The sequence below is a fragment of the Pseudorca crassidens genome, chromosome 19 (genome assembly GCF_039906515.1).
Source record: "Pseudorca crassidens isolate mPseCra1 chromosome 19, mPseCra1.hap1, whole genome shotgun sequence".
Lineage (NCBI taxonomy): Eukaryota > Metazoa > Chordata > Mammalia > Artiodactyla > Delphinidae > Pseudorca > Pseudorca crassidens.
In genome coordinates, this window is record NC_090314.1 from 62,241,249 (window position 1) to 62,528,242 (window position 286,994).

The 286,994-nt window shown below is 47.6% G+C and overlaps 5 protein-coding genes, 2 long non-coding RNA genes and 1 pseudogene across 32 annotated transcripts in view; 5 read left to right on the forward strand and 3 right to left on the reverse strand.

Moving 5' to 3' along the window:
* The first annotated feature begins 461 nt into the window (after window positions 1-461).
* LOC137212960 (ATP-binding cassette sub-family A member 10-like) lies at window positions 462-8,935 on the forward strand. Its single transcript, XM_067717199.1, is given in 5 exon segments — window positions 462-714; window positions 6,187-6,351; window positions 6,701-6,804; window positions 8,773-8,909; window positions 8,911-8,935. Coding segments are annotated over 5 exon segments (561 nt in total). The 5' UTR covers window positions 462-584.
* On the reverse strand, window positions 8,546-129,436 carry LOC137212961 (uncharacterized). Of its 5 annotated transcripts, none has more exons than XR_010937730.1 (7): window positions 128,918-129,436; window positions 97,057-97,219; window positions 39,318-39,399; window positions 14,520-14,619; window positions 13,853-13,981; window positions 13,674-13,772; window positions 8,546-13,186 (listed from the first exon to the last, which is right to left on the reverse strand). It is a non-coding gene; the product is annotated as an uncharacterized lncRNA (long non-coding RNA). The 5 variants fall into 5 exon arrangements; XR_010937733.1 differs by adding an exon at window positions 99,319-99,447 and having other exon boundaries at window positions 8,546-13,772; XR_010937731.1 differs by lacking the exon at window positions 128,918-129,436 and adding exons at window positions 99,319-99,447; window positions 112,454-113,345 and having other exon boundaries at window positions 8,546-13,772.
* Window positions 127,867-177,857, forward strand: FAM20A (FAM20A golgi associated secretory pathway pseudokinase). 12 transcript variants are annotated; one of them, XM_067717191.1, is made up of 12 exons: window positions 127,879-128,649; window positions 158,318-158,502; window positions 159,176-159,226; window positions 160,798-160,876; window positions 164,959-165,132; window positions 165,234-165,326; window positions 166,642-166,757; window positions 167,271-167,451; window positions 168,368-168,477; window positions 168,960-169,041; window positions 169,548-169,607; window positions 174,346-177,857. In XM_067717191.1, exons 1-12 carry the CDS (start codon window positions 128,294-128,296, stop codon window positions 174,353-174,355), a joined length of 1,497 nt encoding a protein of 498 aa, XP_067573292.1. In that variant the 5' UTR covers window positions 127,879-128,293; the 3' UTR covers window positions 174,356-177,857. The 12 variants fall into 12 exon arrangements, with proteins under 12 accessions (XP_067573287.1, XP_067573297.1, XP_067573285.1 ...); XM_067717192.1 differs by lacking the exon at window positions 174,346-177,857 and adding an exon at window positions 170,417-170,766; XM_067717194.1 differs by lacking the exon at window positions 174,346-177,857 and adding an exon at window positions 169,790-169,923.
* LOC137212963 (uncharacterized) lies at window positions 138,627-153,842 on the forward strand. The gene is made up of 2 exons (XR_010937734.1): window positions 138,627-150,867; window positions 150,908-153,842. It is a non-coding gene; the product is annotated as an uncharacterized lncRNA (long non-coding RNA).
* PRKAR1A (protein kinase cAMP-dependent type I regulatory subunit alpha) lies at window positions 175,368-194,021 on the reverse strand. Of its 2 annotated transcripts, none has more exons than XM_067717197.1 (11): window positions 193,777-194,021; window positions 190,441-190,620; window positions 184,992-185,162; window positions 184,097-184,188; window positions 183,825-183,886; window positions 182,956-183,002; window positions 182,120-182,278; window positions 180,654-180,714; window positions 179,441-179,562; window positions 178,434-178,515; window positions 175,368-177,856 (listed from the first exon to the last, which is right to left on the reverse strand). In XM_067717197.1, exons 2-11 carry the CDS (start codon window positions 190,612-190,614, stop codon window positions 177,684-177,686), a joined length of 1,143 nt encoding a protein of 380 aa, XP_067573298.1. In that variant the 5' UTR covers window positions 190,615-190,620; window positions 193,777-194,021; the 3' UTR covers window positions 175,368-177,683. The 2 variants fall into 2 exon arrangements, with proteins under 2 accessions (XP_067573298.1, XP_067573299.1); XM_067717198.1 differs by lacking the exon at window positions 193,777-194,021 and adding an exon at window positions 193,370-193,525.
* Window positions 194,022-204,047: 10,026 nt separating this feature from the next.
* LOC137212547 (AMSH-like protease pseudogene) lies at window positions 204,048-204,844 on the forward strand (annotated as a pseudogene).
* An 8,813-nt stretch (window positions 204,845-213,657) lies between these two features.
* WIPI1 (WD repeat domain, phosphoinositide interacting 1) lies at window positions 213,658-252,549 on the forward strand. Of its 4 annotated transcripts, XM_067717684.1 has the most exons (14): window positions 213,658-213,818; window positions 218,181-218,263; window positions 219,614-219,783; window positions 223,216-223,312; window positions 229,634-229,731; window positions 230,383-230,475; window positions 231,154-231,224; window positions 232,349-232,456; window positions 237,922-238,086; window positions 238,880-238,987; window positions 239,575-239,693; window positions 240,118-240,218; window positions 241,857-242,032; window positions 242,904-243,405. In XM_067717684.1, exons 1-14 carry the CDS (start codon window positions 213,739-213,741, stop codon window positions 242,905-242,907), a joined length of 1,473 nt encoding a protein of 490 aa, XP_067573785.1. In that variant the 5' UTR covers window positions 213,658-213,738; the 3' UTR covers window positions 242,908-243,405. The 4 variants fall into 4 exon arrangements, with proteins under 4 accessions (XP_067573785.1, XP_067573787.1, XP_067573786.1 ...); XM_067717686.1 differs by lacking the exons at window positions 241,857-242,032; window positions 242,904-243,405 and adding an exon at window positions 250,370-252,549; XM_067717685.1 differs by lacking the exon at window positions 241,857-242,032.
* ARSG (arylsulfatase G) overlaps window positions 242,348-286,994 on the reverse strand; it is a 120,348-nt gene continuing 75,701 nt past the window's right edge. For all 7 annotated transcript variants that reach the window (XM_067717677.1, XM_067717679.1, XM_067717681.1 and 4 more), the window contains 9 exons: window positions 286,714-286,761; window positions 285,541-285,652; window positions 282,523-282,660; window positions 275,139-275,335; window positions 273,595-273,675; window positions 264,166-264,274; window positions 257,377-257,497; window positions 251,848-251,938; window positions 242,348-244,377 (listed from right to left, as the gene is read on the reverse strand). In XM_067717677.1, coding sequence (XP_067573778.1) covers window positions 244,103-244,377; window positions 251,848-251,938; window positions 257,377-257,497; window positions 264,166-264,274; window positions 273,595-273,675; window positions 275,139-275,335; window positions 282,523-282,660; window positions 285,541-285,652; window positions 286,714-286,761 — 1,172 coding nt within the window. In that variant the 3' untranslated portion in view covers window positions 242,348-244,102. The remainder of the gene's footprint in view (window positions 244,378-251,847; window positions 251,939-257,376; window positions 257,498-264,165; window positions 264,275-273,594; window positions 273,676-275,138; window positions 275,336-282,522; window positions 282,661-285,540; window positions 285,653-286,713; window positions 286,762-286,994) is intronic.

Here is a 286,994-nt window from a genome sequence, read left to right on the forward strand (position 1 = left end):
CTCTATTTGAGCATCTGCAAATTACTTCGACTTTCAGTCTTGCATTTCGAATCTGTGAACTGTGTACAAATATAGTACCAACTTCACAGCTTTGCTTTGAGGGTAAATAAAATAATTCATTTTAAACCCTTAGCATACCTTCTAGCACATAGGAATCAGCCAATACAAAGAACCACTTCACTGAAGTGCAGTGAAGTCTTCGGTAAAGTTTTCTCGTGTAAATTACTGTGATTTCTGAGATCCTCACTTTCTTTCTCTGTTCAACGTCCTTTCCTTTGAATCTGCTCTTTCTTGTCGTGGCTGTTGAATTTTTAATCATTCAAAGTTAATACAGACTTACTCAGAACTGGGGGTTTTGTTTCTCCCTTTTTGAATCTGATCACTTTTTTGCATATGCCAGAAAGGTAGAGTAATAAACAAATGCCACGTGACACACACTTAGGGACCAAGCCACAGCTGCACCCTTCCTGTGGCACAATTGGACTAGAAGAAAGACCTGGGAAGAAAACAACTTACCAAGTAAAGAATGCGTTTGGCAGGCTTGTTACACACAGACCATGGCCTGTTTTCAGAAGCCAAACTGAATGCAAACAGCTTTAAAAGAGGCAAGCATTTGTGAAAAAGTCCTTGAAGGATTCTTAACTGTTCTTCTGCACAAAAAGAAACCAGTGAATCAAAGGTGCTTCTCAGGTCCTCACTCCGATTTTCCTGACAGTAAGTCAAACTTGTTTTTACCTTTTACTCTGTATAAGGTAATTAAGGCGCAAAGGACATAGCCAGTGCCAAGCATCTTGACTGATGTTGTTAAATTATCAGATTGTTCTGATACTTCTCAATTATTCTGTATTTTATATTGTAGACCTAATGAGTGATTTAGTTTTTTAAACTCAGTAAAATCGTATTTTAGCATGAGAGTAAAATGGAAGATAGACTCAGAAGTGTGTGTAAATATACTTAACATTGTTGAGTGCCAGATTTACACTTCTCAGGTTGGCCGTCTGAGAATTTGCAGAGTTTAACTTCTTGGGAATGGGTTTGCGTTAGGACGAGTTGCTTCTCCCTGTGGGTTCTTTTTCATGAAGATGGGTGTTTTTCCTTAGACACTTTCTCACGTTAGAATTTAGAGGTGATTTTGGTATTTGGTAGCTTTAGCTTTTTATCAAAAAAAAAAAAAAAGGAAATCCAGCAAGTTCTCTAAACATTGTAATTTGCATATAACATAAACATTTATTCGAATGCGTTTAAGTCACCAGAGCTGTGATACCAAATGATCATCTCCGGAATTTTAAATTGAAAACACAGAAGGATTCCCTGTTACCCATCATGATTCTACGCGTATCGTATACTCCAATCATACTAGCTAACCAATGTTTCTGGTTTTCATCTGTATGTATCTGACATACTTACTTCTTAAAGGGAGACCCATGAGTTTAAAGAGGAGAAATGAGTTCTTTGGGATTCTAAGGATGACTGTAAAGTGATTCAGCTTTCCTTTACTTCTGTTATAACTTTAAAAAAAAAAACTAAGTCAAGGGCAAAGTCTGTTTTGGATTCTAAACATTACTAACATCTTATTCTCTGATTTACTTTATTTATTTATTTATTTAGAAATTTTTACTGGAGTATAGCTGCTTTACGATGTTGTGTTAGTTATTTACTCTAGGTTGTTGTTATGTCAAGATGTGGCAGAAAACTTTACTTTTGAGACAAGACACACCCTAGCCCTCATCTAGCTCATAACCAAAGCCTGGAGAGAAAGGCCCACAGGCAGGATATTTTACATTCATTAATATTTTATACTCTTTAAAAACTAGTGAATGTGTGTTACTGTAATGTCAAATAAGGCATTCATCGAGGGCATCCGGGAGTATGTTTTCAAAGTGTTCAGAAGCTATTTTGGGTAACTGGATTTATTTTTTATTTTTAGTTTTTGCTCTTTTTCTTGCCCGGTTGTTGCTGTGTGATATTTACTGTCTCTTCTCTTGATGAACAGGACAAAATGATTAAAAAAGAGAGGCACGTGTGTCAACAAACTCAGGCCCTTCTGTCTAAGAATTTTCTTAAAAAATGGAGAATGAAAAAAGAGAGCTTATTGTTATGGTTCACAATATATATTTTACCATATTTAGTGAATGAAAATCCATCATTTCATAGTATGCCATTTTTATTGCTTTTTGATATTCACGCATTCTATGGGCTAGTTGATTTGGGGTTGTAAACATAATATTTTGCAAATGTTGCAGAATAGGATAATATTTATGTCAAAAGGTAAAATTAACTAATGGGCTCATATGTCAGTTCCTGAAAAACAAAGTAAGTAACATTTTATTGAATAGAGCTAGCCATTCTCCAAATAAGTAATCCACTTGAATCTGTGGAGTGATTCAGACTTACCCTGGGCAAACTTCAGTAGTAGGAAAAAAAGAAATTTAAAAAAGCCAGGCAAAATGAAATAGATTTTAATGGTTGAATCATAGCACTCGACTGGGGACGTTTTGATAAGATTCTGTTAATTGGTGGGGCTGGGGGAAAAAATTATGAGCAACAGTAGAGAACTTTGGGGGGATCTGTTTTGAAGACTATACTTTTACACACATAAGAGTGGTTTCAGGATCCAGATCACTGACTGTCAGCATCTCTGTGCTCTCTTTAGTTTCTAGTATAAGGACGTGCACATCAGCACAAAGAGGTTTGCTGTATGTTCCCATGAGGTCTATCTGGGGCCACCTTGGCCACAAAGAGGCTGTGTTCTGTTGAAAAAGAGCCAATAACATTTCTTTTTTCTATTAAAAAAAATTTTTTATTTAAAAAAAATTTTTTTTTAAATTTTATACTGAAGTATAGTTGATTTACAATGTTGTGTCAGTTTCAAGTGTACAGCAAAGTGATTCAGTTATACGTAGACATATATTTATTCTTTTTCAAATTCTTTTCCCATTTAGGTTGCCAATAACATTTGGATGGGAGCTAGCAGAGTTCACGCCATCCTTAGCTCCTAAAGCAATTCACTTCTAATATTTTAGTGGCTGTGTTGATAAAGGGTACACTTACAGGGATCACCCAACGTAACCTTTAAAAAAACTTATTAATAATGTTTAAAATCTCAAAATGCAGAAATGCTAGTCCAATGAACTCACATCCTATCCTGTTCACCCACCTGCTAACATCCTGCCATGTTGGCTTCCTCTCCCCATCTCCCCTCAACTCCCCTCTTAAACTATATGACACTGGACTGCTAAAGCCTTCAGCTGGCATCTATGAAAATTAAGGGCATATTCTCCTTCATGACCGCTAGTACACTTTATAAAGTTAGCAGTAATTGCATAGCATCATCGAATTCCGTGTCCAAATTCAGTTTCCTAAAATTGCCCCCAAACGTCTCTTAAAGTTGGTTTGTTCAAGCGAGGCACCAACCAGACCCAAGCTGTTCTCTTGTTGAATACCCACGTTCTGTATTTACCTGATGGCTTCTGCATTCTGTGATTTAACTCATTCCTTTCCCATCTACGTTTCTTTTTTATTTATTTTTTATTAAAGCAATTTTTTAAATTGAAGTATAGTTGATTTACAACCACCTACATTTCTTGCAAACAGAATTTAGATCAAAAAATTGGATTTTGGCTTCAGGTTAAACCCTTTGGACAAGAATATCTCCTATGGGATGCTATGTAATTATATTACATCAATATGAGGGCATACAATCAGCAGTGGTTCTACTATTAGGGGAGCTGTATTTCTAGATTAAGATCAATAGACATTTTTGATATTATCTCAAAGTTGTATGTTTTTTGAAATGGTGTTTTCTTTAAAGGATAGACAGTAACTGGGAAAGGAAGAAAGTTGGAGGGTGAAATGACGCCATGCTCAGTGACAATACTTTCTGTCTTAAAATGTGTTTGACTGTTTCTCTCTGCTCTGGACCACATGATAACCTGGCTCATTTTTCTTCTTTCGTGTGCTGGAGGAGTGGACCACAGCGCTGCTTCTGGGGCTCTCTTTGTGCTTCTTTTCGGTGCTCTTCAAAGCTACTCATTTTCATGCACAGCCTCTTCAAGTCCTGGGACGCGTGGATAAGTTTAATGCCTTTGATCTGGTGGTGGTGGCCTACATGGAGGCTAATGGATAAGATGGCTTTGGCTTCGTTTATGAAAGGCGTGTTGTTCAGTGACCCGCGTTTCACTATCATGCAACGTATTCATGTTTAAACTGAAGTTTGTTTTGCAAATTGAGTTTATTTACCCAGCCTGTGGGTTAGTGGTTTTCAACTGGTGCAGGATCCTCATTTCATACGTGGTGGAGGGGTTGCTGTGGACCTACAGGTAAGGGCGCCTCTCGAAGGGAAATAGATTTAACGGGGGGCTTTTTAAAGAGCATCCACACCTTCCACCCTCTCGTCCTGGAAATCTGTGGTGTTGTGAGTCATTATTATTGTGCGTATGTTGCATGCCCCGAAAAGTAAGGTTGGAGCAGGAAAACAAGGTTGGACCCTATGCTGGATGACTGCACACTTTACCCCTGGCCACTTTGCCCCGTTCTTTTTTTCTTCATTGCAGCTTCTGGAACCCTGACTTCAGCACGCCTCGCTTACCCACGCTGGGCACGGGCTCTCCTGCCCAATGTGGATTCTGCCCAGACCTGGCGCTCCGTGCATTCTCCATGTGGTCCCTGACCTCATCTCTTTGTAACTCCAGAAGCATTTACACGAGCCTCGGGGACTAGTCTCTGCTGCACGCAGCAAGCCGGCTGCTGCTTCCAGCCCCCAGTCTCAGGGCTCATCGGACTCTCTCCTTTTCTTATAGAAACACCCAATGCCAGCTACCAGGCCAGCCCGGTCACAGCGCCTCTTTCACCGTCTCGGTCTGTATCCTTCTAACTCTTGCTGTTCTGACCTTGACAGGATTTGTATAACCTCTAGAGAAAAATCAGTGAAATTTGCATTGGCCTCATAAAAGTTCCACGGCCTTTTACTCTATGTTGGGAAGGCTGAGTAGTTTTGAAAGATGCAGCCGCCCTATGGAAATGAGTATCTGTTTCTTCTTCACGTAGACATCAGCCTGCATGGGATTTAAACACTGTGCTAAAAGGGATAAAAGTGTTAGGACGTAAAACATGCAAATATAAAAAAGTACTAAAAGGAGGCCATAAATTGGACTTCGTAAAGTATTAGCAGACTTATTAACCACCTGTTGGGCGGATTGCTTCTGCAGATTGTAAACTCATTCATTATAAATGTTGTGTGAGCTTAATTCTTAAGTTAGTGTCCTTGACTCCAAAAACTCTCTGTGGGTTCTAACTTTACTTCTGATTTTTGTACTCTGGTTCTTTGCATGCAATTTATTTCTACTGGCATACTATTTTCACATGAGAGAAATCAGTTTCTAATCTTGGCAGGGAAAAACCCCACCAAATTCTCAAGTATTTTTATTGGTTATTCAAAATACTTTTTCTAATTTTAAAATTATTTTAATTACCAAAGTAATAGCCAGCCTAAAAAGGTTAAGCAATATAAACTTGTATGAAGCAAACAATGAGAGCTTTTGCCCTCATCCTAGCCACCATTTCCTTCCCTATAAATTTGTGTGTATCTTTTCTGGATAGTAGACACACAAGCATACACATGGTCACATATATAGACGTATATTACTCTATGCACATAGGCACACAAACTCAGTTTTTATTTACTTAAATGGGGATTACGATTACACTAAAAAATATGCTGCCAGTTGGTTTTTTAAAAACAATACAGTTGACCCTTGAACAACAGGGGGTTTAGGGGAGCCCACCCTCCAGGAAGTCGAAAATCCAAGCAATTTATAGTCGGCCCCCTGTATCTGTGTTTCCTCAGCATCTGAGGTTCCTCCACCCACCTTTCTGCCTCCTCAGATTCAACCGGTTCCTGGGTAGTGTAGTAATGCAGTTACTTTTGGAAAAAATGCATATGTAAGGGGACCCGTGCAGTTGAAACCTCCACTGTTGAGGGTCAATGGTGTATCACTCACATCTTCTCACGTATTCACACTGAACTTAAAACAATAGGAAAGACTTTCAGCCCTTAACTTAGAGGCACCTCTTTGGGGTAGTATATAACACCAATAATTTTATGGGAACCCTAAACAGTTGCAACTTGGTTTTGTGTCCTCTAGTAATAAGTTTATATGATTAATTATATTTTTTTACACATGGCAGGAAGAACAATCGTTGGGACTCCTGATGAAGAAACCATGGACATAGTACTTGCAAAAAACTACTCGGAAATGGTGGGAATTGTGTTTAATGATACTCACTCATATTGGCTGAAGTTTAGCTGGGGACATAGAATCCCAGTTATGAGAGAACACTTTGAATACTCAGGTAACTACATGAGAATTGATTCCAATCTTTTTTGCTACTTCATCGAATCCCCCATTGGGAATGACTGATAGAAAAATTAATAAAATCAAGAAAGGAAGTAATACACTTTTTGCTCCTGAACTTAATGGTAAGTTTTTGTTACAGAATGAGTCTCACTACCGTGGCACGCACTTAATAATATTCTTCTTTCTTCCAGCTCTGCAGGGTGCCTTAGAAATGCTCTAGATTGTGTAACCGTGGATTCGGAGCAGACATTTGGATGTTTCACTTCAGAGCCAAAGTTAGTGTTTTAATTCCATTAATTGATTCCAGTGCATAATGATGGGAATGTTTTTCTTCCTCTTTAAAGAACATTGCTGGGCTATGCGTGATGAAATTTTTTGTTCCTTGACAACATACTGGCAAAGAGGGTTTGTGGCTTTTCAAACCACAATTAATGCTGCAATTATAGAAGTAACTGCCTATTTTAAATCTTCTGTATCCTTTCCCTCACTTGTAGTCTCTCCCTCCTCTTCCACCCTCTACCCCTACACTCTTAGGAGATGATGCTTTGCCTCTCATTCTCAGAGGAAATAGAACCTGTAGGATGGGAACACTCCCCAACTTCCCAACACAAACCCTGACAAACTATGGCCGTACTCCTCTCTACACCCACCCTTTTCCTCAGTTCAAAGGCTGGAAACATTATCCCTTTAACACTATCAGGAAAGCTGCACAACGGATTTTCCCTTCTGTGTCATCTTTCTTCAACTTCCCCCTTTCAACTAGATACTTCTCTTCAGTATTTAAAATGATCAGTTTCTTCCCTTATTACCAAAACCTTCTCTCATCCATGTTTCCTCCTCAAGCAAATACTCTCCTTTCCTGTAACATCTCCACTTCTTGGAAGGATTGTCTTCACTTAAGGCTCGACTCAACTCATTATAATTTCTATTCCCACCACACCACCAAAATGAATTTTTCTGAGGTCAGTAACAGCTCTCATGTCAATCAACAATTTTCCTTCCTTGTCTTACTTGATCTTTTAACTAAATAGCAGCATTCGCCTGGCTTTCTTTCACTTTTCTAGCCATTCCTTCTCAGTCTTCTTGCAATCTTATCCATCATTACACTCCCACCTCTTTCAGTCTGTAGTTCCACAAGGTTCTATCCAACGCATATTTCTCCACCCTATAAACTTTCTCTACACAGTGTCATCCATTTACATAAATTTAATTACAGTTTACATGCTGGTAACTCCAAGAACCCTGCTTCAACTTGTCGACCAGCAGACTTTTCCTGTAAAGGACCAGATAGCAAATATTCTAGGCTCTGGGGGCCAGACGGTCTCTGTTGCAAATACTCAGCTCTGCTGTTGTAATGTGAAAGCAGTCATAAAGCAATGTGCGTGACTGGTTCCAATAAAACTTTATTTGCAAACACGGGTGGCGGACGAGGTTTGTTCTACTGTAGTCCCAAGTAGCTGACTGTTTACTTTGATGCCCCATAGGCAATTCAAACCAGTATGTTCCAAACTGAATGTGGGTGTTTTTCTCTAAATGTGACTGAGTCTTTAAAATTTTTTTCTCTATCTCAGTGAATGCCAGAGCCATGCACTTAACTGGGGAATTATCAGAGATCACTTCCTCTGCTTCACCCATCACATCCCGTCTCTCATCCAGCCCTGTTAATTCTAAGCTCAAATCTCCGTACTTCTCTTCAGCTCTGCCACCAGCACTTGTCCAAGACATTAGCATCTCTTGCCTGAACTGTGAGAGTGGTTTATTCCTCCAGCCTCATCTATCTATCTATCTAACACATCATACTTTAAAAATTTTTTTAAACATTTAAAATTAATTTTTTATTGGAGTATAGTTACTTTACAATGTTGTGTTACTTTCTGCTATACAGCAAAGTGAATCAGTTATATGTATACATATATTCCCTCTTTTGTGGATTTCCTTCCCATTTAGGGAAGCACTGAGCACTGAGTAGAGTTCCCTGTGCTATACAGTAGGTTCTCGTTAGTTATCTATTTTATATATAGTAGTGGATATATGTCAGTCCCAAGCTCCCAATTTGTCCCACCTCTCCTTCCCCCCTTGGTAACGATAAGTTTGTTCTCTACATCTGTGACTCTATTTCTGCTTTGCAAATAAGTTCATCTGTACCATTTTTCTAGATTCCACATGTAAGCAATATTATATGATATTTGTTTTTCTTTCTGACTTACTTCACTGTGTATGACTATCTCTAGGTCCATCCACATCTCTGCAAATGTCACCATCTCATTCCTTTTTATGAATCTCACCATATTTTTAAAAAGCTGATAGAAATATGTAAATGCTTCTATATGAAAATGGAAAGAAACAAAATGTGGTTTTCTTGTGTATTTCTTCTACAGTTAACATAATGCATTTGTTTGTTAACAACCCAATTTAGGTCACAACAAATCGTTCTGTGATGGAAGAGTTGACATCAGTTATTGGAATAAACATGAGGACACCCCCTTTCATTTCTAAGGAAGAAACTACAAATGAATGGTTTATTTGTGTAGTTTATTTCTCCCCTTTTGTATACATCATTAAACATTACAAAGGAATGAAAAAAATTTAAGATGACAGTGACGGGTCTCCCAGAGTCGGCCTTCTGGTAAGTTACCTGTGTATTACACATTAATACATGGGGAAACTCATTAGGTTATAAAGAAATGAGATGCATTCACGAGTTGTTTTTGCATGTGTTCAATTTAATGACCTCACTTGTTTACGATTTTTTTTTTAATTAATTAATTTATTTGTTTATTTTGGCTGCACTGCGTGGCACGTGGGATCTTAGATCCCTGACCAGGGGTCGAACCTATGCCCCCTGCAGTGGAGGCATGGAGTCGAAACCACCGGACTGCCGGGGAAGACCCCTGTATTAGATTTCAATAGCAGTAGAAAATAAGTAAGGATTGTGCTTATGCTTCCCTGAGTTGAAGAAAAAAAAAATGTGATGCATGTATCAGTTAGCAGCATAAAGTTTTCCTGATACAGAACTGTCCAAGGTAGCAGGGTTTGCACTGGCTAGAGATTTTTAATATTCAATTAATATTGCATTAGTTACTGGGGAGGGTGTTTGCCATAAATATGCGCTTTACCCCTCTTTCTCTTCAAAGACAAGAAATAGAGATTTTAAAAATAAGCAATATTGGGGCTTCCCTGGTGGCGCAGTGGTTGGGAGTCCGCCTGCCGATGCAGGGGACGCGGGTTCGTGGCCCGGTCCGGGAAGATCCCACGTGCTGCGGAGCGGCCGGGCCTGTGAGCCATGGCCGCTGAGCCTGTGTGTCTGGAGCCTGTGCTCCGCAACAGGAGAGGCCACAACAGTGAGAGGCCCGCGTACCGCAAAAAAAAATTCCCAGAATGTACATAAACTTCAAGATAAGTTATCCCATCACCTAAAAGTATTCCTTCCAATGGAACAATAATTATTGCCACCATTTTCTAAATTATTTTTATTGAAGTATAGTTGGTTTACAATATTGTGCTAATTTCTGCTGTACAGCAAAGTGACTCAGTTAGACACATATGTACATTATTTTTAAAGATTCTTTCCCATTATGGTTTATCCCAGGAGATTGGACGTAGTTCCCTGTGTTATATAGTAGGACCTTGTTCTCCATTCTAAATGTAATAGTTTGCATCTACCGACCCCAAACTCCCAGTCCATCCCTCTCCCTCCCGCCTCCCCCTTGGCAACTGTCTGTTCTCTATGTCTGTGGGTCTGTTTCTGTTTCATAGATAAGTTCATTTGTGTCATATTTTAAAGCATATTTTATTTTACTTATTATTTTTAAATTTTATTTATTTATTTTTAGCCGTGTCAGGTCTTAGTTGTGACACACGGGCTCTTCATTGCAGCGCACGGGCTTCTCTCTAGTTGTGGCGTGCAGGCTCAGTAGGTGCGGCGTGCGGGCTTAGTTGCTCTGTGGCATATGGGATCTTAGTTCCCAGACCAGGGATCGAACCTGTGTCCCCTGCATTGGAAGGCGGATTCTCTACCACTGGACCACCAGGGAAGTCCCTGTGTCATATTTTAGATTCCACATATAAGTGATATCAAATGGTATTTGTCTTTCTCTGAGTTACTTCACTTAGTATGATAATCTCTAGGTCCATTCATGTTGCTGCAGATGGCATTATTTCATTCTTGTTACGTCTGAGTAATATGCCATTGTATGTATGTACCACACCCCCCTTATCCAGTCCTCTGTCAGTGGACATTTAGGTTGCTTCCATGTCTTGACTGCCATCATTTTTAAATTATTTCAGGCAATCAATTAAATAAGCATCATAAGTAAAGGATACCTTAGGTGGTGATAAGTATGAAGAGAAAACAGGAGGCAGAGAAAGGGGGATTGAGAATGAGGAGTGAAGAGAGGGTGAATCGCCCTTTTAAATAGAGTGGTTAGAGCACCAAGTGAGATCTGGGCCAAGACTTGAAGATGGTGAGGAAATTAACCGCAAGCAGGACTCTTCCAGGCAGGAGAAGCAAGAGTGGGGGAAGGATGTTGTCATGGGACCATGCCGGGCATATGCAAGGAACAAAAGACACAGCTGGGGGGCTGCAATGGACGGAGCAATGGAGAGAAGCAGGAGCCATGGTCAGGGACGATGCAGGAGGAGGGGTGGCTGTAAGGGCTTAGACTTGGGCTTGGAGAGGGGAGGGGTGGAGAGTCACAGGAGAGTTTGAGCCCTAACTCAAGCTAGCACATGTTTTGAAAGGGACCCTCTCACTGTGGTGTGAGCAGTAAACTGTAAGTCTCAAGGGTGGAAAACTGGACTCCTTTGATATCCGAGCAAAAATAGTTTGAAACAGACAGTAACCAGAGACTCGGAAATTGCCTGATATTGATGGGAGAGAAGAAAAGTATTCCCCACCCTATTCCCCGGCAAATTCTATCTTTACAGTCAACCTGTGGCAACATATGGACGTGTACTGACCTCATCATCCTACTCTGACCTTCCCACCTTGAGCCAGATGAGCGCCCTTGAGAACTTCTTGCCTGTATGCCAGGGTCCAGGCAACTTATAAAATCTATAAAGTGTTCCTACATCCAGACGACCTCTCCAAGCTCTGTCTTCCACTCTTGACTTTGGACTCTGTCTTTTATTTCTCAGCTGCATTTCCCTTCTCATCCTTGTCCTTTGGGATCAATGACCAAGTTGGACTACCTGCCCCGCTTTCTATTTTGGTTTCTTCATAAGATACCCTGTTCCCTTCCCTTTCAACACACATACTGTGAGCCATCACAAACAACGCTTTGCTCCCTGGCAACAAACAAAGGTAGGTATTTGGGTGAAAGGGACGTGGATTTATTTGGAGAAGGAATAATAATGAAACTAAGATTCTCTTTCCCAATGTGCTGGTAGTAGACCAAGCAAAGCCAGAGGGATTCCTGGAGCAGAGAAGGATATCTGAAGACAATAAACTGAGAGGGTAGGTTCCCAAAATTTGGGAACAACATATTACTTTTTAAAATTTTCTCCTGGGTCCCGGAAAAATGGTCGGTGAGGCGGAGTGCCCTAAGAGATGAAACTCCGTCATCAGAAATCAAGTCAACGGAGAGCACCGTTAAGGCTAGGAATATGGAAATGTGGAAGAGAGAAAACCTCTTCCAATGTTCTATAGCAGCAACCCCAGTAAATGTTAAATTCTGTGTTCCTGTGTTTGGGACTTATCGTATTTTCCAGATATGGATGCAAAATATGAACACCCTCTGAGTCAGAGCAAAAGAAATTTCTGTGTGTTAACAGCTTCTAAACATGGCAGGATTTTAACTGAGTTCTTATACTGGCCAGTCTTGGTTCCTGATTCGAAGAAGTAATTAACCTTAATGCTAGGTATTGATGCTAGAAAGTCAATTACCCCTACATGTACCATTAGTACAAGAAGTCTCAGGGCTGACAGCTTTATTTCACTTCCCGCCTCTGTAGCTAGTAGCTATTCCTCCCTAGTAAAGAGAGAATGAAAAGAAAGGTGCCTCTGACTCCATGCTGTTATTTATACCAACAGAAACATCTCCTTTGAAACTTTCTTTAGAACACTGAAATGTCTGCAACTTTCCCAGAAAGCACATGAGATTCTGTTACCAATCTTTTCAAAACCGAAAACAAGTTAACAAGAAAACTCCCTCAAAGCATCATTAAGACGTCATTTCAGGTCATTAATAAAGTGCTGTTCTTTTCCCAGCTTGCATTACGTTTTGGAACTGATGGAGCGCCTGTCTGTATTTTTTCCTTTTATTTGCCAAGCTAAGTTTTCAAAGGATGCCACCTTCTGGTTTGAGTTGTTAAATATCCGTGGACTTCCACTTTGGGATGCTTCTAGAAGTTTCCTATGCATGGTCCCTGCACTAATAGAGAAATGTTTGCTTTCTACTTCCCGCCATCTGGGTGGCATCAAATGTCTCAAATCTTCTGAGAACCTGACCCAAGCTTCTTGACGAGCGCGTGCGGGAAACGCGTTCCTGCAGGATGAGCATTGCAGAAGTGTAATGCTTGCAGATTTGAAGGCGCTTTTAAGCGTCAACATTATGTCCTACAAATACAGTTAGTCTCCACACCAGGGACACTGTGCTGCCCTGTAGTGCTGTTTCCTCTCAAAGGAACGAAGAGTCCACACACCGTGTATTTTCCAGCTCTCGTACATATTCAAAATGGCATCAACCCTGGAATCTGAAGCTTATTCCAACACAATATACTGTAATTTCTCTTATTTATTTGAGTCACTAAATCATTTATCATGTCAAATTTTCTTTTGCAGCTTTTTTTAATTGAAGAACAGTTGATTCACAATGTTGTGTTCATTTCTGCTGTACAGCAAAGTGATTCAGTTATACATGTATTTATACATTCTTTTTAAAATATTTTCTTCCATTACGGTTTATCACAGGATACTGAATATAGTTCTCTGTGCTCTACAGTAGGACCTTGGTGTTTATCCATTCCGCGTATAATAGCTCACATCTGCTAACCCAGCCTTCCACTCCATCCCTCCCCCAACCCCTCCTCCGTATCACGTCAAGTTTTAAAGTCCTGTCTTACTCTTCTGAGGGCAATGTACACTTAAATCCAAACGAAAGTGTGCCAGACCCACCCTGACAAAATAGTTTTATGTCAGAGTGACCCTCCTGATGACATAACCGTTACAAAACTTGAGGGAAATTATTCAAAAGCAATGGAGAACAACCCAAGCGTGCAAAACCTGGATAGAATATAATCCTTAAAAAAAGGGACACACGCTAGGCAAGCTCCATTATGCACCCAGCTTTTCTCCTAAGGGGAATTTCCAGTACTTACCAATTCCGGGAATAGAACCTAAGTGGAAGGTAGCAGTCATACTGAATTCAGGAGACAGAGCCCAGAGTTCATGGCTTTCATAGCGGCTGGAAATTAATCCTAGAAAGGAGGAAACCACAAAATGTGAGCCCCAAGTTCTACACACACGTTTCCCTAGAATATTAATAGTTGGTGTATACCTGAACCGCTTCAGTGTAGGCTGGAACTCCAAGAAATCTAGTGGAAGGGAGCAGAAGGGGGTGAAATTGCTCACAGAGATTTCAGAAGCTGCCTTATACTTGCAAAGTCTGCCAAGTTAGAGGGCTTTTCTGTTGAAAAACAGAAAGGCAAAACTTAAGTAGACAAGCCCTTACACAGCTCATGGTCAAGGGGGCACTGCTGGGTCTCTGCTGCCAAAAAAAACTTAACCCATCTGGAAGGAAAACCAGAGCCCCTATAACTTATCATTCAGCCAATGATAAAAAGGGAGTCAGTTGACTATCAGCTAAGAAAGACAGCCAACAAGAGAACTGGAACCTCAAGAGTTTCAGATACTGAAGTTGGCAGGTGAGGACCTTAATGTCCACCCTGAACCGAAAAAGAAAAGAAAGAATAGACAAGCAAGAGGAATGGATAAAGAAGATGTGGTGTATATGTAATGGAATATTACTCAGCCATAAAAAAGAATGCAATAATGCCATTTGAAGCAACATGGCTGGACCTAGAGATTGTCATACTGAGTGAAGTAAGTCAGAGAAAGACAAATATCATATGATATCACTTATATGCAGAAACCAAAAAAAAATTGTACAAATGAACTTATTTACAAAACAGAAATAGAGTCACAGATGTAGAAAACAAACTTACGGGGATTTCCCTCGTGGTGCAGTGGTTAAGGCTCCGCACTCCCAATGCAGGTGGCCTGGGCTCGATCCCTGGTCAGGGAACTAGATCCCGCATGCTGCAACTAAATAAATAAATAAATATTAAAAGGAAAACAATCTTATGGTTACCGGGGGGAAGGGGGGAGGGGTAAATTGGGAGATTGGGATTGACATATACACACTACTATATATAAAATAGATAACTAATAACGACCTACCGTATAGCACAGAGAATTCTACTCAGTACTCTGTAATGACCTATATGGGAAAAGAATCTAAAAAAGAGGGGCTATATGTATATGTATAACTGATTCACTGTGCTGTACAGCAGAAACTAACACAACATTGTAAATCAACTCTACTCCAATAAAAATTAAAAAAAAGAACAGATAAACAAATAGCAATTTATATAGAGAACTAGAATTTTTTGATCAAATGAATATTTTATAAATAAAAATATAATATCTGAAATTAGTAACTCATTGCATAGGCTTGTGAAAGGAAAATCAAAACAGAGTCTGTATTGCAAAAAGAGCTCTCTGAACGGAGCCCAGAGGCTCTGGAGGTAGTGAGACTCATGCGTGTCTCAGCCCAGATGGAATCTGAATTATGACCATTTATTGTCTTAACGTAGGACCCAGAACATCTGCATAATGTTCCAGAAACTCAAGATACTTATTGGACCCTTACCCTAAATAACTCATGGTCGCCTGTCCCTTAAGGATAAATATTTCCTTTCTTGTGTCAGAGTCGATCACACTTCTCACCAGACAGTTTTAAATGCATTGTGACTTTTACCTTTATAAGCCACTTTGTCTTTCCTGAAATCCTCTTTCAGTTTTACCTGAGTCTGTGTCTCTCGAATTGCAATTCCTAAGACCCTAAATAAAGTTCTTTGTTCTTTGCAACCTTGATACTGATTATTATTCAGCAGGCTTAACAACAGATGAGACATAGCAGAAAACAGGATTAGTCAACTCACAGACGAGTCATCAGAAAATATCCAAACTAAAGCACAAAGAGAAAAAAAGAAAGGAAAGCTGGGACAGAGCACAAGAAATACGTGTGATGTAGTCAAAAGGTTTAACATACATGCAGTTGGAATTCCCAGAAGGCAAGGACAGACTGAATGGGGCAGAAGCTGTATCAGAAAAAAGACAAGCAGAGAACTTTCCCAAACTGATGAAAGTATCAAACTACATTTCCAAGACCCTCCGGAAGCGAAAGCAGCATAAATATGATGTAAACACATCTACGTAGTGATAGACATTTAAATGAAGTTCTACTTTTTATTACGACAAAAATAACTGTTACGAACATTCTCTTACACATATTTCTGCACAAACAGGAGTAATTCGTTTGTGGAGGAGAGAATGATTAATAAATGGTACAGGAAAAATGGAAAGCGTTCCATTTCAAAGATTTGGGGGAAAGGAAATATTGATCTTTACCTCACATGTTTCAGAAATGAAAGCCCTAAATTGATTACAAACCTATCCACAAAAACCCCACGAATTATTAAAATATTTAGGAGAAAACCTAACATTTTGATCATGTTCCAGACAGAGCTCCACCACCACCTTCCACCTTAAAGTCACACTGGCCTTAAAGTCTCTGGCACATTTCGAGCCCTAGAAAATGTCACACGGGGAGTGGGAAACCTACCTCTGGCGGGGGTCACTCCAGGGAAGCTGACAGAGTGGGTGATCAACCAGCCAGGACTGCCCCAAACCGGATGTTCCCAGGACTTAGGACGTCACGTTTTGAAAGTGGAAAAGTCCCAGGCACACAGGACAAATCTGTCCTGACGCAGTCAACGGGGAGTGTCCCAGTGTCCCAGTGTCCCAGGGTCCCATTTCCGGTCATTCTCTCATCCTTGTCAAACATATTTCCACCTTTGAATATGAATTCTGCTAGTCATTTACCCTTTCCTTCCGCAAGCGTTAAAATCCTCCGACCCGAACACAGGACTGAACTAGGATTCTGACTGAGATGGGTGGGGATGAGTGTCTCTACTTAACCAGCTGCTGTGTAGACCTCATTCCGTCAAGTGTGGACGAAGCATCTCTTGCCAACGTTGTTGGCCCTCGTTGCTGTCTGAGAGGCAGCTTTTGAAAAGCTGGCTGTCGACCTGCGTTCCAGAGGGCCGACCCCATGGTTCAGTTCCCTCACATAAGAGGCATAACTTTCCATCTCAATTCTGCCGTGAGCAGTGCAGCCTGCAGCCTCGACCTGCCGGTAAGCCCGCATCCTGAAGGCAAGCTTTTGGGCACCAAGATGGCGCCGGCCCAGCTTCCTTCCTTGGTGCCCCGGCACATGACCCACAGAAACAGCATATTTGACACAAAAGGGATGCGAGTGCAGCTGCCCCCCATCGCTCGTCTTTACTAAAGATTCTCTCTTGAGGACCCTCTTTCATTCTCGGCTTTAATGCGGGGAGGGGACAAGAGCAGCTCCTCTCCACAAACCCTACATTTCTCACCTGGCCGATGACAGCATCCTTCCTCGTCTCCTTGAGAGAGGGGGTTCAGTGGTAGGGCTGGTTCTGCTGTCTGTTTGGACTCTTGGGGGCAGTTTAGGGTATTTATGGGTTCACTTTTTTTTTTTTTTTTTTTTGCGGTACGCGGACCTCTCACTGCTGTGGCCCCTCCCGTTGCGGAGCACAGGCTCCGGACGCACAGGCCCAGTGGCCACGGCTCACGGGCCCAGCCGCTCCGCGGCATGCGGGATCCTCCCGGACCGGGGCACGAACCCGTGTCCCCTGCATCGGCAGGCGGACCCCCAACCACTGCGCTACCAGGGAAGCCCCCTGTTCTGTTCTTTGAAGCCTTACTGAGGAGGGTGAGTCATTGCACATTTTGCAAATAAGGAAACTAAAGGTCAAAGAGGGAAAGTCGTTAGCTCATGAGTGCGTGAGCTTGAGATGAAGAGACGGCTGGCTGGCTCCAAAGTCTGGGATCCTTCGACTATGTGTTTTGAAAAAATAAAGGGGAGGGAAGGAAGGAAGGAAGGGAGGGAGAGAGGGAGGGAGGGAGGGAAGGAAGGAAAGGAAAAGAAAGAAAAGAAAAGAAAAAGCAAAGTGTATATGCCTGCGTATTTTGCCCTGGCTTGGCTGATATAAGAATCCCAAAAGAACGTGGACTGGGCAAGGACCGTCACCCGCTGGCCACACGCACTCTGCAGGAGGTGGTGGTAGATCTCCATCCCCGGGCAGGGCTGTGGAGGTCTCTGCCTCACGCACTGACATTCATGGCCCAGGACGCATGAGAGCCATGAGACGGGTACCAGTGTCCCCTCTAGACACCTGGACAACCTTCCAAACACGGAGACGAAGCTTAACCAGCCTAGCCTGCCCGCTCAGTCCTTCAGACGACTTTTAAGTTCCACAGGACCGTGCTCACAAGCCGAGGTGGCCTTCACCTTCTCCAGCTTCCGTCCGGCTTGGTCTCCTGCCATCCGGGCACAGACAGCTGCTGAATGTTGTCAGGGAACTCTGCGCTTTTCCAGGGTGCTGCAGGGGAGCAGACGCGGGGCTGGGTCATCACCCGAGTCCTGCACAGATGAAGCTCAACTGGTAGACAGTTCGTGGCTTATTGGAACAATTCCTTTTCTGTAGTTGTTTGATTGGTAAATACTTAATGGGGTTTCTGGTCACCAGTATTTGCTTACACAAGGCCAAACATCGTCCTTTGTCAAGGGCAGAATAAAAGAAGAGAGCACTTTATAAACGAGAGAGTAAGTTGAATACCTAAGGAATTAGTGCTTAAGAGGTCAGGCCCTCACTTCAGACTCCCTGGCCCACTCATTTCCTCCCTGGGCAATTGGGTCAAGTTCCCGTGGCGGCCCAGCCTCAGTTTCCTTGTGAGTCACAGATGATGAGTCCCTGCCTTCTAACTCAGTCACAGTGATTCAGTGAGATAAGGGCCAGAAAGCCTGTTGTTAAGCATGTATTTGGCCCCCAGTAAGCACTCAGTAAACGTCTCCAGAAGCCACCTTCACTACCCACTGGAAGAAGAATTCATGGCAATTCAGACAATTGAAGCTTTTCCCCTGGAAACATCATTATCACGGACATACCGCAAAGACGTCACTGCTCACCAACTGCCTCGGAGGTATTTTTTTCGTTGTCAGGTGCTTTTATTTCGTTTTGATTTCATTGAATAAATCTATTAGAGTTAAATGGAGGAAAATAGAGTCCGAAAAAGGGAGGAAAGCATTTCAAGCTGTATTTCATCAGGTGGACAAATTATAAACATTAAACTTGGCTGCATGTGTCTTGAGAGCAGTGAATTGTAGCACAGGATCTAAAACTCCAAAGCATAAAAGAAACTTATATGAAGATAACCTGACTACCTGTGACTGATGTATTTTAAAAAAAGTGATAGTTGGGGTCAAAGATCTAATCTGATCTGCATAGAACAGATCTTGGGCTTTGTTTTTCAAACAGGCTGGAAAGGGGACTTGGGCACTACAAGTGCTCCAGGGGGAACGAAATGCTGGTTGGTAAGACGGAAATTCAGATTCGCTTCCTCTCGGTGATAGTCCGGGTCTCTGTTTACATTTTTATCTATGAGCGTCCTATTTCTAAATAATGTGCTCCATGCTCAGAGCACGCTTCTTCTTCAGTAACCTCACCTGTTGGAAGAGGGTTAGGGGGTGAATGTGCATTTTAGCCCAAAGTGCTACTGTGTTGATCCTCCACTGGAGAAGACTGGAACTGTTATTCCTGCTGCTTTACGCCTCAATGGCAGGGGCGACCTCTCGCCTCCATGTTGGCATCCAGGACCAGAGGCTGTCTTACAGTACCTCGAATAAAGATAATGAATAACTTGAAAAAGAATAGATACGTGTATATGTATAACTGAATCACTTTGCTGTACACCTGAAACTTACACGACACTATAAATCAACTACAGTCCAATATAAAATTTTAAAATTATTAAAAGAGATAACGAACACTTATTCCACAGCGGTGGTTTCCTGAAGCTGCAATTCTGAGTTTTCTACCAGGAACCCAGAACTGTGATCAGAATAAATCCCACTCCGATGTTTGTTGTCTTTCAACCCCTTGCAGTGAACAAACAAGTGAGTGGGATAAACAGGGCGGAAAAAAGTCCCCGCGCCAAACGGACAAGTTCTCAGAGTGACAGGGGCTTCCTTTGCTTTATCTGAAAAACATCTCTGGCCCCTCATTCTATTGCATCCTTTCCATCCAGTGTTTCAAGCCAGTGTGCTCACGGGCTGCTCACGAGAGGCTGGCCGCAGGTGTCCTGGACGCTGTCCTACGGTGATACGTTTGCTCGAGTGCCACTGGACACTGGCACATGAGGCCACACAAACACAGCCTCGGCTTTCTCCACACCAAGGGAACAAGCCGTCCCTTCTCGGAGGAGGTTACATCCTTAGGACCGGCATTGGGTGACAGACGGGCAGTCTTCATTACATGGAAACCCAACTCCTGTCACCCCGACGGGTGACACAACATTCCATTTCAGCCTGTCGACATGGGCCGGGACAATCCACACTTGTTTCATACGAAACACAGTGACTCCAAGCAACAAATAACCCCTTAACCTAATTCAAAGGATCTGTCTGTGTGGGACTTTTTGGCCCAAACCTCAGGGTCAAGGGGGTTTCACATTTTAAATGTTCTCCAATGGCAATTCTTTTGCCAAGAGAGATGAAGGGAGCCTGTTGCAATTATTGATCCTAATTAAACCTTTGGACACTTAATATTCATCAAATCTAAAAGCGGAGAGATGGGTCCAAAAAGGAGGGACCTCGTGAAAGCGCTACAGAACCTGGCTTTTCATTAGGGGGTGAAAAAAAAAAAGTGTATCCATTGCCCAGTAGGAATAAAAACTCTCCACGCTTCTCATTTTAATCTTTGAATCACCTTTGTGGAGAGCATGGAATTTTTAGCATATCAGGGGGTCTGGTTTGTCTCATATATTTGAGTCTATGGCATACAGGGAAAAAAAGAGAAACGCTCTCTAAAGGAAATTGGACCTCCCTGAAACAGGCCCTGAACTGACCCTGTCATCACATTATCCATTTTCAGACCCAGAACTCAATGTTGCAAGATCCCTGGAAGCAAAATTCCATTAACCAAGTGCTGTTACAGCCAAATTCTCCTTCTGCCTAAAAGCTGTCTCCACCTTAGTCAATGCCCCCCCGCCAAAGGGACATAATCTGAAGCCTCAGAACTTTATATAGAAGAGCTATATGGTCATTTAAGAGTCTCTCGGGGTTTGTTAGAATGCGATTCTCTCCCTAACAGCTGGCATTCGAATCACGGCTCCAGCTACACATAATCGCAACTGGAATTAAGTAGTCAGTTTCCTGATTTGGAAACTGTATAATTGCCAAGACTTTACTGGGCCTTTTCCAACCTGAAAGTATAAGACGAGAGTACATTCTATGATATTCACATGCAAAAGAATGAAACTGAACCCCTACCTCATACCATATACAAAAATTAACTCAAAATGGATCCAAAAAGTAAATGTAAGAGTGAAAACTATAAAACTCTTTAAAAGGAACATAGACGCACTTCTTAGTGACCTCGAATTAGGCAACAATTTCTTAGATATTACACCAAAACACAAGCAAACAAGGAAAAATGGATAAATTGGACTTCAAAATTAAAAATATTTGTTGTCAAAAGACACTATCAAGAAAGGAAAACGATAACCCACAGAGTAGGAGAAAATTTCTGCAAATCAAACATGGCCAGGATCAGTACACAAAACAGATATTTTAAAAATCTTGCACTCAACCTAAAAAGATAAATAACTCCATTTAAAAATAGGAAAAGATTTGAATAGACATTTCTCTAAACAAGATAAACAGATGGCTTACAAGCACATAAAAAGATGCTCGACATTATTAGGTATTAGGGAAATGCAAATTAAAACCACAACGAGGTACCACTTTATACCCACTAGGACGTCTGCAATTAAAAAGGAAAAAAAAGAGGAAAGAAAAACACAAAATAACAAGTTGGTGATGATGTGGAGATACTGGAACCCTCATACATTCCTGGTCAGAAAGCAAAATGGTTTAGCGTTATGAGAGTTTGTTATTTCCTCAAAAATGTTACACATACCATAGGACCCAGTAATTCCACTCACAGGAGTAGAGATTTGAAAATGTATGTTCAAACCAAACCTCGAACACAAATGTGCATAATAGCATTATTTATAATAGCCAAAAAGTGCGAAAAAGCAAACGTCCATCAACTGGATAAACAAAATGTGGCATGTCTATGAAATGGAATACTTTTTAGCCATAAAAAGGAATGAAGTATTGATACATGCTATAACATGGATGATTCTTGAACACATTATGCTAAGTGAAAGAATCCATTTATAATCATTTATAAATGGTTCCATTTATAAGACATGTTCAGAATAGGCAAGCCCCTAGAGGCAGAAAGTAGACTAGTGGTTGCCGGGAAAAGGTGGGGGAAGAGACGAAGGTAGACTTAAAAGTGACGGCTAGGGCTTCCCTGGTGGCGCAGTGGTTTGGAGTCCGCCTGCCGATGCAGGGGACATGGGTTCGTGCCCCGGTCTGGGAAGATTCCACATGCCGCGGAGCGGCTGGGCCCGTGAGCCATGGCCACTGGGCCTGCGCGTCCGGAGCCTGTGCTCCACAACGGGAGAGGCCACAGGAGTGAGAGGCCCGCGTACCGCAAAAAAAAAAAAACAAAAAAAAAAGTGACGTCTAACAGGTACAGGGTTTCCTTCGGGGGTGACGGAAATGTTCTGGAATTACACAGTGATAATGGTACATTTTGAATTTACTAAACCCCACTGAAATGTGCACTTAAAAATGGTGACTGTGGCATTACATGAATTATATCTTAATTCTTTTAATTGCAAAAAATGTTTTAAAACACATAGAACAGTAGTGATGAATAACTCTCCAGACCAGGGGGCACCAACTGCAATGGCGCATAAATAGACAGCAACAGGAAGCACCAGAAAATCCAGAACCAGACCAGGGGAAGAGGAGGATTTTTTACAGGATATGATGCCATTTCAGGTCAGTAAGGAAAATACAGATTATTCAATAATTAGTGGATCATTCAATAATTAGTGTTGGGGCAAAGTTTAGCCATCCGGAAAAAAATAACAATAAGGCTAATTCACGCCCCATGTCTTATACCAAAATCAGTTACATTAAAGATTTCAATGTAAATAACAAAATTTCTTAAAAATAGAGCATTCCATAAATGACTACTTCTATTTTATTTTATTTTTTTACAGACAATATTGTGTTTAGGTATGTTTTTAATTTTTTATTTATTTAGTTTTACATTTTTTGGCCAGGTGGCATGCAGGATCTTAGTTCCCCAGCCAGGGATCAAACCCGTGCCCCCTGCAGTGGAAGCGCAGAGTCTTAACCACTGGACCGCCAGGGAAGTCCCTACCTCTCTTTTGTAATTCTAGGATCAATTCACACGATCACATATTTTTTTAATTCTCACTCAATATTTACTTTTATTGTTATTATTAAACATTTCGTTTCCTTCGTAACACAGGTTCTTATGCTGATATGCGATCGAGTGTTTTTTAGTATCGTGGCAGTTAAAGGACAAACAAAAAACGATGACAAACTACAGTGTTGCTTAGAAGCAAATGATCAGCTGAATATACCGTCGTGCCTTCGAGTTGTTTGGGTTTCAGCAATCTGTTTCTGCTCTAATGAAGTGGTTCGCAACTGGGAGGGATTTTGTCCCCTGGGGAACATTTGGAAATGTCCGGAAATATTTTTTCTTATCACCACTTGGGGAAGGGCGGTGCTGCTGGCATCTAGTATATAGAGGCCAGTGACACCCCTAAACAGAATAGCCACCACACCGAAGAATTAGCCAAGTCAGAACAGCAATACGTCCACTGTGGAGGAGCGCTGCTCTAATGATAGGATGACACTCAATGTTCTTGACAGGAAACCTGTTTCCAGGGAGCTCAGACCCCAGGCATTAGAATTCAGGGTGCCACTATCTCTTTCTTTGATGCGTCCTCTCTTTTTATTTATTGAGAACCTGTTTTGTGTTAGGTACTGTGCTAAAGTGTAATATTGAATTTAATCTTCAAAGTGACCCTATCCTATAGACCACCCTATTGTATGAGTTTGCTGTTTTGTGTTCATAATGAGGACATCCAAGCTTGGGAAGCCTAGGTGACTTACAGAGGTCACTGACTATAGAGCGTCAGAGGTGGGACCGGAAGGAAAGCCGTCTGGTCCCAGGGTCCATGTAATAACCTCCATGCTTTACCATCTCGTAAAGTCCTGAGTGTGCTCCGTGGGTCCAACTGCATGTCACTGTCTTCTCGGGTGAAAGATCAGGCAAGATCGTGGTCAAGTAACTGAGGCTGTTTAGGAAAGACTCAGGGACCAGGCTGCCCAATTTTGAGGGGGGGCACCTGGAAGCTCCTCTCTACTAAGTGGAGTGTTAAGTTCGAGATTAGACTCAGGAACTCAGTAGGGTTCCTGGCATAGAGCCCCCGACCGTGGTTTAGGAGCAGGGAGACCTGGGGCCAGCACCGTGTGAATGCTCAAGAAATAAACCTTTCATATCAGCAGATGGGCAGAACTGGCCTCTGGTCCTGGAAGGGTCAGGGACTGAGTCTGTGGTCTCGGGACTAGGACACGGTAGGCAGGGGTGAAGCCCTGGGAAACTGAGAGATCCGCCCTAAATGGACTAAGTCTCCCGAAGTGCATTGCTCCAGCTGCCTCTTATTCCTGTAAGACAGATCACAGGACTACAAGATCCTGCCTGGTGGGATCCCTGAAGGGAGAAGCAGAGTAAAACAACAGATTTCGCCACAGCAAAGCTGATGCAGGCTGGAACGGAAACTCCACTTATCCTTTGGCATGACTCTGGGTCAGGTGCGTGAGTTAAAAATGTCATGAGTTTTGGGGAGTGTGGGATCCCCAGGGCTTGGAGCTTGGGTGGTCACAGCCCCACCTTCTGCAGAGGGACCAAAGCAGAGTTTCTGGGGTGGAAGGAACACTTCCCTCAGCTCAGGTGGCTTCCCCCAAAGAGGTGGCTTCCTTGACTAAGTTGGCCAGACTTAAAGGACAGAGCCTCCATGGCTGGGCGAGAACTCCGTGAATGTGCTTTACGTATCTGAGGCACTGAAAATCTTCAGAGAGGGGGCAAGGCTTATATTGACCTTTATGATTATTGTTGTAATAGAAAACCCTGAGGCCTCATTTAATATCTGCCTCTCAGACACAGATTACAAGAAGGAAAGAGACATTTTTAGCCTCTTTCATTTTTGCTGAAGAATTTTGCAAATAGCATATGTCTAAGAATGAAGTCAAGGTTGGAAACCAATGTACGCACAGCAAAGAAACCATAAACAAAATGCACAGACAGCCTATATAATGGGAGAAAAGATTTGCAAATGATGCCACCGACAAGGGAATAATTTCCAAAATATACAAACAGCTCGATATCAAAAAGCCAACAAGCCAATCCAAAAATGGGCAGAAGAGCTAAATAGACATTTCTCCAAAGAAGACATACAGATGGCCGACAGGCACATGAAAAACTGCTCAACATCATTAATTATTAGAGAAATGCAAATCAAGACGACGAGGTACCACCTCAAGACAGACGGAACAGCCATCATTGAAAAGTCTATAAATAACAAATGCTGGAGAGGGTGTGGAGAAAAGGGAGCCCTCCTGCACTGCTGGTGGGAACGTAAATTGGTGCAGCCACTACAGAAAACAGTATGGAGTGTTCTCAAAAAACTAAAAACAGAGTTGCCGTATGATCCAGCAATCCCACTCCTGGGCATATATCCAGAAAAAATGAAAACTCGAATTCGAAAAGATACATACACCCCAATGTTCATAGCAGCACTATTTACAGTAGCCAAGATATGGAAGCAACCTAAGTGTCCATCAACGGATGAATGGATGAAGAAGATGTGGTACCTACACACAATGGAATATTACTCAGCCGTAAAAAAGAATGAAATACTGCCATTGGCAGCAACATGGATGGACCTAGAGATTGTCATACTGCGTGAAGCAAGTCAGAAAGAGAAAGACAGATACCATATCCTATCACTTACATGTAGAATCTTTAAAAAAATGATACAAATGAACTGATTTACAAAACAGAAACAGAGTCACAGACTTAGAAAACAAACTTATGGTTACCAGAGGGGAAAGAGGGGGGAGGGATAAATTAGGAGTTTGGGCTTAACCTACACACACTACAATGTATAAAATAGATCATCAACAAGGACCTACTGTATAGCACAGGGAACTAGAGTCAATATCTTGTAATAACCTATAATGGAAAAGAATCTGAAAAAGAATATGTATATATAACTGAATATATATATATATATATAACTGAATCACTTTGCTGTACACCTGAAACTAACATAACATTGTAAATCAACTATACTTCATTTTAAAAAAATAAAATTAAAAGCAAAAAAAGATTGGAAAACAGTGGGTTGAACAATGTTGTATTGGCTTCTTGACAGTACATTACAAATCTCCCGGAAGCGCATATAACAGACAAGTCTTTTGTGGAGAATCTAATTTGATAAAGTTCCGTGGAACACATTTGTAGGGAACATTAGTTAAGTTGAAAACAATACCAGCATCATCAGCATCAATTTCTCTTAAAGTCTTTACTTTCTAGGCTCCTTTCAGCCTAAAATGGACAAACTCCTCTAGGGACTGATTCCCTTCAATCATGATAAAAAATGTTCCCTGGTGTAATGAAAGCACTTTAAGCCACACTTTCTTCTTCTTCATTGGTAGAAACAGAGTAGAACACGTCAACGCCTTCCTGTATTTGAAACAGGCTCTACAGCCTTTTCCACCCACGTGATTTTTCCAGCAAACAAAAAACAAACACATGGCTTTCATGCATCTAAGGTAAGGAGAAACCCAACCAATCCACTGCATGTGTAATAAAAGTAATATGTTGAGACTGTACACATGTCAGTGATACAAGTAGATGGGACCATAGAAAAAGTGCCAAGATTAGGATCCAGGAAAGTAGCGTGACTTGAAGAGAGAAGAATTTGCTGAGCTTATAAATAGGACCTGAAACTAAAGTACGTTATCTGAGCACATCGTAGACGCTTAATAAGTAAAATAAATAAGGAAGGAATGACCAACTGTAGACATTCAGGAATAAACTTCCGGGGAGGCTTGCATTCCACACACGTCAGCAGCAGGACTTCTTTAAGAAGCATACGTTCTTGGTAATGGTAGCAGCAACATTTTTAGCAGGACAGAGCAATTTGACATGCATTTTTTCATTTGTTTGCTCAACCATCCAGTAAAGGAGGAAAAGAAGGTATCATTATTCCCATGTGGTTGATTCATTATTTTACCAATTAAACAGCTACCCTGTGCCGGGACCTGAGCAAGCCCTAGGGGTTCAGTGGTGAACAGAGCGGCCCTGGCCTCTGTCCCCACAGAGCACTGTCTAATGCGGACGGCAGACGTCCCGCAAATGAAGAATAACACGCCTCAGAACGGTTACAACGGGTACAAAAGAGGCCTACAAGTCAGAAAACCGAATCCCAAAGGGATTAAACGGTTTAAGGGGTCAAATGATAGCTGGTTTGATTGTGGGAATGTAACGCAGAACCCATATCCTCTCACCCTGGACAGAACCCTAGACTGATCAAGGAAAGCAATCACACCCACTGTTCTCTAGCCTGGTCGCACCACGGTGGGCACCTTGTTTAAAGAGGAACTTTGACAAAAGATGACCTTAAGAGAGAGTCAACAGGATAGAGGTCGCAAGCCATGTCTTTTAGGGAACAGTTAGAACACTGGGTCTGTTTAGCCTTAAGAAATGCCAGGACATGCTCTTAACACTCAAATATTTGAAGAGTTCTCATGTGGAAGAGTGAGGAGATGGAGAGCACAGGATGGACCCAGGAGCCCTGGAAGGCACATGTGTCTGTAGACGTTCAAAGAAGACGCTCAGATGGCAAAGCGAGAAGACAGGAGCCCTGAGGAGTCACTACGTGCACTTTGAGAGATGCGAGAGCATGGTAGTTCGGGGTATGAACTCGTTTAGGCAGACTCAGTTGTGAGTAAGTCCCCTGCCATGAACACCTCCACTTACTAGCTTTGTTTCCTTGGACAAGTTATTTAATCTTTCTGGGTGTCAGCTCCCTTCCCCACAATGGGAGATGCTAACGGCATCTGTCTCAGGTGCTAGGTGTACGGTTCAGTAAGGTAAGCCGTATATACCACCTGTTTCATTCAGTGCCTGGCACATGAAGCCATGGGTAAGTACCAATTAAATAAATGAACATTCATTTAATAAGTGGACTGTGAATGAGAAAATTACTCAATAAGCAGTCCTAGGAGGAGTAGTCATGGCAACAGCCCAACTGAGACAACAACCTCACCAGTGGGTCCAAGGGTGAACCGGAAACATGAGTGAATGTACTAGCCACCTTCGTGAGGTCTGCATATAGACGGAGTTTCTACTGTCTACTAAAGAGAGCGATTGCTGTGCTGGGTAAAGCTTGGACAAAATGTTCTCAAAACTCCTTTCCAATTCTTAAATTCCGTGAGAATAAGAATTGTCAAATGGTCTGATTGTAGAAGCCAGGAAGTTTCTATTCCTTCGGGGCAGCAAGAAAGGTCATGGAACTGGAATCATGAAGCTCATTCTAAAAGAGGAATGAAAAGTTTCTTCTTCCCATCTGTACCCCAACTTGTTCTTTACAACATAAAAATGCTTTGTTTCTGTACCTTTCTCTAAAAGAACATGGGAAATTGTCTTTAAAATTCCCAGAATGGGCTTCCCTGGTGGCGCAGTGGTTGAGAGTCCGCCTGCTGGTTCGTGCCCCGGTCCGGGAAGATCCCACATGCCGCAGAGCGGCTGCGCCTGTGAGCCATGGCCGCTGAGCCTGCGCGTCCGGAGCCTGTGCTCCGCAACGGGAGAGGCCACAACAGTGAGAGGCCCGCGTACCGCAAAAAAAAAATTCCCAGAATGTACATATGAGATTTCTTTTGTCTGCTTTTTTCCCCCAAGCCCTCCCAAAGAAACATCCAAGGACAGCAAGAATCTTCAGGATATGAATTATGGCCTTTTACGATATTTGGTCTTCTTCCAATTCTGCTTTGTATCTTTGACCTCAATGTGAACAACAGAAACGCGTTGCTTCTACTGAAATGAGGAAATAGGCTTTCGGATTATGCCATCTTCTGGTCAAATGTGGACACCAACTTGGCAGGTGCCTTACTTGCTTTAAGCGTGGCAACGAGTCCATGCCATCAGGGTAGCAGGACAGGAAAGGTCCATTTCCCCAGAATTTAAACGGGGCCTCTTGGGAGGGGGCAGCTTGAACTACATTCACATTAAACCATGGGACAGTTTGCAAAGTTCAATGTTTATTTCTTTGGAAGCACCTCTCTCCACGGAAGAGCAATTACTCATTATGCTGTCCTGTAGGTTTACTCTCGGGAAAGGGGGCTCGAACCAGGGCCTTTCTAAAATGCTCTTAGCTGCCAGCATCATCAGATGTATAAGCCACTTGGTTCTTACTTGTCTGAACACACTTAAAACTACTTCTGTGACTCTGATGAACAGAGATTGAGAGAAAGAGGGAGAGAGGGAACCAGGATTTCAAATCCCCCATCTGCTTATGGTTCACTGAAGGTTCACCGAGGCTACATGTGAAGGAGTCACTGGAGAGAAACCTCATTGTTTATCAACACAGGCTTTGGGTCCAAGCGCCTGTGTGGACCACTTTCTACATATAAGCCCCCAGGACTCCATTTATGCCTCTGCCCTGAGCCCAAAAGACAGAACATGGAACGACCTCCCTGACTCAAATCTTTTGTTTTAATAAATTTATTTATTTAGTTTTGGTTGCGCTGGGTCTTCGTTGCTACACGCAGGCTTTCTCTAGTTGCGGCGAGCGGGGGCTACTCTTCATTGCAGTGCGTGGGCTTCTCATTGCGGTGGCTTCTCTTGTTGCAGAGCACAGGCTCTAGGCATGCAGGCTCAGTAGTTGTGGCTCACGGGCTCTAGAGCACATGGGCTCAGTAGTTGTGGCGCACGGGCTTAGTTGCTACGTTGTGGCGCACGGGCTTAGTTGCTCCGCGGCATGTGGGATCTTCCCAGACCAGGGCTCGAACCCGTGTCCCCTGCATTGGCAGGCGGATTCTTAGCCACTGCGCCACCAGGGAAGCCCTCACATCTTAATCTAAGCCAAAATCTGGGTGAAAAGAGGCAAGAAAAAATCAACCCAGGTTCAAAAGTCACCAAAATAACAAACTTTCTTCCTGGAGCTCAAAAAAATCTGGATGAAACCATCCATTCCAGCCTTCCCAGGGTGGAACAGAGCAGGAAGAAGGCCGGTGTACACAGGACGGAGACACGCCCACATCCGCCAGGTTCTCAAGCTTCGTGGGAGACGAAAATCTTCGGGAGCTGAGCCTGAGACTCTTGAGTCCTAAGACGCCGTATGAAGGGCTCCAATCCTTCAGCAGCAGCCTCAGTGTAGCTTTGGATGCTGGGATGCCCTGAAAACTCCTGTTCAGCAACTCTCTGGATAAAAGAGGAAAGGAGAACAGAACCCCTGAATATTCTTCATTCTTAAGGGACCAGCAGCCTTTACCAGAACAATATTCATCAGCACTTTGGGAATCTGAAATAGGTTGGACTTGTCATGCACACTTACAGCTGCACTGAAACGTGATGTCTTTCAGGTAACTGAAACATCCCATCTGGTGGTTTCCGTTCTAGACACAGAAAGCTGATATGAAAGACACGCTTCCAGGGACTTCCCTGGTGGCGCAGTGGTTAAGAATCCGCCTGCCAATGCAGGGGACATGGGTTCGATCCCTTGTCCAGAAAGGTCCCACATGCCGCGGAGCAACTAAGCCCATGCGCCACAACTACTGAGCCTGTGCTCCACAACAAGGGAAGCCACCGCAACGAGAAGTCACCACAATGAGAAGCCCGCGCACTGCAACAAAGAGTAGCCCCTGCTCGCCACAACTAGAGAAAGTCTGTACACAGCAACAAAGACCCAGCACAGCCAAAAAAAAAATTATAAAAAAAAAAGAAAGACATGTTTCCATACGTGACTAGGATTTTTTGAGAAAAACATCAGTATTTCAAATAACGACAGGAAAATAGCAGTATGAATTAGTTATTCTAGATGAAACACATCAAGTTAGTTTTTAAACTAAAAATAGAGTTGCTGTATGATCCTGCAATCCCACTCCTGGGCATATATCTGGAGAAAACCATAATTGGAAAAGGTACATGCACCCCAATATTTATTGCAGCACTATTTACAATAGCCAAGACATGGAAGCAACCTAAATGTCCATTGACCAATGAATGGATAAAGAATGTGTGGTACATATATACAATGGAATATTATTCAGCCATAAAAAAGAATGAAATAATACCATTTACAGCAACATGGATGGACCTAGAGGTTATCATACTAAGTGAAGTAAGTCAGAAAGAGAAAGACAAATATCATATGATTATCACTTATATGTGGAATCTAAAATATGACACAAATGAACTTATTTACAAAACACAAACAGACTCACAGACATAGAGAACAGACTTGTGGCTGCCAAGGGGGAGGAGGGATGGGGGAGGGAAGGAGTGGGAGTTTGGGGTTAGCAGATGCAAACTATTATATACAGGATGGATAAACAACAAGGTCCTACTGTGTAGCACAGGGAACTATATTCAGTATCCTGTGATAAACCATAATGGAAAAGAAAATGAAAAAGAATGTGTATATGTATAACTGAATCACTTTGCTGTACAGTAGAAATGAGCACAACATTGTAAATCAACTATACTTCAATAAAATAAATATATTTAAAAAATGTTTTAAAAAATAAAATACAAGGGCTTCCCTGGTGGCACAGTGGCTGAACGTCCGCCTGCCGATGCAGGGGACATGGGTTCGTGCCCTGGTCCGGGAGGATCCCACGTGCCGCAGAGCAGCTGGGCCCGTGAACCATGGCTGCTGAGCCTGCGCGTCCGGAGCCTGTGCTCCGCAACGGGAGAGGCCACAGCAGTGAGAGGCCCGCGTACCGCAAAAAAAAAAATAAATAAATAAAATAAAATAAAATACAAGATTTAAAGGAAACAAAAAAATAGATGGTTTTTAAAGGAGCATGACATCAAGACACATTCATACATAAGCTTAAATATGTACCTGATTTGTCACAAGGTAAATCCTTGAACTTTGTCTGTTTGCTGTTTAACAAAATTTTATATGAAAACCTCATTTTGAGCTGTTTTTTTTCAGGAATAGATAGCTACCAGGAGAACTTGGTCTTAAGGTACAGCCTGAAGTAATACAGCCTTTCCCAAAGTATGTTCCTTGGGACACCCGTCCTTCAAGACACCTGGCAAAAAAGGTGTCTGTACTCCAACAAGTTGGGGAAATACTCTGTTTTATATTTGCCTTCTACGAGCTTATGAAGGATCTGAGACATTTGGAAGTAAATAAAGATTTCAGCAGATTCATTTTGCTTCACATCAAAAGTTTCACACTTCATGGGCCAAAGAATATTTACGTAGAGGACCATCTAACAAGGAACCCTTAGGAACTAGCATTCTGAAGAACACAACACAGAAAACATTGCTCATAAAGTAGGTATGTGAGGGTTTTGTTGCTGTCGATGATAACTTCCCAGAACCAGGATGGGCCTTAACCCGGACCCAGTGCATGGTTGCTATGTGACAACGTAAACAACTCCATGACTTGAGAGCAGAGAGGGGAGACTGAATCAGTAGGTCCTTGAGGTGCTGAGGACCCATCCTTACCATCCTACTAAGCTTTGCCCATAATCAGTATCTGAGTTCCAGGAAATGAGAGCACAATTGTAGCTATGACAACAACAAAATCAGCTTCCCCATAAACCATTTAGGAAGTGAATCAACCCACTGGTATCAGAAGAGCTGGATTCTAACCTGAGTATTTTAATATTCTGTCTCCACTGAACCTGGTAGAATTCTTGCTGTATCGATCACTCCTCCCCCCAGAACTGGATCTTTATTTCTTCTCTGTACAGTGAGAATGCATGGGCTCTTTCAGCCTTAAAAATTCGTAGCGGAAACAGTAAAAAAGAAATTCATCATGTTCTCCTGTTTGATGCCTTCCTAGAACTTTAAATTTGAAAAGAACTTCTTTGTATGTTTTCCATACTAAACATAACTACTTTAAATATTTCTCGGTCACTGTTGTGGGATATTGCGTTTCCTGGTTTGGAAAAGAGGGAAAGGGAGAATTATGTGCCGTAATCATCGTCTGGGGATTTGCAGATGGGTTTCTCTGGCTGAATTCTGCGGAGGGTTAAGCAGATCTTGGAGAAATGCAATTTGCTTTGCCCTCAAGAGTAGTAAATTATAAACTAGCTACATTTCCCTTTCCACTTGACCTTCATCTTCCACAGAGAATTCTTCTGCAAGGATTTGGTTCCCTTTATTTTGCTACTTTAAGCAAAAAAAAAAAAAGGGGGGGGATTAAGCACCATGCCCCAGAAACCTACTCTCCTCCTTCTGGGTTTTTTAAGCACTTACAATTCCACTAAAAGTCATCACAGACCCTTGCGGAGACTTACTTGTCATATGCTGTCGGGAGCGGAGATACCATCCCCTCTCTCCAGAGCAGCTCAATCTAAAGTGTTGTCTAGGGACTTCCCTGGTGGTCCAGTGGGTAAGACTCCATGCTCCCAATGCAGGGGGCCCGGGTTCGATCCCTGGTCAGGGAACTAGATCCCACATGCCGCAACTAAGAGTTCACGTGTGGTAACTAAGACCCCGGGCAACCAAATAAATAAATAAATAACTATTCAAGGGTCGTCTACCAGATGCAAGTGCCCATTTCAATACAAGTCAGAGAGAAATTTCACTTCAGGTTTCACGCAAGCATGCTGGACCTGGTCTTGCCGATCCGTTTCCACTCTGCTGTGGGAAAATCTATCCGCAATGAAGGAGATGTCCATGGTTGCTTCTGCCCATGCTGACCAAAAGGGCAGGTGATTTCTGGTCATCAGTTGCTACTAGCCTGCAGTGTGACAAAGTCAGAAATTTGAGGGGTGGAAGTGAAAAGGCCAAGTTGAAATTCAATGACCTTATCTTGGACTCCCTACAAAGAAGACCCATTGCCACCTCCAACTCAGTAAGCCTTGTCATGCTGTGTATTTAAGGTACTTTTAGACTTTCCCAAAGAAGTTGCTGCCGGTCTGATCGCGTCCCCACCTGTGTCCAGGAACTTGGGCAACTCCAAATATCTTACAGGGTAGATACGCTCATTGAACCTATGACAGCTTTGCTGGCCTATTTCTTCATCTAGCTATGACTACAGTGAAAAGAAAAGTCTCAGGCGACTTAGACCCAGGGTGTTTGGAGTGCTCAGAAGTACTGTTTGCTTTTCTCTTTAGGATTCTGAAAATAAAACACCCAGGATCTGAAAGTTGAATGGGCTCTGGAACAACGTTCCCCCAAGTAAATTTTCCACCTTATTCCCCCTAAAATGTCTGCTCTCCAAGAGCTCCAAAAGGGTCCGTCTCAGCTACCAGGCTCTAAGTACTGGGACCACCAGAGTTCCTTCTCAGGAAGGTCTTCTCCTTCGGACTTGAAATCTAAGCCTTTGCTGGCTTCAGGTATGAGGCAGGCATCTCACAGAGGGTGAAAGAATTCTCATCCAGGAATGGGCCAGCACACTTCTTTACCTGAAATGGAGATTGTGGTAGTCGCTTGGCCTTATGAGAATTTGAATTCCCAACTCTCACTATGAAAATCCCCCTGCTGCTTCCTACAGGTTACTTTCTTTTCCCACCACACCCCTGCTCTCACGCCGTCTCCATCTTTTCTTAATGTACCACCCTCAACTCTAGCCCAGGGAAGCTAAAGAAACCAATTCTAGCAATACTCAAGTTATCACCGATGGGTTCTCCTTTCCAGCGGACGTTTGTGGTCAATACAGAGCGCTAAGGTTTTCCTAGTTTCTGCCCTCCATAGATGGAGCTACGTTGCCTAATTAACACGTGTGAAATGTTGAAAACATTTTAGGCAAGGAGAAATACTGGGGGAAATGAATCTCAGCGTTTAATAGGTGATGATTGACAAGCAAAGAACATCTTTTTTAAAGGAAGTGCTCATTCTTTTTCTCCTTTGACATTGAGGTTAATATAGCCGGTGGGCAATCTTGTTTCTACCATTTCATTCAATCCTCAAACAATCTTGTAAGGAAACCAACGTATGCATTTAAGGAACTTGCCCAGGGCCTCCTGGCCCATCAGCTGCCAAGGACAATGCCGTGTGACTCCAAGTCCTGCTTTTCTCAGTTTCACTTCACCTCCCAAACAGGTCGCTACATAGAGCCACGTGTAAGGCACAATGCGAACAGCGGCAGCTGTGCTTTTGCAGTCCTGCTTCTAAGTTAGGTCATATAATTTGCAGTTGATAAAAATAGCTCTACAACAAGTCTTTTTACCTCTACTCTCCTTCAAGACATTGATATAACCCCTTTCAAATTAATCTTACTACAGCATAAGTCCGTGCTTCCCGCAAGCCATCAGATTAAGGCCAAACCACTTGACCTCAAACCATGAAGCCCTCTGCATCCTGGCATAACCTTATCATTCCTGGCATTGCTTTGCAAACCCCCCACTAAGGCACATGGGAATATTCTCATTCCCTAAGCATGTGGTTATGCCCTTTCCAGCTTTGAGCAAATGCCCTACACTGACAGAAGTAGCCTCTTCTTTTCCCTCTTCCCAATGTTCACTGCAGCACTATTTACAGTAGCCAAGACATGGAAACAACCTAAATGTCCACTGACAGATGAATGGATAAAGAAGAGGTGGTACATATATACAATGGAATATTACTCAGCCATAAAAAAGAACGAAATAATGCCATTTGCAGCAACATGGATGCAACTAGAGATGATCACACAAAGAGAAGTAAGTCAGACAGAGAAAGACAAATACCAAATGATATCACTTATACGTGGAATCTAAAATATGACACAAATGAACTATCTAAGAAACAGACACAGAGAATAGACTCGTGGTTGCCAAGCAGAAGGGAGTGGGAGTTTGGGGGTTAGTAGATGCAAACTATTATATATAGAATAGATAAACAACAAGGTCCTACTGTGTAGCACAGGGAACTATACTCAACGTCCTGTGATAAATCATAATGGAAAAGAATATAAAAAAGAATGTATATATATGTATAACTGAATCACTTTGTTGTCCAGCAGAAAGTAACACAGCATTGTAAATCAACTATACTTCAATAAAATTCTTTAAAAAAAAGAATGACTTCAAATGCCAAGGGTCCACCCTTGTGATTCCCAGGATCCTGGAGTCAGACTCCATTCACCCCAGCTCTGCCACTTCCTAGCTGGGTGACCTTGGACAAGTCACTTAACCTCTCTGTGTTTCATTGTCCTCAACTATAACATAAACATAATATTAATACCTTCCTCGAAGAGTTGATGTGAGAATTAAGTTAATATGACACTTAAAACAGTATCTGACAAATAGTAAATGCTCTCTAAAGTGAACTGTTATCAAAAGTTTCATCATCATCAAAAAAAACGTTTCACCATCTGTATCATCATCACTTCTTGCTCAAAATTTCTTTAGATCTTTTAGTATATTTGCTGAAAATATATCTATTATATAGTGTGGGGTTTTCTTTAAATATTTTATGTTTTTGTCCTATGTCTCATAGCAAATGTTGTATCTGTTTTTTCTATAACCTACAGAAGTTCAAAGAGAATAAGCCAGGCTAAGGCAGAATCTACGAACAGAACCATTTTCTTGGTTTCTCCCACTATGGGCAGCAGAATCTTGACTCAAATGATGCTGTAAACTCTTCTATTGAGCTGACATTTCTCAGCACATATTTCGTGCTGGGAACTGTGCTAAAGACCCTACTTATACCTTCTTATTCAATGACTACAATAACCTTATGAGTTATTATACTTAGACCCATTTTACAGATAAGAAAACTGAGTCTCAGGGAAGTAGGCTGCAGTCAGACAAAAAAGCATCACCGACAATTAAGGCACCTACGTAAGTTCCCTTGCGGTTATAGGCACGAATAGTACCATTGACGCTGACAGGCCATCCTTGAGTTCTCCCGTGAACTCCTGACTCACTAGCGACTAGGGAGACCCCTTACCCGAGAACCTCTGTTCTAGAATCTTCTTTTCCTTATGTTGCCTCTCCTTATACTCATTCCCTTGGTAATTTTACCTAAGCTCATGGTTTTAAATGTCATAGATATACTGACATCTCCCCAATTTTTATCTCCAAATCAGGCCTTTTCTCCCAAACTCCAGACGTACATAGCAAACTGCCTTCTCGAGATCTCCGACTCACAGGTAAAAAGCTGAACTTCTGAGTTTGCTCCCTCAAACTTGCTCCAAACACACTCTTGCCCATTTCCACTAAAGGAAGCTCCATCCTTCAGGACCTTTGTCTCAAGATCCTCGTACTCAGCTCTGCTTTGTCTCTCATCCCCCATATTCAGTGTTTCAGAGACACAGGTGGCTTCCCCTTCGACGGCTCCCCATCTCCCTCGGGGTAAAAGGCAAAGTTCCCCTTACAACGGTCTATAGACCCTATACAGTCAGACCCTAATACCTCCTTGGCCTTAAACCCTACAAATTTCTCCCCATCCCTAATCACTCAGTTCCTCCATTCCAGCCTCCCTGGTGTCACATCAGGCACTGTCTTACCTCAGGGCCTTTGCACACACTGTTCTCTGCACCTGGAAAACTCTTCCCCGAATGTCTCATGGTTTGTCGTCTCACCTCCTCAGGTCTTTGCCCAAATGCCGTCTTCTTAAAGAGTCCTGCCCTGTCCACCCTACTGAGCATTGCAACCTTATCCCTCCCCCTGACCTGTGCTATTTTCCCCACAGACCTCATCACCTTGTCATACAATAATTTTCTTACTTATAATGCTCACGGTTGGCCTCCTCCTGCTATAACATAAGTTCCACGAGGGCAGGGATTTTTTTCTTTTCTGTTAGCTGGTAAGTCCTCAACACAAAGAACAGACCCTGACACGAGGCAGGTGCTCACTTAATACTGAATGAATCAACTAGTAGAGCTGAGATTCAATCCGGGCCTTCTGAGTTCCCTTCCACCAGAGGAGAGCTACACAGCCCCTCTGATGCAAGCTTAGGCTAAAAATGAATATCCAGTAGCTAATATTCCTGGGTACCACCATCACCCATCCACTGACTGTCTTTGCTGAGAACATCACAACTTACTGATTTCTCGCCCGGGATGACCTGGCTCGTACTAGGGTATATTCGGTAGAGAACGTAAACAGGCAAACATTTGTTTGCCTCATGGTAACATGAGCAGAGTCAGAGGCTGGAGAGAAGGCAAGAGGCCAGACAGGGACAAGCCCCCGGGACAGCCCAGCTTGCTAGAAGCCCCACGAAAGAGCACTTCAAACGTGGGTCCGGCTTGATTCAGCCTGTTCTTTGCTGTCGAGAACTGGTTCGGGGATCTGATCAGTTTTTGTATTAGGGTAAATCCAAGTCGCGAGAGCGGACGTCGGTAACCAGGAGCCCCAAACTGTTGATGGAAATCAAAATGGCAATTTCGAATTGAAGATTTCCAATGGGTGCTGAGACTTCCAAGGGCCTCGGGTAATCAGCCTGCTGGGCTCCATCTCCGAACTGCTTTCCAGTAGGGGCTGCAGTACTCACGTACCACTCAGGGTGGCGCTCTTGCTCTACTCAAAAGAGCCACGCTTCCCTGTGGCAGGCCCGGCCTCATGGGCTTTTCAAGTCAGACCGCCCGACAGCCCAGTGACTCAGCACTGGGAGACAGGAAGCATACAGTCTGGACACCGGATACTGCTACACGCCCAACGTACACAAGCTTGCTATCACCACCAACACAAAAAATTACTTTTGGATGTACCCTGTCTTGGGAGTCCCGTGTCTTTGGTATAGGATTTAGGGGTCTCCAAGCAGATACCACTTGGGCACTCCCATAAAAGCCCTAGGCTAATAGAAAAGGACGGTGTCATATTGGTTGAAGGTTGGCTGGGCCATTTTGCCTTGTTTCCGGCTGCAACAGGAGACAGGCCACCTGCTCATTGTTCTAGGTTTTCTTTCTTTTCCAGTTTTCAGGGCTGTCTCTGGGGGAGGTAAGCCACTACAGCCCCAGCACACAGGGTGGGACTCACCCTGACCCCAGGGCGCCAGCTGCCCGCACTTCTGGCGGAACTGACTCCGTGCCTGCTGGGCAAACCCCTCAGTTAATCCTGCTGGCGGTGAGGACCACACCCTGTTATTAGCCCGTGTACTCGACCACAGGGCTCAAAACATTTTAACAGCGTGGGCTTGTTTAATCCTTGTGATTTTTCGTAAGTCTGTAAAGCCCTTAGTTTTCAAATTTCTGCTTTGTGTATGGGGAAACGACCAGATAGGCCAAGTGACCCTGCAAAGGTCATCCAGGGATTCAGAATTAGAATCATGGACCCTTGACCTTCAATTAGGGGTGCTGACTTTTCTAAGTCTCTGCCACAAAGAACCTCTTTCTCCCCCCGACCCCAGCCTCATCCCCATACCCCACCAATAATCCTATCCTTGTATACAAGGCATTGGTTTGGTTCTTTCCTCGAGTTCACACAAGTACACAAATCCATGCCTGCTTCTGCAGCTTTAAGCCATGTGCCAATGATATTCTGTTACTGGTATAACCCAAAAGTAAGGAGAAGTGTCACCCACCTTTTACGTTGAAACCTGACTCTTGAAATGTATACAATCTCCCTCTTAGACATACACAGCTCAGGATAGCAGATGAAAAGCCCTGAGAAATCATGTAGAAAAGAAATGGTTTAACTCATTTAACCACATATTTTCCAAACTTCCTTAAACACAGATGATTTTTCCCCACAGTACCCCTCTGTTGACATCATGGCGATCATATTCCTTGAAATACCCTTTTGGAAATGCTGTATAAAATTATAATCTCTTTGTAGCCTAGGGCTGGGTGTGTAGGCAATGACCTCCACTCATAGTCTACTTTGCTATGCTGGGGAATTCCAGAGTTCACAGAATTAGTCTTCTTAGAGACAGTGAGATTTTTGTGGCATCCCACAGCATCCTGATGGTTGACCAAAGCCAAGTACCATGGAAGTTCTCCAATCTTGAGATTATGGAACAGAGAGCAGATCAAGGCCACTCTCTCCTCCTTCTGACGGGCCCCATCCCGTCCCTTCCAAAGCACCAGACATCTCCACTCAAGGCCACCCTGAGCTCCCTCCTGCTGTCCCACTGTTGGCATCAGTGGGGACCTCCCATTTCCAGCCCTTTGGAAGTGTGTCCTTCAGTCCCTTGAAAGCTTGATGACCAGGGTGGTCCTAAAACACCACTCAGTTCTTCATCTCTCTCCAAAACAAAGCCATAACCCCGAGGCAGTAATTCTTTTTTCTACAATGATAAAAGCTTCCACTTTCTTCTAGGAACATACTTCTCATCCCTTTTATTTGTCCAGAAGAGCGGGTAGCTTTGCCCTATAACTGAAGTTCCTACACACCCCTGGTAGCTTTTCCTAGTCAGAGGAGCTAAGAAAAAGCACATACTTAGTCTGAAGTCTTTGGGGGAACAAAGACCTTACGGCAATGACCCTATGTGCCGCCATTTGTTGTTGAATGTAATGTTAGTTTTCCAACTCTGTAGAAGTGTCCTGGATCATCTCAGAAAAATATACTGACCTAGAAGGAATTGAAATGCTGGGCTAGGGTGATCAGCCCATGCCGGGCCGTTCTCTCTAACTTCCTCCTGAGCTTTGGGACCAACGAAAAGATTTGTCTTCACTTTATGGCTTTTGCAGACATTGGTATCAGGATAATCTTAGTTCTTCTTTAAACAATTACAAGCGCTAAGCTTAGAAGGGCAAGGAAACCTGATAGAATCAGCCCCTTTCTGTGGATCAGATATATTCTTTTAAGAGCCAACCAATCCCCCAAACTCACACACACCCCCACGGGGAAAAAAGAAAAAGTCATATCACTTACAGGACTAGTAACTTCTACGTCTAGAGACATTCAGGATAACTGCCTGAGTGTGACACCTACATTAACCAGATGAATTCCCTCAGTGTTGCATTGGTGGCTGGCAATGCTGTTCCTTTACATATTTAAGTCAAGCCTTGCAAAGGGCACATTCCTGTTTTAACAAGTATTTTTAAGCCGCAGTTATATATCATCACCCAAACTCATACCAGGCACCGTGTCAGGTGTTTGTGACCAAAGAAAGTTGATAATTTATGGCAAATGGATGGACAGAGGGACGATGTTTCTAACTTCGACATCTTGTCAGGAAGGAGGGGAGGAAGGACGGAAGGAAGGAAGGAGGGAAGGAGGGTTTTTTTGTTTGTTTTTTAAAACATCTTTATTGGAGTATAATTGCTTCACAATGGTGTGTTAGTTTCTGCTGTGTAACAAAGTGAATCAGTCTGACCATACTCTTTCAGCCAGCCCGTGACACCCTTCTACTGCAAAGGCAACCCAAGAAGTGTAGAGATTATGGGGGTGTTTTTCTTCTCTTCAAGGTTTGCTAAAACTTGACTTTACCCAGATATAGTTTTTGTTGTTGTTTTTTGTTTTGTGTGTGTGCGTGTTGTTTTTTTTTAAGAAATGAAAAGGGTCCAAAAACTTACCATATGCCCTTTGTAACCTGCTAAACCCCACTAAAACCCTGGCATGGTCACGATTTTCATCGGGGATGATCACTGCACCCTCTCAAAGAGTTTTTGAGAGGATGTGACGAGAAAATCCACGTGAGGTGCTTTGTACAGTGCCCAGAACCCAGCAAAAACTTGATCAATGATAAACGATTATGGAGGTTTCTTTTAAAAAATCTTTATCAGTTAGTTGTGATTCTTCGATCCTGTGCCCTTCGCTGTCTTCAAAACGTCCTATTGGCTTGATCTCATTTTCAGACCTTTTTACTTCTCTTTAAGGGCATTTGGGTATAGAACATGGTTAAGAAATGGAACCAGGATCTCTTCTGCCCTGGAGCCATGTTCCAATTAACTGTCTGACTGCGCTGGTGTTAGGAGGGTGAGTCAGGGTGATGAGCAATGGACCTGGGAATCCTGGCACTAGCTCTGTCCAGGGTCTGCTGCTGTTTGTATAAATAGCTATGGTCTCCAGGTGATGCGCTAAGGCACTACACCCTAAAATATGGAGTTGCAGGGTTTTCTCTGTGAAGGGAAAACAGCCAAAAGAAAACATCTTACTCTCTCTTCACTGCGGGAAGAACACCAGGCATATTCCATGGACAGCCAGAGCCGGTGAAAGCAAAGCCTTCTCACTGCATCCCTGGAATAGCTGAGAATCTGCCCTTGAATTTCATAGATGGTGATTCCCAGAATGTCTGTGCAACGTCCCTGGAGAACGGCTGCTGGGTGACTGACCAAGCTGTCCAGGGCCATCAGTCCCTCCCAGAGAAGCTCAGCTTCTCCCCTTGGAGAGTAAAGCACAGTAACACAAGGATATGTGGATGGACAACTGGCCTTTTTTTTTTCTTTCTTTCTTTTTGCGGTACCCGGGCCTCTCACTGTTGTGGTCTCTCCCGTTGCGGAGCACAGGCTCCGGACGCACAGGCTCAGCGGCCATGGCTCACGGGCCCAGCCGCTCCACGGCATGTGGGATCCTCCCGGACCGGGGCACGAACCCGTGTCCCCTGCATCGGCAGGCGGACTCTCAACCACTGCGCCACCAGGGAAGCCCTTGTTATTTTAAATGTGGTTCTCTTTAAGATAGTAAAGCACCTTCTTTGTTTCATTTCATGCTCTTCGCCATGACTTTAACGTTGTCTGACACCAAGATGAAGAGTCAGACTTTAACTTATATTTGCCTGCCATGACCTTTCCCACTCTTTAAGTTCAACCTCTGTGAGTCACTTTGTTTTAAGTGTGTCTCTTTTCTCACTTATAGTTGGGCTTTGCTTCGTAATCCCGTCATATTGTGGAAATGATGGTACTCAGCCCCCTTACAGTTACTGACCTGCTAACCTTAACTTGCTTCCTCTGTGATGAACGTCTGGGCTTTTACACATGTCTTCTGGGGGCAGATATGCAACTACAGAACAGACACTCCAGCAAAGACTTAGAAAAGCTTGTGGTCAAGATGACCACATTGATAGCACTTCATATGTTTAATCCTCCTTGGGATGTATAACTTTTGATACACTCACTACTTAAAAGATCATCCTCATTTTATTTACAGTTACAAAGATTTCCTTGAGAGAAAACCTTTGAAGAAAACAAGGCATGCTTCCCTTTCTGCATTCTCTTTGCAGTGCTCAAAGGAGCATAAAGCCAGTTAGGCTGGTGGAGTTTTATACTTCCCAGCCCCCTCCTTCCACAGCTGCCAGCTGTCCAACAGCTGGCCCTAATTTCAAGAAGTGGAGGGGCTTCCCTGGTGGCGCAGTGGTTGAGAGTCCGCCTGCCAATGCAGGGGACACAGGTTCGAGCCCTGGTCCGGGAGGATCCCGCGTGCCGCGGAGCAACTAAGCCCGTGCGCCGCAACTACTGAGCCTGCGCTCTAGAGCCCGCGAGCCACAACTACTGAGCCCGAGTGCCACAACTACTGAAGCCCGTGTGCCACAACTACTGAAGCCCACGTGCCTAGAGCCCGTGCTCCGCAGCAAGAGAAGCCACCGCAGTGAGAAGCCCGCACACCACAGTGAAGAGTAGTCCCCCCTCGCCGCAACTAGAGAAAGCCCACACGCAGCAACAAGACCCAACACAGCCAAAAATAAACTTAAAAAATAAATAAAAATTAAAAAAAAAAAAATATATATATATATATGAAGTGGAGAGCTCAGGCCTGTGACATTGAGAGCTCAGTCTGCTGCCCAAAGCAATTGGAAAAACCTGCTCTGGTTTTGCAATCCTGCAACTGGAGCTTCCAAAGATCAGAAAGGAAGCATGAGAAAATTCCCTCCTTATCACAGGCCTTCTGCTTCTCGGTTCTAAACAGGGAAGATGAATACGGGAGACGTGGGTCATACCTGGGTCGGAGGTCCTCTCCTATCCCTTGAACCTGAATTCGCGTCCTTCCTCCCTGTGCTTTCCAAACCCCACGTTTAGACTGAGAGAGGCAGGAGTAAAGGGGGCGGCAGCTGCCAGGAAATGTTGAGAAGGAACAGAACGGCAGGGCATCCCTTTGGCAGGCTGTTGATGGGATAACGGACTCCTCAGCTGCACTTCCAGGCACCTGGGATGGAAACGGCACCTCCCCTTCCACTGAAACGGAAGGGCTCAGAGGGAAGGACCCACGGCTGTGATTTCTCAGCCTTGAAGACCAGCTGCTCTCAGACAGCACCACACAGTGAGGCAGCCAGCCCAGTTACTTGGGTCTCCAGTAGGTCCCCTATTAGACTCTCCACAGACAGGAAGCCAGGGATTCCAGTTTAAGTTTCTCAAAAGCCCTTCCCTGGACCCTAAGAAGCGAATGATGAGCAGAGTAGGAGATTGGAAGTCAGACTTAGACTTGGACACTGTCTCTGCCACTGAGCCTCTATGAGACCTGGAATTGTGCTCCTAAGAACGAACTGAGATATGCACAGAATACCTATTACACCGCTGTATTAGTCAGTGTTCTCCAGAGAGAGAGAGAGAGAGAGAGAGAGACTGATTTATTTGAAGCAATTGGAGGCACTTATGGAGGCTTGCAAGTCCGAAATCTGATGGGGGAGGGCAGCAGGCTAGAGACTCAGGAAAGAGGTGCAGTTCAAGTCCACAGGCAGCGTGCTGGCAGAAATCCGTCTTCTCCAGGGATGTCAGCCTTTTGTTCTCATAAGGTCTTCAGCTGATTAGATGAGGCCCACCCACACCATGCAGAGCAATCTGCTGTATTCACACTCCCCCAGTTTAAATGTAAATCTCACCCCCAGCAACAGCCTCGCAGGAACACCCAGAATAAGGTTTGATGAAATATCTTGGCACCGTAGCCCAGCCAAGTTGCTACGTAAGATTAACCATCACACACTAGAGATCCAATCAACACAGTTCCCTCCCCCTCATTTCCCTGATTCCTGAGCCACTAACTCCTGTTCCTCCCACCTCTCTTACCCTTTTTCTCTGCCCTGGGCCCTTTGGTCACTGCTGAGTGAAGATCCTCTCCCAGAATGCTTGTCATGGGATCTTCTGCGTGTGTTTCCCGTTACCATCTGCCACTCTCCAGGCGGTCCTTCACCGCCAGCCTGGGCGCCCAGCAAATGCTGACCACACTTCAGGCCACCCATCTGACATCACCTGCGGCCCCTCCCTCCACGGTGTTTATCTCCTTCAAAGGAAATTAGGGTGAATGCAAGAAAGAATAGTCGTGAGCAAGGAACAGCAAAGACTGCATTGAACATCTTCTAGACAGTCCCCCTTTTCACATATCTCCGAGCTCCATTTCTCTTCTATTTGGCTTCCTGGTGCTTTTGCTACTGAGAAAACGGAACACACAACCCTCCCTCCTGGTCTCTTCTCCTCTGCTCCTCTCCTCTCTTTTGGCCAAGTCAGTGGAGCTTCTTTTGCAGAGCTCTTCAGGCAGTTTTTCGAAACAGCTGTGGAGTGAATGGAGGTTTGCTCTATGCCATAAGTGGCCCACTGACCAATTAACAACAACAAAAAAAGGATTTGGTCGAAGGAAAAAATGTTTCTCAAAACTAGAAAACGTGCAAAGATTTGTACGTGCAGATTAATAGATCTCTAAGAGATAAATATGATGGCCATATTTATAATTTGTAGAACCGGAGAAGCATGCCTTCTTGAAAGCACGATGATACAGAGCCCTACATTGGGAAGGTCCTAAAGATAATGAAGGCCTGAGAAGCATAGACACACACGCAATGGAGCTCGAGAACATTTAGGAAACACCTTAAAATACCAAACGATGCATAAATGAAAGAACGCAGAGTGAGAAGCATGACCAGATTGGGTCAACACCCTGAAAGAGGACAGAAGCACCGCCCCCCTTCTCCAGATACCTAATTCCCACCCAAACTGACATCGCCAGGTCAAATTCCTCCTCAGCTCTCCAAGACTTCCCAGAGGTCTCCAACCTGCACGGCATCGCTTCCTTCTCCAAACTCTTAGAGAAACGTGTTGTCATAACCTTCGTCTGGCCCTGGGTTGTGCGATCCAGTGAATCGGTACCACTTTGCTTTGCTGTGGATTCACTCTTCCACACTTGTATGTCTGTGTTTATCATGGGATGCCGCATCCTGGAGGGCTGTGTACACGACTTACTGCTCAGAGAACACAACACAGCGACTGAAATCACTCCGCTAATACGACTTGATTCATTAAGATGTGTCATATTTCACCCACATCATCAACAGACAACCACAGGCCACCCACTTCATCACTCAGCCCAGATCCTAATAAAAATCATCCCATTAGCAGTTGTCAGCGACTGAGTGCTTGTTCTGAGCAAAGTTATATTTTAACCCACTTCATACTTAGCACTTAATGCATTTAATGTTTAGAAACAGCTCCATGACGTAAGCACTTTTATTATCCCCATTTTGCAGGTGGAGAAACTGAGGCACAGTGAACCCAGGTCTATAGCCAACAAGCGACAGAGCCAGTTTTTGAATCCAGATTAATCGTCTCCAGAGTCAGGACCCTTACCTGCTATGTTATATTTAGAACAATGTCTTCGGGAACTCTTCCAGAACTATTCTATGCACCTGGCACATAGAAATATACAAATCAGTGTGCATATTGGGATAACTTGGTTCCGCACTCTATACAGAATGAGGTCTGAACACCTCCATCTTCTATCCAGAGCTTTCAGTATTTTTCCCAACTTAGCGTGGAGCCCTCCCAGCACCATTCTTCCCACACTGGACAACTCATAGGACCCCGTACACTTTCAACGCTTTCCTCCTTCTGCCACTTTGCCCAGATCTTTTCACTGCTGGGTGACCCGTGCACACCACAGTTCTCGGTCCAAGTTGTGCCTGCCTTTCAAGACCCAGCTTAGATCTGTCCTAGCCAACAACTTTAGCCATTCTTTCTTTCCTCATCAGAATGCATTTCCCTCTCCCCGTAAAAGATGGTATCTGTGATCATGTCACCATGAATGATGTGCATTCAGAGAAGCTTCCTTGCGTTGGCGAGAAAGGCATGGGGTCAGAGCCGGTAAGCTGGTTGACACACATACGCTGCCTCCCAGCTTCCTTACGGCTCAGCTGAAATGAAGCAACCACGTCTTGTACGGGCCCTCGGGGGGGTGTGAGGCATGTGCACCAGAAGGGGAAAAAAAGTTGAAAACTACAAAGTTTCACACTTATAAATAATGCTAGAAACATGATGAGGGGGTACTATAAAATAACTCTGAATCCACTCAAACTTATTTTTATTTATTTATTTTTAAGTCTTTAGCACTTCACTTTATTTATTTATTTATTTATGTTTGGCTGTGCTGGGTCTTCATTGCTGCGTGCGGGCTTTCTCTAGTTGCAGCAAGCGGGGGCTACTCTTCGTTGCAGTGCACGGTCTTCTCCTTGCGGTGGCTTCTCTTGTGGAGCACGGGCTCGAGGCACGTGGACTTCAGTAGTTGTGGCTCGCGGGCTCAGTAGTTGTGGCTCGTGGGTTCTAGAGCGCAGGCTCAGTAGCTGTGGCGCTCGGGCTTAGTTGCTCTGCAGCATGTGGGATCTTCCCAGACCAGGGCTCGAACCCATGTCCCCTGCATTGGCAGGTGGATTCTTAACCACTGGGCCAGCAGGGAAGTCCCAAACTTATTTTTAAAAAATAAGTCATCCTCACTCAGTACTTTATTAGTAGTAACAAATTACTGATGACACATTTCACGACTAATGGTACCCAACAGAGAGTGTTAACAGCAAGGCTGGAAATGCTCCTCTCATGCCTCCTCTGACTCGAAAGGCTCTGGAAGACCCAGGCTGCATCTCAGTCACTTAAAGAGCCTAGCTCTGTGTTACGAGCATAGGAGGAACTTATTATCCGTGAATGGCATTGACCTGGACTGCCTTGACCAGACGTCATCGAAGGTTTGGTCAGGCCAGCTCCCAGAGCAGAAGGCAGGACATACAGAGAAACTGGATGGTGGGTAAAGAAGCATTTCCCACACCCCCTTGGGGCACGATGACCTGTTAGCAGACACTCAGGATAACAGATGCTGGAGAGGAGACCCATCCCCAGCCTTCAAAGAGGGCGCACAGGAGGCAAGACCAACATATACGTAATCAGCATAAACACGAAGAGAAAAATACAGTGATTCCAAGAGTATGTTGACGGGGGACAATTAATGGGTTACGGTGGGAGAAATGAACCACAAGATCACTGGTGAGAGCAGACACTGGCTGTTGTGTGTCTGATTCACCCAGTCATTAGTACCCAGAGCAGAAAGCAGTCTGGATACGGCATCCCAGCGCACGTCCTCCACAGGGCGGGGTGGGGGGATTGGGGGGGCCATGGCTGGGAGCTCAGAGTCCTGCTTCAGGCTTCCCAGAGCTCATTTTGGAGGGTGGGGCTGTCAGAATCCCCCCGTCCACTCTGCAAGGGTAACCTACCACCTCTGGGCACTCAGACTAGTGTCTTCCTCTGTGGTTCTTTCCAGAACATTCGGGGGGTTGCTGACTACTCTGGGAAAGGGGGACGGCTCCACACAAAATACGTCTTCGCTGTGGATGACTCTCCTCTTGATCTCCTTGCTACCCCCAGCTTTGGTGGTGAAGTCACCGTGTGGACAGCGGAGACCCAGCTGGCCTGTTGCTACTTAAAAAGTCCGTGTATGTCCCCCTCAAAGACACTAAATGACCAAGGAAGGTTACGGGCGCCACCCTGGCTTCCCTCCAAGTTACATTAGCTGGTGATTAGGTGAAAAAGGAAACTTTCTGCAAATAGGCTGCCTTTTTATAGCAGAGTAATATTCCATTGTATATATTACTCAGCCATAAAAAGAAATGAAATTGAGTTATTTGTAGTGAGGTGGATGGACTTAGAGTCTGTCATACAGAGTGAAGTAAGTCAGAAAGAGGAAAACAAATACCATATGCTAACACATATATATGGAATCTAAGGAAAAAAAATGTCATGAAGAACCTAATGGCAGGACGGGAATAAAGACACAGACCTACTAGAGAATAGACTTGAGGATATGGGGAGGGGGAAGGGTAAGCTGTGACAAAGTGAGAGAGTGGCATGGACATATATGCACTACCAAACGTGAAATGGATAGCTAGTGGGAAGCAGCCACATAGCACAGGGAGATCAGCTTGGTGCTTTGTGACCACCTAGAGGGGTGGGATAGGGAGGGTGGGAGGGAGGGAGACGCAAGAGGGAAGAGATATGGGAACATATGTATATGTATAACTGATTCACTTTGTTATAAAGCAGAAACTAACACACCATTGTAAAGCAATTGTACTCCAATAAAGATGTAAAAAAAAAAAAAACAAAACAAAAGGAAAAAGAAATAGGCTGTCTTCATCATAATCCTTTATATTCACTCTTTTTACATAAATCTCCGGAAATGCCATTTTATATGAAAGATATTCTGATTAAATTCTCCCTGCAGTGTCATCTGAATGGACTGGGTAGATCAGTGGGCTTCTCCTCCTATATTTGATAATCCCAAGAATTCTCAGATGACACAACTTGGCCATGTTTCAGTGAGGCCCCAAAACCTTGAAAATCTGTCCTTAAAGAATGAAATCATTCCATAGCGGCTTTGCAAAGAGTTGCCTATCTATCTGCCTGGAAAAAAACATAATTAACAAGCTTGTAGAAAAATCTGGCATGTATATTATTCCCTAAGGATCTAGGATTGCTGTTTTACAAATAATTTCATGAGCTAAATTTTTTTTTTTGGCATTTATTTGGAAGTTCATATTTTCAGTATCGTGCAACATCTGTTTTTATGAACATCAGTGCTATAGAATTTGCATCCTCCCGCCCCAAATTCACATTTTATATCCTAACGCCCAGTGTGACCGTATTTGGAGGTGGGGCCTTTGGGAGGCGATTAGGTCATGAGGGTGGAGCCGCCATGAATGGTATTAGTGCCCTTATAACAGAGACCCCAGAGAACTTTCCTGCTCCTTCCAACATGTGAGGACATGGCAAAAAGACAGCAGTCTATGAACCAAGAGACAGACCCTCACCAGGCACTAAATCTGCCGGTGCCTTGACTTTGGACCTCCAGCCTCCAGAACTGTGAGAAACCCACATATGGTATTCTGTTACAGCAGCCCAAATGGACCAGGGTAATCAGTCTTTCCCACCAGAGGTTCACTACTTTTTGGTCAGTGGTCCAAAAGTCTCAAACTCTCCCCAGACTCCAGTTTCTCCCAATTCTAGAAAGGAGATGATAACTATAGTTTCCCACACAGAATTGTGGAAGAGGTCAAATGGGCCCAACGTGCAAAATAATGGCAGTAAATCTGAAGGAGGATTCAAGCTTCCGGAGTTTGGGCGGGTAGGCTAAGAGAATCCAGGTTAGCACCTATGCTCTGAATGCACTCATATGTGTAAAGCTCTTTGAACAGTTTCTGGAACGTCACATCCGTAGCAGCTTTTGCGCCATCTCTGTGGAGTAAGAGGCCCAATAACAGTCTGCAAAGAATTCCTCAGGCCCCACCTCTGCCCCCAGGGAATTCTGACCTCCTTCAAAGCCCTTCCAGAAAGGTCTGGGGTCACAAGAGAGGGTCTCCCATTGCACCCCTACTTAGTACTTGCTCCTTGGGCCTCCTGCAAACAGACCCGCCCAGCAACCCTCCTGACCTCCAAAATGCCCTTAAACACAAGGGTGAATATGGTATCATTTGCCAAATTACGACTTGGCTGAATTGTAGAAACTCTCCCACGGGACACCGCGCTGGCCTTTAGAGCCAAGCTTTTAGAGTCACAGCCTGAGCCAGAATCAAACCCAGGCAAAGCCACTTACTAACTCCGTGACCTTGAGGAAGTCGTTTGACTTTTTTGAGCCTCATGTTCCTTGTAAATAATAGTACCTATTCAGAACCCGAAAGATTTTTATTTTACCAAACGCTTATACATAATTTACTAAGTGCTTGTCAAATATGAAGTTCTTTAATTCTCTGAACAAGCCTACGATATAGGCGCTATGATTAACCTCATCTTATAGACAAGGCCATTAAGGCACAAATACCTTGCTGAAGGTCACACAGCAAGTGTGACAGCACACTAGCAGAAGCAAGATTCGAACCCTGGCCTTCTAGCTCCTGAGTCCTTGTTCATAAGCACCAACCTACCTAATGTTAACAGTCAAACAACCGTTTTTCATATTTTTGTTCAGATGAAAAATTTCAAACACGCAAAAGCAATGAGGATCCCTGGTACTCAGCACTCAGCCTGAACAATCATCAACATTCCACTGTTCTAAACAAAGACGTTGTTCATTTTATTTTCCTTAAGTTGAAATAATAAGTATTTTTGTCATTCTGTTTGATCTTTGCCTAAGTCAATGGCTACATTTTGGTAATTTCCTTTGGTTTCCTTGCACAATCGTAAAATTAAGACATCTGGTCCCTACGTTTATAAAGTACATTTACAATACTATTTTTGTACATCACTTCGTATAGCTTACTGAGCACTTTGACTTGATTATTTCATTGAATTTTCCAGCAACCTTTGACGACAGGCGGTGAGATTTCTGTGATTCCCCTTTTCAAAATGGTCAAATGAAGCCCAGAGAAAAAAAATGTGCCCAAGTTCACACAATTTGATTTTTAAAGTTTTCAATGATTTGTTCTCTGGACATCAATATAGAGTGGAAAAAACAGTGGGCTCTGGAATTCAGCAGCATTCAATTGTACAATATATGATGTAAAGGGCTTCCCTGGTGGCGCAGTGGTTGGGAGTCTGCCTGCCGATGCAGGGGACGAGGGTTCGTGCCCCGGTCCGGGAGGATCCCACATGCCATGGGGCGGCTGGGCCCGTGAGCCATGGCCGCCGGGCCTGCGCGTCCGGAGCCTGTGCTCCGCAACGGGAGAGGCCACAGCGGTGAGAGGCCCGCGTACCGCAAAAAATATATATGATGTAAAAATTGTACTATAAATATATGTAGATAATGCGTGTGATCAAATGTATATGCATGTAGTCCACATATACGCATGTTGTGTGTGTGTGATCCGATGCCATGACTATCCCACTGAACATACTTTCCCTTTTCCCCGTCTAGATACGATCATGCAGAAGAAGCAGCCCCCCGATTACGCAGTGGCTGCCTGCAATACTTCCAAATCTCCCCAGACGTTTCCAGCATTTATTCACCAAAGGCCCTGGGTGCTTCCATTTCCCCCCAAATTGTTGACTCCTCTGGTTCTCAGCTGCCCCGTCACACTGAGGTCGTTCCGGTTTTGTCAATGACATACTTCACCTCTTTGGAAGATCCAAGCAAAACCTCCGTTATTTTATGTGGACCTGTTTCCTTTTGAGGGCTATGTTGGAGATTTTATGATACACTTTTATAAAAAGAACCATTTGGGTATGATCCCTAAAAAAGAAAGAACGTGCCACGAAGAAGGCCCCCCACAAAGCCTTTTCTAAGTAAAATAAACACATTCCTTGTTTACCAATAGAGTGTATTAAGAGCATCATAGATAATTCATTTTTAGTTCCAATCTATTAGAATTCAACAGGGAAGGAAAATTTGTCTTTTGTGACTGGTAACGTCATCTAAACCACGTTTCTGTCCTCACGTGTCTGCATTTAAACTCATCTACGGTTTCAGCGGAAACCATAAAGTGACTTTTAAAGAAGTTTCTGGAACATCTTTTCACGTGTCCCACTACATAATGAAATGCCCCAACTTTGGACTGGGTGGCACAATGCCCAGGGCAGGGTTGGCATGGGATATATTTTTGTTGAATAATCAATGAATGAATGAGATCATCTAAGCATCTGGTGAAGTATATGAATTATTACATTTTCAAGACATTTTTTATGACTCTTTTCCATGCATATATGAAGTAATTTCAATTAGAGCTAACAGGTTTTTCAAGTAGTAATACCTCGGAAACATGTTTTAATGAATAAAGAATAATAACATTGAATGAAGAGACTGATCATCTTATACAAACAGATATTTTTTTCAGTAGAAGAAGATTTGCTATTGTAGTTTGTCTCTTCCATTCTCTCTCTCTTTTCTCTCTCTTTTTAGAAACAGTTAAGGTAAGCATCAGCTTTTCTCCATCTACATCATTATAGCTTCTCAGGCTGATGAATTTTATAAAGTTGTATTGAGTCTAATCTTAATACTTGACATTTAACCTGGAATCCATTTTCATACTGAGGTGTAAGGAACAAAATGACCACCAGCTTCATCATGTAGGACCAAGCCCTGGGCAGGGCGCAGAACAAATACCTGAACCCGTATAGATCCAGCTCTCAGCTGCTTCTCTAGTGGAGTAATTACCGTTCCTTAACCCTCTTCTCGGGGGGCCTCTTTTAGTCTCTTTTAACTGACAGTGTCCGTGGAAAAGCGGTCATTCCTCCATCATCCCAGCTCCCTTCTACCCACTCCTCCTGAAGGAAGGCTGCAGTTTAACTAAGCTCCGATTCCAGGTCTCTCCAAAGATGGCGTATCTTCGGGAGACAAAGGAGACACCATGGCCTCAAGGCACCAGCGTGCACGGCTTAGGGTGGCTACCACGGTGGCCTCTGTAGCTGGAATGGTGAATCTGGAATCCAGACCCAGAATTCTAGGTCCATTTACATCATTCGCTGAAATCTTCCTCTTCTGTATTTTAAAAAAGAAAGAAAATTCTTCAAACCTCACAGTTTTAATGACCTCAAATATCGTCCAGTCTGACCCAAAGGGAATCACCGCTTCCTAGTGCAATAGGCTTAGGTTTCTCGAAATCTCCTGCTAGCCTCTCAGTGTTCTGGCGTCCGGCTCGTGAAGACACTCCTTTCGGAATCCTTTTCAGACCTTGCACCCCAGGATTGACGGCTCTGACTACTCTCTCTCTTCCGCCTCTCCCACGCCCTGTATGTGGAACGCTGTACTTGTTTACATCATGTTCTCTCCCTCCTCTAAGTTCCCTGAAGGCAGGAGCGGTCTTACTTATCTTTTTAAGTATCTCAGTGCTTTGCACAGTTCCTGGCTCTCAATAAATACTGACTCCATAAAAGAACTGCTCCACTGCTCGGAGGCTCAATGCCCTGCGTCACACGGACACATCCTGACTTAGCTTCTCTCTGAAATATTTGGGTTCTTTTTTTTAGTTTTGGCTGCGTTGGGTCTTCGTTGCAGTGTGCGGGCTTCTCACCGCAGTGGTTTCTCTTGTTGCAGAGCACACTCTAGGTGCGCAGGCTTCAGTAGTTGTGACTCGCGGGCTCTAGAGCGCAGGCTCAGTAGTTGTGGCGCACGGGCTTAGTTGCTCCGTGGCATGTGGGATCTTCCCAGACCAGGGCTCGAACCTGTGTCCCCTGCATTGGCAGGCGGATTCTTAACCACTGCGCCACGAGGGAAGTCCCAATATTTGGGTTCTTGATGGGACGTTTTCTTCCCTCTCTCATGATTTCTGATTCTGATTCCAGAGACAACCAGCATCAGCAACATAGCCTCAAAATATTACATTGAACCACATAAAATTTTAAATATTCGGTTGACCCACAAAAGCGGTAATTTCATAGAGAGTAAAGGTCAATAGAATTGTGAAATACTGAATTTCTTAAATTATGATTTTAACATTCGTCTGTTATGAAGTGATCAAAAATTAATAATGATGCTGAACAGCATGATTAAGACCCTTATAAAATTCACATATTTAGAACTTTATCTCAACTCTTAGATAATCTGCATTCTTTTCAAGTCTTCGAGGAATATTTCTAAAAATTGAGCACACACTAGACCGTAAAGGACATCTCAATAAATATCAAGGAAGTGAGAGAGTGGCATTGACATATATACACTACCAAATGTAAAATAAATAGCTAGTGGGAAGCAGCTGCATAGCACAGGGAGATCAGCTCGGTGCTTTGTGACCACCTAGAGGGGTGGGATAGGGAGGGTGGGAGGGAGACGCAAGAGGGAGGGGATATGGGGATATATATATATGTATAGCTGATTCACTTTGTTATACAGCAGAAACGAACTCACCATTGTAAAGCAATTATACTCCAATAAAGATGTTAAAAAAAATCAAAGAATCAGTAAAACACATGTACTATATTCTCTGCCACAATACAATACAGTGAGAACTCAATTCCCCCCGCAAAAAAAGCCAAAAATACTCTTGTATATTTGGAAACTAAAAATGGTTCTTTTGATCCATTATGTATGCATGGGTCAAAGAGGAAATCATGATAGAAATAACACCAAGCTGGTTTGTCATGATCTGATTTTTCCCATTTTATTCAGTCAGTGTGATTTAACATCTGATAACGTCAGCAAAGCTAGTACAGCAGGCCTCAGGAACGAAAAAAAAAAAAAAGCCTGGTTTTTCATGGGAAAAACTATAAAGTCTCAATTAAATGGCTTATTTATTTCACCCATTTGTCCATACATTTTGTGTCTAGATTTTATTCAGGATTTCCTCCATTTGACTCCCCAGGGCTGATATAAGAAGAGCCTCTGCCGTCAGAGTTGAAAAGCCAGTCCACAGGAGCATGATTGCCGGTACTGAGAACTTCCTGTGTGGCCCCAAGGTGGCCATGAGCCAAGGCTCTTCTGGAAGAACATGCAAACTGTGGACGGCAGAGGGAACACCCCTGGGAATATTTGGAGAGAACACCAAATGGCATCTCAAAACACCAGCGGCTTGCCTTTACCACAGTAGGGTCCTAGACCCATAATCTCACATCTAGATGAAGCTGGGAGGCAATCCTGTTGAAATAGGCATCTCCCCTACTCCTGGATGTGGGCAGATCTGATCGCATCTCTTTCCAGTTCCAAGTCAATGGAAGCACAAGAATAAGCCATCGTTTGGAACAACCTATGCTTCCCAATCAGGGCAATACACCCAAGAGCAGGGGGATATATTTTGCTTCACTGCTCATTCCCCTGTCCAAGGAAAACACTCCCCCAATGTCATGTGCATTAGAGCACAAAGGAGAAAAAACCGTGCCGAGGTCAGCAAGAGCTAAGATCTCGTCTTTAGGACTCCAGCTCAAAAAGGCTTAGGAATTCCATCGGCAGCATCATAACGTCCAGAGAATTCCAAATAAGTCCAGAGTCCCAGAACCAGGGTCTAGGATGCCAGAGAAAGGATGGAGAGGAATTCCCGTGAAGCCTGGGATTTTGTATGAGGGCAAAGGCTAAGAAGTAGGAAGCAAAGAGTGAAATCCTGTCCACACTGTGGAATCTGAACACCGTCCGAAGAATGTCCCATTTCACTAACTGGAAGGTCTCCCAAGTGAGCAGAAGCCCGATGCCATATGACAAGGTCAGGTAATCAGCTCAAATCTCTCTTCCTTTATGTCATTGGGGACCGTCTCTGAGTGTTGGTAGCAGAGCCTTCCTTAAGCAGAGGGTTTAACCAACATGTCAGCTAGGATTTTAGCAACATGGATGAGAAAACCACTTTTTTTAAAGTGGATGTCTTTGTGGTATGGTAGAGGGGATATGCACATTTTTCTTTCTTTCTTTAATAAGAAAGAAATAAAAAGAAAGAAATAATAATATAATAACTTTAGAGTTACTATAGTAAAAATAATTTAATAAGTAAAAGGCATTGTATTAGACGGAATAGATTCACCACCTTTAGTTTGACTCAATGTGGCTCAAAAGACAAGGGTCCAGTGTAAAGGACCCATCTTGTAAGAAAGTCGAGGAGACGGCATTGAAATGTACACAGAGCACAGGGGTGTGGGAAAAATGAAGCTAGAGGAGGTTTATCACTAGTCTGTGACGCTGGAGTTTCCATTCCTCCTGATGGCCAAGAAAAATAAAAATTGCCAATTAAGGGTAACTTATTCTGTTCTCTGAGACATTTCACTTTGACATTAACTCAGCCTCGTTTGGGTAAATCAAGAGTCAGCTCACAGGCTGTTCCTTCCCTCCATCAAGGGGTCGTTTCTCCCACTCCTTCCCAGCAGGGACCGGGTGCAGAGGGAGGTGACAGGCGTCCTCGGAGTCCTTGGCTATGGGCCTGTCTTGTCTCTAAATGTCCTGGGCTGCTGATGACTCAGGGGTGGCAGATCTTGCTGCCCCTCGTGGTGTCCTGCTGTCATCTGCTGCTGCAGCCCATGGTCCCTGGGGTCCCTCAAATCACCAGGTCCCTATGCGTTGTGGCCTCCTGCTTCCTTGCCCTGAACACAGGTCTGTGCCAGGACTGCCGCTCTCAACACCTCGGCCACCTGTCACCGGGGCCACGAGGAGCCCAGCGTCCTGGCTGTTCCGCCACCTCCAAACCCTGGCAGACACACTGGGAGCGCATGGGGGACTCTCCCCCACACCTCCCGGGGTTTCTGTGAGGGCTTCCCACCCCCTAATTTTGCTTAAACCAGGTTGGGGCCAGGGGGCGCCGAGGGAGGAGACAGTCACTTCTCGGTGGCCGAGCTGCGGTCAGCATCCTAGCTTTCCGCTCAGGATCGCCCTCCTGTGGCCACGGTCTTCACATCCTTTTCCCGTCCTGTGGACACTTCCCCGAAGGCATTTCCTCTGCCTGCTCTGCACTATGGCTTTGACCCTCCTTGGTCTAGCCTGGCTCTTTATGCGTTAAAGGAAGCCTTTTGGAATTTAGAAAACCCTTTCTCTCTGCACAAAGCCTGGCTTCTACCTCGCTGTGGATTCGAAATGCCAGGATCTTAAAATTGACTTCATTTTCTTTGCTTTCTGCTTTAATAATCCTAATTTTCTCCAGGACAGTGGAATGTCCTGATGACACAGGATAAATCAAAGTGGCTTTACAAAGTTATGGGAGAGGTATAGGGGAAAAGCAAGAAATAGCATGTTGCCTGGGACTAGTAATGATGTAATCATTACCACCTATAGGTCCAAGACCTGAGAGTCTGAGGGAAGTGTTCTCCAAACCCAGATGGAGACAGTGTGTAAAAAGAACCAGTATCCTTGGGTTGGGATCTTCGCAGGCTCAAGGCAACTTCTCAGGGAAGGAACCGGACAGGAATAAATACTGACATGATTATCCTCCCTTCTTTTGATTCCCCTCCCCCTCACTGGAGCATCCCATTGGCCAAACCTAACTGGACACCAGAGGCTGGGGTTCCACTGATAGAACCCAACTGGTCAGCTCCAAGATGGAGAAGAGTAGAGAGTGGATGTGATGGACGAGATCCAGCCTAAAAGCTTCTCCCTGGAAGGGGAGTGGGGATTGGATCAAGTACAAGGGTGTACAAAAAAGAAAACAGTATTGGTATTTTTTCAAAAATATGATATGTCTATAACATATGTCTGTCTTAGCCACAGTTCAACTTCTATCAGTGTCCGTCTAAGTATGTATTACAATCAGATGGCTATTAATTTGCAAAGTGCTCTGATGGCGACAACAGCAGCTAGCCCTGAGTGCTTTCTGTATGCCAAGCACTGTGGAAAAACTTGTTGTCGATGTTCTTTCATCCTCAAAAGAAACTTCTGGGGTTAGCTTTATTATTAACGTCTCCATTTTACAGATGGGGGAACCAAGGCTAAAAGAGTAGAAGAATTTGCCCAAGGTCATACAAGCTAGCCAAGGGCGCATATAAAATATAAGACCAGGCTCTCTAAGAGGGGCAGGGAGCAGGGAAGGACACATGGTACCTTACCATCAGCTTCTAAGTCACAGCTGATGGTTGCCATCTGGAATGGTGGGGGGCCCATGTCACCAGATGGTTCTTCGAGAGAAGTTTGTAATCCACATTGCATAGAAAAGGTTCCCATTTTTTAACTTACTTGTTCAATTTACAGTTTTCATTCAAACTGAAAAAATGGCTGATTTTAATTATACAATCAGGACGTGCAGCGTGCAACTTCTGTTAGACTGGAATGGAGAACCCTACCCCAGCACCCCTGCACACACGGCTGTGATGCTTGTCAACAGCCTTTACAGAGCTACAAACCAGGGACGTTTGTTTCCTGTCCAATTGACAACCATTGAGTTTGTAAGTCTAATAATAATATTTGTGGTAACCAGTATGAATTAAGTCTCATGCTAAGAACTTCACATATGTCATCTCATCTCATCTTTACCACTCCTCTGCAATTTACATATATCTCATTACCCACATCTTCCAGATGAAAACACAGGGTTCAAAAATGTTGTCAGAAATACTGTATGATACCACTTATATGTGGAATCTAAAAAATACAACAAACTAGTGAATATGATAAAAAAAGAAGCAGGGCTTCCCTGGTGGCGCAGTGGTTGAGAGTCCACCTGCCGATGCAGGGGACGTGGGTTCGTGCCCCGGTCCGGGAAGATCCCACATGCCACGGAGCGGCTGGGCCGCTGAGCCTGTGCGTCCAGAGCCTGTGCTCCACAACGGGAGAGGCCACAACAGTGAGAGGCCCACGTACCGCAAAAACAAACAAACAAAAAAAGAAGCAGACTCAGAGATACAGAGAACAAACTAGTGGTTATTAGTGGGGAGGGGGAAGGAGGGAGGGGCAATATAGGGGTAGGAGATTAAGAGGTACGAATTATTAGGTATAAAATAAGCTACAAGGATATATTGTACAACAAAGGGAATATAGCCAATATTTTATAATAACTATAAATGGAGTATAACCTTTAAAAATTGTGAATCACTATTTAGGACTCCTGTGACTTATATAGTATTGTACAGCAACTGTACTTCAATTTTTAAAAACTTTAAGTCACAAGCTAGAAGACAGTAGAGCTAAGAACTCAACCCAAGCCTCTCTGACCCCCAAATTAAGCTTTTTCTACCAAAACTAGAAGACTTTCCCCTGCACGACTCTGAGATCCTAGGCACACAAACCAGAAACCCACTGGGAAAAGCTTTTCTTCCAAGTCAGCTACCTGTGATAACCTCAGGTTAACATTTTGCAGTACAGGCTGGTCAACAAGCATCCAAACGCTATGCTTCCTAAAAGCACCACGGACGCCTTTAGAGCAGCAAACAGGAAAAGAGACAAGCAAAGCAAAGAAAAGCATGGGACTGCCTGTACTCGGAAGTGGGCAGGCTGGTGGGAAAACAGAGTCTGCTGAAAATCAATAGGAAGGCAGAGACTCCGCTGAAGAAACGTTCAGAGGTGCCTCCGTTCCCCCTTTTTTTTCTTCAATACCTGATGTACAGAGAAAATGTCATTTTTAAAGAGTAGCTTAAGAAGATGGGTTCCCCTTGCTGGAACTGAAAGGATGACATTAGATAAGCAGATTGTACCCCTCCCTAGGCACGCTTTCCAAGCCCTGAGTATTAACACTTGCTTCTCTGCACCGTAATTCACCTCGGCCTTTCTGGATGTTTCAGCCATCCCTCTCGGCACAAACAGCTCTCAGACTCCCTGCACACACACCTCATCCAGCACTTTTATTCCAATATAGGAATAAAGTCCAACGAGACTTTGCAAAGGAGAAAATCTGCGGTTATGTGTTTCCATACGCGATGTTCGTCGCTAGATTTATTGCCAGCCCTTGAATCATCTCCGATTCCCCCGTCTCAAGCTCCGTCACACGTTCCTCCAAATGTTTCCATCATTACTTCTAAAGTTATAACGATAAATTACAAAGTGTGTCCTTTCAGGAGACTTAGAGCTAAGAGACCTTTCTACACGGAGCTTAGTAACAGAACTGCCCACTCAATATGTTTGGAACGGACTTCTGTTCCCCGCCTTCCCACGAAACAGCCCTGCCCCTGGATTTCTCCTTTTTGTAAATAGCACCCTCAACTGCCCCGTTGCTAAGGTCAAAACACCACCAGATCCCTTGAGTTCTAGAGTCTTCCTCTCCCCCCCGCCCCCCCCCGCTCTGGCTGATGCATCAGCAGGTCCTGTCAAGTCTAACCTCCAGAACCTCTGAATCCCACCCTTTGACCTCCGTCTCCAAGGATGCCACGCCAAAGTGTGCTGCGTCACCACTACCTGGACTGATACAAGCCCCTCCCACCTGGCGCCTCCGCGGCATCCCTCCCCTCTCCAATCTGTCCTTCTCAATTTTGCCCACCTAATCCTCGAAAGAGGCGAACCCAAGCCTGGCATTTTCTCCTGCCGTTCTGTGGCTTCTAGAATAAAATCTAAAATCCTGAGCGTTCCCCAGGAGGCCCTGCCTGCCCCGGCCCTGCTCCAGCCTCATCCCTCCCCACTTTCCCTTTCTCCGTCTATTCCAACCACCCTGGCTTGTTTTCTCTTCCTCAAATGTTGCAAACCCTTGACTGTCTCAAGGCCTTTACACAGCTGTTTCCTCTGCCTGGAATACTCATCTCCCAGGTTCTATCTGAATGGCTTGTTCTGACCCTTCAGGCCTCAGATCCAAATCCTCTAGCCCAGAGAGCCAGCCCACCCAGTTCAGAAGGTGGTCCTTGACAATGACACTCTCCCTGTCCCTTGCTTATGTCCCTTCTAGCACTTTCACGAAGGACAATTACTTTATGTATTTAGTCACTGACGCTCTTGTCTCCACTCTACCCCTAACACCCAGCATAGAGTCTGGGGCGTCACAGGGAACAAAAAACGAGTGTTGAACAAATAGAGCCCCAGGCACCGTCCAACAGCTGCCACGGAGGACACGCCAGAGTCACGGTGAAAGAAGCCATGTCATTGCCTTGTGTGTGAAAGCAAAGAGCCAGTTCAACTTATTAAAAAATATGCTTTCAGTTAACATCACAGAAGACATTTTCTAACCGATTACAATGAGCTGGGGAGCGAGATGCAAAGAAAATAAACACATTTAATTTAAAACAGATGGGAAGTGGTCCGTTCCCCCACGGGTGACTTGATGTGGGGCCCCTTAGAAGGTCTCCTCTTCTTTCCAACATTTTATGAGCGTAATTTTTACATACCAGAATGTGCTCGGGGTGGGGGCCGCATCCCCGCCCCTCGGCAGCCACTCGATGGCCCATTTCAGCTTGACGAGGAAAGGCTTAGCTGAGTCCTGTGGGCCACACTCATTTGCCTATCTGCCTGGGTCCTATAAATGGTACCACGCAGCTACAACTTCATAAACAAGCATTCCTGGCGGAGGGGAACCCTCCTCCATCCTTGAATAGGGCCCTAGAGACACGTACAATAGCATCTTTATTGAGTGTACATTTCCTTAATGTGCCAAGATATGCCTTGGGTGATCGGTTCAAATGTTACAACTTGCTAGCGAAGTTGGAGGTTTCTGATGATCAGACACAGAGCAGATGTTCTTCTCAGTTCAAGAATGTTGTTTTTCTTAAGAAACTGCCCGGCTACTCACAACCGTGCCGCACACAAGCCGCTGAAGTTGCATCTTTCGAGAAGGGGCAGAAGAACCACCATAAGTGAATAGAGGCTTCAGAGACCACAACTCCAGAAACCAAGTTCAAGCTCATCAGAGAAAAACCATACACTTTTGTTTTTATATGGTATGGAGAAAATTCCAGGTTCCTGTCCAAGCTCAGTGAGGACAGTTCCATACGTGGTGTTAACGCAAGGCTCCCAGAGGGACACTGTTATTTCTAAACCTTAACGTTTTCTTCTAATGATTCACCTCCAGGAGCCTGGGTTTCAGATTAAGTTTCTCTGGCTTTCAGGGAAGAACTTAAGCTCAGCAGAGATGTTACCACTTAGTGCTTCTTCAGATGTGCTAACCACGAAAGGCAAAGGCAAAACCATGTCCTGTTTTCTGGGCACTTAGCGCAGCTGGACACTCTTGACAAATCCCAGAGACAACATTGGTACAAACACGACCTTGACCTTCAGCCCCTGACTGACCCTGGGTACCACTGTGGGTCTGCAGTGGAGTGATCACACCCGCGTCTCTCCCTTCCACGTAGTTAATTTTTTTTTTTTTTTTTGCGGTACGCAGGCCTCTCACTGTTGTGGCCTCTCCCGTTGCGGAGCACAGGCTCCGGACGTGCAGGCTCAGCGGCCATGGCTCACGGGCCCAGCCGCTCCACGGCATGTGGGATCTTCCCGGACTGGGGCACGAACCCGTGTCCCCTGCATCGGCAGGCGGACTCCCAACCACTGCGCCACCAGGGAAGCCCACGTAGTTAATATTTTTAATCTACTGTCTTTTATTCCCTTCTCCCTATACCCAATACTTTGTCCTCTACCCATCCACCCTTCCATGCATCAATATGAACTGAGCGACTACCTCTTGCCAGATACAGTGCCACATGCTCGAAGACACTGGTGAACAGACAGAGGCTAGGACCTCATGGAACGTAAAATCTAACAGTGGAGACAGACATGAAGATGGATCATTGACTGCACGCTTGGTCAGTACTAGAATGGAGGTGCTTGAAAGGGGCTGGGGACCGGAGGGAGGGCAGGTCTACATCGATGGCTGGGACAATTCGCGGACGTGGCAATGAGGAGTCCCCAGTAGGGTGGGAGTACAACGGAGGGAAAGGGGGAAAGGGTTACACTCCCAGCAGAGTGAGAAACGCAAGCTGGGTCACGCAAGCCTGAGGGCCCTGGGCTGTTCCAGCACTCGGGGGAGCGGGGAGGGGATGAAGTGAGGAGGGGTCAAATCAGGAAGAACCTTTGTGGATCCCGCCAAGAGGGATGACTTGGAGGTTTGAGAATCACTGAAGAACTGTGTTCAATACTCCCCCAAATACTCTCTTTTTAACTGATATAATGGGAAATGGGGAAAACTGAAAGAGAGAACACAGTTGGACGTGCAGTATATTAATCCTACCCCATAAAAATGAAATGCTAGACCTTAGCTGTAGCCTGACCTCCTGTGTTTCATCCCTGTAAGAACTATTTTCTTTCATTCATTCCTTCATATGCATACACACACACACACACACACGCACACACATACACCTGTTCTCCAATCGTCCTGCTACTTGGGGGATACTGTCACCCTTCTCTCATTCTACTATATTGCAAGAATAAGCTAACGGCATCAATTCAGTTTCTTTCCAGATTACATAACCTTTTTAAAGTTGTGTTTGATGGGGACCATTTTTAAAGTCTTTATTGAATTTGTTACAATATTGCTTCTGTTTTATGTTTTTTGGTTTTTTGGCCGCGAGGCATCTTAGCTCCCCGACCAGGGCAGGTGAAGCCCTAACCACTGGACCACCGGGGAGGTCCCATACATAATTTTTCATGAAGTTAAGTGTTCCGGTTCACCTCCTTCCTCTTAATGACCACACGTCAGGCCACTTATTTAGGGGCAGTTGAATCCCTCAAAAGCGTCGCAGCTGATGGTGGCGTTTATGTGTAGAGCTCTCCGTGGGAGAAGGAAGGAGAACAAGAAGGAAGATCTGCCTGAAGCCCAGACCTCGCCTTACAGTCAGATGCTGCAGGAGGGGCAAGGGGCCCAGACCACGGACGACAAGACAAAGGAAACAGGGGGTGACAAGGCTGCTGAGGAAGGCCCTTCTCCTGGCAAAACAGAACCACGAAAAGATGCCAAGGGTAAGGCCAGCTCAGGGCTGCAGACCCGGCCCAGCCTGGCGCATCTACAGGCATCCTTCCGTTTTGGGAAACGGGGCTCTGGGCCTGGAGGCTTCTGGGGCAAGGGCGGAGTTGATGTGATGGGACACAGCGAACAGGGCGGGAAATTAGGTTGTCAGACGCAAGTCTGCAGAGCTACTACTCGTCATGACTTAATGTCTGGCTCCCAAACTCTCATTTCCGTACTTAGGTAATAGCCAGGGTTGGACCGAAGACGGCTGTGCCCGGTGAAACCGAAGGCCACACAGGCCAATTAGCTCAATAGCCACAGACTGTGTCCTGAGTCCCAGAGGGTCAGCCTCACCTTTTCAGGGAGAGAAATCGATTCTGGCCCAGGACCCAGCATCCCTTACCCCATTCGTTGCGTTTACTTCTGCAGAGTTGCGCTCTTCCACAGGGGCTCCGTCTCTAAGCCCACAGAGCACATACCTGAGCCCCGGGCACACCCCATCCGATAGAGAGCGGCCACCAGCCAATGAGGCGTCTCTTCAAGAATGGGGAACAATCACTTAGTGCCAACGGTAGATGTCAGAGGAGGGGCAGCAGTGACTAAGCTGCAGCACAGGATGGCACCTGAGCTGACGGGAAGCAGGTCTCCTTCCTTCTCCTTTCGTAACGTCTCTCTCCTGTTCCCTCTCCCTCTCTGCCTCACCTCTTACCCAAGGACTGACTTTTCTCTGCCTGTGGCTCTCGAAGTCCTGATGTACCAACACAGGCTTAACACAGGGAGGGGCCTGCACTCTCTGTGCCCAGAGCCGGGTAAGTCATCTTTGCATGTCCATCTCCTCTAGCCAAAGAAATCACACCTTTGGTAAAGACATCCACAAAATGTTTCTGCTCTGAGTGTGCCTCATTGATAGAGGAGAGGAGAACAAGAGTGTATTTTTTAAGGTACAAAGTTATCTTCTGGCTTCATTGACTAACTGGAAGATGCCACCCTTTCTGACCATTAACATGGAGCTATCACTGACTCCAAGTGCTAAACCAAGTGACAAATTCCAGTTGCCAGAGCAGGGGTTACAGAAATTCTCTTAATTACCCCCAGAGCCCTATTCACACAGAGTCAGAAAGGGTTCTTAGTTATGCAGACACTGCTCACGTTTTGCAAATCACTTTCTATTCCCTAAGTCTTCTTGGTTTCAGTCACATTGAGGCCAATGAAAACTGTGAAGACATGAACCAGATAAGGCAGAGCTCAGAAAATGGGTCTTTTGCAAAACCTGGTCCTACTCCACAGGACTGAAACTAGTACTTAAGAAGCACTGTGGGGAAGGCGAAGAGGAGAGAAGAAACGCAGCAGAAGTAGAAGGAGAGAAAGAGGAGATTCTTTATCTCGAAGCAAAGCAAGTGCAAATGCTAACAGAGTTCAGAATGAGCTGTCAACTTCAAAGGCACCAGAGACAGACGTCTGGCCTTCTCCTGTCTCCCAGCTCAGACGCCTTCTGAGGGTCTGCACATGAGCCCATAGCTTTCCCAGACACCTCCACACTGCTGTGTTGATTTTATCCTACTCTTCCAACCTGCCTAATTTATATTCCCCTCCAGCTCTGCTTAGAGATCAAAGCCTCCTTTGCTTTTTCACCTTCGTTTCATGCATCAACCGTGGGTACAAAGTCAGCTAAGTGACAAGGAATTTAGGGAGTGCGTAGGATACAAAAAGGGGCTCGTTCTTTCATTCACTGAGTCTTTTTTGAGCACCCATTCTGCTCCAGGCACTGTCGCAGGTGCTGAAAATACCTGGGTGAACGAAACCAATAAAGATTATCCGAAACACTAAGGTAGAGAGTATGTAGCTACGGACCCCATTCCATCTTCCAGCTCAGCTCCAGCCTCACAGAGCAGTGTGGGGAGAGGGCGGATTTGAACACCACTCCCATCCACTGATGGCCCCAACTGGGCCAAATAAAGGACCTCAGGAGAAGATCAGGGCTTGGTCCCTAAGCGACCAGTGTTTTGGAAGCTTTGGAAACTATCGTGGGAGCCTGCACCCACGTGAGCCTGTCTGTTTCTTATTTTCCTCCCACTTGAAAGTGATTAGGATTTTCTTCCATTTGGGGGGTTTTTACCCACTTCTGACCCTGAAAGCCTCGGGAAATTACAAAGCAAGTTTTCCAACAGATGCTTTTTCAGCGTCCGGCACTCCTACACAGCTGCTAATTTGCCCTCCCTACATCTTGCAAGCCTGCCGCATACAGAAGAAGAGAGGCTGGATCCGGATGGCCCTCCTTGCCTGTGGAATGCCCAGCTCCAAAGCCAGGTTGGTTTTCGCTGCCTGGTTAGGTGCCCCTAAACCAATGGGGGTTCTGCCAGGAAAGAGGTCCCGGCAGGAGATACCCGAAGACGGAAGACGTAAAGATCCGGCACGGTGGAGTGGTGGGGAGAGAGGCTGGGAGATTGAGAAATGGCTAAAAAGCAATGGGCTTTTGCTTGGAAATGTGCGAATCTCGGTGCAGAGAATAGCAGGGGTGACTGTATCTGAAGAATCCGCAGCCGCTCCCCAACCGGCGAGTCACGTGTTGTATGAAATCTTGAACCACAGCCCTTGCGTATAACCTGTCTCTGCTCGAGGGTATCTGGGGAGACTTGGAAGATTGCAGATCAAAGGGAGAGTTTGCTCCAGTTTCTCGGAGTCGGGGAAACATCTTTCAGACCAATAGTGCACCTTCTGCCTAAACGTGCTCAAGACTACATGGCTTAGCAGAGCATGATTTGGTTTTCTCGGAAAAGAACAGACGATTGAACGAGAAAGGAGAGCGGAGAGAGCGAAAGCTCAGAGAGGATGGAGGGTCCACCCCTTGCATGCTGTCTGGCTTTGTGCAACTCTTGCCAGATCTCAGTGCCATAGTTTTTCTTGGGCAAAATGGAGCTCATCGTCCTCAGATCCTCAAAGAATCACCAAGTTCGGAGAGATCTTAAAGGTCTGACCACTAAGAGCCTGACGCATAGTAGGGGCTGAAAAACTCTTTGATTCATCGCTGGAGACATAGAGGAAAGGAAACGGCATGTGAACATGTGCCGGGATCCTGTACCGCATCCCTGCAAACGTAGATGGTGGTTCCACCTACGCTTCCATGTCACCAGCGGTGGGACCATCTACTGAGATGGGCCACTCCGTCTTTGGCGGCTGTGGCTGTTAGCATTGTGTCCAAACCCCAATCCAAACCTGCCTGCCTGTAGCTTCCTTCATTGGTTCTAGTTCCACCCACTGGGGCTGGTCCGATGAGTCTGCTCCCTCTTCTACATGGCAGCCTTCAGATATTTGAAAGTAACAGCCATGACCCCCATTGGATTAATTCTTCTTCAGTCTAATTATGCCCACCTCTTCCAGTCATGCCCCAAAGAACAAAGAGAGTTTTAGGGTTTTCGTTTTCCACACCATACTCATCACTCTCCTCTGAGTGAGCTACAGTTTGTCCAGGTGGCCTTGAGCTGAATTCAAGGATTCAGCTGTGATGGGACCAGGAAGGGAAAAGTGGGTCCAGCTCCTGTGTCTACTGATGCCGGGGGTGGCCTTGCTGGCATGTATGCTGGCTACACTCCACTCATCTAACCCCAGACCTGCATATATTTTTTAGACAGACACTCAGATAAGGGGGCTCAGAGGCAGAGAGCAACTCCTTCTTGGGTCTTCTCTGCCTCGGACAAAATTAGACACATCAGGCCCAACGGGTGATTTGCTATCCTGGTTAAATCTGTTTAGGACACCTTATTCCCCATCCCACGCCATGATCCCAACTTCCCATGAGTCAGTACTGAGGAAGAGGGGCATCCCCGTCCTTCCCCTTCTTACCAATTGCATCAGTATTAAGAGATCCTGAAATTATAACAAAGACATTGAATTTTTCTGTGCACGTGCTAACGCTGGTCAGTTTGCCAAGTATTCTCCAATACCTAGGGATAAACCTCATGAAGTAGGTGTGTATATCAGACAGAACAGCATTTGACCTGAAGAAATGAGAAGAAAAATGTCCACCAACACAAAGAAGAGTGTATTTTCCCCAAATGACAAGATGCCCAGAGGAAGGCCAGGAGGGCTAGTAGGTGGCCCCACGGTAGCGTCAGAGACCCAAGGCCATCATCACTGTCTGCCTGTCCTCATCCTCCCGAGATGGCTCTCTCCTTTGCTGGCTTTAAAAGTCAAAGGAGATGCTGCATATAACAGCAGGTGTCCAGCGAGCAGCAGCTGCTCTAATTCGTTTAGAATTATTGAGCATCTTCTACATGGCAGGCCCCATGTTAGGAGCTGGGGATTCAGAAAATAAGAACACAAACCTTGTTCTGAAAGAAATGCTAGCATTTCTCTAACACTAAAAATGCTCCCTCCACCCCCAGTTCAAAAGTTGTCAAATAGGGCTTCCCTGGTGGCGCAAGTGGTTGGGAGTCCGCCTGCCGATGCAGGGGACACGGGTTCGTGCCCCGATCCGGGAAGATCCCACGTGCCGCGGAGCGGCTGGGCCCGTGAGCCATGGCCGCTGAGCCTGCGCATCCGGAGCCTGTGCTCCGCAACGGGAGAGGCCACAGCAGTGAGAGGCCCGCGTACCGCAAGAAAAAAAAAAAAAAAGTTGTCGAATAGCGATAAAGCTTTAATCCAATGAAATCTGACGTTTTGATATAAAGACTCAGAGTTTTCTTGGCTCAGAGAAGCCATGTCAAAAATAAGAAGTGCTGACTCCACGCAAGTGCTGTAATCCACAGCATTCTCATTTCCACCCTTAAAAGCCCCCTTGTTTGCTGCTAAATTATAGTCAGAGCAGCAAACTTAACTTTGGCTGTACATGTCTGAATCATCTGTAGGGCTTGTCCAGGGTCCCACCTGCCAAAACGCAGATGGATACGGCCTGGGGTGCACACTTGCCTTGGAAGTTTTTAAAGTCCCCAGGAGTTCCCAACACCCCCCCCCCACCCCGCAGGGATGAGAACCGCTGCTGTTGCCAAAGCTTGATCTTGTCCCAATGGTGTGAACGCGAAATTCCCCTTTAAGAGATGGGCAAAGACCTAAATAGACATTTCTCCAAAGAAGACATACAGATTGCCAGCAAACACATGAAAGGATGCTCAACATCACTAATTGTTAGAGAAATGCACATCAAAGCTACCATGAGGAATCACCTCACACCAGTCAGAATGGCCATCATCAAAAAGTCTACAAACAGGGCTTCCCTGGTGGCGCAGTGGTTGGGAGTCCGCCTGCCGATGCAGGGGACGTGGGTTTGTGCCCCGGTCCGGGAGGGTCCCGCATGCCGCGGAGCGGCTGGGCATGTGGGCCATGGCCGCCGAGCCTGTGCGTCCGGAGCCTGTGCTCCATGGCGGGAGAGGCCACAGCGGTGAGAGGCCCGCGTACCACAGGAAAAAAAAAAAAAAGTCTACAAACAATAAATGCTGGAGAAGGTGTGGAGAAAAGGGAAGCCTCCTGCCCTGTTGGTGGGAATGTAAATTGATACAGCCACTATGGAGAACAGTATGGAAGTTCCTTAAAAAACTAAAAATAGAACTACCATAGGACCCAGCAACCCCACTACTGGGCATATACCCTGAGAAAACCATAATTCAACAAGAGACATGGACCCCAATGTTCATTGCAGCACTATTTACAATAGCCAGGACACGGAAGCAACCTAAATGCCCATCGACAGATGAATGGATAAAGAAGATGTGGCACATATATACAATGGAATATTACTCAGCCACAACAAGGAATGAAATTGAGTTATTTGTAGTGAGGTGGATGGACCTAGAGTCTGTCATACAGAGTGAAGTAAGTCAGAAAGAGAAAAATCCCATGTGCTAACATATACATGGAATCTAGAAAAATGGTTCTGAAGAACTTAGGGGCAGGACAGGAATAAAGATGCAGAGGTAGAGGATGGACTTGAGGACACAGGGAGGGGGAAGGGTAAGCTGGGACGAAGTGAGAGAGTGGCATGGACATATATACACTACCAAATGTAAGGTAGATAGCTAGTGGGAAGCAGCCGCATAGCACAGGGAGATCAGCTCGGTGCTTTGTGACTGCCTGGAGGGGTGGGATAGGGAGGGTGGGAGGGAGACGCAAGAGGGAGGAGATATGGGGATACATGTATATGTATAGCTGACTCACTTTGTTGTACAGCAGAAACTAACACACCATTGTAAAGCAATTATACTCCAATAAAGATGTTAAAAAAATAATAAAGCCTCCAACAAAGTGAAAAAAAAAAAACAAGGCGAGAGAGAGAAACTCCTGAAGACATAAGCCAAAGAGACACGGCCAGCGACAAAGCATTTTTCCATCTACTTTCAGCGAAGAGATTGAAATTCAACACATTTCACACCTTTTCAAGCCACCCCCCCAGGTCTGGACGGCGGCTACTTTTAGTAGGCAACCCGCCTCTGGCTGGGGAGTAGCGGGGGTAGTACTGAGACAAGATTAAGTTGCCCACGTATCCAGGAAGGCTGTTTTCTCATGTGGCTCGTTCAACATTTACTCTGCCACCTGCAGGTATCGAGCAACTACTATATGCCAAGTTTCATGCCAGGTGCTGGGTTTTCAAAGATCAGTACAACCCAGCCTCTGCCTTAAAGAGCCCAGAATCGAACGCCAAGATGCAAAGCTGCCCTTTCTGTACAAGAGAAGTGCTTTCAGGATTGAGGGCATGGAGCTAGTTTTGAGGTGATAAAGAATCATCTCTGAAATTTGCTCAGTCTTCTATGAATATCTGTGTCTCTGTCCAGGGTTTAATCACTTCCGGAGAGCAGCCTCTTTCTAATTTCCCCCTCTGGTCCCCCAGCCACCATTCCCCTGCCCCCTCAGAAAATTACTACCACGGAGAGGTCCTAAAAATTGCCAGGGTGCCACAATTTTTCACAAGGAGAAAGAGCCACGTGAAGCCGCAGGCTCCCCTTCCCTAACCCCTTCTCATCCTCCGGGTCCTTCTCCCACACGAAGGGCGCACCCCACACCCCGGAATGCGTCCTGTCCTCTTCTGCCTGCGGAATATTCCCTGATTGCAAATGCGGCAGGAATCCGATCCTCACTGGCTGAGGAGGCTTTGGCAAAGCCCAGGGAAGCTGGGTTCCTCTTTTTAAGATAACCACCCAGCCAGCGGCAGCCCTTTGACACAGAGAGCGACGTGAACCCTGGTTTTGTAAAATTAAGGCTGGATTTGGTTTGCCTGGGTCCAAACAGGAACTTTGCCCCCCATAACATCACAGGCTTCTACAAAGACCTGAAACGCAACCTGAGAGGCAGTGCAGCTAGAAGGAAACCCTCACCCCCTTTTATTTGTTTTACAGACATCTGCGGAGAGTCCACTATGGGGGAGATGCCAGGCTTTGCTAATCACCCACCACTGCATTCCCACCCACTAAAGACATCAGAATCCCACTAACTTTTCAGTGTTTTTTGGCAGACTCCAGAGAGGATCGTTCTGAGTCGTTGGTTTTTTTTTAATACCGACTCTGGCATCCTGGAGAAGATGCTGTGTCACGCTTACTGCATGCTTTTATCTTCATTCTGGTAGAAGAGCAATGCCTCCCCTCGGCCGCCGGAAGGATGCAGGAACCATGTCAGCAGACACCTCTCTTCACAACATCAGCTCCTAAAATCTGGGGCAAAGCCAGTGAGGAACACCAAGGTCACGGCTGGCCCAGCAGAGCAAAGCGTTGAAGAAATGCTTTCTTCAACGTGTAGAGGCGTAGTCTTGCCGTGATCGACCCCCTCAGTGCCTACGTGTGGGAGGATAAATAACTGCCCAGCAGCATTAGGAAGTTAGATTCCACTCAGGCAGGGTTGCATCGCGCCTGTGAAAGTTCGCCAGCGTGGACACAAGTGACGGATGAACACAATGAGATCACTGACTCTAGGAGCTGGGTTCTTTTTTCTCTTCTCTCCTCTTCTCTTCTTTTTCCTCTCCTTTCCTTTCCTCTTCTCTTGTAGAAGGGAGCCTTGTATCTCCAAGCTGCTTCAAGTGCAGTCACACGTAAAGTCTAGAACAGGGACTGGATGACTTCTAGGTGCGTCGGGACCCTAGATTTTGTAATTGAATTTGCAGCCAGCCTGGGCTTGATTCCTTGAAGGCTCTGAACTTTTGAACATACTAAACAACGCGCACCCCCCCCAAAACAAAAACAAGACCTTGTCCTTCTTTACTTCTAATCCTTAACCTTTTTCGCTGATTCACAGAAGGCTTAATTTTTTAACATCAGCCTGTTTATTTCTGAGCTGTAGGAAAGGCACAGACACCACGGTCCCCTCCTTTCTGGCACATGTCCTCTTTCAATCTAGGGTACACAGCTCCCTTTGCAGCTATGCTGATTAATTCAATTGTCTACTTGCTTTTCATCCTATTGCCATGATTCACGATGACACAGGGAGAATTTTATATTTTAGCGTTTCCCATCTCTCTTAAAGCAGGGATTCCCACACTACAGCTCTTGGGCCAAACCCGACCCTCCTGGTTTAAGTACATCAAGTTCTATGAGGATGCAGACACACCCTCTCGTTTGCACATTTTCTACTGCGGCTCTGGGGCTACAACAGCAGCGTCGACTAAGTTAGTTACAACAGAGACTCCATGGCCCGAAAAGCTGGAAATATTCACTATCTGGCCCTTTGCAGAGAAAGCTGCCTGCTCTTTCTTAAGCCAAATTCCCCTTCACGATTTCTGACTAAGGAATTCTACCTATCTCCACTTTACAAAATTTTCCTTGAAGTCCAAAGTCCATGACTATGTCCATTGACCAGCAAAGGAAGTCAGGAAGGTATCCAGGTCTCACATCCAGACCTCGGTGCACGTGTGTGGGGGTGTCATGAATTCAGGAAAATTCCTGCGACACTCCCTCTCACCATCCGGGGAGCCGCACCTTTCTGTCTGATGCGTACCTTTCTCCTGAAAGTAAAGAAATTCTCCTCCTGCCCTGAAGGGCAGCGGGCCCCTTCTTGCCGCCAGGTGTGCCAGCCTACCCGGGAGCCCTTGGGATGTGCAAAGGCTGGGACCCCCGCCCGGTGGAGGAGAGCACAGGCAGCTGACTGTTTACAACGGGGAAGCGAGACTGAAGCCCAAAGAAACGGGGTTGGTCCCATTTTTACGGAGTTTCAGGGGTGCCTTTTATTTGTGGCTCTAGAAATGGATTTTCTTACTGTGTGTTAAACTTCCCCATCTGCTTTGCCATTGTGACTGTGGATAGGTCCCTGGATAAAGATAAGAGTCCTCAGAAGCCCTCCCAACCCCAAGGTGGCAGGAAGGACAGGAGACCCGTGATGCTGATTGGTCTGGGCTGGGAGAGACTCGTCCTGGCGGGAAGCTGCACAGCCACTAACCCAGAGACAGGGCACTTCCCGCCCCCTGGGCGCCTGCAGGGGATTTGGGTCCTGAGGGTGACAGGTAAAGGAGGGAGGCAGGGTCATTGGGGAATGAGGGGGAGTGAAGAAGGGGACTCCTGCCCTCTGCCCCTGCATTCATGTCCCGAGCATCTCCCACATGCCAGGCTCGTACCGGGGCCTGGGCATAAACTGCGGGTGGGACGATGTCCCTGCTTGCATGGGGTCCTCAGTCCACTCTCCCCATCGCCCTGCTCAGTCCACTGCCCACGCCCTCACCAGCCGGCTCTGTGGTCCTCTGACCCCTTCCACCTGCCCTGCTGCAGCGCCTGTCCTGACCGTGGCACCTGCCCCCATGGCTTGGCCTGAGGCAGTCTCTACTCTGTCCACTCAGGGTGGTGGCTGTGAAGGCGGGGAACTCTGAGATGGTGTCATGGCGGCTGGCAGGTGTCTGTCCCCCAGGCTCCGTCATTCATTCGGCAAATGTCTCCGTGAGTCTCTACGATGTACCAGCGGGAGCAACTGGGTGGGTGGTGGTACCTACCGCTTGCTGGAATAGGGTCAGCCATCCAGGCTGACCTGAGGACCCATACACCACTGTCTCCAGTTCCAAGACACAGATCTAGCAACAAACTGCTGAAACAGAGCTCATGCAAAAATAGCAAGTAACAAGCTCCTACTATCTAGTACAGGGAACGAAAGTCAGTATCTTGTGATAACCTAGAATGGAAAAGAATCTGAAAAAGAATAGGTATACATGTATATCTATATACATATATATATAACTGAACCACCTTGCTGTACACTTGAAACTATCACATTGTAAATTAACTCTACTTCAATTAAAGAAGTGAACTGAAGACAAAAACAAAAAGCAGCACGTAGCCCGTCCGTCTATGATGGTGTTACATCAGGGAATTTCAAACAATCTAACCCTTTAGAAGCGCGCCTGGGTCTCACATTATCCACATCCCCAAGAAACCAAAGAAAGCAGAAAAAAAAGAAAAATCCAAAGACTTGCTCACAGTTTTGTTTTGTTTTGTTCCTATTTCTTGCTGACTGGAACTAAATGTTGCCACATGCTCAGAAAACGTCCAACATTTGCATGTTGGGTTTTTTTTTTTTTCTTATTTAGTTTTATCTGGTCAACTCACAGAGCCTTCAGCTATGAAACCCTATAATCTGCACTTCGTGACTGGCCGTATAATTGAGCGATTGCAGTCACGGCTGAGGGCTGCTGTGTGGACGGTAGTCTCTGGGGTTTTTTCCAAATGTTTTTCTGAATGCCGGGAAAGGGAACACGTGAGTGGAATCTCGGGGCCCCTGGTCCTGGAATCTGCGGACCTTCTTCCAGGAGTAATGAAGGTGAAGAAGCAGCCTTGGAAAGCACGGTGAATCCAGCTTGGAAGCATTTCCCAGAGTGATCTTCTGTGGTTTGTTTTTTTTAAATTAGAATCTTGGGAAAAGCTAAATCTGCCCAGAGCCTACTTGAGGGCTTAGAAGCGTCTCTTTAGAGCTCTGTGCCACAGACACCCCTGCTTGCAGAGGGCCGTCCATGCCTCAGGGCCTCAACACCAGCCCACTGTCTGCTATCTCAGCACAGAGCTGGGGAGTAGCATCCTCCGCTTTTCAGGCGTGCGAGCAGGCTGGCTGCGGGTCAGCTTGTTGTACATCAGGCTGTACGTAACTTACGGTGACAGCTCTTGAACCCAAGCCCACGTGATGCTCAAGAAGATAAAGTCTCCCATTGCACCCTAAACTTGTTGACCTGTGAGTCGAGTGCAGAGACGTTCCACAGCACGGCACCGTCTGTCCTTTCGTCCCTCTTCCCAGGGTTCTAGAACTGTCTGGGTGTCTCTAAGTCCAACATGTCCCAAACTCCAAACATCACACCCCCTCCAAAGTCTTTATTCCTTCCTCCTATATTCCCCGTCTCACTTAATAAAGCTGCCGTCTACTGTTATTAGAAAAGGAAATCTTGGGGAAGTCTTAACATCTCTCTCCCTCCTCTGTGTGTGTGTGTGTGTGTGTGTGTGTGTGTGTGTGTGTGTGTGTGTGTGACCCACTTCTCTTCCCTTCTAAGCATCTTTCGAATTAACTACATCCCTCATCTCCATCCTCTCTCCACTATCTTAGCTTTAACCCTCTCCATCTCTCCTCTACATTTGCAAGAGCCCCATAGCAACTCTCCTTGTCAGAACTATTTTTCTGAAACACAAGTGTGATTGTGGGTCCCCACTCCTCAAATTGCTCCCCTTTGCCTCTAAACAGTAGGAGCCAACATCCTTGGCGAGTCACACAGGGCCCTTCTTCATCCGCTCCAGCCTCATCTCCTGCTTCTTCCCACCCAGCTTCTTCGATTCCACCCCCTCACATCCACCCTGCTCCGTGCACACTGACCCCTCTGCACCACCAAATGTCCTGGATGCCCACGCTCTTCTCTACGTTTACACAGAATCATCCTTCTGCCAGGACTGTCCTTCCTCTCCTTATCTTCTGGGGAACTCCAGCGTATCCTCAGGACTTAGCTGGAAAGTCACCTTCTCTGCGAAGCCTCCTCCCGACTCACAAGCAGGAACCGTGCCTCTATTTTCTCCGCTGTTACGATCTTTATCGCAATGAGTCGTGGTTCTCCGTTGTCTGTCTTGAGGACTCTGATTTCCCAAAGAGCATCAGTGATGTATTAACTGCCCCCGTGTCCTCCTACGCCCGGCCCCACGCCTGGTACTCAGTGGCTACTCATTCAATGTCTGGCAAAGAAGAGGATGAATGAGAAAAAGAAAAACATGGCCCCCAGGCTTTGGAAAATCAGGTGTGGTTTTGCACTAAGGGGATAGCTGTTACCAGGCACTGGAGAAGATGCTGATGAAAGCACAAGGAGACTCAGAGGTCAATGTGCCCGTGACGGAGGGGGTGCACGTGGGGGTGTTTGAAAGCTCCAAGAGCTACAACTGGACGTCAGCAGGCTCCCCTGCAACCGGCCGGCAGCTTCCTTAAGCAGCATCGTGTGTTTTGTGTAACTGAGGCAGTTCTACCCATCTTGTAAATCAGAGTCTGAAAATGGCCACGTTGCGGCAATCTTGCAAGGAAACAGGAGGAAGGCTTTGTTGGGAGGCCTTCCGCTGTCAGGCTGGGCAAATCGTTTCCCAGGTCCCATTTCATTTCAGCATGAATATATTGCACACCTGTTGGCGACCTGGCCTTTTGCTCTCCACTCTGATGAAAGTTTTTAAGTAGTAGATATTCTCTCTCCACTCAGGAGACCTCAGTCTGCTTGGAAAAGCCAGCATATATCCCTGGAATTATTAGAAGTCCCAAGACCGTATCAGATCAGTGGAAGACCGTATAAAATGAGTTGGGAGTAAAGAGGCACCTAGAGAATGGACAGATGGATGGACGGGTGGATGGATGGATGGGTGAATGGATAGATGGTTGGGTGGGTACATCGATGAATGGGTAGACGGATGGACAACTGAATATTCTCTGGACCGAGAATTGCTTTAAGTTCATCAGATACGTGAGAAAATTTTAGTGCTTCAAGGTGCCAGTCTTTCAACACTCCAAGTAACACAACGATTTAGCCCAATTTAAAATAGTCTATATTACTTTAAGGAGTGACACTGATGAGTGTGAGATGTGAGCATTTTTGGCAAGTTGCAGGTATGGACGTTTTTTTGGTCCCCAAATGACACCTACTTTGTCTGCAGAAAATGCTAGTCCTGGCAGGAAGTCCCAGAAGCTCATCACCACTTAGGAATGAAAATAAGCAACAAACAGGAAACCACGATTATTTTTTACTGCAAGTCAGCCAAACTCCCACACCTGTGCTTTGCATGTCCTCTGTTGGGTGTCTTCAAGGGCAGCAAGAAGATGACACTTGCCTGCTCCCTTTCTCCCGAGAAGCTGTCTTACCATCGCCCTGCTGGGTTCAGAGAGTGTGAGGGAATGCAGGGGAGCACAGCTGGGGACAGTACGGGGGAGAATGCTCCATCCTCCAGCCACGATTCCTCAAGAGAGTCATTTTGCAACTCTCCCTCCCAGGGAGGCGTGTAGCTCCTTAGCAACGGCTATGCTGCTGAGTACGAGGTGGCATTTGATAAACCGGCCCCTCCCACCGACAACATGAAAATTATTCTGGAATGAAATGATTTGGAAGAAAACGATCGGCCCTGACAGCCACGGGCTGTGCTCCATGTTTCTTGCTCACCAGGACAGGGAACATTTGCCTTCGAACGATTACCTTGCCCACGATTCCTTCAGTCAATGTACTTTATCCCAGGAAGTCTCTTCCTGAGAGCGATTGAAACATGAATACCTTTTCTAAGCTAGACTGCTCTTTCAACTCCATTTAAATTACTGTTTTCGTGCCTCGTCTTCCATAATGATGCACCTCGGGTGGCCAAACTGTCTCTGAGGTGCAGGACTTTAATGAGGATCTTCATCCAAGAGATATAATTTGACCCGACGGCTGCACAGCAGTCACCAGCTCAGCTGGGTCTTGTCCCCCCTTGCACTGAACTTCTCTTGCCCTCTTAAGAGGTCTTCTGCTTGGCTCTCTCCTGTCTTCTCATGGCCTGGGCCCCTGAGGTGTCTTTCTGCTTCGATCTGCCTGTGCAGTCTTCATATAGCAATAGCATCATATCTGAACCCTGACAGACAGATTGGAGAAATATCCTTCTTCATAGTCACAGGAGTAAAAAAATCATCATCAGGTTGTTCAGCTGAGAACAAAGTTGCTTTCTTTTCCTAATTTTAATTTTTTTATTGAAGTGGAGTTGATTTACAATGTTGTATTCGTTTCTGGTGTACAGCAACGTGTTCAGTTACACATATACATACACATGTGTATATTCCTTTTCATTATGGTTTATTACAGGATATTGAATATGGTTCCCCGTGCTATACAGCAGGGCCTTGTTGTTTTTCTATTTTATATATAGTACTCTGTATCTGCTAATCCCAAACTCCTCATTTATCCCTCCCGCCTCTACCCCTCTGGTAACCGTAAGTTTGTTCTCTATGTCTGTGAGTCGTTTTCTCTTCATCAATAAGTTCATTTGTATCATTTTTTTTTAGATTCCACATGGTAAATGGATATCATATGATATTTGTCTTTCTCTGTCTGACTTACTGCACTTAGTATGATAATCTCTAGGTCCATCCATGTTGCTGCAAATGGCATTATTTCATTTTTTTATGGCTGAGTAGTATTCCATTGTATATATGCACCACATCTTCTTTATCATCCATCTGTCGATGGACATTTAGGTGGCTTCCATGTCTTGGCTATTGTGAAATAGGACTGCTACGAACATAGGTGTGCATATATCTTTTCGATTAGAGTTTTGTCCGGATATATGCCCAGGAGTGGGATTGCTGGATCATATGGTAGCTCTATGTCTAGTTTTTCAAGGAACCTCTATACTGTCCTCCATAGTGGCTGTATCAACTTACATTCCTACCGACAGTGTAGGAGGGTTCCCTTTTCTCAGCACCCTCTCCAGAATGTGTTATTTGTAGACTTTTTAATGATGGCCATTCTGACTGGTGTGAGATGGTACATCATTATAGCTCCAATTTGCATTTCTCTAATAATTAACGACATTGAGCATCTTTTCCTGTGCCTACTGGCCATCTGTATGTCTTCTTTGGACACATGTCTATTTAGGTCTTCTGCCCTTACAACAGAGTTGTTTTCAAATGTAGTCGCTCTCTACCTCACACCCATTAGGATGGCTACTATTTTTTAAAAAAAACACCAAAAACAGAAGATAACAAATGTTGGCAAAGATGTGGAGAAACTGGAACCTTTGTGCACTTTTAGTGGGACAGTAAAATGGTACAGTGACTGTGAAAAATAGTATGGCAGTTCCTCAAAGAATTAAAAACAGAATTACCATATCATTCAGCAATTCCACTTCTGGGTATGTACCCCCAAAGAATTGAAAGCAGGGTCTTAGATGTTTGTACACCCATTTTCATAGTAGCATTACTCACCATAGCTAAAATGGGGAAGTGAGCAAGTGTCCATCAGTGGATGGATGGATAAGCAAAATGTAGTCTATAAATACAGTGGAATATTATTTAGTCTTAAAAAAGAAAGAAATTCTGACATATGCTATCACATGGACGAACCTTGAGGAAATTATGTTCATGAAATAAGCCAGTCAAAAACAGACAAATACTATATGAGTTCACTTATATGATGGACCCAGATTAGTAAAAATCAGAGACAGAAAGTGACTGGTGGTAGCCAGGGGCTGGCGGGGGGAGGAATGGGGAGTCAGTGTTTAATGGCTTTAGGGTTTCAGCTTTTCAAGACGGAGATAATTCCGGAGACGGATGGTAGCGATGGTTACGCAACAGGGTAAATGTATTTAATACTACTGAGCTGTACGCTTATAATGGTTAATGCAGTAGATGTTGTGTGTATTTTATCACACTTAAAATTTTTTTAAATTCTTTATACAACGTGTGCCTGAGGTTATGCACATATTGACGAATCTAGACCATTCTGACATTTCCCCAGGTACAAAAGAGTCTGAAAACTCTTCTAAGAGTTTCAGGAAAGCAAACTGGCGTTGCTTTCAGCGTAGGAAGGATCTTGTCCTGAACTTAAGCTGTGTTTCCCTGAGGACTCAGGTATGAGCAGGAATCACTGGAGGCCTCGATCATTGGGAAGCAAGAGGCCACTTCTGGCCCTGCAGGGGGATCTGTCACTCAGAACAACCCCTCGTGGACTTAGGACTGAGTCCCGGGAAGAAAGGGGCTACAAGTAAAACGATGGAAATATTATGGAATCGTGGGGGCCATGACAGTGATGGCCTGGTACCGAGACACGGTAACACCTCATAGCCACCAGCCCATTAGCAGAGTCCAAGGCTCCAGCGCTGGCAGTCTGAGCCCCCAGAACCCATAGCTAATTGGGAAGCAGGAAGAAGCAATGGCGACTCTGGACCAAAGTCAGTGCCCTCAGTGGAGATGCCAGTATTTTTAATCATGGGCCCCTCCCACAGCAGTGCTGTGGCCAAGTCCTTGGGTACAGCTCCACGGGCAGAAAATATCATCAAAGGAGCCAAGGCAGAAGGAAAAGAACGTGGCAGAGGCCAGGTGAAGCACAAAGATCTACTTATGGGCACATATGAGGACACCCTGAGGACAGCCAGGAATAACGGGTGGGGATATAGAAGGGAGCCCTTCATCCTTCAACGACAAGCAAGGCACATCCAAAGTCAGCATCCGTTATTACTATTATTAATGTGAACCCATTCTGACTCCTGGGCAGGCTGGAGATACCATGAGTTGCGTTAAGATTCTTAAATACATTTGCTAAGTGAAAAATTCTCACCAGGCTATGTGTATAGACGGGCATGTGGACATTTGGAGTATGAACTGCCTGTCCTAGGATAGGAGCCCTAGGACACAACGCCGAGGTGGAGATACCTGTGATGAAGGCTCGCTGGTGAGTGCCCTTAGGAGCCGTACTTGTAAAGGAGTGAGGGACATGGGACGGGGAGAGGGAGGCTCGAGCTTGGAGGCAGTTGCAACTGCAGCCTCAGTTCCCACCCTGGGGGGTCCTGAAGCAGAGATGGTCCTTCTTTCTAGAAAGCTGAGTCTTTGGACTTCTGCATCAACCAGTCACTGGACGGGGCTACCGCGCGGGAGGACGTGCTTTGAGTAAGGATGCCCTGTTCAGTGAGGGGGGTGCTGGGGGCTCAACGCGAGCCAGGCAACCCTCGGGACATCTGTAGGAACAGCCTCTGGTCCTGAAGTGGGATCTCAGTGGCATATTTCATCATCCACTACACTCCATTTCACGTAACTTCTTTTTACTGCCGTGCACCCCTAATCCTGAGTTGTTCTGAGAAGTAGAACACAAAGACCCAGCTGAGCCTTCCAGCCTCCCTCCCCCAAACTCACTTGAACTAGAAGAGGGAAATAACGGGGTAGAGGAGGGGGTATTAAGCAGAGACCTAACTTGTTGAGATTAGACTCTGGGAAGGAAAGGAGCCGGCACCAGCAACCCTTAGAGACCATCACAGCGTCTGCCTTTGGTGCCATCTGACCTGCCTTTCTTCATTCTTCCCCTCTTCTTCCTCTCTTCCCTGCTCATTCATGACTGAAGTCCTTCTCTTGTACGGATGGGCAAGACCCCAGTCTTCATGGAACTTCCCGTCTAGTCGGAGACACAGGTAAATAATTCCAGTAGGGTAATGAGAGGTTACTGCTCTTGCAGCACAGAAGGGTGCAGGGGAGGGGAATCCAGCACCAACATCAGGCAGGCCTGGAGCTGGGACGAGGTCAGGAAACACGGGGTGAGCGTGCAGAAGGGGAGAGCTGGAGGGCTACTCACAAGCAGAAAGGACAGAGGCGCAAAGACGTCAGCTCACACCATTTATGAGCCCTCTACCTGAAGATTAGTGGGATGCTGTGGGCTGCCGTCTGATGAAACAACACGATAAACATGTTTTAGCTGTCGTGGTCTCTGTTGTTGTTTATTACATCATTCAGACTTCCATCTAACAGCCTCCCCACCCCAGCCCTGCCTTTCAACTTCAATTTTTTCTTTTTTCTCAATCGAAACTCCCATTCCAGGAGTGTTGCTGCCTGTAACTACGTGTGGAGTTGACGGCCAGGTTACAGCAATCAATACGAAGATGTACCAGTGTTCACAGCAAGCAGCACTGTTTACAGTATCCAGGACATGGAGGCAACCTAAGTGTCCATCGACAGAGGAATGGATAGAGAAGATGTGGTATATATATATACGATGGAATATTACTCAGCCATAAAAAGGCATGAAATAATGCCATTTGCAGGAACATGGATACACCTAGAGATTATCATACTAAGTGAGGTAAGTCAGAAAGAGAAGGACAAATACCATGCGATATCTCTTATTTGTGGAATCTAAAAAAAATGATACAAATGAACTTATTTATAAAACAGACTCACAGACGTGGAAAACAAAAACTTACGGTTACTGAAGGGGAAAGGTGAGGGGGAGGAAGAAATTAGGAGGAGGTTGGTATTAACATATACACACTGCTAGATATAAAATAGATAACTAATGCACTTCCCTGGTGGCACAGTGGTTAAGAATCTGCCTGCCAATGCAGGGGACACGGGTTTGAGCCCTGGTCCGGGAAGATCCCACATGTCGCGGAGCAACTAGGCCACTGCGCCACAACGACTGAGCCTGCGCTCTAGAGCCCGCGAGCCACAACTACTGAGCCTGCATGCCACAACTACTGAAGCCCACGCGCCTAGAGCCCGTGCTCCGCAACAAGAGAAGCCACCGCAATGAGAAGCCCGCGCACCACGACAAAGATTAGCCCCTGCTCGCTGCAACTAGAGAAAGCCCACACGCAGCAATGAAAACCCAATGCAGCCAAAAATTAATTAATTAATTATAACAGATCGGTCCACTGTGATGACTGAATAAGAAATAAAGCCGTTTGCCTTGAAGGGAGTGACATCAGTGTGGAATGGGTTTAGTAACAGTGAAGCCCAAATGCAGGGACGGGTGAGTGGAAGGTCTATCCTCCCTTCATTTAATCACCTCCCATCCTTACCACTGTCCTGAGATTAAAATACACAAACATCTGTTTAGTCGAGATGACGTTCACCCAGAAACAAAATCTCTCACCTCTTGGTCCCCTAGATACTGACCTCATAACCAAACCAAAGGAAATGCAGGATGAGAAGACAAAGACAAGGCAGGGTTTGGACCATAATGGCCGTTTCCTCTCACCAGATGGGTCTGTCCTTAATTTCACGGTCCTGCTAATTGGTAGGTCTCTGCTGTTATGGACTTGCTGGCATTTGGGGCCGGTCTGGTCCTGATTTAAGAGAAGGAAATAAGTCACAAATCTTTGTGGACAAAGATATTTGCCATGGGCCACGCGTTTCCCAACCAGAGTCTTTTCCTCATTGCCACTGGATCCACAAGGACTCCATCTCGCCAGCCTCAGCCACAGTTATTCCCCCAGAGTGGGCGTCCGGGTCCCGGCCCTCATGGCTTTTAATGTAGCCATCGGCTAGTCATTGAATTTCTCCTCTTCCACCCTCTGCTACCCATCTCCCGAGGCTTAAGAGAAGTTTCCTTGAGAGCAACAACTCTCAATTGTCCAGAGAAAGGCTTTTGTACTTGTCCATTTGCAGTCTAACTGTTCGATTCATAAGTTGATGAACGAAATGGTCTATTATCTCTCCGTCTACATATTCTGTGAACTGGCCTAAGGGTCGTGCATAACTTGTAAGCTGCTTAGGGAGATCATGGCAGCTGCTAAAGAAGTTTAGGGTGGGGAAGGTTTAGCTATTCTCTTACAACCTTCCTGCCAGGGCGTAAGGAAAGAAAATCTCAGACCAGTCTTCCAACCACATGGACATTTACTCAACAAACGTTTCTTGGCAAGCAGACACAAAACAGTTCACGCAATCAGTTCTGCAGACTCAAATGAAGTCCCAACTCTCTGTCTCTTGGGAGCTTTGAACAGTTCCTTTATTAGAAAGGTTTGCTCAAGACAGACACAACAACTCCAGAAGCAGGATTCAATTCTCTCAGTTGGATTCAGGCCACTGGAAATGTTCCAGGGTCACAAGCTGGACACAAGACTACTCACTCTAAGAGTACCGGCTACAGGCTTGCAAGATCTTCACACCCTGGGGTTGGAAGGTACAGGTGTCTCCAAAACACTTTAGCCAACACCCCAAACCTGAATACTTCCTTTTCTCCGATGAAAGCTGATTCTAACAATCATCGTTCTAGTTAACAAGGTACTATTTTCACCAATAAAAGTCATTCTAATATTACTCTGTTTCCCAGCAATGTCTGCTGTTTTCAGCCACCAGCCTGTAGTATTTGCTACAGTGAGAGAGAGTGCAGGACAGAACAATGAAGAAGACCAATCCTCCGGGTCAGAGGAAGAGTGGTCTGCAAAGCACAAGGACTTTGGAAAAGTAACAAGAGAGGAATGCATGGTCTTCAGTGTGTTGGACAAAGCTCCAGGAAGGAGTCGACTTTTGGAGAACTTGCAAGGTGGAAATGAGAAATTGGATGAGGATGAATTTTCGACACTGGTGAAATCAGGGTAGGAGCTGTGACTGGGAAGATCAAAAAAACGAATTAAGAGAATAAGATCAGGGCCTGGGTGTGATGGGGGGAGACAACAAGATGACACAGAGGATGCAGAGAGTGCAGGGGCAAGGATGCTGCAAGTGACACACTGAGAAGACCGGTTGACAATCGAACAGCAGAGAAGCACCCTCTCAGGATGTGCGCAATCACAGCGAGCCTACATCTGATTGGCTCGTGAAGAACCAATCAGAGCAAGCCTGGGGCCTCCAGCGTAGTCATTCTTTTGCCAGAGTAGACCTTAAACTCACGGGGGATGAATGATGCCCTCGAATTAAAACTATGTAAGGACTTGCAGGAAAGGCCCCTAACTCGGATTTCCCCTCACTTCTTTTCAAAACAGAATTCCTTTGACTTGACTGAATCTGATTCACCAGTCATTTGTATGAACAAGCCCACACAGATCTGGGAGTTTTGCTTTATTCTAGGACAGCGTATAAAATGCTGATGAACACAGTCTCCTAGCTACTGTTGAAAAAAAAATAGAAAAGAAAAAATTCTGCTGCAAACAATCCTCCTTGAATTTTGACGCTGCTCCTACAACTTTCCCGCTGGTAGCCAAAGGTAATTGCACTCAGTTGGGGCAAACAAATCTTTGTTTTCTCGTTACAGAACAGATGTTTTACAGAAGCCATTACCCCTATGCCACCCGTAAAAAATAATCTAACAAGTTGATCTTTGATTTAGAAAATAGCTGTGTGATTCTGCCAGCAAAAAAAAAAAAAAAAATCTTATTAGGAAAAAAAATGAGTTGTCATTTATATGGACCAGATGTAGTTCAGAGCAGGTTTCCTTGATTTCCCAGGATTCTGAGAGTCCAGGAAATGGGGACAAGTGCCTGTCACTGCTGGTTCCGTGGAAGTAGGTAAGGGGGGTGGAGGTTAGGGGGAGGGAGTACAACACAATTTACTTTGGCAGAAGAGGTGTTTCTTCTGTTGGCTCTCAGGACCGAGGTCAATCTCAAGTGATATCTGCTCTGTAAAGGTAACTTTCAACAGGTCATTGCGACCCATCATTCACGTAATATTCAACTTTACGGAGCAACTACAGTCTCAGGCAGGTACCACTGCCCTGCTCAAGAACTTCCAGTGGTCCCCCTGTTGCCTACTAAACTAGGCATGAGCGCTTCTCCTGGAAGCTGGAGACCCACCGTGGATACTCCTAACATCCTTCTCCAGCCCCAGTTTCCTCTCCTCTGTGCTCCCACCAAGCTAGACCACTCGCCTTTTCACCAATCCCCCTCAGCTTTCCCACCCATCCCAGCTGGACCTTCCCAGCTGGAGGTGGGTCCCATTGTATGCAAGGAATGTGTTTCTTCGATTCACACATCTTAGGACAAATTAACCTGCAGCAACATATATAAAGTTTGGAGTATATATTCTCTGACCAGCCAAAGCTACAAGCAAATTTGTTCTTACAGATGTGTAGCCGTCAGTTTTTCCAATTTCCAAAGCTATAAACTATTTTAGGACTTTTGTTAGCCACAGGTATATTTTATAAAGCGACCATTTGAAACTGTATACTTCTAATATTACCCTTTTCTTTTAAACGTTTGTGAAAATGACCGTGTATGTTGTCCAGTAGCCTCCTTCCTTTGCTTGTTTCCTTATCCACAAATACAGAGCCACCTTTTCATTGTTAACAGTTAGCATTTCAGTGAATGCATACACCACAATTTATTTAACTTTTTTGGGGGGGGGCAGTCTTGCCAAATCATTTCTTTGGGTGTAGCCTGGAAATGTAACTATGTAATCTGGAAGGGAATTGTGGGCCAAATTTTATTACCAGATTTCCATTCATCCATTCTTTCAACAAATGTTTACTGAGCACAGACTACGGATGAAACCTTGTTTAAGTACTGGAGATACGGTGGTGAGGACGGCGGGCACCGACTTTGCCTTCTGGGAGCAACCATTTCAGTAGGAAAAGACATAAATGTATAGACAAGTAAATATATAAATAAGCAAGGTAATTTTAGATGGAATCCAGTGCTTCGGAGGAAATAAATGGGGTTTTGTGATAAAGAGCAACTGGTAGGTGGGGGAAGAGGGATGTGTCCTTCAGGGTCAATCAGAGAAGAGGACCAGTACAGATACATATCATGAGATCTATTGCAAGAAACCGGCTTACACAGTGGTGGGCCCTGGCTACGCAAGTCCAAAACCCATAGGGCAGCCTGTTGGGAAGAGCAGGCTGACACTTTGGACGTGGACTTAAATGGCTAAGCACAGGTGAGATTTCTTTTTCTTTTCTTTTTTTTTTTAAATTAATTAATTTATTTTTGGCTGCGTTCTGTGCGAGGGCTTTCTCCAGTTGCCAGGAGCGGGGGCCACTCTTCATTGTGGTCCGCAGGCCTCTCACTATTGCGTCCTCTCCCGTTGTGGAGCACAGGCTCCAGACGTGCACGCTCAGTAGTTGTGGCTCACGGGCCCAGCCGCTCCGCGGCATGTGGGATCCTCCCAGACCAGGGCTCGAACCCATGTCCGCTGCATTGGCAGGCAGATTCCCAACCACTGCACCACCAGGGAAGCCCTCTTTTTCTTTATGGAAGCCTCAGCTCTGCTTTTGAGGCCTTTCAAATGGTTGAATCAGGTTCCCCCAGATTATCTAGGAAAATCTCCCTGTGTTCACATCAACCGACTATGGACTTCAATCACATCCACAAAATACTTTCACAGCAGTGCCCAGGTTTGTGTTTGGCTCTAGAACTAAAGACTGTAGCCTAGCTAAATTGACACATCAAAAAGACCATCGCAGTGTCCTGGATGGGATGGTCCCAGAGAGTGACATTTGGACAAAAACTTGTGGAAAGAGAGAAGCCGAGCTGGAGAAACAATTACCCAGGTCCTAACACTGGAAAGATCACAGTGGGTTTAAAGTACTGCCAGGAGGCCAGTGTGCCTGGCCTGTTATAAGCCAGGAGGAAGAAAGAGCAAAATTAAACGGAGGATACCCAATTACGTGGGCCTTTTAGGTCACAGAAAAATGTGTGCATTTTATTCTAACTCAAATAGGAAGTCATAAAAAGTTTTAACCAGCAAAGTGATCCAAATTCACACCGTTTTAAAGAGATTACAAGGGAATACCCTGACGGTCCAGTGGTTAGGACTCCGAGCTTTCACTGTCGAAGGCCTGGGTTCGATCCCTGGTCGGGGAACTAAGATCCCACAAGCCACGAGGCACGGACCAAAAGAAAAAAAAAAAAAGAAAGAAAGAAATGTGAAGCCGTTTAAAAAAATAAACTAAAAACTACAAAATAAATAAAAATAAAAAGATAACCAGTCACTGTGCAGGGAGATCGGTTAGAAGGGGACGCAGGTGAGAGTGGATCGTGGTACCACTGGGCTGCTGCAGGTGAGACGCAGGAAAGCACAGAGGTTTGGGAAATTTTTTGGAGGAACCCCAAGACAGACACTGCTACTTAACTCTCAGGATCCATACTCCCCTTTTCACTTACGAGTCTCACCTTTGTTCGAGGCAGGACTATTGTAAGCTTATTGTCCTCAGCTATGTCTACTGCTGGAGTTGTCCGCGGACCTGTGTGAAGGATTCTAGGAGAGATTTTCTTAAGGACAGACTCAACTGGCTTGATTTTTGCCCTTCCACCTTCTTCCTGCCTAAATAAGAATGCAATTTTAGGTATAGAGGCTATCTTGCAACGATGAATACAAAAGCCACACTCTTAGGGGTGTGCATCTGTGCGTATATCTGTATGGAGACAAGGGTGCTTATTTGCATATACATTAAGAAATAGAACCCTTGGGGCTTCCCCGGTGGCGCAGTGGTTGAGAGTCCGCCTGCCGATGCAGGGGACACGGGTTCGTGCCCCGGTCCGGAAAGATGCCACATGCCGCGGAGCGGCTGGGCCTGTGAGCCATGGCCGCTGAGCCTGCGCGTCCGGAGCCTGTGCTCCGCAACGGGAGAGGCCACGACAGTGAGAGGCCCGCGTACCGCAAAAAAAAAAAAAGAAAGAAAAAAGAAATGGAACCCTTTATAAATGAACTAACTTGTTGAATCTGGACTTGAGTTATCGGAGGTAAAAGTTCTAAGAAGTCTCTTCTCTTGTCTTGACAAACAGAGCACCCGTTTGTCTTTTCCTAGCAAGACCCAATTAGGCCTTGATGTAGAGATGGCAGGTTGAAACACTATGATTCCACCCATCATATTCACAACTGATGCACTTGCATCTCTAAGGAACCAGATCAGAATAAACAAACTCCTGGCATTTTCTTAAATTTTGGTCTCTGTCATTTATCTCTTAATAATTTCCAGAAAAGGCGGTGGAAAAAGAAGCAATGGTTCAGCCGGGGCCAGCTTCCAAGCAACTGACTGATGTTAGCACTGGAATCTTTCTTCAGTGACATCTTCAGAAGAGAGAGGAGTGTGGAGGCATAATGCGTAATCCCCACGTATGCTGAAAGGACGCAAGACACTCAACAGAGATGCTTACAATCTAGTGCTTTTGGATTTCTTTCTTTTTTTGGCTTTGCTGGTTACTTTTGTTAGAAAGATACCTCCATCTTGTTTCACTAAAGTAAATGTCAAAGTGGCCTTTGGAATAATAGGACCCAAGAGTTTATTTGTAGCATCTCTTGTTAGGAAACTAGAAGAGCGACCCTAGAGAATCATTTGCTGCACCAGATGTTTTGTTCTCACAGCTCTGGTTGCCCAATTGTCATCTTATTTACAAACGAGAGATTAGCCTGCAGAAAGAGCAAAGGCCTAGCTTTGTAACGGTGCAGATTCTAGGGCTAAACCTCAAACCAATAAACTTCAGGGGTGAGACCTGGGAATCTGTATGTGGTCCTGATAACCTATGACTCTTCCCCACTCCTAAGATTCCAGCATATGGTGATTTCTCCTGGAAGCAAACAAGAACAAGGTTGAAAGAAAAATCCAGAGGCAAAGTCTGTTGAAAGTGGCTAAATTCAGAGCTGGGGAATATGCAGGGGAAAAAGCTACCAGGCTCGCCACCATTTCTTGGGGAAATTAAGCCTGTTCACAAGGTCAAATGTTTCAGGAGTAACACAAAGTACCACACCAACAAAAGAAAGAAAACCAGCCATACATGCTAAAGGTACGAGTGGTAAAAGAAAAATCAGAGGTGGAAGGGGACTGTTTCTTGCAAGAAAATTAGTTTGTTTTGATATTGGGGAAACGGCACATCTGCATAAGCAATACTGATTTGGTGACAGTTCTATATTAGAATTAATTATTTTCAGCCCAGAAACAAAAGCATGACTGTGTGGGCATATAGTACAGGATGTAGCATTTTCCAAGTGGAGGGGAAAAGAAACACTGTTTAACAATTGTGTTGAGATATTCCATTTTGCAAAAGGAGTTAGATCCCTCCCTCATACACAAAAATGAATTCCAGATGGATTAACTACCCAGAGATAAACCACAAGCTACAAAAACATTAGAAAAAATAGAGAAATTTTTTATAATTTTAAGCCTAAGAAAGACTTCCTAAGCAAGACATAAAACTGAGGTCTAATTGAAAAGATTTGACAACACAAAAAATGGAAAATCTGCACTACAAAAGATACCATAAATAGAGTTAAAATCAAACAAACCAATAACGGCCTGAAAGAAAATATGCTCAGCAAATAAAATATAAAGAAATAATAACCAGGGCTTCCCTGGTGGCGCAGTGGTTGAGAGTCCGCCTGCCGATGCAGGGGACACGGGTTCGTGCCCCGGTCCGGGAAGATCCCACATGCCGCGGAGCAGCTGGGCCCGTGAGCCATGGCCGCTGAGCCTGCGCATCCGGAGCCTGTGCTCCGCAACGGGAGAGGCCACAACAGTGAGAGGCCCGCGTACCGCAAAAAAAAAATAATAATATCCAGAATGTAGAGTTATTGCAAATCAACGAGAAATGGGGAAACAGCACAACAGAAGACCAACAAACAAATGAGACCAGGTGAACGGTAAAAACAGACAACAGGAAAGGAACCCAAATCATGAGCAAACATGAAAAAAATGCTGAACCTCATTGAAACTCTAGGGGGATAAAAATTATTACAGGAAATACTTTCATGATATTGATAACATCCACTGTTAGCAAAAAGGCAAGATCAAAGACACTGTCGTACACTCTTGGTACGACTGTAAACGCACAAATATTAATTCGTTAATGCCCATGTCCCTGGAATCTGAAATTCCATTTCTAAGAGTGTATCCTCAGAAAATACCAGTGCCAGTACTACAAAGGTGCATGTAGAAAACAAAAAAGTTCACTTCAAAACAAAAAGATGTGGCATACAGACATACACACACACAATGGAATACTACTCAGTCATCAAAAAGGACAAAACTTTGCTGTTTGCAGCAATATGGATGGACTTGGAGGGCATTATGCTAAGTGAAATAAGTCAGATAGAGAAAGACAAATACTGTAATGATATCACTTATATGTGGAGTCTAATAAACACAACAAGCTAGTGAATATAACAAAAAAGAAGCAGACCCACAGATACAGGGAACAAACTGGTGGGTACCAGTGGCGGTGATGCGGGCCGGGGGGAGCCGCAGTACAGGGGTGGGGGAGTGAGAGGTACAGACCACTGGGCGTAAGACAGGCTCAAGGATGTAGTGTACAACACGGGAACTATAACCAATATTTTGTAATAACTGTAAATGGAGTGTAACCTTTTAAAACTGTACAAAAATTAAAAATTATAAAATTAAAAAATAAGTTAAACATTAGAAACGCCTGCAAATAGAATTCTTGATCAAGGGGTAAGAAGATTTTTAAGTTCTCTATTTTTTTTGTAAATTTACTTATTTATTTTTGGTTGCATTGGGTCTTCGTTGCTGCGCGTGGGCTTTCTCTACTTGCGGCGAGCGGGGGCTACTCTTCGTTGCGGTGCGCGGGTTTCTCATTGCAATGGCTTCTCATGTTACGGAGCACAGGCTCTAGGTGCACGGGCTTCAGTAGTTGTGGCTCATGGGCTCTACAGCGCAGGCTCAGTAGTTGTGGCTCGCGGGCTCTAGAGCGCAGGCTCAGTAGTTGTGGCGCACAGGCTTAGTTGCTCCGCGGCATGTGGGATCTTCCCGGACCAGGGCTCGAACCCGTGTCCCCTGTATTGGCAGGAGGATTCTTAACCACTGCACCACCAGGGGCACCAAGTTCTCTATTTTTAAGAGGCATATTTCAAAATACGCTGTATATTTTCTACACAGGACTCAGGATAAAAATAATTAAACTGCCCTATAATTATTTGTTCAGCAATATTACAGCCCTGCCGCTGTAAGCTACCCGAGGGCAGAGACCATGCCCAGCCTGCCTCATGGTCATTATGGAATGAGCGCAACTTTCCAAGCCTTGATCAAACACCAAATTCTAACTAAATAAACAACTTCAGCTATTTATGAGAGTGTGAGACTCTTAAAAGGACCCCGCTTTGTCTAATGAAGATGGCATGAAACTAGGAATTGGATGACTTAAGTCAAATCACCTAACGCAAGCCATTTCACCTCCCTGATCTCCAATTAACATGTTTGCAAAAGAAGGATAATAACTGTCCTTCTAAAGGATTCCTGTGAGGATTCATGAAATAACCTAGGAGGTCAAGCTCAATGTAGATCTGGAGTTTTATCAAGACTGAGTATTTTGTGCAATAAAATGAAAATTGAAAGATACTTATGACGGGTAATTGCTTCCTTCAGGAAATGGTTTCTTCAGGGAATGGTTTCTTAGAAATACCAATGATTTACCCCATCCCGGCATTGGTGTATCAGCAGAGCCAAGAGGAAGCAGAATGGACAACTCATCCTGAGCTCTCAGAAAACAGGGTTTTGCTTCAAGAAAAGAAACAAAAGCTTGTTGTTTTGTTTCAGTCTCAAACTGGGGTTTTGACATACATCTAATCTTCACATCACTTCCTGAGCTTGTGTGGTGGATACTTGGAAGAGGATAGGTCCAGCACCCTATGACATGTCATTGTGTCCCTTTGCAAAGTCGTGAACCCCTGGAATCCATTCTGTACACGGTGACCTCAGCCCCTGGTCACAGATGATTAGTCTAGAAAGGGGTGGCTGCCCAAGCTGGTCCAATCAGAGTATCTCTTCTAGAAACTTGCAAAAGGCCAGCCTCTCTGTTGACCAAAGCTGTTAACTTTAACCCTGAAATGGTATGGCAACCTTTCTCTTTACAGTTATTAAAAGTGGGATTTTTGCACTCCACTGACTAACCTCGGAGAATTTATCAGTAGAGGTAAGACTGAAATCACAACCTGTTATGTATTTTTGGCTTTGATCTCTCTGTCTCTCTCCTCCCTCTCTCCCTCCTTCTCTCTCTCTGGTCATGCACACGCACAGGGCGAGGGGGGCGGGTAGGGAAATTCACAAAACATTAGTACTTGTCATGTAGTTCCCCCCCGCATGGTGCAAGTTTAAAGAACAGTAACAATAGTAGGCTTCCTCATCCACAGCCCCACTCTCCTCCAGCTGTTGATTTTATAAGCCAACAAGACCAGCTTGTGGCTGGATGAAACAGCACAGAAAACAGACGAAGCGCTTCCTAGGCCACAGCTCCCTTGGATGCATCGGAGAACGCGGTGTGGCTTTTCCTGTGCACCGAGGCAGGCTTTTTGCGGCCACTAATACATGCAGCAGAAGCCACGTGACCCGGAGCACACCACTCAATACGAGAAACAACTTTGAAGAAGACCTGTGTCACCAATATGGAAAGGCCCCAATCGAGTATTTTAAAATAATGACTTCCACAGCCAAGTTTATACAGATATCCTCCCAAACTCCCCCTCCCCCCATAAGTAGTTTAGAAGCTGGTCTGGAGGGTGGGATGGGAGAATGAAAAAATCGGCAAGGGAAAAGTAGAAAAGAAAAAAGAAATTCTTTTTCCCGGAGTTCCAGTGGCTTTCCTACTCCTGATTCCTTTTTTTTTCGTAAGTTACATGAGCTAGATACAGAAGCAGCCTTAAGATAAATTGCTGAAGTTGTCTTGGGTGAGGTTCCAATGTCTGTAACAAAACAAGTCTAAATTTTACTGATAGATGTTACTATCCCCCTTTCTCAGTGAGGAACCTGAGGGTTAATGAAGGCAAGTGAGTTGGCCAAGGTCAAACGGTTCTCACCCCAGGTTTATCTAACTCCCAAGCGCACGGTCTTCCCATTGAGCTGATGCGGACAGGATGTGTCCCAGCCGATAGCAGCCTGAATTATCCTGAATTATCCGGCTACACCGCCTTGTTGATTTCCTTCTTGGCTCTAGGAAACAAGTTATCTAATGAGAGAATCTCATTCATTCCTTGTTCCTCTGCTTCCTATTCTCCAGGTCAGGACTAGAATTCCATTCCCACCCACAGCCCTTGAAATCTCTAGGTCATAGCAGGTCAGGGAGAGAGGAATCTGGGAATCCTCCCAGACCCGAAGCTGGAAAGGGTGGCTACTGTCTACCCTTGTATCATTTGACTGTGCTCTTAAAAATTAAAAGGCAAGAGGTAAATCTAAGTCCTTCCAAAGGTCAGCTCACTCAGTCTTCCCTCCCAGCTTGCCTTTACACACAGGTATTTCTGAAGGAAGTGGGCCCTACAGTTGAACAGAATTGCTGCCTTTGAATTTTCTTTATTTGGGTAAAAATTAGAGGGACAGAAACATGGATCACCCAGAATCTTACCATCCTAGCAGTACCAGTGTTAAGGGATTTGGTACATCTTTCCCATCCTTTTTCTTATGCATCTGTTTCAAATAAAGTTGTTATGAAGGGGTCCGATTTTGTAACATGTTCTTTTTTAATAAGCATTTTCCCTGTTGCTGCCTGTTCTTTGCAACCATAAATTTAAGGATAGACAAATTTTAAGGATATAGCATAATTAAGATGGACATTTACAGGGGGTTCTCTGCAGGGAACCGAATCATTGTAAAATAAACTTTACTTCAATTAAAAAAAAACTAAAAAGGTAAATAAGCATTAGGGATGTAATGCACAACGGGATGACAACAGCTACCACGGCTGCACGATACATCGGAAAGTTGTTCAGATCCTGAGAGCTTTCATCACAAGGAGAAAATTTGCTTTCTTTTTTCTTTCTTTTCTTTTTATTGTCTCTACACGAGATGATAGATGTTAGCTAAACCTGTGGTGATTTCATGTATTTCGCCATATGTGTACATACACTGCAGGCCTTAAATTTATCCAGTGATGTGTGTCAATTATTTCTCAATAAAACTGGGAAATATATATATACAGTTCGTGAGTTTTGAAAAACACACACATCTGTGTAACCACCACCACAGTTAAGATGTGGAACTTTGTCTTCATTCCAAAAAGTCCGGGCTTCCCTGGTGGCGCAGTGGTTGGGAGTCCGCCTGCCGATGCAGGGGACACGGGTTCGTGCCCCGGTCCGGGAAGATCCCACATGCCGCGGAGCGGCTGGGGCCGTGAGCCATGGCCGCTGAGCCTGCGCGTCCGGAGCCTGTGCTCCGCAGCGGGAGAGGCCACGGCAGTGAGAGGTCCGCGTACCGCAAAAAAAAAAAAAAAAGGCAGAAAGTCCTCCATGTCTACCTTCAGCCCCAGGCAACCACTGAACGGTCACTCTAGACTGGTTTTGTCGGCTGTAGAATTTCATGGATACCATTTACTCTGTTTCCTTCCACACGTCCTAATGTTTTTGAGATACAGCCATGCTGATGCACGTATAAATTAGTTTTTGTTTCTTTTTATTGCTTTATATCCACCGAATGGATATATCACAATTTCTTTATCCATTCACTATCTGGTGAACGTCTGGGCTGCTTCCAGGGTTTTTTTTTGTTGTTGTTATTATAAATAAAACTGCAATAAACATTTCTGTATAATTCTTTTTGTGGATGTATGTTTTCGTTTCTTTTACGTGCACACCTAGGAGTGAAATTTCTGGATCGTCTGGTAAGTGTATAAACTTTATGAGAAACTGTCAAGACTTTTTCCTAAAGTGTTTCTACAGCTTTACATTCCCAGCAGTCATGAAGTCGGTTCTCATTTCCCCACATCCTCACGGGCACTGCTGTGGTCAGCCTTTTTAATTTGAAATGGGTGGAGGCAGGACCAAAATTCCAAACTCTTTCTCTGGAAAGAGGTAAAGTATTATACTACTGTGCCGCACAGCCATGCAGCTTGTGCCTTACCAGATGATACTGGTTAATTTCTGTGATGTTTGTTTTGGTGGAGAGCAGGCTAGAAAGAAAAAAGCAAAGGGGGAGGTAAGGAGGGGGGGAATATTAAAGAAGTGAAGGAGAGTGTGTAGGTGGGCAGCGGGGCTCCAAGGACACATCCCAAAAGGATTAGCTGGAACTCAGAGGTTGGCAGATGTCTGTCATTCCCAAGCTTAGGTTCCTGGATAGAAGGAGTCCATGAGATTGGCGCAGGAGCCCAGAAATCACACTCGTGGCAGCAGACGGAGACTCCTGCCTATGTATGAACTCTCCGATGATAAGACTCAGCTTATCGCTCTGTGAATTTTATCAGTCCTTGCTCACGGGCTTGTGAACACCTGTCTAGAGTTTTGCAACTTGTGAATATCCAGCCTCAATTACTGAAATGAACCGTGTGTTTAGGGTGAAAATACCCTTTCCTTTGCCAACTCCAAAGCATGTGTCTTGCTTCTTGGACATGACCAGTCATGATGTCAACAGGTACAGCCTAACCTAGTCTTCCCACCGCAAGCATCTGCGAATATGTTACAAGAGGCCATGCTTCAGATCTTGTATATTAAAACCAGGGTCTTAGGTTTGCTAAATCAACATGCTCAAAATAAAACGTTAGAGCCATAATTCCCATGGTGAAAAAGGCAATGGCTAGTGCACATCAGAGGCTTTGCCTGCTTTCAGACTCATGCACAGTTAAATAAAGGTCTTTGTGCCTCTTGGGTTTTTCCATCTTCATAAACAAGGACCAAACAATGGACCTCCTTGATGCTAACTAAAAAGGGGAAATTTTCAGAAAACCAACCCTATCTGTATGATGATTATCATAAATTAACATTTATTCTGTGCTTGCCAAAGGCCAGGCGTTCATTGCACTAAGCTCTTAACAGGCATCTGAGTGACTCATTCAAACATTTAAACAGCCCCATCCCATACAGTCGTCTCTTGACATCCCTGGGTGATGGGTCCCAGGAGCCCCTGCCGATACCCAAATTTGCAGATGCTCAACACCCTCATATAAAATGCTGTCCTAAGCGAGTACAGTCGACCATATCCGCGGGGTTTTGCATCCGAGGACTCAACCAACCGCAGATCGTAATTTCGCGATTGGAAGTCCTCCATGGGTTGAATCTGCGGATATGAAACCCGCGGATACGGAGGGCAGGTGCTGTACTCCTCTTATCCCCATTTTAAAAACTGGCGAGGTGGAGTAGCTTGCCCAAGGCCAACAATGTGAAAAGCGTCAGAACCAGGAATCGAGCACACGCTTTCTCACTCCAAAGCTGATGTCCTTAACTACCACCCAGTTACAGCACACAGTAAAATGAACGTGCCACCAGTACTATCTCAATGACTGGAATTGAGTTAATTAGTTTATCTCACCTTGCTACAAACGCACATAGGTTGGGCCATTAGTATAAGCCACGTTTTCCAAAGCGTAACCCAGCAAAGTTTCCAGGAGGGTTCTCTTATTCTCCTTCCTTCTCCAGCTGCGGAGCTCCCACCTCTCCAGACGCCACGCGTTTTTAGCAGACATCGGGTGAACCTTAAGAAAGAAGGCCAAACAGGAAGAGTGGCTTCTAGGAGAATTATAGCATCATCAAAATGCCTACGGGGTGGAAAAAATCAAAACACACCCGGATCTACACAAATTACACGGCAGCCCACCTGGGGCACTAGATTTGTAGCAATGTAACGCATTTCAGATACTATTAACTTTTGTCCTCTCCCTTTGGGCCCTTCTTCTGGTTTTAACAGCAAAGATATTTCATGCTTATTGGTTCAGGGGATGAGGTAAAGAAGGAAGCAAAGGGAAAAAATAATACTTTCCAGACTGTGATGTTTCAAAAGCCCAGGATGTTAGCGCCCTGGAAAGGACTCTCAGCTTAGACAAAATATTTCTTGGAAAACATCCTGAGTAAGAGTAAAGCCAGGTAGGAACCATGCAACAGGAACAAGGAAGTCCCTACGGGGACACGCTTGGGCCAATGAAGGAAGACCAAGTTGGGTGGCAGTTGTCTCATCCAATGCCCTTGTAACCTCATTAAAGAGCAGATAAGCCCGTGGGACATTTGGTTCCCCCAAATTTAAATACAATCCCAGAGCAGAAAAAGAAAAAAAAAACAGTTAACCGAGATTAAATGTTTTCCACTCTGGTGAAATAAGGGTTTGAAATAGAAGTTAGATTGAATTTCAAAAATACATTGTAAGTTGTTTTTCTTGTACACTCAGGCTCCTGGGCTAACATTCACACCTATGACCATTTATACAATTGAATGCAAAGCAGGCGAGCATTCCTGGCAGGCTCCTGTCTCAAAGGGTATCTCAGGGAAGGATGGAAAGGAAGACTTCACAGGCCACAAGTTTGGGATATTTCTGGACAGCAAAAGGGACAGGCCATGCTTTACTGCCAAGTCATCTCGTATTAAAGGACAATTTGTTTCTTTATAGACATCCCAGAGCAGGGACGTCAAACAATTTCGAAACACTTCTTCTTAGGGAAAGCGCCAAAATGTTACATAAAGTTAAACACCAACGTGCTGCCCAAGGCCCAAGACGAACAGCGAACCTCTCCAAACGTACTAGGAACCCTGTTTCCCTGGAAGGGGCAGCCTCCGCCTTTGTGCTCTGTGGACTTGATGCCCCTGTTTGCTTTTCTCTTTGAGAGGAGCTAGACAGGCTACATTTTTAGCCAACACATAAAGGATGGGAGAAATCCACAGAAAAACAGGTGCTGCATCTGGTTCCCCTCTGATGGCCGAATATCCTGAGTGTGGATCCAATTTCATGCACACGTTTAACTCAGTTGCTGCTTTACAGACAAGACAGGTACAGAAATGACAAGAGAGGTGCTTCCTGCAGTCACAAAGGATTCTGGGTCTTTATATGCAAAGTGTGGTCCAAGGACCCACAGGAATAGCATCACCTGGGAGCTTGTTACAAACGGCTCCTCTGTGCTGCACTCTTGGGCCCCACCCAACAGTGGAGCACACAGCACCTTTAGGGCCGTGAAAATACTCTGTATGGCATCATCACGATAGGTAAACGTCATTATACAACTGTCCAAACCCACAGAATATACACCACCAAGAGTGAACCCAAAGGTACACGACGCGTTTCAGGCGATGAGTTAATGTAAGTTCATCCATTGTAACACACGTCCGGCTCTGGTGAGGGATGTGGATCACGGGGAGGCTGTGTGGGGGGAGGGGGCAGGGGGTATATGGGACATCTCTGTGTCTTCCTCTCAATTTTGTCTTAAACCTAAACTTCCCTAAAAAATATATAAAGTCTTTTTTAAAAAAGGAGACCCCCAACTGCTCCAGCTCACGGTGGGAGCTGTGTGAAACCCTATAATAAGCACACAGAGGCGTACAGGCCTGGAGGGAGTCTGCCTGAGATCGAACCCTGCCCTCTTTACCATCAGCTTGACAGCTTTCAGCAAAGCGCTCTCTGGGCCTCAGTTTCCTAATCTGTAAAATGGGGACAATGATGATAGTAATGGAATTTAGCTTCCAGGATTGTCGAAAGGATTAGATGGAACAAAATACATTAAAAACATTTAGGACGACACCTGGCACAGTGAGCTCTCAGGAAACGTCAGCTTTTAGTGTTTGTAAGAGGAGGTGTTTTGTATGTCGATACCTCACAAAGGAGTTGAGACCATCTTGGAGATTTCTTCCCTGCTCTTCCTTTTCAGCGGCAGAAGACACAGTATATGGTTTTAACTGCTTCTGTCGGGTCCACGCCAAATGGTGGGCAGTGTAGTCAACTCTAGGGAAGAATGGCTTACATCACTGTTTCTCAAACTAGTCATTCTAGAAACGTCTTCATTTTTTTCAACCATTTCCATATACAACCCTTATACATTATTTTTACATAAATCAATTTACAATGAATCTGGATTTTTTAGAAGCCACATCCTAGGCAATAAATAAGACCTATGAAATCAGTAGTTTGATGTGCTAAGTTGTATTTTTTTTCTAATCCATGTGAAAGGGAAACCATAACTATGGAAATAAAAACATTCACATATGCATAAAAGTGTGACTGAGAACTTGAGGAAGTCTCTTCATTCCTACGTGAGCATTTTATTAGCTCCCAGCGGCACTTCTAAATGTTTTGACGTTAAATCTCTCCACCCAAGTGACTTGAGCAAAACCTTCTGGCTTCCAGCTCGTCCAGCTCAGCCAGGGATCAGAATCGCCAGTCGATTTGCCCAACATTTACACGGCCGGTGCAGGGAGGAAGAGACCACAGCTTTTCTGAAACACAGAAGGGGTGAGCATCCTTCTTTGCCCCGACAGCACTGAGACCGCAGCTGTGTCTCCAGCCCTATTCCAAGCCTCCCCACTTGGTGACTTTGTGTCTCATTCCTGCGATCGTTTAGAACGCCTTCCTTTCACATCAGGATGATTGGTGCGTTCATACTGCAGAGCTAGAAGTAATTATTTCTAAATGTCATGGCTTTCATGTTGCAGTTTCCCAACGTCCGAGGGGCCCAATTTCTTCCAGAGTCAGTCATCAAAGTTTTTTTCACAGAACCAACGCAATGGCTTGGTGTTCCTGCCATCCTGCTTGTCACAAAGCATATTTCAAAGGCTGCGTCTCCTGGGCCTCAGATTCCATTCTTCTTAAACATGTAAAAAAAAAAAAAAAAAGCTACTCCAAAAGGAATGTGTGAGCAAACTCCCATGAGTGACAGCCTCCAGCCCAGTTATTTCTTTTCCACATTTTTTCCTCTGTGAATTGCCTAGCAATAGTCTAGTGATCCTTGACAACACTAATTGAGGTATGAGGAAGGAGGACAAGTTAGTAGTGTCTCTCTGCTCTGCCTTAGAACAAGCGTGATAACATCCTTGGACATGGTTACCATCAACATTCAGTTCAATTGAGTAACATTTTTTGAGGGTTCCAGGCAAGCCACAAGCGCTAAGTGCTTCCCGGTGACAGGACTTCCATGTGACATCCTGCGGTCATCACAAACGAGGGATGTGTCTTTTCCACCCAACAAAAAATGTTTTCAGCTTGTGTTTATCTAAATCATGCATTCTCGCTGGGAGGAAAATCGGTTCTTAGAGGTGAAAAGGCCTTGGCCGTGAGAACAGGGCGCGGCCCTCCAACGCTCAACTCTACCCCACAGAATCTTATTTCCTAGAAGTTAATTTCTCTCATCAGAGACACATTTAATTTGAATTAATTGAAGTATTTAATTGCATTTAATAATTTAATTTTTTTCTCAGGGGCAGCGATAATGGGGGAAGAAAAGGTCGAGAAACACTGAAAATGAAATGAAACTGTACTTCAAATGGACTTCTCCTTTGACCTAGAAATTCCGCTTCTCTTATCCTCCTAGAGAAAAGGTTCCCAAAAGAAGCACGTATACAAGGTTGCTGACAGCACCATCTTTTTTAATAGTGCAAAAACCTACATGTCCATTAGTTGAAATGGTTAAGTAAACCAAACTCTGTATTATGAGAGACTATGTACCAGTTAAAAGGAGTAAGGTAAGTCTGGATACAGACAGTGAACCATGTCATATTACTGGGTAGAAAAAGCAATCTGCAGAATACATATGCGTGATCGCATTTATATTAGAACAAAAACACAAGATCTACATGGTTTTATATGCACATGTCATATATGTAAATACAAAAGAAAGCGCATGGTAGGAGACACACAAAAGTAATAAACCCAGGTTACCTCTGGGGAGAGGAATGGATGTGATGGTCGAGGGGTGGTGGAAGAGGTCCCTGGGCTGTTTATTTATCTCTTGCTTTGTGCTTTGTTTTTGCATTTTTTTCACAAGAAAGAGTCGTGAACAACTTGTAGAAATGAGAATAATAATAAATATTTACACAAAAGTAAACCCTACCTCAACCACCTGACTACTGCCCTGAAGAAAAAGTTAGTCACTTTATTTCTAATAAAACTGGGAATCAAAAGCCTGCAAGCTTCAGTTGGGTTAAAGTTGTATCTGTTTAAAAACTCGAATTATAGAAAAAAATGACAAGAAGATATGCCAAGGCTTTGAAAAGAAAACGTCTACCAAGGTTTGAATAGAAGAAATCAAACAGTAAAGAGATCGGGCTTCCCTGGTGGCGCAGTGGCAGAGAATCTGCCTGCTAATGCAGGGGACACGGGTTCGAGCCCTGGTCTGGGAGGATCCCACATGCCGCGGAGCAACTAGGCCCGTGCGCCACAACTACTGAGCCTGCGCGTCTGGAGCCTGTGCTCCTCAACAAGAGAGGCCGCGATAGTGAGAGGCCCCCGCACCGCGATGAAGAGTGGCCCCCCGTTTGCCACAACTAGAGAAAGCCCTCGCACGGAAACTCAGACCCAACGCAGCAAAAGTAAATAAATAAATTAATAAACTCCTACCCCCAACATCTAAAAAAAAAAAAAAAGTAAAGAGATCGATTTTACTACATAAAAATGAAACAACAGTGAGCAAGATTTCTCCAGGGCAGCTTGGGAATACGTATCCAGGTGTAAACCAGCACACCTTTAACCAGCAGTCATAATTCTAGGAATTACACAAGGATGTTTACCGCTGCATGCTTTACTATGCAATAGAGAAAGATTAGAAAGCACTTACAAGTCCATTACTAGAGGATCGATTAAGCAAAATATGGCAGATACGTGCAAAGAAACACTCTGCATTCATTCCCAATGATGGTCTATTATTTACTGACATGGAAAGAAATTTCCAAGACATTACTGTATTTTTTCTAAGTTGCATCCACCAAGGAGATTTCATGTTGATTTGCAGATACAATACAAATAAGGCTTTCACTAACTTGCCAGAGAGGAAAATTCTAATTGTTTAAAAAAAAAAAATGTATTGATGGGCAATCAAAGAAATTTGGTGGCCCTCTTTCAGGTGTAATGATGACCCACTTGCAAGGTCAAACAAACAAACAGATGTATTATTCCCACCTATCAAGTTATCAAATATAAAACATACATATAATGTACAAAAATATATTAAGAAATAATATACACATAGGAAAGGACAAAATCTTCAATGTAACAGGCAATGAATTTTGACCCCGATGTGCATACACACACAGTGAAACAAGACTTTACTGTATTTTATTTTATTTTTTTATTGCGGTACGCGGGCCTCTCACTGTTGGGGCCCCTCCCGCTGCGGAGCACAGGCTTCGGACGCGCAGGCTCAGCGGCCATGGCTCATGGGTCCAGCCGCTCCGCGGCATGTGGGATCTTCCCGGACCGGGGCACGAACCCGCGTCCCCTGCATCGGCAGGCGGACCCCCAACCACTGCGCCACCACGGAAGCCCTGTGTGTGTCTTAATGAGAAAGAAAATATAAGACATTTTAAATGTTGAGTCTGAACGTTCTAAACCGTTTTTCAATCTGTCATCAACGTCCACATTTTTCCACACAAAATTCAGGCGACCAATGATTCTCCTCCGGGATTTTCTTCTAACACTGACACCTGTTCTGCAGCTTTCGATGTTGGTGCTTTCTTGATCATACTACAATCAATCACAACAACCTCTCATTGCTTTGAAATTTCTTCCATCTAGTCTGTGGAACTTCACAATTTCTCCTGCCTTCAGTCACATAGCTTAGCGAGGGATAAAAAAAATCCTTCTGTGTGTATTTCCAAAATAAATAAATAAATAACGCAGCTTTCTCTACTCATCTATATCGAATGAGTCGATATCGACTCACTTTATCAAATCCCTCCCTTAGGGTCTCATGAAACCGTCAGTTTTGCAAGAACAAAACATGGAACTGTGGTCATTTCTCCACTGATGAATACTTGCTTCACAAATATCCAATTCATGTGCCACCTGTCTGGCAATAATTGTAAGATGCATCCTTGACTTCAGAGATGTTAAACTATGGACAATATACAGCCTAGAATTGATGACATATAGTGTCCTATTTGAACCTCCCAACAGCCCTGTGAAATAGTTAATGTTTTTACAGATGAATATGCAGAAATGTAACTAGAGAAAAGAACTTGTCCAAGGCCGCACAATCAGTGAGACAGAACAGATACTCAACTCCAGGAACTTCTGATGCTATAACCCGAGCATATGACCTCCACACTCTGCTACTTCACGAGTCAGTAGAGTCACCTTCGTCCCTAGCATCGTGGTCGACATTGTCATCGCCATGACTCTGTCGTGGTCATCATCATCACTGTCATAGTGAGACAGGCTGGGACCTGGGACCCTTTGCTGCAGGGCTTGCACCTGGACAAACGTCTCCTCAAGCAACAAAATACACAGAAACTACATGGGACTAAAAATAACTGCGTGCGTGCCCAGTTGGGGCAAATTCTGGACAACAAGATACAAAAAGGCCCAAAGAACCCAGCTGCCACTTCCGAGGAGCCGGGAGCGACAGCAGGGTGCTGCGCAGGGCCCCTGCACTCGACACCACCAAGGGGTGGGCAGAACACGTCAGCCACCACTCCCGCCCGACCCCCGGACGCACCCCTACCCTCACCCCACGTAAGGAGCCAGCTGCCCCCCGCCTCAGCCAGCCAGCAAGGGGACCTGTTGTTTGTTCTCAGTCCCCCTGCTGCAGCAGCAGCCCCAGTAAAGCCTTGCCTGAATCTCTTGTCTGGTCTCTGATCAATTTCTGTTGCTCAAGGAGGCCAAGAACCCCAGTCAGTAACGACAGTGATCACCAGCATTGTGGTCATCAACACAACTAATATTTACTGAGCATGTATTTACCTTGTGCTAAGCTCTGTGCTAAGGTTTGCCTCATAACTACCAACAGATAGGGTTTCTTATAACCTCATTCCACAAGCACTGATGGTAAGATGGTAAGATTCAACAGGATCAAGTAACTGGTTCAAAATTATTCATCTGACACCCGAATTCAAACCCTGGCCATCTGACTATAGATACCACACTCTTAACTACTACAGGATTAAGTACAGGACGCAGCAAACTGTAGGCGCTCGATCAATGACATGCATACTGTGCCTATCCCAGGGCCTGGTGCGCAGGAAATGAACAATTCTAACAACAAGAAGAGCAGCTAGCATTTACCGAGCAATTATGACACATCAGGCATTAGGCCAACGGCTTCATATAGTTTATTTCTTTTTGTCTTCATATGAGCCCTAGGAGGCAGGCACTGTCTTACCCTCATTTTACAGGTGAGGAAATTGAGAACTGGAGAAATTAAGAACATGTCCAAGGTTATACAACCAGTGAGTAACCAGCACTAAGTCAAGCCCAAGAAGCCTGATTCAAAAGCCCATGTTCTCAAGCACCACACAATATGGCCTCCTACAAAGAGCATCACGAGTGAATTTGTTTCCACTGACTCACTCCACAAATATCTCCAGGGCTGTGTGTTGTGCTGAGTGCAACGGATACAGTAAAGAATAAGAGAAAGATCGACTCTGCCTCCATGGAAATTAACAGTCTGGATGAAACACCAATCAAAATGAGAACACTGAAGACCGAATAGAAAGGTGGTGCTAGAACACTCACATTTACACCCTACCCTTCCCAAAACTCTGCTAAGAAGATAATGAGATTCTAATGATGATAACTAAAATGTATCATGATGTGTCAGACATTGATATGAATGTTTTACAGGTATTATAACCTTAAACTGTCACAGGAAAGAACAAAGCTGACTCCATATCGGATCTGTTTCTTTTACTTTAACCTTTGTACTCTATTGCTTTTGCTGTAAGTTAATCACTAAACGGAAGTTGCTTATAGCCTCAAATATACAGGATAGCCCATTCTCAAGGCCCTGACCTTTATAAGTATAACACTTTCCCGTTCACTCATAGAGAAAAAGTTGCAGAACAGAGAATAACATTTGTCTGGTTGGAGGTTTACAGGACCATCATGACCTGACCTATGGGGACAGATGCAAGAACAAAGGATGCTGACACCAAGAAGTCTGCAACAACCAACCACACCCCCTCCCGTTTTAGTATAAAAGGAACCTGAATTCTAACTCGGGGAAGAGGATTCTTTGGGACCCTAGTCCACCAGCTTCTCGGTCTGCTGGCTTTCCAAATAAAGTCACGATTCCTTGCCCCAATAACTAGTTTTTCGATTTATTGTCCTTTCACGTGGCAAACAGTATGAGCTTGGACTTAGTAAAAAAAAAAAAAAAAAAAAAAAGCCTTATAACAACCTGTTTTACAGATGAAAAAAATCTAAGGCTTGGAGCAGTCAAGGAATTTGTCCAAAGCCATACAATTAGTTTGTGGCAAAGCAAGTGTAAGAATCCAGAGCTTGCGCTTTAATGCACCTCTTTACACAGTAAAGGAACAGAAATATAAATTCTCAAGGACGGAGGCTTCAGGAGAAGGGATATCCTCGAATGGATCAATAGAAGCTTAAAGAATGGAAAGCAGGGCAGGAGGAGCGGCTTATTTCGCCGGGCAGAGAACATCATGAATAAAAGAAGAGGACTGAGAAAAGAACTGCTTCTCCCCACTGCTGGACTTCCCAGACACACATAAATTGGGGATATCTGATGTCACAGAGTGTGGGAGGGGGTCACAGGAAGTCACCCTAGAGTATGCGGTGGAAGCCGATACTCATCACCATCAACACCTTCACCTACTCCTGTGCAGGCAAGGACCCTCCCCGCAAGCAGACGCCAGCAGGGAAACGTACCAGCTTCCGGTGTCTCCTTCTGCATGGAGATGTGACTCACTCTTGGCCTCTCCCAAACTCTCACCTGCTCCTCCCACAGGGCAAGAATGGTTAATCTGGGAAGATCTGGCCACGCTTAGTTCAGCGCCCTGCCCCCCATTTCTTCTTGGGAGAGAGTCTGCCCAGGAGACAGCATGTTTCCTTCTGCTCTTCCCTGATTTAAGTCTCACCATGACAGGAGGCCTGTCTGGGTCCAGCACTGCCCATGACTGGGTATATAAGTCTCCAAATTCTAGGGTTCAGGTCACAGGCCCACTTGGCTTTCACTCTAAGCCACATCTCGACCTGAGCTTTTAATAGTTTAAGAAAAGTGGTGTTTTGATCTCCCATCTGCCTTAGGTTTTTGTCTTATTTCTCAATTTTCTCAGAACTTTGGTTCATTAAGAAAAACAGAGAAAGAGACAGAGAGAGACAAAGGAAGAAGGAAGGAAGGAAGGAGGGGAGGGAGGGAGGGAGGAAGAGGACAGGAAAACGGAAGATGCAGGATTTTTAAAAAATGTTAACATCCTTGGAGAGATATGAGGAGAATAATGTATCCATAAAACAAGAATTTATTAATCAGAGAGCAAAGGAGAGTTCTCAAAAAGTAAAGAGAAAGCTCTCAAAATAAAAATTTCTCTTGATGAACTTGAAGATGAAGTTCATCCTAGTTTCTCTCCCAGAAAGAGAACAAATAGAGATAAGGAGGTGAAAACTATTGGGTGGAAGGGGAGAGACATGAGAGAAAGGATCAATCCAGAAGGTTGAACAGCCAAACAATAACAAGAGCTCTAGTTCCAAACAGAAAACAGTAGGTAGGAAATATATATATCCAAGGAGAAAGGAGCCTCCAGGTTGAAAGAGCATTCTAGGAGCCCAGCATCAGAAGCAAAAAGACACCTGCATCAAAGGCACGTCCCCACAGAATTTTACAATCAGGGATCAAGAGCCACAGAAGGCAGCCCTCCAACAGCACCCCCACGACAAGGCACTGTGAAGGTTAAGACAGCAAACCTCCGAAATCTTCACACCTTCAAGCCCCTGGATTTTCTGCCGCAGCTTTTTTTATTTTTATTTTTTTTAGCCATTCCTGACCCTGAATAAAGCCAACCTTCCATTTTCTCTGTTCCTCTTCCCAAGTGTTGCTAGAGGAAGTTCTAAAACTGTGCTGATTGTGCTACAAGCCCAGGACTCACAGCTTCCACTGGGCACACCCTCTGGCTCATCACGCCCAGCCAACAACCTTCCCATCCCTGCATGGCCGTAAGAAGACAGTCGGATGTGAGTGTATATTCACGTGTGTAGATATGCTGCTTTCATATTGTAAAGTATATTACATACTATATAAAATATAAATAATGTATACAATTCTGTATTACAAACTATATCATTACATAATATCTAAAATATCTAAAATATTTTACATATAAAATATCATTACACATATAACCATATAACCATATATATACACATACGTATATATGTATATACCATATACATACACACACATATGTATATACGTATATATATAAAAATTCAGATCATGATAAGGGCTGTAAAATCCACATTCCTCCGTGAACGAGACCCTCACAAAACGTCACCCTGTTCACTGCATTGTTACAGGGACCCTTCTGCCTGGACTATTCCTACCCATTAATTCATGTTCATTAATGATAGTGTCTTCGTTCGAACCTCCTTTCACGCAGAGGCCTCCTTTGAGCCCCTACCCCAATGCGTTGTGATGCCCTGGAGCACGGCAGCAAACTCACAGGGAACACTCTGGGGTATTTTTTAATTTCAAGGGAAATCCAACAGTGGTTGACATCTGTTGGACACATAATTCCTAATTCAAGGTTTTGCAGTTTCAACGTTAGATCACTGCCTTCTTTTTGATCAAATTCGAGCAAAGTTGGGATTAGGGCAGTTGGCGTGATCCAAAAGCAAGAACCACCTGACAGGGCTTCCCTGGTGGCGCAGTGGTTGGGGGTCCGCCTGCTGATGCAGGGGACATGGGTTCGTGCCCCGGTCTGGGAGGATCCCACATGCCGCGGAGCGGCTGAGCCCGTGAGCCATGGCCGCTGAGCCTGCGCGTCCGGAGCCTGTGCTCCGCAACGGGAGAGGCCCGCGTACCGCAAAAAAAAAAAAAAAGAACCACCTGACAATCACTGTGGGAAAGGACCTGAGAGTGGCGGGGTCTGATCTGATGCCAACATTTGAGAAGTTATCCTCAACAAGCACACATGTAACGTTAGCAAGTAATCATTTTTCAAAACAAAAGAGTTTTCTCTCGATTTCTGTGTATTATTTTTCAAACTTCTACTAAATTGTTAGGACATAAACCCTAAGTTTTTTGGACCTGATCACTTAACAAACAGAACTTGGGTATTTCTCTTGGCCTCACGCACTGCGGAAGAATTACTAGGGCACTAAGGGCTCTGTGAACCCAGAAAGTTTGGGAATCTCTGTCCTAGACCATTAGATCCACTATCATCTGTCTTTGTGGGGCTCTTTACTTCCCTTCACACAACAGTCACTGTACTTTTTTTTAATATATAAATTTATTGCTTTTATTTATTTATTTTTGGCTGCATTGGGTCTTCATTGCAGCACACGGGCTTCTCACTGCGGTGGCTTCTCTTGTTGCGGAGCAAGGTCTCTAGGTACACGGGCTTCAGTAGTTGCAGCACGCAGGCTCAGTAGTTGTGGCTGGCGGGCTCTAGAGTGCAGGCTCAGTAGCTGTGGCGTGAGGGCTTCAGTAGTTGTGGCGTGCAGAGTCAGTAGTTGTGGCCTGTGGGCTCTAGAGAGAGAGATTTGTGGCACACGGGCTTAGCTGCTCTGCGGCATGTGGGATCTTCCGGGACCAGGGATCGAACCAGTGTCCCCTGCATTGGCAGGTGGGTTCTTAACCACTGTGCCACCAGGGAAGTCCTAGTCATTGTACTTTGTTGCAAAGTACTTTGATCTGCCTGCTGCTAGTACAGACCACGCGTGTGCAAGTGCGCACACACACACACAGGCACACACATCTCTATCTCCTTTCACATGCATGGGAGCCTCCTCCATTTGTAACTAGCATTTGAAAGAGGAAATTTGGAGAACAAACCAAATGAAGACGAATGAAACCGTGTCCATGCACGGGGTCCCTTTCAGGTCCAGCAGGAGGGAAGACAGTAGAGGCAGAAACCAGGGCAGCTGTTGTAAAACTATAGACAGAAAAAGGGATATTTCGCAACCTCAGGAGACAAAGCATAGACGGAGCCCAGTGCAGGGTGGCACCCTTGCACTTGACATTGATGCTCCCCCGAGCACAGGTTTTTCAGGCAGTGGGGATGGAACAGAGGAATGGGAGGTGGAATGGGAGGGTCCAAGCAGGACAGATGCACTGCAGGGGACAGACTGGTTTCTGGACCCACCCCTTGAGAGAGTCCCCTCAACATCTGGGAAATCATTTAAATGAGGGCTGAGAGCCTGCCATTCATAGATGGGAAGATTTTGGATCAATGGTGAGCTGTATGAAGACAAGGACAAAATCTAACATCTTGACCCTCGTGTCTCTAATACCTAAGACAGGGCTGAGCTCACGGTTAAGTGCTCGTTCATCTGTTTTCGTCTATGTGTGTTTCTTTGTTTGCGTCTAACTCCCTGCTAAGAGAGCACAAACCTTTCCAACCTATCCAGCTCAAAACATACAAAGCCAAACTCAATGTCTTCTCCTCATTTGCTCCTGCCTGTCTTGGGAGGTACTTTAACTGTCCCACGTTCTTCAATACCCCCAAACCAATCCTCCGCTATGGTTTCCATCTCTGGTCTCTCTCTTGAATTCTGCCTGAGTCAGGTCTTCATTGCCTCTTCCTTGAGCCTCTCCTCCATTCTAGCCCATCCTACACACTCCTTCCTAAGACTCTGGCGGGGAGGAGTACGTCTGACTCCGTGTGGATCTCTTTCTTGTACTTCCACCTCTGTGCTGTGTTGCCTGTGCTTAGTCATGCTGACTCTGCACCTTTTGCAAAAGAATGTTGCCTATAGCCAGAAATATACAGGACAACCCATTCTCAAGTCTCTGACCTTTAATAACACTCTTCCATTCACACAGAGTTAAAAAGTTGCAGAACAGAGAATAACATTTGTTTTCTTGCAGGTTGACAGGAACACCATGATCTGAGCTATGTGGACAATTGCAAGAACAAAGGATTCCAGCACTAAGAAGTCTGCAACAGCCAACCACAGCCCTCCCTCACCTTGTCTTTAAAAAAGGTTTTGCTGAAACCCTTTGGGGGAGTTTGGGGCTTTGGGGGCAGGAGACACCCATCTACTCGCGTGGCCCTGCAATAAACCTTTCTCTGCTCCAAACTCCCATGTTTCAGTTTGTTTGGACTCACTATGTGTTGGGCACACGAACTTAACATTCAATAACCCGTAACAAAACCCAACTGTTTGCTCTGCTACTCAGAAACTTTCCATGGCTCCTTAGTTCTGTCTAATAAAGACCAAATTCCTTAATGAAGATTGTGAAGGCCACTTCTGGCCCCTTTCAACATCAGTTTCTGCCATTTCCCTCACCCTGTACTGAATGCCCTACACTCGTGCATCTCTGTATTTTTACCCATTGCATCGTGTTGTATCTACTCTCTCATGCTGGATTATAAGTTCCTTGAACCCTAGGGCATGTGTTATTTGTCTTTGTAACCCCCTGTGCCCCTGCACCCAATACAAGTGCCTTGTTTGGGGAGGGGTACTTAATACACAGTCTACGGGAACAATATTTATTAGCATGATACTCAGGGCTCTCCCTTCCCCCCTTAATGACTCCACCCCAGGGAAGGAGACACTGACTTATCTGACTCATGAGTTTGGCAAAAGGATCTGAGTTTGCTCAACTCAGCACCCAGCCCCCTCCATTCTCCCTTTGAGGAACCAGCCACCTATAGTTAACCTGTATTCTCACTGAATTCTCATTTCTTCTTGGCCACCCAGAAAGTTTGGGGGTAGGATCATTCCAGCAAAGGAGGCCTCCAGTTTTGGGGAGGGATGCAAGTTTGATCCAGGGGCATGTACACAAACCTATTGGCCAGATTAACCCATGCCCTACAATATAATGCTTTGTGAGTAAGAAAGGTGATCTTTTTACCTCCATCTGTCTAATTCTTATGTCCATTTTTCACCTCTTCCCAATTAAGGCAGGTTAGAGGGGTGTTATATTTTAGGCCCTCTCAGAACCTAGTGTCTCACACAGACGATGTGTATCCTATATGTAGCCTTGGTTTAGCTGGCTCGAATTCTGTCCCAGAGACTTATTTTCAGCTTTCTCATCCTGAGTGAGATTGAACAAACAAAGCCTTACTTTATAAATAGTACAACAGCAACATGGCATCTCTCAACTGAGGAAATTGAAACATTTGGGTTTTGAGAAACACTATTTGTTATTGCACAAACAGCAGGCGGTTGGGAAAAGCCAAAAGTGAATTTTCCATGTCAAATTCCTCTTCATCTATAAATCCTCCCCTTCCCGGGGAAATTTATAGGATTCTGGCTCCCGTTTCCCTTTGGTCATCAAATTTAATTTCCCAGGAGGTTTGTGTTTCCTTTTTTTAGTTTCTATTCTAAACTTGTAACATTTTCCCGATTCTTGACGTTCCAGATCTTCTCCTGTCTCCTCAATCTGTCACTTCTAACCTATTCCTTCCCTCTACCTCCACTCTCCACTTTTATTCCTCTGTAAATTCTAGAAATGACCAGACCTCCTGCTTCTCGAAGATCCATTCTGAGCCTTTGCGTTTCTTTTGTTAACATCTCAGAACATCCACCAACATTTTTCATCCTTCTCTCCATTCTTTGATCATATGCCTCTTCTCCTCCAAAGTGAGCTTTTCACTTCTACCCTCCATTGAACCCAGGAGACCCACTTTTCTCCATTCCTTTTACATCCTTTCTATTGCTTTTTCTCCCCTGGCTGCTTCCCACCGCCTTTGAACATACCCAGATCCCTTCGTTTTGAAAACCCTCTCACTTTTCACTTCATTTGTTGCCCAAATGAAGGCTGCCTTCCCGGCTGCCTTCCCGGCTCACCGCCCTCTCATTCACTGTCAAAGCTCTAAAAACATCATTACACAGGTTCTACCTGTATTTCCACATCACTGAATTGCTCCAGGACTCCACGACCTTTTGCTTCCAACCTAAGCATTCAGTGGAAAGAACTGCTCTTAAAGTTCACCAACAATTTCTTCATTGTCACATTCTTCAGTCTTTACTCAGCCCTTGTTCCTCTTGACTTCTCTGATTCATTCAACACTGATGGCCACGTTCTACCCAACCAACACCACCGGCTTATTTATCTGTCTTTTTGTCTTAGTCTTTTGTTCTGTCTCTCAAAACTGTGATCCAGTCCTGAGTCTTGGTAAACTCTACAGCAAGCATTCGTGGTTGCTGTGCTCACGTGACCTGACTAATAGAACAAGGTGTTCAACCCAATCATGGCAAAATGTTCCCATTTGACGGCGAGTGGTGTAGGGATGGGCATATGAACCATTTCTGATCCATGATAAAGGGAAGACCTCTTAGGGGTTCAGGGGAACATTTTACTTCCTATAAGAGAGGCATACAAGGAGAAAAGCATTTCTTCCCGCCCATCTCCTTTTTCTTGGGATGTCATCACATAAGAACATGAAGTATCCAGCCGTGCCATCTCGTCACCAAGAGGGAAGGTCAAGAGAAGAACATAGAAGCCAAGACTGTCCCCTGACATCAAGGAAATTCCAAGCCAATGCTGAAACTTCCCATATGCTTGAACAACAACAGGTCTAGAGTTAAGTAATCAACTATTGACTGTACTTCTATTACTTGCACCCAAATACATTGAAGCATTCTTCCAAAACTCTACCTCATCCATTCTCACAGAATAGACTGTGATATCTATGCTGACCTCATCAAGATCCTTATGTCCAAATGTCTCTCCCACCCCCAGATTCCCCGAGTCCTCGGTGTTTCCACTCGGGTTTCACACCATCAGCTTAAAGCACCATGTTCCAATCCACACTCGTCAGTTTTCCGCTAAAGTCAGCCAGCCTTTTGTCATCTTCATAAAGATTAAGAAACCATTTGAGCTTTATTAGAAGAACATGAGTTTCAACCTTGCTAGAACTTCCCAGGTGGTATGGGTCGGGGCGGGGGGAATTATGCAGACAGGTAAGACAGAATTTAAGATGTATGTCTTAATGAGGCTTATCTCTGTCTGGGTATGCTAGGTATTTCACGATGGATATGGGTATAAAAACACGGATGAGACACAGGGTACAGAGCAGGAAGTGGCCAAAGATAAAGCCCAAATGAGAGCAGTCATGAGGCCACAAGAGACGCCTTCTCAAAGAGTTCGGCCTTAATGGTGTCGATGGTGTGAGATTTTAAGCTGTGGAGCAACATGACAGATTTACACTTTGCAGAAGGAGCTTCAGCGACAGCATGAAGAATGGGTCAGAAGATGAAAGCCTGAGATACCAGAGCTTTTAAGGCAGGTAACTGAGCCGGGCAGCGGTTGCCAAGATCACTTCTTAGCTGAGGCAGCCCTGCCAGTGACAGCGCAAAGCATGGTGCAAGATCCCCACCAACACAGGACTCCAGAGCTCTCCACTGGGCTGGTGGAGACTATCGGAGCTTCCTCGCAGTCAGATGGCCCCTGCTGCCCAGTAAATCTCGTGTACGCAGCATCGGTATCCCAGAGAACCCGACGGACGCAAAGGACATGAGTTCATGCCTGTTATTCGATTTGCTTAAATAAGCATTTAATAGGTATTAAGGTAAAGAGGTAAGAGGTTAGTGATTTCCTCAACTAACCAAAACTACCAAATACAGATATTCTTATTCAAAGCAATTCACTTTCTAATTAATGTGCTCAGTCCTCCCTGGTTCTTTTTTTTAAATTAATTTTTATTGGAGTATAGTTGCTTACAACGGTGTGTTAGTTTCCACTGTACAGCAAAGTGAATCAGCCATACGTATACCTATATCCCCTTTCTTTTGGATTTCCTTCCCATTTAGGTCACCACAGTGCATTAAGGAGAGTTCCCTGTGCTATACAGTAGGTTCTTATTAGTTGTCTATTTTATACATAGTATCAATAGTGTGTATGTGTCAGTCCCAATCTCCCAATCCCTCCCTCCCCTCCCCCCTTCTCCCTTGGTATCCATACATTTGTTATCTATGTCTACGTCTCTATTCTCCCTGATCGTGTATCTCTGTTAACCCAGAATATAACCATATTCCATCAATACTCTCTCCAAAACATCCTCAATTTCTATTGTTTTACTTTCCTCTTAAATTTTATCTTGCAACCAAATATTACGTAGGAAAAATAAACAAGGATGAATAAATAAATCACGTGTAAAAGAATTCATTCAAGTCCCTTTGTGTAGGTCATCACTGATTATTTTCCAGACTCAGCTACCTTATGACATAAACCACAGTCATTCAACACATAACTCCATATGGCAAAAGCTCTGTATAGTAAGGTGAACTTACAAGGCATCTATTAAATCTGTTCCCAGAACATCACGGGCAGAAGCATTGCCAAGAGAATTAATTGAAAAGATTCTTGTTTCTGAGAATCTAACAATTTGTTTCACAAAGACAGAGGTTCATTTTCTCTTTCTTCCTTTTATACCAATCATCACTGATCCCAGATTAATCTTCCAAGAAAAGCACATATAGCTACAAATATGTTGGCATTTCCTTCTTACAAGAAAAGCAACAGGGACGTCCCTGGTGGCACAGTGGTTAAGAATCCGCCTGCCAATGCAGGGGGCACGGGTTCGAGCCCTGGTCCAGGAAGATCCCACACGCCATGGAGCAACTAAGCCCGTGCACCACAACTGCTGAGCCTGCGCTCTAAAGCCCATGAGCCACAACTACTGAGCCCGCGTGCCGCAACTACTGAAGCCCGCGTGCCTAGAGCCGGTGTTCTGCAACAAGAGAAGCCACTGCAATGAGAAGCCCGCGCACCGCAACGGAGAGTAGCTACTGCTCACCACAACTAGAGAAAGCCAGCACACAGCAACGAAGACTCAACGCAGCCAAAAATAAATAAAAAGAAAAAAAAGAAAAAGAAAAACAACAAAGCAGATAAAAATCTGCTTTCCCAGATTCTAGACAGCCAGTACTGTATTACTGGTATCCTATTGCAACTTTCTGATTTTTTCTTTCAGGGGTCAGCAAACTACCACCCATGGACGTCATCTGGCCCACCTCTTGTTTTTGTAAATAAAGTTTTCCTGGAACACAGAGATGCTGTGTGTTTACTATTGTCTCTGGCTGCTTTCCTACTACAATGACAGAGTTAAATCATAGCGACAAGGACCATCTAGCCTACAATGCCTGAAATATTTACTATCTGGCTCTTAACAACAACAACAAAAATTGTCCTAATTTAAAAAGCATGGCATTTTCTCACATTTCAGGTATTTATTCGTTCATCATTAACCATTCAAAACATTTTAACTGATACTTTAACATGTTAACATCATTGTTAATGTGTCAATCTGAAATCAGCAATGATTTTTTTTTTCTTTTTTTGCGGTACGCGGGCCTCTCACTGTTGTGGCCTCTCCCGTTGCGGAGCACAGGCTCCGGACGCGCAGGCTCAGCGGCCATGGCTCACGGGCCCAGCCGCTCCGCGGCACGTGGGATCTTCCCGGACCGGGGCACGAACCCGTGTGCCCTGCATCGGCAGGCGGACTCTCAACCACTGCACCACCAGGGAAGCCCCGGCAATGATTTTTGAAGATCATAATGAATTACTTTTCTTTTCTTTTGATTAATATGTGATTATTATTTTTTTAATGAACCTAACTTTTAAAAATCTATCACCAAGAAGACATTTAGAATCTTGAGTATAGCACTCTATATTCATCCATGTTTTAGGCTAGCTTTAAACTTCAAGCTTTAAAACAAAATAAGATTAACCTCCACAAAAGACTGGAAATAAAACTATAGCTTTAAAAAAAATTAAAAGATAATTATACCCTAACTGCCGTGTTTTCCTTTCTTTCCTTTTGGAAAGATTGCCTCTCTAAATAAAAGAAGATGTCAGCCTTTTAAAATGCCTTTTATCCCCGGATCTTTTGACGTCACAGACCTTCCTATTTTAATGGTGCAACATCTTCCTAGGAATTAATCAATGAATCATAGCCTGAGAATGAGATGGAAAAGGAGGAGGAGGTCTACGCTGAAAGAAAGAGATGCAGGGAGATTCCAGACCTGATCTGCTGCCATAGGCGGTGAGGGCTGCCCAGACCACAAGTGTGCTCAACTCAGGTGCCCAGGAGGCTAAGCGTGGACGTCTGGTTACTGACTTCCGTGTCCAGCTTTGAGCTGGGAGCTCTTCAGGTTTGCCCTAGAGCATAAGCGAACACAGGTCTCTGCGTGATGAACTTGCCCCTCTACCTGAGATGCCTTATTTCCTCCCCGTTTTCTTCTCAAAGTGGATACAGTTGTTTGGGGTTTTGTGAACTGTGGGTTCAACCATATCTTCAAGAGGATGAGGTCGGCATTTCTCAACGTAGTCCCTCATTTGTCATATGCCAACTATTTTTTTACTTTTTATTTCAAAAGTAATACAAAGATCTTTGCATAAAAATCATAAAAATACTGGTAAGCAAAAAAAAGACAGAGGAAAATTCAGATGATCCCTAAATCCTACCACCCAAGAAGCCACTGTAACATGTTGCTATATATTTGGTCATACGTGTCGTGGGTCAAATGTGCTCATCCACTTCCCCCAAAAGATATGTCAACTAGACCTGGAAATGTGACCTGATTTGGAAAAAGGTTCTTCGCAGATGTAATTACGTTAAGGATCTCAAAATGAGAGCACCCTGGATTATCCGACAGGTGCTGAATCCAATGGCTCGTGTTCTCATAAGGAGAGGAGAAAGTACGTGAAGACAGAAGCAGAGACTCGAGTGGTGCAGCCACGGGCCAAGGAATGCCTGTGACCCAAGCGGGGCCCTGTGGTCCTTCCCGCCCATGTCCTCCACCTGCCTTTTGTCTGTAGAAAAACTTTAGCCAAAGAATACGTTTAATTAGAGACGCGAGAAAATGCAGAAGCCAAGGAAAGCAAACAGGGCAAAATAATAACAGCTGAGTCATTAAACAGGGTCAATGACCTTTGGCTCCTTCTCAAAGGCTATAGATGATATTCTGAGCCACGTCCTGTGAGCTGCCTTAGAGATACTGAAACCCCACCAGGCGGAAGAAGTTAACTACATGGTGACCAGACTGTAGCTGTGACATAAGCTGCCATAATTCCAAGGCCTCAGGGAAATGGGAACAAACCTACCCTGGCAATGAAGACTTACTGTACTTAAAACAATCAAGATGATGCTGGTCAGACACCGCAGGATCCATTTCAAGACGACTGTCAAGCTGACTGTGCTGTCTCTACATGTAGCCCCCTCCTTCTGCCTATATACCCCTGAAACTCCCCTTTAAAACCTCTCGCTCTGGTTGTCAGTCAGGGAGTTGGCCTTTGGACACGAGTCTGCCCTCCCCGCAGTTGCCAGCCTCGGGAATGAAGCAGACTTTCCTTTCCACCAACCTAGCCTCTCGTGCAGGGAGGAGCCACGCCCCACTTTTGGTAACACCTGGGGCCTCCAGAAGTTGGAAGACAAGGGAGCGTGGCCCTTGCTTTCAGACTTCTGGTGTCCAGAATTGCAAGAGAATAAATTTCTGTCGTTTAAAGGTGCCAGGTGTGCAGCCATTTGTTATAGCAGCCCTAGGAAGCTAACACAATACATCTGCTCAGTAAATAGCAACCAACAGCTGTGAACCAGATATTATACCCAGGAGTTGAAGAATAAGACACCAAACCTTTCAAAGTCTTTTTCTACCCATACACAGAAATATAGGTATAAATATATTTTTAATGGGTTATAATGTAAAAGTTGCTATTAATACATCCTTTTACCTAATAATATAGACACATGTTCATGATAATAAATACATAGAGCTTCATCTTACAGATTTTGCCTAAGCAGTTCTCAACTTTGGAACATTGACCTGATTTCCATTTTTTTTTCTATACTGCAATAACCATTCTTTATCTAACTACTTACGTACACGTTTGATGATTTCCTTAAATTTTTAAAAATGGAATTTGGAGGTCAAAGTCTGTGCCAGTTATCAATTTCTTGTCTCAGTTCCAAATCTACCTTTCTTGCCCCTGCTTTGTGAAACCAGAGCTGGACCCTGTAAACATTTCTCCTCTACCAGCTGGCACAATGTGGGGCTTTGTCGACAGAAGCTGCCGTAGAAAAACCGCAAGGCGACAGAGGCAGGAAGACACTTCCTTCTGGGTCCCAGCGCTTCTTATTTTAGGCAGCAAAGAGGCCGCCCTCACAGACCAGCTCCAGCCCCAGGCTCAGCCACATGCACAGCTCCACACTGTAGCTGTTTCCACCGCCACTCTGGCCACGGCCTCAGACACCTGCCTCACCTTCCATGGACACGTCTACAGATCCACACGGCGTGCCGTGTGCACAGTTTCTCCGCTGCCCGTGGCTGGGTTTTTCAGTAGCGGACACGTGACCTCCAAGGAGATCTAAGTCTCAGCCTTGCGTAGGGGGTGGGAGAATCTTCCTCAACCTTAATTCCTTCACTGTCCACTTCTCCTCAGCCTAGATGCACACGCTACTTCTGGATCCTTGAAAGGCGCCCTATCATTTTTCCTAGCTAACAGTCCTTCTGATGAAATCTTTCTCATTCAAATAACCAACGTGCTTTCAGTCTCCTAACTGAGCCTGGCTGATAATCCAGTCTCAATGCACTGACGTGACCAAATTAAGCTCCAGAATGGTTGCTCCCATGTACAGTGCCTTCCCCAGGCTCTAACCAATTCTGGATATTTTCATTCATTTTTAGCAATGACAGTAGGATAAGAAAGTATCCCTCGTCGATTGCTTTCATTTGCACTTCCTTGATTACTAGGAAGGTGGAGGAAAGACTATGTGAGTATATGCTGTGTTGGAAGGAGTTCTATCCAGCCCATAATATTGTCCCCTGGGAAGGGGCTGCGGTTAACGAGAGGGAGGGGGAAGGGGGGCGTCCATTTATTACTCTAAAAGCTTATATATTGTCCCAATACTATACACAGAGAAGATGGTCATGGATTACTTCTATAATTAAGCATATATCCATCATGACAACAACGTGCTGTCGCAACCTCTCTCTAGCTGGTACGAGTCAGAGTGGTTAAATTCATCAGCAGAGCTGAGCAACCGACTTTGGAAGTGCTTATCTAGACCTGTAACCCCAGGCTCCAGCCCTCATCTCTCTAAGGCTGCATCTCGAACACCGAAAGGAAATGAGGGCCCAGCATGTGCGCTTAGTCACAGCAGCTCTACTTCCTGTATTTCGGGGGATGGGACGTTGTTAGAGCACATGTGAAACCATGGGCTGGACCCTAAGTTCAGATGTTTAGTTCATGAGTTACGGTCACCATACCTCTTGGGGAGAACAAAAGGAGAATACAGAGACCAATCTAGGGTCCAAGTGCCTTTTCCCAACTGTGAGGTGAACACAGTTGGAGATTTTGAATCGTGGGACTTAGTCTAACCCAGAGAGAAGAGGACATGATTAGTTCTGCACAGGGATGGGCTACAGTCATCTACCTCCTTCCAAAATGATTAGTCATCTGTCACACCTTTCATCCTTGCTTCCCAATTAAAAACAAAAAACTGGGACTTCCCTGGTGGTCCAGTGGTTAAGATTCCACCCTTCCACTGCAGGGGGCGTGGGTGGGATCCCTGGTCAGGGAACTAAGATCCCACATGCTGCGGGGCGTGGCCAAAAAATTAATTAATTAATTTTTTAAAATGTTTAAAAACCAAAAACCATGAAGGGTTAAGATGATGGAATTGTACTTAGCACAACTGAGAATTGTATAATTCTCTGTCTGATGGGGCTAAAATATGATAATATTGTGTTACAAATATCTGAAATCCTCCTTTCAGGGAGGAAAGATTCTTTGATTACCCAGATGTTTAGAAAGGTACACTAATCATCAAAAACTGCAGCAAGGTAATTTTCACTTCTCCACCCCCCTCGAAAGACACTGACTGAAGGCAGGTTAATTTTCAAAGCTTTTTGGACTCATTTCTATTTATTTCAGCTGTGTTGATGTTCTGTGGCTGAACTTTGAGCCAGAACAAGATATTTGTTTGTGTTACATTTGTCTAATGTTTGTCTCACCCACTAGCTGTGAATTTGCATAATGGTTAGGAACAGTGAAAAATGCTTAAAGACCTGGCTTTCTAAAGACCCCCAAAATCCCAACTTCCCACCTTCTGAAAATAGCTATGCTATCAAAGTAGCAAAAAGTGAACCAGAGAAAACGCATCTCTTGTTGTTCGGTGGGATTATAAAACCCACATAACATGCACAAGTGTGCTGCTTAGAAGAGTTACAGGATTCGGAAGCAGCTACACTTAAGTTTATGGATTTCTTCCAATTCAAAATAGAATTTAATATTATGCAGCTGATTTAAGTCAAGATGGTCCTCACACGTATTCTTTGCCCTCTATCATGTATCTCCTTGTTAAAGACATGGTTCAAGTTTCTTGACTGTGGATTTTTATCAACCTGCTTAATCTGAATATCAAAGCCCAACTCTTTAGCTCAACTGTCTCTTTAAGAAGATTGAATACCCCAGGAGATGAGCCACAAGGAAAATCAAGTTTTTAAGGAACTATTGTAAGTATGCAAACAAGCACAGAGAATAATACGACTAACGTCCATATACTCACCACCCAACTTTGTCAGATTTAAACGTTTTGTGATATGCACTTCAGATCTCCTTTTCTGAGAAATAAATCATAACCAACACTATTGAAGACCCATGTATAATCTTCCACAATCCCACTGCTCTCCCTTCAGTCCCATATATAACCACTGTGCTGAATCTGGTAATCGTCCCTCTCATAAAGGTTTTTCTAATTTCACTAAATCTATATTTATCCATAAATAATATTGAGAATTGCTTTGCCAGTTTTGAAATTTATTAAATAGCATCCTACTATGACACACACACTCACACACCTATATATCATATATAAATATTCCCATCCTTTCTCTACTTGAAGATGTATCTATGTTCAGAAAATACAGTTCCTTCATTTTAACGGCTGCTTCCCATTGTACGGCCACACCACAGCTGATTTGCTTATTCTCCTGTGGACAGACATTTAGATCTTTTGCACTTCTTTGCTATTATAAGGCAGGCTGCAGGGACAGTTCTTTTGGACAGATGTATGCGTCTTCTGTTTTTTATTTTCTTTTGTTTTTAATGTATAGATAAGAGAACACTATGACCAATAAAATTCACCTTTTTAAAAAAGGTACAGCTCTGAGAGTTTTAAGGCATGTACACACTGGTGTGACCACCACCACGATGACGATTCAGAGCAGGTCCATCACCCAAAACAACTCTAACAGGCTCCTCCTTTGTAATCACACCTTTGTCCCTGCCCCGATGCCTGGTAACCATTGGTCCATTCTCTGTCACCACAGTTTTTCCAATTCTGGGCTATCATACTAATGGCTGCTTCCTTTCAGCACCATGCCTTTGAGATGCAGCCATGCGGTAGCGCACATCAATACTTTGTTCCTTATTATTGCTAAGTAGTATTCCATTGTATGAATGTACAACACTTTATCTATTGTGCCCATCGAAGGACATTTGCATTACTTCCGAACTCTGGCAATTATGAATAAAGCTGCTCTAAACCTTCACAGACAGGTCTCTGTGCACACACAAGTCTTCGATTCATCTGGGTAAATACCTAGCTGTGGGATTACTGGGTCTAATGGTAAGTTTGTGTTTATCTTTCCAAATTCTTGGAAATTTACAGGTATCTTTCTGTAGTTGATTTCTAGTATAATTTTATTATGATCAGAGAACATAATTTGTATGATTTTGATTCTTTTAAATTTTTTAAGGTTTGTTTTATAACCCGGGGTATAGTCTATCTTGGCGTATGTCATATACACTTAAAAATAATATGTATTGGGGCTTCCCTGGTGGCACAGTGGTTGAGAGTCCGCCTGCCGATGCAGGGGACACGGGTTCGTGCCCCGGTCCGGGAGGATCCCACGTGCCGCAGAGCGGCTGGGCCCATGAGCCATGGCCGCTGAGCCTGCGCGTCCGGAGCCTGTGCTCCGCAACGGGAGAGGCCACAACAGTGAGAGGCCCGCGTAACGCAAAAAAAAAAAAAAAAATATATATATATATATATATATATATATATATGTATGTATGTATTATGTTGCTGTTGAGTGGCGGATACTGTAAATGTCAATTAGATCCAGTTGGCTGAAGCACTGTTCAGTTCTACTGTATCCTTGTCTTGCAGAGAAGAAAAAAATTGGTTTCGAGCTATAATGTTGGATTTGTCCATTTCTTCCTTTGGCTTTATTAGTTTTGCTTCATGTTGTTAAAAACATACATGTTAACATACATCTTGTTAAAATATGCACTGTAAGGATTATTATGCCTTCTTGGTGAACTGAGGTTTTTTCAGGGATTACAATCTATGAATGGAACATTTCTCAGTCTACTTAGCCTTAATATTACCACTTCAAGGGGAGTACAGAACCCTTACCGGCTTTATAGGTTACTTCACCCTCCTCCTTTTATGCTTAGTGGCCATTAAGTCTGTAGATGTTGTAACGCCATCAGACATGCTTTCAACTATCATACATATTTGTTTTAATTTATGAGGAAAAAAAGAATCTATTATATTTTCCCAGATAGTTCGCATTTCTGTTGCTCTTCCTTCACTCCTAACGTTCCAGGTTTCCCTTTGGTAGAATTTGTCTTCCATCTGAAAAACTGATTTAGCATTTCTATTAGAGCAAGCCTGCTGGCAATGAGTTCTCTTAGTTGTTTTTTATTCGTGTTTCCTCATCATTCATGAAGGATAATAATTCTAAGAGGGGATTTTGAAATTGTCTAACTTAAAGTGCTCATTTTACATATGAGGAAAATGAAGCCCAGAGGCATCAGATGATTTGCCCCCGTGTCACCGAGCTGCTTATCGCCTGAGCCAGGATCGAGGTTCCTGCTTCCTGACTCCCAGCTCAGTGCTCTTACGTTGCCTCAATTATTTACTTTACACTGGAAATAAAGTTGTGCGAAAAGAGCTGGATTATTGCATGCTAGTACAAGAAAAAACTGTACAATTATCATTTTTTAGAACTGAGAAGGACCTCAGAGACGACTCATATCTGTGCTTCGTGTTTCAGATGGGGAAACCGAGGCCCAGGGAAGGTAATGCAGCAAAGCCGTGACTTTTTAGAGCAAGATCACACCTGTAAAGAGCAGGCACTGGGGCTGCTTGTTTATTTGTTCCCTAGTAGTGGGGATGGATTGCGCTGGACCAAACTAACTTATACCCCTACTCTCTCTCTCTCTCTCTCAACTTTATGACACAAGTCAGAATGCCAGCCCTGGGCAATGCAGCCCAGCTGGACCGTTTGGAATCAAATCTATAACTCTGCTCTCATTAGCACTATCCTCTCAACCAATGATTCCCAAACTTCAGCGTGTATCAGAATTGGACCTCAGTGTGTGCAGAACCGTAGGAGCTGGTAAGAATCAGCTTATTGAAACTGCACATTCCTGGTCCCACTTCCAAAGGCCCCGATTCACTAGATCTAGGGAATGACCCTGGGATTTACCTTTTTACAAACACCCCAGGTAATTCAAATCCACAGGCTGCACTTTTTTTTTGGTCATGAACAGAAAACTCTGGACTTTCTAGCTCAGAATAAGAGAAGAGTGAGTCCAACACCAGATCAGTATCAGTTTTCTGAATCCCGCTCCGTTCTGGATCTGCCATTGACAGTAGTCTAATTGCTTCTCTCCTCTCTCACTGGTTGCTGAGACAGCAGGTAAAGGTAACGTTTTCCTCATACACATCTATACAGTAACAAAATCTCTTAGGGACACAGATGTCTGCAGTTAGCATAGTTATTTCATTCTATGTCTCTTACCTATTGCTCTTTCAATAGGTCCATCAGGATTCCTAAGGTTTAGATATTCTAACTAAATATAATATTTAACATATTCTGGGGTCAGATCTTAAAAGTCCTGATTTTTTAAATTTTATTTTTATTTTGGACGCGCTGCATGGCATACAGGATCTTAGTTCTCCGACCAGGGATCCAACCTGTGCCCCCTGCAGTGGAAGCGTGGAGTCTTACCCACTGGACCGCCGGGGAAGTCCCAAAAGTCCAGATTTTTTAAATACTCTTTTTCAAACCACGTCCCGGATACCTGAGCACACACGGACCCACATATACAGGTATCATTTATTCCACAGGTGTTTGCTAATTTCAGCTCCATGCCTTCGATGTAAGAGTTCCTATGAAAGCAGGAAAAGGAGGGGGAACACGTCGGCCCCGTGCTCGTGGAGTTAGCGCCTAGTGTAGAAAACCAACCACACAAACAAGAAACAACTAGTCGTGTTTTAAGTAACATATGAACATGTGTACAACAGAAATCAGTGCAACCGTCACAGATTGAAGAGCTCTTGTGTTTAAGTGTTGACTATTGTTTTCATGATTTAATTCCTGGAAATAGAGGGCTTGATATTTAGCCAGACTGAAAGGAAACACAAGTGCCCTTTGCGTTTCCTCCTCCTCATTTCTGCCATGGCTCAGATTCCCTAGCCTGCTCAGGGACCTCTGTCTTCATTGTCTCCTGGATACAGACAGATCTGGTTTCTCTAATAACCATAAGAGATGCTTCAAGGGAGGAACCATGTCTTGTATTTCTTCTTCATCTCCTACAGGGTCCCAAGTTGTTATTTTATTGTAACCAATAGTTCAGCGCCTCCGGGATACCAGGCTCTGTGTGAGAGGCTATAGCTGCAGAGGTATAGCCTGAGATCCCTGCCTCCAATGATTTCCCTTCATTCCTTCTGCAAAAACTTCTCAAGCATTTCCCAAGTGATAAACCCTGTCCTCAGAGCCCCCAGTCCTTAGGTACCAGCCTCCGTGTACACTTTAGGAGGTCAGGCTCCAGCGAGGAAGGCAGATGTGCACTGGATTCGACTGCAAGGGCTGCTGTAACTAAGGGCCACAAGCTGGGTGGCTGAGACAACAGAAGTATACTGTCTCACAGTTCTGGAGGCCAGAGTCTCAGATCAGGGAACTGGCAGGGCTGGTCTCCCCTGAGGGCTAGGAAAGCAGATCTGCTCCATGCCCCTTCCCTAACTGCTGGTGGTTTGCTAGCCGTCCTTGGCCTTCCCTGGCTTGTGGAAGCAGCACCCTGATCTCTAACTTCATCCTCACGTGGAATTCTCCTTATGTGCTTACGCCTCTGTGTCCAAAGTCCCCCTTTTTATAAGGACACCAGTCATACACTCTACTCCAGTGTGACCTCCTCTTAACTTATAGCAACTGCATCGGCCCTACTTCCAAGTAAGGTCACTTTCTGAGGCATTAAGAGTTAGGATTTAAACATATAAATGGGGGGGTACAAAATTCAAACCATAAAGCAAATAAACCACTAAACTCAACATGAGGGACACAGATGAGGCTGGGGAGGAAGCCAGGGCCCAAAATGTGGAGAGTCGGAGCAGGAGCCCAAGGGAAAGGCTCATTTCTGGGAGAAAGAAGGAGAGATTTAGACAAACCCTGAGGACAGTGACCTCTGCCTGGTCAACTCTGCCTGTAGGGTTTCCACTCTCCCACCCCAACCTTATTCACACTTCATATCTGACTTCCACACGCCCTTTTGCCCTTGACCTTTGTAGGGCTGGGAAAACACGCTGCGATGGTCCCTACTTGAGTCAGGAATACTGTTTCCTGAATCGAGCTCATACAAAAGACTCTACTGAGCGAGCAGGACCCCGTGCGTGCGCAAGAAGTGAAGTCATAAGACGTGTGATGGCTTCGTGGCCACGTCCTCTGCCAGCCCAGAAACGCAGCCTAGTTATTACAGATGCAACACTGCCCCACGCCTAACTTCTTCACCCTCTAGCATGGATGCCTAATTAGACACATCCGGAGCTGCAAAGTTTCTTAGAAACTGGAGACCAGTTCGAAATGAACTGCAGAGAAAAAGAAGAAGGTGGTTCAAAAAAAACCCCCTAAAAATCCTGCCAGCGTACCCAGCTGAGAGGAGCAGCTGGCAATAGTATCACCTCGGCACTGCTCACTTGGACTAGGCATTTTAGGCCACTACGTTGTGTTGCTGACAGTCGTCCCTTTTTGGCATCTTCCTTTTCAGTACTTTTCTATTTTTGTCCCACTCACCATCTCGAACCTGTCCCAGTGTACAACAGGAACCAAGAAGTAATCATATTTCTGGCAAACACATCTTTCACACGTACCACGTGCTGTTCAAAGCAAGTTCTAGGCTTCAAGTGGCTCTCGCCACACAATAACCCGGTCGGGTAGGTTCTATTACCATGTTCCCTTACAAATGATGGGGATGGCAAAGGCCACAAGGGTCTCCCGCCGAACCACAGGAGCAAGAACTCTGGTCTGAACCCACAAGTCCAAGTGTGTCTGAGGGTTCTTGACTCCAGCAGGAAAGGACGGGGTTAAAGACCGGGGTCCCCAGACGCGGGAGGGAACCGCTGCTGCCTGGGCGGGCAGCTCGCTCAGGCGAAGATGCCTTTCGCTCCACACCCAGCAGGCGGAGGGGGGGGGGGGGTTTCGGTGAGCACTTCGCCATCCCACCAGGTCATTAAACAGAGGAGCCCGGAGTTCAGGGCCAGGCAACTGCCTCTCCCTCTTCCTCAACGGGAAAATGGAGTGGGGAAGTAGAAGTGACCTCACAGGATATCGGGAGAAAGCCTGAATCATGTGGGCGGACCCGCCTTCACACCCAGCTCACCGCAAAAGTTCGGAGTGGGGTCATGCGGGCGGAGGTGGGCGCCCCCCTCCTTCGCTGCAAGACAGATTTCCTCTCGGTACAGTGCAGGCGCAGTTGGCACCAAACTCCCTCCAAACAGGAAGTCGCCAAGATGCTAGGTGGAACCGATGCCTTTTTTTTTAAAGGTCAAACTTTTTCCTTGGCTAAGCGGCTGTTTCCCGAGCGCCCAGTACGTGCCAAGCACATGCACACGACACGCAGTCCTTATGGATCAAGTGGGTGCTCTGCGGGAAGATGCAAAGAGAGAAAAGACCACACGCGCGCGCGCACACACACACACACACACACACACACACACCTGGCAAATCTTAGAGGAGAAAGGCTTTCCGGGAGCTGTCTTGTTTTCTAGGAAATCAACATGAAAATCGAAGGTCTCGCGCGCACACCGCGGGAGCCCCACCTTCCCCGCACCAAGCGCCCGGCCTGAGCCCCGGGCAGGGCAAGCGGGGGTCCCGGGCGAGGGCGGAAGGCGCGCGCGCGGCGGGGCGGGTGACCAGGTGGACCGGCAGGGCCGGAAGAGGGCTCGGAGTTGGCTGGCGGGCGGCGCCGGAGGCAGGTGCCAGCGGGAGTGGGCGGGGGCGACCCGGCGTCACCCTCCTCCGGGGGCCGGGCGCGCACACCAGCTCGGCCCGCGGAGCCGGGGGCACGGGCGTCCCCGCCGCCCGCAGGAGGAGCCCGAGCGGCCGCATCCTCCGGAGAGACGCCGCTGGCTCCGCAGCCGCCCTCCCCCTCCTCCGAGAGGCGAGCGCCGCCCGTCCCCGCGCCCCGAGCCTCCACCTGCCGCGAACTCCCGGGCTGCCGGGCGCGGGGCAGAGAAGGTGCGAGAAACAGGGGCCCGGGAGACAGCGGCTCTCGGGGACCGCTCCGCGCAGAGAGGGGACGCCCTTCCACGCCGCCAGCCCCCGCGCGTTCGGCGCCCCGGCCCCAAGTTCAAGGGCCACCGCCCTCGGAGGGGGCTCTCCGCGCGGGCAGCGCCCCGTCCCGGGGCTCCGGCGGCTCGCCCCAACACCACCACCCCGCGGCGGGGCCATGCCGGGGCTGCGCCGGGACCGCCTGCGGACCCTGCTGCTGCTGGGCGTGCTGCTGGCCGCCGACCTCTACTTCCACCTCGGGCCCCGGGTACGGCGCCGGCTGCGGCCCCTGGAGCGCCCGCCCGGCTGCCCGTGCGCCCACCGCGCCGCCACCTCGGCCCCTCGGCCGGCCGCGCGCCACGTTCCCCCGGCCGAGCCGGACGGCGGCGGCCCCGGCTCCAAGCTGCGGGCCCTCTTCGCGCACCCGCTGTACAACGAGCCGGAGAAGCCGCCGCTGCTGCGGCCCGAGGACTCGCTCCTGGCCGGCCCCGAGGCGCTGCGCTATTACCGGAGGAAGGTGGCCCGCTGGAACAGGTGAGACCCCGCGCCCCGGCGCCCGGCCCCCGAGCCGATCTCCGCGCGAGGAAGAGCTTCTGGGCAGCAGCGCCAGCAGGAGGTGCTCCCAGCTCCTCTCCCCGCGAGCCCCTGGGGGTCCATCCTGAGCCCCTTCTGTTCCCCGGGCCATCTCCCCCCTCTTTCTCCTGGCCCTGATGTGGAAAGCCGCTGCCGGACTTCGGTTTTCCAGAATGAGGTTCCCCAGCAGAGCAACTCGAGAGAGAGCTGCTTCGAACCCGGCACCTACCTCTAGACCTGGGCGCCTTCCACAAAGCGAGGCTACACCCGCCACCCGGCTCTTCCCCTTTGCTTATTCCTCTGCCCGGGGTCAGAGATCACGAGAGGTCAGCCGGGCAGAAAGTCAGTGGTCAGTTTCCTGAAATGGTCGCCACGCTGTGCAATTTACAAAGTGGCTTGTCCCGTGAGAGTTACGACCTGCAGGCGGTTTTATTATAGTGGGGATTTGGGCACGGGGAAGATAAAAATCTACCTGGGAATTTTGTTTAAATCCAAGGCAAAATATAGAGGGAAAAAAAAGCCAAACATATGTAGGCTAATATTAAGAAGGATTTTGTGTGTGTGTGAAAGGATAGGGTGGGAGGGTCCTTTGGAGAAGCTGGAATGGTCAGTTCTGAGGTCCCCAGCTGATGACAGAAGGCCTTCACAGGAGTTAGGACTCTGTTTTGAAGTACACACTGGTCTACAGATCACTCAGTCCACTTTCGGACCGCGCCCATCACTTTTCTTAATACAAGAGATTTCCAGATGAGATGTCTTTGCTGGCTTTATAGCCCCTCTGGAGGATGGGTAGACATAAACGTCTATGGAAGGTCAGCGCTAGTCCAGTTTTACTGCTCGTTACTCTGTAGTGCTGAGACTGACCAGGGGTGGAGGGGGCCTTCAGAAAGCAAAAAGAAAAAAAATTGAGAGTTACTGGCTGAAGTCACTGTGGTGCGTTTCAGTTGCAACTGGCTGATGATTTTGTATTAAAAAGAAAGTGGTTCTCGATTCTCTTGCTGATTGGACGCAATAAAAAGACAGTTTGAGATTGCTTCTCAGGCACTGTCATTTTCGATATTACCTTTATTTCATCAATAACGTGCAGATCAGTGAGCTAGAAGTTTTGCCCTTGGAAAATTATCTCCACATCCATTGAGGATTTGAGGAGGGACCGTGGGAGAAGTTGCTTGCTTTTGTCAATGTCGATCAATAGTCACATAACTCACATTTCTGTGGCCTTAACGTTACTTTTGTCCTTACGGAGAGTTGAAGGGAATATTTTGGAAGAAAAGCGAAAGTCTTTCTCACCCATCTGTCCTACAGAGTTTTGAGCTTGATTTCTGTGCCATTATATGTCAGAAAAACACATTTACTGACCAGGAGTGATCTTGGGCATTTAACGGAGGTTTGATGGGGACTGGTGACCTTGCTGTATTCGGCGCTAACAGAGTAGTTTCGTGTGGTTGGTTGAACGTGACAGTTGTGATACCTACTCATCACTACCTTTTAATACTTGAGATCTCAAGTGAGGTTTGTGGGCTATAACAGGAGGGGAGCTGCACTTACAAGTGTTGAAACCGGACCCCAGAGGCAGAGAACCTTCACCCAAACTGCATTGTAAATGTCAAGGCAAGGATTTTAATACGTGTATATACCAGGGCTAAAAATGGAATGTGGAAGACTCATTAGCCAGGGTGCGTTGGAATTGCACTCAAAGTTCTATTGTGAGAGATAGTCACTCATTACCTTAAGTGAGACAGCGCCCTGACCATGTGAGGACACATAAAAAGTACCTGCTGCGATGTGCAGGGCCAACCAACGCTCCAGATTTCGGTGCAGACAATCAGAACGAACAAAGGAAAGGAAAAAAAAGGAAAAAAAAAACAACAGGGAGTGACCTTGCCAATTGTTTCCCTCTTGCACAGACAAGCCCCCCTTGTTTGCAGCCACAACCCAGCCAGTATTGAAAAGCCAGGCCTTTCTAGACATATGTGGATGCCACCCTACCAGTGATTACTTAGCATCATTAACTGCTATCCAGAATAATTGTAGCAGTAAACCAATCTGCCTCACTGGGAGAGGCGCAGGTAATAAACTAGCCAAATCAGCATTTCCTCCCCAGTGGCCCAGAGGAGCCCATTAGTCTGAGTGAATGATTTTTTTATTTTAAACCACCACACTAATAAGTACTGGTATGAAGTCAGAACGTATCTTTCTATAACTTGAGCTCGTCACCGATAGGAGTTAGGACACGGCCCGCCTTTTCCTCCGCAGCACGTCTCTGTTTGATTTCAGTGGCAGATGGAGCTGATACACTGTTTTGAACGTTTCAGGTTCTCGATCGGTATTTGTTCACGGGGTGTCAACATGTGGTTGACACGCTGGGTAGGGTGTGCTATCCTCGTGCTGTCACGAAGCTTTGTGCAGACCTCCTCAACGAGCTGCTCTTCCCTCCCTTCCTCTCTTTTCCCCCTCGCGATGTAACTAAGTGCGGCAGCAATCCAAGTTAAAGATGCAGTCGGGGAAAATGTCTCTGTCGCGCCATCGGCCGCTGATCAGCGAGCGGTCCAGCACGTTCGGCACCTCTCTTGACTAGAGAAGAGAGCACACAGGGAGCCCGGGAAGTGGGGTCGTCACTATTTCAGACCTTAAACCAACAAGCCAGATGAAGCCTTTTCCTTTCAAAGCGGTGGTGGAGGGCAGCGCTCACCTGGAGCCCAGGTTCATGCTGTTGCTGCCCTTACATCTTAGAGGCTGAGCTCTGGGTTCCTTCCCCGCCCAGCAGCTGCCCGAGCCAGACAGCATCTGTCCTTTGACATGTCAGAGCCGGTCAGCTTGGCTTGGCCGTTTGCCCTCATATCTTTGGTCGGTTCCTCTGTAACCCTCTGGTCTGACAGTCAAGGTCAGACAGGGTCATGCCTGCCTGGTGTAAGAACTCCGGCAGCTACAGCACAGATGCAAGTTTGCCACTCTCTGCTTTTCTTTCTCGACCTCATCCTCAGGGATCAAGAAGGTTATATTTTCCTGCACTTACCGAGTCAGCATTTCTCAAACACGTGTGTGTACCTGTGTCTTTCCCTCCATCGGATGCCCCTGTCTTCCGCCTTCACACCTCCACTGCTTGCCTTCGCTGAAGAAAGCCTGGCCCTGAGTCTCCCTTTGAAAATCACAGCAAAGAGACAGCTTTGCAAGAATGACAGCTGTTTGAGGGAAGTAAATTGGCTCCGGTTTTTCCCGGAGAAGCTATGAGAAGATCCAGAAGCCGAAGCAGTTGTAGGAGAGCGGCAGCAGGTGGCAGGGCCGGCGGCGGGGGGGGGGGGGGGGGTGATGCCAGAGAGACGGGCAAGCATTCAGCTGGGCATGAGCGTGGTCTGGTCTAGGAATTGCTGGAGAAAAAGCTTCTTCCCACCGTGGCATCCGGGGAATAGAAAATAAAATCTCTTTGTTCTCATCCCCTCCTTTTTATCTCTTTCCACCTTATCTCATGCTGGCCCGAGATCGTTTGGAGCGCAGAGTTATTGAGAACAGGCAGTTCAGCTCACAGAGCAGATAAAAGCCCGGGGTCTCACTCAGGGGGGTCGGCCATTTGTCATTCACCCAGAGTCAGCAGGACCTGGACCCCTTGTTCGATTCTTCCGCCAGTGATGCCAGGCTGAGAAAGGAAACGAGCCTTCTGGGATTTGAAGAGGGGCCTCAGCCACCACCTGTGTGTGGCTAGCAGAAGGAGTGGGGATCTGGACTTCCATTTCTCTTTTCTCCCAATTAGAGCCTTGCTTGGCCGGTTGGGAAAAGCTGTGATTTTAGTGGTTTCTGAATCCCTGGATTTGTAGCTGGAGGAAACCTCTCCACTCTTCTCAGAGCCAAAAGCTCCACGCAGATGGTTTCAGAGAGAGCTCGTCCAGAGGCCGTTTCCAGGTTCCTGCTCCCTCATTTCAAAGCTCAGTTCTCATTGCAGTCAGCTCAGCAAAGACCTAAACCAGGGAGGGTACCAGCATTCATCCAAGGAGGACGGCACTTCCGGTCTCCAGCTGCATCAGAAGGAAGCCCGTCGGCCAAGAACTGGAAGATGCTCACCAGCTGTTCCATTGGTCCCAACCGCTGACAGCCCCCTTTTACCCCAACCAAATTCTCGTCCCTCTGGGAACTCCACTTGGTAGTTCTTTGCATGCAAATCCTCCTACCTGAGACATGCTTGGTAGGTGCCAGGTGCTTGACGCACACTTGCTAGCTCAGGCCTCACAATTTCCTGAGAAGTAGGTGCAGGATTCCAAGATGCGCTCCCTAGAGGCCAGGCCCTGGGTGTACACACACCTCATTATCCAATCCAGTGCTCATCTAGGTACTGCAGTAAAGGGAATTTACAGATGTAACTGAAGTCCCAGACCGGTTGACCTTGGGATAGGGAGATGACCCAGGTATGCCGGACCTAATCACATGAGCCCTTTAAAAGCAGAGTTTTCTCTGGCTGGTCAAAGAAGAGGAGGTCAGAGACTCCGCATATGACAAGGGTTGGATGTCCCATTGCTGACTCGGAGAAGGAGGGGCCATGTGGCAGGAGAGATGAGTGACCCTCAGGGTCTAAGATGGGCCCCAGTCGACAGCCAGCCAGGAAACAGGGACCTCAGCCCTACGGCCACAAGAAATGAATGCTGCCAACAGCAAGAGTGAGCACGGAAGCAGATCCTTCCCCAGAATCTCCAGGCAAGAACTCTACCTAGCTGATGACTTAACTTCACCCTTGTACAGCCTGTGCAGGGAACTCCGTCGCGCTGAGCTCGATTCTGACCTATCGCTCGGGGAGCTAATCAGTGGGTATTGGTTAAAGCCACAAGGTTGGAAAACTAGTTCAGCACTGTGTTTACTTCATTTTATGGACGAAACTGGGGATGGGAAGGTGGTCATAACTTGTCTTCTTAAGTCAGGCAGCTAGCAAACCTCAGGCAGCCTTTGCACCCAGAGGGTCTGGCTCTAGAATCCATGCTCTCTGACCAGCAGCTCTCGCCCTCTGCATCCTCGGACGTCCACGGGTGCTCGCTTTTCCGCTCCTGGAAAGGCTTTTCCGACTACTTCCACCCACTCTGGTCCCTCCCTGACTAGACCCATCCTCTCCCTATACCATCAGGTTAATTGTTATGACCGTGCAGCGTCATGGCAGCTGTCATGCGAGCATGAATGACCACTTGCTCCAGGCATGAAAAGCCCCCAGCTTGCACATGGTTGCACGAATACATCTGTTTCATGGTTCCCCGTAGGGGAGAGCCAGAGTAAATATCTGTGGGACAGATAATGGGGGACAGACGACCTCAGGATTTGGGGGCCCTTAGTCAATGGCCTGCGCCCCTATGGGAGAGAAGAAGCCTCGAACAAAAACAATCTTAACCGTAAAATTATCCCACCCATAACCTGGCTCTTCCTCCCTATAAAAGGCAAAGGCAAAGCCAGCCTGCTGAGACATCCTGGAATTTGGATCTGGGGTGCTCTCCCTACCGCAGTAGCGTAAATAAGATCAATTTCCAAAAAAAAAAAAAAGCCCTGAAGGAAAGTTGAAAAGGTGCCGTTTGCCAAGAAGAGAGAATTGCCTCAGCTCCCTGAACTTTCTGAGGAGGAGCCGCCAGAAAGTCACTCATTCAAGAAAAGTGGGAACCACAGAGAGACGCTGACTTAGCCGGAGCAGTCCCCACTCGCCCCCTGGGAGGTGCTGACCTGTGTTTTCCTTGGGATTATTCATTAAACTGGAGGGTGACGAGAGCCCGGGGATCCTGCTGAAGTCGGCCTTCGCGTGGCTAAAAGCCGAGCGAGGACTCTACACAGCTGCAGCCTTAGTGGAGCAGAAGTCCCTAGGGGTAAGGGCGTCTGCGCGCCTGTCGCTACAGGCAGGCACACGCACATACGCCTAAGGAAAACCGTAGTGCGGAAAAAGAAAAGGCCTAGTTCTTTTTATGGCCTGCCACTTGGCAGGATGTCCTGTGGTTGAAACGTGAAATCAAGACAGAACTGAGCTTGAGTGCCTTGGAGATGCCAACATCCAATACTGTCGACCCCTGGAGGCTGACCTTGGAAGCCAAGAACTGGAGACCGCCAGCATCATCGGGCTGGAGCGAGAGGCACAGTAAGAACCAGAAAAGGGCCTATTTTTATCAGATTCTCTAGTAACCAACCAGGTAAATTTGGGAAGTCACAGGGGATAGAAAATAGCGCAGGACTATGGTTCCCAAGAAGCCAGGAACCTGTAATAAAATTCAGCAAAATGTGGAGAGTAGAGAGAAACTTGAGGAGTCGTTGGCACAGGGTCAGATGAATTGAGGCACTGGACCATAAAAGACAAGATGGCCTGGGGGGAGATGGGAATTTAGACAGCGTGGGAGAGGTGGATGGGTTAGAAAAGAGCACTGCTGGCAGAAGAAGACCAGAGCTGTTCAGCCCTGGGAAGTCAAGTTCAGCTCTCAGAGAACAAACTTGCCTTCAGCTGTCTGTACCTGGGTCAAGCTTTGTAGTTCGTGGGTAAGTACTTTTCGTGATGCTCACCAAAACGGAGCCTGGGGCTCCCCTGGTGGTGCAGTGGTTGAGAGGCCGCCTGCCGATGCAGGGGACACGGGTTCATGCCCCGCTCCGGGAGGATCCCACATGCCGCGGAGCGGCTGGGCCCGTGAGCCATGGCCGCTGAGCCTGCGCGTCCGGAGCCTGTGCTCCGCAGCGGGAGAGGCCACAGCAGTGAGAGGCCCGCGTACCGCAAAAAAAAAAAAAAAAAAAATGGAGCCTGTATGGAGGGACAGATTGTCTCTTCTGGCCAATGCAGTCATCCCGGTTTCGTCAGTTTCAGTGGGCTTTTCTATTTCTCTGGTTCATTTTCTTCAGTGGCTGATGAGTGACAAATCCTGTAGGGAAAGTGTGTTTATCTGCACTCACAGCCCAGCTCATGATTTTTCACTCTGAGTTAAAGATTTCTGCACAACCAGCGGCTGCTTATTTATGCCTCTTCTGTGCTCCTCTTGGGCGCTCAGAGATGCTGGGGGAAGTCAGACTGACCAGCCACAACTCCATCGTCAAGTCAAGCCCTGATTAACCACCCTTTCGTTGCAGGGGGTTTTTTTGTGTGTGTGTGTGTGTTTTTTAACCGGGGTCATCGGATCCTACTGAGTTCAAGTGATGAGGTCTCTATTTCCCTTAAGTTTTATGCGTACTTTGCTTTCTGTGCATATGTTTATTTTCTTAGGAAACAATACATTGTATTTGCAAAGTGTTGCCTACACTCATCAGAGTACTTTGATGTCAAATGACAGAAACCCAACTCCCACCGACGCAAGCACTTAAAGGAAATGTAGAGAATCAAGTAACCAAAATTCCGTGACGTCAGCTGTCTCTACTCTCCCTACGCTTAGTTCTTCCTCTTGTTGTAATCCCCTCTTGCGGTTTCAAGCCCCCAAAACCCTGGGACCAGAGAGAGAAAAGGGCTTCTAAAATTTCCGAAAAGAAAGACCCTGGGCAAAGCCACTGATTGGCCAGGCCTGGGGATACGACTAGGCTCTAGAGGGTTATGATTGGTCCAGTTCTGAGGAGCATGCCCAGGCTTCAACCAATCACGCTGGGGAGGTGGAGTCATTGGAAAGTCTCCACTGAGCTCTCCATTCAAGCCACGTGGCTCAGTGTGGGAAGAGCAGTTCCCCCAAACCTGGCTGGGTGCCCAGACCTCAAGTGGCCCAGAAGAACTTATGTGACCAGAGTGATGCTAGAAAGTTTCTCAACTTGTGCTTGCTGCATTTTTAAAATAAATTCATTCGTAACAGATTCCTAATGTGCAGAACTTTTACACCGACCGTGAAAATTACCGCAAGAAGATAGGAATCTTTATTTATTTGGGCTTTCTCTTAAATCAGCCGTGCTCTCTTCATGGGAGCCTAAAGAAGGAATTCCTGTGGACCCATTAATGGGCTATGTCTCTTTCTCCCAAAACTCAACTGAGAACCAAGATGCCTGAGTGTTAATCCCAAGAGAAACACTTACCTTCTCCAGGCCTATGTTCCTCCTTTTGACATGAAGAGGGTGAGTCTGTGGTTCCCAAAGGCTCTGACAGCTGTTTTCCAAGCTCTGCACATCTTCAACCAGGATTTCTTCTGAGTGAACATATGGGACAAGCATTTTCCCAGTGTGTCTCATGAACTTCCAGGGTTCCTGGAGGTGCTTCACAGGTTCTGCAAATGATTGATTGAATTTGCATTTTGAAAGTATATACTTTAAGGCAATCTTGACGTAATACGAGAAAATGCACACCTGATTGTGTTCTGCACACTGTAGCACCCTGAGCCAGCCACGGGTAATTTATGTGGACAGATGACTTTCCTCCCATCTTTGTTTCATTGAGGAGTGTCCTGACATTGCAAGGAGAGCTGTTAAAAAACTGTCTCCTGTCCCAATGACTTCTGTGTGTTTATCAGTATTTTTTTACACTCTGCTCCCAAAATAACATGCAGAAATTAAGTGGGTACTGAAATAAGACTATTCTGTCCTCCATTCCCCCCCGATTTTGAGTGCTTGAGTCCATAATCCTATTATCCCTCTTGTTCTTACTAGCTTTTAAAAATAATTTTACATATTTGACCATATAAATTCAATTTATACCCAAAAGTTATAAGTTTGACCTATTTTATCCATTGGGGATTCTGTGTAAGATTTCTTTTGAAAAGAAAGTCCCACTTCTAGAAAAAATTTGAAAACCCCTGATTTGGCAGATACAGAAATAGAGTAGATTCCTTTCCTTTTTTCCTAACATCGATGTGCCTGCAACCCAAGCCTCGTGCCCCCCTCGTCTCCCAGCCCCAGCTGTTATCACTCATTCTCTCTGATAACCAGGCCCCCACCATGACTTTGCCAATGCTTCTGGCCACTCGAGCATAAAAGAGCAACTTTTAGGTCCTGTGTACTCTCTGCTTTTGTTTCCTAACAAATCACTCCAATACTTAGTGACTTAAAACAAGAACCATTTACTTAACTCATGATTCTGCAGGTGAGCGATTTGGGCTGGGCTCAGTCAAGCAGTTCTTCTGGACTCTGCTGGGCTCCCTCAGGCATCCGTGGTCTACCTCTGGGATGTACTTCCTCCTATGGAGTCCCGTGTCTAGGACCCGGGCTGAGATGATGATCACGGCTCCACGTGGCCTCTCATTCCCCAGTCCAGCCAATCGGTCTTGTTCACGTGGTAGCAGCAGGGTACCGAGGGAGAGCGGAAGTGTGCGTAGCCTCTTGAGGTCCTGGCTAAAACCTGATGAAGGTCACTTCTGCGACATTCGATTGGCCCCAGGAGATCCAAGGCCACCTGGGGAGGTGCAGCCACCATGGCCATCGAAGTGGAGGTGGTCTGCACACCTTAGTCCTCTTCTAGTGAGCAAAGGCTTGAGGGTAGTCTTTTCTCCTGGTGAGTTGTTGGGTGCCGGACAGGCAGCTCTCAGGGGTAAGACCCCTTCCTGGGCGTCAATGGGAAAAATAATATAACCCTTCACAAATCTAGTGAAGCTGCTGTGGACCGAATTGTGTCCCCACAAATTGTGCTGACTTAGGCTCGTATCCACCTCAGTTCCCCAGGGCAGGGTGCCGAAAGCCATCTCTGAAACTGTCTCCCTCCTCCCGGTACGGTCCTTCCAGCCTCTAGAGGCCTCTCGGCCTCCCTGACTCCCAGACAAGATGGACTCAACCCCTTCCTTGGGGCCACGTGTTTAGCTCTTCAATTATTCTCTTTTCAACCTGTGTATTTATGGATAGACTTTAAGTCCACCTTCTTCTGCAGGCCATCTTTGAGGTCAAAAGCTGAAAACTGGCCCTTTGTCTCTCTTTGCATTCCTCCTGTAGTAACTCTAATCCTCCCCAAGGCCACAGATGCTCTGATTGAGTGGAATGAGTACACAGCATCCTCTCACAAGGATGTTGTGAGACATCCTTGTTTTGTTTGTTTTATAAATTTTTATAAATTTTTAAACACTTTCATATTAACCAAACTTTTGTATTAACCAACATAATATTTAGAACAATTATGAAGGTTTGTTCTTCCTTATCAGGTGTATTAAGAGCCTGTATTTTATAAACAAATTTCCAAAGGCCATTATCTGTCCATTTATCTATAAGGCATCTGTGAAAATAATTGTTAATATTGTTAACACCATGAATAGGCAGAGTCCTTTCTACTTCCTGAAGCTCTTTAAACAGTCTATAATTAGTTCATTACTGAAAAAGATTGGGCTTTACAGCCAGTAAGAGGTTGACCGGTGTACCCCCATGGAAAGATGTCCAGTCAATCCATATTTTATTATAAAGCAGTATCCCCTGGCATTGCCCCAGGCTGGCGAGGCTTCCGTGAGCTCCGTGTGGGACCCCTGATGAAAAAACTCGGCAAGAACCACAAGCGCTGCCTTGTCCTGAGACCCTCAAGAGGCCAGACCTCTCAGAGAACTCTCCACTGAAATGGACAAAAACGCCGTCAGTGCAACTCGAGGCCCTCAAAGCAACACATGGAAAAGTGTGTGCTCCCTGTTTATTATATCAGTATGTTATTATAATATAATGGTGAGAAGCTGAGATCTTCTCATGCAATTTGCTATTAAAAAATTAAATATGCCATCCAGGATGGGTTTTCTATGACAAACTTTTCTGCCTCAGTAACCTGGACCCCTCTCCGGGATCCCTTTATGAGCTGCACAGCAACAGCTGGATGCCTGACACATCCCACTTCTAGGAAGCTGGAAGTCAAGTGTTTAAGCCATCGGATCTCTTGGCATTTCCTGAGCAGGGTCTAAAAAGAGAATTCAGTCACTGTATTTGTTTCCTAGGGCTACCGTGACAGATTGCCACTGTTTAAGTCACTGTTGGTGGCTTGAAACAACGTAAATTTATTCTTTCACAATTCTGGAGGCTGCGATCTGAAATCGAGGTGTGGGCAGGGTAGCAGGCCTTCCAGAGTGTCTATGGGAGAATCCATTCTGTGCCTCTTGCAACTTCTTTGGCTGCCAGCATCCTTCGGCTTGTGGCTGCATCACTCCAGCTCCGGCATCCTTGATCACATAACCTCCTCTTGTATCTCTGTCTCTCTCCTCTAAGGACACACGTCGTGGATTTAGGACTCACCTGGTAATCCAAGACAATCTCATCTCAAGAGCCTTACTTACCTCTGCACACGCTCTTTTTCCAAATAAGGTCACTTTCACAGGTTCCGGAGATCAGGTCACAGACATCTTTTGGTGGAGCAGCGTGCAGCCCGCTACAGTCGTGTGTTGTGATGACCATAAAGGCCCTGCAGGTGCCATTTTATTTGTATTTTTTTAAAGAGACTTTTGTCGTTTACCTAAAAGATTTACATAAAAAGAGTATTTTATCGTTTACATTACAGATCTTGCTTTCTCTGCTAGAGCTTCTGATAGGCATTCAGGGCAGTGCCTTTAGGATGAAACGCTCGGCGGCGCCTGGAATGTAGGTCGTCAGGCTTGTCATTCGGAACAGAGACATAGACCTAGTAATTAGCTGAACTTGGACTTAGGAACAAAGGTTCTTTACGAAGGTCGCGGAGTCAGACGGGATCAGTGAGTGAACTCAAGCCACGAACCTCTGTCCAGAGAGGGGCCGAAGGGCCGGGAGCAGCTTGGACTCTCCTCGGACAATTCTTTTGGACCTGCTGTGACAGGTGAGCCAACGGGTGATCAGTGCATCAAAGCCATGTGCCGTGGAATGCGACTGCAAAATGTTTGGCTGGAAAAATATTAAAAATAGATGATAAGCCAATGCCCACCTTAGGTATTAGAAAACCATCAATAAAGCAACCATTGGATGCCTAATGTGAGCAGTGTAACCTACCAGGGGCCCCTCTGGGTTAAACTCATTGCAAACTGTACACCCCAGGTAACTGGATGAGGTGGCGTTCTGTTCTGTTATGGGCTGTAAATCCATTGAAAGGTCTGGGGGGTCAGCCCAAAACGATGATCTTGGATTTACAGCAGTTGATCTCCAGACCTTCTTTTTGGCAGGAACCAAGCTAGCGGTCTGTTTAGGCTACTTGTAATTTGTGATATTACAACCACTTTATCTGCATCTATGAAAATGCTTCTTCCTCGCTCTCCGGGCAGGGGACACTGTGCCTAAAGCACCCAAAATGGTTTTTTTATTATTAATTTATTTGTTTATTTATTTATGGCTGCATTGGGTCTTCTTTGCTGCACACAGGCTTTCTCTAGTTGTGGCGAGCGGGGGCTACTCTTTCGTTGTAGTGCGCAGGCTTCTCATTGTGGTGGCTTCTCTTGTTGCGGAGCACGGGCTCTAGGTGTGCAGGCTTCAGTAGTTGTGGCTCGCGGGCTCAGTAGTTGTGGCTCGCGGGCTCTAGAGCGCAGGCTCGGTAGTTGTGGTGCACGGGCTTAGTTGCTCCGCGGCATGTGGGATCTTCCTGGACCAGGGCTCGAACCCGTGTCCCCTGCGTTGGCAGGCGGATTCTTAACCACTGTGCCACCAGGGAAGCCCCCCAAAATGTTATTTACTCATTAAGGTATAAGTAAACAACCAGGTGGGCCAGAACATTGGGGCCCACTGGAGATGATCTGCTGACTCTTTTCCTTCAGGTCAACTTGCAAAACTGCCCACTCTGAGAGATCTTTCCCGCCCCTCCAACATAAGGGATCCCAGGACCCTCTTCTACCAACTCCTGCTTTGTTTTCATCAGGGCTCTTAACACATGCCCTCTTGTCTATTGATATGCTTCGTGTATATCCTCATCAGCTTTTCAAGGAGGGATTGAATCGAGTGGATACAGCCATGTCCTGATCCCCAGAACATGTCACCGTTACCTCTTGGAAAAAAATTCTTTGCAGATGCAGTTAAGGATCTTGACGTGAGGAGATCTTGCTGGATTGTGTGGGTGGACCCTAAATCCTATGACCCGTGTCTTTGTAAGAGAAAAGCAGAGCGAGATTAGACACAGACAGAAAAGGAGGAGACTTTGTGACCAAGAAGGCAGAGGCTGGAGTGATGTGGCCGCAAGCCAAGGAACGCCAGTAGCCACCGGAACGGGAAGAAGCAGAGAATGGATTCTCCCCTGCAGCCCCCAGAAGGAGCAGGGCCTGGCCCACGCCACGATTTCAGACTCTTGGGCCCCAGAGCTCTGAGAATGAATTTCTGTGAAGCTCCCGAGTTTGAGGTCATTTGTTAGGGCCGCCACAGGAAATGAACAGAAGGCGGGATGCTGTTAGCTTCTTGGGCAGTGTAACCCCGGGGTCTAAAACGCTGCCTGTGTATAGCAGGTGCTTACTGAGTGTTTGGTAAACGAATGAATAAGGGAGCATCTCGGAGGCTTTGCAGTTGGGCAGCTCTGGGTTTCAATCCTGACTCTGCCTCTGAAGCACTGGGAGGCCTGAGGCTCATTTCCTCCCGCCTCTGTTTCCTGCCCTGTAAAGTGGGCCGCATACCTACCCCTGGGGGTGTCGGGAGGGCAGATTGAGGTCACGTGTGTAACACACGGGGCAGGGCGCCTGCTTCCTGCGGCCCTGAGTCGCCAGTAGGTAAGGGAACACTAGTTAGTTATTGTGGTACGCTCCGTATGGGTTATCTGATAGCCACCAACAGCCAGCCGCGTTCATCGATGTTTGATGCCCAGTGGGTGGAGGAGAGGAGGAAGAAACAGCCTTTGTGGTTCCCAGACGCCAGGGAAAAGCACCCGTGCTTCCAGCCCAGCCCCTGGCCTGCCTGGCCTCAGCCTCAGCTGCTGCTGCCAGAGAGAATGTGCGCGTGTTCATCTCTCCGCAGTCACTTTGACATCAGATACCCAGAGCTTGTGGGCGGGGGAAGACACGGACCCGGGGCAGCCTGCAATTAGTCTCCCGACGTCAGAAATTCTATCCCCACGTACGTGCGTGCGCGCACACACACACACGTACACACACATCTTCACACGCCTCCACACACACAATACATACACACACATCCACATGTCCACACACACACGTACACACATACGCCTCCATATACACACATACACGTGTACACACGTATCCACATGCATCCACACACACTCGTATATACACACACACCTCCACATACACGTGTACATATGTATCCACATACATCCACACGTACACACACCGTCTCCTTTAGCCTCAGAGCTGCCCCATAGGAGAGGCGCTGTAGTCCATCCTCAGATGGGAGGCTCAGACCAGCTGGGTCCCACCGGAACCCGGACTTCCAAGGCAGAGGTGCCGCCTCCACGCCGACTGTGCCTCGCGTCTTAGGTCGGATCCTGGTGCACTTTCAGCGCGGGAAGAGTAGTGGGCGGCGATCAGAGCCCCAGCCCTGCGAGGCCCACAGGTGGGAAGGGCAGAGCTGCTTCCGGTCCTGGACTCTGCAGGTGGGGACTGCCGTGGTCCTTCCGGAGACGAGGTTGTCACGAAGCTCAAAAGCTCTACAAAGAGCCCAACTTGTCCGTCCTTATACACCGTAGAGCTGCTGTTCATCTTTAAAGTTTTGTTTTTTACCGTCAGGGTAAAAAGCTTTATTGGAAGAATCTCTCACCCATGTCCTGATTCCAGGCTTGGGTTTAATCACAGGTCTGCCGCTTCTTAGCAGGGTGACCTTGGACCGTTCACTTGGACCGCCTTCATCTGGGCCCCGAGGTAGTAACAATAATACTGACCTTCTACGGAGCTCCTGGGAGGCCTCAAAGAGTTAAAACTGCAGAGTGCTTCGGACAATGCTTGCTGCAGTGTAAGTGTCAGGGGAGGGTGAGCTGTGTTCCTTGTTATTATTCAGACCTGTGGACCCCCCGGGCCACCGGCTCTTCTTCCGCCTGATGTTTGTTCACAGGGACAGAGGTCCCCGTGGCTCCCACACGTGGGATGCTCTCTGACGTGCCCCTCCCCATTCCGTCCGCTCCAGCTCGGAAGCCCTGATCTCTGGGCAGGGCTTATGCCACCGCCAGGCCAGAGCTGTGGTTCTGGGACAGCAGCATGGGGCCAGGGACCCAGCGAAGCCCGGAGTGAAAACAAGTGGCCCATTGCGACACAGCTCCAAGAGGAGAAAGCGATTGTATTTCAGCCAGAAAGCAAGGGGTTTGTGCCGGGAAATCAGCCCGTTTGGCAAAATCTCACTGAAACCTCCGTACAGTTATTACTTTCTCAGCAGAAGACAGATAAGCAGGTTCCGAGTTTCCGCCACCACCCTGATGTGTCAGGAGTTTCCCCCAGTGTTCTCGATGCACCTTGACAAAGCGTCTCCGTCTCTGCAGCCTCCGTGGAAGGGCAGAAAAGGCTTAGGTCAGAACCCTGGCTGTTCACTTTCTCCTTTTCCATGGACCGTGTTGCTGCTTCCACTGTGCAGACCTTCCTTTCCTCCTCTGTGGATTGGAGGAGTGATGTAGTCACAGGGCTTCGACAGCACAGGGAGAGAACCCCCAAAATACATTTGCAGGAAGCTCTTCGCAAATGCAGAGATCGATAGTATTAACTACAACGATGCCTCCTGCGTTAAAGAAGCAGCACAAGGCTATGGGAGAGGCGTCGGGATCCAGGGACGTCCCAGCCCCCTCACAGCTGGGGGGACCCTGTGCCGAGTTCCAGCCCATGCGATGTGAGCTGAAATGATCTACTTCCTGGCCAGAGCCTTTAAAAGCCGGGACCCAACCCCTCCAGTTCCTCTCGTTTGTAGCCCCGCTGGCTGGGAGACCACAAGCGGGGGTCTTGGTGTGTCCATCCAGCTGACCCCTGAGTCCCTCTGTGGAGCAGAATCCCCACTGACTGACCTTCGTTAGAAAAGCAGCACAACTAAGAGAGAAACCTTTGCTGTGTGAAACCACTGAGCTGTCAGGACCATGTTGTTTCTCCCCAGAACCTGATTTTACTCTCCAAATGCAAGTGTCGAAGACATGTACCGAGGATTCCTATTTCTAAAATCACATCCAGTGGGACTCTAAGCCCGTTTCCCGTGAGGTTGGTTGGAAATTCAATCTCAGTCGTCAACTGGGGTTCCTTTCCCTAGACCCCCTAGTGTCGGGGGAATGTCCTTAGGGTCTTAGGGAGCAGAAGGTGTGGGGTCCTCATTCTGTCACCTGGTCTCGTGCATGAGGGTGGCAGTGCTGCTTTTGTGGCGAGCTCGGGCACGGGACTATTTGCTGCTGCCTGAAATGCGCCTTCCCGCGTGCACCGCACAGCCGCTTCCCGCCACCTAGGGTCACCTCCAGGACTCACCACCCCAAGCCAACTTTCCTTTCCTGATCTCAGCGAATCTGCCTGTTTCCTTCTGCCTGCACTTCCCTCCTCTCTCCCCTGTCTAGCCTCTCCCTTTGCTGAGTTTAGGCTTTCCGAAAATAAAACCATTTCACAAGCCAGTGAAGGAGTGGGGAAGCCTGTCTAAATGTCTGCCTGGTCCTGGATCATAAACACCCCCTAAGACAGAGAAACACAAAGTCCGGCCCCTTCTTAGAATAGAGGTGGGTAAAATTCCACAAGAACAAAAACCACATTAATATCTCAATAAATTATCCTACCCCACGGATGACTTCTCATAGGCTCGGGAGGAAAAGAGGCCAATGGTCCTCTCCGCGTGTAAATCAGATGGAAAGATAACACCATGCAAATTAGCACCAGCGCATGGGCCAAGGACTTGAAAGAATTTAACCTGTGGGGAAGCCACCAGGAAGTTTGCCTACAAACCATGAGAATACGTGCCCCCAGCCCCTGCAGCCAGATCCTTCTCTCCTTCGGATGCCCACGCCTGGCGACAGGCGGTAAGGCAAAGGTCGGACACTTTTGAAAAGACGTATGTTCCGGTCAGCGTGTGTTTATCGAAGGACCCAGCGTGTGGATTTAGTCTCCTCTGTTCTCAGCCCACGCTGAGCGCTGCCTTTAGACCTCAGCTCTGCTTTTCGCACTCGGGAAAATGGTGGAGGAGAGGGAGGGTACACAGCCATCCAATTCCAGCGTCGGTGTCATTTGCTAACTGTGTGTGTGTGTGTGTGAAACATACACTCATCTATTTTAGGTTGCACAGTTGGAAGAGGAAAGAACCAGAATTTAGTAGTGCCTCCTTTGCAAGTAACACGTGTGTTGGTATTTTATCCATATGCTTGTTAGGTCAGTAGAAGCCTGACAGCTAAATGATGGCTGACCCACATTTGTTTTTGTTTTTTTTTATACAATTAAATAATACTTAAAGTTTTTGCTGTGCAGAGGATCTCGGAGGAGTGTAGGAGACCCCGAGGAAGGCTTTTATGCTGTCTGTGGAAAATATTAAATTGCGCAGAGACCAGAATCAATCATAGCAATTTTCAGGTCATTATCAGAGGATTAAGTGCCTTCTGTGCTCATGATTCTGTAACTCCAGCCAGGGGTTTCTCAACCTCAGCACTACTGCCATTTGGGGCAGACGATTTTCTGCCGTGCTAGGCTCAACAGAAAATTAAATAAAAGAGGAGAATGCATTAGAAGATGTTTAGCAGCGTCCGTTAGCACCCCTCTCCACCAACTGCGACGCAAAAATGTCTCCAAATATTGCCATCCGTGAGGGGTGAGGTTGCCCCTAGTTGACAACCTCTGGTCTACACCATGGAGGCCGTATCCCATGGAACAATGTAGTTCACAGCTGTGGGACCTTGGCTTTGTGAATGGTCACGTCGTGATGAGGTTGAGCGTTCAGTGTTAATATTTAATGTTTCTCAAAATGTGTTGTGCGCCACATAGAATCCAGTGCGTGTCGTCATGGGCTCTGTAAAGGGAAGGTTTAGGAACTGCCCTCTGCACAGGAAGCCTGACTGCAGGACTTCTCAGAGCCTTTACTGCCTTTATGTAACTCCCAGAGAGGCTGCAGTTTGCGACTCTTACGGAGCAAGTGATGTGTGTTAGTTGTGCAGGTGCTTTGCTTTGTGCCCAGGACCGGAATCTGGGAAACGTGGCCCAGCTAGAAGTTCTCTGCTAGGTCCCTACCTCGACTCTGGGGACCCCTTAGACCAGGATCTAAGAAGACCTGCCATCTTCTCCAGGATGTCCAGTCTGCCCTCATCTTCGGCGATAGGTCTGGAAGTTGTTGCGAGGGTGGAGATGCAAGTCTGTCACTGAGACCATAGTCCCAGCTCCGGGAGTGTCCTCGCTCTGTTAGCTCATCCAAAATCAGCAAGGTCTGTTGACGGTTGCCAAGACATGGAAGCAACCTAAGTGTCCATCAACACATGCATATGTGTATACGTATACACAGTGGAATATTACTCAGCCGTTAAAAAGAACGAAATTTTGCCATTTGCAGCAACACGGATGGACTTGGAGGGTATTATGCTTAGTGAAATAAGTCAGACAGATAAAGATAAATACTGTGTGTCATTTATATGTGGAATCTTAAAAAAACACAACAAACTAGCGAATAGAGCATAAAAGAAGCAGACTTACAGATACAAACTAGTGGACACCAGTGAGGGGGACAATATGGTTGGGGGGGGAGTGGGAGATACAAACTGTCGGGCGTAAGACAGGCTCAAGGATGTATGCACAACACAGGAAGTACAGCCAGTATTTTGTAATAACTGTAAATGGAAAGTAACCTTTAAAAATTGTATAGAATTAAAAATAAGTAAATAAATAAATCAGAAAAAAACCCAGCAAGGTCTGAGCAAAATGGGCAAGTCTAACCATTTTGATAAGACCAAGAGAAAAAAAAAAAAAACAAGATCACATTTTGGGTCATGGGGACCGAGATTCCTCACTTTATCTCGGATTTCTGTGTGAGTCCAGCAAGTCCCTTTGTGCCTATATCCCCAACTCCACTTAGTAACGTCTTCCACAGTAGCCAGCCCCCAGGTGAGTGGAAGTTGTCTCCAGCAACGCTCCCCCGCTGGATGGAGCTCTGGTGGCATCACGTGCCTATGGGTCCCTCTCCCTGGGGACGAGCTGGGAGGTCAGAGGGAGCCTGCGCTCGGCGCCAGGAGGAGGGCGGAGGGCGGGGCGGAGGCCCCAGTGTGGAAGGCACGTCAAGTGGGAACGCAGAACCTGACCTCAGAAGCCAACTGGCCAGGTTCACACCTGTGTCTGCTCTGGGGTGGCATTCTCCGGCCAGATGACCTTGAGCTAGCTCACCCGTGCCGGCCTCCTTGTCTGTGAGATGAGGCCGACGGTGCCCCTGCCCCCTCCGGAGGGGGAGGAGGGTCCTGAGGGGTGGGCACGGAGCCCCGTCGGTGTTGGCGTGATGACTCCACGTGAGAGCAGAGCTGGGGACAGCCATGAGGAGCGGGCCAGCCATTGCCATGGCTCTCGTGTTCTCCTGGGAGCTTGTTTCCCTGGCCAGCCAGGTCCATTTAAAGGGCCCAGTGGGCAGCCACGTTGCAGAACTCGGGATGGGATGGAGAAGCAGTAGCCTCTCTCCAACCCATTAGCATCCACTGCCCCCCACCCAGTGACAGCTCCTGGGCACGGGGGCGTCAGTTCCACTGAACCAGCTCCTTATTCACAGGAGAAATAGGACAAGACGAAGGAAGACTTTTCCAAACTCGTCACCACCCAAATGAAGCAACTCTGGGAAAATGTTCTTTCTAAGACCAATGTCAAGGCTAAGAATATTGAAACAGACCCGTGGATCAAACAGATGCACAGATTGAGGTCGAAAGCCGAGTCCCTTAGAGGTTCACTGGAATGCTTTTATAATTTTCGTCATGGCAGAGTGCTTCTGGAAATTCATAAGATGAGTAAGATAATAAATAAGTAACCTTATGAGTTCCCTTCTAACAGAGAGAGAGCTCTAGTGCAGTGCCTGTGTCCAAGAGACTCTTGGCCCCCCCGCCCCAAGTTTTGATCCTAGTATTTTGGAGTCTGATGGAGTTTTTGCAGCAGGAAAATTGTTCAGGCATCTAAGAATCAGTTATTTATAGAACATTTCCTGCGCGCAGAGCATTTTGTCAAATGCTAAGGAGGATGTAAAAATCTTAGGCAGGCTCCTGCCCTCGAGAAACGTAGAGCTTTGTTGGGAAGAAAACCCACATGGCTCTGAAATCTTTCGCTGTCGCCCCATCTCCTGCCCAATGCTCCAGCACAACGACCACTCAACTGAGTTTCCAAAAGAGGAAATTTTGCCTGAGTGCCTGACAACCCCGCCTCCCTCCGGCTGCTCAGGCTGCTGGGAGCAGACGGTCTGGGCTCTGTGAACCTCCCCAGATGATCCGTCCTAAGCCAGATGATGGGGTTCGGGGAGCCCCATCATACTTCTCCACCAGGCGCGGCATCTCCCAGCCATGCTGGGAATGAACGGCTCTAAAAAACAAGCAGGGGGTCAATCAATTAGAAAATAATTAATGGATTTTCACCAGATTCCTCCCCAGGGGACCTCAGTGTGAGCCCTTAAAGCAGAGAGTATGTCATCTCTCATCACAGCTTCATAACGAGAGAATGTAGCAAAATATAGATTCTCAGGCATGCAGCTGAAATGGCTCTCTGCCTGCCAGGGCCTGGCCTCGTTGCTTTTGGCAGGGAACGTGTGTCCAAATGCCAAAGAGAGACTGGTTATTTCAGCCGGAAAGGACAGAAATTAATTCCCAGGATCAGTTCAGTCTGTCCTGACTCAGGAGAACCAGGAAATTTACGAGATGCTACGGTTAGAAAGAAGGAAGGACGGCAGGCAGGAGTTCTGGAAACTTCAGCATTAGAGCGAACATACGCTATCCAGAAAGCATGCACGTCAGCTGCCCTTGAGGACGCCTGTGATTCCCATTAATTGTCTTTCCAGAAGAATACAGAGGGTAGTTCTTACAGCGCTGTGCACCCACTGTGGGTGAGGTACGGAGCACGTTCGTTGGTTCCCCAGACTTTATTGAGCACCTGTTGCATACAGCAAGAACAGCAGAAGAGATGGGAGGTGCATACGGATTCGCAGGGGCGAGAGAGAAAGCTCACATCCACGTGCAGAACGGGAAAAGCTTCAGAGAGGACGTTCCTTGAGAGTTTGACCCTGGAATCTGGAGATGAAAATGTGGCAGTAGGCATTCCCATGGGAGAAACAGCACGAGGTGGGGAGGAAGGTCTGGGAGCACTAAACATAGTGCTTAGGTAGGAAGGGAATGGGGGCGGGGGGAGCCTAGAAGGGGTCAGAGGGGCTCTTGGGGGATACCAGAATCAGGGCTGGCAGCGAGGACATGGCAAAGAATTGTGCAGGAGGGAGACGCGTGCTTGGAGCTCTGATTTCCAGATAATTTGGCTGAGATCGGAGCCTGGAGAGACGAGGGAGAAGACTTGAGTCCTGAACATCAGTTAAGAGGCCACTGCAGGCTCCAGCCAAGGTGTGAGGGCTGAGGTGGCAGGGCAACAGGAGGAAGGGCAACATTGTAGAGGTTGCAGAGGTGAAACTGCAGCTTTGAGGAATGATTTGGAGGGGACGGGAGTCAGATTTCTGCACTTTGCGGCCAGGTCGCCTGAGCAGTGACTAGCTTGTTCCTAGAACTGATGGGACCTCGACTGCCTGTCCTGGTCCAGCCCTAGCCTCTCCGCTTTATGGACCATCAGACAGTATTCTTGCGTATTTCTTTGCACGATCTGGTGCCAGAATTATCCCCAAAGAGCCTGACCCCGCCCCATGAGGAACCTAAATACAGTGGAGGCATCTACACCTTGAAACCAAGTGCAGGGAGGGGGTCTATCCTACCCCTCGTCTTTCCTCCGGACCGGAAATCGAAGAACCGAGGAAGTTTTTCAGGCCTGAAGCCGTGCGCTCAGCGACTGGGAGCATGGTGTGGGGGAGGGCGGCGCCCAAGCCTCTGAGAACCTTCCAGGTCCTTCCGGAACCCTCTGAGTCACAGCTGTCTCCCCTCCTTGCCAGATGTGTTCACAGCACCTGGCCCCCGAATACCACACCCCAGGGGCTCTGCCCTGAGAATCCCAGGAGGGACCAGAGCCAGGAATGGCATCCTCCACACACTCTTAGCTCCCCACATCCCAGGAAGAGTTCCCAGGCCCTCACTTAGCTGGGCGGCAGCAGCTGAAGTGCCCGGCTCCAGGCTTCCCACCCAGCCCCAGGCCAGACCTGCCTGAACAGTCAAAGGACGGAGAAAGCATTTTTCTCTAATGCCCCGAAGATAACTTGGCTACTGCTTCCTTAGCACACCTAGAGACCGCAGACAAGCCACAGTGGGATTCCCAGGTCCCTGGGATGATCTGTGACCTTGCAGACGTGCCAGGGCAGGCGAAGGGCAGTATGTAGCGCAGCAGTAAGACAGAGGTCCTTCCCTTCTTGCTTACAGGATGTGTGTAGCGCAGAGGTCCTTCCCTTCTTGCTTACAGGCTGTTCCGGGGATTTTGCTGTGGCTTGTGAAGCCGGTGGTTTCTGTGACCCACTGCAAATATGATGATCTACCTGCTCTCTGGACTTTATAAGCAGTAATAATAGTTAAAACTGGCAGCCGTCCTTGGGCACCTGCTGAGTCAAAGGGTAAACTCATTATAAATTTGGAAATGGAAAGTTGCCCTCTGAAAAGATGTACCAAAGTATTTTCATCAATAATGCAAGAAAGCATTATACTCGATGCTACTCAGTAAGCCTGTTTAAACCCTTTTAAGGTTTCCACTTTAAAAGCATCTTATAATTGTAAAATTCATGTAGGTAACTACACAAGTTGGTCTACATAGGAAAACTCTTAAAAAGAGCAATACAGGGGGACTAGCCTTACCAGCTATTAAAGTGTTTTATGAAGTTTTTAAAAAAGTTCAGACTATCCTACCGGAGCATGGCTAGACAGAACATGAAACAGAACGGAGAGCCCAGAAATAGACCCCAAAATATAAATGGAAATGTATAGTGTGAAAAAAGATGATGTTTTTAATCAGTGAGATTTTTTTAAATGGACTGTTTAATAAATGATTTTTAGAGAACTGGCTAGCTATCTAGCGGGGAAAAAGGTGCATGCCATACTAAATATTTTCTACATACCTTTTACTAAATATTTAAATGGAAAAAATGAAACCAGAAAATACTAGGAGGAACCATGATTTGCTTTGATTTCGTTTTGTATTCCCGTCACTTCAAAGGGAGACTGGCTTTTCTAAGTATAACGTAGAAGTCAGAGCCTGAATAAAAGGAGTGGTCATTTCAGCCTTTATAAAAATCAACATTTTTGCATGAAAAAGATCACCCCAAATAAAGTCCAAAAATTGGGGTGGGGGAAATATTTGCAAATCCTAGTAGGGAGAAAGAGCTGATTTTCTACGTGTGCGCAATCAGTAAGAAAAAGATGAACAGCCCAGCACAAATGGGCAGAGGAAATGGAAATGACTCCTGAACACATGAAAAGATGCTCAGCTGAGTGATCAGCTCAGCTTCACTCCTCGCGAGATAGAGACGTGCATTTAAAATACACGGAGATACCATTTTTCCCCTATTAGGTTGATCAAAAAGTAAAACTGTTGGCAAAGCTGCGTGAAAATAGTCTCAGACAGCGCTCACCCTTGGAGGAGGGCAGCTTGGTAATTTCTGTAACAATGACAAATGTATTCATATCTACCTTTGACCCATCAATTCCGCTTCTAGAATTTCACTGTACAGACATCCTCCCGCACAAGGGAAACGTCACAGGTACAGGTTAGACTTCACAGCATCGCTTGTGGTAACAAAAGAATTCAAACAACCTAGATTTTTACCAATAAGGAATAAGGTGAATTCTGTGATTCCCAAACACTGGAATACTGTGCAGCCTTACAAAGGAATAAGGAGCGTTCTGGGTGCTGCATTGGAACAGTTGCCAAAACCTAGTGACGAGAGCAAAGCAAGTTTCAGGACAGTGGATTTTATGCTACAAAACCTATAAGGGTAAAAGGGGAGAGAAACAAGGGAAAAAACTGGCCACATCAGTTACCTCTGGAGACGGAAGTCGGTGAACGGGCAGACAGGGATGGAAGGGAGATGTTTGAAATTTAAAATTTTGAACCGTGTAAATATTTCCTATTCAGAACAATTTTTGTGGAAAACTCCAGTACTTCCGAGGGTAAGGAGCAGAGTGGAGTTTACCCCTCACCTCAAGGTCATGGGACTTGTAACCGAGGATTTTTATGAATGAAAGCAACATCCCATCAATACTTTGTGCTTTATTGTTTGGTACCGACTTTATTTCTTCCTTTAAAAGTAAGGCTAGTTGAAAGACCAGGATTATCTTGGCTGATACTCTACATAACAATCCCTCGCCCCATGTATATAATATTTTTTTAATATATAATATTTTTTTATATTTACTTTTGCCACATTGAGCTGCGTTTTTAGAAATCTACTTTCTTTTTTTCCTTGGGTATAACAAACAGGTAAAAAAAAGCAGGTAATTTCTGTGTTGGCCATATTTTTTTAATTTTTATTTTATATTGGGGTATAGCCGATTAACAATGTTGTGTTAGTTTCAGGTGTACAGCGAAGTGATTCAGTTATACAGGTACATATAACCATTCTTTGTCAAATTCTTTTCCCATTTAGATTCTTATTACAGAATATTGAGCAGAGTTCCCTGTGCTGTACAGTAGGTCCTTGCTGGATATCTCTTTTACCATTTTTATGTTTGCATGCACAGAACCATAATCAGAGCACAGGCCAGTGGGAACGGGCTCTCCTCTAGGGGCCAAAAAGCCCCGACCTGTCACATTTGCCAGTTTCCATGGTGTAAATTCTCCCACAACGGCAGATGTCAAGCTACCTGTCCAAGCCAGCTCCAGCACACCCCTGCTGGTTGTCCCCAAGGAACAAAGGGCACACAGACAATGTTTCTGATAAAAAAAGAAAGAAAGAAAAAAAAAAAATAGACAACTCTCAGCAGCTCTACCTTAACCATTAAAAAAAAAAAAACCCAAACCGGGGGCTTCCCTGATGGTGCAGTGGTTGAGAGTCCACCTGCCGATGCAGGGGACGCGGGTTCGTGCCCCTGTCCAGGAGGATCCCACATGCTGCGGAGCGGCTGGGCCCATGAGCCATGGCCGCTGAGCCTGCGCGTCGGGAGCCTGTGCTCCGCAACGGGAGAGGCCACGACAATGAGTAGGCCCGCGTACCGCAAAAAACAAACAAACAAAAAACCCAAAGCAAACAAAAAAACCCAGTGTGAAGGATCCTGTGATGCCCTTTCTTTGTGCTCCCCCGCACCGCCCCCGCCCAGGCTGTGACACTGGCCCTGGGAAGGGCAGAATCGCTAACCAGAGAGCTATGCATCCCCACCCAACAGTAAATATGAACGTTTTAAAGAGCGATTTGTCCTCCTGAGGAAGTTACACTCAATTTGCCGCATTTGTTTTTCTATTTGGAGGCTGGAGCCCCGGCTGTTGGACTGTTGTTGTAGCTGGAACCCATCAGCTTGCAGCTCCGCTTAAGAAAACCCCACCTCTTCCCCAGCCCTGCTCCAAATCCCAGAATCATTGTTTCTCTTTCTGCTGCTCTAGCTCAGGGTGACTAACTCCGCTCAGGACTTTGCAGTCTTTCCACCAGACTCCCAAGAGAGTCGAGCAGTCCCAGAGTTTAAGCCTCAAAGTAGCCTTGGGAACTAGAGCCTGGCCCGGCTCTCTTTTAAAATAAAAATAAATGTGCATAAAGTAAGGAAAAGCTGGCCGGTGGCCTGCAGACCTAGTAAACTGCTAGGACTGAAGCAGTTTAACAGGAGACACTTCGGATAATTACACCAATGGTTCGAGCCCCCCCTCCACCCACAGCTGGAAGGCTGCCTGCCCAGAGCTTGCTGTCCTGGGGGGACGTCCCAGCCATCTTTTCTCCCCTCCTTTTGGAGAACAAAGATCTCCTACACTTCTAGTAAATTTTAAGCCTACAGTACAGTGTGATTAACTAGAGTCGCCATGCTGTATATTAGATCCCCAGGGGTTATTCACCCTGCACAGCTGAAACTTTGCACCCTTTGACCACTATCCCCCCACTTCCCCCTCCCTCCAGCCCCTGGAAACCACTGTTCTCTCTGCTGCTATTAAATTTGACTTTTTCAGAGTCCACATAGAAGTGAGATCACTCAGTGTCTGTCTTGCTGTGTCTGGCTTATTTCACTAGGCTTAATGTCCTCCAGGTGCACTGATATTGTTGCAAAAGGCAGGATTTCCTTCTTTTGTAGAGCTGAATGATCTTCCGTTGTGTGTATATACCACATTTTCTTTATCCATTCATCCCTCGACAGACATTTCGGTTCCTTCTGCTACCAGCCAGAGAAAACTCTCTGCTTTCAAGAGTCATGTAACTACGTTAGGCCCTGCTGGTTCATCTCCTCACCCCCGGTCAACTGTGCCACAACATAGAATAATCCTGGGAGTGACAGGTCATCATGTTCACAGGTTCTAGCGATGAGGGCTTGGAACCTTGAAGGCCAGTTCTAGAATTCTGCCAACCACAACATCTCTGTTTTCTCAGAGACATGTGATGTGGTTTCTCCACATTTATTCATTATTTGACTACCTTAATAGGAAGAAAACATCTGGAATGGGGGTGGTAATTATCCTCTTCTGCTCTGCACTGGACAATCCATGTTGGGCTCTTGCATTTCATTCTGGGTGTCAGAAATAAGAGGGAAGTGGGACTTCCCTGGTGGTCCAGGGGTTAAGAATCTGCCTTCCAGTGCAGGGGACGCAGGTTCGATCCCTGGTTGGGGAACTAAGATCCCACATGCCGTGGGGCAACTAAGCCCACACGCTGCAGCTGCTGAGCCCATGTGCTCCAGAGCCCACGTGTCACAACTAGAGAGAAGCCCGCGTGCCGCAACGAAAGATCCCGAGTGCCGAAAGGAAGACCCGATGCAGCCAAATAAATAAATATTTTTAAAAAGAAAAAGAAGAAAGAAAGAAGAGGGAAACAGACCCACATAACCAAAATCACAAATGGATCACACCGTGGCCTGGGAAGGTGGTGAAGGGAATGCAGAAACTCAACCTGAAGATGGGAACCGAGGTCACGTGACATCCATCTTCAAATATTTACAAGGCTACAATGTAAGGAAGGGATTTGTTCTGCATAAATCCAGGGGATAGAGCCAGGACTCCTTGATGGAAGCTCTAGAAAGACTTTGGCCCGGAATTGGAAAATGCTTCCTAAGAGAGCTGGGCTGATGGACTGGGCTACTCTGCATGTAGAGTAGCTGCATCTGCTTCACTGGAGCTGATCCAGTACAAAATAGGCAACTCCTGGATAGGAATGTGGTAAGTGGAATAACACGTTGGGTTCAAGCGTCCTTCAGATCCCTTCCAAGCCCGAGCTCGTTATCCGACAGCCTTGGCTTCTTTGGTCCAAGCCTTCCTTTTGAGTCTCCTCCGCCTGGCTTGCGCGTCCTTGTCCTCAACCATAATGTTGTGTCACAGTCTGGAACTCACCTGCACCAGATCTTTCTTTCCGGTTGGCTATTTTCAGAATTATGGCTTGAATGATAGAAAATACGAAGCGACAGATTGAAAGAGAGGAAGAAAGGGTCGTCCCAGGAGGACTCATCTGATCGAGCCAATGGAGCTGTTCCTCTAGGAAGGATGGTGGCAGTAAGAGTCTGGAAGAAAGAGCAACAGGGTGGGGCCCTAATCCAATAGGACCCATGTCCTTATAAGAAAAGGAGGAGACACCGGAGATGTGTCCTCAAGAGAGGAGACCGTGGCAGGAGACAACAAGAAAGAAGGTGGCCGTCTGCAAGCTAAGGAGAGAGGCTGCAGGAAAAACCAAACCTGGCGACACCTTGATCTTGACTTGAGCCTCCAGACCTGTGAGAGAATAAATTCCTGTTGTTTGAACCACCAGCCTGTGGAATTTTGTTTGTGCAGCCTGAGCTGACAGAGACAGTAGGTCAGGGATCTTCATCCATTTACAATGTGGACACGGTGCCTAAGACATACAAAAGCTTTGACAATGCTCTGAGGCCTGAACAAAGAAAATGGATTGGCTCAGAAATGGAAAAACAAAAAAACTCCAAAACAAAATGAATTAATATATAATTAAATGTCCACAGAACAACGAGCCAGTGTTGACTTGGTTATACTACTAGATAATATATTCTTTGTTCTTGTTTATTTTGATACTTTATTCTTAACAGATTCAGAATGATAAAAGAAAATTTTCAAAAGGGATAGCAACAAATATTGAAGGAGGGGTGGATTTTAATATGTGTGACATGATAAAAGGCGAAGGTCTCCAAAAGTAGGGGCACCCAGAGGCCACCAGGACCCTGGAGCAGGTACCAAGAAGGCTAGGACCTAGAGCTGCCAGACAGCCATCCTTCCACAGCAGTTTATAAACCTGAGCCTCTTCCTCAAGACAAATGACTCTCACCCAGGACAGCGTTATTATCTGACTGTATTCACACAGGGCGAGGTGAGTGCAGAACAAAAAACACAAAACAAAACTCCATTCCCTCCTGAGGGTCTGGACTCTTGGAGGTAAAGTCTGAGGTGACCAAGTGAAATTTTCTTGGAAATTTACTGTTTTTTATTAAAACTGATTGTTTCATTTCCCTCCCCATAACGTGTCTATATTTATTTTAATATAAAAGTAATTTTTAAAACTATTTACCAGTGAGAACATTTGACACGCCAAGAATATGGGCTGTGTTTGTTTTGTTATGTACCCCATCACAGACCTCAGAGGTAAGGTATCACGGTTTGATAAATACGGATGTATAGGGACTTGCAAACCCTGCCCCATAATCCCACTTAGCCCGTCCCGGTCAGCTTCACCTCGTCAGATGACATGTGCCGACTTGCCTTGCTTTCCAGTCAGACGACCTCCATCTTTTCACTCAGCCATCTATTTCATCCATCCTTCCTCTCTAATCCTCAGCTATACCTGTCCCTCGCCTGCCTCTCGTCATGTCCACGTTGTCCCCAATCCAGGAGCACACCCCACATCTCCCCTTCAACCCAAACACCACCCATGTGGATCCAGCTGAAGCCCACTTTCTCCCATTGGAGTCTTCCTCTGACTACTTCACCATATAATCGTCTTTCCCTTCCCCAAAATGTTAAGGCATTTTTGTCTGAACACATGTCCAGCCGTTGATTACAACTGCCTTATATTCTGCTCTGATGATTTCATAGACGTACCGCTTGTCTCCCAGACTGGGCTCTGAGCCTCTGCGTGGCAGTGGCGTTGTTGTTCAGCTTTTTCTTTTTATCCTGGCAGGAAAGTTTCCTAAGCAGGACCAACAGTACATGGCTAATTAATTCTTCTTTTCTCATAGGACGTATTGATTAATCTCCTTAACGATCCTGACCCTCATTCTTTTCATTCTCATCAATTACCTTCTCTCTCCTACCTCCTGACTCCTAAGGTCAGGAAATATTGGGAAGTATAAAATACAGACTTTTTCACGGGAAAGTGCCGGAAGCGGCCCAGGATCACGCCCTGAGGTCCCAGATTATACAAGGCCCCTAATTTGACCCTTAACCTTCTGCGCTTTTCCTTCACAGTATTCGTCATGGTCTGTGGTTAGGTATTTGTGGATGTGTGTGTGGCCCTGTGTAACTGTTTGCCTGTTTCGCTCCCTGGATTGTAAACCCTCTGAGGGCAGGAAGCCCTGTGGCTGCTTTGTCCCCCGTGGGACCCTAAGCACAGCCTCAAGCCTTATACATACCAGGTGCTAAATGAATGAAGGAACGGAGAGTCCAGACAAGGCGCTTCGGCAGGTCTTTGCTCTCTTGTTCCCGCAGCTGAAGAAAAACTCTTCCGGCTCTTTCAGGCGACACAGGATATACAGAGAGCAGCTGAATCTCACTTCCCTGGATCCCCCACTGCAGCTCCACCTGGAGACCAGCTGGATCCAGTTCCACCTGGGGATCAGCCGCCACGGCCTGTACTCCCGGTCCAGTCCCGTCGTCAGCAAACTTCTCCACGACATGAGGCACCTTCCCACCATCAGCGCTGGTGAGGGTCACAGGACCAGGCGGGATGGACTGACTCTCTCTCCCAGAGAGGCTGGGTAATCCAACCAGGCCAGGCTCCAGGGTGAAGTAGTAAAGGGTTGGTTCTGACACCCAAGAGAGAAAGAAGCAGAAAAACACAGACAGTGACCTTTTTCCCTTTGAAAGAGATCTTACAACCGTGATCTCATCACAACCCCATACGGGACGCACAGGAGGTGTCCGTAGCTTACAGAAAGGTGATGGCCACTACTGGTCCACTGCTCCTTTTGAATCTGGCGACTCTCTCTTATACAGTGAGCTCATGATGTAGACATTACCACTGCTGCTTTACAGATGGGAAAACTGAGGCTCGGAGAGTTTAAAAGTGACCTGGCCGAGGACCCAGTGGCGGCCTGCTGCCTGAGGCCTCGAGCACTACGCCAGCCTAAGGGACACACTGAGGGATTTGCAGACACCAGCCAGCACCCGTTTCCCCACCAGCTGTTGCTGGAGCGTCCACGGAAGGGCTAGAGAGCATGGGGCCTGGATGGAGCAGGCTGGGAGGCTGCGGCCCCAAACGGGGCTCGGGGAGGTCCCCTACTGAATGCGCAAGGGCCCCAGGCTGCCTTCCAGGCTCCCCCTCTGGTGTCTGAACCAGAGTCGAGGGTTCTCAGCGCCCTGCCCCTCCTTCGCAGACTACAGTCAGGACGAGAAAGCCTTGCTTGGAGCCTGCGACTGCACCCAGAGTAAGTGGCCCGGCCCCGCCCCCGGCCCGCCGCGCCCCATCCCCGGGCCCCGGCCCCGCCCCGCCCCAACCCGGCCACGCCCCCGGGCCCTGGCCGCGCCTCATCCCCAGCCCCGCCCCACCCCCGGACCCTGGCCCCGGCCACGCCACGCCCATGCCCTGGCCCCGCCCCCGCCGTGGCCCCGCCCTGCCCCCCTCCATCCCCCTCCATCCCCTCACTGCCCTGTGGAGCCCAGTACCTGGCAGCAACGTGAAGGTCCCGCTGCCCACTCCGTGGGGCTCCGTCAGCAGCTGAGGAGCATGGGTCCCTCTGCCTCATCTCAGAACCTACATTTCTCCCCACCTTCCCGCACAAAAGAAAAGGCATTTGAGAGGAGCTCTTGGGTAGGACCCTGCTGGGCGGCAGGTGGTCCTTGGCCCAGCATCTTTCGCACCATTCAGGAGCTTGCCAGAAACGCAGAATCTCAGTCCCCGCCCTGATTTTCTGAGTCAGAATCTGGATTTTCACAAAATCCTCAGGGGACTAGAGTACATTTTCAGATTTAAGAAACAATGGTGCAGGACGGTGGTTCTCAACCCGGCGGCAGAGTAGTCACCCAGGGAGCTTTAAAAATTGCTGCGTCTTGGTCCCCACCCCAGAGGTTTTGATTCGATTGCCAGGGGGAAGCCCAGGCACCAGCATTTATATAAAAACACTCCAGGTGATCCTCATGCAGCCAAGGTTGAGATGCCCTGGGGTAAATGACGAGTAGAATCAAAAAGATAGGCGTGAGATACAGCACTGTCCCTGCCAGGGCGCTGTGACTTGGGTACAGGTGTGCCTGGACATGAGATCCCACCAGTCACTGCCGGCCACGAGGAGCCCCCTCCAGTGACCTCGATGAACTGAGCACACGTCAGAAATTTCCGTGGGTCACGACTTGTTAAAGACACAAGTTTGTAGGGCCTGGGGCTTCCGTTTTCTTTAGTTTCGCCCCTGCCATTTGCCATTTTTTAGAAGGCAAAGGTGAGGGAGGCATTATCCCGCCCCTCGCGGGGCTGACGGCAGGGCAGGGGCAGGGCCAGGCGAGTGAGGTGCCCAGGACACACATCAGGAGGCGGTACCCACTGGCAGGACCATGCACGTGCACCTCAGGTGTCACCAAGCCCCATCACAGCCCAGGTGTCCAGTCTTACGTAGGAAGAGATATCAATAACCAAGTCTAATGCCATGTAACAGGTGGCATAGTCAGAGTCTCTAAGGCACAGCTGAAGAGAAGAGGAAGGGGTCAGCTCTTCTTAGGAAAACATCCTTTGGGGTTTTCAGCGAGTGTCCCTCTGGGGAAACCTGCACTGTTTTGCCCTTTCCCTGTAACAGCAGAGAAAGTTTTATCTTGAGTCGCTGGACACACTCTCCATGGCCTGACCCGCTGGACTGTACCCTGCAGGCTCTTGTGAGCAAAACCCACTCTTTAGGGTCTCAAGTAAGAAGGGCGAAGAGAAGAAATGGGCTGGGTTTATTGAATGAGGAAATGATCACAGCCCGGACCTTGGGCCCAGAAGCATCATTAACTCCCCCTTCTCCCCAAACAGTCGTGAAACCCAGTGGGGTCCACCTCAAACTGGTTCTGAGGTTCTCGGACTTCGGGAAGGCCATGTTCAAACCTATGAGGTAAGTGACTGCTCTCCTCACCTCCATATGCATAGCTGCGGCAGCCCTGGGGGAGTTCTGACCAAAAATGAATAAAAGTGGTCTAAAATCTTTGAGCCAAGCCTTTGTAGACTCTCTTTGGGGCCATCTGCACAAGCAGACGACTGTTTTGGTGATAATGATTCAAAATAGTAAGAGCTGGGTCTTTGCTGGTATTTCTGCGACACACTTGACATGCATCGTGCCTTTGGACCATCCACCATCTTATTAGTCGGGGACTGTTACAGTGTCCACTTTATGGATGAAAACACTGAGCCCGGGAGAGGCCAGCTCGCCCCAACCTCCCAGCTGCAAGCAGTGGAAGCAGGATTCAAACCAGGCAGCTGGACTGCCAAATTCACACTCTACCTCCAGAAATGAGCCTCGCTTTTTTTCCAGGACTAGGACCCTCAAAAAAGTTAGAGATATCTACATAACAATACTTGTTTTGATTGAAAAACTAGACCATGAAGAAAGGCTACCCCTGAAGCCAATCACACTTTTTTTAAAATTTTATGTATTTATTTTTTATACAGCAGGTTCTTATTAGTTATCTATTTTATACATATTAGTGTATACATGTCAATCCCAATCTCCCAGTTCATCCCACCACCATCACTCCCCTCCCCGCTTTCCCCCCTTGGTGTCCATACGTTTGTTCTCTACAGCCAATCACACTTTTAAATTAATTTCTATTTTATTTGTAACAACAGCAAATACATGCCTTTAAAATTTTGTAGTGTGTCTCTGTGGGCGAAATAATAGGTATTCAGTCTACGGACAGAGCTTGGTGTGCGTACGGGCTCCTGGCCCCCAAAGGGTCTGCAGCAGAGGTTTGAGATTCCTGAATCAGGAATGGTCCCCTGGACACGACACGCCCAAGAGAAAATGGCCCAGGAGGGGTCTCATTACCCAAGTCATGCTTTCTGCCAGAAGGCGCGGTCTTCCGGTGGAATCCCATTCGGCTGACTTAGATTCCAAAACTTCCGTCAACGGAGAGCCATACTGAAGGCCCTGTAGGTGGGTCTGATGGTCGAATGAGCACTAAATAAAAAGCCTTAGCTCTGATCCCTGCACTGCCCTAGCAAAAGCCCTTATAACGCACTAAGCACTTACATACGTAGGCATATAAAGTACTAAGGAGAGCTTTATAATACATCAGCTGCGCGCTGAATCACCTGGGAAGCCTTGAAAAACCCTGATGCCTGCATCCCACCCTCAGGGGGTCCAATAGGATCGGTCTGGGGGCCCCCTCTAATCCCAAGGCAAGGACAGCCTTGAAAACCACTGCCACACAAGGAGACCCTCCATTTTTCCATGTGAAAATCCAAAAATCTAGTTGTTTGGTCAATTTAAATAAATAACGATGTATTGGGAGATTGGGATTGACATATATACACTAATATGTATAACATAGATAACTAATAAGAACCTGCTGCATTAAAAAGAAATAAAATTTAAAAAAGAAAAGAAACAGGGCTTCCCTGGTGGCGCAGGGGTTGGGAGTCCGCCTGCCGATGCAGGGGACACGGGTTCGTGCCCCGGTCCGGGAAGATCCCACATGCCGCGGAGCGGCTGGGCCCGTGAGCCATGGCCGCTGAGCCTGCGCGTCCGGAGCCTGTGCTCCGCAACGGGAAAGGCCACAACAGTGAGAGGCCCGCGTACAGCAAAAAAAAAAAAAAAAAAAAAAAAGGAAAAGAAAAGAAACAGATGGAGTACTACAAAATAAATAAATAAATATATAACGATGTACATGAAACGAGGGAATGTCTGCCTGTATTTAATTTACCGATGAAAAAAAATCTCATCATATAAAACAATACAGAGATTTGGAAATATTGCTTCCCCCCCACCCAGTCTCACATGTCACTTGTCCAAAATTTTTGACATTGGTCCTCAGCATCGCTGGAGTCGAGTTTGGGGTCAATGTTAAATCCATGTTACATTCTGCCCCTGTCACCACGAGCAGCCTGTTTTAACCAGTTCAGTCAGGTAATAAAAGCAGCATCTCAGCTGAATGAATCTGTCCCAAACAAAATAAAGAAATTGAGAGGGAGCCCTTGAACACGTTAAGACTCCCTTTTCTGAGGGACAGTTTGGGGACGGGGGTCTCATCTTATATTCAAGCCTATAAAGTACTCAAAAGAACTGTGTTCCTTTTAAAAGAGAGCGACAGCTTTGCGCACACAGGGCCATCAGCCCAGGTCCAGAAGCAGGCACAGGACTCCTGGGTGCCACTCAGCTGGACACAGAGCCACCCACGTGTTTGGGCCACTGGACAGTTTTAAATGATCGTTACGGTTAGTCGTGCATGTTTAATGTATAGTCCTAACTGAGCATCAGTTAGAGAGGAAGCAGAAGGAACACTGATGTAGAAACACGAGATGTTCAAGAGAAGCGTCAAAATAATGATAAATCTGCGAATTCACCATTTATTGCCAGATCCACGAATTGCATTCTCTGAGCAAAATTCATAGGTGGCACATGAAGATGTCTGTAATTTTAAAAACTGGAAGCTAATAGAGAGTGGATGAGCTCTATTTGGGGGAGAAAAAACTACTCACACTTGTAGTGTTTTATTTGCAAGAAAGCCCATGAAATAACAGCCTGAAATCTCTTCTCTGCCTTGTCAATTACGAACGAAACGCAAAAAGTGCTCAACTGGACCAGCTGTTTCCCTGAGTATAATGCAAAAGCTTCCAACATTAGGTCACGAAAGCCATTTGATCTACGCTCACGCCATAACACAAACTTTAATCTGCATTTTCTAAAATTTAGTCCCAAGCCAAAGTACCATTTTAAAATGTATTTCTTGAAAAAGCATGCATTTTTTTCCCTACAAGTAATGTAAAGTAAACAGCATTTGTCCCTTTTTAAAAAAGGAAAGTAGAAATTTATCTTTGGGTAACACAGATTCTGACCACAAAGCTTATATTTTTAATGTGATACAATTCAATAGATGCAATGGGAAATACATCTGTGCGTCTCAAGCTTTGGGAAGTACCGACGTAAAGGAGAAATGATTTTCAAATTTAAAATCATGCCTAAACATGCCATACAAAAATGAAGAAAGGATGGTTTAGAAAATTCTAAAGGGCATCCCAGAGATTGTATATTCTCTCTTTTTTTTAATTTTTATTTTTTCTTTACCTTTTTTTTTTTTTTTCCTGGCCAGGGGTTAAACCCGTGGGTCGCAGCAGTGAAAGTGCCGGGTCCTAAACCCTGGACCGCCAGGGAATTCCCAGACTGTGTATTCTTACATACAGAATTCAGGAACGAAAACGAGCTGAGGACACATGGACAGTCCTTGCTGACCTGGACATTCGGCGATGCTGTAAGCAGCCCTGGGTCAGGCCTGGGCCGTACTCTAAGTGCGGCTGCACCTTCTAAAGGAGAGTGCCCACTCTGGGCAGCCCCTTGCCGTGGCTTCCAGGACTGGCTGGTGTTTGGGACGAAGCGCCCATCACTGTTTCCATTGCGGGCGCCGCGTACTTACGGCTCGTTACACAACATTGCGCTGATTTACATTTGCATTACTTTCACAGCCCTCGTGCAGCCCCGCACGGTGGATTATAAAATTACTTGAAGATCATCCTTCTTCCAAGGATTATCATCAGCACTGGGGCCAGTCAACCTGGGGCAGCAGCCGGGATGCCCTTCATATTACTGGGAGGCACCTAAACATACCTACCCAGCCGGCCCTTCATGACCAGGCAGGATGATGCTTTTCAGGAATCTAGTAGGGATTCTTTAATGTACATACGTACATATCCTCTGCATTAGCCTCCCTTCAATCTCTGGCAGGACCCGCTCTCACGACCCAGGTGAGATGCCTCCGAGTAGACGGTCGATTCACAGACCCGGAACTTTTCGCTCTTCCGGGTCAGTCATGCTAAATCGCACCTGTAGGGCACTTTTCCTTTTATAAAGTTCTGTCTCGTACCCCACCTCTCTTAGTCCTTGGCCCCCGGGTGTACACAACCTCTGGTGTGTTAGCCAGTGCCCTGTCTTCTGTGTATCTGCGGAAGAATGGATTTCTTCCCTCCAACCACTGGGCTTTTCAGAGAATCAGCGGCCGTCACCAGAGCTGCTCGAGAAGGAGGCTTGGCACCCGGGGGCCTCCAGGACGGTCCGCATCTTGCAAGAAGCTTCGCTCCTCCCGCCTGCCGGTCTCTCCAGCCGAGGGAGCCACGGGCTGTTCCTGATGTGCTGTCCCATCATCTGTGCATCCCTGAAAAGCATAAAAGCGTGTCTTCCTTTCCATCTGGTCACGTGTATCAGCTCTTTTCTCAGGCTCCCAGCTGAGGTCTGAGTCCAGGGCGTGATTCCTTCCTTCCAGACAGCTGCGAGATGAAGAGACGCCCGAGGACTTCTTCTACTTCATTGATTTTCAGAGACACAACGCTGAGATTGCAGCTTTCCATCTGGACAGGTAGAGTCTGGCCCCAGGGAGGCGGTGCTGACTGCGGAGGCCAATCCCCAGAGGGCGCCCCAGGGAGACCCGGCCCGCCCCCACTTCTTCCTGGTACTTCATCTTCTTCGTGGGTCCCAACACCTTCAAACCCAACATGACCCATCCAACCCCATGGATCGAAAATCACAAGGCCTTTTTGTTACTTATTTATTTTATTTTTGGCTGTGTTGGGTCTTTGTTGCTGTGCACGGGCTTTCCCTAGTTGCAGCGAGCGGGGGGCCTCTCAATGTGGTGGCTTCTCTTGTTGCGGAGCACGGGCTCTAGGCGCGCGGGCTTCAGTAGTTGTGGCTCATGCGCTCTGGAGCGCAGGCTCAGTAGTTGTGGCACACGGGCTCAGTAGTCGCGGCTCACAGGCTCAGCAGTTGCAGCTCACGGGCTCTAAGGCATGCAGGCTCAGAAGTTGTGCACGGGCTTAGTTCCTCTGCAGCATGTGGGACCTTCCCAGAGCAGGGTTCGAACCCGTGTCCCCTGCATTGGCAGGCGGATTCTTCACCACTGCACCACCAGGGAAGCCCCACAAGGCCTTTTAATGTAATGAAAAGAGTCACTTAGTAAGAAAACTAACCCTGCCAGACTGCCCAAGCTACACCTGAACCTGACATTGTGATCTGGCTCTAGTTTCCTGCCCTGAAAGTGGCGAGAATGTGCCCACGGCCATTTCCCCAAAGGGTCTCAAGGTTACGATATTAAAAGGTGAGAGCACCTTCCTCAGTTTCCTAGCTCCCTCTGTTTGCCTGTCGTTGCTCCTCGAGGTGTGGTCTGGGGACCAGCAGCCTGGCCACCCCCTGGGAGCTCTTCAGAAATGCAGACTCTCAGCCTCACCCTGGACCCACTGACTCAGAGCCGCATCTGAACAAGATCGCGGGTGACTCATGTGCACACTGGAGCGTGAGAAGCACTGAGCTAGCACACAGCTTGGAGGGTGGAAGCTTTGCCCGGGAGGCCTCCTGGGATAAGGATTCCTTTCCCACCCCTTCTCCCAGCCCCTTAGATGCAGGCTAGCCTCGGCACGGTCGGCTCTGCACTGCGGAGAGCCCCGCCCTCGGCTGGGTGTGGTCAGAAGGCCGGTCCGTTTCTTTTTTTTTCTTTTCTTTTTTGGATCCTGCCGCGTGGCTTGCAGGCAGGATCTTAGTTCCCTGACCAGGGATCGAACCTGTGCCCTCTGCGGTGGAAGCGCGGAGTCCTAACCACTGGACCGCCCGGGAATTCGCAGCAGGTCCGTTTCTAATGGGCGATCATCCCCCAGATGTGAACTGGGCTCCCCCTCTTTCAGGATTCTGGACTTCCGACGGGTACCACCGACCGTAGGGAGGCTAGTCAATGTCACCAAGGAAATCCTGGAGGTCACCAAGAATGAGATCCTGCAGAGTGTTTTCTTTATCTCTCCAGGTAGGCTTCTGGCCAAAGCAACACTCTGGGTCTAAGAATGTGGTTGGCCAGTGTGGTCCGACCTCCTGCTGGTGGCCCCATCCCCTATCAGGTGGCTACATGCTGCCATCAGACACTCGCACCCCGGGCCACCTGGGCGTCACACAAGGTGACCTGGGGATGGGAGACGGCTGGACGTGAGATGCTCACCAGCCTGGGCCCTGAACTCTGATGCCGGCCGCCCCCGAATCCGATGCCACCCATCTGAACAAAGGCCGGGTTGGTCGCATGGGTGCGATGCAGCAAGGCTGGTCCCACACCGTCTCTACTCGGACGTTTGAGAGCTGGTCCCCAGGATGCTCAGTTTAAGAGCATCCACAAGCCCCTGCATCGGGAAAAGGCGCTGTTTTCTTCTTCCCCGGCCTTCTCCCCCCCGAGCCGCGGGTTCAGGGTTTCCCTTCCCTCCTCATGGATTTCGTGGGGCAGGAGGACGGCGTGCGTCCTCCGCTTACCGCTCTCCTTCTCCGCCTCTAGCCAGCAACGTGTGTTTCTTCGCCAAGTGCCCGTACCTGTGCAAGACGGAGTATGCCGTATGCGGCAACCCGCACCTGCTGGAGGGCTCCCTGTCCGCATTCCTGCCGTCCCTCAACTTGGCCCCCCGGCTGTCCGTCCCCAGCCCCTGGATCCGCTCCTACTCGCTGGCGGGCAAAGAGGAGTGAGTGGCCCCTGGACCAAGGACTCGCTCGCCTGGCTTGGGGAGCCCTGACGCTGCCTCAGTCCTCCTCTGCCTCGTCTCACGTGGATCCTGGTGTCCGTTCTGTCCCTTTCGTTCATGCGTTTGGTTATAAAGAGCCCACTGCGTACCCAGCACTGGATGCTGGGGGAGACAGGACAGACCTGGGCTGTCCCTTCAAGAAGCTCTGCAGTCCAGCGGGGCGGCAGACGGTAGCCAGGCTGTGAGAACGCAGTGCCCACCTGCTGTCCCGCAGAGATGCCCACGGGGAGGCCGCGGGAGGGGCCGGGTTTGCTGAGTCCACGCCGTGAAGCCGGCACCTCACGGTTGTTCCCCAGGGCGTGGCACACTCCCGGGCACAGGGCAGGTCCTCAGTTAATACGAGGTGACTGAATGAATGGGCTCGTCGATCCAGCCACCCCAACCGTGGTGGGAAGAGGAGTAACCGGGCCAGAATTTCTGGGGGACGTGACAGATCCTTAGGGACTCGTGAAGGCTGAGGAAGACCCCCCCCTCAGACGAAAAGGGACCTGGGGGCGTTCTAGGCGGAGGAGCCCATGTGGCAGAGAAATGGCAGAGGATGGCTGGCAGGGGGGCTGCGAGCGGCTCGGGAGACCGGAGGGCAAGCGCCCGAGAGGCTGGGCGAGGGGCCGCAGAGGGAGCGGGTGCCCTCGCGGCACACGGGCAGTACGGCGCCCAGCCAGGCGATGCTCGGAAACGCGCGGAGAAAGGGCCCCACCCCTTCTCACCCAGGGCGTCTGCCGGTCCCGCGGGTCCTTGCCCAGGTCCTGGTGGGGGCGCCTGCTGCCGGCGGCCCGGGCAGGACCGGGGGGCATGGATGCGGGTCGGACACCTTGCCGTCCGGGCTTCTGCAGCCCAGGCCCTGTTCTCCCCTCAGGTGGGAAGTCAACCCTCTTTACTGCGACACGGTGAAGCAGGTCTACCCGCACAGCAGCAGCGGCCGCCTCCTCAACATCATCGACATGGCCATCTTCGACTTCCTGACGGGTGGGTGCTGCCCGCGGGGCCCGGCCGGGCGGGGACCCTGCGGCCTGGGCCACCCGGCCTCCATAACCTCGCGCCATCCAGGGGCTCCAAGTGGTAGAGGCCCCGGGGACAGGAGTGAGCGGGCTGCCCTCCTGCGAGGGGGCTGCGGGGAGGCGCACAGCGGGCGCAGCGGCGCGGCCCAGGGAACGGAAGGCTCGGCAGCAAGGCCGCTGTGCGCCCTGGGAGGCGGCCCGGAGCCGCGCCTGCGCAGCGCAGGGGCGCCGGCGCGGGTGGGAAAAGCCCCCGACGGGACAGCAGCTCGCACCGGCTCTGCCCGCCCGCCTGGCTCCCTCCTGCCCCCTCCGCGATTCCACCGGCCACCTGGGGGCGCAACAGCTGGAGGCCCGGGTTCCGACTCTGGCCTCTGAGCAGCCCGCAGGCCTCCGAGCCGCCCGGGGTCTCACAGGGCGGGAGCCCGCGCCCACGCCTCCCCTCCTCCACAGGAAACATGGACCGGCACCACTACGAGACGTTCACCAAATTTGGGGACGACGGGTTCCTGATTCACCTCGACAACGCCAGGGGGTGAGCGTCCCCACGGCCCTTCTCCGGCGGCGGCACCGCTGTGCAGCGGCCCGGGGGCAGCAGGGCCCGAGCCAGGGCCTCCACGGTCGCGTCCCGCCCCCTCCGGGCCCTCCTGGCCCCGTTTCCTCTGCTCTTGATCTTTGCTGAGTACCGCCTGACTCTCCTCCAGCCTAAGAGCGCTAGGAAGCAGATCCACGTTTTCTGTAACTCGCCCCACGGTCCCCTCCCGGAGACCCAGCGCATCATCCTCGTGCTTGGCCTTGGCCCTGTGTGGCCGGTGCATAAATGAACGAACGGATGCTTGCTTTTGCCAGCTGTGGACAGAGGCTCTTGTGACCTGACGGAGAAGGGCTGGAGAGGCAGTGGCCGTGATCCCTGGCATTTTACCCCAAGCTGGGATTCAAAAACGGCTGAGGGGGAGGCAGGAGGAAGCACTGAGGCGGGGGGTGGTGCCTTTCCCCCCACACCCCCGTGCTCCCGTGAAAGCCTGTCTCTCCTCCCTGCAGGTTTGGACGGCACTCCCACGACGAAGTCTCCATCCTCTCGCCACTCTCCCAGTGCTGCCGGTGAGCTTTCCGTTCAGGGACGGGTCACAACTGTGACACTTCGTCCTGCTTGCCACCAAGCTGTGCAGGTCATCAGTTTTCACTGGCTGAGGATGTGGGTGGGTAGAATGACAGGAACAACCTCATTCCTTGTGCTACAACCACAGAACTGTCCCACTTCTCACACCTTCATCTCTCAGCAGATGACTTAGGATCTAATCTTTTAAAACCTCTCGGTCGCCCGCTTTAATAACACACTCAGATCATCACTCACTTTTCGAAGAGCCCGACGGCCTCTGACAGGACTAACCAGACCTCTGCTGCGCCCCGCACTCACGTAAGCTCATAGGTATTACTGCCTGATCACCAGCTAAGCAAAATCCTGACTGAAGTCCCATAAACTCATGTCAGATTAAAGGAAGTCCTCAGGCCTCTGCCTGGCCAGCATTTCTCCAGAGAATCTCTGCCCTGCCTCTACACCTCTCTGGTGTTTCAGCCGAGGTGGTCAAGATCGTCCACCTGCTCAGCTGCAGTGTCCGGAGCTAATTAGAAATACGTGGCCCACGCATAGCAAAACGGTGTCTATTTCCAGCTGGAAAACTCAGAGCAGAGCCTGAACTTTCTTTCTCGACTTCTTGGGGTAGCTTACGTGTGCCTCCCTCCCACCCCACTTCCTCTCCTCCTGAGTAGGAAAGGCAGGAGTTGTGTATGACAATGTGTGGACACCTAAGCTGCTCACACATCTGAGTCCAGGTCACGTTCCCACATAAAAAGAAATCAAAATACTAAAGGCAAGGTTGGCCCTACCCCGTTTCCATCCCTGATTTTAGAATCTGACACAGAGAAATCAGAACTACAAAGTCGAGCAGAAACAACTTGGAGCCCGGCGGTACCCGCAGCCTCTGAGACGGCAAACATCTCCATCATTTCACCTGCTGGAAACTTCTCTCGTTAGCTTTCAATTTCCTTGAGAAGTCGTTATTACACAGCACTTCTGTTCGGACTCCCCGAGGAGCAGCAGATGCTTGGCGGGACGACTGGGCCAAGGACCGCCAAGTCCTATAGCTGTCACCCTTCGTCCATTCCCTTCTTACCGGGTTTGCATTAAGCGTGCCTGAGAAGACACTGGGGGCGAAGGCTCTCCAGACGTCAGCCCCCACCACTGTCGGCGGGAAAGGAAGTAAGTTCGAGAAGTTTCTTTCTTTACGTTTACTTACTTGGTCCCCTGACTTTGTCCTTCCAGAATAAAAAGGAAAACACTCTCGCACCTGCAGCTGCTGGCCCAAGCCGACTACAGACTCAGCGACGTAATGAGGGAGTCGCTGCTGGAAGACCAGCTCACGCCTGTGCTCACAGAGCCGCACCTCCTCGCCCTGGATCGCAGGCTCCAGACTGTCCTGAGGACCGTGCGGGGCTGCATTGAGGCCCACGGAGAGCACAGCGTCGTGGCCAACGGCCCCACGGGACAGTCGGCCCCAGACTCCGGCCCCAGCTAGGGGCTGGACGAGTCCGACCTCGGGAACTACGCCTGGAGCCCGCGGTGGACTCTGGAGTGTGGACCACAGTGTCCTCGCGGGCCCCAGGCCAGGCTGGGGCCTGGGTCAGGAGCTCATGAAGCAGGCAGGGCACTGGGATGATTCCAAAAGAGCAGAAGAAGTGGGACCCACTGCACTTTCCTCCTTGGAGCACTGCCCTGGCTCCCTAGCTCCCCAGAAGCTCTGCTTCAAGGCCACAGACCACCTGCTGAGCCCACTGGGAAATCTGGACACGGGACCAGCCTGGAAGCCTGGCTCCCAGGAGAGAGCATTAACTGTAACAAATAAAATTACGGGACGTCAGATGGACACCCCCAGATCTTTATTACATCTACAAGGATAATTCCCGATCCAGATTAATAAACATCTGGCATCTCACAAGCAGACCCCCCCAAAAAAACCTAAATATGGTAACTCCAACTGGTTCCAAGTAGTCTGCACGCTTTCTGTTCATATTCTAAACACTGCGGCCCAGTCTGAACACAGTAATCCCTACTGACTGGTCCTAAAGTAATTTCTCAGAAGTGTTATTACAAGAGGTGAAAGTAACATAGGGATTTGCTCAGAGTATCAGCAAAGGGATATTTCAATCCGAAGAGTAAATGTCAATTGAAATAACATCAAGGCTGTCAAAGCTGGCATCCAGCAACAATAGAAGGCAAAGCGAGGGTGGCCCTGAGGGGGGACAGCGGAAGAACGGGTCCGGCAGGTCCATGAGCCTGGACTAAGCAGCACAGCCAGGACCGACCCGAGCCCACCGGTGAGTCCTCCTCCCCTAAGATTCAGGCATTGTCCCCACCGCCCCGTCCCCAAGCGCAGCGGGCTGTCTGGAGAAGCCTGGCACTCTGGATGCCACTCCCCTCTGCTCACTCAGAAAGCACTAAGTCAAATTTACTTTCAAAGCCTCCCTCAAAAGTGGGCATCTCAGGGGTTTCCTGTCTCTTCAGCCTCTTCCCTGCTGACCTGCTGGTGTCTGAAGAGGAGGCTGTTTCTTATTCAACAATCCATGAAAACACACAGGATAGGCGTGTATTCACATCAATCACTCAGCAAGTAAAAACGGCTGATTTCATCAGCCCAGCTTTTCTGGTACAGGCCAGAGGCGCAAATACCAGTACGAGTAGGGTGAGAAGAAGCTGTCGCTAAAGCGGGTATGAGGTCAAGACGCCTCTAGACGTCATCCAAGACGTCTGCCGTGTGCCCAGAGACAGGGGCGCTTCCGGCCCAGCCCGGCTGCCCCCATCACTGGTACGCTGCCCCGAACCTACGTCCCCGTGATAGTGATACCACTTCCATTCACAGAGCTCGTTCTCCACGTGCCAAAGTCAAACGCAGGCTTCCAATCCTCCCCGACAGACAGGATCCCTGACCCCCAGGGTACCTCCAAGAAAACTAAGGCTCAGGAAGGTTAGCTAAAATCATGCAACTTAATGATTCAAAACTATCCCAAAGCGTTCTTTCCACTGTAATGCAAAACTCAACAGCATCTCACCCAATTCATGCAGTTGTATTTGTTGGCTTTAAAACAAAAACCAGTCTTCAGTAGAGGAACCTCAATCCCAGAGCCTCGTGTTACTGAGGCGTCTCTACTGCTGCTCAAGGCCTCCCACTTCACAGATGGTTTCTTCTACTTCAAGCCTACGTTTCCTCTTGGAGGGGGAGCCAGGTAATCACACGCAGCGGAGCGAGAGGAGAATATTCAGGCGAAGGTGTTCAGAGACTATAGCACAAAATGGTCTGAACTCGCAAACTGCAGAGGCTCAGGAAGGCAGGCCCAGCTGCATCTCGACCCGGCCTCTTCCGTGACAACGGACTAGTTTTCAGATGGCCTATAATAAAAATGCTGGCGTACTTTACAGACTGAGAGTAAGAGAACTGAGTTTGACCACAGTATGTCGCGTACCTAGATGTTTTATTATTCACCCATCCATTATTTTTTCACTAATACCAAAATTAAGCCACTACCATTTGTCAAAAATACCAGAAAACAAAAGACCCCAGTCTTAGATCTATCAAGTTCTTCCAACACGCTCACTTTGGACCACTGTTCAATTTTCCATGACATAAAAACTCTCCTGTCTCTGTGTTAAGAACTTTTCATGTTTTCCTGTCAGTACTACTAACAGCAAACTAAAAAATGAAAGGGAACCGACAGCCCACGAGCTGGTGGAGAAAGGGGTCTGGAGGAACTCACTTAGCCTCCCCCAAAGTCAGGAGGACAATCTGAGTCTGAAGACGGTAAAAAGGGTAGTTGATTCTCTTATCTGTGGTAGTTTTATGGTTGATGAATCACCAAGGACACGGAATCAGCGGAGACAGCCGCCTTCCCCTAGAAGCGATACAGGGCTGTAGGTTCCTGTGCCGCCTTCCCCTAGGAGCGATACGGGGCTGTAGGTTCCTGTGAGAGCCTCTGGTGACACTCCTGTCAACCTACCAATACACGATCTTGATTCCTGCGTTACGGTGTGATGAAGACACCTCAGTTAGTATCCACTGTTGCTTCACGAACACTGAGCTCGGCCAATGGCGCTGCCTCTCACGCCTGAGAGAAGCTGGCTAACACGTACCCCTCTAGAGACCCACCACAGCCTTCTCACCCTCGGGACCCCCAGCCAGGACACGAGCACTCCTCTGGGGGCCACTTTAAATAGAGAAATCACCAACAGGAAGTACAAAAAATGCAAAAAAGTGGCACTAAATAGACCAAAACAAGGGCATCTGATTTCAGCTGAAACTAGAAGGCAGAGTGTGCCCGGTCTGACCTGTGCCAGGCACTCGCGTGTCGGGAGACGCGGGCCCCTCTCCACTCAAGTCTGGGAATGACTGTGACAGTGCCGGGAGTACTGATTTGGGGGTTGCAAATGAATTTCAGCAAGTACGCAAATTTGCAAAGTTCGCAAATACAGCATCCGTGAACAACGAGGACCGACTGTAACTGACTTTGAGGCTAACAAAGATGATAAAAAGCCCTCCATCTAGCGGTGACTTAGAAAACCACAAAGCTACTTAAGCTACACTGGCAGAGAGCTTTCGCAAAACGAAAAACTTCTGCTCATTAGTGGTTTGGGTTTTTAGGCAGCATCAGGATGCAGTCACAGCTCTGGACTTCTGTCAGTCCACAAATTTTAACTTTATACGCACACAGTAACACTGACTGCTGTGTGAAACTCCTTAGGGTAAGAAGGGAGAGATTTACCATTCTCCCTTTTATGTTCTCTCCACAGTCTTTCCTGATGGCTATTATGATGGTGATCAACACACTGCTTCTCCATGTTGTTTTAGTAGTTTTAGCCCATCTAGAAGTACACTGCCAGGGCCTAACAAAAATACAAAAAGGTCCGGACGGGAGAGGCCACAACAGTGAGAGGCCTGCGTACCGCAAAAAAAAAAAAAAAAAAAAAAAAAATACAAAAAGGGTTCAGCTGTTCATCTGTGGTTGGAGAGAAAGCAATATTAAGAAAACTAACATCATACTACTTCAATTTTACACTGTCAATATTTAAGCCATTAAAATACTAAAAGGGATTTCATATAAGCCAGTGTTTTCGAGGGAAAATTAAACTGCAACCAGTACAGTCAACCCAGGAAAATGTTCTTCAGTTATGTTCTGTTGTGACTCCAAGGTTCCAGCTCCAGCAGGCTGAGGGAGGGGATTGCCGAATCTGGACGAAGTGCATGTGTACAAAGTGGCGCGGCTTAAGCAAAGTCCTGGGCAGCGACATCATCTCCGACTCCACTGGACGCACGTGGAGTATTCCAATACGCGAATGAATTCAATTCAATCGTCCCCACCTCAGAAATGAGACACGTTAGAAATGACTTTATATGTGTGCGAAATACAGAAGCATACCTAAATATATGAATGCACATATTAAATTTAAACCAAAGGGTATGCTGACCTAGAAATGACATCCCCCAGTAAGTGTGGGAAAGTTCCAAAGCCAGAGAACCAGTCTACCCTCAATAAAAAGGAAATCTTTGACCTCTGATTTATTGTTTTCCTTCCATTGCTCAGTACAGATCTGCTACATCTCAATTACTCTTAAAGAAAGGTTTTTAGATTCATTCTTTGACAAACTGAATTGGAAAACACTGAAAACAAACACATTATTGTTTCAAAACACCGATCCCCTAATTCACTTTCGATTTTCATTCATGCCCACCGGATTAGCAGCTTCGGGGGGTGGGGGGGAGAGGAAGAAGAGGAGCAAAGGAGAAAGGGAAGAAAAACTGATTCGTTAGAGAATTAAATTATTTAATCTTTTTTATTACTTGACCTACCATTAAGACAATCTACAACAAAAAGAAGAGGGTATATTAGCACACACAGTATAATCAGACTAGTGACCAGGAAACAATACAAAATGGTCCTTTGGCCATCTACGCTTTCTAGAGCAGTGGAGCTCAGAAATCCACTTACCAAGCCCAGAAATAATGACTTCTAAAGCCCTGAATATCCACTGAAACAAATGATGCCAATCGTGATTTCTCACATAGACTGCACAAAGATAAGGCTTTAAATGTGATCATTTTTAAATTCAGACTTAAATTTTCTTAGATTAAAAATTACAAAAGGGAGTAAACAGCAAAGCCGAATGATTTAAGAACAGAACCCATTTAGAAATCACTGTTATGAATCTGAACATACACAGGAGCATGACTATATACATATATGAAACTCTGCAAACTTACGGCGTTCTAAATAATTTAGTTAAGTACAGTTTTGGCATTTAAACAAAGATCAAATCAAGCTTTAAGCTAATAAGAACATAATTTTTTATTTTTAATCTTTTAAATATAAAAAGCTAAACACAAAATACAGACCAGAAAATCCTCATTTAGTAAAGATTATTTTGAAAAATAAAACATTTGAAATAAGGTGGCTTTCTATCCCACACTAGAATGTAAATAAAACCTCTTTCCCAGATTTATACTCCAAACTTAGTAACAACCCAAAAGCTGTTCAAATCTATGAAAAAAATGTACCATGACCAATTTAAATTACCTGGGAAAGGGGAAGGAGAGGGGATTAAAAATCAGAGCCAGATGCACACAGATGGAAAAAATGCTTGCAGTCACCCCCAATATAACCCTATATACTATATAAATCACAATGCAAATAAAAGTGCCTACATTATGGAACTGTGAAATTTTGTTTCAAAAAATAACAATAATAAAAATAAACAGTTGGGTATCATTGGTGCACATGGAATAATGTAACAACACATAACCTTGATAAGGCTGGAAAATACTGAAATAAAGTTAAGACTCAAAACACTCGTTTACACAAAAAAGTTTGCCAGAGAAATAAGGTGGTAGATAGGAAAGCAGAACTTTTCAGTAGGATGGCCTTTTAGACCAATTTGAAACACAAACACATCCTACCCCACCCCGCAACCCACCATAAATTCTAGTCGATGTAAACAGGGGAGGAAAGGTTAAAGCAAAGTAAAACACTTCTTCCCAAATCTCCTGCCCCAGTGAACTGAGTGGGGCAGAGCTCCCGACACTGAACTTTGTCCACCTGCCACTTCTCCCTTTAGCAATCCCACCTCCATTTTTCGGTTACAACATTTAGTCTGTCTTTTCCCAGTAAATCCAATCTCCTGGAATCAGTGCTTAAAGAGCGTAAGAGATTATTATCCTGGACTCAACTGAAGGATATACATTAACCAAAAAGTCTAAGTTAGCAACCTAGAGTGCAGACCTCAAATTCTTATTCTCAATTCAGCATGTGATGATCAACATTTGGCACCAGCTGGATAAATGAAGGTGTGATCAGAGTCTGTGAGCTGAGGCAGATGCAGTTAAATCATTACCCAATGTTTGCAGCTTATGATTTGGTGTGAACCTTAAAAGGCAGGTAGGTATAGACAGCCACTCCTCAACATATTTTAGAACTGGAGAGGAAACATTAAGAACAAGATATAAACAAAACCAGGCAAAGTCGCTTGACAAATAAAAATTCTTGTTAAAAAGAAAAAAAAAAGAACTGAACAGATCATTTCCACCTGATAATTAGCAAAAATGGGCATTTTTTCACCCTTAAACTAGTTTAAATACAGGCGGATGTCTTTCTACTATACTAAGATTTTTCTATATCTGTTTTTCCTAATCCTCAGAGCTTAATGAGAGATCGTTTATTCTATAAAGAAATATAGCATATATGGCCACAGTCTAGAATCTGCTTATGGTAACAGGAAACTTCTGTCACTTGAAAGGCAATCTTGCACGGTTACATCATGACTCTATGAACTCATATGGCGCAGGGTCTGCCCTCACCAGAAAGCATGGCACGCGCGGCCCAGGGTGAACACTAACACTGCACAGAGAAGCAGGAACAGCCAAGTCTCCACAGAACTCTTTCTATTTATTTAACTGTGTATGAGCACTCAGTTAATGCTCCAAAATAAAAATGGTGCAATAAGAGCAACTTTTAACAGAAACCGACAAGAAGCTGCGATGCCACTGGCCACGTGGCGCTGCAAAGAGGGGCCAGAGAGCAGTCTGCATGGGGAAGCCTGGACAGGGAGAGGCGGAAGGGAGGCACGGGAAGCAGGTTTCAGACGGACAGGGACACAAAACTGTTGTACTGCTGGATGTTCCGTTTGAGGATGTCCGAGCACGGGCCGAGAACACGTTCAAACCTCGGGCGGTCCAGCTTGACGCACTTCAGCGGGCCACGGGCAGCCACGGTGGCAGCGCGAGGACGATTCATCAGCAGCGCGATTTCGCCTGCAGGAGGGGAAAGGGCTGAGAGTAGGCTAGCTCCCTCAGAAACGTCTTCTGAGGGGCGCCCTCCGGGGAAAAGAAAACCCGTATTTTTCCTCCTAGTAACTCAGTACAGGCCACACTACATCTGCACCTCAGGAAAAAACCAACTGACAGATATGAGACAATCAATAACTTAATTATTAACTGAGTCAAGGTCAAAATCTCACACTACTTCTCTGAGAGCCGAAAACTAAAATAAAAAATAAAATTCAGGGCTTCCCCGGTGGCGCAGTGGTTGACAGTCCGCCTGCCGATGCAGGGGACACGGGTTCGTGCCCCGGTCCGGGAAGATCCCACATGCCGCGGAGCGGCTGGGCCCGTGAGCCATGGCCGCTGAGCCTGCGCGTCCGGAGCCTGTGCTCCGCAGCGGGAGAGGCCACAACAGTGAGAGGCCCGCCCGCATACCGCAAAAATAAATAAATAAATAAATAAAATAAATAAAATTCAGGAGAAGAAAAGGCAAGATTATGAAAGACTGTGATAGCTCACTGAGAAGTGACTTACAGAAACTGTGTTTATTGTGAGGAAATCCACATACCAAAATAATCAGAAGGCCCCAATCTTCCCACTTCAACAAATTCTTCATTTTCTGAACGACGCTGTAGCACAGCAGCTGAACCCTATAACAAAATCACCAAAAAGCAAAACACATTAATACTTTCAAATCCTGGGTGGCATTTTAAATATCCTATGCAATTTTAGCTACTCTGCAAAAAAAAAAAAAAAAAAAAGGACTCAGCAGTTATTTCAAATCCTCTGTGTTCATGTGATAAAAGGTAACTGAAGAGTCACTACAGGCTTGACGCTTATTTACCCCCACAGTTCCTGCTAGGAGGTACTTCTCATCACGCTGAGGTACTTCGAGGGTTCAGACTCAGGATAGCAAACTGCAGAAGGAGGGCCAAATCCAAGCTCACTGCTTTTATAAATAAAATTTTATTGGAACAATACACCAACTCATTTAGATACTGTCCATGGCTGCTTTCCCACTATGACAAGAGTTGAGTCTGCAACAGAAACACTATGGCTCATAAATGCCTAAATTACTTACTGTCTGGCCCTTTACAGAAAGACTTCCTCGACCCCTGGCTTAAACAACAGCGATTAGCATCTACTGAGCCACATTCAGCGAATCTGCTCTGTGGATCTCCTTGGCTGGCAAGAGTATCTGCTAGACATTTCCATGGATTGTGACGATATAAAACATGGTAACATTTAGAATTTAAATACCTGCCTTTGATCCTGTTTGCCAAATTAGCCCAAATGCATGATTTTAACAAGAACGGTGCAGTACATCACAGCCTGTGTGCTAAATGGCTGAGTTCTGTTTGGCTTCTGTGAGGAGAATTAATTCGAGTAGGTCAGAATTCGGCTATTACTTCATGCAAAGCCCTCATTTAAAATGTGGTGGCCTGGCCGAAAACCAAACGACGACATTTCAAAGGGAACGATAATTTTTAAATAAAACTGTTTATCTTAAGAACGGTAGCTGTAAATGAGAACTGGTGTCCCCCTATTCCCCGCCCAGTGCTGCCCCGTCTTTACCTCTAAAATAATGAAGAACTCATCTCCCGGCTCCCCCTGCACCACAATCTTCTGCCCGTCTTCAAACTGCACTGGTTCCAACGCATCAGCTACCGTGAGACGCTCCCACTTGTCCAGAGATTCTAAAAGGCAGGAATCAAAAGGATTTCTCTGCATTATTTGGTATTGCTAAAAAATCTCAAAACAAAAGGTATAAAGAAGTCAACCAAAATACTCTAGTAGTGACTCTAATCCAACATGGCACCTGTCTTCAACTACCTCTCGTCTCACCAAGATCCTCCTGTTACTTACAGATGACCCTAGAGCTTTCTTTCAGTAGCCAAGTGGCCAGGTTAACCTATACCAACTGCGTCCGATGGTACAGGGATAAGAAAAATGTAACGGTTAAGTATTCCTAAAGAATGCCATCAATGCAAATCGAACCTACAATTACAGGACCCAAAAGTAATAGTTCCAGAGATTCAGAGAAATAATGTATCAATTTAAATCCTCAGTAGAATTTATTTACAAAACCAACAAGAGTAACTAGAAAATAACTTTTGTTCCCAAAGGCCAAACTAACACCCAAGACACTAAACAAATGTAACCATTTCAGAGAAAGGACAAATAAGGGCAAAAAAGTCAATTCACTGTAACAAAGCAATGACTCAAGACTATATTACCTTATAAATCGCCATTTCCCCTCCCAATGAAGAACAGCTTGTAATAATGTCTCTAAGTCCACATAACAAAATATGTAGAAATGCCTCCAATTACCCTACTTTACTCTATATTTCCCCACACTTCTAGCATTTTTTCAGAGAAAGCAAGCTAATGACACCTATTCTTTCTACAGAGGAAATGCATTCTTGGAAATACTCACTTTCCTGAACCAATAAACTCACTGACGGAGCAACAGAGAAACAAGTCCCAGGGGGAACAACTGTGAAAGTCCACACTCAGGAGAACACTTCCAGTCTTTCTGTCTCTCCAGGAGGAATAAGTAACACTTATTTCTAATTTAGAGGTCTGTCATATACTAGCAAATTAAACGCACTTTAAAATTACTTCTAATTTAGTCACACTTCAACTCTGCATTCCATATGGTTTTTGTTAACCATTAAAAAAAGAAAAAGTTGATAACTGGAGTAATCTTTATGAAATACAATCAGTTTCCTTAAGCATGACTAACACTTCAATACAACAATTCTCCGTGCAATCTTCCAAAACTTACCTAAAATAGACACTTTACTAAGAAACTCCTCATACATCTTGCGCTTTCTCAGTGTGCTTCCCTATAAATGAAAAAAGAAAGTGTAATTCACATCACGCTGTGGAGTAAGAAACACTGTTTCAAGTAAATGAACAACAACAGAGAAGTCAAAGCTTGCTACTGCTGCTTGATACATGACTGGTTTCTTCCTGTTGAAGATGGTAAGCCCTCTATTCAGTTCAATCAAAAGCTCTTAGTAACTTGCTCCTAAAAGAAACACCAGGTATATGCCCAAAGAATTCACAAATTAGCGAAGTGTCAAAAAAGCAAACAATCAGTTCTCAAAACAAAACAAAACAAAGAAACAAAAACCCAAGTCATATATGTGACTACAGTTGAATATATTTCCAGCCCAGGGTCCTTTTCCACAACCCTGATCCTCCACAGAAGGAAGGAAATACAACTGCTACCATAGAAACAACATCCCACCCTGACAAAAAAAAGTGCCGTAACCCCAAACTAAACCAAAATGTCTTATCTGCAAGGTTTGCTAAATACATCTGGGGGACAGAAAGGGGAAACACACAGTTCCTCTATAATAAACATCCCTTACACAGTAAACTGCCTTGGCAATTTATATACTTATAAATATATATGTATAATATGTATTTATATTATTTAATATTTATTATATAATATGTATCTATTACATAAGTATATATATAATAGATATACATTATCTCCATCCCCAGTACAGAAAATTTTCTAAGTATGTAAATATTTATTATATAATATGTATCTATTACATATACATATACAAGTATATACACAATAGATATACATATCTCCATCCCCCAGTACAGAAAATTTTCTAAGTACATCCAACCGCGTACTGTCAAACAGCCAGACATGTAATACACAAATTTAAGAAAGCCATTTAAGATGACTAATGCCATTTACTGGGACTTAAACACCCAAGCTACTCCATAAATTTGTCAGAAAGTTCTCATAGAGTCTAATTACATCAGCAGAACATTCCAATGGTTTTATTACTTCGTTTATTCCTTTACAGTGAGAGGGGACATGAAACCTGCATCACTGCTAACCTCCTTTCCATTTAGAGAAGCTGATGGCTTCTGAGTGGCCTTCAATAACGTCATGCACTCGGAAGCGGCACCTCTCAGGCCAACTGTAATGTGTAAAGATCAGCTAAGGGGAGATGCACTGACTGACAAATGGAGAGATTCCCAAACATAAGCTGACCACTGCGTATACACCACATTTGTTTCCCATGTTATTTCTGGCCAAAGTTTTGTTCTAAAAGATCACTGTCTCAAACGGTATAATGAATAATGCTAAGTTGGGCTTAATACAAGCATTCAATCATTAAAAGTAAAAAATATTCTCATTTCAATGTGGTGATACTATTTAAACATTAGTCACACAGCCTGGATTGTGAGCCACACTCCAAAACGCACGTATCTTACCATGAGGATTCTTCTATAGCTGTCTCGGTCGATACCCCACAGCTTCACATTTGTCTTTGCCTTGACAGTGGCTGCTCTAGGTGTTCCATAAATCAGAGCAAGCTCCCCAAAGCTCCCTCCTTCCCCAACACTGGTTGCCCACTCATTGTTGACATAGACCTAAAATACAAAAGCATTGTTTTTTTCTACATAGACAAATACGTAAGTATTAAAAACCTGCAAACCTTTTTAAGAGGTCAGAATCCTGAACTTTGTTTTAAAAAATAAAATGTGTTACATTTTCGGTATACAACGGAGCAAAACAGCTGACTTCTGACAATGAGTTAAGTAAGTTCAGAGTGTCTGTAATTTACCTAGTTTAATTGTCTGATAAGAAAAAGTCCTCTGTAAGGATGACCAGGGCAAAAAAAGTGAACTAAGCATTAATATTAACCACATGTATTTACAGAGCACTGTGCCAGGCACGGTGCTAGGCAAGCACTTTACCTGCAGGAGGTACCGAGTTTTCTAATAATCTTATGGGAGCAACAAGACTTCCAGAACCAAGAAAGCTGTACACCCAGTCTCCCAGCTCACGACCGGTCTAGACTCTCCCTGACACCTGTCTTATTCCACAGCACACACACACGCCTTAACCACTAATCTAGCAAAAGTTCTGAACTGTAGGTCTAGCTGAAGAAATTACCTTTAGAAAGTATCTGTGTCAGTAAAATATTTGGCAAAAGGAATCGAACATACAAGGATGTAATAGCCCTTCAGAAACTCTTACAAGCAATAAATATCAACAAGTTGACTTTTAAGATTATCAACATATTTTTGCAATTATTAAATCTTACATCCATCTCTCCTTGATCAATCACATAGAAGTTATCCCCTTCATCACCTGAAAGCGAGGAGAGTAAAAAAAAGTTAGAAGCATATTAATTAAAGAAGCACAAATCAAACCAAATTAATGTAAAATAATGAACTTATGTCAGAGAGGTGCTGTGAGAGAAGAGTATATTACAAAGGAACAGAAACTTTCAAGAAAAAAGTCCAGCAATTTATTTTAGAAGTCGTAAAACTGAGTTTTTAGTCATCTCGTGGCAAAGAATGCCTCTGGAAAAAAAAAAAGCCACTTGTGTGTACAAAGACATTAAACGCTACATCATCTATAACAACAAAACAAGAAACAACTCAAATAGTAAGCAACAAATATCAGATTGTCACTAAACAAGAAAATATATGGATTATGAAGACCCATGAAAATATCGAGAGTAAATAAGAAAGGAAAAAAGAGAGGACACCAAAAGATGAGATCCATGTTACTATATGTGGTCAAAAAAGGTAAGAACCAGTAGAAGGCACAGAACCTTACAAAGAGACGGGCTAGATGATGAAGAATAGAAGTGTTGTGCTTATTTTCTACTTTATTTTACTTTGTAAGTGGTTAATAAGCAATATAAAGGATATGTGAAATATGTGTGGCTCTGGAATTCCATACAAAGTAAAAATGCATGAATTCCCTTTAACAGTTACCATAAACAAAACTATATCAGATGTTAGGGAAATATTAGTCCCTTAGGCAAAGTGTGCCTTTTAGCTCAGAAGATTTTAATTAAAAGAAATAAGAAAACCCAGTAGTATAACAGAAGGAAAATCGTGGGCTTAAAGAGGAAAACAACTTCAATAATAACAGTGCATGCCATAAAGCAGCCACCCTTACCCTGCTGAATAACAGTCTCTCCAGCAATAAAGGACACCGGAAACATGGCATCAAAAATATCACTGCAAGGGAGAGAAGGCCTCGCGTTACATTTCATGTGCTGCTTCTGTGGATTTCAAACATTAACCTTAGAATTAAAGCTCCCAGATTTTCAGCCTGGATTGTTATCAGGTGAACAATTACTAAGAGCCTTAAAACTTGCAACAGTGATGAGACTAGTTTGGGACACCAACTGCACTGGAAAAATAGTATAACAAAGTACCTGCACCTACCTTCTCTCATTATCATCAAGATGTGAAAACAGTACATTCTTTTCAATGGCTTTGGCTAAAGCAGCCATTGTCTTATAATCTTTTGGTATAACCTAAGAAAGAACAGAAAGTCAAAATGACGATTCCATAAACCAAGACCACTTCATGCTTGCAACCTAAATTACAATGAAATGTCAAGCTACATTACGGTATTTAAACAAGGCTGCTTTGAGTTAAATATTTTCAACATAACACTCTCATGCTGTCTTTGATCCACAAAGTTCTCAACAAATATTGACTCAATAATCCCCTTTGCCTACATCTAGGCCTGTGTTTAAAGGCTAGTATTTGGTTCCTAGTCAACAACTAAAGGAACAAACCAAAATCACCTTGCCCAAGGTGATTAGTGAGGCAAAACTAAGCATTTTCTGACAACTGGTCATTTTCTAAACTGTGATCAGGTACTGTTAGTCTCACAACCTCTTGCAAGCTCAATTCCCTTCCCCCTTCAGGCTAACAGCTTAACTCGAAATGGCAGACTGGCTCTAAGAGCCAACTGAGACAAATGACGCTCGTAGGGTAAAAGGCTGAAAGCCACAACATGAATTACAGGATGTCAAGAAACTGACACCATGATTCAAGAGAAAAAGGAGTACTGCCTGCTCTTCTACTGCAAAACAACAACATGCAAAAGAAAACCCCCAAAACTCACTTATGCACTGTTTCATAATTACTGTTAGTTATTTCCTCTGATGGTATGCTGTTACAGAAACCTGTTCCCCAAGTACCCAGGAACTGTACAGGATGGAGTACGATCCATCCTGTTTGTGTTTTACTACTCAAAACAGTGCACGCATTCATCAGAGAAGACTGGATGGCTACCACGTGGGTCCCAGTGCTCAGATATGAACACTACCTTCCTCACGTAGGATGCAGCATCTTCCTCCGTGTAGACCTCGGCACTGATGGCGCCTCGTCGCCTCCGGCCCTTTACCGCTGGGTTGGGTGGAGGAGGAGAGATTTCATCCTCCCTCGAGTCTGCACGAGCGCTCGCTTTCTGCAGAGTCTGGATCTGTTTTGCCTCCTCCTGAAAAAGATCATAAGTTTATAAAATGAGACCCTTCAGCATGGCATTCTTCAGCTGGTATTCTCATACTCCAATGACGGTCCTTCTCAGTCACTTCAAATCTCTCCCTCTATTACCAAGCTGAAAGTTAAGGGGCAAAGGTCAATTACAAATGGGGGAAAAAATGGAGAGTCAAGCTTGAAAAGAAATACTCTGGAAAGACTTCACTGTTTCTCAGAGGGTAACAGATGCTGTATTTATTAATGAACAAAAGCCACTGGTACAGGGCACGTAACAGGCAAATAAAAAATTATATACTCATTATGATAATATACCGACAATGATTTGTAATGCACTCAACAGTAATGAACTGCAAAACAAAAGGCTGGGAAATTAGTGTGAGATCCCTGCCCCGCCCAAGAATGCCGTCTAGGAATAATCACTCAGGCACAGCAAAGTGACAGAAGAATGCCTAGATCACTGTGCTACTCCATTCATTCAATATGTATTCTCTGGATCTGCCACGCCAAGTCTACACTAGGCAAGGGGAACATAAAAACCGGTCGGAGGGCTTCCCTGGTGGTGCAGTGGTTAAGAATCCGCCTGCCAATGCAGGAAACACAGGTTCAAGCCCTGGTCCGGGAAGATCCCACATACCGCGGAGCAACTAAGCCCGCGCGCCGCAACTACTGAGCCTGTGCCCTAGAGCCTTCGAGCCACAGCCACTGAAGCCCGCGTGCCTAGAGCCCGTGCTCCGCGACAACAGAAGCCACTGCAATGAGAAGCCCACGCACAGCAACGAAGACCCAACGCTGCCATAAATTTATTTCAAAAAAAAAAAAAAAACACCAATAGGAGAGAGTCCTGAGCCTGTGGAGTTCATATTGTAGCTGGAGTCTCAGGTATAAACAAATAATGAAATGTGATGGCAACCTAGAATTTAACTAAGATCGGATGTAACAATACTTCTCCTAACAGAGCTGGAAGCATTCTTTATGGTCAGGGTTGACACTTGAAGTTAAAACAAAAAAAAGTTTACCCGCTTTTAAAAACTTATTAAACCAATCCGTTTAAAACTGATATCAACTACTTAACGTTCTTATTTTTCAGATCTAGGGCCTTAAAAAGAAATTCCTCGCAGGTCTTCAGTAAAGAATGAGTTATGCCCTGACGTAAAATCAGAATGAAAAAAGCCAAGAATGGTGAGCTATTTACATTCTCATTCATCTGACTCACCCTCCATTATTTTTCTAAGCCGTCTTTCAAATTCTAAATGAACTCAGCATTTACTATTTCTGAAAATTTTTTGATAAAAAAGAAACTAAGGACCTGCCTACTTTTTCTCCTGCATGGTACTCAGCTCTGCATTTGGCATCAAGACAAATAAAAGAACATATAAATGCAGCAAGAAAAGTCTAGAACGATAACAATCAAGGCATTAATAGTGTTTATCTCTATTATAGACTCATGTTTGATTTTTATTTTTTTATTTTTTGGAGGGAGGAATTGGCTTTATTTTTCTCATTTCTCTAGATTTTCTAATTTTCAATTAAAAACACAGTAAGAAAAGCCTATAACAAACACAACTTTAATATATTTGCATATTTAGTTACAAATGCACTTACCTGTTGACCAAATAATCCAGTAAGTCTACTGCCAGGAATCTATTCTAAAATATGCGTGTGTGTGAAATGACAAGATATACAAGGTTATTTATTATATCACTGCTTTTAATAGTAAAACACTGGAAACCACCAAAATGGTCGTCAACATGGAGATTAAATAAACTAGTACATCCATACAATGGAATACCATGCACATGCTGGATATGAATTTGTAAGTGCCCATATATTATCCCTGGAACACAGTGTCTTCCTGCACTCTAGGAAGACAACGAAGTGGGGAAAAGACTTTTTATTGTCATATCCTTTTGTACCTGCAGAATTTTGAACCATGTGCAAATATACAACCATTTTTTAAAAAAATACATTTTTAAAGAAAACCCACTTCATTTTCATTCCGGTAATTCCAGTAAACAGGTGAGGTTTTCCCATTCCATATTAACAGAGAATTTTAAAACTCAAGTCTCCCCCAAAGTCTAAAGTTCAAGAGTATAAATGAAAACACAAATTCTACCCCAAAATCTGTCACTGATATTTCACAAAAATTTCACGGAAAGTTTCACAAGTAATATCTCATTTGGAACTGTCTTCTATCTAACTGAATTTTTAAGACAATTTTGAAGTACCAAAAGCATTTTGATTTTAACACTGTTCCATGGGTTTTCATCTTCAATAGCAATCAGCTAGAACCTAATCCTGGTGACTCAGAGCCATCACTGAGATCATCGATTTCTATTACACAGTTTTACGTCCTTTTTCTTGCTGTTCATCCTTCGGTCAGTCTCCTCCCTCCTCAGTTCTCTCACTTATTAAAACAAAAACAGACAAAAGAACCCCTCCCGGTCCACTTACTGTCAACACATCCTAGAGTATTAAGCTCCGGTGCTGTGCCCACCGCTTACTTAATATGCTTTCAACAATCACTATTTGTCCCCTCCCTGCCCCTGCCATTCCATGCTTCCCTGTAGGTGAAGTAAACGTCCCCGTCCCACGGACCTGGGGCTGGGTAAGTGGCTTGTTTTGCCACAGCATGTCCTCTTGTAAGATCTGACTCTGGCCCCTGCAGCATCCGATCCCTCTCAGCCTTGGGAGCAGCTCCTTCCACTCAACCCCAGAACAAGACACATGGAGCCAAGAAGAGAAGATGGGCTGAGCCCACAAGAGCTGCACATGACCAAGAAATGAGGACTTCTGTAGTAAACAAATGAAATTTGGGGGTCGTATGGTACAACATAAAGCTACTACCCTGTGTGACCACAGGAAGTTACCTGATTTCTCTTAGTTTTACCTGCTACCTCTGTAAAATGGTGATAATCAGCAACCTCACACATCTGAAATAATGAGCATGTATGTATGTATGTAACGTGCTCACACGGTACCTGGCACACAGAAGACACTCCATGGTCGGAGCTATTAAAATTCCTCTCATCTATCGGACAGGGAGGTTCTAATAAATATGTGCAGAAAAGAGGATTCAAATTACAGGTAACAGTCTGAAATAAAACGCAGAAGCTTTCAATGGAGCTTTTTGGTGCATCTCTTATCGAGCAGTTGAGGGTACCAGAAACATGACCCCTGGTTAACACAGGGAAAGAGATGACAAGAGCGTGACCATATTTTCACACATATAACCTAACACCTAATGCACAGAACAATGACCTCTTGAAAAGTTGAAAACCTAGTTACTTGAAAGTCCAGATATTTACATTCAACCCTGGCTAACGGAATGTATACAAGTGAACAAAGATCCTTGAATTATAAGAAAAAGCGTTAAGCTGTGACTTTTATTAAAAGGCAAAGAAGCCAACAATCATTAAATTAAAAAATCCCACGTGCAAAGAAACTACTTTAATCATCATTTCTTGTTTTCCCCTTGCTCAGTGCTTAAACAGGGCTATGAGAGTACAGGCTCTGAAATGAGCACCACACACGCAACACTCCCTATAAAAAGACACACCCTTCACGTCTCACCAACCTCATCCCCTCATCAGATGGCTTCTATTGATGTCCAAAGAGAAGAAGAGGGATCACCTTACAGTGACCAATTTCAGAATCAGGTCTCCAGAAACACACTTCACTTCAAAACAGGGAAGGCCCACAGCAGCCTGGCGCTACAGTATTTCACTATCAGGAAACTGCTTAAATAAGAGAAAACCAGACTTTCTACCACAATTCCAAGACAGCAAGGCTACATTCATCGGGACTGGTTAGTTTTTTGTTGTTGTTGTTTTTGCGGTACACGGGCCTCTCACTGCTGTGGCCTCTCCCGCTGCGGAGCACAGGCTCCGGACGCGCAGGCTCAGCGGCCATGGCTCACGGGCCCAGCCGCTCCGCAGCATGTGGGATCTTCCCGGAGCGGGGCACGAACCCGCGTCCCCTGCCCCCTGCATCGGCAGGCGGGCTCTCAACCACTGCGCCACCAGGGAAGCCCCTGTTGTTGTTTTTGATTAGTCTAATCATGGTACTAGACACCAATTTCAACAAACAGCTTTTCAAGAAAACAGTAGAAAATTCCTGATCACTGAGCCACCCAAACATTTTTTAAACACTAGTAAAACAGACTCTTTTACTAGTAAATTATGCTGGTTAAGAAACTGTCCAAACCAGTGGGATAGATTACAAATATTTCTGCAATACAATTAGATAATTAACAATCATATATCTAAGAAAATGCCCCCCAACTGGTTCACAATTATGAACCACATCAAAACTTCAATACGCTTAAGAAAACCTGTAAATTTATCTCGCTGAATTTCAGAAGCAAATCAAACAAACTACTCAAAACATTTAACAATCCAAACTTTCTCATTCATCATTTTTTGAGGGAAGTGAACTGAAGCATCGACCTTGATGAAAAATGATCATTTTGCTTAGAAAAGCACACACCACATGCTTAGGTCCCACTGACATACACAGAATGAGGATGAACAACAACGACTAAAAACTACATTAATTTTTTTTTCAAGAGGAAACAAGTCCTGACCAGAGCTGTAAAGTAAAATTTTGATAACCATCAATCTTGATCTCTCTGTTCTAGAGTCGATTCACCTGAGACATATTCTACAGTAAAACACACTTCACTAATTCAGAGTTTCTGAAATATCAGTCACAAGCTAGACTCAACTGTTTCATTACAGTGATTTCAAAAGGTGGGATAAAACCTATAAGTTCACTTGCTTTGCTGAAGAAAAAAGCATTAAATGCTTTCAAGTACTGTAGAATTTCTCACTTCAGTGGTACAGCAGTACCACTGCTGTACTTTAAAAAATTTTTACTGGAGTATAGCTGATTTACAATGTTGTGTTAGTTTCTGCTGTACAGTGCTGTACTACTTCTGATCAACTGTACCTAGTCAGTTATTTCATTTAGTCAGTTTTATGTACTAATTAAAATAGTTACAAGGAACTATATGTTTGGAAGACGAAAACCTGTTAGCCAAGTAAACTTAGCATACAGATTAGTTTTGATAAATTCTACTGATTACAAAGTTAAAAATTACTTCAAGTACGTTAACTACATTTCTTTTCTGAAGTTCTATTTTAGATGATGATGATGATTATAGATTATGATTTGGTCAGAATTCCTTTTCTTCCAAAAGGTACAAATCAGCGACACTCTACAGCATCCCCTTTAACAACCGTCAGGGTCATCTCATGCTCTGCCCCATTTATTTTTACCTTCTCCAACCTCTCAAAGTATTCCCTGAGGAATGCCATGGGCCTCTCGGGCCGCGCGGTGCACAACTGCACGATGGAGTCCTTGAGCAGGGCCTGGATGTTGTGCTTCTGCACGTAGAGCTCGCATTCCCGGAGGCTGCGCTCCTCCTCGCTGGCGGTGCTGCCAGACGCCATGGCTCACTATGGGGAAAACACACAGACGCCTGTGAAAACTGTTTACAAAGAGCAAATGTCAATTTGGCCTTCGACCTAACAAATTCACTAGGCAACTGATTCACAAGGATTTCTTTCTAAGTAGATTTTTTTTTAAACAGGGAGGTGAGGGCTAGGGAGTCAAGTATGTACAGAAATAGCATTCTCTCAAAGTAGTGTTTCACTGAGGTCCTGCTGCACAGGATCTAGGCTCTGCAGGCAGCCACAGTGAGAAGAACCTCAGCTCTCCGTTGGAAGTATGAGCCACTTATCCCCGGCAGAGGCGGGGTGCGGAGGAGTCAGGCCCTTAAGGGAATTTCATTCAGTTCTCCTCCTACAAAAGAAACCATGATGCCGTGCAAAGTGTGTACATGGCAAACGGGACAGAGAATTATAAGGGCACACAAGTCAGCTCTAAGTGAAAGCAAGAAAGCACAAGAAAGAACATCTGACATTCCCTATTCGTAACCCAGATCCCAGGGGAGTGTCCTAATCTCACCCAGCAAACCACTGGAGCAAAGGCTCTGGTTAGCCAACTACTAGCACAATCAACATTTTTTAAAACACAAAAGAAACCCCAGATGAGTTATAAAAGCAACTTTTAATCCTAGACTCTTTTTACCAGATTCCAGCTCTAGATGATAACACATTTACCCACTAGTAAGAGAGCAAATTCTTAACAGAAAAAAAACCCCACATAAACAAACACCTTACTAAGTAAACGATAAAAGATTTGGACAGGAAAAAAAACATTTTATTCATCTGGACAGGAAAATGTTAAAACATTAAGTTTTAAACTCACATGAAGACTCAATAGATAAAACTGCATTTAGTGAATTTTAGAAGGTTCAAACTACCTCGATGTGAAGTAAAATAAACAAATATAACAATGGGCAGCTAACCTTACCCTGGAATTAAAAGCTTACTAATTTAACAAAAGAGCCATAAACTGTTTTCCTTTCAACTCCTAATTATTAAGTAATTAAGATTAGAAGATAAAAGTGAGGTCTCCTCCACTTTGCAACTGAATTCAATACTAGTTGGTCTTTTCCAAATATAATGCACACAGAACCACTGAGATGACATTATAAATGTCAAAGAAGAAAGAATCAGCAGAGTAAAGAGCTACCGTGCTGTTAGGCATCTTGTTTTGACAACTTTCATGGTAAGGGTCAATAACGAGTAAACTAATTAACAGACCATGAGAAAGTCGTAGCTCCCTGACAAGCACGTAAACTAAGAGGCCACAGAAAAAGACTCATGCTGCTACTTCAGAAATAAACACTCTAATACAAACACAAAAAACAAAACAAAACAAACACAAAAAACACGGTACTTTCGGACAGATTTACACCAGCCCCTTTTCCAGTTCAGACAGCCACATGAACTGAGAATCCACTTCAGTAGGATTTTCTGCATTTGAAAAAATACTGTACTGAAAGCCACCGAGAACAATGATCAATCAGATCTTTTTATGCTTCAAAACATTCAGATCCATCTCAGGAATATCAATACATGTATTCAACGGATCAGAGAAATCATTCGAAGATCTGGTCTGCGGTAGAAATGAGAGAACTGGGGCTAAGCGTGAGACTGGTTTGTTGTTTGCAACAATGTATTTAAAACACCAAAAGGAGGACACTGGAAATAAGGTAGCATATTAACATAAATGCCCCAGGACTGGCGCAGTCAGGTCACCGTGTGAACCCCGGAATATCCGTATTTCGGTCTTATTTTTTTAATCGAATACACCTAGATTAAGTCCGTCCTCGTACTTGGTTGTAAGAGCCTAACAATTTAGCTCCCCCCCGCCCCCAATTATTTAACTGCTGCAAAACGTACACTGCATTGCCTCTCCTCCTCAGAAAACACTGAGATTCTTTCTTTCATAAAGTCGGTTGTGACACAATTCCGTTTCAAAGGGATCACACGCGAGGCGCTATGCCAGACACCTTGAGAAACTCGCTGATTCAGGCCGCAGACCCTCAGACCAGCCAGGAGCCCTTCCTCGGGGTCATCCTCGGAGCACCGAGAAGACCCATCTCTCGGGCATCCCTCCGGCGGTGACGTCGTTCGGCGTCGCACCTACACTGAGCTGCCGGGGGAGGGGGGGCGGGTCACAGGTACCGCGCACGTTTCGGGGGCAAGGACACGGAAGTGCCCTTCACTCCACTTAGGCCACAGTCACGGCCACGAGACGAAGGGAGGCCCATCCTGCATCCCGCTCGGGTCGGAAGGCCAAGGGGAGACCTGGGGGGGCGGGGACCGGGAAAGGGGGTTAGGGGAGAGGGGACAGAAAGCCACGGAGCGGCCGGGCGACGACCACCGCGGGGGCGGGGCGACAATCCCGGGAAGGAAGGGGAAGCGCCCGCGGAAGAGGCCGGAGAGAGGAAAACGAGGACTGCCGGGTCCCCGGAGCAGCCGGAAAGGCAGGGGGTCGATGGCGGATTCCGGGGACATCTCGCCACCGTCCTTCAGGAGACGCGGGAGGGCGAGCGGGGAGGCCGCAGGGGCGGGGCGGCCGGAGCGGACCCCGGGGGTCTGGGGGGCGCAGACCCGGGCTAGGGAGCTAGGCCCGCGGGGGGCCCTCTGGAGGCGCCGGGCCGGGAGGCGCAGGGGGTGCGGCCGTCCCCCGCAGGTCGCTCCCCGCGACGCCATCTTGGATCGGCCCGGCGCCTCCAAACGGGCGGCTGGCGGCAAAGCTGGGCGCGCGGGGGACCCCGCCGAGGCCTCTCACCTGCGGGCGGGCGGCGGCGGGTTCGGACTGCGGTCGAGGCGGCGGCCGGCGGAGCTACCTCAGCGCTCCCCTCCCAGCCCGAATCCACTCGGCTACAGCTGCTGCTCGGCGGCTCCACCGGAAACGGCCGCGTCGCAGCCAATCAGTGCCCGGCTGCTGACGTCAATGCGCCTCGCTCTGGCCAGAGCCGTCGCCTTGGCAACCTTAAAGGGGCAGCGGCCCCGGGTCCTCCGCCGCCGCTCGTTGAAGGACCCTCGCCCCTCCTCCGCCTGGAATGATCCCCCTTCTACCCTTCTTTCCGTCCTGCCTTGTCCCTCGTCCGCAGCTCTCCTCGCGCTTGCCTCTGGTCTTCTCCTCACTCTCTCTAGCCCGAGGCTTCCCTCCTCTGTTCACCTGCCGCCCCTTACCTGTTCCAGTCTGGACGCCACAGGTCCTCTCTTTTCTCTCTGCTGCTCTTCTCTCGCTCTCCGCGCGGCTTTGGGCAGCTCCCCTCTCTCCTCCTCGCCTCTCTTCTCCCCACCCTCACTCCCACCTCCCTCGCCGCCTCCGCCTTTTCTCCCTGCCTTCAACCCCCGCCCCCAACCCAGGCCGACCCACGTGGGGCGTCTCGGATGACAGGTGGGCGACTCCGCCCCGTAGCCCGGGCCGGAGGGGGACGCGGGGCCGGGGAGGGGGAATTCCTGCCGCTTCCAAGCCCCGGAGGAGGAGGCGGATCCGCTGCAGCTGCGCCAGGGGCCGAGCGCGGGCGGATCCCGGGATGCGCACGCCCGCCGCGTATCCTGTGCTCGGCCCGCGCCGCGGCCTCCGGGCTCCGGGCCGCCATCCGGTCCAGGAAATCCGAGCCCTGCCAAGTGTCTGTTTGGCCAACCGGGCCGCTCTCCCCTCCATGGGTGCTGTCGCCAGTGGAGGCCACACAGTCCCTATGGGCACAAAATGCTGGAAAGGACTTTGTCGGGGTCCAAGAGAGGCCTGAGTCCTTCTAGCTCCTGGAATGTCCCCATCGTCGCCCCGACTCCGCATAGTGAGAAGTACAAAACGTGCCGGTGGGCACAAACCGTCTGTGACCACACGAGAAATCTCAGCCGCCTGTAAAAACTGCCCTCATCGGGGATGATGGAGGGGAGGGCGGGGGAGCGACTTCTATACTGCTTCAGCCATTTTTTTTTCCCATGCAAGTATCCGCCCGTGGAAGAGGAAAGGGGATGAGAGGCAGGGGACGCTTTCGGACATATGAAGTCGCTAAAAGAATAAAGAAGGTCCTTGGAACACACGTATCTTTGTGTCTGGCTGGTACCTGTTGTACCCTTGGGGTATATAGCTCTAGGGCTGTATGTGTAATATACACAATGGATTTAACACATAATGCAAAAAATATATAAATACCTCTAATAATTTTTATACTGATTCCAGGCCGAAACCGTAATATTTTGGATATATTCGGTTAAGTATTATTAAGATTAATTTCGCTTTTGTTTTTTACCTTTTTAATATAGCTATTAGAAAATTTTTAATTTCCTCTATGACTCGTGTTTATAGTATTTCTGTTGGACATCACTGTCCTAACAGGCCAGCTGCTCCCCGAAATCCACCAGTATGATAAGGCCCCTGCTTATCAGAGTATTTCTTTTATTTAGTTGTGTTTATCCCACCCCCACCCCCCCACCCCCAGCCACGGACTTTCTGAAAGTCAGAGGAAGCATAGGCACATCAGAAAGGCCAGATTAAGCCTATAAGAGGGGAATGTAGGGGGAAGTTTCTTCTCCCACTTATGCCCCCATGGGACTTTCGCCAGGGATGGGTGGAATGGGAGATGAAAGGCACAGCCTCAGTCGTATATATGATTTCACCCTTGTCAGTACAAAGAAAGGCTAATTAAACTGAACCCTAAGCTGGCAAGCAGGAGGGGGAATTCGATAGCACTGAGCAGGCCCGGTCGCATTCTGAGAAGAAAACACTGCGGTCGGATAAATCTGAGTTTGGTTTCAGGCTCTGCCATCTCCGGTAATTGACTTAATCCCCGTGAGCCTCAGCTTCCTCAATCATAAAGGATGAGCAGGGCTGTGCTAAAAGCAATAAAGATAATAACGGCACACAAGTCTGTGGCACTTACTGTGTTCCTGGCAGTGTTCTAAGTGCTTCACTCATCATAATTAATTGAATCTTCATAATACACTCTAGCATCAGTATTATTATTATGTTATTGTCATGGAAGGAAAATGAGGCCTGGAGCAGTTAAGTGACTGCTATGTTTCATACCTAGGCAGTGAGCTAATCACTCTCCTTTGCAGCATGTATGTAAAGAAAGTGCCCAGCACAGGGCGGGATACAATAGATAAACATTAGTTTGCTTCCCAGTTGCTCTCCCCTTCCTCAGGAGCTACCCACTCTACTAGGTTAAGACTTGAGTTGCACTGTGTCCCATCCTCAGTGTTACCTTCCTAAGAGAGTCAAGACGCTTAGAACAGGGAAAGCAGCAAGCTGGTGACATTGAGCCTGGTGTTTTGGGTGGCAGCTGACTCCGTGCTGAGGCCTGGCTGTGTGTCCCCATTCAGCTGCATTCAGGCGCCAGTCCAGCCACGGGCCGTCGTTTCCTGTGTCCGTCGCACTCAACCTTGTTCTAGCTGCCAAATCCTCCTGGGCTGGGGCTTTGAAAGACAAAAAGGGAAATGGGCAGCAGATAGTTGAGCCTGGGGAGAGTTCACTGAGACAGCTGCTGCGAAAAGCCAAACAGCCTCGGTGGTTTCCAAACGCTGCGAAGGCTCTTTCAGTGCAGCCGGCCGTGCCGCTGCGAGAATTTCAACTCATCAAATTCATTTCAGAAATGACGGTGGTTCCACCCTAGCTTGTGTGGTTTCCCCTTCTCCAGAGGCCTTCTGCCCTGAATTCCAAGGTCTGTCAGCCCTTTTTTTCTTCTTCTTTTTTTTTTTTAATCTGTGTCCTTGGAAAACTCCACAAAATGAGTTTCTACGGTAGTGGCGTTGTAAGTAAATTTTTCTCTTCAAAACAAAATTCCTTAATTGCTGTTACAATGTTTGTGAAACAAACAGCAGCAAACAATTTTAAAAGCAAAATAAACATCAGTTATGCATTTAGTAAGCAGAAGTTGAACTAAGAAAGCCAGTGTACATAAATAGAGACACAAATGTAGAGAACAAATATATGGACACCAAGGGCGGAAGCGGGTGGTGGTGGGATGAACTGGGAGATTGGGATTGACATGTATACACTAATATGTATAAAGTAGATAACTAATGAGAAATGGCCATGTAGCACGGGAACTCCACCTCGCTGTACAGTAGAGACTAACACAACGTTGTGAAACAACTACACTCCAATAAAAAAAATGTTTTAAACAAGAAAGCCAATGTATAAAAGGAAGGAATATTTTGGCATGCCATTTCTTAGTGCTTCTTATGTTTAAAGTTTCCATTGGGTGAGGCCAGATGCACGTATTTCAGGTTTCCAAGGAGGAGTTTTCAGACTATCACCACCTATTTGTGCTGAGTATATATGCTTCCTGTGGAACCCAAGATTGTGGTTTCAAAGATAACCTAATTCCAGCAAGCATTCCAATGCCAAAAGTCTTTCTGCTTTTCTCACTGGCAAATGTCCAGGGAGGAGCTGATGTTGCAGCCTTGACTCTGAAGAGGGTCTGGAGGCCCAAATTCTTCCTCTGGGAACCTCAATCTTTTAAGGCGTTTATAGAGGGTAATGTGCCTTACTTACAGACTACTGTTCTAAAGGTGAATCACGTCTAAAAAATACCTTCTCAACAACATCCAGACTAGTATTTGACCAAAAACTGGGTACCAGGGACTCGCTAAGTTGACTCGTAAAAATTAATCATCGCAAGCGTGAGTCAACTCTAGCCCAGATATTTGTATGAATGTCTTCTGAATACTCTTCTCCCAGATATGGATCTCCTTTGCCTTTGCTAGTTTTAACTCATGCTAATCCGAAATCAGTAGTTCACAGATCTGGGGCTTTAAAAAAAAATAGTGATGATAAGCAACCAGAATTTACTGTATAACATGGGGAATGCTATTTGATACCTTAAAATAACCTATAATGGAGGGCTTCCCTGGTGGCACAGTGGTTAAGAATCCGCCTGCCAATGCAGGGGACACAGGTTCGAGCCCTGGCCCGGGCAGATCCCACATGCAGATCCCACATGCTGTGGAGCAATTAAGTCCATGCGCCACAACTACTGAAGCCCGTGCGCCGTGCTCCGTAATAAGAGAAGCCACTGCAATGCAAAGCCCACGTGCCGCAACGAAGACCCAACGCAGACAAAAATAAAATTCAAAAAAAATAAAATAAAATAACCTATAATGGAATATAATTCCACGTGCCGCAACGAAGACCCAATGCAGACAAAAATAAAATTTAAAAAAAATTAAAATAAAATAACCTATAATGGAATATAATATTAAAAAAACAACTGAATCACTCTGCTGTACATCTGAAACTAACACAACATCGTAAATCAAATATACTTCAATAAAAAAAATTTTAGTCATGGTCTCCTCAGAGAAGCTCATGAAAACAAGGGCTTTCTTTCTCCCCAGAAAATATGCCAAGCATATACACACATGACATTTATCGTCTGATTTCAGTGGGTCCACAGATACTGACGCTCATCCATGCCTGGACGTCAGGTTCAGAAGACTTAAAAGGTATTTCCTGAGCATACACAGGGCAGGCCCTAGATGCCTGGGATGCAGAGAAGGGGAAGGATGAGCTATGGCCCTGCCCTCGAAAGCAAGGAGTACGATTGCTGTATCATATGGTACGAGTATGTTTACTTTTGTAAGAAACCTCCAAACTGTCTTCCAAAGTGGCTGCACTATTTTGCGTTCCCGCCAGCAGTGATGAGAGTTCCCGTTGCTCCACAGCCTCACCAGCATTTGATGTTGTCAGCGTTTTGGATTTTAGGCATTCTGTCGGGTATGTAGTGGTATGTCATTGCTGTTTTAATTAGCAGTTCCCTAATAGCCTATGATGTTCAGCTTCACTTTCTATGTTTATTTGTCATCTGTGTATCTTCTTTGATGAGGTGCCCGTTAAGATCTCTTGTCCATTTTCGAATCGGGTTGTTTGTTTTCTCATTGTTGAGTTTTAAGTGTTCTTTGTGTATTTTGAATAAAGTTCATACAATTTTCAAGTCACATTCTTTTGCTTTCTTTCGACAATTTTAAAATGTAAAAATTATTTGTAGCTTGTGAGCTGTACAAAAACATATCGTGGGCAAGTCAACCCACAGGCCATAGTTTGGCAACCCCTGCCTTAGAAGTTTGGGTTTTCTACTTAGAGCCACTGGGGAATCATACAATGGTCACGTGCAGGGAAGAGACGTGGTCAAGTACACACTTTATCACTCTGCCTCTAGTGAAGCGAGGGCAGGCCCAGGGTGTATGAGGGAGCTTGGAGCAAAGACACCTGCTGGAGTTTGTTGCCAGAATCAGGTGAGGGGTGGGAATGGCTTAAACTAATAAAATTTTGATGCAAGTGAGTAGAGCCGGGCCTATTCCAGAAACGCTAAAGAAAGAGGAGAGACAGAACCTAGGGATTGATGTGGAGCTTCAGGAGGAGGGAGACTCGAGGATGACCCCTAGGTTTCTGTCGCAGCCAATGAATCAATGCTGCTGCCCTTTACTGAGTCAGAGAAGCCGGGAGGAGCAGCGGGGGTGGGCGGGGTGAGGGGCCGCGAGCCATCCACGAGGGGCTGTCAGTTGTGTGCTGGTTGGAAGCTCAGGAGACAGTTAAGGGCTTTGAAATCATCAGCTTATTCATTTCAAAGCCGTGGGCATGAGTGACATCCTTCCCGGTAGCAGGTGTTGAGAGAGAAGCAAAGAGAAGAAGGAAGATGGCATGAGGAGGACCAAGAACAAAAAGATAAAGGGAAGAAGAGATGTTAGAAAGCAGGCAGCAAACCAGGAGAGAATGGGGGTCGCAGAAGCTGAGGGGGGCAAGTGTTTCGAGAAGAAGACAGATGCCGCAAAGACACAGAATAAGAAGTGAAGAGTCAGGGCAGTTCACAGCACCGGGAACCAAGACAACACTTCTGACCTGCAATCAAGGGGGAAAGGATGCTCAGAGCTGTCTTTCCACATGGACTCCTTTGCATGACCAGCCAGCAAGAGATTAGAGAATAAATAATCATGAGGCTATTGCGCTGATTAAAGCCATTTGAAACTTGTATCCCTCAAAAGGCACAGGGAAAATACACAGAATGTCAAGGCTGCATTGTTTCCATTAACTGCTTTCCTACTCACATCCCGTGGATGGAATCCTGGATGGTGTTCTCACCCAACCAATTCTACACTGTGCTTTCGGGTGTTGGCCCCAACTGGCACATTGCCGGAGCCTGGTTCTCCTGCCTTCCCAGAAGTGCTGTGAGCCACCCAATATACGTTCAATAAATTCCTTTTCTACTTACGTCATCAAGGGTTTGTTTCTTTGCTTACATGAAAGAGCTCTGAGTGATATGTCCCTTATCCTGTCCTGGAAAATAACAGTATAAAAATCTCCAGGCTCTTGTTGGATAATAAGGGAGTGACCTATTCGTTAATGTGATGTCACCACACGCTGAATGCAGAAGCAGCTATGATAATCCAGCTGTCTTCTATTAAGCCAGACATGAAAGAGATTTGTAAAAATGTAGAACAAAGCCCCTCTTCCCCATTTTTTGTTTGTTTTGGAAACAGAAAAAAATATGGTACTAATGTCAGTATATGATGGGTTTATTATTTTGTAATGAATGAATTAATAAATATTTTGAACTCTTCTCAGTTTTCATTTCTATTGCACCAAATAATGATAGATAAAACCCACACAAGCAATAGCCCTTTGGAGCCCTCAATAATTGTTGAGTGTCAAGGGAATCCAAAAATTTGAGAGCCACTAATATAGTTAATTGACATTTGGTCATAATACCAATTAAATTTGGACAATATCATTGTTTAGGAGAGACAAGAAAAGATACTGATGATGAGTTAATGGAAAGTTTAACTTTAATTTATAAATTTAATTAATAAGTTTTATATGATTTTAAAATTATTGATTCTGTAAGTCAGTCATTCAACAAATATTTCATGAGCTCCTACTATGGGGTCAAGCATTGCTCTAGATGCTGGGAGAAGACCCTGCTCTCATGGAGCTTACCTTCTAGATGGAGCAGATAGACAGTAAACATGTAAACAAATAAACAAACAAGATAATTTCAGGTTGTGATAACTGCTCTGAAGGAAATACACAGGCTAATGTGATAAGAATCCCTGGGGGGTGTAAGGCATTGGGCTATGTGTTCATGAGAAATTTCAGACCTGGGTCAAGAAGACCTCAGAATCTATACTATGTTCATGGATTGGGAGAATAGGAGAATGGAAATGAACAGCCTACCATGCAAATAGTCCATGCATAAAAGGGTGCAAAGTAAATGACTGTTGTCCTTGGTGTGTGACAAATCTCTTTTTAAAAAACACCTCTCCCACCATTCCCTGGGAGTCGCTGAAGCAGGATTCTTTCAAGAGCTCGGGAGAAAGAGATCCCCTGTCAAGAATGCCATCGTCAGGAATGCCATCGGAGTGCATGTTGACATGCCGTGAAAATCAGAGGCAGGCAGAGCATTCCAGAGAGTGAGGTCAGACCACGGTCAACTGTAGATAGAGGCTGACTTAAACCGCCAAGTGTGGGAGCAGATCCCTGGGGAGAGACCAGAAAGGGAAGAACTGAGGACCTAGGAAATTGCCACTTTCAATATTTTAAGATACATCTTATCCACTTGATGTCTTTCCTTTAGGCTTTTAAATAGCTTCTGGAACCAAACTTCCATAAGAAATTAGAACCCCACCAAAGGATGTTTCTGGTGTCAGAGAAATCATGAAACATCTAAATCACACCCACTTCAGTTTTAAAAAAAAACTCAGTCGTGTTTTTGGAAAACACACCAGCTTTTTATTCCCTGCGTCTATTTGCAATCAATAAGGAAAATAGGCGATCCTGTGCAGCACGTAGTTTCAGCCTAGGAGCGCTTGACAGTTCACATTTCCATTTATAACAGAGGTTCTCACTCATCAGCAATGTGTGACTTAGAGCTGCCCTGACCAGCTCAGCACGCAAGCCAGCCTCCCTCCTGATAGTGTAACTAAAATTAAAGGAATACTCCAAACATCACACCAGGACATTTCATTCCAGTTCTTCACCAACTGACACATGTTCCATTACACGTTACCTGATCTCATGGCTTCAGCCACTACCCCTTCACCAATGATCTGGTTCTCTCTCTCTCTCTCTCTCTCTCTCTCTCTCTCTCTCTCTCTCCCCCTCCATCCCATATTTCTACCCTATGCCTGGGATACAGGTAGTAGCTACCTCTAAGACGTTCCTTCTTTGATGTCACGCAGCATCTTTACAGTCAAAGGAACCAAAGGCTCTGGTTCCCAAAGCAATTTGTCCTCCTGTATCAGCTGTGATTGGCACTACTTTCCACCCTAACAAGAAACCTACAGAGCAGAGATCCCTGGGCTGAACAAAAGCCGGGGTGCAACCATACCCCAGCTTATCTGAGTAGTGCATCCCAGCATATCTGGAGAATCAGTGGTGCATCAAGAGGATTTACCTGGAGAATAAAAGATCAGAATGGAAAGAACAGGCCAGAGGCGGCAGCGCAGGATCTGCTTCAGATATTGGTCCCTTGACTTGGCCCCGTGGATTCACATTTGAATTTATGTGTTGAGGCTGAACGACTTTCTATGTGACACAAAGCTTTGTTGCCCAGAGTGTGACCCAGAATAGATGTGGGAAACTTGAGAACATAGCGCAGCTTTGGCTCAGCTGGGGGATCCAGCACTACTTGGACGTCCCAGGTGTTTGCAATTGTGCAGACATGGCACAAAACTTCAGTGTTTTTCACATCCACGGGGCCTGCTACAGTAATAAAAAAAAAATGGAGAATAACAAGTGTTGGCAAGGACGTGGAGAAATTGGAGCCCTCGTACATTGCTATGGACTGTCAAATGGTTCCACATCTGTGGAAACTAGTTTGGCAGTTCCTCAAAATTTTAAACATAGAATTATCACATAACCCAGCAACTCCACTCCTAGGTCTATACCCAAGAGAATTCAAAACAGGTACTCAAATAATTACATGTACACACATATTCAGAGTAGCACTATTCACAAGAGCCAAGAGGTGGAAACAACTCAAGTGTCCATCAGCTGATGAATGGATGAACAAATTATGGTACATACATTCCATGGAATATCATTCAGCCATTAAAATAAATGAAATACTGTACATGCTCCAACATGGATGAACCTTGAAAGTATTATGCTCAGTGAAAGGGGTCAGACACAGAAGGTCACATGTGGTAGGACCCCCATTTATGTGAAATATTCAGAATTGGTAATTCCATAGAAACAGAAAACAGGCTGGCAATGGCCAGGAGATGGGGGCAGGGAGGATAGGAAGTAACTGCTTAATGGGTCCAGAGTTCTCTTTTGGAGCAGTGGAATGTTCCAGAACTGGATACAAGGGATGTTGCACAGTAATGTGAATGTACTAAATGCCACTGAAATGTTCACTTTAAAAAGGTTAATTTTGGAGCTTCCAGGTTGGTGAGCACGTTGAGGTGCTGGGAGTGTAGCGTGTGGAAAGGGTAGGGGAGCTCTGAGCCCCTTCCCACATCCCTCGCCTGAAGCATCTCTTCCATCTGCCTGTTCCTGAGTTACATCCTTTTCTAATAAATGGGTTATCTAGCTCTTATGGCCCACTATATCTCTGATTAGATTGAAGTAATATGATGACATAATTGAGAAGAAACAGTGAACACCTTCATTTTTTAGACAAGACAACATGGATCAGAAATTTTCTGTGAATTCTGGGGAAGAAGTAGCTGCTATCTATGCCTCACAATAAGATGTTTCCCTCAGCCCAGAAGAATGAGTCCATGTTCTGAGCAACCTTGGTTGTAATGTTACCATCAAAGAAAATATCACTCCAGGCCACTACTTTGTTTTGGTAATTATTTTTTTTTATTGGAGTAGAGTTGATTTACAATATTGTATTAGTTTCAGGTGTACAGCAAAGTGATTCAGTAATCCATACATACATATATATATCTATCCTGTTTCAGATTCTTTTCCATTATAGGTTATTACAAAACGTTGAGTATAGTTCCCTGTGCTCTACAGTAGGTCCTTATTAGTTATCTGTTTTATATATAGTAGTGTGTACACGTCAATCCCAATCTCCTAATTCATCCCCTCCCTTCCTTCCCCTTTGGTAACGTTAAGTTTGTTTTCCATGTCTGTTGGGAGGGGGCACTACTTGATATCTGGAATAGAGATGGAGAGGATGGCATTTGTGTATTTGAAGGAAGGAAACTTGGCAAATGCCTTTGTTCTTTATAATCAATTTATTATCTTGTTTGTAGGAAGGCTTCCCAGGTATTAAGATTACCAGCAACTGTGGAGTACCTGAGAAGCAGGATATTATGAAGAAACTGAAGGAGATTGCATTCCCAAGGACAGATGAATTGAAAAGGGACCTTTTAAAGAAATATAACATGGAACATCAAGAATATTTGCAAAGCAAAACAAATAGAAAAAGCTGAAATTTTCCAAAAAACTGACACCTCTGAGATTGACAGAGACAGAGAGGAAGCAAACTGCTCAGATGCGCCAGCAGCAGCTCGAATGGGAGCAGTTTGTGGTTTCTGAAGATCAACTCAAGAAGCAAGAATTAGCCCGAGGTTACAAGGGGAGCCAGGAACCGCACCCCCAAGCCCCCCACTCCCCCGACCCCGCTCTCTGAGAGCAGATTCACCAGCAGATTCATGGGACTGCTTTGTCCTGCTTTCGCCCACACCAGAACAACTCCTTGCTGAATGTATCTGCAGATCAGCCCAACAGAAGTGATGCGATCAATTACACTACTCAGTCTCCTCCCCCTAAACAGGGCCTTAGAGCAGCTGCTTAACTGAGTGCTGCACAGCAGCCAGCGGTTGAAGGGCTGTGATGTGCAGTTTGGCCACACACGCTGCAGCTGGCAGATCTAATGCAGCAAGAGGAATGGAAACCTGTGGAAACGGACACAAGATGAATTTACTGCTATCCATGTGGTCATGCCGGAGCAGTCTGCGGGACCAGACTATTGCGACATGGAGACAATGGAAGAATTATTCCATGTTTAGGGTCAACAGGATGGATCCAGACACATTCGGCCCAAACTGCAGTCCTGTCCCGCCCTGGTTGCCAGAGGCTGTTGACATTTGATTGTCACCAAAGCATGAAGACAGCGACGACTTCAGGCTCACCAGAGCAGCCAGCGGCTTGGGGTTCCTGCTTGTAAAACGAAGGGGACCCCAGGCTGTCCCGTCCCTGCAAACATGTTTGGTAAATGACATAAAAATAACTGGGGCCAACGCATGTGACATGTTCCGACAATCAGCACTGCCAACACCAGACACCTAGCCGTGAACATGTGGTCGCTGGATGATTCCAGAAATGGCTGGCATTTTATATGTGCACATTTGTAGATCAGAAAGTTTGGTATTTACCGCTCTTGAACTTTTCTTTTGGGGTTGTTCTGTCTCAAGAGAAGTCACAACGGTGTGAAATCAATGTCTAGTAATATACCCAAACACTATGACCAGATAATAAATTGTGCTGCAAACAAACAAAAGGGTTAACCGAATGTGACTTTCACCTCAATTAAAAAAAATTAATCAATGTAGTTCACCCCATCAACCTAAGATCAGAGAAAACATAAATGACCATTTTACTAAAAGCAGAAAAAGTATGGGAAAAGAACAACGAAACTTTGGTGCTGTCACAATGGACACCAGCATCTGGTCTAATAGGCCACTGAGTCCTGAAACTTCTACCCCCCCACCCCGCCCACCCCGAGCTGTCACCTGAGTTCAGGTCTCATCACCTCAAGCTGGGATTGATGGACCAGCCTCCAGCCTGATCTCTGCCTCTGCTCCATCCTCGACTTCTGCAATGAGCTTTCCAAGGTGCAAGCCCGATTTTGCGAATCACCTTTGCGTACACTCTCCCTGTGACTCAGGTGTGGACGTGGACGTGTTTGCCTAGAACCACTCTGCTCTTTCTCTGGACATCCGAGTGTTGTCTGGAAAAAGCCCCGGGTAGGAGGGGTGGGTATGAAGCCCCCAGTCAAGCCAAGAGGGTCTGTAGCACAAGTATTCAGCCAAAAATGTCAGCAGCAGGAAGGACCGGACAGACAAGAGAAAACTAATGAAAAGAATACCCACTCACTATTTCTAAAGTATTTGACAAAATTTTAAGCTATTTGACAGTCCTCAACCCTTTCATTGACCGCGCACTGTTTTCCAACGAGTACACAGGACATTTCAGGTGGGATGCGACACTTTAGCTTCAGATTCGAGGAACTTCACTGTAGGAAGTCATCGTTTTGTCCAGCTTTCCTCCAACTTTACTCTACAAAACACTGGGGTCTGCTAACCGTTCGAGGTAAAGACCTCCAGGTTCGCCCAGGCAGTGCTGGTTTTATTCGCTTACTGCAGCAAGGGCAGGTGTACACCAGATGGGGTGTCTCAGGAAGAGGCTGTGTGGGAAGGGGCTTCTGTAGGACCTGGGTTTGTGCCGAGTGATTCTAAGGTGGGAAGCGCAGGGGAAACGGGAGTCAGGTCAGGGCTGGAGGTGGTCCTGAAGCGGCGTGCTCCGACCATTGGGTGCCTCCAAAGTCTCTGTCCCGGGGGTGAGAAGAACAAAGCGCCTCTGGGGAAGGCGGTGATAAGAACACAGGGGCCACTCACAGGCACTTTGCAGCTGTGCTGTGGCCTCGCACTGGACGTGTTTATGACTACCGGGAACATCTGGGCCGGCTTGTCGGGGCTGATTTTTACTTTCTCAAGCCCCACAAGTTAGTGAGTGTTCCTGGAAAACGAGAGATCTAAATAAGCCTGTGAAACAAGGGTAAATAAACACAATACTGGGCTTTCGGGAGCTTTGGACACACGAGGGTGACTTGCGAGTCTCCCAAGACACCGGCCATTTATTCCAACACAGCTGCGTGACTCTGTTCAAATGTACGTCTGAACGTCCAGTGGTTTTCCGCACTTCTCCCACACCCCGAGCACTTCCACTCTGACCTCTTTGCCTACGGACTCTGCCCCCTCCTCTCTCTGTTCCAACCACCCTGGCCTCCACCGTGTTTCGTGAGCACTTCCCTTCCCTCTGCCCAGAATGCTTTTCCCCAGGGGCCGGCGGAAACTGTTCCCACCTCTCCTTCAGGCCTTTGTTCAAAGGGAATCTTCCAGGGAGGCCTTCCCTGCTTTCTCTCCGTGAAATCAACCCCCTCCTCAACTCTTCCAGACGCCCTTTCACTGCTTTATTTTTCTTCTCAGCACGCATGCCATCTCAGGTATTCTCCACTTTATTTTTTTCTTTGTGGTCTTTCTGCCTATGTGGGCTGAACTTTTTTAATTTTTAAAAAAAATCTTTAAAATTTTATTATTTTTTTAAATTTAATTTTTATTTTATATTGGAGTAGAGTTGATTTACAATGTTGTGTTAGTTTCAGGTGTGCAGCAAAGTGATTCAGTTACACATATACATATATCCATTCTTTTTCAGATTCTCTTCCCATATAACTTATCACAGAATATTGAGTAGAGTTCCCTGTGCTGTACAGTAGGTCCTTGTTATCTATTTTATATCTAGTAGTGTGTATGTATGTTAATCCCAAACTCCTGATTTATTCCTCCCGCCCACCTTTCCCCTTTGGTGACCATAAGTTTGTTATCAAAGTCTGTGAGTCTGTTTCTGTTTTGTAAATAAGTTCATTTGTATCTTTTTTTTTAGATTCCACATATAAGTGATGTCATATGATATTTGTCTTTCTCTGCCTGGCTTACTTCATTTAGTGTGATCATCTCTAGGTCCATCCGTGTTGCTGCAAATGGCATTATTTCATCCTTTTTTAATGGCTGAGTAGTATTCCATTGTATCAATACATATGTACCACACCTTTATCCATTCCTCTGTTGATGGACATTTAGGTTGCTTCCATGTCTTGGCTATTGTAAATAGTGTTGCAATGAACATTGGGGTGCATGTAACCTTTCAAATTATAGTTTTTCAGGATATATGCCCACGAGTGGGATTGCTGGATCATATGGTAGTTCTATTTTTAGTTTCTTAAGGACGCTCCATACTGTTCTCCTTAGCGTCTCTACCACTTTACAGTCCCACCAGCAGTGTGGGAGGGTTCCCTTTTCTCCACACCCGCTCCAGCATTTATTATTTGTAGATGGCCATTCTGACTGGTGTGAGGTGATACCTCATTGTAGTTTTGATTTGCATTTCTCTGATAATTAGTGATGTGGAGCACATTTGCATGTGCTTGTTGGCCATCTGTATGTCTTCTTTGGAGAGATGTCTATTTAGATCTTTGGGCAGGATTTTTTTTTTTTTTTTTTTTTTTTTTTGCGGTACGTGGGCCTCTCACTGTTGTGGCCTCTCCCGTTGCGGAGCACAGGCTCCGGACCCGCAGGCTCAGTGGCTCACGGGCCCAGCCGCTCCGCGGCATGTGGGATCTTCCCGGACCGGGGCCCGAACCAGCGTCCCCTGCATCGGCAGGCGGACTGTCAACCACTGCGCCACCAGGGAAGCCCTGGGCGGGATTTTTAAGGATTTTTGTCCCGTGGTGCATCCCCAGGGCCTGGAACCGTGGCAAGCACGTAATAGGCACCTGATAAACATTTTTCAAATGAGTGAATATGCAAACGCCTTCCAAACGTCTCCTCCAGCACAGGAAGTGGGGAGTGAGGCCTCTGTGTTTTCGATGTACAGACAGTAAAGAGGCTTTGGAAGAACACATGGGGAGCCTCGGGGACTCTTCTTCCAAAGCTTTAGAATCAAATCCCCAGATCTTTCCCCTGAAGTCAGTCTTTCCTTCAAAATCCACCCACCAGCCTGGAACCGAATACTGTGGACCGCTAGATGGCGCTGTTCACCACGCATCGTTGGATTCTTAGCCGTCGCCCTGCCGTCCTAAGACCTCGCAAATCACCTTTTTCCTAGAGACAAGTATTCCAGGGAATGGTTACCACTCCCTAGGCCATCTCTCTAGACCAGGAAGAAACCCAGAGTCCTACAGCATCATTTATCAACTAGCCACTTCCACCCAGGAGCACAGGTTAACACTTTGCTTGAGAGCAAAAGATGTTTTTAGTGCAGTCGACCCTGGGTATCCACAGGGATTGGGTTCCAGGACCCCTGCCCCATATCAAAATCAAATCCCTTACGTAAAACGGCATAGTATTTGCACATAACCTAGGCACACCCTCCTAAATACTTCAAATCATCTCTACCTTGCTTACAATACCTAATACAATGTAAGTGCTGTGTAAATAGTTACTGACGTGGCAAATTCTAATTTTGCCTTTTGGAACCGGAATTTATTTCCTTATTTATTTAAATTTGGGGGGATATTTTCGATCAAAGTTTGGTTGAATTCATGCGTGCGGAATCCACTGATACAGAGGGCCAACTCTACTTGGAGTACCCTGGCAAACGTTAAGCAAAGCTTTGGACCTTTTTGAAAAGTTGCAGGACTCCATGCCTCCCCTTTGAGCTTGACCAATGGCCTTCTTGGCACAATCCTTTTCCTCTCTGCCCTGCCTCTCTAGCCAATGAGGTAGAGCTTCAGATTCCAGCTCTGTTTCCAACCTTGAGCTACAGAAATGCAAGAGGCAGCATGAAATGGTGACCCGAGAATCTAGTGGAGGGAACTTAGTGAAGACAGCATCTCCTGGGACCCTGAGAAACTTATCCAACGTCTCTCAAGATGGGTTTACGCGGCTGCATGATGGGGATAAAATGTCCTGGACAGAACAGAGGTAGTGAGCATTAAATGAAGCTGTATGAGGCTTCAAGCCAAGTTTTCCATAAAGCTTTGTTTTCCATTTCCAGATACTCTAACACTTAAGCCAGGGTGATTGGCTGATCTGATGAACCCATGTCTGTAATCTCAGCTGGTCTTCAGACGTCCCAGGGAACAGAAACTCAATGGTTGAACCTCCCCACATTGTGTTGAATAATAGACCATTTGCTCAAGGTACGCCTGCAAATGCAGGCATAGAAAGCTACTGTCTTTGTAAATGTCAGTTGACCAGCAACTATCTATGGAGAACTTGTGATTTGCTTTGGTGTTTTAGGAAGATTATTCTGGAAGCCAAAATATGACAGATCGGGGAGGGGGTGAAGACAAAGACACCAGTTCTTCAGTGAAATATCATTGTTTCTTACCCTTGAGAGGAAATACGTAAGTCAAGGAATATTAGAAAGGCTGTTAGTTTTTGCTCCCTGCCCTCCCTTTTTTCAAGCAAAAAGCCCAGAAATAACGGTTCCGTTTGGGGAACAAAGGCACATCCCAGGGGCTGTTCACTCACTGCAGCCCCAAAGGCTTACCTATTTTCTATTGCCTCTCCCCCTCTCCTCTGTCCTGCAAGGACCACCATACACCCTCCTCCGTTGTGGTTCTACTCTTCCTCAGCTCACACTCAGAGTGTTAAAACACATCAACAAGAAGAGAAAGGAGATGATTTCCTGTGACTTGATTTTATAAAAATAGAATGGATTTTATAAAAAGAAGCAGCAGCCGGGAGCAGTATTCACTCACCTAGTAGTTACTCTAATTATAGATGGTTGGGTGTCACAGGCAAGCATATTGAGTGACCGGAAGGTTGCATCAGACAGGATTTCTCATTTCCAACTTCCCCCGTGTATGCCCTGTGTATGCCCTGGTCAGCATCTTTAAATTACAACCTGATTGTTACACAAATAGGAAGTCTTCCCATTAGCTGAATTGTGGCCTGCAATTTTATCTTACAAAGGATGTTTGACTCCCAGACCCTGGCTTGATTCTCCCAAGATTTTGCTGACTTACTGTCTCCCTAGAAAGAATGGACATTTTGCCTGGGAAAAGATGGACACGGAGGAATTCCAACTGGGAAAAAGAGAAAGAGTCAAAATCCGGTTCCCATTTCACTAAACTGTGCGTTCTCTGCCCCTCCCCCAATATTCCTTTGCTTCTGATATTCAGCCTTGAAATCTCTGTTCCAAGAATGTGGAAGGATTAAGATGCCATAAGCCTGATATTCAAATCAGGAGTTTCCACTCCTATAGAACCTAGACACGAGCTAGGACTTAAAAAAAGAAAAACCAGCCTGGCATTAAATGAATTCAGCACCTCTGAATTTATTTATAACCTTTTCCTTGGCCTTTTATCCAAACAGATTTCTGGGATTTTTTTTTTTTTTTTTGATGGTGGAACCTCTCAAAGTGGCTCCTTCTGCCTCTAACAGAAGTCATAAACTGGCCCTCCACAAACCACATCTAGCCAGCTGATGTATTTAGTTTGGCTCACATAGTGTTTTTTTAAAAAGAAGAATTAGTTGTCAGCGTTTAACATGTGTACGTAAAAATATAGGCTTCTATGAAATAAATATTTCTATAAATACACATTTACATAAAATACAGATTTCTGTATTGTCTTGGGAAAAATAAAACCAGATGAGGCAGCCCTGGGATGTCATTTCCACATGGGTCCTTGGGGGATGTGAACCATTGACCCAGTAGGAAATATACAAGGGAGATCATTCATAGGAAAAAGTGGGGCTGGGAAGTGACCCGTTTTCCTCCAGATCTACATCTCTAGGTCTGAACCTTAACTCCAATGAGCATTCAGCTCTACCACCCCAATGTGTCTGAAACTAAATGCAGCTTCCTAAGTACCTGCCAGACATCTGGTTTCTGAAAGCAGCACAATGCACCTTCTGACCACGGAATCGGCTTTAAGTCTTCCGGTCTTCTTCCCTGCCGCCCCTCCTTCCCCATCAGCCGCCGTGCCCTGAGGCTTATGCTCTCGGAAGTCCACTGGGCAATAAGATAGCTACCAACCACGTGAGCACCTAAAATGTGGCTAGCTCGAACTGAGATATACCATAAGTGAAAAAGACACACGGGATTTTAAATATTTATGCTAAAAAATAATGATAATCCAAACTGGCTGATGAATAATTTTACGTGGATTACCGACTAAAAGGATATTTTTGACGTACTGGGTTATGTTAAATAGTATTTAAATAGTTAAATATTATTAAAATTAACTTGCCCATTTCTCTTTACCCTTTTTAACATGGGGCCTAGAAAATCTTAAATGACACGTCTTGAAAATTTTTAATCACATTTGTGGCTCACATTATCCTTCTAGTGGACAGCGCCCTTCAAAACATCTCTTCACATGACGTGATGAGGTGCTAATTATCGCTACAATGGCAGTCATGTCACAACACATAAATGTATGAAATCAACACGTTGTACACCTTAAATTGACACCAAGTTATATGTCAAATACATTTCAAGAAAAAAGAATCTCTCTTGGGTTTGTCCTAACCTTTCCGACCTTGCTGCCAACCTATAGCCTAGTTTCTCACATGCTTTTTGCTCCTAAAATTTCACACTAGTCTAGGCTTTTCTCCCTTCTAATCTGCTCTACACACCCTGGCCGAGTTTATCTGCCTAAAACACTACTTTTATCACGAAACTCTCCTGCTCAAAAACTAACACCAGCTCCCATCTCTACCCCATAAAGTCCAAATTCTTGGTAATAACAGCTTCCACTTTAAAAACCTATTGCGCACATTATGTAATTCTCCCAACAACCTAACACCTAGAATGTCAGACTTTTTGCTTTCTAAATAGAACAAAAAGGACTGCAGCATTTGCCTGAGCTGGGAGGGGAGTGGGAAAGCACCTCTGAGCTGAGACGTTACGAGGATAACACAGTTAAAGCATCCAGGCGGCGGCTCCTTCCCTTACGATGATTTTTACAACACCTCACAATCAACTAAAGAGCAATCAACATCTGTAGATGTGTTAGCTGAACTATTTTTACATCAGTTGAGAGGAAGAATAATAGCACTGAAAAAAGAAACTGTTATATTTGCATTTCAGAAAACTCAAACCAGAAGTCAACCAGAAAAGCTTAAGAGAAACAGTTCTCTTCACTCACCCACTGTAGGTCCAAGTTTCCTATATACATATATACAGTTTTGTCACAAAATAGAAAATTTGAATTATACCAGTCTGAAATGCAGTGGTACAACAACAATAAAATATCATTTCGTCTCAAAATTTGAAAAGCAGGAATTAAAAATTTGTCAGTAATTATATACATCCAAAACTAGCAGAGCTACTGATTCATTAGTTGTGTTGATAATTCTACATGGCAACATGTATTCATCTTGGGAAGAGAGACCGTTTGGATTCACCTCGAATTACATGAGGTTTTTACTGTGCTGTCTTCAAGAGTTCATCCTTTTCATAAAATACAACATCCTATACCCATTTTATTTCATTTTTTCAGCTACAGATCAGATAGGTTTTGCCAAAAACTGTCTAGCCGAGTCGTTGGTGCACGGGTTTTGAAATCAGACAAAACCACATTTTACCATTTATTGTGTTACTTCAGGCAGAATTGTCTAGCAGTTCTGTGCTTCAGTTACAGCTTCTTTAAATTGGGCATAATTACGCTTTCCTCCCAAAGTTTTGTAAGAATTCAACGAGATAATACACATTGTTAACACGGTGCTTGACCTGTGGTAAGAGTTCTCAACGTACAATAGATAAGACGACGTCCTACCTATCTGGCCTCAGCATCCTCCTGTTAGAAACAGTCTTCTAAGCAGCTTGAAGACTCTACGAGAGGGTGGGGCTTTGGCGTCCAACGCTCTCTACTAAACTGTAAGTTTAGTAGACGGAGTGTTACCCAGGACACGGGGCTGGGTGGGGTCGGAACGAGCGCGCCCGCCGGTCTGCTTTGCCGCGGCCGCGACGCAGACACCGGACCGGAGCCCGCAGGCCGGGCCCAGCTGCCTGGCCCTTCCCTCCTCCCGCTCTGCCCGGCCGCCCTGGCAGTGAAAACACCGCCACGTGGCCTGCAGCCTTCGCGTCACGCGCCTTCTCCCAATGGCAAGCCGTGTCTCGGAGTTGGGGGCGGGTCGCCAGCAGGGCGGTACCGCCCACAGCCGTCGCCAATTGGCCAAGGGTGAGCCGGGGCGTGGGCTCACGACCAATGGAGGCCGGCAGTGGGGACCCCACCCTATCGACGGCTGGGTCCGCGGGACCCGCAGGAGGGGGCGGGGCGGGGCGGAGCTGAGCGAGGAGGGGCGGGGCGACGCGGGGCCCGGGCGGGGCCCGGGCGGGGCCGGGGGCGGGGCCGGGGCTGAGGGGGCGGGCAACCCGGCCCGCGGGGTCGGCGCCAGCGGGCTGCTGAGGTGGCTGTCGCTCGCTCGGAGCTGCGGGTCGAGCCCCCGATGGAGGCCGGGGCCGCGGATGGCCCCTCGGGCGGGGTCGAGGAGGCGCTCAGCTGCTTCTCTTTCAACCAGGACTGCACGTAAGCCGAGGCGCCTGCCCTGCCGGGAGGTGGGGGTGAAAAGTCGCGATCGGGGGTGTCGTCCAGTTGGCAACTTGTGCAGGAGGCGCGGGCCTACGTCCCCAGAGGCCTCGGCGGACGGCCGGTGCTGCCCGGACCGGTGAGGGTCTCCGGGCCGTCCCGTCGGCCTCCCCGGCCTCCAGGAGGGGGCTGAGCACCCCCGTCGCCCGCTGCCGGACGAGAGCCAGGAGGGCCCTGCCGGGGGGAGAAGGAGGGAGTTAGCCGGGGGATTGGGGCTGAAGGAGGCCAAGGAACGTGGGGGGACGGGGGGGCGGGGTAGTGACCAAAGTGGGGGTCTGGGGAAGGAGGGGCAGAGGCCAAAGCAAAGGAGATGGGAGAGGACGGGGAAGTTGCAAGCGGACCCGAGGCGAGGTAGTTGGGGCCCAGGAAGATGGGAGTACAGGAAACTTTCCCATTTGTCCTTGAGCATCTCAACGTGGCATCTGGGCAGGGCCAATGACTCAGAGGCAGCCTATCCCTGCGGCCAGGCCAGCCCCGGTCCCAGCCCCGGCGCAGGGCACCTCGCCGGCCGGATCTGGGCGTCAGGAGCCTCTCCATTGCTCTCACTGTGTCTTCCCGTAGCCCACTGGAGAGGCCGAGCCTCCTCCTGGGAGTCCAGGAGCCCTTTCCCCGCCCAGGCTGCCTTCCGGGAGAAGCGTGAACTCCACTCTGTTGCCTTTTGACTGGATTTTTAACGTTTCACCTTGATGTTCCCATTGGGACTTTGGCCAGAGAGCCGGGAGTTGCTGAACTGCGTTTCAGACAGCTGGAGGGTGTCCCTTAGAAGCAAACTGCTGCTCCCTTACCTCTTCTCATGGGATTGTTAGACACCAGCTCTGGGCACCATATGGAATAATCTCTTTGGAATGTGCACCCAGAGCATTAGGCAGTGATGACCTCTTCCCAGTTCCCCATTTCCTGCTGTACCAGTCTCTGTCGTGCTCCTTGTTTGGAGTCGGCTTCAGGTGTGTGTTGGCCGTCTGTGCCTGGGCTATGCTAATATTGAACATTCAGTGGTGTAATTAAGGCCATCGTGTACCATAAGCAACCCTGGCTTCCATTCCCTTTGTGTTTCTGTTTAAAAACACCCTCTGCCAAACGATATACCTTTGTTCGAAAAAGCTGTATGTGTAATCGTGTAATCCAGTAGCTGGACAACTGGGTTAGAAGCGGGACTTTCAAGCTTCCCTTGACCACAGCCCACAATAAGAAATACATGTTACAACATTACCCAATATCCAGATATAGATGTGTGTGTATACACACACACACACACACACACACGTATCATATCACTGAAAAGCAATTCACAACATGCTCTTAATGTGTGCAGTACCCTCTGGTATTTTGTGTTTCTTTTTTTTTTTAAAGCCATTCGTGACTTACTAAATTATTTTCTCATGGGTTGACAGCCAGAGTTTACAAAAATGATGGTCTAGATTCGCTTCTGATGTTTTGTAAGAAACATTTTGCAAGAGAGGATGGCTGTTGAAATGCCTGGGTGTTTGCCTTCCCAGTTGAGAGCAGGTTAACGAGGGGAACTAGGGCTAGTTTGCTTCTTAGTAGGAAATGTTCTCAATTCTGCTTTGTAGCATTGTTATTACATTTTTTTTAAAGGGATGTTAATTTTTACTCTAGGTAAGTCCCAGCTTTCTATAGCGGTTGGATAAGAATGTTATTTTCAAAACCGTAGGGTGCTTGGGAAGATAATGTCCTTAGTCCCTACTGTCAGTTCTGTCTTCCTGGCTCTGCTGGGCAGCTCTGTCGCACCTATAAATAAAAGTTTTTGTCACAGGCAGTTGCTTTGAGCCTTAGAGGGTATGGCATTGGATTTTAAAATAAGTCAAGCCCCTTGCCGAATACATTTCGGAGTGTCAGCGTGTCTTTTTCTATAAGTATAGGCCAAATTTAGGGTCCAGGCTTCCCTGGTGGCGCAGTGGTTGAGAGTCCGCCTGCCGATACAGGGGACGCGGGTTCGCGCCCCGGTCCGGGAAGATCCCACATGCCGTGGAGCGGCTGGGCCTGTGAGCCATGGCCGCTGAGCCTGCACGTCCGGAGCCTGTGCTCCGCAACGGGAGAGGCCACAACAGTGAGAAGCCCGCGTACCGGTAAAAAAAAAAAAAAAATTAGGGTCCAGTTTTTCTGGAGAAGGTTAGTTAGAAGACAACTAACCTTTAGCAGTCTTCACTCATCCTTCATGCTTGGCCCTGTGCCAGACAATTTGGGTGTGTTTTTTTCACTTGGTTCGTGGTATGTATTTGTCCCAAATCCCATTTTCATGAGAGGTGATGAGAATTTTTTTTCTTCCTACAGAAAGGCCTTATGAATGAAATAAGGTTTTAGTCTGAATTCCTTGATTCAGAGTGTTTTGTGGTCATTGATCAACCATTTAAAACACAACAGTGATCACACTGCCATTTCCCATATTTAAAATTCTTGTGGAGAAGGGCATATGTTTGAAAGTTATTTCAAGTTGCCAGATCTTTTGGTTAATATAATAAGACTCTAATTACAACATTTTTTCCCTTACTTGCAAGCTTTAGAAACCTTGGTTTGCAACTAACTGCACACATATTTATGTGAAAAAAGTTTACGGGAAGAAGGTTTAGAAACAGTGATCACTATGGAGTATGTATATTTTGAAGTTTTAAGATGCGGCTGGCTGGCCTTTCGAGTTTGTTGTCATTAGAAGCCAAGCCCCAGTTCTGAGCGCACTGTTGCCTGATGCAAACGTCTAATCCCCCAGGTTAGCTGCTCAACAGGTCGGTTGGGGGCGGGGGCGGGGGGGTGGGGAGTAAAGAAGCAGAAGCAGCCACCTTGCTGATTAAAAGTCAACCGCCATTCCAGGGAAGAACAAATGTTAGGGTAGAAAAAAAACAAAATTCCAGGGAGAATCATATGACCTTCTCTCTTTTAGGCTAGTGAAACAAGAGCCTTGGCCATCCAGGCTTGTAGCAGTAAGCTGCTTATTTTAGTCATGTCTCCCTGTGAAGAGCCGAAGCTCACCTTTTCATATGTTTATTTTGAATGAGGGAGTTGGACTAATTGTTAGGTCTACTAGGACCATTTTAAGGTCCATTTCGGCCCTGACATCCCATTTCCCAGGGGTCAGGGTCTGATGGCTTATTCTGAGGGTGCTATGGGTAAGATTTTGGTCATCACTGAGGTGTTGAGGGCAAAGCAGGAGAGAGCTGGATAGGAATTCTCAGCTGCCGCACAAAACTGACTCGTTTGCTTTCATCCTGGGGCCAAGGAAACACGGGTGCACACTCTGTATCTATCGGTTGAAGAGTGAAAAATTAAGAAGACAAGATTCTGGACTTCCCTGGCGGTCCAGTGGTTAAAGCTCTGCACTTCCGATGCAGAGGACGTGGGTTTGATCCCTGATCAGGAAACTAAGATCCCACAGGCTGCACTGCGCAGCCAAAAAATTAAAAAAAAAAAAAAAGAAGAAGAAGACAAAATTCTTTCAGCCCCCGTTGTCCCAGATAAGGTTTCGATTTTGCTCTGTTGGTAGGGTGCAGTGCTGGCTTTGTGAAGCAGAGTTCTCAACCATGGCTGCCCATGAATGGCTGCCCATGAAAGTACTTGAACTGAAAAAAACAAAAAAAAGAAAGAAATCCAATTAAATAAAAAGCACAGGGCTGGGGGAGCAGGGTAGACAGTCATCAGGACTTTTCTTAAAGCTTCCCAGGTGAGTTTAATGTGCAGCAGGGATGAGAACAACTGGTATAAAGTATCTGAGATGCTTTCATGGAAAGTGATGGAAGGAAGCGTCTATTAAATTTTGCCTGCTAATGACCCACTGTGTCTTCTAAGATCACGTATGTCTTTTTCAAGCAAGAAAGAAAGAAAGAAAGGAGGAAGGAAGGAGGGAGGGAGGGAAGGAAGAAAGCGAAGGAAGGAGAGAAGGAAGGAAGGGAGGGAGGGAGGGAGGGAGGAAGGAAAGAAAAAAAAATAATTTACCTCTTGGTAGCACCGTGATGAATATTGTCAAACATGCCATTTTTCCCATTTCTGCCCAGCTGGGAAAGCATGGTCTCTGGTGGGTCTGACACTTCATTTGACGATAGAGCCCATTCAGTTTCAGGTCTCTTCGCCATTTCACATGTTTGTATGTAGCTGTCTTTGACTTCCTTTCGACTGGACCTGCCCACCTGACAAGGCATGCTTGCTTCTCCGTCTAGAAAGTGATCAAATGTCTTGGCTCCTGAGGCTGTATGTTTATCTGAGGCTAGAAGGACGGAGGGTGTCTCTCTTCAGACACACCTGTGGTTGGACCCAGTACCTGTTGTCATTCCCAGGCTGTCCTTGCCTTCACAGATCCCTCGCGATTGGAACCAAATCTGGTTATAAGCTGTTTTCTTTGAGCTCCGTGGAGCAGCTGGACCCCGTCCACGGAAGCAGTAAGTGTGTGCGTGTGAGAACCTCAGGGCAGCAAATCCTCCCTCTAGACTCGAAGCTGGGGCGCTGCTCAACTTTCTGCATTTCCCTCCATTAACCCACAAACTTACAGAGTCAGTGTTTTTTCAGATTTAAATATAAATCATTGTTTCCACTTGCTTTAAAAAAAAACCCCACCATGAAACACTAGTAAGATTTGGCAATAGCTGAAGTAACATTCTCTTTTTACATTAAGAAATCCTTTGAAACTGTATTGTTGACACTTTTTCGTATACTCATATGCACGGTCATCAGTTTTGATAACTGTCAAACTGAAAGTTCACTTACGATTTTTTTTTCCCTTTTATTGGCACTGTAGAATATTGGTAACATTCATTCAGTCATGGAAGTATTTTCCTTGTTTTAATAAAGCAGTAGTCTCCCATTCACAGAATCCATATCAAAGACATTGAAGTACTTCTAGTGAATGTTAAAAACAAGTCCAGCTTAGAAATGTGCCTCTCTCATTGTCTCAGGGAAGGTTGTTGTTTATGCCACCATCATATTGACGAAAACACACTCTTCGGGTTTCCTGGGAAGAAAGCGGCTTGGCAAATAATATCTTAGGCTCCCAGTTCACTTGTAAGATGTTATTTTTATTATAACATTTTTGTGAAGATTCTGCTCTGTATCTGTCCCGCGTTGTTCCCTATGGGACTTGCTGGAGCCCAAGAAAGGCAGGCATGTGAAAAGAATGTTCCCAGAAAGACACGGAGGCCCCCTGTCTACAGGCGCTCAAGAGGCCTTCTGATCTACCGTCTTCCTGGGTACAGAAGGACTCCCCTGGTCATAACACAGATGTCCGGGGTATTATCAACAGGAAAGGGATTCCGGAGAGAGTCAGGGAGCACAGCAAGACGGGCAGGAGGCACAGAAGACACTGTTCCTGCCCCCTCCCCTCCCCCATCATGGTGGCACCTGTACCTTTTAGCAACAGGGACCAGAAGAATTCCGAAAGCAGAGCCTCCCGACAGAGTAGTTACCCCTTTGCAACCTCCCGTGGAGGAAGAGTGGATTGATCCAAACCTCCCAGATATGTTCTGCAGAGAGGACGGCGGCCCCGGGGGCGGGGCTGTGATTCCAGCCGCAGAGGGCATCAGGGGATGCTCTGGAAAGCCCGGCTTGATCGCCGGGGTCTGCCTGACTGTCCATCGTGGAAAGGGCTTGGGAACTTGGGAAACGGGTAAAAGTTCACTGTCGAGGGAGGGGGCGGGGAATCTCTGCAAGCGGGCGGCAAGGGAGGGAGGACCCCGAGGAGGCCGGCGGGCTGACGTCTGCGTGCCCTCGGCCGCCTCCCCACCCCCTGCCCGCAGATGACATCCCCGACGTCTGCATCGTGGAGCGCCTCTTCTCCAGCAGCCTGGTGGTGGTGGTGAGCCACGCGAAGCCTCGTCAGATGAACGTCTACCACTTCAAGAAGGGCACGGAGATCTGCAGCTACAGCTACTCCAGCAACGTCTTGTCCATCAGGCTGAACCGGCAGGTAAGGGGCTGGCGCGTCCCTCCGGGTCACGAGGCTCCCGCCGGTGGGGACCAAGGAAAAGAGGAGCATCCCTCGGGATGGTCATCTCTCGCCAGCATCCAGCTCTGTCGGGGGTTTTAAAACTCAGGCCGAGGATTATGGGGACATGGTTTGAGTCTACGCCGCACACTTGTCTCGGTGGTGAGACCGCCCGCACCGCCCCCGGGCCCCGGTCCTTCCGCCTGCCGTGATTTCTCAAACATCCGCCACCGGCTAGGCGAACGCTGTCCCCCTGGAGCCAGGCTGGGTGGAACCCTGGCTCAGAATCTGTCCCGTGAGCCACTGCAGGGGCACCTTAAACCAGAGGGACGCCCTTCTGCTTTGGGCCCTAGATGGTGACATTCCTTGCCGGCTGGTGGTCACGCCTGTCAGAATAAGCTCCTGGAGAGAAAGTGTGGCACTCCTGGGTTAGTGCTGAAGCCAGTCGGTGAAACTGCCCCTCCTCTTGCTGGGACCAAGTCCCAGGCCGCTTCTTTTCTTTCTTCCGGCTAACCCTTGAAGATGTTTCTGGTGGTGTTTTCTTTGTTGGAGGAAGGGTTAGTCTTATCTCAAACGTGCAATATACATTCTTTTGAAAACTGTAAGTTCCTGTTAAATAAGCATTTGGGGGTACTAGCCGAGTTTCCCTTGAATTATTAGATTTTAAATCCTATGAGGGCAGCGACTGTATCCATTTTACTCGCTACCGTAAGGCCTGGTAGAAAAGACAGTGCCCGGTAGAAAAATGCTCAGTGAATATCTGTTTCCCGGCTGCCTATTAAATACAAAAACAAATAAATCGGTTCTTTCTATGACCGAGCAGATCTGTGTATTCAATTAAATATCCCCAGGGTGCTGGAGGTCCTTGCCTTCACCGAGGACATCGTTTTCTCCTTGGTACCTAAACTATTAAGTGCTTACTTTTTTTTTAAACAAATGAGACAAAGTGCTGTCTTAAGTTTATGAGAAGGAAGAGATTGTTTCTTTGGGTTGATCCACTATGTTGACTGCCTATCCATTCAAGTCTGTATAAAGCAGGGTGGTAGAAAATGGCCTGAGAAATAGAATACGGCGTATTTTAGAGGCAAGGAGTAGCAGGGGTTAAAGAAGATAAGCCCGGTTCTTGGCAAGAGAGGGAAAGGCAGTTTGAGGGTTTTCAACTTGAAGGCTTTTAAGCACAGTTCTTGGCTCCAGTGCTGTCTCTGAAATGTCTTGTTTGCACATTAAATTTCTTTGCAGGACGTTTTATCTTTGCATACGTTGATAGCCAGGGTATAAAAATTAAGACTGTTTAGGCAAATGTCCCGTAAAGGTCAGAACCCTCAAATGGTATCCACGGTATTTATTTGTATAATGTCCCTCGCTTGCTCTCTGATATTTTCATCAGCAAATGGGACTGTTAACCTTTAGGTGCCACCCTCTCCTCAATAAAACACCATATTCACTTCAAAGTTCCCCGGCCGCGTTTCCTAAAGAACATCACGGCACCTAGAACTTCTCCGCTGTTCACGGCCAAGCCAGCTGGACCCCAGGCCGACCAGGGCTCTCTTCCTTTAGCATTTCTTCTGCTAAGAAGATGATTTGAAACAGGTCTGGGAAGTCTTCGGGGTGTGCTTCTCTTATAAACATTCAGATTTGGGACGCTTCACTTTTGGTTTACAGGGCTGCTCGTGTGCCCTCCCTGCCAGGCCAGGGTCCTGCTGCTCCCCCCCCACCCCACCCCCATGCCCCCGAGGATGTGAGAATAGAGGCTGCTCTGTCTATTTCATCAGGTCCTCAGGCTGTGCAGTTCCTTTCTGAAAAACAGGAAAAAAGTCCAAGATTTGTGTGGGGAATTAAGAAGAAAGAAAACCCCTATTATCCTCTGAATCTGTAGAAAGGAAGAATATTCAGTAATTGGGATCTGTTTCATTTTTAGTTGCTGTTAATCCCCTTCTACTAATAGAGGAAAGGTATTCTGTGGAATAAAGACAATAAACCAGATGTATTTGGATTTGTAAATGTCCACAGTTCTTTGACCCTCTGTTCCGAGGGGCCCTCGTTACCCAGATGGAGATTGACTGGATGGAAGCCTCCAAGGGCAGACGCTGTAAAGAATTTTCTAGTTGACAAAAGGAGTTTTTACTTCTAGGACCTAGACAAGTAGATGAGAGCCAGGGTGACAGGGAATGAGCTGAGCTGGAGGCCAGCCCAGGGTTCCGCTGAGACCACAGACTGATTAGTAAAGGGAGGCATTGCCAGGGTTGTGCTCGTCCCAGGAACGAGCCCTCACGTGGAACACAGACGAAGTGCCTCCTCTTTGGCCCTCGCTGTTCTCTCTATGTTTCCCTCGGGCTGGGGGGGGGCCTGAAATCCGGCCGATGGACCACAGAGCAGGTGGTGCTCTAAGAGCTGGTGGGGAGAGATGCGGATGAGGCCAGAGAAGCTAGGAGTGCAGGCTGCCCCTGCAGGAAGGGGCATGGTGAAGACCCCGTATTCTGGGGTCGCACGCGGGGCTGGGGGTGGGGACACAGGAGCGAACCCGAACCCACAAACATCAACAAGCATAGAGCACTCTAGTCCAAACCGTAGTAAGTGCAGGCGAAAGGCAAAGCGGTGCGGTGAATCAGGGACTTGACTTTATGGAGAAGCACTGATACATGCCATCAATTTGGAGGCCCTGTTAGCATCTTTTTTGTCAGCCCTCTGCACCCAGCGCTGTGGCCACAGAGCCTTAAATAAACCTGAGAAAAGTGTTTCGGTGTTACCTTTCCGCTTGGTTCAAGTGACAGTCTCCCGAAAAATTCTGAGCTGGGAAAACAGCATCGCAGGCTTTTCCCAGAAGGGGAGCCCACCGCTTCTTAGTGGTATTTTTAGGTTCCTTCCTTTCCAAGAGTTGTTCCCTGGGATGAAAGGATCTGGCCTGGGAGCAGTGGTCCTCACGTCTGGGGTCCGTGTTGAAACCCCCCTGAACGAGGGTCTCCAGGCAGAGCCCGGGCCTTGCCCCGGGATGCCAGCTGCTCGTCAGAGTCTGAGAAGCACCAGCCTGAAGGAGGCCGAGGCGGCGTCTGATGGGAAGGGGAACCGAGAAGTTTACCCGGAAGTGTCTTCACTGGCAAAGGGAGTCTGATCAGGAAGCGTCCAGGATTCCCTGGACTGAGGAGGGGGAAAAGTACAAAAGCAAAAACAAGAAGGCAATCTCAATTTCTAAATGGAATTTCCAAAGATCCTGTATTTAGTGCTCCTGTCCAGGTGGGTGGTGATGTATACGCGGCTGTGCGCACATAATGTAAGCTTCAAATTGATCGTGAAAACTCCACCCCCTTTCGGCTTAGAATGGAGTTAGGATTCCCAGGAGAGAGGCGTGATCTCGGGGTGGGCGGGCCCCTTTCCGAGGAGTCAGCCCCATAGGCTGATGGGTCTGTGTGATTTCAGAGGCTGCTCGTTTGCCTGGAGGAGTCCATTTACATTCACAACATTAAAGACATGAAGCTTCTGAAGACCATCCTGGATATTCCTCCAAACCCGACAGGTGAGCCGCAGCCCGGGCCAGGTGCCCCCGAATCTCGTGTCTGGGTGCCCCTTTTGCACCAGCTGTGTTTCCACCCAAACTGAAAACCCGAAGCAGCGTTTGGCCTTCATTGCTTTATAAATCTTCGTGGTGTTTGCCTTGAAGCTTCGTCTTAATGGCCACAGATTCAGATTATATTGGGCCATGCGTCCTGCAGGAGGGCCGTGTGACCTTCCCTGCAGCCTGGGAGAAACTCCTTTCCCCTGGGACCCATTCTCAGCAACCGTGTCAAAGCATTTAGGCAGACACGTAGGAGATGTCCTGCATCTGACGTTGCAAGGTGCTCACCCCTAGTTATCTTTGCTGGTTGTTCAGTATAGAGCAGACATCATAATCAGAAGTGGGTTCTACCTGACTGGGAGACAGACAATCCAAACCGAAAAGAAACGTGTTTTCTTTTGTTGCAGACAATTCTCTCTACGTGGGTGATATGCTAGGAGGTTGGACTGTATTCAGTTCTCAGATGTAACACTGTTTAATACATTTTCCTGATTTAAGAATGGGAGCAGCTGGGATTGGTCAGGTTGAAAAGGCAGACGATGCCATTCTGTGAATCCCTGGCGGCAGAAGTAAAGGAGAAGGAAGTTGTGTGGTGGGACAGGAGCCACCAAACCAGAACAGTGTGCGGACCTGATGATTCAGGGCAGTATTTGTAAATCGCGCTCCAGCTTAGTGTCGTTAAATGAATGCTTCAGTTAACTGCGGTTTTCTAATTCGTTGACTTTCACCGAATTTCAATATCCCTGTGGCCCGACCTCAGTCACCTAGACTCTTTGAGCCTCAGTTTCCTCAGCTGTAAAATGGAATAGTAACCCCTGTCTCACAGGGGTGGTGTCTGTGGCGGCGACCTGCTCACGGCCTGCTGGGCCGTAATTCCTCCTCTGGCCTCATTTCCTTCTCTCCATCTGAGTTATACAGATGGCCCTTGACGTTGACTTCAGTGCTTTAAAATTTCAGCCCTGACGAAACGGTACTGTATTTGAAAAGATCACAGCCATTGAGGCCGTTAGAAAGCTCTGTGGGAGAACGACTTTAAAGCCTGTTTTGCAAGTGGAGGGTGGTAAGTGAAGGAACCATGGCCGGGGACGGCGGTGGGGGATTAGTTTCGTTTTGTGCTGTTTTTCAGAAATGAGAGGTTGAACTAACCTGGAAAAGTGTTTATTGCAGACATGCTACGTGCCCGGGACCATAGTAGGCACTGTAGGTACAGACCACACGCCAGGAACCCCAAACCCTTGGTACATGGTGCACAAGGGCCCTGGCGTCTTTGGAAGGTTTGGGACCCAGGGGGTGACAGCTGAAAGGAAGATGTGCTCTTCTGACAGGGCGAGGGAGGTGAGTGGGGTCTGAGCAGAGCCCACCGGAGCCGCGGGCCTGGGCTGGACCCTGGCGGCTTTGGACAGAGGACATCTCAGGGGGGCAGGGGACATGCCAGGTGAGCAGGGGACATCCCAGGTGGGCAGTGGACATGCCAGGTGGGCAGAAAGTTCACAAGCTGCCTGTGACTCTCCGTTTCTTTGAAAGGCGGGGAGCTGGGCACCGTCAGTGGCCTTTCGAGCAGGTGTCCCACGGGTCAGGGCAGCCGGCAGCCCCCTCACTCCTGCGGCCATACCTCAGCCGTTCAGCCCAGGCGGTGGTGCTGCCCGCCTTCAGGGCCAAACCTGTTCCTCCTGCGAAAAGCCCGTCTCCTCTTTGAGCAAATGCAGCCCTTTGTCTTCGCTTAGAAAACGCACGGATGGCCTCAGGTTTGCACTTTAAACAGGGAGGAAGGAGGTTTGCAGGTGTAGGGCCATCTGTGCTTCCTGTTAGGATGTGTGCGCCTCACAAAGGGAATGATTTTATCTCAAGACAACTTAGAAATGATGGGAGGAGTCCTCAGGTAAACATTACCAGTGGGCTGGGGGAGAGATTTAGCCTTTCCTTCTGAAAGACCAGGGATGGGTTGAAAGACCAAAACGTGTGTCTTATTACAGCTTTGACGTTCTTTGGAGAGAGAGGCCAAGACATCTTCAAATGCTGACATTTATAATCATCCTCTCAGCTTCCCCTGAGCTCTTCCTACTTCAGTAAAATGGGGATGAGCCTTTTTACCCCACTGAGTTCTTATGGGGAGGACTCCCCGAGGGCGGGGAGGGGGTGAGAGCGATGTCCCATCTGCTGGGCACGCGAGGCTCGGCCAGGCTCGCCCGCCGGCCGGTTCCATGCATCATGTCCATCTCCAGCCAGGAGGGCAGGCTCGGGACAGGTCGGGGTTTCCCTGCAGTGACATGACCCGCCTCTCGCTCAAGGACCCCCAGCAGACTCTGAACGTCCAAAACCACGGAGATGAGATCCTCGGAGGCCAGGAGTCTCCTTCATTTGTTCCCACCCTCTCATGTATTTTCTGAACAACAAACTGTAAGATGGAAACTCTGGCCCTTGATGTGATGCATGTTCCTGGGTCACAGGGAGACGGGGCCTCTTGGCTGACAGGCTCAGCCACACGAATTCTGAATGTCTTTTGACTTTGTGAACTACAAATACGTGATATACACAGAGTCCTGTCATTGCTTCACGCTCAGTACCGGCCGTGGCTGTAAATTTCCTTCCTTCTGTCTGTTTGTGTCATGCCCATTCCTGTTGTGTCAAAGACTGCAGGCTGCTTCCTTTAAAGGGTTTGGCCAGACGGGGCTCGAAGTTAATTTCCTGCTAGCACAGCAGTCTGTACCCTGAGCAGCTGAAGGTGGAAATCTCCATTAAAAAATCCGCCAACCGCAGAACTTGGGGATGCTGTCGGTCTTACAGGCTCTCACGGAACATTGGGGGAGCAGTCTACACCGCACAGCAATGTGTATAATGGGACAGAGTAGCCGTTTATTCCCCAGCGAGCGCTCTTTCTGAAAATGTAATGCAGGTGGGGTAAATGGTAGCATAGAGCATCTGTAAGTACAGAGACGATTTCTCTCCTTTCTATTTTTAAAAACTGGAAAGCATATTCCATTAATCAACCCGGAGGGAACTGCATCTTATAAATCACTGTTAACTTGCTTTAATTTTGACACATAATACTATAAATACCAAGGTGAGAATGATTTAGAATCACAGGACTTCCTTCTAATCCCAGCCGATGGTGCCATTGGTTCTCGAATGGAAATCAGGCATTTTTCTTCTCGAGCTGCAGAAGGATTACAGCCAAACCATTTCAGTGGGATTATAGCTGACCGTGATTTATGAAAATGTGTGTCCAGTCTGAAGTCCAAGATCCACATCAAAACCTAACTCCTTATATTTTAAAAAAAGGAGAGGGCCAGAAGAAAATATTCTCAAATGTTGAGCACAGTGAAAAGCCTCTGGGTTTTAGAATTCTGCGTGCTTTTTTTTTTTCTGTTTCTTTATATTTTCTGGCCTCTACAAATTTTTTATACTATCACTTTTATATTATAAAATAATATCAAAGAAAAGGCTGGGACTTCCCTGGTAGCACAGTGGTTAAGAATCCACCTGCCAATGCAGAGGACACGGGTTCGAGCCCTGGTCCAGGAAGATCCCACATGCCGCGGAGCAGCTAAGCCCGTGCGCCACAGCTACTGAGCCTGTGCTCTAGAGCCGGCGTGCCACAACTACTGAAGCCTGCACACCTAGAGACCGTGCTCCGCAACAAGAGAAACCACTGCAATGAGAAGCCCGTGCACCGCAACGAAGAGTAGCCCCCGCTCGCTGTAACTAGAGAAAGCCCGCATGCAGCAACGAAGACCCAACGCAGCCAAAAAAAATAAATTTATTTATTTATTTATTTATTTATTTAAAAAAAGAAAAGGCTCATTTCCCTTCCTATAAAGGGTTTCAGGGGACACGTGACAGAAACAGAAGACGAGTAGAACGGGAATATCTAAGCCTATAACAAAGTCTTCCTACTTTCCTTGGGGGCTTCACAAGAAATAAAGTGCATTCTTAGAGCTGGGTGGATTTGTCTGAGAATTGGACCACAGGAAGCTGAAGGAGCTCACGTTCAGCATTTCTGGGGACCGTCATTAAGTTGCAAAGGTTGGTACGCACGGCCCCTTGGCTACATTCAGGTGGGCTGGCCGAGGTGCGAGCCAGAGGCAGAGCTGTCGGGTACGTGGTTACGTGGCAGGGTGTACCTGCCCTCGCCACCATCCTTGGTCCCTTCTTGTCAGACTCTCGTGTCAACTCACTCTCCATTGGGTGTTACAGGAAGTTCCATGTTAGCTGAAGAAGTTTAAGCTTCCTTCCTTTCTGGAAATATTTACATTTTAATATACAACTCTGAAGGTCACCTCACACCTATTAGAATGGCTATTATCAAAAAGACAAGAGACAAGTGTTGGCAAGGGTGTGGAGAAAAGGGAGCCTGCGTGCACTGTTGGTGGGAATGGAAATTGGTGCCGCCACTGTGGAAAACAGTGTGGAGGATCCTCAAAACACTAAAAACTGAGCTACCTTATGATTAAGCAATCCCACTTCTGGGTATTTATCCAAAGAAAATGGAGACACTAACTCAAAAAGATATCTGCAGCCCAATGTTCATTGCAGCAATATTTACAACAGGCAAGACATGGGAACAACCTAAGTGTCCAGCGATGGATGAGTGGATAAAGAGGGTGTGGCATATAGATATAATGGAATACTACTCAGCCATAAAAAAGGATGAAATCTTGCCACTGTAATGACGTGGATGGACCTTGAGGGCATCACACTACGTGAATTCAGTCAGGCAGAGAAAGACAAGTACCATATGATCTCACCTATATGTGGAATCTTCAAACAAAACAAACCAGCTCACAGATGCAGAGGATAGACTGGTGGTTACCAGAGGCTGGGGGTCAGGGGGAAGAGACGTGTGAAATGGTTGAATGGGGTCAAAAGGTACAAACTTCCAGTTAAACAATAAGTCATGGGGGGGGGCTTCCCTGATGGCGCAGTGGTTGAGAGTCCACCTGCCGATGCAGGGGACGCGGGTTCGTGCCCCGGTCTGGGAAGATCCCACATGCTGCAGAGCGGCTGGGCCCGTGAGCCATGGCCGCTGAGCCTGCGCGTCCGGAGCCTGTGCTACGCAACGGGAGAGGCCACAGCAGTGAGAGGCCCGCATACTGCAAAAAAAAAAAAAAAAAGTCATGGGGGTGTAACATTCAGCAAAACTGAGAAGGCATGAGTGGTCTCTTCTGAGGCTGGGTGACCCTGTACAGGCGAGAGGGCTGCAGGGAGCCTGCAGGACAGGGCGCTGGGCTGTCACCCTCCTCCCACAGCTGCCTGGCAGGTGATAAGGGCACAGCCTGGTGGGTCCTCGGCAAAGCCCGAGCAGGAGGTCGGACCTTGGTTCCCATCCTCGACGTTTGCTTTTGTTTTAACCTCTGCTCTGCCCCCAGCAGATGAGGGTCAGGTCCATTTTAGCCTGATCTGAAGTTTCTCTTATGCTTTTACAAGAAACCCATTTAACACACTAACTTGTAACAAAGCTACCTTTTCTATTTAAAAAGGGCCTCTCTTGCCTGATCTCCAAGTTCTTATTCTGGTAATGCTTCTCGTTCAGGTAATTCTGTGAATTCACTTCTATCACATACACTCCTATGAATGGAAGCCATTGTTGTGAAAATCCTTTTCTTAAATGCTATTAGGATCCTCCCCCGCCCCTCCAATCCCCGTGTAAATAAAAATGGCTTCTAGGTTTGGTTCAGTGGTTTGACTTGGTGTTTACTCTTCCAGAATATTGTTGAAGCCTCTTAAATCCAACATGTCCTGTTTCTTTAGTTTGTCCCGACGGCAGACACACCGTCTTCACTGCCCTCAAGTGAATTTCCCCTCTGGAGGCGCCCATTTCCCTTATCGAGGCAGGACATTTGGCTCTGAAACAATTTCTAAATAGGTCCTCCCCTCAAGCCACCCAGCCTCCCCACCCTCCAATTTGAAATGACATTTAATCACCTGCAGAAAGGCCACCACAAGCTGCCCTTTATTTCAGTTAGGAGCTTGTAGCCCAGAGGGTAACGGAATTGGAAGAGAAGTAGCTGTTACTTCAGGGCCCTGGGGCACAGTGCGAAGAAGAACGTTTAAAATAGTCTAACCTCTGACCTCTCAGCTGTGGCGTGGACACGGTCAGTGTCCAATCACGAGGTCGTCCCGGGAATTTACTTGATCAGGGTCCTTGGATTAGAAGAATCAAGAGTCGAGGTCTGCAGGGCCGCTCCTCCCCTCGCCAGCAGGTGGCGCTGTGGTCGTGCCGTGTCCAGATGCCCTTCCCGGGCGTGGACGCCGGCTTTTCACGTGCGGTTTGCTCTCCCCCAGGTCTGTGTGCCCTGTCCATCAACCATTCCAATTCCTACGTGGCCTATCCTGGGAGCCGGACGACAGGCGAGATCGTGCTCTACGACGGACACGCCCTGGTAAGTTGGCGGTGACCCCGCCGGCGCAGCCCCCTGCCTGGCCGCGTGGTCAGTTTCAGGTGAGGGGCGGGCTCGGTGGCTGGGGGGCGAGGTGCAGAGGCGCAGGCAGCCCCGGCCACAGCTGTGGGGTGTGGACGGGAAGGTCATGCCCTTTGCCCTCATCGCCATCCGTCCACGTAGCCACAAGGCAGCCTGCCAGGCCCGGACAGACGCCGTGGCAGCTGGGGGCCATCGCGGGGTTGAGTGCGTCCTGCCGGGCCGTGGCGCAGCCTGCGACAGCGTGCAGCCATGTCCCATGTCCTGCCCTCTGCTCTCCGAGCTTCACAGAGCGGGCAGGATTGCTGCAGGAAGCCGGGCCCTAGAGCCGCATCACGGAGAACACAGTCACATCACCGCACTGGCCACCACACGGGTGGTCGCCCATCTCCCCGAGGGCAGGAAAAGGGACAGAAACACAGCAGCCCTTGCAGCAGCGTCTAGATACACCGGGAAGCGACGTGCAGCTTCTATGCATACGGCCTGGTGGAAAGAGGGAAACAGGGAACCCAGCAGAGGAGGGAGGGTGTCTGGGAAGGAAAGAGGAGGGAGAGGAGACGAAACGCGTCCTCCCTCTGCCCCAGCATCAACCTCCGTTTTCCCTTTCGCCAACAGAAGACAGTCTGCACCATTGCTGCCCACGAGGGGGCGCTGGCCGCCATTGCCTTCAACGCCTCGGGCTCCAGACTGGCCAGCGCCTCCGAGAAAGTGAGTTCCTCAGGGGCTCGCCTCCTGCCGGGGTGGTGGTGGCGGGTTCCGGGGGCCCTGGGCCCCAAAGAGCTGGCGGAAGGGGCCCGTTGACCCCAGCGCTCAGACCTCACTCCGGAGGGAGGCCTTCCGGCCCCTGCGTGAGGCGCTGCATTTATTAACTCGGCCGACCAAGGGCCTCTGCTGTGCAGGACACAAGCCGCTTTGCCCAGAACCTTGTGGTCTGATTAAGAAACGTGCGTGCCCATCATCACAGATACGGAGAGATGCCACGTTCCGTAAACACAGTAGAAACAAAATGCTTGGCTGTTCAGCAGGAGAGGCTGACATCTTCTGTCTGGAATAACCAGGGAGGGTGACCGAGGTGAATTTCAGATGCCACGAGAAACAGGTGTATTTTTGACGGGCAGAGATTGAATATCTGAGGGGGCCACAGCAGACTGAACGAGCGCGCCAGCGCCTTGGGCTGGGGGGGAGGGGCCGGGAGACGGAGGCTGTTCAACTCACCTTCCAAGAATGGTTTATACAGCACACATACAGAAAAGCCTCCGTGCACAGCCCTCCGTGCTTCCTCTCCTGAGACAGATGCTCAAAACCAATCTAACAAGCTCGTCTCTAAAGGGACGTGTCTGCGTGAAGCTGTGCACGGTAGAAACGCCTACCTGCTTTCTCTTCCAGGGCACTGTCATCCGGGTGTTCTCGGTTCCCGATGGGCAAAAGCTCTATGAGTTTCGGAGAGGCATGAAAAGGTCTGTGCTCATCGTAAAAACACACTGTAGAGTACGCACATGGGTCCTGCAGTGGACGGCTGGCAGCCGTCCGGGGAGAGGACGAGGGGCTGTGTGCGCCCTTCGCCCTGCCCGGGAGGAGGGATGATGGTCCTTTCTCAGGTGACTGACTAGAGGCCCCGCTGAGCACTCAGAACACCTGAGAGCTGAGAGGGCTTTGTGACCTGGGCCTCCAGCCTGGGGAGCCCTTTCTCGACGCGCCCAAGGGCGGCCCGTCGCGGAGAAATGAGACAGGCGAGGGAGTCGTGGCCCAAAAGTAACTGCTGACCCTCCTCCCGCGGAATAGAAAAGTGTGATGGTCTTGGTCCTATCCGCTGTAGGGCTCACAGACGGAAGACTTCCAGCGTGACGGGAAGGGGCGATGCCTGGTTTCTTCTCACCTGAGAAGCGACCCAGTGTGACTCTTTCCGATGTTAATTTCCAAGTATGAATGATACAGTGTTGAAGGGATTTTAGAAAACACAGGCAGACCTTGGAGAGAGTGTGGGTTCCATCCCAGACCACCGCAGTAAAGCCAGTATCGCAATAAAGCGCGTCACGCACATTTCTTGGTTTCCTCGTACCTGCGAAAGTGACGTTTACACTGTCCTGCAGGCTGTTAAGTGTGCAATGATGGCATGAGTCTAAACAAAAGTGCCTATGCCTTAATTTAAAAATGCTTCATTGCTAAACAGTGCTGACCATCACCCGATCCTTCAGCGAGTCGTAACTGTTTGCAGTCATCACACCAAAGGTCACTGGTCACAGGTCACCACGACAAATAGAATCATCATGAAAAAGCTTGAAAAATGTTGAGGATGATCAAAACGTGACCGGGGGCGCGAAGCGAGCAAAGGCTTTGGGGAAAACGGCACCGACGGACTTGCTCGAGGCAGGGCTGCCACAAACCTTCAGCTTATAAAAAAAATCGCAGTATCTGCGAAGCATCATAAAGCGAAGCCCAATAAAACGAGGTCTGCCTGTGCTCAAACTCTTCGCGATACATTTAGGTTTTCTTACATATATATGTGAAGCTGATTTTTGTACTCTCAGGCTGTTACCCTCATTCCCCAGGCTCACCCGTCCCTGTGTGGCTGTGTTTGCAGGTACGTGACGATCAGCTCTCTGGCTTTCAGTATGGACTCGCAACTCCTCTGTGCTTCGAGCAACACGGAGACCGTGCACATCTTCAAGCTGGAGCACCTCGCCAACAGGTAGGACACGAAATGCTCGTTACACTAAAAGAGTCAGATCCTGGTTGTCCGGCCGGCGCACATGACTTCTCTCTGTCAACGCCACGGACTTGGCTTTACTTGTTCTGTCCCCACCAAGCGGGGAGCGAGTGTCAGCAAAGACTAGGTGATGTGAGCTGGGGTCGCCCTCCTGAGTTTGCAGCCCGGCTCTGCCCCGTGTGAGCGGCGAGACCTCGGGCACGTGATCTAATCTGTCTAAACTTCTGTTTCCTCGTCCGCCAAACCTAAAATATTAATGGTCGTATATGCATCTTCGGCCTGTGGTGAGTGCCCGGACTGCAAGCACGCAGCGTAGTGCCGGGCACGGAGTAAACCCTCGAGCGCGTTTGCTCGCTCGCTACAAGTGCCGTGACGCACAGGCCGACCTCGTGCTGTTGCTTCGAGCTTGGTTGTGCTTCGCGGATTCTGCGTTTTTCACAAACTGAAGGTTTGTGGCAGCCCTGCCTCGAGCAAGTCCGTCGGTGCCGTTTTCCCCAGAGCCTTTGCTCGCTTCGCGCCCCGGGTCACGTTTTGATCATCCTCAACATTTTTCAAGCTTTTTCATGATGATTCTATTTGTCATGGTGACCTGTGATCAGTGACCTTTGATGTTACCATTGCAAAAAGATTACAACTCACTGAAGGCTCACGTGATGTTCAGAATTACGGTATGCACATTTTTTTTTAATCAAATGGAGTTTATTTGAGACGGGGCTCAGATATGAATCTCCGTAACCTGGCTGCAAGTACTGTACTTTGTTTTCTGGCCGTGCTCTGAGGCATGCAGGAGCCCATGCCCCCTGCGATGGAAGAACGGAGTCCTAACCACCGGGCCACCAGAGAAGTCCCGCATGTTGTTTTTTAGACATCACGCCCCTGCGTGCTTACTAGACTGCAGGGTAGTGTAGACATCACTTTTATACGCACGTGTGCGACATGCTTCATCGCTGTGGTCTGGAGCTGACCCCGCAGCGTCTCTGGGGTCTGTGTGTATTCGTCACCCCCAGCACTGAGGGCCTGGCAGATCCTTCCAGGGCCGCTGCTGTGCCCGTGAGAGGAGCGGAGCGGGGTCGACAGCGTGTGCTGGACTGCAGCCAGGGGTGTGCGCATGTTTCCTGTTGCTGCTGCAATAGATCATCACAAACTTCATGGCGTAAAGCAGCACACGTTCACGGCCCCATGGCACTGCCAGTCAGGGTGGGCGGCCCGGGGGTGGCAGGGCTCGGTCTGCACTCAGGGTCGCGAGGCTGCAGTGCAGGCGTTGCCCGCTGTCTGCCTGAGCTCAGAGCCGTCCCCGTCCTGGTCGCTGGCAGGAATGCAGGCCCTCGTGCTGCAGCAGCGAAGCCCCTGCCCCCGCGATGGCCCCCAGATCCCCGTCCCTCCTCACGCGGCCTTCAAACCAGCAAGGTCGCGCCGATTCCTTCTCAAGCTCCTGATTTCTCTGAATCTCCCTCCTGCCTCTGGCTGGGCAAAGCCCCCTGCTCTTAAGGCCCATGCGATTGGCTAAAGCCGTCTGGATCATACCCCCTCGACAGCCACCTGGGCCGTACGACATGACACAGTCACGGGGCTGCGGTCTCCTCCCTGGCACAGGCTCCGGGGACCAGGCCGTGGCACCCTGGGGCCCCTCCTAGGGACTCCGCCCGCTGTCGTGTGGGCACCAGTGCAGGTGCACAGGTGTGCAGCCCCTGTTTCTCCCGGGAAAGCAGTGAAGGGTCTCCTCCACGCAGGCCTCGGCCGTGGCAGTGTCATGTCACCCAGCCTGCCCCTGGGGCCCAGACCCTGCCCTGCACAGCCCAGGACACGGCTCACACCTTCCTAGGGGGCCTTCAGACACCGCGTGTCTCCTGACACCTCCCCCTAGGATCGCTATAGGAAATGGAAACATGAAGTGTTAGCGATTAGCTCAGGGACACTCAGAAAGCGGCGGTGGCCTCGGCAGCACGGCCGCTTGTCCGGGTCCCGTGCTTCTCGGTCCGTGGAGCCTCCCGACACTCTCCGGCCCCTGGTTGCCCACGCGCTTCCAGAAGGAAGGGAACGGGTTCAGAGGAGTTCAGCGTCTCGCCTGGAGCCAGCCTCCGTCTCCAAAGTCAGGGTCCACGTGAAAGCGCCGCGTCTCACACCCGCCAGGCGGCACCGCCAGCGACAGCTCAAATCCGTGTCCCAAGCATGGTGTCCTCTGCTGGGCCTCGCCTGGTACCAGGAGAGACAGGCTCCTCCCCCAGAGTGGGACTTCCACCCCTTCTACCCGCTCAGGGAGATACAGAACCCAGCCTCCGTTGTGTGTGTCAGTGTGTGTGTCTGTGTGTCTGTGTGTGTGTGTGTCTGTGTGTGTGTGTGTGCCTGTGTGTGTGTGACACGGTGCCGGCCTCTGTCCCACACCGTCTGGAGCTCCCTCCCTCCCGGGGCACCCAGTGACTGTGAGACCCTGGCTCCGGCTGCCGGCCAGGGGCTGCTCTCACGCCCTCTGAACCTTGGCCCCGCAGGGCTGTGAAACACTAGATGCTGCCCCTCCGCGCTGCTCACGTGCCTGGAACCCTTCCAGCACCCGCTCCCGTGTGTGCGTGCCCCAAAGCATGCTGCTTGCCCTCTAAGCTTTTAAATAGATGTCATCTGTCTTCTGGACGTTTCTATCCCTTCTCGGACAGCCTCTACACCGTAGGACCCGCTCTCTGCCGGAGCTTTAATCCGTCGTCAGTCGTGCTGGGTTCGGGCCCCCGTGGGCAGCAGAACCATCCGGGCGCCCTGCCACCCCCAGGTCCCAGGATCCGGGGACCCCACGCCGCTGCCTTGGTCGCATCTCCATCCGAGTCTCTTATTGGTGCTTAAGGTGGGAAGTGGCCACTTGGGCTCAGTTCCGCCTCCAGGCTCACCTGCTTCTGTCCGTCTCAGGTCACCAGGAACACACCTTCCCGTCACTCTCCACGTCCCCCCAGCCCACCCCGTCCGTGAAGCGGTAACTCGTACAGCACGAGATGACTCTGCCTCTGCCTCCGTCCCACCTCTCTGGCCACCGCCCTGAACCGGGCCTCCCTTCCTTGGTCTCCCTCCTTGTAGCCTCTTCTGACCATCACACATCTTCTTGCTGGACTAATCGTTGGAACATGCCCCTCCGTCCTCAGACACCTTTATTCCCCTTTGCCCTCAGGAGTAAGGTCCCAGGTCCTCCAGCCTGGCGTTCGAGGCCTTCCTTCCTTCCTTCCTTCCCTCCCTCCCTTTTCCCAAACAACTAGAGGAATATTCCTTTGTCTTTGGCATTCACAACGTAATGGATACGGATACAACACACTTAAAGATTTAATCTGCATTATTGTTTTCTCAGTCACTATAGAGATATCAAATACGTGTTGAAGTATAGTGTTTTTTTGTTTGTTTTTTTGATTTTTGGCTGCATCGGGTCTTAGTTGCGGCACGCAGGATCTTTCGTTGCGGTGCGCAGGCTCCAGAACACAGGGGCTCTGTAATTTGTGGCATGTGGGCTTCGTTGCCCCGCGACATGTGGGATCTTAGTTCCCCGACCAGGGATCGAACCCGCGTCTGCTGCACTGGAAGGCAGATTCTTTACCACTGGACTACCGGGGAAGTCCCGAAGCAGAGTTGATTTACCATGCTGTGTTAATGTCTGCTGTACAGCACAGTGATTCAGTTAAACACACACACACACACACACACACACACACACACACACACACACTTTCTCATACTCTTTTCCCTTCTGGTTTATCCCAGGATGTGGAATGCAGTTCCCTGTGCTCTACAGTCGGCCTTGCTGTTTCTCCATCCCGTATACAGAGTTTGCATCTGCTCACCCCCACTCCCACTCCCTCCCTCGCCCTCCCCCGCCCTTGGCAACCGCCAGTCTCTTCTCTGTGTCTGGGAGTCTGTTTCTGTGTTGTAGATGAGTTCATCTGTGTCGCAGTTTCGATTCCTACAGATTGTCAGACTAAGCGAAATAAGTCAGAAAGAGAACAAGTGCCGTACGATGTCGAGGCTTTTCTCGTCGCACCTTGCCTGAGCTGAGGCCTCCCTGCCTCTGCCCCCTGGGCCGGCCCAGCGTGGCCCTGACTCTCAGATGCTTGTCCAGAGCATCTGATGGGCCCCCCTCCTGCCCCCTCACCCCGCTCGGAGACAGACCTGCCTCGGGGCCTAGCCCAGCGACCAAGCCTCTTCAGTCCCACCAGCCCCGGAGACGCCCTCTTATGAGACAGCACTCGCCGGGCGCCAGCCCCTATGCTGTGCCGCCGCTTTAGTTCTCACGGGCAGGGGACCGTGATTGTCTCCGTGGTCCCCAGTGAGGACAATGGGATATGAGGGGTGGAGGAACGCCCTCCGCCCCTCCCTCCTCTGTGGTCTTGGAGTCGCCCCGGCCTGGGCCCTGTCCCGGGCACCCTGTCTGGAGCGCCCACGCGTCCTCCCTTTTACATCTGTGCTGCGCCCCGCCTCGGATGCAGGACCTGGGTGTGGCTGGTACCCCTCGGTGACGCCCCACCCTTAGTGCAGCGCGCCAGGGCGAGCCGCGCAGGTGTGTCCCACGATGCTCAGGATGTTAGGGGGACGGCGGGAGCCTGGAAGCGCCCGTCGCCTCCAGACGAGAACCTCGAGACCCAGGGAGGTTTGTCCAGGCGGTGACAGGGGGGAATAAACCCCAGGGCTTCGGAGCCGCGGGCCGTGTCCCTCACCAGGATGCATCCCCCGGACAAGCGGCCTCTCGGCCGGGGTGCCTGGGGCGCATGCGGCCACCCTGGTCCTCGCCGGGCTGCTCGGCGCAGAGGCGAGTGTCCACCCTGCCCACCCGCGTCTCACCACACAGCCGTCCCCCCTTGTCTGCCAGAGACCCCAGGATGCGGCGTGGGGACTGCAGGGGGCACACCAGGTCCTTTTGAATTCCCCCGACCTTTGTGCATTGCCAGCACCCACCCGGGTGGCTCGAGGGCTGTAACCAAACACCTGTCCAAGCATCTTGCCCGGAGGTTTGCTTCCCACGCAGTCTGGCTGGGAGGCCTTGACGCTGAGATCGGCCTGTTCTTTTCTTCGGTGAGCCCAGAACAGGCCTGGGCTTAGGTTACAGAGCCCAGGGACTGATTCCAACTCACTCTCTGCCCAGCCCCCTTCCAGGAACCTAGAAATCAGGCTGATAGATTCAGCTTGCTTAATGCAGGAGGGCCGTCACACTGGGAACCTCTTAACGGCCGTGCAATGGCTCTTCCGAAGGACACACGAGCCCTTGACGCCCTCTGGGTACGGCCAGAATGGCACGTCCCGAGCGTTCGGGTGGGTGGAACGTCATGCCCGGGCACAGTCCCTTCCCGCTGCGGTGAGCACGGCTCCCAGCGTCGGCCGGGGATGTTGGACGGCTGCCAGGCCTCCAACATCCTCACCTTCACCTGGCACCGTGGAGGCTGCAGAAGGGCTTGGCCTCACCCTCGCCTGTGCCTTTTGCTCCCCAGCCAGCCAGAGGAGCCCTCGACCTGGACCAGCTACATGGGAAAGATGCTCATGGCTGCGACCAACTACCTCCCCACCCAGGTGTCCGACATGATGAACCAGGACAGGGCCTTTGCCACCGGGCGCCTGGGCTTCTCTGGGCACAGGAACATCTGCACCCTCTCTACGTACGTGCAGCGCCCCCCCTCACCAGGCACAAACCATTACAGATTTGCTTCCCCAAAGCACAGGTTTACTTGCCCCAGACACACACGCACAGGTTTAAAAGAAAGGCAAGAGAAGGGAGCCAAGAAGGGCACGTAGGGTCAGGACCCTCGGCACCCCGTGGCCGGCCAGCCACTTTCCCGTCCGGCGGGACCCTTTCTCCGGGGGCTGAGAAGCTGAGCTGGAAGCTGGCATGGGAATTTTAACCTTCTCATTCCAGTGACACTGTCTTGAAGACAGTTCCCATTTTTACGGAATTATGTAAAAAGGCTCTAGTTCCAAAGTCTCGGTCCAGATACCTATGGGGTCGACAGGTGTTTTATCTAAGACATTAAAAAGTGTTTATTAAAGCCAAACATTTGAAAAATTTTGTAAAACTAGCCAGCAAAGATGGGGGCCAGTTTTGCACCTGCCTCCTTCCTTCCACTGTTAAAGGCAGAGACACACATAAGGCAGGTAGGCGGACGCTTTTGTTGGCAGGGGAACCTCACAGAGCAGCAGGGTGTATGCATATCCTTTTGTCTCACCCACACAATCATGGTCAAAGACAAGAAGTCATCCTCAAGGTAGATCACTAGGACACACGCAAGAAAGTCACCAGAAACCCAGACTCTGGGGTCAGCGGGCTGCGGGTTCATGGATGTCGGGACAAGGCGCTGGTGATGTCCCCCGGGGGGGGGGGGGCGTTTCGTCCCTGGAAGCGGATCTGCCGCCCACGTGCGTTGCCATCCCAGCACATGTCTTCTTGGCCCTTAGGATCCAGAAGCTACCGAGGCTCCTGGTGGCATCGTCCAGTGGACACCTTTACATCTACAGCTTGGACCCTCAGGACGGAGGAGACTGCGTCCTAATCAAGACCCACAGGTGGGGAGACCGGTGTTCAGAAAGCCGGCCTTTCAAGGGCCGCCTGTGTCGTGTGCCCCTCAGCCCCGACGGCGCCCAGCCTCAGCGCTCTTGCTTCCCTTCCTCCTTCAGGGGCGGGCCCAGGGGCAGAGCCAGAGGGGCCCTGCTTGGCGCTGGGCTCACGTAGGGCTCAATGACATGCAAAATGGGGTCTCCCTGCTGGGCCCTCCTCTTCCTGGGGTCCCTCAGACATAACAGGCACTCCGAGCCGTGTACCGAACTGAATTGAGACGTTCTCCTGACCTCTGTGGCCAAGGGCAGGGCAACCTCCTGCTGCGGACAGGATGCCCCGAGCTGCCACTGCCCCGTCACCTGGGGCTCCCGGGTGCCCTTGCCTGCGCGTGCCAGGAGGAGCACAGGACTGATCTCGGTTTACTAAACGCCAGAGATGAGAACTCCCGTGATCGGCAGGTGAAGGTCACGCTGGCCCACGCTGACCTGGCAGGCCTTGAACCCCAGGGGCCCAGCACGGGCTTCTGGTGCTTTGCCTTTTGCAAGGGCCCTGGGCGTGAGGGGACCTTCTTGTCTCTTCCTTCCCCCCACGTCAGCTTGCTTGGCTCAGGAACTGCCGATGAGAATAAAGAAAACGACCTCAGAGCTTCCTTACCTCAGTCTTACGCAGCAACTGTGGCCAGACCAAGCCCTTCTGCAGCCTCCACGGTGCCAGGTGAGCGGGCACGGGGGACCTGTGTGACAGCGGCCCTCTTCTCCCGTCACCGCTGCCTGTGGACAGACCACTCCCCCTGAACCACGTGTCTCCGCCAGACGCGGCCCTGGGCGTAGCCTTAAACGCGGGTCCCGGATCAGGGCCGGCAGAGCCCCCAGCGGCCGCCTCCCTAACGAGTAGTGGGAACGCGTTGCCTCCTGGACGGTTTGTAATCAGGTGGAAAGCTGGAGGAGCTGGGGGCGGGCGGGTGGAGGAGACCAGCCGCCCAGGGGCTTCGGGCCGTAAACACTGAGGGTTTGCATTCGTGGGGAGCACAGTCCGTCCCGCGGGTCCCCGGACGCTCGCTGTGCTGAGGCCCGGCCCAGGGGTTGCGGCCTAGGAACAGACCCCATGGCTTCTCTCACGTCTCACTGTTGGTTTCCAGGTTATTCTGAGGATGGCGGGGCGCTCCGAGGAGAGGTCATCCCCGAACACGAGTTTGCGACGGGACCAGTGTGTCTTGATGATGAGAATGAGTTCCCCCCTGTGAGCATTGGGCACCCTTAAGAGCATCCAATCCGTGTGCTTAGACAGAACCCTCACCTGTGCACGGGCGGAGTCCTTTCCCTGTTGTCTCGTTTGTCACAACTAATCCTCCTCTAACACCCGGGAAGCCTCAGACCCCACAGACTAGCCCACCTGACAGTGTCAGGGTAACCGCGCGCTTGCCCAGGGAGCCGTGGCGGCCTCCCCGCGTTCGGAGGCCCGGGCGCCTTTACTGCTTCCTTAGCACCCTCTGCTGCTCACAGGGAGAAACCGGTCCGTCTAAGCTCCTCTTTTCCTGAGGCTCCCGAGATGCTCTGAGCAGAATGTTGCCGCCCTTGTGATGCTAAAGGTGGTGCTCTGACAGGGCTGGGCCCTCGCCCTCCTCCGGCTCTGACAGGACTGACCCCTATGCGTTAACAGCCACTCGGAGAGCGGAGCGGCGGTGGGAAGCCCCCCGGGCACCTCTAGCCGGGCACCTCCCCAGCATCCTGCTTCAGCCGTCCTGGCAGCGAGGGCCCAGGCTTAGCTGGGTGCTGGGCATGGCTCCTCTCAGCATCCTGGGGTGAAGAGAAGCTTGTCCCCCGGGTTCTGGTTCTTCAAGCTTCCGTTCAGAGCAACATAGAGACCCCCTCTTATGAGCTTCAGTCAGAAAACCGCCCAGACGGTCCACTTGAAGTCGTTTCAAGATGAAAGCAGTGTTTAGGCCAAGGCTTGGAGAGTCAGCTGACTGTCCCTCCTGGAAGCAGAGAGAAGTAGCCATTGGGCATAGATCTTGGGCTGCATTGTTTTCTCTTGGTCATGATTTTGGGTCAGGTGGATTCCATTTGCCAAAGGGTGGAGTGCGGGTCTGGCTCTCTCTTGCAGAGGTCCATAGGACAATCTAGTAAGTCCAGTAAAACAAAAACAAGAGCTGCCGTAGGGCCCTTCGTGCAGGACTGCAGGGCCGTGTTCCTGACTTCCCGGAAGGCTCTGTGGGTTGCAGCTTGAGATTGGCCTTTCTGGCTTTTAATAGACAGATTGTCAAATACAGTGCCAACCAGTCAAGTTTACATCTTAGGGGTGGAAAGCAGTCATTCTTAAAAATACTAATTACACGTTTAAAAACGTCTCCCAGTAGACCCCTCCCAAGGGACCAGTTGTTTTGCTCTTGGGTTCTCCTGCCCCTACTCGCTATAGCGGGAGCTTTTCTGTCCCCCACAAAAGTTGGTGGTCATTTATCTGAAGTTGTATCTTCCGGGAACCAGAGCAGGTCAGATGCAGTGGGTATACATGTGGAATCTAATGGAATCAGCAATTTTGGTAAAAGTCTGTGACTGCTATAAAAGATTAGATTATTAGATACTTAACTGTAATCAGAGTAGACCTCGAAACCTCTTACATTTACAGAATTTGGATATCGGCATTCAGAAGGTGATCCCTTGCTAAAGAAAACCTGTATCAAATAATACGTACACCATGCAGATCATTTGGAGTTAAAAAAAAAAAATTGGAGACGCTTAAGAACTATAGCACTAAAATGAAAGGCCTGTTTGCTTATTCGGTGCCAGGAAGCCTGGTACAAGCCATTCGTCCTGTCTCCCTCGTAAGGACCAAACGAGTGGAAGTTGGTTTAAACTGCGTCGATTTTTATTTATGTAGAAGGAAGGCTTCCTGCCAGTGAGAGTGCCGATCCCTGAACGAGCTTCCCCAGAACGGTCGCTAGGCCCTAGCAATTTCGGAGCAGCCCCCGTGTGCGGAGCCGGTGGTAGGGGTCTCGGAGACCATCAGACCCCAGCCCTGCCCTCATGCCTGCAGGCAGAGCGATGGGGTAGCAGGTGGGCTTCTGCATCTCAGTGCACAAGGATCGGGGCCTGAGTGCCCCTGGGATGTTCTTGCAAGAGGGACCATATTAGTCATGTCCTCATTGGCAGTGATAGTCCACCGGAGATGCTAAACAGCTTCCTCTCTCTGTCTCTGTTCTGAACGGTCATGCCTGTTGCAAACATCTGTCCAGAATCCTCCTCTCTACCCACATGCCTTAACACCTTCCGGGATCCTGACGGATCTTGGGGTCTCAGCTTCTCCCGGACACGAGCCTAGGTTTGCTCAGATAATCTCCTGAGGGGCTCGCTGGGTCATCACTGCTGGTCTTCTTTTTTAAATATACTGACAGTAACCTGGGTATGAGCCCTCTCATCTCCTTATGATTGACTTTGCTCCAAGCACAATGAGGGAAAAGAGGATTGATCCTTTCTGGTCCCTTAGAAAGATGCTGTATTCAGGAAGAGAGTAGCTTTGGTTTCGGTAACAAGCCAGCTTGACAGGTTTGCATATATTCTGACATTCGTCTTGCTCTTGGGACCAAGGGTGTTTACTGACCTTTTCATGGTGATTTAGCAGTCTGTGTTTACAAGTAAGATGAGCCTTAAAAAAAAAAAAAAAAGCAACCCATATACACATCAATACACACATACATTTTTACGAAAAGTATTTTCTGAAACTGCCACCTCGTCTACACCTAAAGAAGACGGGTGACTCTTCCGTGACCACACGTGAGGGTCGGCCTGTGGACAGACAGGCGGCAAAGCTCTGCCGGGCCCAGCCTGCCCCCGCCGACCCCGCGTGGGCACAGGTCTGCTGACCGTGCAGCCGGCCCGTCAGCCCCTTCCCGGAAAGAGTAAGGCCGTTCTGTTTTGATTTCGGTAGATAATCTTGTGCCGCGGCGATCAGAAGGGCAAAACGAAGCAGTCATGGTGAACGGCAGGACCGCCCCTCTGTCAGGCGGTTTTGGAGACGACCAGGAAGGTGGATGCAAGGCATGCGGTTGTGTGAGCAGAATGGGGGGTCAGGAACCCGGGACGCGGTTTGCTGCCCAGCAGGCTCGTCTCAGCCCCGGTGGCCGGTGGGTGCGGGAGCTGCTGCGAACCCACATCCTACCGTTGTTGAAAGTGCGTCCCAGCCAGAGCGTCCACATGGACGAACCATCTTGGTCTATAACTCTAATTTGATATTACAGAGAGCATCCTTTCGAGAGCGTATGCTGCGTAAAAACGTACTTACCGGAGAATCTCTCTGAACTGTATTTCTTGTATATGCGACATAGAGAGGCTATTTTAGCCAGGCAAAAGGTTTGTGCAGTGATTGGAATAAATCATTTATGACCTTTCAGTCCCATTTAGGACACTGATAATAAAACCATGGCAACGCACTTTTGAGGCTTTAAAACTTTACTTCTTTGTGGTTTCTGAGAGCAGGAAGCACCCCTAAAATCTTTACATACAGCCGCTTGACCTGCCGCACGGGGTGGTGGTCGGTGGGCAGGGCTGCGGGCTTCCGCCGCCCGGAAGCAGCTCTTACCTTGTCAGGTCTGCAGCCCCCTGGGGAGCTTCCCGGACACGGAGCGCCTCGGGCCCCCCAGCCCACCTGGTCAGAGTCCGCAAGGTCACAGGCTCCCAGGTGATTGTGCGCCTGTGAAAGATGGAGGTGCTGCTCTAGATGCCGGCCGGGAGGAGCCTCTGTTCAAATGACCAGCAAAACCGGGTGCATAAGAAAAGGCAACTAGAACATATCGAGCGAGCAGGCGTCACGCCGCGCGCCAGGCAGGCACCTGCATGCACCACCTGTCTCCTCCTCAAGATCAGCTTGCGAGTCAGGTTAAACAACTGCCCAGGTTCAAAGCTGGGGCTGGGACCTGGCCTGACTCCTGACTCCACAGCCCAGGTGCCTTTTCTTACAGCTCGGGCTCGGCATGCCCTCAAGCCGGCACGCGGAAGGGACAGCGGGGGACGTGGAGTGGTGGCTTCAGAACAGACTTCTGAGCCTTATTTTTAAAGCACACGTCACTGCGAAGTGGGCAAAACCGCAGTCGGGATGTGAACCCGCCCGTCTCGCTTCCCGTGTTTCCGTCACGCGGCCTGGCAGCGGCAGGCGGTTTGGTGGGGATTACAGCAGGGGGTCACAGAAGGGTCCTGACTGTAATCGGCTCGGGAGGTGTTGTCGCCGGCAATGTCTTCAAGGACCTCCGAGAGAGCCGCTCTGACCTCGGGCAGCACCCGCTGGTACTCGGCACTGCCCCGGTCCAGAGGCACGGCTTCTGCGACATCGTCATCCAGGTTAAAGATGAGGGGAGGCTCGTGGTGCCGCTCGGGGCCGACGCTGCCGTCGCAGGCTCTGGCCCCACCTGGAGCGGGTGACAACAGAGACCCCGTCAAGCCCAGCACCGGATTACAAGGGAGTGCAAACATACCAGGACTCCAGTGTTCCAGTGACTGCTCTCCCTGCCACTAAGACAGTGACTCAAGTATCTTTCCCCTCTACCCTCTGGGAGTACATGTGATGTGTCTTTTGAAAATTGATGTCTTGAGTCCACAGGACACTCAGTTCGGCAAATCAGGCAGGGAGGCCAGGGAAGTCGTTTCACTTCGGGCTGCAGTTCAGTTTCTTGTCTGAGTCAGAATCTGCCCGAGGACGGGTGACGGAAACGTTCGGAGCGACGGCAGCCTCCTTGGCGTTAATGATTCAGATGACTTTTTCTTTTTGCCCCCTTTTCCGTACAAAAAGTAGTTAGGGCTTCTGACAGGAATGAACACAATATAATTATACCAACAAAAGGAATTCAGGCAGAGGACAGCCCTGGGACACACAGGCAATCCTGAACACTTCCTTTGCCTCTGGTGTCCTTAGCGGGGAAACATGAACAAGGTAGACATTTACCAGCCACTCGGGGAAGCAGAGCCCTGAGGTGTGAGAGAATTTTTTCCACCGGCTCCTCCCACAGGATGGAACACTCGACAGCATCCTTATGAAAAGCACAGCTGTGCGATGAGGCCGGTCCAGCTGACAACTTTCTATCCCACCCTCCGCTACAAGCTGAGGGCCTGAAGCCCAAGTGCAACTCAGTAAAAGCAAATCTCCACGAAGGAGCCACAGTCACACCACGGGAGGACGCAGCTTTCACTCTGGGCCGATGTGAACAGAAACGTAAAGTGTGAACCACTGAGAGGGAAGGATGGGTAGATCGCGCAGCCTTCAGGAAGGCCCCATTGATGCTGCTCCTCCTGGGGTGGATTTCAGTTTGTCCAACGAAGAGGAAGAGCCGTTGCCTAGTGTTTGGAGGTGAAGTTGGCTCTTCTTTGCCAATAAACAGAGGTGACGCGAGCTTTGGCAATCAGTCAGGCGAAGGTGGGGACTGACTCCTCTTATAAAAATTAAAGGCTTCCGCTTAAGGGAATAATGAAGTAGCTCACATAAAACTCATCCTCCCATAGATGACAATTTTAAGTTCTAGGCAACATACAGAAAAAAACAACCAATTGAAGGCACCAGAAAATCGTCCATGCAGGCAGAAAGGAACTTGATTTTTGAAAGCAGGAGGCCGCACGGGGTGGGGTCTGTGTTTAAGTGTTTTCCCCTGGGGACACCCCCCTACCCACCCAGTCAGAGCAGCGTGGAGCAGCTAAAGCCCCAGGAGGGGGCTGTGGTCGCTTTGGCTTGAGGTGTCAGGGAACAGAGTTCAGAGCTGCCACCACAGATGCAGATTGGTGGGCAAAGTCCTGGGAAGGAGAGAGCTGGAGAGGGGAAGGCTTCAAATCTGCAGATAAACTCCCTTCAGAACCCTGGCTGACCCCTGAACTGGGCATGCACAGATTCTAGCAACAGCTACAAGTCTGAAGAGCTCAGCACGCACTTCCGTGCTACCCAGTGCAGGGAAGGCAGAATTTAGAGTGTGAATTCTGTTAAGTTAGAAAGGCTTGATCAACACTTCATATTTTCCACTGAAGTCCCAAAAGGTTCATGCTAGGAGTAAAGGCTGTATCCCGGAATGAAGGCGTTTACCCAAGATTAAGGATAAAATCCAACAGAGCCCAGTTCTGACAGAGCATAAAATCAAGCCTCCTCAAGTCTGAGGGGATTAGGCAGCAATTAACTGCCCGTGAGAACCAGAGTCAACACCCCTCAGACTGAAAGTCAGAATCTCTACAGTGCATCACACACAACATCCAGTTCTTAAAAACCACTCAATAGGAAACTTCTAGTCTCTGGTCCAGCATTTGGAGCTCTGGAAGTCAGCCCTCCATCCTAACTAGTAAAAAGCTGAACAAACTACAAAGTCAATGACTTCTGAGATCCATCAGAGAAGTGAGGTCACAGGGCAAACCTCTGCCCCCCGAACTGGAGACAGACAGGTGAGAATACAGAGAAGCACAACATACCAGAGCGGAAACCCACAAGCGGACACCTCTGGGAACCAGTGCCCTGGTAGGAAATCCCGAACTATGGTGAACAAATGGCGGGAGGCTCAGTGTAGATGAGTTTAAGAGTTAAAAACCCCATGGGGGTGGGAGTCCTCTTTTAGATGAAAATCCTAAGAAAAAAGAAAAAAATAAACGCCAGTGATCAAAAGCACTGTGACAGAAATAAGAATAAGAATGCCTTTGATGGGCTCGTTCGTAGATTCCACGGCTGAGGACAGAATCTCTGAGCTTGAGGATATCTCAAAAGAAGCTTCCAAAGTTGAAAAGCAAAGAGGGAAAAAAATCTGCAAAACGCAGAGCAGAATATCCAAGAACTGTGAGGAAACTACAAAAAGTGTAACGGGAACACTAGAAAGAGAAGAATGCGTGAAAGGAATAGAAGAAATCTATGCAACTATAATGCCTGAGGTTTCCTCCAAATTCATGTCAGACACCAAACCGCAGATCAAGGAAGCTCAGAGACCCTGAGAAACACCCTGTCGAGAGAACAAGAAGTCAAGCCACGACTCGAAGAAAATATTCTCACAAGGCACATCTGATAAAGGGCTGTTATCCGAAATGCACAAAGAGCTCTTAAATCTCAACAATCAGGATGATGAGAATGAGAACCTGAACAGACACCTCAGCAAAGAAGATACACAGTTAGCAGAGAAGCATACGAAAGGGTGCTCAATGCTGTACGTCATCAGTAGTTGCAAATTAAATAACGAGACCCCACGACACACCTAGTAGAGTGGCCAAAATGAAAAACAGTGGCGACACTGGATGCCGGTGAGGGTGTGCAGCAGGGACTGTCATCACTGCCGGCGGGGACGCTAAGCAGTGCAGCTACTCTGGAAGACACCTTGGTGTTTTCTTACAAAATTAAATACACTCTAACCGTACGATCTAGCAGTCACACTTCTTGTTATTTATTCAAATGAGTGTATGTCCACAAAAAGACCTCCATGTGGATGTTTATAGCATAATCGTCAGAACGTTGACTCCTAATTGTGAAGACTTGGAAGCAAGCAAGATTTTCTTCAGTGGGTGAATGGATAGATTAACTGTGGTACGTCCAGGCAACAGAATATTATTCAGCTTTGAGAACAAACAAGCTCAAGCCATGAAAAGACACGGCGAAGAGCCTTAAAGTGGCATTTTAGTCGCAGCCTAGGCTGCCATAGCAAAGCCCCATACACCGGGTGGCTCAAATCATAGAAATTGATCTGCTCACAGCCCTGGAGGCTAGAAGTCCAAGATCAAGGTTCTTGAAAATGTGGTTTCTGGCGAGGGTTCTCTTCCTTGGCTTGCAGACAGTAGAGATACAAAAAACCCTCGATACATACTAGCAAACTGATTTCAGCAGCTTATAAAAAGGATTATACACCATGTCCAAGTGGAATTTATCCCATGGATGCAAGGTTGGTTCAACATATGAAAATCAGTCAGTGTAAAGCAATGTATATTCATAGAACAAAAGACAAAAAAATGATCATCTCAGTAGATGCAGAAAAAGCATTTGACAAAATCCCACACTCTGTCATGATATAAACACTCAAGAAACTAGGAATAAAAAGGAACTTCCTCAACCTGATAAAAATTATCTGTGAGAAACCCAGAGCTAACATCACACTTAGTGAGGAAAGACTGAAAGCTTTCCCCCTAAGATTAAGAACAAGACATGAATGTCCACTGTCACCACTTCTATTCAACATTGTACTGGAGGTTCCAGCCACAGAAATTAGGCAAGAACCAGAAACAGGAGGCATCCAGACTGGGGAGGAAAAAGTTAAACCACCTCTATTTGTTGATGAAATGATCTTATGTAGAGAAAAGCAAATAGTCGAAACTCGCCAGTTAAAAAGCAGAGCCTTATCAAACTGGATGAAAAAGCAAGATTCCTTTCTTTCCTGCCTACAGAGACGCATTTTAAATAGAAAAGCAGTTGAGTTGAAAGGAACAAAATAGATATATCACACAAACAGTAAGCACAGGAAACGAGTGGCTACGTTACCTTAGACAAAACATACTTCACGCCGTGGAGTACCAAGATGACGAGGGATATTTCACAAGGATCGAGAGTCCGTTTTTAAGGAAGACAAAACTAAAGGGAAATATAGGCAATCTACATCCTAAACGGAGATTTTTAAAACGCTTCTCTCAACAATTGATAGAACAACTAGACAAAAAGCCGGAGGGATATAGGTGATCTAGACAACTATCAACACCTCCACCTGACTGAGATTTATGGAACATCATACACAAGAACTGCAGAATACACATTTGCTTCACTTCCACATGGTGTGTTCGCCAAGACAGATCATTTGCAAGGCCATAAAATAAGTCTCAATAAGTTTCAAAAGACTGAAAACTTCCAGAGTATGTTTTCTGATCACAATAAAATTAAATTAGAAATGACCAAGACAAGAGCTAAAAAAGGCCCCAAAATTTGGAAATTAAGCAACAGCTTTCTAAGTGACCTATACAAGGTACTAGAAAATATTTCCAACTAGATAATGAAAGTAAAACATAGAATCTGGGAGATACAGATAAAGCAATGCTTAAAGGAAAACTGTAGCTATAAACGCTTATATTTGGACATGAGAAAGGTTTAAAATTAATTATATAAATGTCCTCTTTAGTAAACTAGAATAAGGAGAGTAAAGTAAGTAAAGAAGGGATGGAAATAAAAGCAGGAATCATGACATAGAAAACGCTAAAGGAAATTAACAGAGCTAAAAGTTGCTTCATTAAAGATTAATTAAAAGGATAATGAGGAAATATTATGAACAAATTTAGGCCAGTAAATTTGACAACTCAGATGAAATGGACAAATTATTTTAACAACTTACCAAAGCTGATACGAGAAGAAATTAAAAATAGGAATAGCCCTGTACCTATGAAAGAAACTAAATTGATAACCAAGAACTTTTCCATCAAGAAACCTCCAGGTCCTAAGAGTTTCACAGATGAATTCAATCAGACGCGAAAGAAATAATACCAATCTCCCATAGCCCCTTCCAGAAAACAGAGAAAGGAACACTTTCCAACTCATTTCCCAAGGTTAGCAAAACCCTGATACCCAACCCCGACACAGACATTGCAGGAAAGGAAAATTATAGACAAAATCTTGGCAGATCAAATCCATCAATATATAAAAAGAAGAATACATCACAACCGAGTTTATCCAGGAATGTAAAGTTGACCTAACATTTGAAAACCAATCGATGTAATTCACAGCATTAAGAGGGTCCTTATGCAAGTATATACATTTATAGGAACTCATCAAATCGTGCCGTTTAGGTCTGTGGCTTTCACTGTGTGTAAAGTTTCCCTCAATTACTCTTTTGAAAAAGGAAAAAGCAATAAGATCGCTTCATTCTAGGCCACACAGCAAAACAGACTCGCTGCCTCTTAAGCTCCTCCTAGGACACGACCTCAGAAATCACAGCCTCATCATAGAGGGACACACACCTCGTTCTCTAATCTAATGCAGTAGATGTCAGTTCACCTCACTTATCCCAAAGCAGTTTTATGTAATTAGCACGCAGATCTTCAGCGACGGGGGTGGGGAAAAGGAGGAATCAGAGCACATCCGGGCTTCATCATGTTTCATCCTATTTCATCCCATCTGTTGAGATTTCCATTCTTCCCTTGCTAACTTTCCTGGGAGTTTGGTGATGCCTCAGAAGAACAGACCTCCCCTGGGTATCATAATTCCTGTCTGGCTGTGATCCTTTCAAACAGTCCTATCACTTCATAGTAGCTTTTATGATCCCAGCGTCACGATGACAAGGGCTTTCTGGCTGGGTTATGACTTCTGAAATTAACTCAGCCTGGAGAAACCATACCTCTGAGATAGGGTAATGTAAGGGCTGGCATCTGGACACTTTCCATCTGAAAGAATAACAAACATCTCACTGGTTCGCATTTTAGGTCTTGGAAAGTCGAAGATTCTTGTGGCGTTTTTAATATCTTTCAAGTGATGAACTCAAAGAACTTGTTTTGTTTTTATGCCACATTTTCTTTGGGGTCACTTATTCACCCTCAGGGCAAATAAATTTTTGTTCTTTATTATATAATTCTTTGGAAAGCTCTAACTTTAAATAACTGAATCAGGACTTCCCTGGTGGCGCAGTGGTTAAGAATCTGCCTGCCAACGCAGGGGACACAGGTTCGAGCCCTGGTCCGGGAAGATCCCACATGCTGCGGAGCAACCAAGCCCGTGTGCCGCAACTACTGAGCCTGAGCTCTAGAGACCGAGAGCCACAACTACTGAAGCCCATGCGCTTAGAGCCCGTGCTCCTCAACAAGAGAAGCCACCCCTATGAGAAGCCCGCGCACCGCAACGAAGAGTAACGCCTGCTTGCTGCAACTAGAGAAAGCCCGCGCGTAGCAATGAAGACCCACCGCAGCCAAAAATAAATAAATAAAATAAATAAATAAACTCATTTTTTAAAAAAGAAATTGAGTTAAAAAAAAATAAGTGAATCAAATTGGAACCCACACCAGATCCCAGATTTGGGTTAGGGTTTTTTTTGGGGGGCGGTGCATGGGGGGGGAGCTTGTTTTTCATTCATTAAAAAAAAGTGTTAGGGTTCCTACCAGATGCAAGATTCTGTGCCGAGCATGTCAAGACAACAACGATTAAAGAGCTTACAGAGGCTGAGTTTAGAGAGCTTAAAGCTACTAGAAGAAAGAAAAGATGCACTTGAATAACTGGCGTATACGGCAGAATGTGGTGAGTACCGGAGTTCTCCATGTCCTACCCAGCTGGAGGACGAGAAGCAGTTCTCAATCCAGGTGGCCTTAAAAGCCGAGAGGGAGTTTAACCTGGAGGCCAAGGAGAAGGACCGTCGCTCTTGGAGAACTAAGACTAGGAAAGTACAGGGACCCAGGGTGGAGGGAGTCCAAATTCACTTGGAAGCAAAAAGCCACGGCAAGACTTTGAGAACCACGCTATCACCCTTCTAAAATATACGTTTAAGATGGTCACAGGGTGAGCCAAGTAGGAGAGAGGCTTGGCTTTGCTAAATAGACCTCTAACATCTATTTTCTGAAACAGTCTCTTGCTTCAAAACATCTCTAAGCTCCCACTGAATGTTCAGCCAGACTGGCATTGAAAGCATAACCGTGGGATGAAATGTTTTTCACGTGAAAAAGTGGACAGTGTGGATGTGCTGGACCAGCTCTGAGCTGGCTGGAGATCTAGGCGAACGGCAGAAAGGCCTTATTAGCGTACCTGTAGGTGCAGAGGGCCTGGGCAGGGCCCTTGCGTGTTGAGCCCTCCTCCTGGGCCCGGGTTTGGGGCGGCACCATCGGAGATGCTGAGAGCACCCTGAAAGGGGGCAGCCCACATCATCCTGGAGGCTTGAGCGAGAGTCCGGGTGGGACAGGGCCCCTCAGTAACTCACCAGTGACGAAGAAGGCCTTGTACCGCTGCACGCGGACAGTCTGAAGGGCTCCATCCTCTCCGGCCGCCCCACTGTTGGGGTGAAACAGCACCTGGGAAAGGGGGGCAGGGCTTACAGACAAGAAAACCATGCTAGAGGCTCCCTGGAAAGCATTACTTTCTTTTTGCTTTTCTTTTGGCTGTGCTGTGCACGGCATGCGGGATCTTAGTTCCATTGGAAGCGCAGAGTCTTAACCACTGGACCGCCAGGGAAGTCTCAGCATTACTTTCTTTGTCGTGGTCCCTGTTCCCCATCACCCGCCAAACCCACCCTCTGACACCCAGCCCAGCCCCAAACACAGACACAGGCCTGTGGTCCACACCATCCAACTCCCGGGAGCCTGTGTGAAAGAGCTCTTTTGCTAGTCAATTAATCGGAGTGGGTTACAGCTCTGCTTGGATTCCTAGGCCCAGTACTAGCCATGTCATCTGCAGAGTCCAGTGCAAGATGAGAATGAGAGAAACCTTGTCCAAAAATTAAGAATTTCAACTGTATAGCACAAGGAATTATAATAAATATCCTGTAACAAACCATAATGGAAAAGAATATGAAAAAGAATGTATATATGTGTATAACCGAATCACTTTGCTGTGCAGCAGAAATTAACCCAACATTGTACATCAACTATACTTCAGCAAAATAAATTTCCTTTTTTAAAAAAAATTTTCTTCACTTCTTCATTTATTTTTGGCTGCGTTGGGTCTTCGTTGCTGCACGCAGGCTTTCTCTAGTTGCGGTGAGCGGGGGCTACTCATCATTGCGGTGTGCGGGCTTCTCATTGCGGTGGCTTCTCTTGTTGTGGAGCACAGGCTCTAGGTGCATGGGTTTCAGTAGTTGTGGCACATGGGCTCAGTAGTTATAGCTCGCGGGCTCAGTAGTTACGGCTCGCAGGCTCTAGAGCGCAGGCTCAATAGTTGCAGCGCACGGGCTTGGTTACTCCGCGGCATGTGAGATCTTCCCGGACCAGGGCTCGAACCCACGTCCCCTGCACTGGCAGGAGGATTCTTAACTACTGTGCCACCAGGGAAGTCCCAAAATAAATTTCTTAAAAAGCTGTTTTCTTTTAATTACTACCCACCCCACACACACAAAAAAAATTAAGAATTTCAAGGTGGCCACAGCACGTGTGCTTTAAAGCAAGCACAGGGTCCTTCTAAGTGCGGGTCCCTCTGTGACAGCAGGGGTCACCCACCCAGGAGGCTGGCCCCTGCCTGAGCCCCACCCCTCAGGGTCAAGACGGGGCCTGGGATCTGCATGTTTTAGAAATATTCCCAGGGAGCCTGACGCAGATCGGTGGTGAGCCTTGGATCTCTTTGGAAAACAGCTTCTTCAGCATCCAGTCGACTCCAACTCTCACGTGAGGGCGTCTCCGTGTGACTTCTCCAGAACCGTGCACGGCCTTCCCTCCAAACACAGATCACCTTTGACTCCGTCCTACCACACTCAGACCGAGCAAGGCATCAATGACAGAATCACCCTCCAACTCCGCGCTTCCACTGCAGGGGGCACGGGTTCGATCCCTGGTCGGGGAACTAAGGTCCTGCAAGCCAAGTGGCGTGGCCCACCCCCCAAAAATAAAAAGAATCAGAATGGAAACACCTAGTTCAGGGTTCCCAAGGACAAGGTTTCATAGAAAATAAAAGACCAGCATCCTTGGCAATTGGTGGCTTTGGGCTGGAAACGTGAGACCGCCTTGGTGTGAATCATGACCGATATATATCACTGGAAAGGCGCTTACGTGATTCAAAGTTTCCATGGAGCTAAAAAAAAAAAAAATGAGAAACATCTGTTGGAGCGGTAAACAGCTGTCCCCCCAAGTTTCCCGGCTCTGAAAGGATGCCAGCGAGGGTGGGGCTCCTCCCACACCTGCTGCTTCCGTGCTCTCGTGACAGGGCCTGCCAGGTCCCCAGCCGGCGTGATGACAGCAGGCTCCTTCCAAACAGGAAGAGAAGTCGTAACTCAAAACCCTCACTTCTTCCAACCCTGAAGGAAGCCAAGCCTCTCACCACAGGAGGCTGTTTTGTTTCCTTCTGGAGAGGGCAGGAAGTAGGGGACTTGGGAAATCTATTGTCAACAGATCTAGGATGTACTCAGACATCCAGGAGATGGGAGCCCAGGCCCGCGGGTTCGAGCCATTGACATTATGGCTCAGTAACAGAAACAGAAATTCCGTAAGCGGCGGCTGCCGTGTGCAGGACATTCATTTGGTGTCACCAGGCGCCACTTCCAGAATCCAAGAGCAAGCAAAATGGCTTGCTCTCGGGAGGGCGGATGGATCTTGGAGAACTCGTATGTGCCCCGCTTTTCCCCTCTGAGCAGACTGATGGTGGCGTTCTTGTTTATATCAACATAGGAAGGAGGTTGGCAAATTTACACATGAATCACAGCTGAAGACATTTCCTCTCCAGAGGACACCCGGTCCAAATTGCAAAGATAACTTTATCTTCTGCAAACACGTTGCATCTTCTTGGTTGCCTTTCTTACCTGTTTGCTTTGTTTTCTTCTGTTTTGCTTTTTCAACCAGGGAGCGTCTCCTTACCTCTCTGGAGGCTGGTGCCTGGGTAGCCTCCCCAGAAGGAGGGGTCTCCCACCCCTTCAGGTCTGGGTGCACAGACCCAGGTCTCCAAAAGCCGTCAGCCTCGCGCCAGCCGCTCCAGACAGCATCTCTTGCCACTAGGGGGCCTCCCTTATCCCTAAGAGAAGTGATCAGCGGTGCAGAGACCAAGACCCGACTTCCGTTTCTACAATGTATGGTCTCCAGGGATGGACCAAGCATTGTATGACTACACAGCCCCAGACTGGTCGTGACAGGACAGATGCAGAGCCATTAAGAAGCCTTTCCTCGGCTGACAACTTCTGGACTTGGTCATGGCAACCTGGGGCTGAGGTAGTACTTGACCAGCAGCGATGCTGCAACCTCCAAATTCCATCCGGGAAGCAGGCGAGCCTAGAGTGGGATGCCTGCCCCCAGGCTGTGCACCCTCTCCTGCCCGCTCCCCTCTCCCCCTTTGTGGTTGCCCTCGTCGCCTGGACACAGACCCCTCTAGATCAGAAGCAGAAGGGTCTGCAGGTGCAGGAATACACGGCATGGCATCAGCGACCCTAGCTGTCCATGAAGTGGGTGGTGAGACCGCTCACAGCAGGAAGACCTATAGCGCAGCATTTGCCTGTAAACCTCTCAACGCAGGACCTGGGGAGGGTGCCAGGGCTTACGTGGCCCTAGGTTGCTTCAGCTCTTCGACTTTCCGTTACTCGTTTGCAAAATAGGGAAGAACCCAACCGCTGAGACTTTTTGCATATTGTTTTGAGATGACGGTCTAGGAGTTACTTTGAGCTTCTTGAAACTGGAATGGTTTTCTAAACCAACCCATACTTGAATCTTGTAAGCCCAGCATATACCTAAGGGTGAACACAGCTGTGTTTGTTAACATATATATGTGTATGCTGTGGGAACTAATCAATATATTCTAATTGGAGTATTAAGGAATGTTCCAAACAGGTGGCAATGTTTAGATCTAACCTTTAAGGCTGTTATACACAGTTGGATGCCCCAGAATGGTACGGTGCCTTGCACGTGATAGTTACTCAATAAATGATTACAAGGGACTTCCCTGGCGGTCCAGTGGTTAAGACTCCACGCTTCAACTCTGGGGGCGCCAGGTTTGATCCCTGGTCGGGGACTAAGGTCCTGTACGCTGCACCAAAAACCAAAACCCAAAAGCAAAAAGCACGCGGATACGTGCACGTGCGTGTGTACCCACGTGTATATGTGTGCATAGGTATGTATATTTCTACAGTCACTCATATATTTTTCACTCCTGGCCCTCCATCAGCAGACTCGAGACAATGTACTCCGGTCTCCGCAGCGGCTGAATCTGGGGCCAGCGGCGGCCTACGTTGAGCCCTAAGGTGTCTGGACTTACGCTGCAGGAGCCCAGTCCTCTGGGGCGCTGGGCCGGGCCCACAGGTGCCAGCGCCCACGTGCCTCTACCCTGGAAGGTGCCACCAGAGCTCTGGGCGAGCAGCGAGTGGCAGCTGTCCCCTCCCGGGACACGGGGCAGCCCACACACATCACACGTCCCCACGAAAACCCCAGCCGGTGTTGCGGCTCGTATCTGCCTCTCCTGCCGGTCCCTGGGCCCAGCCCCCTGGGGGCCCAGACCAGCAACCGCGAAGCCCTGAAGCGGGGCCTCCGTGGGTGCGCGGAAAGCGGCAGCTTGAGAAAGGCGGCGAGCCCTCCGCCGTCTGGAAACGGAAGTTCCGCGCCCGGGAGCTGGCCTCCCCCTGTGGACGGACAGCGTCAAGGCGCCCCCAGTCCGTGAAGCGCTTCCTGGTGACCCCGATCATTCTGTGCGCGGCCGTGGTCATAAACACGCGGGAGCATCTCTCCGCTGACGTCGTCGATAACGCCCCAGGGTCACATACTGCGAACTCCCAGCCAGAGGCGGAAGCCACCTTCCTGCTTGGCTGTCCTGCGGGAGCAGGGCTCGGCCTGGAAGGGTCTGCAGCTCCAGGGGGTCGGATAGGCCGGGAGCAGCCGTCCTGGTCTAGAGGCCACCCCGAGCATGGTCAAGAAGCCCTGGTGCCCGCTCAGGACCAGTGTGCCGGCCGTGGGGAAGGGCAGCTTCAGGAACTGCCCCAGGACATTTGACTCACTTCCATGTGACCCGCAGTAAAGCCAGAAATAAACCCTTTGATGTGTGGGTCCCTAACTGAGGAGCCAGGCTCACGGGGCCTTCCAGAAAGAGCTCCGGGTTCCGCCGGCCTCCTTCCTCCTCCCCCTTCCTCTTCCTTTTGGCAAAAGTAAAACACACAGAAAGGCAGGGAAAGGCCATCCGGCCCGACATTTCCTGGCTGTCGCTGCCACCGAGAGCTTCAGAGCACCCCGAAGAGGGGACCCTGGGGGCTGGAGAGCCGTGTGTGTGCTGAGCCCTCGAGGACCGGCCCTGCCACCCAGGGCATCTTTCCTTCATTTGTTTATTCATCCAGTCCTCGTTTATTGCACGCTGGCCGGACGCCAGACCCTGTGTTAGGTGTTCTGAGAATTCCATGGTGAGCTCCCTGACCTTGGGAAGCTTCCGTTCTGGCCGGGGAACCCCACGATACACAACTCACAGACACAGGTCATGCACCCCATCCAACAAAAATGTGCCGCGTGCCTAGGCCATGTCAGAAAATTAAATGATGGTGAGGGGAAAAAAAGTCATTCGGTATAGGGAATAAGCCCCAATGGACGCCCACCCTACACCAAAACTGCTGCACAGAAATCTGGACTGAGGAACTGGGCTGACCCAGGAAGGAGAGGGGGAGGAAGGACGGGTTCATCTCAGAGGAATCACCCCTCGGCGGCCGACAAACTGGATCTCCAGGGCCCACTGCAGGCACCTTCTGACGGTGGTTCTGTTTGGGCAGAGGCAGCCAGACCCCGATAGGGGGCAGGGGCCCCACCTCTGGAGGAGCCCAGGTGGGACACGCACCACCTCCACTTACCCTGTGCCCAGCCTGCGCCCTGCCGAACAGCACCTCCGAGGCATCCAGACCGTCAAAGTGTCGGCCTTGGGGCAGGCTGGCCCCAGCCAGGGCCACCACGGTGGGGAAGATGTCCAGCACGCTGCAGGAAGATCAAGACAGTGTTGGCCCCAGCTGTCCGCAGGCTCTCTCCCTGGCCGTGCTGGGGTCAAGAGCCGCCCAGCCCAGCCCGGCCCAGACGGAGCCCCGGCAGCCTCCCATACAGCCCGCCCCCTCTGCCTCCTGTCCTGCCTTCAAGCCCCACCTGGATTTCCTACAGGAGCAGCACCCAGGCTCTGCAGCCAGGTGTTGCCTGGGCTCGAATCTCAGCTCGGCCATCTATCTGTCTAGCCCTCAGTTTTCTGCTTTCTAAAATGGGCATGATAGGGGACTTCCCTGGCGGTCCAGTGGTTAGGACTCCGCACTTCCACTGCAGGGGGCACGGGTTCAACCCCTGGCCAGGGAGCTAAGATCCAGCAAGCCTCGCAGTGTGGCCAAAACAATAAAAATAAAATGGGCCTGATAACAACAGTACCTGCCTCGCTGGGTGGCAGTGTGCATGAAAGACGCAGGTCATGCACGTAGAGGGCCTGGCACTCAGAGAGCTCACTGGATGTCTGTGTTATAGTCACTCACAGGGACACCCCTGCAGACCTACCTAAGAACTAGGGGGCTGTAATAAGAAGGAATGAAATGGTGCCATTTGCAGAGACATGGATGGACCTAGAGACTGTCACACAGAGTGAAGTAAGTCAGAAAGAGAAAAACAAATATCGTATAGTATTGCTTACATGTGGAATCTAGAAAAATGGTACAAATGAACTTATCAGCAAAGCAGAAATAAAGTCACAGATGTAGAGAACAAACTTATGGTTACCGAGGGGGGAAAGGCGGGTGGTGGGATGAAATGGGAGATTGGGATTGACATATACACACTACTATGTATAAAACAGATAACTAATGAGAACCTACTCCATGCTCTGTGGTGACCTAAATGCGAAAAAAATCTAAAAAGGAGTGGATATATGTATATGTATAATTGATTCGCTTTGCTGTACACCTGAAACTAACACAACATTGTAAATCAACTCTACTCCAATATAAAATTAATTTAAAAATAAAAGTTAAAAAAAAAAGAAGAACCAAGGGGCTCTACCTGTCACCACCTAGGCCACCGCCACCCGCTGAGAGGGAACAGTATGTGACAGGTGTCTGCAAGAGAACATTCACTTCATTTTTCCCACCCCGGGTCTCCGTGTCGCAAATAGCTAGTCTTTGTCTAGAATGCCGTCATGTGTGACACATTCCATCCGCTTTCATTTAGCTCTGTTATTCCTGTTACAAAATAGTCAGTGTTCAGGGTGGGCAAATAGGATGACATCCAGAAATACGAAGCAGCAGCACACACACAGCCCCCCGCCCGAAGGCAGCCACTGTGAACACGTTGGTGGATTTTGTGAATTTGATTTTCTTTGAAGTCACGTGGTACCATTTCCCTCTGCTCTAGGGCACATCTCCCTCCAGCCTGCTGTGCTCAGGTCAGACAAAAACTCTTCGGCAAGAACAGAGCTGTTTATCTGAGGGCCAGGCTAACGGAGAGTCGGTGGGACTCGACAGAAGCGGAGGGCCAGGCCCGCACGAGGCTGGACATCTCAGGAAAGAGGGTCCACCTGAGGCTGGGCTCATGGGGAGGCCTCCAGGCCCCACCTGCTGCTTCCCCAGCCCAGAGTCCCGGGAGCGGAGGCTCGCCCCCCAAGATGGGCCGCGGAAGGGAACTGCCACGTGCCCGCCTCCCCTCCTCCTCTGCTCCAGGGCTCTGTCTACAGCCCCGAGCAGGATCTCTCCCTCGGCTACGGTACAGAGCGTCTCTGGTCTGCCTCTGGCTTCCACGGTTCACAGAGCCGGAGGCTTATCTCTAGCGATGTGCGCTCCAGGGGCTGGCACCCCACGCACGTGCAAGTGCAGGAAGTGCACAGTAAGCCCTTGCGGAGTACAGAACGGTCCAGAAACCTGTCCAGAGTCCAAGGCCCCTGCCAGAAATCAGGCAGCCCGACGGACTGCAGTGCAGGCTGAAGAGGCCGGGGTGGCCGGCACTGCTGTTTGGGGTTTTCTCTCCGTTGCACCCCTAAGAGAGGCGTGCCCCCCAGAGGAGTCAGGTCAGTGGCAGAAGAACAGGGTCTGCCTTAGATTTGGGGGTGTGCGGCACATTTTCTTTTCCCGTCTCATTCCCCCCTCCGTCATCGTGAGGCTTAGCATCCTCATTATACAGCACAGAGTCTAACGTTCATGGAGTCCCAGTGTCTCAGAACCGGGCAGGAACCTCCAGAGCACAGAGGAAAGCTCGGGTCCGCGACAAAAGCTTCTGCATCTCCAGGACTTGCCAGTCCAAGCTCAGGCTACCAAAGAGTCCTTCCTTACGTAAAGGAGGAAAACAAGCCCCCGAGGGGAGCCCTGGAGGAGGGAGATCCTCCTGGGACACAGAGCCCCAGACCCTGGGCCCCTGCGTGAACTTGGAGAAAGCATCAGTCCTGCAAAGGCTACCAAAGGGACCCCGCTACTCCAAACCCTCCCTAAGGAATTGGTCCCGGGAGTCTTGGAAACCTTGGGGAAAGAGACCAAAAAACCCCAAACCTAATTTTCAAATTTCCACAGTTCATTCTAATACCTGGGAAGGCGCATTCTGACTTTCATGGAACCTCAGTCCGTTTGCCTTTGTGGTTCCTTATTCCATATAAAATACTCAAAATTATATTTTACAATTCTGTTGACATAAAGATTATATAAATATATAAAGAGGAGATATGAAGCCATTTTTCTTCAACCTAAAAGTTTTTGTTTTTTCTTCTGGTTTCAAAGAAAATGAAAAGGTCGTGTGCCCCCAGCACCGCGCCTCCAGCCCCGATGGGCAAATCGGCCTTGGGTTCTGGAGGCCTTGGTTACGAGACAGGCCGTCGAGAGCCTGCTCGCGGACGGGCAGGCACGGCGACCCAGAAGAGAGCCCCCTGAGTGGGTCGGCTCCAGGGGGCACACACTGCAGGTTCTGTTGCCCACGTGAGAAGATTTTCTTCATGCGGCTTCAGCCAGCCCAAGGCGCTGAAGACTGTTCAGAGGAAGCGTGCATATCTGTGTTTTTGTCCGAGGAATTGCCAACAGAACCTGCGTGTGGGGACTGGGCAATCGCGAGGAGGATGCGGGGAGCTGCAGGGCTGCGGGGGGCTGGCCTGGATCTCAGGGCACGTGTCAATGGCACTGGGGCGCTTGCTGGGGTGCCGCGGGCGGAAGGGAGGCTGCTTCCTAGAAGCGCGGACATTACATCCGGGAAGTGGCCAGTGTGATCTGAAGACGGGAAGTGAGAAGGGCCAGGGCTGCTGGAGTGTAGGCTGGGGTGCGTGGGCCTGGACTCTGGGCCTAGAGTGAGCGAGAGCAGAGCAGAACCCCTCCAGACCGTGGAAGAGTGGGAACGCTCCTGGATGTGGCGAGCGAGCCCTCTGGCCTCTGGCTGTAAGTTCCTTCCTGCGGGAAACTCGCTCGCGTTATCTCTGGGGAAAGCTAGGTGCCCACCCCTTCCTGGCCTAAGTCCCTCGGTGGAGACTGGAGAGGCTGCAGGTCCCCCTTGGAGACCAGCAGGGCCCGGCAGCAACTTTGCAGGGAGCACGGGGGGCCCACAGCACCAGGAAGACCCAACACCGAAGCGCGCACGTCCGTTACACAGCAGAGTGCCGCAGCAGTGCGGGTGAGGGAGGGTCCGCTGCCCATCTCCCCCCATAACCCACTGCCAGATACGGGAAAGCAGTGGGGGGCGGGCCTTGAAAGGAGATGCGCGGCTGGGCCTCGCCCGGGGGGGGGCGGTGACACCCAACCCACAGGACACCGACGTGAGCATCACCTCTTTGCAGATCCTACTTCCGGGACTCAGTTCTGTGCCTCAAGACAGCCCAGAACCAGCCGAATCCCCCTGCACATAACTGCCTGCCTTTGGGATATGGGAAGACAGCCTCGGGGTCCCCCAGCGGGTCATCCGCTCGCCGGGCGAAACAGACCTTTAGCTGTTTTTCAGATGAGATTATTGCAAGCCCTCCCCTCCCCTTCTAGCCACTGTAGGCTTGCCCCAAGAATCTCCAAGGGAGCGTTCCTCCGTTCTGAACAGAGATGGGGGCCTCCCAGCTCAGATGCAGAGCAGACCCCCCCCCGCTTTTTGTACATGACCAAGAGAAATCACTTGAGAGCTGTGATTCTCAACCGACATGAGTCTGTCCTCCCCAGGGGACACTTGGAGCTGCCCGGGGACATTCTGGTCGTCACAACTGGGGCTGGGGAAGCCATGGGCATCCAGTGGGTGGAGGCCAGGGGTGCTAGTAAACATCCTTAAACGCCCAGGACACCCTCCACCCCAAAGAACGGTCCAGCCCAAAATGTCAGCAGTGCCAAGGTTGAGATACCCCGCTTTAGAGTTTTAGGATCAAATCACCAGGCCCTTTTCAGACGTGCTGCCCTCCCGAAGGGATGTCAGCTCCTCAACAACAGAAGCCTCCTGTCCGATGTGCCCGTTCTTACAGTCCCTGGAGCCATGCTTGACCCATAACTGGACCCAACAATTCACCTCCGTTGAATAAATGAATTTCCCCCATGCTGCAGTTGTGTCACTGGGCTTTGGGGTCAGGGCATCTGTAAGACCTTTCTTTTGATCTTATCACGTCACCTCGGTGCACACCTGGCGATTAACACACCAGTTACGTCTAAAGGTAACCAATAGGCTTAGCGTGGACCCTTCTCCCCGAGCCCTAACACACCTTTTTCTACTTTTCCCGTATTCACGTGAGTGTATCAGCTTGTCTACTCTCTGGTGTCCGTAATTCCTTAGGCACTGGGGTATTGGGTTAAGAGATCCTGGCCTCAGCTCAGAGTGGCTGAAGGGAGTTATCTCTGATCTGGAAGGAGATGTATATCCTCTGGGGAAGAAAGTAGGAGACTAAGTGATAGAAGAGGTGATTAAGTACCTAATACGTGGGAGCGCCTGGCTGGGCTTCCAAGAACATGAAGCATAAGAGCCTCAGCTTCTTGCATACGCGTCGTACCACCCTTCTCCTCAGTTTCTTCAATACGCGTCGTACCACCCTTCTCCCGAGAGCCGACCCGGAGGGGGTCCTGGCAGTCAGGGCGCTCCACCCAAGTTTGCTCTCCATGGATTCACGTGAGAAAACAGCAAGAGGATGAACTGTACGGAGACAGACCGTCCTGCTGCCATCAGGACTAATTTAACACCAAAAATACCCTAAGAGGGGCTGGCCTGGTGCATCGGTAGAGTGTCCTGGTAAAACTCCCAGCAAATGTTACCTCGTACCAAGGCTGGCTTCCTTTGGACACTCACCAAAATATCCCCTAAGTCAGTTGTCACCTCTGAAGCCCGCAATTATCAACAAAATGATGCAATTTATCACGGAGCCGTAGTTGACTGAAGGTGAGAACGCCATTCTCAACTGAGAAGCACGAGCTTTGTTTCCGGTGATGTCACTTGAGAGACGGCACGTCCAGCCCAGCCCGTGAACCCCTGGCCTGACTGCAGCAAGTTGGACCCATAAAAAGCAGCCCGCCTGGCCCTCTTCCCGGCCAGCCTGATATCACAGGCTCCGGCCGGAGCTGTTGCTGTCACGCCTGCCGGCAGCACCCCGCCCCCATCCCCACCCCCGATTGTAGGGGGCTGACCGGGAGTTCCCGGGGGCCCAGAGGCTGCCACGGACAGTGCCTACTCACCCCCGACTTCGGCTGTCACCGCTGTTCACCCTTCCTTTCCCCCCGGGGTTCAGTCTCCCCGCCTTCTCTCCATCACCTCCCCTCTGGGATGCTAGAGGAAACCAGTGAAGCCTGCTTTCCTCTACTGGGCTGTGCTCTCTAGGCCAGAACCCACTTGGTTAACGGTGAAGGACCTTTGGAAATAGGAAATTAGTCTTTAACCAGAATAAGACCTCTGAGCCTGTGAGCAAGCAGCTGTGTCTACGGAGGGGCCCCCTCGTCCATGGATTCAGGGCAGAACCACGCAGAGGACGGGCCCTCCGGGTGAGCGAGAAGCCCTCGTTATAAGTCACGGTTGCAGAGCTGCGTGGTGTTGCTTTCCGGGTGGCACAGCACAGCCAAGTTCTGTGCCAAGGAGAGGGCCTCCTGGGCCTGCCTGCACAAGGAGGTCAGAGTAATAGCGAGATGTGCTCACGTGTACGATCGTCCTTCCTTCTAGAAGCTTCTTTGCCAGAGGTAGGAAGAAGACCCTCACCCAAGGATTCATCCCTTCCTTCCCAGCCCGGTGGGTCCAGCTTCCTTCTCCCTCCCCTCGGGGGCACGTCAACATCTAGATCCCTTTCTTGTGCCATCTGATGACCAGTGACATGCTTGACGGAGCCATCCCCAGGACACCTGCCCTACCCCCAGAGAAGGGATCCTTCGGGCCCAATAGACCCGTTCCCGCACCCCCGTCAGCTTGGCCCAGGCCACAAGTGGTGAGGATGCCCCTGGCCTTTCTGCAGCCACTGTCTCCTCAGTGCACAGCAGCACGACCCAGCACTGACGGCCACCCAGTGCCCTCTTCCCAGAGACAGCCCCCCAGAGGACGGCCTGAAAAGTGTCCCACCGCACTGTTGCTCCGGGCGGCTCTACGCTGCTACAGTCTGAGTTCGGGACGTATCTGGGGACACCTGGCCAGGGCAGGTGACGTGTGAGGTCTCTAGCCACGCAAGCATCCATGACTGTTTCCTACATCTGAAGGTAATCTGGGTCTCGTACCTTAGCAAAGCAGTGCTGGTGACGTTGACGGGGACCCTGCCGGGCCAGTAAGCCAGAGCTGGGACACGGTGTCCTCCTTCCCAGGTGGTCTGCTTGGCTGGACTTCCCCCTGTGAGAAGAGGGGAGACAGTTGGTTCTCTGGGAAAACAGTCCTTCTCCACGGGGACTCTCTAAGAGCTTCTGATAATTCCAACAGAGGAATGACTTCCTTTAGCAACGAGCTATTCTGATTCATGTAGTGAATCTCTTTCAATACGTTCTTTTATTTTACCGGAATCAACGCGCGCAACTAGCTGTGTCCGTCCCTCTCTAGGGAATCACGTCACTTAATTTCTTCATGCCGCTTTGGCCACTTCAGACTGTCTGGCTTGTTTACGGACTGGCATCAGTCCTGTGCACCCGAGACGTCGTAGGCGCTCAACAACTATCTGTTGAATGAATGAATGTGTCTTCCTACAGATCATGTTTAGGATGGAAACATAAAACTATTTGAAATGAGATAAAGGCGGAAATTCCCACAGTTATTTGATCCGCCCAACAACCGATCTGGCATAGGTTTTGTTGTTGTATTTTGTTCACTCTGCTTTACTTTTTTGTTTTCCTTTTTTTTTTTTTTTGAATGAATGAGCTCTTCCGATGTTGTGGTAGCTCGGACCTCTTGCCTCTCAGGGGGCGGTAAGAACAATCTACTGCAATCTACGAATTTCCACTGGGTAATTAAAGGAATGATTTTTGTAATCACCAAGTCAAAAGTGACCACCAGTGTAACGATGACCAGCAGGCTGGAAGGGATGAGGTCATGCTTTATGGAAACATCCTGAGTACGTGTTGCGTTGAATTAACCATGACCATGCCCGTCCCTCCCACACACACCCCGACCTCATCCCAGCTGAGCCAGGAATTCCGCACGGTTAGCGTGTAGAGAGCCTTTCCAAGGCAAACGCTGTGTGTGTCTCACACATACCATGGTCATGCAACATCCTTATGTTTGGCTGGCGGAAACAACGATGGGGAGGGAGGGGGCGAGAAGACCGAGGCTGCCGTCACTTTGCACTCACCCCGCAGCAAACGGAACCTTTGATGTCCCTGGCCCAGCACATGACACCAGAAATGCTCGGCATTCTTGGAATTTTCTCATAACCAGCTTTGGAGTCCCCCCAAGGGTTGAAGTCAGAAGCGATACACTAAACAACTCGTGTCTATGGACCGTTTGTGTTTAGGGGTGGGGCTCTCGGAACCAAGCGGAGTTGTGTGGGGGGCCGAACGGGAAACTCTTTGACTTGGCCCAAGATGTCTCACATACCTTCTTCCGGTCCAGAGCCACGCCGGCCGTAAATACCTAGAGCCCACTCCCAATTATTCACGCATATGGAACAGAGACTCCAGAGCTACAGCCAGCATAAATCGTACTCCCCCATGGCCTTGGAATGCACGACTTACGCTTCAGCTGAAGGCCAAGGAGCGGGGAGGGAGCACTAACGCTGCACGTGCGGGAGCTCTGCATTTAATCCCCACCACCCCCCACGAGGGGCGTTTCTATGGAAGCTTGGGGAATAGGTGGGTGAAAACATGGAGTCCATTTATTTGCAAGTCCACGGAGCACAAAATTCAGACGAACTTGCTCAGCCTTTGAGGCCAGATGCTAAGGAAAAGCAAAGGGTTCAATTCGAAGAAACAAGCCAATGGTTCTGAGGGTCGACCAGAAGGCCCAAGCTGGGGGCTTGCACTGTGTTAGGGCTACAGGTGCCAGAGTACAGGGTCGGCACCAGGATTGCATTTCCGCCTCCAGGGTGTTTCCAGAAGGGTACACTAGCCCCTAATTAATAAATCTGCTAATTGGTCTTCACCACTAGGGGTTCTGCTCATTTGCCATAATCTTTTTGTACCGTTCTTTTTCAGATGATTAACTTTCCTAATTCGTTTTCAGAGAAAAATATGTCAATGCGTTTGCCTTATTTCAGCAGAGAGTTGAAAGCTGGAGAGGTTAGAAGGAATTCGGCCAGTTATAAAACATGTATACGTCAACAGAGTGGACAGTGCCCTGCAGAGAATCAGGAACTGGGACAAAGAGAGGAAAATGTTGGCTGAGAGAAGCGGCTCGGTGTGGACACTTGGGGTGCGGAGAGCAACCCCTCCTCTATGTTGTCAACACTGGCCAGCTGGCACCTGGCTGTACCTTGGGTTCTGGCTTTACCAGAAAGACACAATTATATATTCCAGCCATGCCCACAAGGCTTGTACTCAAAAGAGTCCAGAGTGTGGGTAAGCAACTATAAAAAATATATCCCCCAGAGCGTGGACACCTTCCCACTCCAAATTCCAGTATCTCATTGGCACTGCTAGGGGTGGGCCAACTTTAAAAGATCCGACCAGCATTCTCTGTGGGTCCCCAGGGTTGATGCCTGATAACCAGGCATCTGATTATCAGAAACATCTAACAGTGTTTGTTGTGGTTCATCTGCACCAGCAAACACTGAAACCCACAGCAGCTGGCCCTGGTCCCCTGATGTTCTCCAGTGATACCTGCTCCTACTGATGGAAACTCATCCTCCGTTAACCACAACAGTAACAGTAACAATAATTTCTCCTATTGATTGAGCCCTTCCTCAGCACCAAGCTAAGTGCACCTACCTATAATGCTAAGTGCTTCCCGGCGTCATCTCCCTTAATCCTCAGGACAACTCTGTGAGCTAAGCCCTGTTATCCTCATTCTTCAGGTGAGGAGGTTGAAGCTCAGAGACGTTAAGTAATTTGCCCAAGGTCACACAGCAAAGAAACACTAGAGTCAGGATTTGAATCCAAGTCTAACCACACAGCCAGTACCCTCAGCCATTAAACCTTCTAGGACTTTTTAGGACAGTGGTTCCCATCCCCGAATGCATACTCGAATCACTAGCTTTTAAGAAGTACCCAGGCCAAGGTCCCTTTCCCAGAGAATTGTGATTTAAATTGGCCGGGGGTGGGGCCTGGATACCAGTATCTTGTAAATTCTCCTGGTGAGTTAATGTAGAGCGGGCCCGTTCCAGGCCGAGGGTGAAGAGAGCAAGGAACAGAGTCAGAAGGTGGACACAGTGCGTTTTGAAACTAATTGTAGCTTATGTGCTTTTTAATGACAGGTTTTATACGGCCCACAGCTTTATAACTTTACGCCACCGGAGCGTGAATGTGACCCTACGTGTTATAGTGAGTGAGAACAATAGCTAAGTCCACAAAGTCAAACAGGCACTTCTTAATTTCAAAAGCTACTCGTTAGTTGAGAGCAACCTTCATACTTTGATCAGAGGCCCTGGCACATCAAAAGGGTCCATTGCGTTTGGCTTTCTGTTGAGAAACGCAAGTCTGATGGTCATGAAAACGCATTTCAGCGCACTTGCGGTTAGTTATGACTCTAATTAAGGCAGAACCTCTTACTTAAAGCAATAAATATTTAGCCTCAGCAACCAAAATATAAACAGAACGATGATTCATGGAAATGCTTTTGCTCGTTCTCCCCTGGCTACGGAAGAAAATGCCACTGCACGATGCAGGGAGAAAAGGGCAGCCGAGGAAGGCTCACCACGACCTACGCTTGGAACAGGGTCCTTCCCAGAAAGGACCCAAATGCGATGCCTGCCTGAGTCAGAAAGGCAGTGTGGCTAATACAGAGGTTGGCAAACTTCTCAGTACACGGAGCCGCCAGAAGGACACCCAGAGATGCTGATTTAGGAAGTCTGGGGTGGGGTCTGACTCCAAGTCATCCTGACACCAGGCTCTGAGGACCAGAAGTTGAGAAGTGTTAGTAAGGTAAATGGGAGGACGGCTTCCCAATTCTCAACGTCACTGCACGTCCATCTCCTCAGCCGTGAAGGGGGAAATGACTGTACTGATCTCACGGGATGGTGGAAAAGTTACGCAAGATAATGTACATAAAGTTCCAAGCCAGGTCCTCCGGCGTAGTGCCTGCCACGGAAGCGCCCACTAACAGCCATCCAAAGAAACCCCTAGCAAAGCAGAGACAAAACAGAATCACCTACAGATAGAAGACAGCAGGCTGCAACCTGGCAAAGCACACACTGAACTCGGCCCCCTGACAGTTTGGTTTGGCACAAATCATATTTCTCTTTAAACTAAATCTGAATGTCGTTAGTCAGAGCCCTCGATCTGATTTCCCGAGTCCCTAATGCTGGCCACAGTGGACGCAAACAAACAGTTGTTCGTTTATACTACCTGCCTGGCCCCTCAAGGCATTTATGTTTGTGACTCGGATGGGACACGCGTGTTCTGAGGAGCACACGTCCTATAACCTTCTAAAGAAGCAGGCTTCATTTCTAAATATATATACATGCCTCTCCCAAGGCTGCCCGGAGTGCACACACTAGTGTTCTAGAAACACAGGGCAGCCAGGCCTCTGTTGGGGCGAAGGACCCTGGCTGCCCTGGGGCGGCCGTGAGTGTGGGCATGGGGACTTCCAAGCCCGGCAGGGGACATCATTTGACTTCCACTGGGTCCCCAGTAGCTGGCCCTGACCCCAGCCGGGGCCAAGAGCCCCTCCCTTGCCCCTCACTCCCTCCCCCAGTCCCCCCCCAACCCCGACCCCTCTCCGTCCCACCCCCTGCCCCAAATGGACAGAAGGCCCAGGATGTAGAGCACGCTTCCCAGTGGGAAAGGTTATGTAACCGCCTGATAGCATCAAGTTACAACCAAGGTCTCCTAGAAGCCAAGGATGCCAAATTCAACAGCATGTTTCCTCATCACCAGGGGGGAGGAAGGAACAGTTCTGCTCTTCAAATAAAACAAGGAAAGATTTTCCAGACAGAGGAGCCGTCAGTTAGGGCACAAACAAGGTGTTGGTTCTGTCCCGGAGAGGAAATAGGTCTGGAGCAGGGAAGGGGGGCCGGCGGCTGGGAACCAGGGGGGCCGCGGGCTTGGGGTCGGCAGCGGCCCTGCTGTGCTCCCTGGCCCCCGGTTCGGTCTCTCCTCACCCCTACAGGACGCAGGCCAAGCCCGTGGAGCACCCTCACTCCAGCACGGGATGAAGGGATGACTGCAGGAGACGCTGCCTCATCACATCAGCTGAGCAGAGCGGCTCAGCCAGGAGAGGGGGTGGGGGGTGGCCCGGGGGCCCTGGGAACAGGGGAGGCAGCGTGTGGCCTAATGCGCTGGGCCGGCTGCGGGGAGAAAGCAGCAGGGCTCTGGGCACTGTTTGTCCTGCTCCATCGCGAAAACACTGACTGTCTTCTCTCTTTCACCAGCTCCCGAGACTGGCCTCGTTTACAGCAGGATACACAGGCCTCCCGCTGACAAGGAACCTGCTCGAAGAAGAGCAGGCGGTCCAGAGGGACCCCCAGCCCCTCCCCCGTGACCCGGGTCCCCTGGCCATGGCCCTTCCACCCAGGGCTCTGCCCGCCTTCCCAGAGCCCCCCGCAGTGGCCTGGGCAGTGAGGAGAGGTTGACGGGAAGCCAGTTTGGAGACTGAGGAAGGGGAAGTGTTTACCCCCCACATGGTGCGTCTCCAGGATCTCCTGGGAAAAGAACAAGGTAACCAGGTCCAGTCCCACCACGGATTCAGGCGCTGTGCCCCACAGATACCACATCCAGACCAACGTTTGTGCAAGGCCCTGCCCCCCACAGAGGGTGTTGCCTCGACATGAAGGAAGTCCAGCCTCAGAGCAGTTTTCCAAACCACAGGCCCAGAACTCCTGGGAAGTGACCCTCATGTTGCTTAAGGTGCCTGTGTGCTTCAGCAGGAAAATCCTTCTCAGGTCATTTCTTCCAATTATTCTCTTGGTAGGAACCCTGCCCCCACCTCGAGTTTGTTTCGGCTGGGAGTGAAGAGGTGGAGCTGTACGGGGGTAGGAAAGGCCAGGCACCTCCCGGCCAGCGTCCCAGTTGGCCCTGCACCGTCCCGCGAGGCGGGTCTCCACTGCCCTTACTGAGGAGGACGCAGGGCTGGAAGGGGCCGCCGGGCACCGGGTCCTGAGCTGAGTCGAGAATCACGCCTCCAAAGCCCTCTCTCCATCTCTCCACTCTGCCTCCCAGATTTAGAAAGACTCAGACTGTCACAGGGGCTAACGAGGTTCTCCCTGACAACCATGGAGGGGGCAGAGAAGTAAGACAGGACGTTGCAGACAGCTGGGCAGTCAGTCGGGTATAACAGGGCGTGAGGATAGTGAAAACGTGGGTTGAGGAATGAGCCGGGTGGTGGTCAGAGCGTGTGGCCCCTCAGTCGATGGCTGGCCCCAGGGAAGCCCTCTGCCCCGCTCAGCCTCAGATCCCTCTTTGGCCAACAAGATAGTTGGAGTAGAGCTCGCTGAGGCCTCCCTGGCACTGTTTGAATGCGGGGAGATTCCTGTCACTCGCTCCCCTTTATTTATCATCTTTGACTCAATAGAAATGTCTATATATACACGTACCACGTGTTCTTTATCCATTCATCTATAGATGGACACTTAGGTCACTTCCACATTTTGGCTATTGTGAGTAATGCTGCAATGAACATGGGGTGTGTATATCTTCTGGAATTCGTATTTTCATTTTCTTCAGATAAACAGTGCGATTGCTGGATCGCGTGGTAGCGCTACTTTTAGTTTTTGGAGGACCGTGCGTACTGTTTCCCACAGGGGCTGCACCAACTTGCACTCCTTTTCGTCCACACCTTCCCCAACTTTGCTTCGGATTCAGTAGGTCTGGGGTGAGGACCTAGAATCTGCATTGCTACCAAGTTCTCAGGTGGTACTGATGCTGCTGGTCCTGGGACCTCACCTGATTACCCACTGGTCTAGATCTGACAGTTCTAGACTCGAAGGGCGCTAGATGTGGATATCCCAAACTGCTGGCTCTCACTGTGGTCCCTGGACCTGCTGCATCAGCATCACCTGGGAGCTGGTTAGAAATGCAACATCTCCATCACCAACCCAGACCGACTGGGTGCAGGACCCCCACGGGACCATCTACACGTTAAAGTCTGAGAAACACTGCTCTAGACCGTCATTCTTTAAAGCCGGGGCTTTGACGATCTTTGTGTCCCCGGCACTGAGCACAGTTCCTGGCACATAGTAGGTGCTCAACAAGTAGAAGGAAATAGAAGGAAAGGAGGCTACGCCCTGCTGATACATGTGTTTCTCATAAAGTTCTTCCCTCAAAGAATGGGCTACAGTCCACACCCGTAAACTGGTTCACTATTTTAAAACTGCCTCCTAGGGCTTCCCTGGTGACGCAGTGGTTGAGAGTCCGCCTGCCGATGCAGGGGACACAGGTTCGTGCCCCAGTCTGGGAAGATCCCACGTGCCACGGAGTGGCTGGGCCCGTGAGCCATGGCCGCTGAGCCTGCGCGTCCGGAGCCTGTGCTCCGCAACGGGAGAGGCCACGGCAGGGAGAGGCCCGCGTACCACAAAAAAAAAAAAAAAAAAAAAAAAAAAACTGCCTCCTAAGGGGGAGAAGAGAAAAGATAAGGCAGGTCCTCAGATAGGAGATCAGAGGTCGTCTTCTTAGGAAACAGAAAGATCCCCACAGAGGGGCCACTTACGGACAGATTTTTATCCCCTCAACCTTGGTCTCTGTGCCTTTAGGGCTTTTACTCTTGAGAGTAAAAGTGATTCCAGGCTCTTCTACCTGAGCATTGAAGACGGCAGCCTGGCCCGAGGGTACCCCAGGTGCAGAGAGGAGGAATTATCATCAGCGAATGCAGAAGAACCACTCCCAGTTGGCACCATATTTCTCTAGACCGTGGCTGCAGCTACCGGACACATTTCCACCACTTTTGGTCCTAGCATCTTTTCCTGGTCCAGCTCTCCAGGAACCAGAACTAAATCACAGTGCTCTTGAACGAACTGGATGGGCCAAAGAGATCCATGCACAGAGGAACGCCACCACCCAGAGGGATGAAGTGGTCTGGTCACTGGGCAGCACCCAGTTTCCCTGACTTCCACCACATATGTCCACACACGAGATGTGGTCACAGCTCAGCAGCCACTCACCTGTAAAGTTCTCAAGGGATCTGATCCAAGGGACGCCAGGGTAAAGCACTTCCTTCTCACAGCTAGCCGTGGGACACACGAAAATTCTAGCTTCTAGGTAACTACGACTATTCTGCCAGGCCCATCTGAAAGGGAATTCGTGTCCTCCGACTTGGACACAGCTGGGGCCGCAGGTCAGAAGCCAGCCAGACAGCAGGGCAAACCCAGCCCCAGGGCGTAATCTTGCCAAGTCCACCTCTGCACCCCTCGGATACAAGCACCTTCTGAAATTTTTATTTTAATTTTTTCATTTAAAAAATTAATTTAAAAAATTTTTTAATTGGTAAAAAAAAGTGGGAATAACTACACTTAAACCCTTCCTCCCCTACCCAGAGGTAATCACTGCTAATCTTTTGTTATCAATACCTTTTGTTGCCTCTCTCAAGATTTTTCCGAGAATACATGCACTTAGTTTTATACAATAAAATCGTACTTTACATATGGTTTTGTGACCTGCTTTACTCACTGAAAAGTATTTAGTGTAACTGTTTCCAGGTCAGTCATATGCACCATTTTCAGTGGTTCCTTAGTGTTTCTTTAAATGCACGTATCATAATTTCTTTGAGCACTCCTCTCTTGCTGTACACTTGGGTTATGTCTAACTATTTTTCTCAAGAAAAACCTACTGCAACGAGCATTCTTTTACACACAACATTGTGCACTTGGCTTATTATTTCTTGAAGACAAATTCTTTAAAAGAGGAATTAATGCATCGCCCAGCATGCACATTTTTCAAGACTTTGGTCCACACTGCCGAATTGTCCCCAGCAGGACTGCTCTTTCAGAGAGTGAGGTCCTTTTGGGGAAACCTTCCCAGCAGATGGGCGCTGAGCTGAGGGCTGAAGGGTGTTTACATAAAGACAGGCAGTACGGTGTAGTGGGAAGATCACCAGCTTTAACTTGGTAGCAAGCCTGGCCCCGTCCTCCCAAACTGTGTGACTCTAGGCAAGTTCCTTAGCCTCTCTCATTCTTCAGCTGTAAGTGGAGGGATGACTACCTGCCTTTCACTAAGGTTTAGAGCTAATGCCTACAGAAACCTTGCATAGCTGTGCACAAAATACTTCTTGAATGAATGAAATGAATTAGTGTTTGATGGGTGGAGGGATGACTTTTCAAAAAGGAAAGAAAAGAAAGCAAGGAGGAAGACTGAGGACATGAGGGTGAGGGTAGAGGCAAAGCATACTTGCTGGGCTGCCTGTCAGCGGGCCGACGCCCTGGGAGGGAAGGAAAGGGAACCCCCGGGGTGAACACGCACTTTCTCCCCTCCAAATTGTTTCTCTTCTGGGAGCTAGTGGCTGTGAGTAATCTGTCCCTATTTCACAATGATGTCCCAAGACCCAGCTATAAACTGGTCCTCCCAGAGGCCGGATCTCATGCCCCAGCCCGGACTCAGCACCTGCGGGGAGATGCCCCAACCCCAGCTGTGAGCCTCTACCTTGACGAGTCTGCCATGATCCAGTGAAGGGCCCCATGCTCCCTGCCAGCTCACACTTCTGAGCCCACGGGCCATTGTCTCCTAGAAACCAAAACAAGCAACAGGCAGCAGTTACTGGAGGATGCTTCTGCCCGGTTCTCTCTCTCTCTCTCTCTCTCTCTCTCTCTCTCTCTCTCTCGTCCCACATCCCTGTGCACAGCAGGGGACTGGAGAGAAAAAAGACCTGTGAAAACAAATGCAACCCCACCCTTGAAGGACCTTTTAGAGGGGGCTGCCTCCGATGGGCTTTCCGGAGAGGTGGGCTGTCCTGCCCCAAGCACGCCCCACGCTGAGGCTTCTGCCTTTGGATCTGGGCTCAGCAATTCTATTGCCACTATCTTCAGCCCAGCAACTTTTTCTTTTCTTTCCTTTTGTTTTTTGTGGGTTTCTTTTGGCCGCACGGCATGTGGAATCTTAGTTCCCCAACCAGGCATAGAACCCGTGACCCCTGCAGTGGAAGCACGGAGACCTAACCTCTGCACCAGCAGGGAAGTGCCCAGCAACTCTTTCTTCAGCCCCTCTGATGCACACATACGTTATCTCCTGATCCCCCAATGTGCTATGGAATAGATTTCACTGTCAGCTTGATTCTGCCAACGAGGAAGGAGAGGCTTACAGAGGTTAAAGTAACCTTCCCGGCACTCCCCAGGTGGCGCAGTGGTTAAGAATCCGCCTGCCAATGCAGGGGACACGGGTTCGAGCCTTGATCTGGGAAGATCCCACATGCCGCGGAGCAACTAAGCCCGTGTGCCACAACTCCTGAGCCTGCGCTCTAGAGCCCACAAGCCACAACTACCAAGCCCACGAGCCACAACTACTGAAGCCCGCGTGCCTAGAGCCCATGCTCCGCAACAAAAGAAGCCACCGCGATGAGAAGCCCGTGCAACGAAGAATAGCCCCCGCTCGCCGCAACTAGAGAAAGTCTGCGGGTAGCAACGAAGACCCAACGCAGCCAAAAATAAATAAATAAATTTATAAAAAATAAAGTAACTTTCCCAAGAGTAGAGATTCAAACCCAAGTGTCCACCACTCTCGCTCCAGACAGGGACCCGAGACCAGTGATGCCTGTGTGGGCCCTTTAAACAGCTCACTGGTCCAGCACCACTCAGCCAGAAGATGTGACCTGCTGACCGCTGGCAACCTTTGGGATGGGGGGAGACGGTAAAGAAGCACTCTTGGAATTGCCCGAGGATTACAGAGGTCCACAATGTCAAAGTCACTCATTAACAATTAACAGCAACACCCAGATGGCCCTGATCAACACCCAAGGGGCCGGCAGGGTACCCGCTCTCTCTGTGCGAAGCCTTTCCAGGGGCACAGCCCTGGAGGCCCCAATGGACAGGTGCTCGGCACGCAGGCCGACGGACGCGAGCAGGGCCCCCAGTTCGAGGCGAGCCCCCTGCCCAGCTGAAGAGGGTCACTCGCCCAGACTCTGCTCTTGTGTGGGGCGTGTGCGGGGTTATCCATTAGATCCCAGCGAGGTTGGCTGGGTTTTACTACTTCACCTGTAAACCAAAGGAATGTGTTGTTTTTAGCTGTGAGGTCAACTTTGTCCTTGATCTGGCCCACGAGGCTGTCCATCTCCCGGAGAGCCGCGCTGTACGGCCTTCGACCCCCGGGTTCTGCTGACAGCAGGGTCCTGGACAGGGGCACGTGCATGTGGGCCAGGCCCACGTAGAGCAGGAAGGGTCTTCCGCTGGCACTGAAACGAGAGAGCCGGAGGTGACTCTCCAGAAGGGTCCCGTGGCCTCAGAGAAGAGCCCAGAAGCCCTTCCACCCGGTGTGCTCAGGAGGTACACATCCGTCTACAGCCTGCAGAGGCAATGGGGGGTAAAGCTAGTTAAAGACTGAGAGTAACTGTAATACTCGCTTCTGCCCTTTTAACGTTTACCGGGAGCTCATTGAACATGACTCACGTTGCCTGAATTCTGCCTCATAAAACCCCCCAAGTTCCCTTTTCCGGATGAAGCATCAGAGGCTCAGGGAAACTGAGAGACTTACCCAGGGTTAGGAAGCGACCAAGTCTGGGTTTAAACTAAGGTCTGGCTGAGAGCAGAGCCCTGGCTCTTGGCAGCTTCATGCTAACGTCCAGCGCAAACGTATTTTTAAGTTCCAGCTGCTCTCTCGCAGCATCCAGGCCATCGTTTCCATTCCCAGCCTTGGCTCTTTCTAGGAGATGAACGGATGACTGAAACGGACCACGGGAAATTCCAAGGCCATAGCTGGGAACATCTCGATCAAGGTCCTGGTGGAGGCCAGGCTCCCGGCTGCCCCTACTCTGATCCTGCAGGTTCCCCTGGGAGGCCTCTGCTTCCTGCCTGCCCCCCACCTGCGTTCCCAGGCCAGGGGCAGGGTCAAGGGCAGCGGCAGGGACCCTCGGGGAGTCTCTTCCCACAGCCCACCCCTGTGGGGGGTCTTTCAGAGGACACAGGGAGGGCAAGGGGGGAACTTCAGGCGAGTCCGTAGGCTGGCGACGGAAGCGCAGCTCTTTCACACCAGGCCACCTGGACACTCGATTTTCAAACTGGCCTGAGTGCTCTTGGCTGCCCCCGATTCACACCACCTCACATCAAGCTCTCTGAGTCCCCCAGCCTCAGCTCTGCACCAAACCTCGCCCTAGAGACGCCCCTGCACCCCAACTCCCAAAGTCCCCTGATTGGGTGGGACTGTACTGCACTCGGTTCTCTTTGAAGGACAGAAGATGCACGTCCCAGACGGGGGCCTCTCCTTCCCCATTCTAGCCCACAACTTCTCTGCAACATTTCACGAGCTGTATCGTCCATGTCCACAAGTCATGAGTGGCTATTCTGATTTCAATTCACGAACATGAAATAAAGCTAAGAGTTCAGCGTCTCACATGCTATACCATGGATGAGGCTTGAAGACACGATGCTCAGTGAAATAAGCCAGTCACCAAAGGACAAATACGGTGCGATTCCCCTTACAGGACGTACTTGGAGTGTCTGCTTCATACAGACAGAAAGTAGCGCTGTGGAGGCCAGGGGCTGCAGGGAAGGGAAAACGGGGAGCTGGTGTTTAACAGGTACAGAGCTTCCATTTGGGAAGATGAAAAAGTTCTAGAGATGGATAGTGGGGATGGTTGCAGGACAGTATGAATGTACTTAAAACCACAGAACTGTACACTTGCAAAGGTAAATTAAAAAAATAGGGAGGGTGGGAGGGAGGGAGACGCAAGAGGGAAGAGATATGGGGACATAGGTATATGCATAACTGGTTCACTTTGTTATACAGCAGAAACTAACACACCGTTGTAAAGCAATTGTACTCCAATAAAGATGTTAAAAAATTTTTTTTTAATTGAAGTAGAGTTGATTTACAAAGCTGTGTTAGTTTCAGGTGTACAGAAAAATGATTCAGTTACACATACATATACTGAAAAGGAAAAATTATGCTATGTACAGTTTACATCTATCTATCACCTATCTATCATCTATCTATTATCTGTCTATCTATCTATCTCTCTCTCTATGTCTATCTCTTTCTCTATCCGTCCATCGGGTGTCTCAGTTGCCTGAGCCACATTTCCAATGCTCAGGCCAGTGGCTACCATCCTGGACAGCACAGAGAAAACATGTTCTTCCTTGCAGGGAGCGCTATTGCATGGTGCTGATGTAGGGCGTCTGTTGCCTGATCTCACAAAGATGATCATGTACAGTTGTGTAGGTTGTGCACAAATCCGGCATGCGGACATCCTGCTGAGAGAGCGGATGGGAGTGTAATGCCAGCCCACAATCCACCGGCCGAGCTGGGCGCTCTGGCACCGGTCAGCACACACTCAGCGGGGACGCCTTGTCATAATCTGCAGGTGGATACCACGTGGCAGCAGCATGCCGGGTGGAGCTGGCTCAGATTTCGGGAATTTTGCAAGCCAGGTGTTAAACATGGCTGCCATTAAAAATTAAATGAAATCAACTTACCATTAAATAAATGATATTAAAAACAAAGGTGGGGGGGATAAATTGGGAGACCGGGGTTGACATATACACACTACTATATATAAAATAGATAACTAATAAGGACCTACTGTACAGCACAGGGAACTCTGCCCAATACTCTGTAAAAGAATCTATATGGGAAAAGAATCTAAAAAAGAGTGGATATATGTATGTGTATAACTGATTCACTTTACTGTACAACAGAAACTAACACAACATTGTAAATCAACTGAAAAAAAAAAAAACAAAGGTAATAAACTTGCACGATTTATCACATCCTAGTTATTCTACCACATTTTAGCATTATCTGTGCCCTGGAGTTTATTTTGCGGCCGCTGAATCTGTGCGGTGGGAACACCACATGATGAGGTGCTACACGGCACATCTCTCCAGCCCTATGGTCAGAGACATCTCATTGGTATCTTGAATTCAGCCACAGTGAGAGTATTTACGCCACAGAAATGGGCAAATCAGAGCTTTTTCTCTGACTGCTGGTTGTTAAACATTTATCAGCTAATAGCTACCTATGGGCTGGGGGCGTGGTCCCATCACCCACCCTCTTCCCACCCCCATCATTATCCTGCAAACTCCCACCCATTATCAAAATCCTGTTGGCACCCTGGGCTGTGAAGATGAGGGAAGACGGGCATTGGAGACCCACATCCGAATCCCTGGGATTTTATTTCATGGTCGTGTGACCCTGGGCAATTCACTTAACGTCTGTCGTCTCCACAATGGGGACAGCTATGCCTCCCTGATACAGCTGTGAGTATTTAATGCCATAGTAAGGTTTTCATAAGTGGTACCCTTTTCTTAATAAGTATGACTAATACGAGCCTGCAGTAGTAAGCACCCACGGTACCCAGGGAGCACCTCTCTCCCTGCATCCTGACACCACGCTAGAACTCGTAAAGACGGCATGTTGTAGGAACCGCACAAACTAGCTCCCTGGGGGCATCTATCCCCTGAACCACTCCTGTGCTGAATGGCAAATACAGAGTGGAGGATGGGCGGTTCTCTGGTGGCCTGGTGGTTAGGGTTCTGGGCTTTCACTTTCGTGGCCCGGGTTCAATCGCTGGTTGGGGAACTGAGATCCCACAAGCCGCGCGGCCCAGCCAGGAAAAAAAGTGGAGGAGACTTGGTGCTTTAAAAAAAAAAGGCTTCCCTGGTGGCGCAGTGGTTGGGAGTCCGCCTGCCGATGCAGGGGACGCGGGTTCGTGCCCCGGTCCGGGAAGATCCCACATGCCGCGGAGCGGCTGGGCCCGTGAGCCATGGCCGCTGGGCCTGCGCGTCCGGAGCCTGTGCTCCGCAACGGGAGGGGCCACAGCAGGGAGAGGTCCGCGTACCACAAAAAAAGAAAAAAGAAATGAATCAGATCATTATTACAAATGTATAGTAGTAGGAATGATGGAGGAGAAATACAGGGTGCTGTGGAAGAGCATAACAGGGGACCCAAGCTGGGCGGGGGGGAGGCGGAGAGGGGAGACATCTCTGAGACAGTGTGGCCCGAAGGACGGGGGGGCTCCAGGGGGACAGTGCATGGTCGCCCTTCAAGGCGGACAGAACAGCAGAGGGAGAGGTTGCAGGAGGAGGACGGCCGTCCCACTGCCCAGCGGTGCGTGCAATCACTCATGTCCTCACCCGTCATTCATCGGAACACCCAAACAGGAGAAAGAAGAGAGGAGGTGTCAGGAGGACAGAATGATCTTCAGGCTGAACCCGGAGCCCTGATGTGGGTGGCAGGTGGTGCGCTTTAGGTGGGAGACGGGTGAGGACGGAGGTGAGAAGGGGAAGGAGGCTTAGACCAGCAGGGGGAGAACGATGCAGGTGGAGGGGTTGAGTCAAGGAGAAGAAGGAATCAAGCCCTTGATGTGGGTCCCAGGCTCCAGCCCAGGAGGGCTGGGGCTTCTTTGTCCTCTGTGCCTCTCTAGGACCTAGTTCTAAGTGCGCAATTCCATGGAATATGGACCATACACTCTGATTTCAAACATCCTCAACTACACCTCACACCTACCCCAATACGCTCAGCCCATCAAGCCCAGTATTCCCAACTCAGGTTAAATGCGCCATCCTAGACCCTGTGGGAAGCAGAGGACCAGCCAGCTGCATGACCTAGAAGCCCAGACGCCCAGGCCATCCGCTACCTCCTTTCTTTTTCTTTTTTTTTTTTGCCAATTCGGAGCTTTGCCTGCTGTCTAAAAAACTCGAATCAGGAATTAGCTTTCAGGGGAAAGACAAATAACACATGATACCACTTGTATATGGCATCTAAAATATGTCTATGAAACAGAAACAGACTCACAGACGTAGAGAACAGACTTGTGGTTGCCAAGGGGGAGGGGAGGTGGGGGAGGGATGGAGTGGGAGTTTGGGATTAGCAGATGCAAACTAGTATATACAGGATGGAGAAACAGCAAGGTCCTACTGCATAGCACAGGGAACTATATTCAATATCCTGGGATAAGCCATAATGGAAAAGAACATGAAAAAGAATGTATATATGTGTATAACTGAATCCCTGTGCTGTACAGCAGAAATTAACACAACTTTGTAAATCAACTATACTTCAATTAAAAAGTTTTTTTTTTTAAGAATTAGCCTTCAGCATCACTGCTAGGTTAGGGGTCTAAAATCAAGTGAAGCCCCAAGGAAAAACGTTCAAAGAAGACCCCCTTGCCGAGCAGGGGCAGGAAACCACACTCCAGGGACCCCCCGTAGTTTTGACAAACAAGTCAAGGTGGCGTAAGGGGTCATGGCGGAGAAAACAGCACAGATCTGGGGGCTTTTCTGCTGACACGTCAAAAATCATGGATGAATTGGCAAGTCCAATCCTAAAGAAATCAGCATGCCTGAGGATTCTTTTCTGTCAAGCAAAATGCCAACAGGATTCATGTGACTTTTCACTTAATAACTAATTAATAAATTAGCAAACTCTTCCCCTCTTTCCTATGATAAAGAGTTTGTTCACTGATTTGTTAGTCTTTCAACTGGTTAATCAAGTGGTAGATGAACAGCACCATGTCCTCTTCAGAGTTAATCAGTCCCCAGCCGGCTGCCACCCGCTACCGTCCCCTGAGAACACTGTGCTTTCATTGCAAAAGCAGGGGTAGACCTTCCTCACCATGGCTATACCTCCACCCTCCCAGCTGCCCTTCTGTCTAGAAAAGTCCAGCATGGTGGAGCGAGGGGCTGGGGGAATTCTTGCACATTCAAGGAAATGATGAGATCAGTTATCCCAAGGTGGAGTCTATTCTTAATTCTGGGCAAGTAGACGGGTGTGCAGCACACGTTTTCCTGCCCACTTAGGCAAAGGCTGTGGAAAATACCAAAGGACCTGTTGGAAATTGTTCCCCGGCCCTTGAAGAGTTTGCAGTCTTGGGACTTCCCTGGCAGTCCAGTGGTTAAGACTCCACGCTCCCAACACACGGGTTCAATCCCTCGTTGGGGAACTAAGATCCCCGCGTGCCGCATGGCGCGGACTAAAAAAGAGAGAGAGAGAGAGAGAGAGTTTGCAGTCTTAGGAGAAAGATGCACCAGTGCACATGAGAGAGGCAGCGGGTGGGGTGACTGTGTGTGTGCACATGTGTGTGTCTGGGCTTGCACCCCGCCACCTATGTACATGCACCCCAAGGTCAGTAGTAGTAGCTGACTGTGGTCTCGCACAATCTACTCTCTGTGCTGATCTCTGATCTGACAGAGGCTGGAAGCGAGCAGCTCTCACACAGAGACAGCTTGCTAGAGACCCACTGTGGTATGGCTCTGGGGTTTCTGCTTTTTGTTATTTTCAGTTAGTGGTTTCTAACAGTTAGAGATCAGGAGATCCGCCAAGGGCCAGGTGGCCTGTCTTTCTTGAGAAATGGAAAGGCCTGACAAGCCAGGCCCCCGTTCCCACAAAGCAGCAGCAGGCGGCCTTAGATGGGACAGGTGCTCGAAATTCACCGCAGGCCCCACCACTCCCTACTGCCTCACCGTCAGCCTGCTTCCCGCTTCAGGTTACCTGGGCCCTGTAGATGCTGGACCCCTGTGTGTTATACTGAATACTGGCCCCCAAGGATACTCAGGGTCTAATCCCTGGAATCTCTGAGTGTCCCCACAGCGGACGTTGTAGATGCAATTAAGTTGAGGATCTTGAGATAGGGGGATTATCTTGGATCATTCCCAGTAGACCCTAAACGTAATCACAAATGTCCTTATAAGAAGGAGGCAGGGGGAGATATGACTACAGAAGAGGACAAGGCACGCGAACCACAGAAGTGGAGATTCAAACGATGTGGCCAGGAGTTCCCTGGCGGTCCAGTGGTGGGGACTCCATGCTTCCACTGCCCAGGGTCCAGGTTCCATCCCTGGTCGGGGAACTAAGATCCCACAAGCCCAGTGGTGCCGCCAAAAAAAAAAAAGGAATATGATGCGGCCACGGCCAAGGAACGCCGGCAGCCACCAGAAGCTGCAGGAGGCAAGAAACGATCCTCCCTGGAGCCTCGAGATGGAGACAGCCCTTCTGATAACCTTGATTTTAGCCCCACAAGACGCATTTCAGACGTCCAGCCTCCAGATCTGTAGGAGAATAAATTGCTATTGTTTTAGCCAATAAGTTGGTGGTCAGTTTGTAACAGCAGCAATAGGAAACAAACATAGCCTGTCAACGAATGAACTCGACAAACACCTTGAATGCCCAGAAGACAGTGGATGGACGCTGCCCTCAGGGAGGTGATACGCTAGCAGGAGAGGACACCTGACAATGACGGGAGAGTGTGGTCTGAGCAGGGACCCTGGGAACGTACCCGAGGCACTTGTAACCGAGGCCTGGAGACCCCAGGACAGACAGTTTTCTAGCTGTATTTCCAGGAGACATGCACGCGCGCATCTTTATCAGGCAATGGAGCTCTGCCGCGGTCTGGGCCGTGCTGGGGCCAGGGGACACGGGGGGGCTCACCTCGCCCGCTGGATGAACTGGGTGGCCTTCTCGGCATACTTCTGTGCGAGGCCGCTCAAGTTCACGGGCTGCTCCACGATGCTGAGGTTCTCATAGAGAGGAAGGGCCACGTCCGAGTGACAGTCCTTCTCAGGGTTCCTGGGTGGAAATCACAGACGGTGGAGCGTTCATTCCCACGACCTAAGTAGTCACCGAGTCAAACAAAACGCTTTGATGCGGTGATGCCCATAAATACAGAACACTTAACAGCCTGGCCTCAAGTGATTCTTCCAGTCTGCCATTTCCTCCAAGTGCAAAACCAATATAACACCTTCTCCTATTCCCTTTGAATAGACGTGTAGGCTCCTTGGACAAGCCTGGCCACTCTGCAAAGCTCACGACTTTTTTGAGCTAGGGGTATGATTATACCCATTTTGCTGGCAGAGAAACTGAGGTTAAACAAAGTACATTACACAGCAGAGTCCCAGAGACAATCAGTAGCCCTGGTTTTTTCCACCGGCCCCCTTAAGTCATGACTTCCGTCCATGGGGTACAACGCTTGGTATTTTCCCAAGTCAACAATCAGGACTTTGTGTGACAAGACATCTGACGAGAGGACAGATGGCTAGGAACAACTTTGGAATTTCAAACCGTGTTTGGAGAATTTGAGGAAATTTTAGCAATTGGAAAAAGTGGGGGTCAAACCTATTGTATCTCCTGGAAAAAAACAAACTCAGCCCTTGGTCTTACAGATGGAGATGAATCTGACGTACGAATGACCCAGCAGAGCAGCTGAATCCTGACCCCGGCTGTGATCTCGCGTGAGTTACCTAAGCTCTCAGAGCTTGACTTTCCTTGTGGGAAGTGTGGGGCTGCCCGGGCCCCTTCCAGGGATAAGGAACGGTTAGCATTCACACTGCTCGGCACACTAGGAATGCAATCAAAACTCAAGCCCTCTGTCCTGGGGGATACAGAGAACTGGAAGAGGAGCTGAGGACAATGGAGAGAAAAGGGTGGTCACGGGGGGCCTCTTGGGTAGGGAAACTGTCCTCCTGCTGCAGGGAAGAATCTGGGAAGAAAGGAGAGCCCCCGTCACACATCTATGTGCACACAGACTTGTGCCGGAAGCTTAAGAGACAAGGTCAGACTGGGGTAATCACCAAGGACCACAGTGTTTTAAAAAGAGAAAAAGAGCACGGTCCCGGGTGTCACAACGCTAACCTCATCTTCGTGTCCAATCTTCCAGCTTTGGATGATCCTGTGGCTGCTCCATCATCCCTAACCTTCTCCCCCTTTTCCTCCTTCAGCCAACACTTTTCTTCTATTTGATTTAACACAGACGGAAAAGGGACCAGGCTGTGGTCATCGCACGAGACGGCAGGGGTGCCACAGGTGTGAGCCCCAGGCGCCCGGCGGTGATGAGAGAGCAGTGGCAGGTTCTCACGTGGTGACGTCACTCCTCCCACTGCCAACAGGCTCTTGCATCTCCTGGGCATCTCGTGAAAAGGTAGACCTCTGGGAGGGGTCTGAACACCGGCATTTCTAGCAAGCGTCCAGATGATGCCTGCGCTGCTGGCCCAGCGACCACCCTCTGAGTAGTCAGGAGAGAGGAGACCTGGGCTCTAGACTCAGAGACCCAGACGGGACTCTCCATCCTTCCCTCTCATGACTCCACTGTGACCTGGGCCACCAGGTAAGCTTCCTTCTCAGGACAGTCAGGAGAAACGCTTGCCTCACTCAGAGGTCCGGTGGGTCACGGATAAGCACGCAGAGCGCTTAGGATGTAACAATTTCTCAACAAATGGCCATTATGATGCTAACTATTATTAATAAGCCCCAAGACACGCTTTCCCCGGGCGGCCCAGACACCTGCAACGTTATGAACAATCCCAGTACACCGTCCGAACAGCAGAGCACCTGGTCTGGGCTGCTTTATTACCTGAATACGGTTTATTACATTTTTCTGATAATAAACGTACTGCAAGCTCATTACAGAATATTTGGAAAATACGAGAGAGGAAAAAACTGCAAACTCCTTAATGCCACAACCAGAGTGAATGAACCATGGTTACCATCTTGGCGTATTTCCTTTAGGGCTATTAGAGGCATAAATACAGAGGTAGTTCAGGTCACAGTGTTGATGATTTATTTCCTGCTTTTTTCACTTACTATTCTATTGTGAGCATTTTCCCATTTCACTGAATACGTTTTTAAAACATCCTGTTGAGTGCCTGCACGGCATTCCGATGTCGAAACGCTGGCTTATTTCAGGGCGGGGGTAGGGCTTATAGGGAGCCCGGTGGACTTTTTCTCAGTCTAGCTCCCTCCTTATGTCCAGTGTCAGGGCCAGGTGAGTGGTCCAGGAGCAAAGCCAGCAGGCAGAGGAGGGAGGCCACCTGCGTGAGACCCTGGGTCGCACCAGCCTCTCCCCTGCTGAGCTAAACAGTCCAAGGAACCTGGAAAATGCCAACTAAAAAAATGTTGTTCACCTCATCTTCGTGAAAAGTGTTCTTGCACTCCATGCAAATAATGCACTTAAATTTTTTGCACTAAAGGTACTCGATCTTTTTTTTTTTTTTTTTTTGGCTGCATTTGGGTCTTCGTTGCTGCGCACAGGCTTTCTCTAGTTGCGGCGAGCGGGGGCTAGTCTTTGCTGTGGTGCGTGGGCTTCTCATTGCGGTGGTTTCTCTTGTTGTGGAGCACGGGCTCTAGGTGCGCAGGCTTCAGTAGTTGCGGCATGCGGGCTCCGTAGATGCGGCACGAGGGCCCTAGAGCACAGGGGCTTCAGTAGTTGTGGCCCATGGGCTTGGTTGCTCCGCGGCATGTGGGATCTTCCCGGACCAGGGCTCGAACCCGTGTCCCCTGCACTGGCAGGCGGATTCTTAACCACCGCGCCGCCAGAGAAGTCCCAGGCACTTGATCCCTTTTTTGCTACTGTAACTGTTCCCCGTGGGCCTCGCTCATTTCCTTCTGATGGACCACACCCCCAGGACTTCACCTGGCTCTGGAGCCCAGAGCCGATGCCTTGGCTAGGATTACCTTGACGGTCTACCGCCCCGTGGACATGCCGGGCAAGGGGGGTGGTTGTAGCCGGGGGTATCAGTGCAGCCCATGTCATGGCTGTACGGGATCCCAAAGTAGTAATCAAACCCTGGAAGAGAAGGAACGGGTTAGGCTGCGAGCCTGCATTCTTACACCCAGGACAGAAATTTAATTTTCCATGATTTAATTCTGCAGTGTTATGGCGTATGTAATTAAAAGAGGATTTGATTAATAGCCCTTTGTAGTGTGCAAAGAAAACACTTTGCTGGGTCCTGGCTGCAAGACTAGATTTGCAAAACTTCTTGTGATTAGCATTAACCCTGCGTGGAAGGAAGTGGGGAGAATGTCTTGAACACCTCCCGTTCCCAGTGCGATGATGGACACCGCTGGGAAATATCTGGTGAAAATCTGCTACCTGCATGACACTCTGGGGGGTAAAAGAATATACTCTGCCCTCAAGAGCGGGAGGATAAGAAGCAGAGATTCAGCCCAAGAGATGGATTGTCAGCAAGCCCACAAGAGGGATCAGAGGATGAAGTTACCCCTGGATGCTGGGGGTGGGATGTGGTTGGGACAGGAATCTCAAAATGCTTCTCAGAAGAGTTGCCATTTCAGCTGGACGCAGAGGGCTGGCAGGATTGGACTTGAGAGGGTGGAGGGGTATTGGAGGGAGGATGTGAGGGTCAAACTGAGACCTGAAAACCCTGTGTTGACTTTTTTCTGAGACCCTCCCATATCCCAGCTCTTCTCCAGCACAAGCTTCCGTGTGAAGTTCCCCACAGAATTCCCTACTCCCCGCCGAGCCCCTGCTTCAGTGAACCCATCAAACGATCTTTACTTCTTACCACGCGGGGCCTCACGGGGGCCAAGTGTTCCCGGACACGTGAAGGACTGGGTCGAGGAGAACACTGATGGCCTCACGACGGGGTAGCCCGAAGGGTAGACAGGCACCAAAGAGGGGGGCCGGGAAAGGTGCCGGGCAAGAGGGATGTGCAAACAGAGGCAACCCTGGCACCTCAAACCCACCCAGGTGAGCCTGTGAACGAAGGTGTCCTGACTCAGGAGAGAGGCCCCTCAGGGGCAGGATGGCTGAAACACTTATAGAGTCCTTTTACACAGAGACCTTTATTTTCTGTTTCCCAGGTAACCAATCCTCCAAAGAATTCTTACCACGGAAGTTGGGGTGATAAGAGCCATGGTGTCCAAGATGCCACTTGCCTGGAGGAAAACGAGAGAGAGAGAGACTTTGAGAGGAATCCCCATGGGGGCTCCCAGCCCCTTGGTGGAGCTGGTCACACACTCAGGTCTCCACCAGCTTTGCCCTTTCCTGAGCACAAGCAAAGAGAGGCTCACGCGCTGTGTGACAGCCAAGCTTCGTTCTCTGGGACCGAGAGGGAGTCCCCAGGGAGACAGAAAGCAAGCAAGGATGACTCATGACTCAGGCAGGAAAG

What these genes read in the sequence shown, in the direction of transcription:
- FAM20A (XM_067717184.1), top strand. Translation starts at nt 128,294, where the DNA reads ATGCCGGGGCTGCGCCGGGACCGCCTGCGGACCCTGCTGCTGCTGGGC. An exon ending in GCCATGTTCAAACCTATGAG is followed by an intron (nt 160,877 to 164,958) that starts GTAAGTGACTGC and finishes TGGGCTTTTCAG; the next exon opens with AGAATCAGCGGCCGTCACCA. An exon ending in GCAGCTTTCCATCTGGACAG is followed by an intron (nt 165,327 to 166,641) that starts GTAGAGTCTGGC and finishes CCCCTCTTTCAG; the next exon opens with GATTCTGGACTTCCGACGGG.
- PRKAR1A (XM_067717197.1), bottom strand. Translation starts at nt 190,614, where the DNA reads ATGGCGTCTGGCAGCACCGCCAGCGAGGAGGAGCGCAGCCTCCGGGAA. An exon ending in ACTTTGAGAGGTTGGAGAAG is followed by an intron (nt 185,163 to 190,440) that starts GTAAAAATAAAT and finishes GATCTTTTTCAG; the next exon opens with GAGGAGGCAAAACAGATCCA. An exon ending in AGAGACTGTTATTCAGCAGG is followed by an intron (nt 183,003 to 183,824) that starts GTAAGGGTGGCT and finishes CCTCGCTTTCAG; the next exon opens with GTGATGAAGGGGATAACTTC.
- WIPI1 (XM_067717683.1), top strand. Translation starts at nt 213,739, where the DNA reads ATGGAGGCCGGGGCCGCGGATGGCCCCTCGGGCGGGGTCGAGGAGGCG. An exon ending in CCATCAGGCTGAACCGGCAG is followed by an intron (nt 219,784 to 223,215) that starts GTAAGGGGCTGG and finishes GTGTGATTTCAG; the next exon opens with AGGCTGCTCGTTTGCCTGGA. An exon ending in TTTCGGAGAGGCATGAAAAG is followed by an intron (nt 231,225 to 232,348) that starts GTCTGTGCTCAT and finishes CTGTGTTTGCAG; the next exon opens with GTACGTGACGATCAGCTCTC.